A 288358-nucleotide genomic window follows, 5' to 3' on the forward strand; every position below is an offset into this window, starting at 1 on the left:
TCGGGTTTGCTCATCACTACTGACTAGTTGGTTTGTCAGTAAGTGTTTGTGAGAAGTGTTTATGTGGCGCCCCTGTGGCTTCAGGCACCACAGGGTACTGCACCTCATGCAGTGCAGTATTCATTTCAGATACGGAGGAGGTCATCACCGGTAAATCACCATAACTCATTCAACACATTACATGGGAGCTCCTTCACTGGGACTGGGTCACAGTAGGTGCCGGGGTTGGCCATGATGAGGTATGGAACCTCCTGACCACTATTCAGCAATCCAGGTGGCGGGGCACCCTCAGGGGAGTGAGGAGCCATCACACACAGAATTCAGTTAGCACCAGACTGGAGCTAGAGCCAGATCATCAGCCCGGAAGGTGTGTCGAGAAGGCATCAGGAACAGGCATCAGGAAAAGTACATAGCATAGAAAGGGGTCGTGGTCCTGAGCTGGAGGCTCGACCCGGGTTCTTAGGAAGAAGGGGGATTCCAGGGTTCGTGGGGAGTGCAGCAGGCACTCGTGACCCGTTCTACGGCCCAGGAGCTGGGGTGGAGGGGAGACCACTGGAAAGGACACACAGAAGGAAACACCGGCCTTGACCGTTGAACTATCTGGAATCGGCTGTAGCCCATGACAGCGGAGTCCGGCAGTCCAAAGGCGGGGACATCTCAGGGAGTAAAAAACTTAAACTGCAACTGCGGTGTCGTCTAATCCTTCCCGCGCCCTATGCTCCTTCATTAGAGTGGATTACTACCCCCTACATCCTCCCCGGGGCCTAAGCCTAAGCTCTGCCTGTGGAGAGCTATATCATCTGAGCTGCGTTATCATCCGCTCCGGAGAAGACCTAACGCAGCGGCGAATAATACCTGGCCACATACCACAGGTGGCGTCATGAATAACAACTCCCGTCATCTCCATCCCCATCTTTATTGACACCACCGGGGTCACGAAACTGAGCCAGGCCGCTGTGACATCCCAGACCGACACCAGGCCGGTGACAAGTAACCCCCAAGACCCCGTGGGCGCGTCATTTACATGTCTCAGTTATGCCTACTATAGATATTTTTATCACTTTTTTATCCTCACTTCCACAGATTACATTATAATTTACATTCTGGCCTGATCCTGTATACTTTCTGCAGTAGCAAGTGGCTAGAAGGATCTTGTATGTTGAGGGATAATTGACAGCTCTTCTGGATGTCCTGAGGTCTCCCTTTTTTCTGAGAGTCGCTGGTAAAAAAAACACTTGCTGTAAAAATCATTCAGGAAAAATATTATTTGTCCCCTTTGTAAAATTTAATTAAAAAAAATGAAATTCAGAATTTTATTGCAAAATAAGAATATACTGTACATTGAGAACATGATCATGACAATTGAGTAATACCTTTCAAGCAATGTTGCTTAACTAGAGTAAAAAATTAGGACAATCTACACAATGACAATGATGTAACACCGGGGTGGAACCAACATAAATGTTTCCAGCTCATTTATTATCTGGTAGTCTTTATCACAGCATGGATTGCAGAACAAAAATTCTTTCGAGTTGAACATTTCACCACTCAGTCACCAGTGGATGCAAAAAGCTAACATGTTCTTAAGATGGAGCATCAATCTTTTCTTTTGGGTTTTTCTATCTCACAGGTAAGTCCATTGCTTGTTAGCTACAAGTGCTTCTCAATAAATTAGAACATCATCGAAAAGTTTATTTCAGTAATTCAATGCAAAAAGGGAAATGCATATATTATATAGAGTCATTACACACAGAGTGATCTATTCCTATATATCATATCGAGTCATTACACACAGAGGGATCTATTTCAAGTGTTTATTTCTGTTAATGTTGATAATTAGTTTAATTTAGTATCATTAGTACTGAACATTTATTTTTACGTAATTGCTCACGTTTAATATTATTTATTATTAATTGTTCACACGGCCTCGTTTTACAGTATATCTGATATTCAAATAGTCTATATGTTGACCATTATTATATCAGCCCAACCAAGCTACCTTGTGAGGACTCAACTATCAAAAACTTTAAGATTTTTTTACCACCAAAACAGGGAACTACTTGTACCGTGTAACCCTGCGAGTATACTCATGTGATGAAAGATTAGATCCAGAGCTGAAAACTAGTGTAACTTCATTTAGTTCAATAAAGTATTATCAAGATTTATCATCAATTTCAAACTAAATTTCTATCATCCTCTTCTGTATTATTTTGTACTGTTCAGGGGTGCGTAGTCTTTATGGGAGTGTGGTCTTTATGGGCATGGTCTTTATTGAAGGGCATGGTAAATGTCCGAATGTCCATGAAAAATGGAATAGTAGGTTCACTAACCCTAGTTAGCTTTCACATGTTTGGCATTTACAGTTTATGGGGTGCATGTCTCCAAAAGCACACGCTGAGCACAATGTCTTAGGCACTAAGTTGGCAAATTTGCAATTTTCCTTCTGCAACACCAGCTGCTTGCTTCTTGTTTATTTATGGAAAACATCTTTGGGATCAAATTAGTCATTACAATGATAGATGAATTCCCAGGAGCGTGCACTTTCCAATTGGAGTCACTTGTTGGTTTCTGCTATTCTGGAACCTCAGGAGCTCTGTGCATGGCACCTGCAAATTGTTTCGGCCTAATTGGTGCTCCAAAAGTCAAACATTGCTTCTATCTCTTCTGAACCTTGACGTGTGCTTGAACAGTTGTTATTGACCACATATGTTGTTTGCTACATTCAGAAGGAATTCTGTTTCAAATGTTGTGTTGTGCATTTTCTCCTATGAAAACTTTGTTAAACTGAAAACTCTCGACTTAAAACAATAGTTTATTGGAAAACTTAATTTTATTTTTCTTCCCGACCTGATGGTAAAAAAAAAATCGGTTCACTTTTTGGCAGTTCTGCTGGCGTGGTACCTTAGGGCCGGGGCTCAGCTAATGTTCCATGATCCTAACATACCAAAGCTAAATTTCACTTCAAGAATGATGATCCTATTAAGTCCTGCCATGTACCCAAACAGTTTCAGATCATGTATGTGGTATTGGCACTCAGGAAAAATTTAAATACAAATTATGCAGGTTTTTTCTGTTAATTATTCCTTACTCAAAAATTTGGAGCTAAAGCAAAATTATATTGAAAATAACATAATTTTTTAGTCTCACAGCCAAACTTTAATTTTTTATTGCTAGCCTTTTGGAAATTAAAAAAAATAGGGCTAAAGCAACATTTTCATGTAAAAATAAATTATTTTCTCATTCCAATGTTACAAACCTTTATAAAGCACCTGTGGGCCAGAATGGTCAATACACAATACTATGTATTTCTTGAGGGTTGTAGATTCTAAAAAAGGATCACTTGTGGGTATTTTCTACTGTTTTTGCACCCCCACGGCCAGGGGCTGGCAAACAAATTTAACCTTGGGAGAAAATAGAATAAACCGACCCACAAGTTGTGGCAACCCATCTTTAGCCAACTTGTCTCTGGCCGCTATAAGGCTGTGTGTGCACAGTGCATTTCTGACTGGCATTGGCATTGGGTGACTATGTCTGTGAGCTACAGTCCATGGCTCAGCAGAGCAGAACCTCAGATATCTTATTTGTGAATTTTCAAATGTACACACTTGGCCAAAAGAGATTATAATGTGAGTATCAGGGCTGGCATATATTGTATGACTTGTGACAATAAACGACTGTAGATGGGCTATATACCAGCCAATCAGCAGGCAATTAATAGTCTGTATAGAAAGGTCAATGGCTTTCCCAGTATTAGAGAATGATCTGTAAGAAATAAGCAGCCAATCGTTGTGTGAGTGTATAAATAGGCTGCCATTCTCGACACCACTGATTCAATAGAACGATGTGTAATTGTTACCAACAATAATGATTTTCAAGCAAGTTTAAAAATCTTTCAACCCAATGAATGAGCTTTTGGCTCTTTAAGCAGGTGGTAGCCTAACTAGGGCTATTTTCACATCTGCCTCTGGCAATGCCATTATTTATTTATGTGATTAAAAACTTATGATAATATGACTGTAAAAGGATGAAGGAATGAAGACACACATGCAATAGTGCTTAAACCGAGTGTTTGTTAAGAGAGAATGACTACAGAAGGAACTGAAGAGCAAGAGATCAGATCCTGTGGAGAATTGAGAGACCAGATCCTGAGAAGAATAGAGAAACTGGATCCTGTGGAGAATTGAGACACCAGATCCTGTGGAGAATCAAGAGAACAGATCCTGTCAAGAATTGAGAGACTGGATCCTGTGGAGACTAGAGAGACAAGTTTCTGTGAAGAATTGAGGGAATGGATCCTCTGAACAATTGTGAGACCAGATACTGTGGAGAATTGAGAAACCAGATCCTGTGAAATCAAGAGACCAGATGCTGTGTAGAATCGAGAGATCCAATCCTTTGGAGACTCAAGAGATGAAACCCTGTGGAGAATTGAGAGGCCAGCAGAGCCAGGGCCAAGAAGGGCTGCGAGGCTGCAGAAGGAGTGCAGACTGATTCATCAATACAGGACTTGGGACCTAACAAAGTGACAGAGTGACAACTGTGGTGGGCACAAGATAGATGGTTATACACCTTACTTAAGGTATAAAGTCTAAGATATCATTGCTAAAAACAAAAGTGTGTCAGTACAATCGTTTTAATACTCAGTAAATTGTAACAGCAGAATAATAGTGAGCGGATAGCTAATACCTAGTTTAGTTAAGGCCACTTCACACATAACGAGATCGCTAACAACATTGTTGCTATGTCACAGTTTCTGTGATGAAACAACGACTTCACCAGCAATCTCGTTATGTTTGACACGTACCAACGATCTGCCCCCTGCTGTGAGATCGTTAGCCGTTGCTGAATGTCCTGGGCCATTTTTGGCATGTTGGAGTCCTGCTGGGCAGGATGGATCTGTGTGTTTGACACCTACCAACGATCTCGTTAATGACCTAGATGAGAACTTAAAGCGTGACACGTAGGCTTGTAGGTGCGTCACCTTTTCTGCGCCCCCTCTGCACCGATTGGTTGGCGTGAAGAACAGTACAGCATTTTTATTGGTTATCGCTTCATGCTTTGTTCCTTTTTGAGCCTTGGTTTGAGGAAAGAACGAAGGAGGGATGAATCCGGGTGCAGATGCAGCTTCAATCCGAAAAGCAAGCAAGCAACCGAGAACAAAGTACGAATGAGTCCGGGTGGAGTCGCAGGTTCTATCCTCAAAGCAAGGCTCTAAAAGGGACAAAGGATGAAGTGATACAAAGTTGCCTTCTAGGCTGGCTGCCTAACAGAATGCAGTATTGGCCACCAATCAGAGAGGAGGGGTGTGGAAAAGGTGACGCATATGCACGCCTACGGGGCTTACAGCGTCAAACACTACAATCCGCCCTTTGCTGTGAGATCGTTGGCCGTTGCTGAATGTCCTGGGCCATTTTTGGCATGTTGGAGTCCTGCTGGGCAGGATGAATCTGTGTGTTTGACACCTACCAACGATCTCGTTAACGACCTAGATGAGAACTTAAAGTGTGACACGTAGGTGTGTAGTTGCGTCACCTTTTCCGCGCCCCCTCTGCACCGATTGGTTGCCACTGAGAACAGTACTGCGTTTTTATTGGTTATCGCTTCATGCTTTGTTCCTTTTTGAACCTTGCTTTGAGGAAAGAACGAAGGAGGGATAAATCTGGGTGCAGATGTAGCTTCAAACCGAAAAGCAAGCAAGCAACCGGGAACAAAGTACGAATGAGTCCGGGTGGAGACGCAGGTTCTATCCTCAAAGCAAGGCTCTAAAAGGGACAAAGGATGAAGCGATACAAAGTTGCCTTCTAGGCCGGCCGCCTAAACAGAATGCAGTATTGGCCACCAATCGTAGCGGAGGGGTGTGGAAAAGGCGACGCATATGCATGCCTACGTGGCTTACAGCGTCAAACACTACGCCCCTATTCGAGGTCGGAATTGTTACATAGCTGCTGTGTGACAGGGTCCCAACGACCAAAGAGATCGTTATACAGGTCGCTGCATTGTTACTAAAGTCGATGGGAAAATGATTGTGTGACATCTCACCAACGATCTCACCAACAACTTAACGACGATCCGGAAACTGTGATGTAATAACAATCTCGTTAATGATCATCTCGTTATGTGTGACTGGACCTTTAAATTGGTGTAATTGCATTGCATAATTTACTGTAACTTTACTGTTTGTTTTACCATTTGATATCACACCTAACTGTATTAATCAAATAAATGTTGTTTAAGTTACCAATGGGATATCCTTATTTGTGCTGTTTCATCTATATACTTTATAACATGACTGATTGTGGTATATACTGCAATGCTATGGTTTCCCAGTACATAGGGAAATACACAGATTCCTAGGAGGCAGGGTTTCATATGAGAACCAACAAAGCAGCAATAAAGGACGGCCATAGCAACCCATCAGCAACTTTGGAGCTTTTCAATGGTGTGGGCTGATGGGAGTATGTGGCTACATGCATCGGCCATTGTTCTATTTAGATGGCATTGAAATAACTAAACAGCAGGGATTGAGGCAAGCTCTTATTTCTACTCGCAAATGGTGGCTATGTATGACAGCCAGTAATATTATTATTTTTATTATTACTATTATTATTATTTATAAATTACAAACATACGATGGGGGAAATAAGTATTTGATACACTGCTGGCTTTGCAAGTTATTCCGCCTACAAAGAATGGAGAGCTTTATAATTTGTTATCATAGGTACACTTGAACTGTAGCGGATAGAATCCCCCAAAAATCCAGAAAATTACATGGTATGATTTTTAAATTATTAATTAGCATTTTATTGCATGAAATAAATATTTAATCATCTACCAGCCAGCAAGAATTCTGGCTCTTACAGGTCTGTTATTTTTTGTTTAAGAAGCCCTCCTATTCTGCACTAATTACCAGTACTAATTGCTCCTGACTGAACTCATTACCATTATAAAAGACACATACACTCAATAAATCATACTCCAACCTCTTCACCATGGCCAAGACAAAAGAGAAGTTTAAGGACAACAAGGACAAAATTATAGACCTGCACACAGCTGGAGTGAACTACAGGACAATAGGCAAGCAGCTTGGTAAGAAGGCAATAACTGTTGGTGAAAGTATTAGAAAATGGAAGAAACACAAGATGACTTTCAATCTAACTCAGTATGGGGTTCCATGCAAGATTTCGCCTTGTAGGGTAAGGATGATTTTGAGAAGGGTCAATAATCAGCCCAGAACTACATGGGAGGACCTGACCCCTGTGCAAAAGCAGTAAATGGGCCTTTTGCAGTCCAGTAACCCACCAAAATCCACAATTCCACCTGCATCGGAGGTACCAACGGGCCCTCTTACCTCTTGGGAAGCCGCACAGGTTGCACCAATGATATATTTACCCCCGAATAACACACTATGCCAGCATAGATTCAAATCCTGCAGGGCAAGCAAGGTCCCTTTACTCCCACCAGCACATGTCCAGGGCCATTTGAAGTTCACCAATGACCATCTGGATGATGCACAGGAGACATGGGAGAAGGTCATGTGGTCAGATAACACCAAAATAGAACTTTTTGGTGTGAACTACTCTCGCCGTGTTTGAAAGAAGAAGAAAGATGAATACATCACCAAGAACACCTTCGCAACTGTGAAGCATGGGGGTGGAAACATCAAACTTTAGGGGTGCTCTCTGCAAAAGGGACTGGACAACTGCATCGGATTTATGGGAGAATGGATGGGATCATAGATCACAAGAATTTGGCCAACAACCTCCTTCCCTCAGTAAGAGCATTGAAGATGAGTAATAGTTGTGTCTTCCAGCATGACAATAACCTGAAACACACAGCAAGGGCATCTAACGAGTGGCTCCATAAGGAACATATCAAGGTTCTGGAGTGGCCTATCCAGTCTCCAGACCTGAACCCAATAGAAAATCTTTGGAGGGAGCTGAAACTCAATGTTGTTCAGCGACAGCCCCAAAACCTGAAAGATCAGGAGATCTGTATGGAGCAGTGGGCCAAAATTCCTGCTGCAGTGTGTGCAGTGTGGTCAAAAACTACAGTTAAAGGGAACCTGTCAGGTGCAATATGCACCCAGACCCACAAGACGTTTTGGGTGCATATTGCTAATTCCTGCCTAACCATCCTTGTATCTAGTAGCATACATAAAGACATCTTTAGAAAGACTATTTCTAAAAATCTTTCCTCAAATGCTAATGAGGAAAGTGACTAGTCGCAAGGGCGTGATTTCTGCTGGCTAGTCGGCCCCTTAGCATGTTAGTACGCCTCTGTGGGCATGCTAACATGCTAGTGAATGTGCAGCATCATAGGATGGTCACACTAATCTTTCTACTGCCATTGCATCCAAGTCCTGTATTTCGGCTCAGTGTGCATGATCCCGGCTTCATGGTGTGCATGCTCACCGGGTGTATGAGTCCTGGCTTCAAACCCATGTAGTGTGCATGACCGAATATCCAGGATCATCCAGGATCATGTGCACTGAGCCGAAATTCAGGATTTGGACAGTAGCAGAGAGGTGAGCATGATCATCCCCTGACACTGCACATTCATTAGCATGTTAGCACGCCCACAAGGGCGTTCTAATATGCTAAGGGGCCGACTAGCCAGGGGAAATCACACCTTTGCAACTAGTCCCTGGCCTCATTAGCATACAATAAAAGATCTTTAGAAATTCTTTTTCTAAAGATCTCTTTATCTATGCTACTAGATACAGGGACAGTTAGGCAGATATTAGCAATATGCACCCAGAACTGCTCGTGGTTCTGTGTGCATATTGCACCTGACAGGTTTACTTTAATGTCTGACCTATGCAATTGCAAACAAAGGTTTCTGTACCAAATATTAAATTATGTTTTCTTATTGTATTTATTTCATGTAATGAAATGCTAATTACATATTTCAAAATTAACGTGATTTTCTGGATTTTTTTTTACTCTGTCACAGTTGAAGTGTACCTATGATAAAAATTACAGATCTCCCCATTGTTTCTAGGTGGGAAAACTTTCAATATCATCAGTGTCTCAAATACTTATTTTCCCCACTGTACATACAACTCAATGTACAAGTCCTGATACAGACGTGCATATACACTCATATACAATTAATTTCACATATGTATACATTCCCACAAAAACATACATACACATTTACAAATCCACTCATACACATAATTTCACATACATATACAAATAGATTCACATACATAAACACATACACAAATATACATACAGTACATATACACACATACATATTATACACATACATACATACTGTATATTCAAATACATATACACACATTTCCAGATGCATATGCCCACTTTGGGAATGCTTTAACATCTCAAGATTTGCACAGCCATGACTTATATACCGTGATGCCGCTCGGCTAGCACAGCCGCACACTTAAAACAGCAGTGTCAGCCCATGGCTGCTACAGCGGCAGGTAAATAAGAGACCCTAAACTTGCTTGAGGACTAACCCTGAAAGCATATATTTTGGTGAAAAAAAGTATTTAGTCAGCCAACAATTGTGCAAGTTCTCCCTGATAATGATCCCAAGCACACCGCCAGGGCAATGAAGGAGTGGCTTAGTATGAAGCATATGAAGGTCCTGGAGTTGCCTAGCCATTCTCCAGAACTCAACCCAATAGAAAACTTTTGGAGGGAGTTTAAAGTCCGTGACAGGCCCAAAACATCACTGCTCTAGAGGAGAGCTGCATGGAAGAATGGGTCAACATACCACTAACAGTGTGTGCCAAGCTTATGAAGACTTACAGAAAACATTTGATCTCTGTCATTGCCAACAAAGCATATTTAACAAAATATTAAGATGAACTTTTGTTATTGACCAAATACTTATTTTCCACCATAATTTGCAAAACATTTTTTGCCAAATCAGACAAGTTGATTTTCTGGATTTGTTTTCTCATTTTGTCTCTCATAGTTAGGGTTTACCTATGATGTCAATTACAGGCCTCTCTCATCTTTTTAGGTGGAAGAACTTGTACAATTGGTGGCTGACTAAGCACTTTTTTTCCCCACTGTATCCCTTATCCTAGCCCCTCTCTGCCCAGGGTTCTACAACTGTGACATGACATTTGTAATTTGTGCCCACTACTTTGTGCTCCGAGAGTCAAATAGTGCTCCCTTCCATTTTCAGCCAGACCATGTTCCTAAACATTTGTTTCTGACCACATCACATATGCAATATTGCTGTACTCAGGAGAAATTGTACAAAAAAATTGTGGTGTCAATTAAAATTTCGAGCTAAAGTAACATTTTATTGGAGAAAATAATTGTTTAATGATTTCATTGTAGTTTGTGTTAGTTCTCGTAATGAATCTAATCAATTAAAATGGGGCATGCGATTCATAAATTTGGCGAAAAGTCAAACATAGGCTATTTCTGGTCTTAAGCAGTATTTGCCAAAAGTTGTAAAAATTGAGCCAAAACTATGACATATTCAAAAATACACCGTGAAGGGAACTGAAGTGAAATTGTGCCATATATTGTGACTCATAAAGACCACATACAGTCATTAAGTGTTTAGTGAGATTTTTACTTCAGTATATGAAAGACAAAATCACGAATGGGTAAAAAAAAATGCAGAAGTGTTGACGTGTTTCTATTATACTTTTGCTCTGACTGGTCCACTAATGATATTCCAATACAAATATTGAGGTATAAGAGGTTTTTGTATTGGTGAGGTTTACCTGACACTCAACGTGTGCACATGGCCTGAAAGGTCGCAGTTGAATTAGCCAAAAACATCTGGAATTGCTAAACTCCACCGACAGGAAGGAAACAAAAAAAAAAAAATCACAAAACTGTATAAATACAGACAAATGCAATGATGAATCAAGCCGTAAGATTTGAATCAATATCTCACTGAACACGAGAACAATTTCTACATTTTAGCAATACTGGGTTTCATAAAACATTTATTTTTACCCAAGACATGAAAGAAAGGTTAATAATAATATAACTTTCATTACAAAATATTTAATTTTACCCAAATTAGTTGATGCAAAAACAAATACACCCCACATCAAAAACTACTACATCTAGTATTTTGTATGACCTCCATTATTTTTAAGGACAGCACCAAGTCTAGACAAGGAATGAACAAATTGGTGACATAGTGCTACTTCTATCTTTCTCGATTCTTCAAAAACAGCTTCTTTTAGAGTCCAGATGCTGGTTGGAGAGTGATGTTCAGCTTGTCTCTTCAGATTTGCTCATACAATGGTGTGAAAAAGTGTTTGCCCCTTTCCTGATTTCTTATTCTTTTGCATGTTTGTCTCACATAAATATTTCAGATCACCAAATAATTTTAAATGTTAGCGATACAAGTAAACAGAAAATGTAGTTTATCAATTAATGTATTTATTAATAAGGGGAAAAGTAATCAAAACCTAAAGGGCCCTGTGTGACAAAGTGATTGCCCCGCCTTTAAAACATAAATTAACTGTGGTATATCACATCTTTGGAAAGCTGAGTTTAATTTCCATAGCCATGGCTAGGCCTGATTACTGCCATGCATGTTCTCAATCATGAATTAACTTAAATAGGACCTGCCTAACAAAGTAAAATAGATGAAAAGATCCTCAAAAGCTAGACATTATGCCACAATCCACAGAAATTCAGGAATAAATGAGAAACAAATTAATTGAGATCTATCAGTCTGGAAAAGGTTATAAAGCCAGTTCTAAAGTTTTGGGACTTCAGCTAACCATAGTGAGAGTCATTATTCACAAATGGTAAAAACAAGGAACAGTGATGAGCCTTCTGAGGAGTCGCTGGCTGACCAAAATTACCCCAAGAGGGCAGCAACGACTTATCAAAGAGTTCACAAAAGACCCCACAACAAAATCCAAAGACCTGTAGGCCTCACTTACTTCAGTTAAGGTAAGTGTTGATAACTCCACCATAAGGCTACATGCGCACGCTGCTTTTTTTCCTGCTTTTTTGCTGCTTTTTTTGGCTGCAGTTTTGTCAGCAGAACTTTCTGACATCTGACTTCCCAGCAAAGTCTATGAGAAGTCAGATTTGTCATGCGCACATTGCAGTTTATTTGTCAGCGTTTTTTTTGTCAAAAGTTTGTGACAAAAAAAATGCAGCATGTTCATTCTTCCTGCGTTTTTGTCAACATTTGTCACCCATTGAAATCAATGAGGGCATCAAAAACGCAGGAAAAATGCATGCTAATCAAAAGTGGTGCATTTTACCTGCCTTTTACCTGCGTTTTTGGTACCAAAAACGCAGGTGATTTGTCAGGAAGTGAGGTCAGGCAAGTGGTCCCGTCCCGTCCTCCATGTGTTCCCCGAAGTACCGCTGTCCCCAGGGGAGATGATGTGGAGGACGGGACTATCAACAGCGGCGGCAGCGAGAGGGAAAAATCAATCTTTTCAGCTGCCAATGTCCATCCCCCTCTCGCTGCCGCCGCTGATAGTCCCGTCCTCCACGTGTTCCCCGACGTACCACTGTCCCCAGCATGCACGCACAGGGGAGATGATGTGGAGGACGGGACTATCAGCGGCGGCGGCAGCGAGAGGGAAAAATCAATGTTTTCAGCTGCCAATGTCCATCCCCCTCTTGCTGCCGCCGCTGATAGTCCCGTCCTCCCCGTGTTCCTCCCCGAAGTACCGCTGTCCCCACACAGGGGAGATGATGGACCCCTCTCACCGCCACCGCTGATAGTCCCGTCCTCCACGCTCCTGTCAGCTCCACGCAGTAGCGCAATCAGCTGAGCTGTCACTGAGGTTACTCGCGGCCACCGCTGGATTCAGCGGTGGCCGCGGGTAACCTCGGTGACAGCTCAGCTGATCGCCCGGCTGTCTTCATTTGCTGCATGGAGGTGACCGGAGCGGCGGTGTCTGCTGCTTCTCCGGTCACCTCCATGCAGCACAGCTGGATGCGGCGCTGGACCATCCTGGATTACGCCGGACATGGAGGGCTTTGTCGGGGTTAATAAATTGGTAATGAGGGAATGTGTTTGTGTTTTTTTATTTCTAATAAAGGATTTTTCGGGTGTGTGTGTGTTTATTTACTGTAATTTACAGATTAATCATGGAGGGTGTCTCATAGACGCCTGACATGATTAATCTAGGATTTAGTGGCAGCTATGGGCTGCCAATAACTCCTTATTACCCCGATTTGCCAACGCACCAGGGCAAATCGGGAAGAGCCGGGTACAGTCCCAGAACAGCCGCATCTAATGGATGCGGCCATTCTGGGCGGCTGCTGACTGATATTGTTAGGCTGGGGGGCTCCCCATAACGTGGAGCTCCCCATCCTGAGAATACCAGCCTTCAGCCGTATGGCTTTATCTGGCTGGCATTAAAATTGGGGGGGACCGCACGCCAGTTTTTTTTAATTATTTATTTATTTCTAATTTTTTTTTTTCAATTCAACAAGCTTTATGGGCTTGTTTGAACTGAAAAATACATGAAACAATTGTTGACAAAACTGCAGCCAAAAACGCACCAAAAAAGCAGCAAAAACGCACCAAAAAAGCACCTACATTTTTTGTGACATTTCCAGGCTCTCTCTGACAAGGTGCAGTTTTGGCTGCAGTTTTGGCTGCAGTTTCTGAACACGAAAAAGAAGCAGCGTGCGCATGTAGCGAAAGAGACTGAGTAAAAATGGACATTCAGAGTTCCAAAATGAATACCACTGCTGGGCAAAAAGAAAAAAAGGCTCTTTTCAGTTTTGTCAGAAAACATCTTGATGATCCCCAATACATTTGGGAGACCTGTGGACTGACAAGACAAAAGTTGAACTTTTTGGAATGTGTATGTCCCATTACATCTTGCGTAGAAGCATTTCAAAAAAGGAACATCAAACTGGTATTATCAAGGTGGGAAGAGCCATGGTTATTGGTTCATCCCATCCTAAAAATACCAGCCTCCATTAGATGCATCAATTCCGGCGCCTTACCTGGCTCATCCTGATTGCCATGTTGTGATTGCAATTGGGATCATATATATAGGGTTGATCATATCTGCGATTTGTCAAAAATTACAGCTGCCATCAAGCCCTAGGTTAGTATTGTGGAAATGCCTATGAGACACTCCCTTTACTAACCTGTAAGACAACAGTAAGTCAACATAAACATAAGCACACAGACAATCCTTTATTTGAAATAAAAAAATACAGACACCCTCTTTCACTCAATTATTAATCCCAAAATGCCCCTGCATTTCTGACATAATTCACATGATGTCCCATAACAATCCTCGGCACTGCTACATCCAGAGGCTGCAGTGACAGAAAACGCTATAGCCTCTAGGATACACTGAAAATAAAGGGGGAGCCCTCATCTATGAGAAGTGGTGACATTACGCAGGTCAATGGAGTTCACAGCTGGGAACTCCCTTGGTACCAATTGTGACTGCCGGTGAACCCACTACCAGACTGCAGGACACGGTGGCAAAGCAGTACATCTATCTGGCAGACAGGTGACCGGGGGTCACAGCTGAAGGCTTCTACGCTGCCCTCAGTGAGCTCAGTTGAACCTGCTGCCAGATTGCCAGACTGTCAGATTGCAGGATACTGCAATACAGCAGCAATTTCAACTGAATTCACAGAGGCAGCACAGGAGTCCCTAGGCTTGACCTCCTGACTACCGGATTGTTGGACTGCCATATTGTGGGACACGGCAGTAGATCACTCGGGCAATCCTGCAGTCAGGTCACCAGAGGTCATCGACAGATATCAAGTGGGACCGCCAGTGAACCCGTAGCCGGATTGTGGGACACAGTGGCACAGCAGTCGGACATCAATGTAATTGGGATGAGCCGGGTACAGTGACAAAATTAGCGCATCTGGGCTGCTATTTTCAGGTTGGGATAGTCTAAAAACCCTGATGCTTCCCGACACCACCACCATGCATGAAGCCCCTCTTAAGAACATTGTCACCACCATGTTTTTACTGTAGGCGCTATGCTTTTTTTGTATTCCTCAATTTGTGACGCCATACAGTTAAAGCCATCAATTCCAAATAACATTTACAGTTGACTCATCAGTGCAGAGTATAGAATCTCTGTAGTCTTTATATATTTCTACACGGACCCTGGCATATTGTAGGTGGAATTTTTGTACATGGGCTTTAGGTAAGTCTTCTAGTGATGGACGACACTCATGCATGCCATTTTTCTGCATTGTACATTGTACTGTGCCATGGGAAACATAAATCTTGGTTTGGCTTTCCACAAGATAAATGGTGTGAACTTGCATGTCTGTTTTCTTCAATTCTTATCATCCAAAGATGCTCCGCTTTAGGCGTTAACTTCCTTTTTTGGCCTGGATGTCTGAAATGGTTACAGTTTCACTTTTGTAGAAAAAAAATTATCACTTTTGCTACAAAATTCTGACTTAAATGTAAAGCTTTGCTGATCTTCTTGAAGCCTTGTACTAAATTATTTTTTTTTCACAAGTCTTGGGACATGTCTCTTCCATATGATGTAATTGATGATTGCATGAAATGTGAGGAGGTTTTTTTTATTAAAGAGAAACTGACAACTGATACATACATCCCAAACCATGGGCAGCATGTATCCGACATTGGTTGTATGATGTCAGCCAGGTATGTTTAACTATGAAATGCTCCATTGTGTTAGAGACAAAATATACTCTAAAAGCCACTGGAGACTGAGTCGTGCTAGAGACAAGTCAGACACCTGTGTCCCCAGTCAGTGGCGTAACTAGAGTCTGATGGGACCCAGTGCAAAGTTCGGACCTGGGCCCCCCCTCTACGTACACCGACACTTGGGGTACAGGACAATAACACTCAGGGTACAGGATAATGATGCTGACACTTGGCTCTTTCCCTCAGCACCCAGCTTTCCTATGTTCTGATATCCATCTTGTGTAATTAAACAGAGGGATGCACAGCCTGAGATAAACAAGAGAGTGCTGCCCTATGTGTGAAAGCAGAATATGTGCAAGAAGGGGAAAGAGCACACATAATATGGGCGCACATCAAAAAATAGTGTACAACATCATTTTATATATAATTTATTTTATTGGGTCAAATAGAGAAAAACACACAATTAAAATCCTTTAAAAAAGACAAACAATTACAAAAGGACCTCAGAGTATAGTTCAATGGCTCCAGAATAATATACCAATTGATACAATGATAAAAAAATGAACATGAGTAATACCAATAAATATCTATGAATTGTATTAACCAATTCTCCAATCAAAATTGACAATCTATTGCATGCAGATAATGGTTTCAAACAATTTGTACGACAAAGCCCAAGCAAAAATGAGTAGCTTATAATAGCAAACTGAGAGGAAATGTAGACAGTAATACTAATGAGTGGTAAATTAGCATAGAAAAGTTTGCATATAGTCAGAGTCAAAAGTTACCATAAATAGTACAAGTAGTATATCTCAAGACTAATATGCACAATAATATAATGGTATACCTTGATATAAGTATACATGTAATACATGTCAATTTAATCACACAGTAATATATGACATGAAGCAATAGCAAGATTGCAGGGTCAAAAGACCATGAGTATCTGATAAAACAGAACCCTGAAATGACAATGTGCAAGTCCAAGATATAAACTAAGACAAAAAACAGTATTTATGCAGCCTGTATCCAGAAGATTTTATAATGGATAGAGAAAGGGGGGGGGGGGGGGGGCAAATCAGTACCAAGGTCAAGGTGGCACTAAGCCCATGCAGATAGCAATATACCATGAGCCCCGATGAAGGGGCAATCTCGCTTTAGCAAAATCAGGTCACAAACAATAGGAGCACTAAAATTAAGCTCCAAAAAAAGTGAGGATCAAAAAGGCATAATTACCGACCGGGCCCGGTGTGGTCAAAAGAGCTGCAAGCAAAAAAATAGGAGAATGAAGGAGCTGATGGAGGGGTATGAGGCCAGGAGAAAAGCCCAACGCGTTGCGCTGACTAGCAGCTTCGTTAGGGGAAGTGAAGGGTATGACCCAAAAACCATGTAAATATACATATCAACAATTAAATAATTACTTGCCGGTTGAAGCGTCAGTAATTGCAACCACCGCTGTAACGCTAGAGGCTGTGGCGTTTACCTTGTAAGGAAGTGTGGGAAGCCAGTATGAAAGATGACGCGCGCGCAGACAGCACAAATACGCAGGCGTTCCAGGGTCTGAATCATCACGTGATATGACACAAGCGGTCACATGTGCGGAAATGTCAAAAAACTTTAATGCAGGCTGCGAGGAGGACACGCGGACACAGATATAGTGGGGAAACTCATTGGATATATTATAATCACATGACATATTACGTGCACAGAGAAGGTTACGATGTTAATACAAATACAAAAAATAAATGCGCATGCGCGGTTCACTGAATAGTAACCAGTAGGCACATAGATATCAGGCCTGCAGATTGTACTGACGCTAGACAGCATATTAAAATAAATAGCTGTCAGCATCATATTATTCAAAAGAACAAGCTAAGTAGACAAAGTCTAGGGAAGTCAAGAATAGATTAAATCAGTGAGTAATAAAACTCATTAATGTATATCCAAGACGACCCACATACAAAGTGCAGCCCATAGATATGGGTTACCAACCGCCTACCTATAAAGATCTATAATGGACCATAATGCAGAGTTATAGGGCAATTTTACCCATGCAGAAAGAGCGGACATTTAGATATTTCATATTTCGAACAAGAAAACATAAAATTCAGAAACACGTAATTGAGTTCAAGAGCAGAAGGCCGAGCAGGCAAGAGGACGCAACATGGGTAGATCGCTGAAGGTTCATCAGGTATTGCACCTGAACGCAAATACCATGGGGATAGGGGAATCACGACAAAAGTAGAAATACAGGGACGAAGGTACTATCGTCCACATAATAGACAAAAGTGCTGATGGATGGATTAGAAAATAATAATCCAATTATAAAGAACCTCCAAAATGAATAATAATTGTGAATCTCCACGAGATCACAATATTATTGTATGCATACAATGTTGAAATGACGTGACACCCTATTGGATTGTCATTAAAAATGACATTTAGAACAACACACGGTGCAAACGGGTTATCAGATGTCATAATGATTTATCAAGAGAAGCCAATCTTCATGTCAGAAAGATGAAAACATTGAGTAAGACCTAAGGCAAAAGGAACAACATTCAAAAAGGTCATAGGTGTCATAACAGCCAATAAAGTATTGAAAAATAAAATGAATGGTATATATCCCAGAGCCATAAAGCCAGAACATTAGTATTCTAGAGTACAAAAAATCCGTATGTGAAAGTTGGTGGCGTCACAGAGTATGTAGTCCAGAAGCAAAGAGCAACAGCAACAAGAAGAGTACAACGAGTCCATACAGATGGCATCCCTTTGAGGTATATCCAAGATTTGTGAAAAGATAGAGGGGTTCCAAATAGATGATAATGCAGTTCTTCATCCCAGAGTTCGTTACTGGTAGACTATAAGAAAAAAGGAATAAAGACATTAAATAAGGATTCAGGGGAGGTGCGGCCATCCCTAGCCCAGGAACCCGGTATATAGTAGTTCCTCTTTAAGCCCATGGGGGGTGAGGGAATCGAGATGGAAGATCCATCTAGATTCTGCACATAACAGTGCTTTATGTAGAGAGCCTCCAGTTGTAGCCAAATTGATGGTCGAAATATATGTTTGGGTCCGCTTTCTGAGCTCCTGAGAGGTTTGACCCACGTACACCTTAGGACAATCGCATATGATAGCATAGATGACGTACGTTAGTAGTTTTGCAATTAATATATGAGTATAAATTATGTTTTTTCGCATCACATGGGTTCACAAAAAAATCTCTAGTAGGGTGCATGTGGGGGCAAATAGTACATGAGCCACAGGGAAAGGAGCCCTTCAAATTTATACCCCTGTTCAATTTAATGGTAAAGTGGCTATTGGTGAGTATGTCTCTAAGACGTGGTGCACGTCGCGCTGTAAGAAGTGGAGCGTCACTCACCAAAGATGAGACTTGGGGATCAGAGGTAAGAATGGTCCAATGTCTCGACAAAATCTGTCGTACTCGTGTCCACTGGTTGTTATAGTTGGTCGCCAACCGAAGTGGTTGGTCTTCCTTAACAGAACATTTGTTGATGAGGGTCTGTTGGGTTTCATTTCTGGCTCTTTGAAAGGCATTAGAGATGACACTACGGGGATATCCACGTTTCCTGAAATGAGTTGTTAAGTCGTTAGCTTGTACAAAAATCTTCAGGCATTTTACAGTTCCTCTGTACCCTTAAGAATTGATCGATAGGGACCCCCCTTCTGGTATGGAAAGGGTGGAAACTGTCAAACCTGAGCAAGCTATTGGTGGCTGTGGGTTTGCGGTACAGATTAGTCTGAAGAAGGCCATCCTTGATTCTCACAGAGAGGTCCAGAAAGGTAGCTGTGGAGGACGATATGACATACGTGAGAAAGATGTTGTAACAATTACTATTTAAAGATCTTAAAAATTCATGACAAAGTTCCTCAGGGCCCGTCCAGACGAATATCACGTCATCAATATACCTTCTCTAATGAGTAACAAATTGTTCATAGAGTTGGGAGGGATAGACAAGAGATGCCTCCAACCACCCTAAAAACAAATTAGCATAAGATGGTGCGAAACGCGCACCCATGGCAACTCCAGATGTTTGTCGGTAGTATTGGTGATCAAAAAGAAAATAATTATGATCAAGAGCAAAGGAGCAAAGGTCCAGCAGAAAAGAATTGTGCATTCTGTCAGAGTTGGATTGTGCATCCAAAAAATACGTAAGTGCTCGAATGTCATCAGGGAGCGCGATATTCGAATACAGAGACTCCACATCACAAGTTACCAAAAAAAGCTTATTTTTAGTGCTCCTATTGTTTTTGACCTGATTTTGCTCTAGCGAGATTGCCCCTTCAGCGGGGATCATGGTATATTGCTACCTGCATGGGCTTAGTGCCTCCTTGACCTTGGTACTGATTTGCCCCCCCTTTTCTCTATCCATTATAAAATCTTCTGGATACAGGCTGCATAAATACTGATTTTTGTCTTAGTTTATATCTTGGACTTGCACATTGTCATTTCAGGGTTCTGTTTTATCAGATACTCATGGTCTTTTGACCCTACAATCTTGCTTTTGCTTCATGTCATATATTACTGTGTGATTAAATTGACATGTATTATATGTATACTTATATCAAGGTATACCATTATATTATTGTGCATATTAGTCTTGAGATATACTACTTGTACTATTTATGGTAACTTTTTTCAGCTATTTGCAAACTTTTCTATGCTAATTTACCACTCATTAGTATTACTGTTTACATTTTCTCTCCTTTTGCTATTATAAGCTACTCATTTTTGCTTGAGCTTTGTCGTACAAATTGTTTGAAACCATTATCTGCATGTCAATTTTGATTGGAGAATTGGTTGATACAATTCATAGATATTTATTGGTATTACCTATGTTCATTTTCTTATCATTGTATCAATTGGTATATTATTCTGGAGCCATTGAACTATACTCTGAGGTCCTTTTGTAATTGTTTGTCTTTTTTAAAGGATTTTAATTGTGTGTTTTTCTCTATTTGACCCAATAAAATAAATTATATATAAAATGATGTTGTACATTATTTTTTGATGTGCGCCCATATTATGTGTGCTCTTTCCACTGATATCCTTCTTGTCCTCGGCACCCAGCTTCCCCATGCTCTGCTATACATCTTTCCCTCAGCACCCAGCTTTCCCATATCAGAGCATGGGAAAGCTGGGTGCTGAGAGAAGATGTATAGCAGAGCATGGGAAAGCTGGGTGCTGAGGGAAAGAGCCCTTTTTCCCTCAGTACAAAACGTTCCCATCCCCTGCTTGTATCTTTGTCCCCCCTTGTATATAGTTCTCCAAATACTATAATGGCGTCCACATAGCCTTCAATGTTTTATAAAGGGTCCCACATAACCCTTCATATTAGAATGCAGCTCCATAGTCCTCCATGTATTATAATGCATTTCCCATAGTTCTCCATATATTATAATTCACCCCATTGTACTCCATATATTATACTGTGCCCCATAGTCCTCCATATATTATAATTCATCCCATGGTCCTCCATGTATGATGCAGCCAGCACCCATGTATAATGCAGGCAGCCCCCCCATGCTCCATGTATAATGCTGGCAGCCTCCCATGCTCCATGTAAAATGCTGGCAGACCCCCATGCCCCCCCCAGGCCCCTGGCCACTGTGTATGCACTTTAAAAAAAACAAAAAACGAGTTCTTACCTCTCTCCTCGTTCCCCCGCTGCTCTGTCCTCACCTCTCTTCCGTTTCCCTGCAGCTGCGGTCAGCGTCTTCCCGCCCTGCGCTCTGTGCTCTCAGCACAGCGGTCACACAGGAGTGACGTCACCGCCCAGGCACAGGGGGAGAATGATGGAGCGTGGAGCTGCACGGGTCGCTGCACGCTTCTTCATTGTTGCTGTGCATGATGACAGGGGAGGGGGGTCATATAGCAGCCGCGTGCTCTGCACCAGAACAGCGCAGCTCCTCTCACAGAAAGGAGCTGCTTGCTAATCTGCAGAGCGGGCCCCTAAGCTGCCGGGTCCAGTTGCAGTCGCGACCTCTGCGACCGAGGTAGTTACGCCCCTGTCCCCAGTGACTTCTTCTCACCTGCTGCCCTGGATTATCAGGACTTTAAGTATGTCAGCAGAATATAGGAAGATATTTGTCAATCCAGGACAGCAGACAGTGAGAAACCACTAGGGACCCGCCTGTCTGACGAATCTCCAGCATGGCTTTCTCCTGGCAGCTTTTGTGGCGTATTTTTCTCTGAAACGCTTGCAGTATTTCAGAGTCATACATGCAGTGCCTTAGAAAAGTGTTACTTCCTGTGAACTTTTCTAATTTTTTTCACATTATACTGACAAACTTAAATGTATTGTATTGAGATTTTATGTGATCACATGTTTACTTTACCAACACAAAGTAGTAAATTTTTGTGACGTGTAAAGGAAATGATATATGGTTTCCAAAAAACGTAATAATATTATGTACATTTGTATTCAGCCCACCTGAGTTTGTAGGACCACCTGTTCTGCAATTACTGCTGCAAGTGTTTGGGGTATGTCAGTACCAGTTTTGCACATGTAGAGGCTGCAATTGTTGCCCATTCTTTGCAAGATAGCTCAGTGGGAGTGCTTTGATCTAAACAGTTCCGTTGTAGCTTTGAGATTTAATCTAAACCATTCCATTGTAGCTCTGGCAGTATGTTTAGGGTTGTTGTCCTGCTTGAAGATGAATCTACGCTCCGGTCTCAAATCTTTTGCAGCCTTTAAGGGTGGTTTGACACTGTGTTCCTCTCCCGGTTCAGTGGTCTAGTCGGGGCTTCTGTCCGAATGCCCCATAAAATGGGAACTGAATGTATGCGCAGATGGGACGAATGACTATAATGGTGCAGACAGAGTCACCGTGTGATCTATCGTGCACCATTTTTAGGAGTTATATGCTTACTGGAGGTTGACACTCAGACACAGTCTACTATGTCTGGATGTCTGCCTCCCATAGTCATATACCCCTGAAAATGGTGCATGATAGAGCACATGGTGACTCATTTTGCACCATTGCAGTCAGTGACCCTGTCGGCGCAGAGTTTCGAATCCCGTTTTGTGAGGGGTTCAGATGGAAGCCCCAATGAACCACTGAACAGAAAGAGGAATGCAGTGTGGAGGCACTTTAACAGATTTTCCTCTACACATAGCCTTGGGCATTTAGCCCAAAAAATTCTACTTTAGTCTCATCTGACCAGGGCACCTTCTTCCACATACTAGCTGTATCTCCTACATACAAAGACTAGGACAATCCATTCTCATTCCTTATGTTTGACCGCAACAAAATAAAAAAGATTATTCTAACCTCTGGTGTCAGCGTGGTTCCATTGGTGTCAGCGCTTGCATTCCCAAGGCTCACATGAGGTTGTGACGTCACGTGAACCCTGCGCCCAATCACCGCTGGCTTCACTCTCTGCACCTTCAGATGTGTGAGTACTCAACAGGATGTGAGAACTGCAACTGGCTGTTAACTTCCTGTTGGTTGCTCATATGCCCAAAGGCAGTGAGAGTGTAGCTGGCTATGATTGGATAACATCACAACCTCACGTGAGCTCCAAAAATGCTGGAACCATTACGGCATGGCAGGTGAGTATAAGCAGGAGGTCAGTACTACCTATTTAGTCTATTTTTAAAAAAAAGAGGCAGATACGAACTTGAAACTCGTAATAAAGTTACTATTAGTTACTACCACAGCATGGTGTTACGGGGGACTGTCGGATTAGGAAAAGGTAGTAAATCTCCCAATCTCCAGTCGGGGTCCACTGTGCAGTGATGGTAAACTGCTGCTGGCAACCCGAAGGTCAGGCCGATAATACAGAGCTAGGGGGCTCCAAAATAAAGCCTGAAAGAAGTTAAAAGTCACTTCAATCAGGATAACTGTGAACCCTGTTAACTCCACAGGGCCCACACAAACCGAGACGAGGACTCCTCCTGTTAGCAGCACAGAGGGTCCTGGTAATGACTGGTTGTGCACATAGGGGGCACACCTGAACAGTCGGCGCAGCAGACGCAGCACAGTTAACACTACTGGGGTGTTACGGCAGGACTGGAATGGTAGGAGGGGAAGCGGGACGACTAGCCCTACCGTGACTCACTGTGGATCTGGGCGCGATGGGTATCAGATGCCTAACCCTACCTACCGATTCCAGTACTATGGCTCTAGCTGCAATCTATCTGACAAGCTCTGCTGTGGCTACAGAGCTATGCATATATGAAGACTGTGCACCGTGGTGCGCTCTCCAGACCATTTTAACAACTATGGTCCACTTCAAACCCAGTGTGAACCACAATGGCGCCTCCAGGGGTCAATAGCAGAGTGCCACATTATCAGTGATGTCCCCACTGACCTATCCGGAACCGCCACATCACTGATGACACATGCACAGCACTGCCCCAAACACCCTTTTTAGTCATCATCTGATGACCAATGATGGGGTGCCTTGTCATAGGGACAGGCCTCCGCAAGCCAGTCTGTAGTGGCCACATTATCAGAACACCTGCCGCTGACCGGCCTATCAGGTCATGCTACCTCATGGACATGCCCAGTGAAGTCCTCACTGGACTCCACCTCAGATGATGCAATAAGTGCCTGAGCATGTTCAGTAGCCTGAACAACAGACTTATCCTCACAAATAAGACTCAGGCTGAGCATGCTCATTAGGCACAACACAGGACTTGGACACAGCATGAAGTCCAAGCACCTGGGCAAAGAGGCTTCTCGCACTAAGTGTGTGAGCATGCTCAGTAGCCTGAACTGAGGACTTAGCCTCAGGAATGGAAATAACAGGCTGAGCATGCTCACTAGGCGAAACACTGAACTTAGGCTCAGGCTGGGGCAAATCGGCACGCGATGCACCCTAGCCACCTCTCCACACTTAGACGCGGAAGAAGTAGCCAGCTGGACGACCCGAGGCACGGCCAAAAACGGCGGCGTATGGGAGTAGCAGGAACCACAGCAGCCAGCTTGCGGCGACGCCGATTTGTAACACATGGAATGACTACTTATCCAGCAGCAGCGCGGCCAACCAGAAACGTTCATCTCCTTTTATCCCTCAAATAATTAGACTTATCTGTGGTTCAATTAGAATTTTTGTGTCTAAATTGTAGGTTGCTCCCTACTTTACTAATACTTTAATTGTGGTGTACTCACTTTTTGTACATGAGTGAATATGTAAAGAAAATATTTTTTTGGTGTCCAAAATAACAAATCTTGTTTTTAATCAATGGCCCACAATTGTGGGACTATTATGTAGTATGATGTCCCATAGAAAATGTTGATTCTGGATTGAAACTAAAGATTTTTAGACAAATCTGTAGGAGTGTACTCATTTATGCTGAGCCATCTATGGTAAATCTTAATTATTATTAACTATTTTGTGCAGTATAAATCTATTTTAAGTAGATCAACGTTGATAAATAGGAACAATACCTCTCAAAGAATGAAAATAACAGTATGTAGTCAAATGGCAGAAAAAAATAAAAGGTAATGTTATAAGCACTCGACAGAAAAGCAACAAAGATAGCAAACACAGCCACTTGCTGGGATGACCAACCCCCAGGCATAGGCAGTGCACCGAAACGGTCATTGGGCCTGGTGCAATTCTAGCAGGAGAGGAATTTCAAGGGTAAGTTCCCATCTTTAGATTTTAGTGTTACGCTCACCGAGCAGCGGCGAACGTCCGGAGGTGGACTCACTGGACCGTGCCCCGGACTCCCCTGAGAAGGCGACCAGCAGCGAACCCCTATACAGGGACTGTGCGGTGCCTCCCCAGAAGGCCTAGAAGCACGGCAGCCAGGAACCGGTGGTAGGAGTCTCTGTATGGCCAGGCGTAGCTCGGGTACGACGTCCACAGCAGGCAGAACACGGGTGTGGCACCGGAGATGATCATAGCAGGTGGCACGGAGACGTTCACTGCGGGTAAGGCCGGTGACGTCCACTACGGGTATGGCCGGTGACGTCCAATCCGGGTATGGCCGGTGACATCCACTGCGGGTATGACCGGTGACGTCCACTGCGGGTATGGCCGGTGACGTCCACAGCCGGAAGGTACAGATGGCACTATGGTGAGATAGAGTATTAGTAACGGGCAGGAACATATGGATAACAGTAATACAAAGGGGCCTGAACAATAGCAGGGCTTTAGTAGAAGCGTTGCTTGGGCGCCTCCTGCCAGGGGAGGTGAACCTAAATAGTCTTTAGGTAACAGGTGGCCTCTGAGGTCACTTCCAGAAAATGAGGCACTGCTGCTTTAAGAAAGGGGGCGTGGCCTCGCGTGCAGCCTAGAGTTGCTCACTGCAGAATTGTGTGTGGATGGGAGACAGGAAGAGACTGCAGCAGCTCCAGGAAGAGGACGCCTGACCCGGGAGTGAGCAGAGCCATGGGACTGGTAAGAGGAAGCACGTCGCTGCCGGGGGCTGGGACCGGGAGTGCACGTGGGGGCCATGCTGGGGCTGGGCAGAAGTGAAAGAGAGCGCCCCCTCGGGATCTGGCGGGACCAGGCGCTACATTTAGTTTAACCTGGTAAGTACCTTTAGTAGGCTCCTTTCACATTGCGTTTTTCCCTACGTCCACAGGTCCCGTGGGAGCATCCGTCTGAATCGCCCCTCCCCCACTCTGAAAAGTTTGTTCCGAACGAATGCGCCCGACAGGGCAATTCACAGTAATGGAGCACACTGCGTTAGTGTGTGCTCTGTTTTGTGCCATTTTTTCACATTTACGTTTTCTGCAGATGGACACCCGAACGCAGTGGACTTTGACACGTCCCCAACAACCATCTAGGTCGTTCTGCAGGTCCGTATCGCTGCTGCGTCGTTGGCCAGGTTTGCCTGTTTGACAGCTCACTAGAGATCCATTTCCATCGATCCCGGCCAGGTTGGGATTGTTGGTGGGATCACTAGAAAGTCTCAGTGTGTAAAGGGGCCTTTAAATGTGTCACAAGAGTCCTAGGACATTGGACATTATGAAACAAGGGAGCCAGGATGGAGAACATTTTTAAACAAAAGGTCTACTCTTGATGTTTCAACTTATGTGTCTGGTTCATTGATGGTTGCGTTTCAGTCTTCCTCACGTTGGCCATGTCTCTGATCACTGAACACCTTGTACATTGCTCCTCAGGGAGGTTGCAGTTCTGGAATATGACAGCACTAGAGGATAATGGGTTCCTGGTTGCTTCACGATTGATTTTTCTCAAATATTTGTTATTTAATGTGCATCTTTTTTTCTCAAAACATTTTTTGTGTCCCTGTTAACTTCTTGCATCAAGGTCTTGTGATCACACCCCAATATCTTAAGCTGGTGTCACACACAGCGACAACGACAACGACGTCGCTGCTACGTCAACATTTCCTGTGACGTTGCAGCGACATCCCGTCGCTGTCGCTGTGTGTGACATCCAGCAACGACCTGGCCCCTGCTGTGAGGTCGCCGGTCGTTGCTGAATGTCCAGCTTCATTTTTTGGTCGTCACTCTCCCGCTGTGACACACACACATCGCTGTGTGTGACAGCGAGAGAGCGACGAAATGAAGCGAGCAGGGAGCAGGAGCCGGCGTCTGGCAGCTGTGGTAAGCTGTAACCAGGGTAAACATCGGGTAACCAAGGGAAGACCTTTCCCTGGTTACCCGATATTTACCTTCGTTACCAGCCTCCGCTCTCACGCTGCCAGTGCCGGCTCCTGCTCTGTGCACATGTGGCTGCAGTACACATCGGGTAATTAACCCGATGTATACTGTAGCAAGGAGAGCAAGGAGCCAGCGCTAAGCAGTGTGCGTGGCTCCCTGCTCTCTGCACTGTGACATGTCGCTGCAGTACACATCGGGTTAATTAACCCGATGTGTACTGTACCTAGGAGAGCAAGGAGCCAGCGCTAAGCGCGGCTCCCTGCTCTCTGCACATGTAGCGACGTTATGATCGCTGCTGCGTCGCTGTGTTTGACAGCTAAGCAGCGATCATAACAGCGACTTACAAGGTCGCTGTTACGTCACAGAAAATGGTGACGTAACAGCGACGTCGTTGTCGCTGTCGCTTAGTGTGAACCCAGCTTTAGCAATTTCAAGAGTGCTGCATCCGTCTGTAAGACTTTAAAAAATGTTGACTTTTAAATTGAACTGAGTAGGAAATTTCACAGATTTGGATACCCTGTGCTACATGTGCTATGATATTGTGAAGTGACACTGCTATAGAGGTAATATTTAGGTTAGAGATAATATGAATGCTGCAATGTTTGCTCTTAAGAGGCTACAGTGTATTATGTTGTTTCTGAGTGGATGAATTAGGAATATAATGCTCTTATAAACCTTTGCGATGCTGTAATTCTGGGGATTTAAAGAGGCAGTATTGAATAGGGGTACAATATACTTGCTGCATTTCATGATTTTATGAGTCAGCATTTAGTACAGGTGCTAAATAGTCATCACTATAGCATATTAACGATGAATGTGTATCTATATCTGCTGGATGTGTTAGATATTAATATACACATGTTATGGTAATGACCACACAGAATGATGTGATGGACTCTGATTTAATAAAAATGGATATTTGAGCATAAGGTGACCATTTTCACTCAAGGGTGTACTAACATTTGTTGCCAGTGCTTTAGACATGAATGACTGTATGTTGAGTTATTTAGAGGGCACACCATATTTATACTGTTAGGCCTCGGTTCTACTTGTGTATCGTACCCTGTGTGTGAGCTTCGGATGCAAAATTCTAATGATCCTCTTCTCCTGCTCTGCTGTAAGCATGAGCAGAGTGTCATGCAACTGTGATTCGATCTTGCAGTCAGATCACAGGTGAGAAGAAAAGGCTGATCTCTCCATCTTCTCCACTGCCTGTCTCTGCATATATCGCACTGCACTTGGATGACATCCGAGTGTAGTCCGATGTTTCTTTCGCACCCATAGACTTGTATGGGTGCAAGCGGTGCAAGGCTTGTTGCCAAATGCAGCATGCTGCAATTGTTTTCTCATGATATAAAAAAGAAAAGGCAGATGAACACTGACTCATTGACAAACACTGGTGTGAGTGCAATCCGATGTTTTGTCATATTGCACTCATCCGTGTTAATTGCAAGTGGAATAGAGGCATTAGGCTACATTCCCACTATACTGGAACACTGCAGTGTCATCCATCCTGTGGAGATTAGTGTGTTTTCAGTAAGAGAGTGCAGCGGTCTGTGCCCATAATCAGGATTCTGGGTGCTGAGGACTTTTCCTGTGTTCCGCCCGCTTAGAACTCTCCGCAAGCATAAATTGACACACTGCTGCTCCGAAGCCACACCGCATGTCAGTTTACACTGCTGAAAAAAAGAAGCAAAGGCGATATGAGATTTCTATAAAACCCATCCACTGTGCTTCTACTGTAAAACGCAGTGTTTTGTACTCAACGAAAACACGCTACATCTAAAAAGCTGCTATTCCTGATCATGTGGACTACTTCACATTGTATCAGTATCATATCGTCAGTGTCGTACCATGAAAAGATATAAGAAAATATTTACAAAAATATCAGGGGTGTACTTATTGTTCTAGTATACTGTAACATTTGTTAAATTCTACCTCCCTTTAGCAAAAATTCCACAATCCTAAAAAGTTATATTACTAGGTAAGTACAAGAAAGAAAAACAATTTCCACAAACAGTCAACAGTATTGTGTGGCGTCTACGATTGTTACATTTGAATAGTAAAGCTGTTGCAAAACATTAACCTTTTTTGTATTTTATTTCTTTTATTTTTTTATAATAATTTGCTTCTTGGAAAGACATGGAAAAAAAAGTTATGTGATGACAGCATGCCACGTTGTGAAGTAGCTACACTTAGGTCACGATCAGAAGCAAACATGGGGAATCAGCAGGCTATATGCTTACAGTTGCTAAATTGGAAATTAAAAACAGATATTCAAAAATGTGCCCTTTCTTTAAAAGGTTAAAAAAACACCCATGGGCCTGAACGTGGGACATTAAAAACCAGGCTGGCTCACATTCCAAAAGCAAGCACCTGCAACAAGTGGCTTTATTTAGTGGAGTGTAAAGGTCCAATATTAGATCATTATGTTAATAATAATAATAATAATAATAATCTTTATTTCTATAGCGCCAACATATTCCGTAGCGCTTTACAATTCAGGAGGATCATATACATACAAGTAACAGTTATAGAAATACAATATTTAGAGGGGAAAAAATACAACCCTGCTCGTGAGAGCTTACAATCTACAATGAGATGGGGGGAGAGGCAAGGTTCAAGTGCTTATTTACAATGACAATCCAGCCATCTCACGGAAATGGGGCTGGATAATGGTTTCCTGGACCAGTGGGCCCGAGCCTTGAGATGCCTTTGGGCGCCATGGAGTTTGATGTGGAGCTATGTTGTGAGAGGTTGTAGAGGGACTATGTGAATCGAATCTGATTAGGGAGTGTGATAGGCCGCCCTAAAAAGATGCGTCTTTAGGGTGCGTCTGAAGCTGAGTAAGTTGTGATTTGTCCTAACTTCTTGGGGTAGAGCGTTCCAGAGGGTTGGTGCAGCTCGGAAGAAGTCTTGGATCCGGGAGTGGGAGGTTCGAATTAGTGTGGATGTTAGTCGAAAGTCGCTTCCAGAGCGTAGAGAACGGGTGGACTGATAGACAGAGAGGAGGGTGGAGATGTAGGGGGGTGCTGCACTGTGGAGAGCTTTGTGGGCGAGAACAAGCAGTTTGAATTGGATCCTATGATATATGGGCAGCCAGTGCAATGACTGGCACAGAGCAGAGGCATCCGAGTAGCGGTTAGCCAGATAGGTGACCCTGGCTGCTGCATTAAGGATTGACTGTAAAGGAGAGAGTCTAGTTAGGGGGAGACCAATTAATAGAGAGTTACAGTAGTCCAAGCGAGAGTGGATCAGGGCCACGGTGAGGGTTTTTGTCGTTTCCATTGTGAGAAAGGGGCGGATTCTAGAGATGTTCTTGAGGTGCAAGCGGCAGGTGCGGGCAAGAGATTGTATGTGGGAGGTGAAGGAGAGATCAGTGTCAAGTATAACCCCCAGGCAGCGGGCTTGCGGCCTAGGACTTATCGTTGTGCCACACACAGAGAGGGAGATGTCAGGTTGAGGAAAGTTGGAAGATGGAGGGAAAAGAAGAAGTTCAGTTTTGGAAAGGTTAAGTTTCAGATAAAGAGCAGACATGACATTGCAAACTGCAGTCAGGCAGTCACTGGTGTTCTGTAGTACAGCGGGGGTGAGCTCAGGGGAGGAGGTGTATAGCTGTGTGTCATCAGCATAAAGATGGTACTGAAAGCCAAATCTGCTGATGGTCTGACCAATTGGGGCAGTGTAGAGGGAGAAAAGAAGAGGGCCAAGGACTGAACCTTGAGGGACCCCAACAGTGAGAGGAAGAGGAGAAGATGTGGAGCCAGCAAATGATACACTGAATGAGCGTCCAGAAAGATAGGAAGAGAACCAGGAGAGAACAGTGTCCACTGTTAACTAAAAGTTCAATAAAGTTACATTATGTGTATCTATCTTTCTATCTATCTATCTATCTCTCTTTATATATATATATATATATATATATATATATATATATATATACCGTATATATATTGCATATACAGTTGAAACCAGAAGTTTACATACAATATCTAAAAGACAAGTGTGCATGTTTTTCTCACTATCTGACATGAAATCAGACTAAACCTTTCCCATTTTAGGTCAAATAGGAACCAATATTATTTCTATTTGCCAAATGCCAGAATGAGAGAGAAAATGTTTTAAGGCATTTTTATTACTTTCTGCAAGGTCAAAAGTTTACGTACATTTCATTAGTATTTGGTACCATTGCCCTTTAACTGTATGACTTGGGTCAAACATTTTGGATATTCTTCCACAAGGTTCTCACAATAGTTGGCAGGAACTTGGGCCCATTCCTCCTGACAGAACTCAATTTGTAATTAGTTTTGCATCATGCTTCTGGTCATTGTCAATTTAGAAGACCCTTTTTCGCCCAAGCTTCTCAAGTTCCTGGCCGATGTCTGAAAATGGTGACATGAATTGGTATTTAGTCCTAAGGAATCAATAGTATAGAGGACTACGTTTCTCTGTAATCAATACTGTGAGGCTGGGGCCACACGGGGGCTACTGTGCTCCTCGCATGACACGCAGCTCACGCTGGCAGCACAGTAGGAGCCAAATGTCATGTAAGTGTCACTGCGACTGAGGTCCGATCATGCGATTGGACCATAGCTGCCGGGGGCGGGCCGGCACTTAGGAGGGGAGGTTCGGCGCTGCAGAGGAGAGGGAGGGATTTATCTCCCTCTCTTCTCCGTTGCCAACTATTGCCATTCTCGCTCTGCACTCGCAGTACACCGGTGTACTGCAAGTGCAGTGCAATTTTTCTCTTGCCCCATAGACTTGAATGGGTGCGAGAGAAACAAGGATCGCATTGCACCTGCAGCATGCTGCAACTGTTTTCTCGGTCCGATTAGGGCTGAGAAAATAATCGCTCATGGGTGCTGGCACATACGCTAATATTGGTCCGAGTGGAATGCGATGTTTTATCGAATTTTACTCGCTCTGATTTCCATGCCATGTGTCTTAGGACTAAAGGCCCCGTCACACACACAGATAAATCTTTGGCAGATCTGTGGTTGCAGTGAAATCATGGACATATTGTTCCATTTGTACACAGCCACAAACCTGGCACTGATTGTCCACAATTTCACTGCAACCACAGATCTGCTGCAGATTTATCTCTGTGTGTGACAGGACCTTAGTCTTTTGCTGTTTGTCTCTACCTGTTTTGCACATCTAGAGACTGAAAGTTTTGCTCATTTTTCTTTGCAAAACAGCAGTAGCTCAGTGAGATTGGATGGAGAGTGTCTGTGAACAGCAATTTACAAGTCTTGTCATAAATTCTCAATGAGATTTAGGTCTGGACTTTGCTCCATTTAAACATATGAATATGATTTAATCTAAACCATTCAATTGTAGCTCTGACAGTATGTTTAGGGTCATTGTCCAGCTGAAGGTAAACTTACACCTCGGTCTGAAGTCTTTTGCAGCATATAACAGATTTTCCTCCTGGGTTCAAATGCATTTAGCTCCATCCATCTTCCCATCAACTCTGACCAGCTTCCCTGCCCCTGCTGAAGAAAAGAATCTACACAGCATGATGCTGCCACCATCATGTTTGACGGTGAGGAGGGTGTTTTCAAGTTGATGTGCAGTGTTAGTTTTTCATCAAATTATCATTTTACTTTTTTTTACCTTAGTCTCATCTGATCAGAGTACCTAGAGGACACAGCTAGCATGTGGATGAAAGTGCTCTGGTCAGATGAGACCATACCCAGTTATTAAATTGCTGTTACTGTAATATACTGTATCTGAGATGAATCAATTCACAGTCACAGTGAGTGACTATGCAGATAAAACACCTTCATATATCACTAAAATGTTTGATTAGTACTCACAGACTGAGATTACTACTGCCATTTTCAATGTGTTTTTTGTCCTAATGTTTTATGAGCTGTGCACTCTGACCACCAATCCCTATGCAGTAAAAATTAAAACGCTGCTTGGCAGGTCCTCATTATTTTTATAGTTCTCTGATAGCCCCCACAATGCACTGCACTAGACTTAATGATGTGATAGCTATAGTTTACTATGGGTAGGCCCAGGGCCGGATTATAGGCGGGGCAGGCGGGGCTTCAGCCCCGGGGCCCCCACCAAAAGAGCTTCCAAGGGGGCCCCCACCACCAGGGCCATACTTGCCACCCGTCAGCAATTTTTTTTTTCTTTTCTTCACACCCGCTCCCCCTCCGTTAAGACAGTCTAAATCAGCTGTGTTTTCGGGGGGGGGAACCTACATTTATTTGTATCTGCGTCTCTAAGACGCAAAAACAAGCTGCAGGCACAGGACGCTGATTGACCTCGGAAGTACCATCGTTTGTACTTCCGGGGTCAGAGGTGTGCCTGCTCCCTGCTCTGCTGCGGCGTCCAATGCTGCGGACGTCACAGCAGGACGCCGCGGACGTCACAGCAGGACGCCGCCGCGGAGAAGACCCACGCGCGCGGCCGGCTGGCCGGCCGCGGAGGAGAGGACCCACGCGGGCGGCCGGCTGGCTGGCCGGCCGCGGAGGAGAGGACCCACGCGGGCGGCTGGCTGGCTGGCCGGCCGCGGAGGAGAGGACCCACGCGGGCGGCCGGCTGGCTGGCCGGCCGCGGAGGAGAGGACCCACGCGCGCGGCCGGCCGCGGAGAAGACCCACGCCGCGGCCAGGAGAGGAGACTAACCGGAGCAGGAGAATGGCCGCGGCACCGGAACAGCAGCAGGACGATGGCGGCCTATACCGGAGCAGCAGGAGGATGGCATCAGAGCAGGTAGGGACAGAGCTGAAGAAAGATGTGTGGTGTGATGCAGAGCTGTGTGGTGTGATGCAGAGCTGTGTGGTGTGATGCAGAGCTGTGTGGTGTGATGCAGAGCTGTGTGGTGTGATGCAGAGCTGTGTGGTGTGATGCAGAGCTGTGTGTATGAGTGTGTGTGTGTGAAAGAGAGCTGTGTGTGTGTGAAGCAGAGCTGTGTGTGAAGCAGAGCTGAAGAAATGTGTGGTGTGAAGCAGAGCTGTGTGTGTGTCTGTGTGTGAAGCAGAGCTGTGTGAGAGTGTGTGTGAAAGAGAGCTGTGTGTGTGTGTGAAGCAGAGCTGAAGAAATGTGTGGTGTGGGAGCAGAGCTGTGTGTGTGTCTGTGTGTGAAGCAGAGCTGTGTGTGTGTGTGTGTGAAAGAGAGCTGTGTGTGTGAAGCAGAGCTGTGTGTGAAGCAGAGCTGAAGAAATATGTGTGGTGTGAAGCAGAGCTGTGTGTGTGTGTCTGTGTGTGAAGCAGAGCTGTGTGTGAGTGTGTGTGAAAGAGAGCTGTGTGTGTGTGAAGCAGAGCTGAAGAAATGTGTGGTGTGAAGCAGAGCTGTGTGTGTGTCTGTGTGAAGCAGAGCTGTGTGTGTGTCTGTGTGTGAAGCAGAGCTGTGTGTGTGTGAGAGAAGCAGAGCTGAAGAAAGATGTGTGGTGTGAAGAAGAGCTGTGTGTGTGTGAGAGAAGCAGAGCTGAAGAAAGATGTGTGGTGTGAAGCAGAGCTGTGTGTGTGTGAGAGAAGCAGAGCTGAAGAAAGATGTGTGGTGTGAAGCAGAGCTGTGTGTGTGTGAGAGAAGCAGAGCTGAAGAAAGATGTGTGGTGTGAAGCAGAGCTGTGTGTGTGTGTGTGAAGCAGAGCTGAAGAAAGATGTGTGGTGTGAAGCAGAGCTGTGTGTGTGTGTGTGAAGCAGAGCTGAAGAAAGATGTGTGGTGTGAAGCAGAGCTGTGTGTGAAGCAGAGCTGAAGAAAGATGTGTGGTGTGAAGCAGAGCTATGTGTGAAGCAGAGCTGAAGAAAGATTTGTGGTGTGAAGCAGAGCTGTGTGTGTGTGTGAAGCAGAGCTGTGTGTGTGTGTGAAGCAGAGCTGAAGAAAGATGTGTGGTGTGAAGCAGAGCTGTGTGTGAAGCAGAGCTGAAGAAAGATTTGTGGTGTGAAGCAGAGCTGTGTGTGTGTGTGAAGCAGAGCTGTGTGTGTGTGTGAAGCAGAGCTGAAGAAAGATGTGTGGTGTGAAGCAGAGCTGTGTGTGTGAAGCAGAGCTGTGTGTGTGAAGCAGAGCTGTGTGTATGAAGCAGAGCTGTGTGTGTGAAGCAGAGCTGTGTGTTTGAAGCAGAGCTGTGTGTGTGTATATATGAATCAGAGCAGTCTATGCGGCACCCCAGAACTATATGGGTCCCCCAGAGCGCTAAGCCACCCATCCCAGTAATGTGTACGCCACCAGAGCGGTTTGCCACTCCAGTAACGTCTATGCCCCCCCCAGTAATGTCTATTCCCCCTGCCCCTCCTGTAATGTATTTATTGTAGGCCCCAGCCCCTCCTGTGATGTATATACATCAGTGCTGTGTCAGTGTGCATGGTGTGCAGTCATGTCTGTTATTGATGGCCATCATGCAACACAGCCATATGTCCTGGAGGAGCTGGAAACAAGCGGGAGAGGTGAGTGAGGCTGCTTGTGACTTCTCCATATTAACACCTGTAATGCGTCTGTGTCTGCATGTATGTCAGTGTATATGACTGTGCATATATTTGTCTGTTTAAATGTATTTTTGTGAATTTGTCTTCAAATATGTATATGTACGTATGCCTGTATGTGTATGTGTGTGTCTGTGTGTGGATGGGGCCCACTGAGACTCAACCGGGGACCACAAAAACCTGGAGCCGTCCCTGGCTGCCTTAACATTGGGATCAATTAAAAATATGTGAGTAAAGGCCGCTTTACACGCTGCAATATCGGTCCCGATATCGCTAGCGTGCGTACCCGCCCCCATCTGTTGCGCGACACGGGCAAATCGCTGCCCGTGCCGCACAACATCGCCCAGAGCCGTCACACATACTTACCTGTCCGGCGACGTCGCTGTGACCGGCGAACCGCCTCCTTTCTAAGGGGGCGGTCCATGCGGCGTCACAGCGACGCCACTGAAGCGTCACTTAACCGCCGCCCAATAGCAGCGGAGGGGTGGAGATCAGCGGGATGTAACATCCCGCCCACCTCCTTCCTTCTGCATAGCGGCCGGGAGGCAGGTAAGGGGAGCTTCCTCGTTCCTGCGGTGTCACACGGAGCGATGTGTGCTGCCACAGGAACGAGGAACAACTTCGTTACTACTGCAGCAACGATATTAGAGAATGGACCCCCATGTCGCCGATTAGCGATTTTGCACGTTATTGCAACGATGCAAAATCGCTTATCGGTGTCACACGAAACGGCATCGCTAATGCGGCCGAATGTGCGTCACGAATTCCGTGACCCCAACGGCTCCGCATTAGCGATGTCGCAGCGTGTAAAGCCCACTTTACTCTACTTTCTTTGTATAAGTGACGACTGTGAGTGATCCTGGACTGTATCTGTATTGTACTGTGTGTATAAGTGACGGCTGTGAGTGATCCTGGACTGTATCTGTATTGTAGTCCTGTAAATCTGAAAATGGCAGATCAGGGTAAAGGTCCAGTCACACTAAGCAACTTACCAGCGATCCCAACAACGATGGGGATCGCTGGTAAGTTGCTAGGAGGTTGCTGGTGAGATGTCACACTGCGACGCTCCAGCGATCCCACCAGCAACCTGACCTGGCAGGGATCGCTGGAGCGTCGCTACACAAGTTGCTGGTGAGCTCACCAGCAACCAGTGACAAGCCCCCAGCGCCGCGTGGAAGATGCTGCGCTTGGTAACTAAGGTAAATATCGGGTAACCAACCCGATATTTACCTTGGTTACCAGCGCACGCAGCTACACGTGCAGAGAGCAGGAAGCAGCGCACACTGAGCGCTGGCTCCCTGCTCTCCTAGTTACAGCACACATCGGGTTAATTACCCGATGTGTGCTGCAGCTAAATGTGCACAGAGCAGGGAGCAGCGCACAATGCTTAGCGCTGGCTCCTTGCTCTCCTAGTTACAGCACACATCGGGTTAATTAACCCGATGTGTGCTGCAGCTACATGTGCACAGAGCAGGGAGCAGCGCACAATGCTTAGCGCTGGCTCCTTGCTCTCCTAGTTACAGCACACATCGGGTTAATTAACCCGATGTGTGCTGCAGCTACATGTGCACAGAGCAGGAGCCGGCACTGATAGTGAGAGCGGCGGAGGCTGGTATCAAAGGTAAATATCGGGTAACCAAGGACAGGGCTTCTTGGTTACCCGATGTTTACATTTGTTACCAGCCTCCGCAGAAGCCGGCTCCTGCTGCCTGCACATTTAGTTGTTGCTGTCTCGCTGTCACACACAGCGATCTGTGCTTCACAGCGGAACAGCAACAACTAAAAAATGGCCCAGGACATTCAGCAACAACCAACGACCTCACAGCAGGGGCCAGGTTGTTGCTGGATGTCACACACAGCAACATCGCTAGCAACGTCACAAAAGTTGTTCGTTAGCAGCGATGTTGCTAGCGATGTTGCTTAGTGTGACGGGGCCTTAAGATACATGTTTATTGGATTTATATCTAAATGCTACAGTTCGTGCTCTACTGTTATGGCTAAAAATGTTAACGTTTATGGGGCCCCCACCAGATTTTCTGCCCAGGGGCCCCCACCAACCTTAATCCGGCCCTGGGTAGGCCAGCCTGGTTACACCTGAATTAATTACCTCCTCTCTAAAGGTGTCGTTACACGCTACGATTTATCTGACGATATGTCGTCAGGGTCACAGATTCCATGACGCACTTTCGTCATCGTTAGCAACGTCGTTGCGTGTGACACCTACGTGCGACTCCGAACGACCGCAAATAGGTTGAAAATCGTTGATCGTTGACACGTCGTTCAGTTTCAAAATATTGTTCATCGTTTGGAACATAGCAGACATATTGGTACGTTTGACACCCTGCAAATGACGAACAACATCCACACGACCGCCTTGGGCAAACAATATATCGCTGAATGATTTTGCGTGGCTTGTGAAATCGTTATGTGTGACCACTAATAAATGACCTATGTGCAATCTCGGCAAATTGTAACTACGAACTGGGCGTGTCACATCGCTAATGAGATTGTCAGATAAACCATAGCGTGTAAAGACGCCTTTAGTCTTTAGGGTTTGAATTGGTCTTCGGCCTTTCTTTTTCTTTACAAATACTCTCCAATTAAGAAGGACAAGAAATATTATAGAAGTGCTGTATAATAGACACCACAAATGAAATATTAGAAAAAAACCTGTTGAAAAAGAAGCGCAATAGGGTCTTACCCTGACAAACAGGGGATGACAGAAAGGATAATCCTACTCACCAAGGAGGGTTGTGAAAGGCACAACTCCTGTAACAGCATAAATCCAGATCAACGGCAGCAGTACCTCAGGTGGCTGATAACAGAGAGAGATTGTGGAACGGGGCTTTGTAAACCGCGCCAAAGATCACTGATGAAAACTTGGATTAATGTAAACTTTTTATTCTTGCACAGGTCTACGCGTTTCAGGAGGCTCTGCTCCTTTCCTCAGGACCAACAGGCATAAGTTTAATATTAATTGAAATTGAGGTTTTTTGTTTTTCGTATATTGAACTCAATTGGTCCTATTGTATATGGTTTTTTCAATATATAAATACCAACAAATAAGACCAAAGGGACATACAGGTATACAAAAGGAAAGGAACCTGAACGTAACGTATGTCTCTACCTCATTTAGCTTCATCGGGGTCTCGCAAATCAAATCGAAGATGTGTGGACACTTGTGAATTTGAGGAAATTCAACCTGAAGTTGGTCCTGTAAGGATCAATAATCTTACAATAGGGTTGAAATAGAACTCATAGTGTTTCTACAACAATATTTCTAAAATTCTGCATTTATCCAATGTCGCAGTAGCTAACTTTTATTTATGCCACTGTGAAGGTGTGTCAAGATTTTCTTTCTTATAACCAAGCCTGCTACATTCCACAAGTTCAGTTCGAGTATGGAATGTGTAATTTGAGGTTCATCAGAAGAGGCCAATTCTTGTAGGTTGTTGGTATTTACAGGATGAGCTCACCTGTCCCCCTCAGTGAGGAGTCTCACTAATTAAAAGACATTCATTATAGTCTGAGCTTGGAGAGTGATAAGGTTAGATACCCGGAGAAAGAACACATAGGACTTTATGTTCCAGTGTTAGTTTGTGAGACAGTGATCTGCTGAACCCATAATGGTGTCACTGGCCTTCTTTTTCCGCAGGCAATGGCACCAACCAGCAACACAAGACCAACAAGCCACCTGCACTTTAATAATAATATTTTTGGTCTTCAGGCAGGACAAGAATAGCACACAATAGTCGGGACCTGTACTCAATGAAAACACCAACTCATTTCTGACTCTGGAGGGGATCCCACCACAGCACCACATTCCACCTTGAATGACAATCTATTTCCTTGGGGGACAGCTCACTTCATTTAGCGCCTGAACCAAACTATTGGAATTGGTAAAAATAGGTAGACCTTAGTTAAGCTTCCACTTTTGTCACAGTAGAACATACCCTGCACTGTAGCATGGCCCGGCAGTAGTAGGAGTCAGAAGAAACTTCACATAGAGACCCTGGACACAGAGCTATCTACTTAAAGTCTGATAGACTGTGTGCCATTCATGCTGACATTTCTACTTTTGTGTTCACAGTAACTTCCCACGGGGAACATAGAGTAGACATGAACACTTGGCTGATCTGTGTAGTCATATGTATGGAGACCTTTAGATGCATCAGTCAAATATCTAATTCTCCTTAAATCCCCTATCTATTTTCCTAAAGTGACAACAGGCTGGGAGTGGGAACTTTGTAATATGCTAGCAAAAAGTCATGCTCAATTTCGAGCAGTTTTCTTTAGTATTTCTTTGCATTCCAAAAAGTTAAATACTCATTTTAACTAATTTATTACATAATAAATGAACAATGATTACAAATAAATTGGAAATATAATTCTTCATTGTGCTTGATAACATACTTTATATATCAACAGAGAATATTTCAAAGGTTTAGTCAGGTGAGAAAACAGTGAAAGTTGGCAATGTGAAAAATGAAGTAAAAAAAAGTGATGTTTGTGGAATGGATTTACAGGTCACAGTGTGTTTATTCTCCCCACAGGACCACAGTATATTTACCATCTATCAAGCTCTACCAAGAACGTTTAATTATTTTTTGTTCACAAAGTTCTATAGGAGCTTGTCTTATGAAGAATAAGAAAAACACCAATAGTTAGAGAACAATACCCATGTCACACCAATAAGTATATGAAACCACTAGTAATAATGTATAACAATCATAAAATTATAATCAGTGTGGGGGTATATTGGACCAATAGGGCCATTCGGATTTAATTATATATCACCAAAAAGAGGAACCGAATAAAAGTCATAAAAATAAAGTCTTTATTAATATTCGTTTAAAAACAAACATTTCATGCATATGCATGAAATGTTTAATTGTTTTTAAACGAATGTTAATAAAGACTATATTTTTATGACCTTTGTTTGGTTCCTCTTTTTGGTGATATATTATGAAGAATAAGCTATATTTATTTAATGGCACCATTTGGGTTATGTAACTCTCGGAAATAAAGAAAACTATTTTGTCATTGTTTTTCGGCCCTTCTTTTTACAGTTCAGAGTAGATGAACATACTTTGCACTCAGTGTAAAAATGTAATAGTTCAGGTCTTTAAGGCAAAACCAAATATGTGTAATTTGTTTCGTTAATTGCAAAAGTGACAAGAACTCTGGTATGTCCTGCCTCTAGCAAGGCCCTAGAGAAGTACAAAATGTACAACTCTTAGGGCCTTCATTAGTTTCTTAGCTGCTATAAAGTCATTAACACATCACAGTCACTCTAAGTAACCATGAGGTGACATAGGGTGGGGTTTCCATCTGTACTCTAAAGCTGGTGTCACACATAACGACGACAACGACATCGCTGCAACGTCACCATATTCTGTGACGTTGCAGCGACCTCAACAGCGACGTCGCTGTGTGTGACACATAACAACGATCAGACCCCTGCTGCGAAATCGTTGCTCGCTCCTGAATGCTCGAAGTCATTTTTTGATCGCTGCTATCCCGCTGCGCCATGCTGATAAGCTGATAATCCTTGTGTTTGACACCGCAGCAGCGACGCTACGCTACGTCTGAAACCACACAACGACCGTCGACGTCGCTATGATCGCTGCTCCGTCGCTGCTTTTTCTAACATGTTTGACATCTTACTAACGATCATCTATGGTCGCTGCTACGTCACAGAATATGGTGACGTTGCAGCGACGTCGTTGTCGTCGTCGTTATGTGTGACACTAGCTTAAGATGCAGCTAACACTATTAATCACGTCATCCAAGGGATGAAAGGCTCCAGGATCTGAGAGTTCTCCTACTGTAACTGTTGGCCAAAAAACTTGGCTATCTTTAACCGTTGATACCCTACTACTACCAGAATGAGACATCCACGCAGACATCCAACCATATTACTGACAAATAATGGTTTACATGGAATGTATCACTATTAGTATTTTAATAAATAATACTAGATAGCGAGACATAGTTTTTCCTTTGAATTTTTTTTCATTGTAGATTTCTGTATTTTATTTTCTGGATATGATTATAGATAGTAGTCATCTTGTTTTATCTACTGTGTTCAACATATGAATATATGCTTTATAGACCATACTGTACATTGCAATAATTAGGACCTGAAAATAGGTAAGGCTTCCTTCACACTTCTGTGTTTAAACATATACATTAAAAAATGAAGCATAAAGAAATAAATTACAAAGCTTCTCCTATACTTTGCAATGTGAAACATGGGTTGTACGCTGATTCCATCCATGTGCTAGGCGTGTTTTTTTTTACTAATGCGGGCTCTACACACTGCGATATCAGTACCGATATCGCTAGTGTGGGTACCCGCCCCCATCTGTTGTGCAAAACGGGCAAATCACTGCCCGTGCCGCACAACATCGCCCAGACCCGTCACATGTACTTACCTGCCTGGCTACGTCAGTGTGACCGGCGAACTGCCTTCTTTCCAAGGGGGTGGTTCGTTCAGCGTCACAGCTGCGTCACTGAACTGCCGCCCAATAGAAGCAGAGGGGCGGAGATGAGCGGGACGTAACATCCCGCCCACCTCCTTCCTTCCGCATAGCGGCCGGGAGACAGGTAAGGAGAGGTTCCTCGTTCCTGCGGCGTCACCTGGAGGGATGTGTGCTGCCGCAGGAATGAGGAACAACTTCATTACTGCTGCAGTAACGATATTTGAGAATGGACCCCCATGTCACCGATGAGCGATTTTGCACGTTTTTGCGACGATGCAAAATCGCTCATAGGTGTTACACGCAACGGCATTGCTAATGCGGCCGGATGTGCGTCACCAATTCCGTGACCCCAACGACTTCGCATTAGCGATGTCGTAGCGTGTAAATCCCCCTTTACCCATAGACTTGTATTGACCTTATCATCAGTGCTGTTGGAAAAAAATGGACATCCAAGGAGCACCATAGGTTATAATGGGTATGTAAAACATATAGGAACCATAGGTTACAAATAATAGGTAACAACTCGGATTAACTGATATCTTAAATTAAAGAGTCTTTAAATTTACCAGTATAGAAAATACCCAAGAACCAAATGTGATTAAAATGTACAAACATTTTATTTTTAATATATTCATATGGTATAACAATTAATGATCACAATGAAAGACCGAGACATGAGAAGTGATGGAGGGAAAGAAAACCCCACGTGACCCAGGAGAGGATACTAGATCTCAAAGTGATCCGCCCAAGTGCCTAGATAGGCAGTTGATTGCCCAAGTGCAAGTGCAAAGATTTGCCAGAAGAGATAGAAAAGTCTCAATACATGGCATGAAAGGGCAAGATGGCTTACCAAGCTGGCAGATCACCTGATACAACCCGGGTATACACGTGGGGACCGGCGTCCCAACACATGTTTCGCCTGATGTGCTTCGTCGGGGGACAGATAAAGACGTCACACAGCAGCCAACCAATAGAAGCGGAGGGGCGGAGACCAGATGTGTTAATGACACGCCCACCTTGAGGACGCAGGTAAGCTGTTGTTCGTCATTCCCGGGGTGTCACACGTAGTGATGTGTGCTGCCTCAGGAACGGCGAACAACCTACGTCCACAATGACCAACGAGATTTTGAAAATGAACGACGTTTCAACAATCAACGATTAGGTGAGTATTTTTGATCGTTAACACTCGCTCAGAGCTGTTACACGCAACGACGTCGCTAACGACGCCGGATGTACGTCACGAATTCCGTGACCCCGACGACATATCGTTTGCGATATCTTTGTGTGTAAATGGGTCTTAAGTGAAATTTGATATTTATCCCAACTGTCTATTTAATTTATTAATCTATTTATTTACTTTATACTAGATGGTGGCCTGATTCTAGCACATCGGGTATACTAGAATATGTATGTAGTTTATTTATGAAGATTTAAGAATAATGCAATGAATATACAGGTTACAGATAAACAGGGTAAAATATATACATTATCATTAAATGTTATTGTTCATAGAACTTAATACAAATGAACGAAATTATTACATGAATATCTAATTGTATTTAAATAAATCATTGGACAGAAGAAGTACATCGACACTATAATATATTAGTTAACAATACCAACCTAAAATATTTTTGTACACCACATTTCTTGTGAATACCTTTTGACTATCTATAAGCAACTGTCCTTGTAAAGAGGTATCAAAAACTAGAACCTTGACGTTGGATCTCATTTTAACTCTTGAAAATGCAACGTAGAGTTGTCCATGACCAAAAACCAAAAACTGCTGAGGCTGTTTTGTACCTCGCCTGACATCTCATGCATCGGAATTGACTCATTGGGCATTCCCCGGTTGTCAATTCCGATGCATGCTCAGCATGCACTCACTGTTCAAAATCTTATGTTCCTTTTGAACGCACAGTGACAGTACACTTCCTCTCTGGCTCTTATGAGAATTTGATGTGCTGTCAAGAGAACATACTGTCAGTGCTCATTGAAAAGGATACAATGTGTCACGCAGGGAGAGCACAGAACATTCCCTGAAACAGATGTCATTGATGAAGTTCCATTTCAAGGAAATGATGTTTGTTGTCTCTGGCTGAGCTCTGCTATAACAAGTCAATGATGTAAAACCACACAGGTAACTATACTGATGTAAATGGGAGAAGATAAAATCAGACATATGGGGCAATGTACAGAGAGTGGACAGAAGCATAACATAGATGTTACATTTTTTTTTATAAGATTAGCTTGATAACTCAGAGAGTTCATTTTAGAAGGAGAATTGAACCACCTATTTTGCTATATAAGACCCCCTTCTCAAGTGCGTAAAAAACACGTATGTAAATGACGTGCCCACGGGGTGACAAGGTTTGTATGAGAGGGATGTCACAGTGGCCTGGCTTGGTTCTGTGACCCCAGTGGTGTCAATAAATGGGGGATGATGAGGACAGGGATTGTAGTTATTCATGATGCCACCTGTGGTGTGTGGTTATAATGGGAGCCACCGCTGCTGCAAGAGGTTTCATCTGAGGGCCGGTGGTAGTGCAGCTAGGTTAATACAGCTCTCCACAGGCAAAGCTTGGGCCCACAGGGAGGTTGGGAGTAGTAGTCCACTCTATTAAAAGTGCACAGGGTCGGAGGCGGTGAAGAAAGGGAGTGACACAGGGGTTGCAATCAAAGTTCTTTACTCACTAATATGTCGCTGCCTTTTGACTGCCGGTCCCCGCTGTCATGGGCTCCAGCTGATGCCGGATAGTTTGGAGGTCAGAACCGGTGGGTTACTCTGTGAGTCCTTTCTCCCTGCTCTGTGTTATGTGAGTCCCTGCAGCTGGAAGCTACGCTGGGACCCGAGTCTTTGGATTAGCTCCATTCCTGTCCCGTATAGCAGGCAGCGCAAGTCCGTAGTTGGTGCCGTCTTATTTGTCACGACTCCTGGCTCTATATGCTGCTGTGCCCAGGGCACTTTGGGTGAGCCAGAAGACTTGAAATCCTCTACCTGGCTGATTCTGCTGGTGGGACTTTCCGTGTCCACTAGCCTAGGGCTCCGCACCCTGTTCTCTGTGCGTCCGGTCCTGTGGAAGCTATGGCACAGCTCTCTCCTCAGCGACCGTGTTCTCCTCCCATCTCACTTTGTTCCCTTTCTTGTCACTGTCTGGGTACAGACTAACTGAATGTCTGTGTGTGTGTCGCCTTGCTCCCCGTTGTGTAGCTCCGCCAACTGGGATACTAATCTAGTGGGTGGGAGGTCCCATACCTTGTGGTGACCATCCAAATGACTCTACCCTAGCCCAGTCCCAGTTAGAGGGCAACTAACTGTGTGTTTTTGGTGAATTGTGGTTTACCAGCACTGACCTCCTCCTTACCCGGGATGAACACTGCACCTCTGGGGATGTGCAGTACCCTGTGGTGACTGAAGCCTCAGGGGCACCACATAAAAAAACAGTACCAATGTCATCAGTGTTTTCAAACAGGGTGCTATAAACATATCATCCAAGTGTTATCTGTAAGGTTCTGGTGGTGGAACCGCTGTGTCGTGCACCGGACTCCTCCAGTGGAGCAACCCGGAGCTAACCCCTATACAGGGACTGTCCGGTCACCCCGTCAGAGGGCCTTGATGCACGGTGGCCGAAGCACTAGCTGTGGGGGCACAGTCCGTTCCGGAAGGAGGAAGGAAGATGTCCCTGAGGTCACAAGGGTCCAGATGGTAATCCCAACAACAAGGCTCTGGTTCCGGTGCCGGGTGGAGATGACAGGTGGAACCGTATCCAGCTGGACGAGAGGACGGAGGTCACCACGTGGCATTGGGGATCGGAGCCGGGTCCGGACTGAAGAAGATGGTGGAGTCCTCAGCCAACAACCCCCGACAGGAATTACGCAGCAGTCGTGGTTAGGACCGGATGGCGTGGCAGGACGGGCTCTGCGAGACAGACAAGGGTTAATACCGGACAAGGCAAAGGGGGACCTGAACTCCTAGCTTACTAAACACGTAGAACAGGCCCCGCCCACCTGAAATAAGAATCCTCTTATACCCTGTACCTGCAAGCCAATATCCTGTTTCTGGACGCTGGCCCTTTAAGAAAGGGTCAATGACCGCGCGCGCCCTAACGCGCATGCGCGAGGCCTGAGTGCCTGAGACCAGGGAAGGAAGCGGCGCCGAGGAAGCAGGAGTGCCTGGCAGAGTGTCCTGCGATGCAGAGGGGCGCCTGGAGCGGGAACGCCTGGAGGATACCAGCGGAAGAGAGGGAGCAGGAGAACCGGGAGAGGGAGTGGTGAGCGGAGCGCGCCGTCGGGAATCGGGGAGCGCAGCACGGGAACCGGGGAGTGCAGCACGGGGACCGAGGAGAGCAGCACGGGGACAGGGGGAACGTGACAGTACCCCCTCCCCCACGCCCCCCTCCCCGCAAGCGGGACAGGAAGTCACGAATCAGAGGAGTGCCAACATTCTCTCGGGGTTCCCAGGACCGGTCCTCGGGGCCATAACCCGCCCAGTCCACCAGGAAGAACTGCCGGCCTCGCACGGTCTTCATGGCCACGATATCCCTTACCGCATAAACGTCATCACCAGCAATAGGAGGAGGAGCCGTAGAGGCGTCATCGGAGAGGGAACCAAGAACCACCAGCTTGAGTAAGGAGACATGGAAGGAGTTGGGTATCCGCATCGTGGCCGGGAGCTGCAGTTTGTAGGAAACCTCATTGATCTTACCGAGAATCTTGAACGGCCCAATGTATCGAGGACCCAACTTGTATGAAGGCAGCTTCAATCAGATGTATTTGGAAGCCAGCCAGACCAGATCGCCTGGAGAGAAGTTCGGTGGATCCAGGCGCCTCTTGACGGCGTGTCTCTTCATCTGCAGGGAGGCGCATTTCAAGAGAGGCCTTAACAGTGTTCCATATGGCAGAGAAGTCTCGGGTCAGGATGTCAGCAGCAGGGACATCAGAAGCCGCGGATATTGGTAAAGGAACGGAAGGCTGAAGTCCGTAAACAACATGGAAAGGAGAGCTGGAGGTAGACTCGCTGACGTGATGGTTGTAGGAGAATTCAGCCCAGGGAAGAAGCGTGGACCAATCGTCATGATGGGCGTTGACGTAGTGGCGCAGGAATGAAGTCAGGATCTGATTGACTCGTTCCACTTGGCCATTTGACTGAGGATGGTAGGCTGAAGAAAAGTCCAGCGTCATTCCCAGATGCTTGCAGAGGGCCCTCCAGAAGCATGAGGTAAACTGGGTTCCCCTGTCAGACACAATGTGTGTGGGAAAGCCATGTAACCGGAAGACGTGCTGTATGAAGGCGTAAGCGAGCTCCGGAGCGGAGGGCAATCCAACCATGGGAATGAAATGAGCCATTTTAGAGAAATGGTCCAACACGACCCATATGACCGTATGCCCGGAGGACATGGGCAAGTCCGTTATGAAGTCCATGGCAATGTGTCGCCACGGTACGGAGGGAATTGGCAAAAGCAGAAGACGGCCATAGGGAAGGTGCTTGGGCGTTTTGTTCCGGGCACAGGATGGGCAGGCTGAGATGAAGGAGACAACATCCTCGCGAAGAGATGGCCACCAATAGTGACGGGCAATCGTACTCCACGTCTTCTTCTGGCCAGCATGGCAGGCTGTTTTCGAGGCATGACCCCAGTGTAAGACTCTCTGCCTGTCGGTCTCCGAGACATAGGTCTTCCCAGGAGGTATCTGAGCCTGAGTGACAGGAGCCACCGGAATGACCTTGCTGGGACAAATGATGGGCTGGAACGCCTCCTCCTGCTCTGGCACAAAGGACCTGGACAAGTTATCTGCTCGCACGTTCTTATCCGCGGGCCAGAAATGGAGTTGGAAATCGAACCGGGCAAAGAACAGGGACCATCGGGCTTGTCGTGGGTTCAGTCTTTGAACCGATCGCAGGCATTCCAAGTTCTTGTGATCCGTGTAGATGATCACGGGGTATACTGCACCCTCCAGGAGGTAATGCCATTCCTCCAACGCCAGTTTGACGGCCAGTAGTTCTCGATCACCGATGGTGTAGTTGCGCTCAGGTGCCGAGAAGCTCTTGGAGAAGAATCCGCAAGTGACCATTCTCCCGGTGGCGGTCTTCTGCATGAGTACTGCCCCGGCCCCTGAGGAGGAGGCATCCACCTCCAAGGTGAACTGTCGATTCAACTCTGGACGATGGAGAACTGGAGAGGAAGCAAAGGCCTGCTTCAGGGAACGGAATGCAGCGTCTGCCGCCAGTGACCAGTCCTTCGGGTTAGCCCCCTTCTTGGTCAAGACAGAGAGCAGCGCGGTCAGAGCAGAAAAGTGAGGAATAAACTGACGGTAGTAGTTGGCGAAACCGAGGAAGCGTTGGATAGCCTTCAGCCCGGAAGGAGGAGGCCAGTTGAGGATGGAAGAGACCTTCTCTGGGTCCATCTGCAGACCGATGTTGGAGATCACGTAACCCAGGAAGGGAAGAGATGACTGTTCGAACACGCATTTCTCGTACTTGGCGTACAGGCGGTTCTCTCTCAGTCTTTGTAGGACCAGCTGTACATTTTCTCTGTGGGTCAGTAGGTCCGGAGAGAAGACCAGGATGTCGTCCAGATACACGACCACACAGATGTAGAGGAGATCCCTGAATACGTCGTTCACTAGTTCTTGGAAGACTGTTACACAGACCAAAGGGCATCACGCAATACTCGTAGTGCCCATCACGAGTATTGAACGCGGTCTTCCATTCGTCCCCGGAGCGGATGCGAACCAGGTTGTAGGCACCGCGGAGATCCAATTTGGTGAACACACGGGCTCCTCTAAGCCAATCGAACAATTCAGGAATGAGCGGCAGAGGGTATTTATTTTTTACGGTGATCTGATTAAGTCCACGGTAGTCAATACAGGGACGCAGGTCACCTTCTTTCTTCTTAACGAAGAAAAAGCCTGCGCCAGCAGGAGACGAGAATCTCCGAATGAATCCCCTAGCCAGATTCTCGGTGATGTAGGTGGACATGGCCCGTGTTTCAGCAGGGGACAAGGGATATATTTGTCCAATAGGAGGCGTGGTCCCTGTCAGCAGGGCGATGGCACAGTCGTAGGGACGATGTGGCGGAAGCACCTCCGACTCCTTTTTATCAAACACGTCCGCGAAGGACCAATATGCGGAAGGTAGTCCAGGTAGAGACTCCGGGACCGGAGGTCGTCGGATGGGCTGTGTGGACTTCAGACAATTCTCGTGACAGAACGGGCCCCATCGGGTGATTTCTCCAGTACACCAGCTGACCGAAGGTTCGTGTGCCCGTAACCAGGGGAGACCCAGCAGGATCTGATGGGACATGTGTGGAAGAACATAGAAAGTGATTCTCTCGGTGTGCAGGGCACCGATGCGGAGCTCCACAGGCTTGGTGCTAAACGAGATGGTGTCAGAGAGGGGCCTTCCATCCACCGAAGCAATCACTAGGGGTTTGTCTAGTGGAGTAACAGGCACTCGGTATTTGTCCACCGTAGCCTGCTGGATGAAGTTGCCTGTGGCCCCAGAGTCGAGATACGCTTCTGCCGTGAACTGGGACTCCTCAGTTGTCACCTGAACAGTCCATGTAATAGGATCTGAGAGAGTCCCAGTACCTAGGGTGGCCTCTTCTACCAACCCTAGGCTTTGGAGTTTCCCGGCCTCTCTGGACAGGACCGTAGCAGGTGTGTGCCATCTCCGCAGTAGAGGCAGAGGCCCTTGGCGAGCCATTCTGCTCGGCGTTGCTCAGACTGCCTCAGACGGTCGATTTGCATAGGCTCGTGGACGGGAAGGCCAGATGACACCGCTTGGGGAGCGGCGGGTTTCAACGGAGGGGAGGAGTGCCATACTGGACGTCTCTCACGGGACAGTTCTTTGGGTCGCTCCTGAAAGCGGAGGTCCACTCGGGTTGCAAGAGCAATCAGGGCATTCAAGGTGGAGGGCACGTCGCGGCCGGCCAGCTCGTCCTTGATACGACCCGATAGTCTTTCCCAGAAAGCGGCCGTTAAAGCCTCATTATTCCATCCTAATTCTGAGGCCAAGGTGCGGAAGCGGATGGCATATTGGCCCACCATCAAGGTCCCCTGACGTAACCTGAGGAGTGATGAGGCGCATGCGGCGGCATGTCCGGGTTCGTCAAACGTGGACCGAAAAGCTTGCAGGAAGTCCTGGATGTTGGTGGTCACGGGATCCTCCTTTTCCCACAAGGGATTCATCCAGGCCAGTGCTTCACCCTCTAGATGGGACATTATAAATGCAACCTTGGCTTGGTTCGAGGCAAAAAGATGCGGAAGAAACTTGAAATGGAGGGAGCACTGATTCACAAATCCCCTACAAGCCTTAGGATCCTCAGCATACCGGGGCGGAGATGCCAGGCGGAGTTTAGAGGTCTCCAAGGAAGCCCCCACGGGAGCTGCAGACATGGACTGAGAAGCCAGGGACGTGGCTGTCGCTTGTAGTGTATTCAGGCGGGTGTCCACAGACGTCATAAAAGCCAGCATGCGGGATTGGGTTTCGCGTTGACGTCCCAGTTCCTGCTGTAATCCGGCCAGCTGGGACGCCAGTGCTTCGGCAGGATCCATGGCCTGTTCTAGCTGTAAGGTTCTGGTGGTGGAACCGCTGGGTCGTGCACCGGACTCCTCCAGCGGAGCAACCCGGAGCTAACCCCTATACAGGGACTGTCCGGTCACCCTGTCTGAGGGCCTTGATGCACGGTAGCCGAAGCACTAGCTGTGGGGGCACAGTCCGTTCCGGAAGGAGGAAGGAAGATGTCCCTGAGGTCACAAGGGTCCAGATGCTAATCCCAACAACAAGGCTCTGGTTCCAGTGCCGGGTGGAGATGACAGGTGGAACCGTATCCAGCTGGACGAGAGGACGGAGGTCATCACGTGGTGTTGGGGATCGGAGCCGGGTCCGGACTGAAGAAGATGGTGGAGTCCTCAGCCGACAACCCCCGACAGGAATTACGCAGCAGTCGTGGTTAGGACCGGATGGCGTGGCAGGACGGGCTCTGCGAGACAGACAAGGGTTAATAACGGACAAGGCAAAGGGGGACCTGGACTCTTAGCTTACTAAACATGTAGAACATGCCCCGCCCACCTGGAATAAGAATCCTCTTATACCCTGTACCTGCAAGCCGATATCCTGTTTCTGGACGCTGGCCCTTTTAGAAAGGGTCAATGACCGCGCACGCGCCCTTACGCGCATGCGCGAGGCCTGAGTGCCTGAGACCAGGGAAGGAAGCGGCGCCGAGGAAGCAGGTTTGCCGGGCAGAGTGTCCTGCGATGCAGAGGGGCGCCTGGAGCGGGAACGCCTGGAGGATACCGGCGGGAGAGAGGGAGCAGGAGAACCGGGAGCGGGAGTGGTGAGCGGAGCGCGCCGTCGGGAATCGGGGAGCGCAGCACGGGAACCGTGGAGCGCAGCACGGGAACCGGGGAGCGCAGCACGGGGACCTGGGAGCGTAGCATGGGGACCGGGGAGCGTGACATTATCCTTGTGTCAACTGCTATTGTTGCGGTCGGTGGCCGCTGCTGCTTCTCTCGGGGGCCTGCTCGGATCCGGGTTCGCTACTGCGCCTCGAGTGGTGACCGGACCCGGGCTCATACGGCTGCCCGTCCTCACAACCATCAGAAAAGGGGATATTTACAAGGGAGGTTGTCTGTGACGCCACCCGTGGGTTGCGGTGAAGGATGTTGGCACCGCCGCTGCCTGTTGATGAGGCGCCCGGGGCTGATGGAGCAGTGGGGCAGCAAGATGGGATCCCCTCCACAGGTAGGGGAGGTGTAGTCCCGGGCCCCGGGGGTCGAACCCGGGAGTAATGGCTGCTGGAGGTGGCGCGCCGGACCGGACCGGGGGACAGTGGTATACTCACAGTTCAATAATTTCACACAAGTCCAGTAGTAAACCAAGTTGCCAGTGTCTGGCTGCCTTTGGAGGGTGCATTCGGGTCCCGCACACAGGTTGATGAGCAGATAACCCTAGCCCTTGCACTTTGTTTTCTTCTCTTTTGGACAACTTCGCATGGAACGGAGAAGTCCACTCCCGATTCTATTTGTGTTGGGAGCTGTGGCCCGCGAAAGCTGACCCTTGGGATTTCAGTGGGTTCTTGGCGGACACCCTATCCCCCGCGTTGGGCTTCCGTTTCGCTCTATCTGGGCAGTAAACTGGGACAAAGTCTGGAACCTTGTCCCCGGCTGGTTGATTGGAGAGGGGCTTGCAACCTTCTTCGCCCTAGGGTCCAGGCACCCGCTGTCGGTAACGGCAGGCTACAACCCTGCCCCAGTCCACTTTAAGTCTCTCGCGACCGGATCTCTGTCGCCTGTGGCTCTGCTCACCGTCTGCCACCTAGCCAAGTAGTCCAGGGACCACTACCCCTGACTACTCTTCAGTAAGCTCTCCACACTTCAACTTTCACCACTGATCTTGAACTCACTGGTTCCCACCCCTGACTCCTCAGGACCCCTAGGTGGGTGTTCTCATCCGCCCGATCCCACCCACTGGTGTGTCCTGGTTATCATGAGAGGGTAACTAGGGTTTTATGGCTGTGTGTCATGCCTAAGTGTGGGTTGTGTTGGTAACAAGGAGGATGTAAACTATTTATGAATACCTGGTTTTGCCAGGGAGTCACACTATGGCTAAAGAAATAAATATATTGCAAAGCTTCATCTATATTTCAACATGTACAGTACACGGATGGCATATGAATGTGTTTATAAAGGACCCATAGACTTGTATTGGTCCTTGTCTTCTGTGCTTCTGGAAAAAAATAAACTTGTCTTCATGTGGTAATGTGAAAACACAGACATGTGAGGAGCACCATAGGTTATAATTAGTGATCATCTAGTGTGCTTGGCACTGCTCGATACTCAATTGAGCATTGGGGTACTCGGGTACCCGTGAAGCTTGGACGAGTATCGTGGGTGCTCTGATATTTCGTCTGTGAAACTATGATCACAATGCACAGGATTCAGCACTGCATGATGTGTGTAAGCGCCTCCCAGGGAGAGCCATTTGCAGTTTCTAAATGGCTTTAACGGGGAATAAAACAACGTTCTTGGATGCAGTATGACAAAAAAAATAATAATTCTGCCCTCTCATCGCAAATGCTCTATTTATGGCTGGCTGTATGTGGGCAGAGACCCAAACAGGCCAATCATTGATTTTCCAAAATGCTCGTTATGTGGCGCCCTGGACTAGCCAGGTCGTCACAGGTAACACACACACACACACCCACCCCCACTAGACAGTAACATTAGCCAAACACAAAACCCTTGTTGCCTCCCTCCAGGGTCTGATGTCCACACCAGGTAGGGCGGAGCCAAGCGGTTGGCCCCGCCCACTGAGGAGTTCACAGGCCTGGAGGCGGGAAAAGGAGTCAGTGAAGTTGAGGAGGTTGAAGTGAGAGGAGTAAAGTGGAGAGTGTCTGGGTTTGTGGCCCAGGCACTGACAACAAGGTTGGCAGACGGTGGTGGCCGTCTGCAAGAGTGGTGGATTGACGCGGAACCGTAGGACCAGGGTCGGGCGGTGGCCCGCCGGTACCGACCGGGGAGCAAGTGAAGCCAGCACACACAGGCAGGGCCATCGGACCCCGACTAGGCTTGGAGTCGCCGTGAACAGTCCGAGTGTGACAGGAACCCCCAGGGGTTTCCTAACAACCAAAGACCCGTTAGAAGGCAACCGTCTGCACCGTGAGGGTATACAGCTACCGCCAAAGGCTAGAGACCCGAGGGACAGCGCCTGTGGGCAAACGGGCTCCTCCGGCATCCATACACCAGGGAGCGGACTAGCGTTGGGGACCCATCGTAGTCAAGACAGTACACAAAGGTGCAGGGAAAGACTTCCGCCATCACCTGTCCGGGGAGAGACACTGCAGCCGGCTGCGGGACCCGTCCATCCAGCCGTTTGGTTTACCGAGGACTTTGTGCATCTCTTGCTGAGTGAGTACACCCGTGCCATCCAGCACCGCGCCGCGCTGTCCCTGCAACCCTGCACCTCACCTACCCTGCCTCCCTGTCACACCACCGGGCCCCGGGACCACCAACCCCTACCCACTGGGGGGGAAACAACATCCCAGCTGCTCCCTACCATCGCTCCCCGTCACCAGCAGCGGTGGTGCCCATCTTCACCACAACCCGTGGGTGGCGTCACGGACTAAATCCCCAAAACCACCCAACCCCCTTTTCACTCACGGGCGAGGAGCACCGCTCGAGTCCCCGGATGCGGCCCACCGCTCGAGCCACCGAGCAGCAGCCGCAGCAGCGCCGGACCCGAGCGTTAGCGAGCGCAGCGCCCTGCCGCCCGCAACAGTTACTTCCGTTGATCTTGCCGCAGCATCTTGCCAGCCACGAATCGAGGAACGTGCATTCAAGCATTTTAGTGCTCGCCCATCACTAGTTATAATGAATATGTGTGGTATCAATGAAAAAATAGATGCCACACGTTTCGGAAACATGGACATATGAAAGGGGCCTAAAGCTGAAAGCACTTAGAAGCTGCTAGATATAAAAAATAAAGAAAGACAAAAACTCAACAAAGAAATGATGTCAGGCTTAGTTTAAATAGTAATATGCCGCCCCCGTGCCAGCAGCCGGCGCTGCTCGGGTCCGAGCCTTCTGGGGTGGTGGTTTGAGGGTCTCCGGACCCGAGGGTCTCGCGGACAAAATGGGGGGACATAGATGTAAGGGCTAGGCTATAGTAAATTCGTGATGCCACCCATGGTGTGTGGTGAAGTGGGACACCACCGCTGCTGTTGTGGGGTACCCAGGGGAGATGTTGTGCAGCCAGTTGTTAACTTTTCCGTGGGTAGGGATGGTGGCCCCGGGACCCTGTGACTCTGTGCAGGGGACAGCGACCGCAGGGAGTGTTGGTGTACTCACAGTTAATAAACCACACAAGTCTCTGTTAAACCATGGTGATTGTGGCCATTGCCGCGGCCGGTTGCATTCGGGTCCCCCACCCGGCTAGTGGTTTCTATCCTTTTCTCTGCACTGTTTTGTGTAAGGTGGACTTCCTAGCGTGAAACTCAGGAGTCCGCTCCTGGCTGGATGTGGCCTAAGGAGCGGTGCCCGCAGACACTGGCCTGTGGGATCTATGGGCCCTGGCGGTGACCTCTTATCCCTGTCGGTGGGCTGTTGTCTTCTATGAGGGACTTTGGGTGGGACAGAACCTCTAGTCCTGGCCTCAATCGGTGAATTAACCAGTCCGCTTGTTTCCGGTTCTGGCTTCAGGGTCCGAGTACCCCCTTTTGTGCTACGGTTTCCGGGTCGGTTCCCCGTGTCGGTACCGGCGGGCTACAAACCTGTCCCAGTCCACCTCGGTTCTGCTGAGCCGCCTTCCTGTCTTCTGCTGATGGAGACCACCGTCTGCCTCCTAGCCAGTGGCACCAGGGCTCCTATCCTGGTATCGTTCAACTTGAACTTTCCTGCTGGAGCTACACTTAGCTCCAGCCCACACTTCTCTCCAAACTGAACTCCAAACTCAACTCTCTTGTTTTTCTGCCCTGGGCTGTCTAGACAAAAAACAAAAATGCTGACATATAGTGAGGAAAATAAGTATTGAATATACTGTCAATTTTGCACGTTTTCCCTCAAAGAATAGAGAGGTTTGTAAATTTTTATCTTTATGTGCTGTATGTGGAATCTGTCACCAGATTTTTGCTCCCCCATCTGACAGCAGCATAATGTACAGGCAGAGACCCTGATTTCAGTGATGTGTCACTTACTGAGCTGTTTGCTGTCATTTTGATAAAATCAATGTTTTCTCTGTGGCAGATCTAGTAGTTATACAGAGCTCCTGAATATGCTAGACTACCTGACAGCAGGCCAAGTAGTCCTCTAATGATAATCTACTGCTGATTAAACAGTGATTTTATCAAAACCACAATAAGCAGCTCAGGAAGGGAAACACCGCTGGAATCTTGATCTCTGCCCCTACATTATGCTGCTCTTAGATTAGGTAGCAAAAACCTTGTGACAGATTCCCAAGATGACCATCGGTTGGTTGTATAATGGGTAGCTGTGGTATCTATGAAAAAAACGGATGTCTCACAAACCGGAAACACGGACATGGGAAGGGGGCCTAACAAACAATTGCTAGAGTACCCCAACAATAAACCAATAAGACAAACAGTTTAACTTAATTTTATTAACAAACGTCTAAAATGGAGGCACTTCTACGTTTAACATTGCACAACAGCAGATCTTTCCTACAAATATATACAGTTTCTGGTCTTTCAACTTTTCAGATCCACCTTAATTCACATCATCACTATGCTGACCCCTCATACCCGCATTGCATGCACTGGCCTTTTCAGCACTCATTGTCTCACTCTTCAGGATCCTCTGCAACGTTTGTGTGTCTTCCCAGTTCATCTGTAAAGGCTGAGACATGTAGCACGTAATCACCAGTGCAAAGGATGCATGTCTATGTGTGTATGGCTGTACCATGTTATCAATATTATGTTTTATTTTGACATGATGTACCCCTTGATGGTTGTTACTTGCAAAAGAATAGGAAAAGTCATAGTTATTAAAATCTGATTTTTACTGAAGAACTTTAACAAAAGTAGACACAGTTGACAGCAGATACAGGTCTTTATGTACATAAATTCTGTTGCAACCAAAGACAATGCCTATGTGACGCCCTGGCCTATCAGGTCATCACAAGGGTGCCATGCAATCTGCCCTTCTGCATGGTACCCGCTCTTCCTTGGTTACGGGTCCTGTCCCTTTGGTGTTGCTAAGAACAGGTATACACAAATCCTGAGGAACACTCTGCACCACACCCACCAAACACCCATTGGGCAGCCTGAGGGGAATAGGGCCGCCCAGATAGACGCCACAGGAACGACAAACAACCTCGCTACTGACCAGACAACGATTTTTGGTAAATGAACGACGTGTCACAGACCAACGATTTTTGCCTCTTTTTCGATCGTTTAAAGTTGCTCATAGGTGTTACACCCTCCGATGTCGCTAATGATGCCGGATGTGCGTCACAAACACCGTGACCCCGACGATATATCGTTAGCGATATCGCAGCATGTAAAGCACCCTTTAGTGTCTACCAGGTCTTCATCAGAGCCTTTGATGGTGAGAAAACAGTTGACTGCTGGTAGACACCAGATACCACTCCAGGGAAGTCCCCAGACCACAGAAGCTGATGGGAGGGTCAGAGGCACAGATATGACGTACAGGAGGGCGGAGAGGAAGATGTAGTTAGACAATGTAGGGCAGGGCAGGCAACACAGGTTTAATACACATAGATCAGGTCAAGATAAGAGAGGTCAGACAGGTTGGGTAAAAAAACAACAACAAAAGCAACTGGTAATCAGCGTTCGTGAGAGAAATGGGAGATGGAGTCGCTAGCAGGTAATTGGCTGGGGATGCATATCTCTGTAGCATGGATACAAATTCCTGCAGAGTTTGTCTACGCCCCTCCTATGACTCACAACTGCCTTAAGAGAACTCAGAAGGATGGTCAGGTACTGGGTGGAGCAAGAAAATAACACACGGTGAGGAGGGCAGTGCTTAGAAGGCATGCGAGTGACTGGCGTAACAGTACCACCTCTTATGCTCCTGTCGCGGGCGGCGGGGTGCTGCGCTCGCTAACGCTCGGGTCCGGCGCTGCTGCTGCTGCTCGGTGGCTCGAGCGGTGGGCCGGATCCCGGGGACTCGAGCGGCGCTCCTCGCCCGTGAGTGAAAGGGGTGGTTTGTTGGAGTTTGGGATGTCGGTTTGTGACGCCACCCACGGTATGTGGTGAGGTTGGGACACCACCGCTGCTCGGTACGGGGATCCCGGGAGCAATGACAGGGAGCAGCTTGGATGGTTCTCTCCCCTCCGTGGGTAGGGGGAATTTTGGTAGTCCCAGAGCCCGGTGATGCTGACTGGAAGATGGATGGCGGGGTTTGGCGAGGTGCAGGGTCGCAGGGGGGCAGCGCGGTGGTACTCACTCAGCCAGTAACTTACATGGAGTCTCTGGTAAAACAGACGGCTGGATGGACGGTCCCACAGGCAGCTGCGGTGATCACTCACGGTAGGTTGGCGGTGACTGTCTCTCCCTGCACCTTTGTTGTGTTTTCGGCCCCGATGGCTTCCCACCGGTAGCCCACTCCCCAGCGGTGTGTTTGCCAGTGGAGCCCCTTTTGCCCGCAGGAGGCGCTGGCCCTGGGAACCCTAGCTGTGGCGGTAGCTGTATTTCTCTTCACGGTTGAGCGGTTGCCTTCAGTCGGGTCTTTACTGCTGGGAAACCCCGGAGGTTCCCGTCGCTGATGGATTTGACCAGTTTAACGGCGACTCCAAGCCTGGTCAGGGTCCGTAGGCCCTGCTGGATGGTGCTGGCTTCTCTTCGCTCCCCGGTCCGGTATCGCCGGGCCACCGCCCGTCCCCGGTCCTTACGGTTGTGCGTCAATCGGCCTCTCCTGCAGACGGTCACCACCGTCTGCCAACCTTGCTCTCAGGTGCCCGGGCCACATACCCGGACACGGTCAGTCTGCTCCAGCTCCTCAACTACTACCCCCTCCTTCACTTTCCCTCACGGAACTTCAACTCACTCCCTTTTCCCGCCTCCAGGGCTGTGAACTCCTCAGTGGGAGGGACCAACTGCCTGGCTCCACCCCACCTGGTGTGGACATCAGCCCCTGGAGGGAGGCAACAAGGATTTGTGTCTGACTTTGGTGTTCCTAACCAGGGTGTGTTGTTGCAGTACCTGTGACGTCCTGGCTTGTCCAGGGCGCCACACTCCCTCCTTTTTTGGCCAGTAAGATAAAGAAACCTCGTCAAGATGACAGGGGCACAGATATTCTCTTCACGTTCCCAGGATCTTTTCCCAAGTCCAAATCCTTTCCAGTCTCTATATAAAAGGTCCTCCCCTTAAATTGTTTAGTATCCAGAATGTTGTGAACCTCGAATACATCCGAGGGACCCACAAGAACAACGGTAGTGGAAGTAGCATGGGGCTTTGAGAAATGTTTCAAGACTACCGGCTTCAGGAATGAGACATGAAATGCATTTGAGTTCCATGGATTCGTAGGGAGTTGAAGACTGTAGGTAGGTAGGTGCCCCAAGGAAGCAGACATAAGCAAGAGCACTTGAGGATGCTGGGAGTATACCATGAAGAACGGAGGTCGTCCAGAAGACTCTCTGACATGGTTGTTGTAGGACAAGGGGAGTAGTTGTCATCCTGATGGGCACAAATGAAATGCTGAAGATAATTCTCAAGAATCTGATTAACCCGTTCTACTTGCTCATTAGTTTGTGGATGGTATGCAAAGGAAATTCAGCTGGACATTCAGCAGATTGCACAGAGCTCTACAAAACTGGAGTCCAAGATCAGAAACTACAGTGGAACCTCGCTTAACGAGAATTTCGCTTAACAAGCAAAGCTTTCTGTAAATTTTTAACTCGATTTACGAGAAAGCTTTGTTGCACGAGCAAAATCCTCAACGCACACACTTCCGGTTCCATACATCCACCGCGCTCTAATCCGCTCTTGCAGTCCACACAAACACACACATGTACGCACAAAACACACACAAACACACACGCACGCCCACACATACAGTATTATGCTCACCTTACTTTCCATTCCACCGCCGGTCTCATGGTTCTTGTAGTTCCCGAGTACATTGCGACATCCTCGCGGCGAACTACAAGACCCAGGAGGCCTGCGATGGAATGGAAGGTAAGGTGAGCATATAATATAATATAATATGTGTAACTTCCGTTTCATTGATGACCTCCTGGGTCCTATAGTTAGCCGCTCCGCTCCACTCCAGGCTGTACATTGGCATCCATAGCGACGAAGCAGGAACTTCCTGTCACCGCTACTCAAAGGCAGCGCGCTGGCCAATCAGAGGCAAGCGGCTCTGCCTTTGACGTCAGCGCTCTGGCCGCAGAAGTTCCTCCCTCGTCGTTATGGTAACCCGATACACAGCCCGGCCCCATACCAGATAACAGCAAGTCCCAGGAGACCGGCGATGGAACGGAAGGTAAGGTGAGCATATAATATGTGCGTGTGTGTGCATGCTTGTGTGTTTGTGTGTGTTTGTACGTGTTTGTGTGCATTTGTGCATGTGTGGAATGACAGAATAGGGGACCAGGATGGGACATTTAACAAGTTGTGGAACGAATTGTCTGCATTGCAATGATTTCCTATGGGAAATCTTGCTTTGCTGAACGAGTAACTTGGTTAACAAGCACACTCCCAGAACGGATTGTTCTCGTTAAGCAAGGTTCCACTGTATGTGGGAGAGGAGGACCGTGGAGACGAAACACATGCTGGAAGAACTGAATGCCTAGCTTAGGAGCGGAGGAAAGACCAGACAGGAATGAAGTGAGTTATCTTAGAGAACTGATCCTTCACAATCCAGATGGTGTCACAACTCTTAGGTGCACTTTTCACACTACGACATTGCAACCCGATGCTGCGATGCCGTGCGTGATAGGCCCCGCCCCAGTCGCAGCTGCAATATCATGGTGATAGCTGCCGTAGAGAACATTATCGCTACGGCAGCTTCACATGCACTCACCTGCCCTGCGACGTCGCTCTGGCCGGCGAACTGCTTCCTTATTAAGGGGACGGGTCGTGCGGCGTCATAGCGACGTCACACGGCAGGTGGCTAATAGAAGCGGAGGGGCGGAGATGAGCGGGACGTAAACATCCCGCCCATGTCCTTCTTTCCGCATATCCGGCGTGAGCCGCAGGACGCAGGTAGGAGATGTTCTTTACTCCTGCGGCTTCACACACAGCGATGTGTGCTGCCACGGGAACGAGGAACAACATCGTAACAACGGTATTTCCCAATTCATGGAAATGCCGGACCCTACACCGATGATACAATAACGACGCTTTTGCGCTCATTAATCGTATCAAAAAGGATTTACACACTACGATATTGACTGCGATGCCGGATGTGCGTCACTTTCGATTTGACCCCACCGACATCGCAGCTACGATGTCGTAGTGTGCAAAGTGCCCCTAGGGGCACTGACCGATGACTCTGGTCATTGAATAACATGTTAGCCCACTAACATGCTAAGAGGGCAGACTAGTCAGGGAAAATAACGCCCTTGTGACTAGTCCCTGCACTCATTAACATATCATAAAGCATCTATAGAAATACTTTTCCTAAACATCTTTTTATGTATGCTAGTGTCGCGGGCGGAGGAGGGGACGCCGCGCTCTCCCACTGCTCGGGTCCGGCTGCCGCTGCTGCTGCGGCCTCTGCTGCTTGGTGGCTCGAGCGATGTGCCGGATCCCGGGGACTCGAGCGGCGCTCCTCGTCCGTGAGTGAAAAGGGGGGATTGGTTTTGGGGATGTATTGTCCGTGACGCCACCCACGGTTGTGGTGATTGTGTGGACACCACCGCTGCTCTGTATGGGGATCCCGGGAGTGATGGTATGGAGCAGCTAGATGTTGGCCCTCCCCTCCGTGGGTAGGGGGGTTGGTGGTCCCGGGGCCCGATGATGGAGCGTTAGGATGGTTGACAGGCGGGTTATGGGGCCTGTTGGGGTGCAGGGGCACAGGGGCAGCGCTGTGCCGCACGGCGATGACACAGTTCACGGTAAACAAGCGGTTGGTTGGACGGCTCCCTCGGACGGCTGCGGTGTTGATGTTCCCTGCAAGTTAGCAGTGACTGTCTCTTTCCTGCACCTAAATACGGTTGTTGGTAGCGATGGATTCCCACCGCTAACCCGCTCCCCAGCTTGGGATATGAGCCGAAGGTGCCCCTCTTTTGCCCGCAGGCGCTGGCCCTGAGAAACTGGTGCCCTGGCGGTGGCGGTGTCTCTCCAATATGGTTGGACGGTTGCCTTCAATCGGGACTTTGGCTGTTGGGAGACCCAGGAGGTCCCCTTCACTGACGGATTTGGAAAATTCACGGCGACTCCTAGCCTTGCCGGGATCCGAAAGGCCCCTGCCAATGGTGCTGGCTTCTCTTCGTATACCGCTCCGGTACCGCCGGGTCACCACCCGTCCACGGTCCTTTTGGCAACCGCCGATCAGCCTCTCCTGCAAACGGTCACCACTGTCTGCCAACCTTGCTGTCTCAGTCTGGGGCACACACCCGGACCAACTTCAGGCTCTTACTGTCACTTTCTCTTCCATCTTAACGCCTCACTCTAGCTCCTCTACCACTTCACTTCAACTCTAAAACTCAAAAACTCATCTGCCTGGTTTTCCCGCCTCCAGGGCTGTGAACTCCTCGGTGGGCAGAGCCAACCGCCTGGCCCACCCCCTGGTGTGGACATCAGCCCCTGGAGGAAGGCAACAAGGGTTTTGTGTTCTGACCTTGGTGTTCCTGCAGGGAATGTGGGGTGTGTGGTGGTGTCATGACCTGTGACCCCTGGCTTGCCCAGGGCGTCACACTAGTATATGCTGGGACAGTAAGGCAGGGATTAGAAATTTGCATCCAGAACTGCTCATGGTTCTGGGTGCATATTGGACCTGACAGGTTCACTTTAACATGACAGGCAGGAAGGCTTTCAGCAGCTTTCATGGCAATCTACCAGCCCTATTGATGGCTTTTAAGGGGGCCTGGTTGGATGTCATCAGAAGAGGAGAGTTGTGATGTGGGTGAAAAAAAAGAGTGGAACCAACTGTAACCAAAGGATCTTGTGGTGGCAGATCTGCTTCTTCTGGCATCAACTTGAGACCAGGTGAGTATGTAATTCTATGTTTGCATATGAAGCGACATCACGTGCTCACATAGGAAAAACAAACTCATGAGCATGGTGAGCAAGGCTCAAGGTGGCCTACTCGTTTCCCTCATGTTTATCTTTTTGGTTACCAAGTTAAATACAAAAATAGTTTCATCATCAACATCCTCATCTACTGCTTTCTGTTCTCTTCCTTTGTTGAGTGGTTAGTCAGCCATATGCGTGCCCAGGTAACGGTCATCCATTTGTATGGAAACTGAACTGCTACATGTCCAAGTCCACCATAATCGCAGCTGTACAACATCGATTGTACTACTATGTGAAAACTGATGTAATTGGTTCAGCCTTGATAGAAAATATCTAACCACTATTATTGATTGAATAAAACCTATTAAACCTTCTCCACATTCCCTTCCATGGATGTCCCTCTGTCCCCAACAGCAAGAGTCGCACTGAATAGCTCATCATGAACTACAACTGGAAATCTCAGTTAGCAACAATGGCAGAAAGATCATGATTATCATGTGTTTGGAAAATTTAGCACATTTGCTGCATGGCTCTTATGCTCAAATTCCTTATGCACAAAAGGCAAAATATTTTTTATAGCAAAAACTCAAGTGTTTTTTTACTACAATTTTCTTTACCAACATCCTCATTTATAGGGAACATAATGCTTTTAAAGATCGACTGGTGAGTTCTCCCCATAGAACAATACCCAGCAATAAGCCCCTGTTTAAAGGAAATCTGTTGGCAGGTTTTTGCTATGTAATCTGAAGACAGCATGCTGTAGGAGTTAAAACACAGAATTCAACAATGCTTCTCTTATCAAGCTATGTGCTGTTGTTTATTTTTAATGCTTGTTTTAGCACCAATAATTTATCATTGCCCAGACTAAATTACCAATATGCCCTCTCTTTTGATAAACAGCTCATTGTATATAGATGTATATTGACACCCTGGTGTGGACAGGGTTAGCTTTCTCAGCTCTGCTCCATTGCTAAATCTAAAAACTCTGATTTTCTCAGGACCACTGCACCAGTAAACAAAATTATAAATCTTCGAATTCAAGGTCTCTTTGTCTACATTATGCTGCACTTAGATGAGGTAACAAAAACCTTCTGGTAGATTCCATTTAAGAATAAGCACCAAAGATGGAACTTCTTTTACAAACTAAAATTCATGTACTTCCATGACTTCAATTTTCTATACCATTATCCTAATTTTCTTGTAAAAATGAGGACTTTGTATCAACTCAGATGAATTTTCCCTCTCAGACACTGTGAAAGTTCGGCCTCTGCTGAGGGCTTGGTACAGAAGGTGAACATTTAAAAAAAAATTCAAATTCTTGGCTTCCTTGATTAGGACAATACTTATTTTTACTAAGATGAGGATTTTGAGAGCCTTGACTGATGTTCCCTTGTAGGCTTCTGCACAGAATTTGAACCCTGATTAGGAGTCGGAACATAAAAGACTGTTGTAGTTTTATTTTTTGCCACTAACTCACAAGGATGGAAATGATTGTTAAAGGGAACCTGTCACCAGATTTGGTGACTATAAGCTGAAGCCACCACCACTGGACTCTTATATACAGCATTCTAACATGAGGAGGGCAGATCAAAGTATTGAAGTGGGCCGGCACATGTGTATGACGTAGACGCGTCATGCCCTGTGGCTTCAGAATAAGGAAGACCAAGATGGCTGAAAGGGGAGCTGCCGGTCCTGGAGAACGGAGACACCCATGCGACTATTGTGCACCGGAGCAACCTTCTAGGTGAGTAGTATAAAGTGTCTTTTATGTTATACCCAGCGGCCTGGGCTCTTATATACAACATGTTAGAATGCTGTATATAAGAGCCCACTGGTGGTGGCCGCAGCTTATAGGGCAAAAAACTGGTGGCAGGTTCCCTTTAAGAACCAGACAAAAGGAAAAATGGGCAAGGCAGTTAAAGATCCAAAGAAATGGCAAATAGCGGATGGGGTGCACGAATATATCATGAGTAAGTGAAGTAGGCATATATAAATAAAAAAGGTGCAATAGTGAAAGTTTAATGATACCACTAATAATGAAACAGTACAAGAATATATACATAGTGGTGCCATCTGTAATAAATAAGTTTAAATTAAAATAGTAATGCTTGACATCTAACATACATAAAAGTGTGCCTGAAATCACACATAGCAGAGACCAGCATCCAAATAAAATTTATTTAAGTAGTATTACCGCAGGGTAAAGTACATGCTACTAACCAAACTAAAAGGGGACTTTTAGTGTCCAGCCAATCTGATGCACATTGTGCACGGTGTGTTTCATCAGGGGTAGCAACTTTGACAAGTCTATCACAATGTCTCCACAAACACTGGCTTTAACTGTTTCACAACCTATGATGTACCCATACGTCATTGTTGGGGTGGGCTTCCCAACCTATGATGAATGAGTATATATCATAACGATCATGCGGGGCAAATGAGCTGTGCATGTGCGATCACTGCCGGGAGCTTGGCTTACAGTACATGACAGCCAAGCCACGACTCTGACAGGGACAGCCCCTGAGCAGTCCCTGACAATTTAACCCCCTAAATGCTGTGGTTGATATCAATTGCAGCATTTAGGGGACTGGGAGAGGCATCACGCTTCCTCTCCCAATCCGATATGTAACACTGCGACATTATTGCGAGAGCCGGAAGAAGGAAAGAAGGGATGGCACCACCAAAAACAGTGGGATCTCCTAGGTACAAGAAGTGCAATTGTACAAAAAAGGAAGCGTACCTAATGAAATGGGATCACCACATGACCAATAAAAAACAATTTTATTGAAATTTGATATATTGGCAAAACCACACATGCATTAAATACAAACAACAAAAGTGACACAAAATGGACATCTAAAACCATTTAGAAACATAAATACACTTGAGTAAAAACCCACAAATCAATGGAATACTGTTTTGGTACACACCCAATAGCATCTATCCATAAGTGGTCCACCACATCCACTTGTCCTGCCCTGGATTTTAGAGGTCTACCTGTGTCCATACCTTGGAGGTTTGTTATGATTATGTCCCGATTGGGACTCTTTGGCTATTGATCTTTTCAGGTAGATTTTTCAGGCGTTTCTTAGATTCTAGTGCCACAGCGTGGTCAGTTGTTTGACTTCAGATCCTGGGATGCCTTCCTAGCTGGGATACTTTACTTTGGCCTTTATTAGACCAGCCAGTTTTTTTAGCCATTTTTTGCAAACCTCCTATTCATGGTTTGACCTCAGGGTTATATTATATATTATATATATAATATTCAAGTGTATTTATGTTTTTAAATGGTTTTAAGATGTCCATTTTGTGTCACTTTTGTTGTTTGTATTTAATGCATGTGTGGTTTTGCCAATATATCAAATTTCAATAAAATTGTTTTTTATTGGTCATGTGGTGATCCCGTTTCATTAGGTACGCTTCCTTTTTTGTACAATTATTGCGAGAGCCCAATCGTTATCATGGTGACCCTACGTCTTTATGACAAACTCCAAGTCACCCAGCTATGGAAAGCCTCTTAGATCATGCCAGGAGCATGAGCTCAGAGGCTTGTGTGAATGCAGCACTGAAATATATAATGTACTGGCTGTAGTACCCGGGCGTTGCCCGGGATAGTAACTGTCTCTCTGTTTCTCTCCCAGTCTCTGTCTGTCTGTCTCGCTGTCTATCTCTTTTCTTGTCTGTCTCTTTTCTTGTCTGTCTGTTTCTATCTCTCTGTCTGTATTTGCATCAGTCTATCTGTCTCAATCTCTGTATCTGTCTGTCTCTTTGCCCGTCTGTCTCTTTGCCCGTCTGTCTCTTTGCACGTCTGTATCTTTGCCCATCTGTCTCTTTGCCCATCTGTCTCTTTGTCCTGCTGTCTTTTTGCCCGGCTGTCTTTTTGCCCGGCTATCTCTTTGCCCGGCTGTCTCTTTCCCAGTCTGTCTCTTTGCTGGGCTGTCTCTTTGCTGGGCTGTCTCTTTCTAGGTCTGCCTCTTTCTAGGTCTGTCTTTTGCTAGGTCTGTCTCTTTGCTCGTCTGTCTCTTTGCCCGTCTGCCTCTTTGCAGGGTTGTCTTTCCAGGGCTGTCTCTTTCCAGGGATGTCTCTTTCCCCATTTGTCTCTTTCCCGCTATGTCTCTTTCACGCTCTGTTTCTTTCCTGCTCTGTCTCTTTCCCGCTCTGTCTCTTTCACGCTCTGTCTCTTTCACGCTCTGTCTCTTTCCAGATCTGTCTCTTTGCCCGTCTGTCTCTTTTCAGGCCTGTCTCTTTCCAGGCCTGTCTCTTTCCAGGTCTATCTCTTTTCCCGTCTGTCTCTTTGGGCATTTGTCTCTTTGCCCGGCTGTCTGTTTGCCCAGCTGCCTCTTTTCAGGGCTGTCTCTTTGCCTGTCTGTCTCTTTCCCGGTCTGTCTCTTTCCAGATCTGTCTCTTTCCAGATCTGTCTCTTTCCTGGACTGTCTCTTTCCTGGACTGTCTCTTTGCCCGTCTGTCTCTTTGCCAGTCTGTCTCTTACCAGGGCTGTCTCTTTACAGGTCTGTCTTTTTTCCCGTCTGTCTCTTTGCCCGTCTGTCACTTTGCCCGTCTGTCTCTTTCCAGGGCTGCCTCTTTTCAGGGCTGTCTCTCTCCAGGTCTGTCTCTTTCCCGCTCTGTCTCTTTCCCGCTCTGTCTCTTTCCAGGTCTGTCTCTCTGGGCGTCTGTCTCTTTGCCCGGCTGTCTCTTTCCCCATCTGTCTCTTTCCCTGTCTGTCTCTGTCTTTTTCTGTCTCTCTATCCGTCTCACCACCGACATCTTTTTACCTCACACATAAGCTTCGTATACTAACAGTTTATTTTGTTCCTATAGCAACCACTGACAGTTGCTATGTATAGCCTGCAGCTCCCAACTCCATTCAGTTTAATGGCTGCAGGATTTTTGTGGAGTAACTGGAAAGCACGGGGTTAAATTTTCCCGCCCAAACATAGTCTATGACATTCCCTGAGTCACATGGAGTGTCTGTGCAAAATTTCTTGATTGTACATGCGACAGTGCGGATTCCTTTAGCGGACATACACACACACATACAGTACACACACACACATACAGTATACACACACACATATATACACTGAGCTTTATATATTAGATTGCAATGCTGGTGCATTGCAAAACATTTTATCAGCGATCAGGGCAATAAAAGGTAATGTCCCACATAGGGACTAAGTAAAATAGTAAAAAGAAATGTTACAAAACTCGTACAAATTTTTTTTAAAAAACAGAACATAAAGAACAAAAAAACAAAAACAAATATTACACCAATAAGTGCATATATTATGTAAAAATAAAATTATACAAAAAAAATACATATTTTTATTGTTGCATCCAGAACAACCCGATCTATAAAGCTGTCACATTAGTTAACCCCTTCAGTGAACACCAGGAAACAAGGAACGAAAACTCTTTTCATCCTATAGCTGAAAAAAGTGGATTAAAACGTAATTGAAAAGTCATATATGAATAAAAATGGTATCACTGAAAACGTCATCCTGTCTCACAAAAAACAAGTTACCACTCAGCTCCGTGAGCTAAAAACTAAAAAATATCCATAGCTTTCAGAACATAGCAATCCAAAAACATTTTTTTTTCTACAAAATTGGTTTTATGGTGTAAAACCTACAAAACATTAAGCAAAAATTACAAATATGATATCACTGTAACTATACTGACCTGAAGAATAAAGCTGTCATATCAGCTTTACAAAACTGTGAATGGCTTCCACATTACTGGCAGCACAAAGGCTCTGAAAAGCACTATGACTCCCCTCAAAGATAGAAATCCAGCAAAATCAACACTTCCACATCCAAATGCCCCACTCCCCTCCCTTCTGAGCTACATGAGCTACACAAAGTGCCTAAACCACAGTTAACCCCACAATATGGCATTATTGTAGTAAGGATGGCATATTTAATGTACGAGGTGTGTGTCTCCAGAAGCGTGAGCTATGCATAATGTACGAGCACTAAAATGTACTGGGCACCAGAAGGCCTTTTTTGCAATTTTTAATTCTGCAACATTCACTGTGTTTGACTCAACAAGTGTTTTCCAGAGACTAAATTGTCACTTTACCTGTAGATGAAATCTTAGAGGTGTGTAATTTCCAAAATATGGTCACTTGAGGGGGTTTCTGGCACTTAGGGGCTATATCAATGGAGTCCACAAACTATTCCATGAAAATATATGCTTCTTACCTCCCCAGCCCTGCCGTGTGGCCAAGCAGTACTGCACAGTCAAATGTGAGGTGAGAAATTTTGCAACACATTATGGGACCCTTTTACCTTTTTGCTTTGTGAAAGTTGTAAATGTGGGGCCAAAACAATTAAAAAAGTTTTTTCTTCACCATCCAATAGTGTAACATTTTATGACACATCGGTAGCATCAGTATGCTAATTGCACCCATAGATGAATTCATTGAGGGATGCTGTTTGAAAGCATGGGGTCATTTATGGGCAGCTACGCTTACCTGGCATGTCAGGGGCTCTGTTAATATGACATGGCAACCCCAAACTATTCCAACTAAATCGTCACTCCCATATGGCGCTCCGTCCCTTCTGAGCTTTGCACTGTGCTTTAAAACTAGTTTTCCACCACATTTGAAGTTTTAGCGAACTCAGGAGAAATTTTGTAACAAATCTTTTTAGTCCATGTTCTCCTTTTACCCTTTTTAAAGATTAAGGCTATGTCCGCACGTTGCTTTTTACCTGCTTTTTTGCTGCTTTTTCAACTGCAGCGTTTAATGCCAAAATGGTTGTGTTCTGCTTTTCAAGCAAAGTCTATGGGAATTTGGGTTTCTTGTCCGCACTTTGCAGTTCAAACTGCAGCCTTTTTGTTGCAGAACTTTGGTCAAAAACTCAGCTTTGCAGGGCAAAACCCAAATGGCAAAAACAATTGTCATGTCAGTTGTTTTTGCCATTTGGGTTTTGCACTGCAAAGCTGAGTTTTTGACCAAAGTTCTGCAACAAAAAGGCTGCAGTTTGAACTGCAAAGTGCGGACAAGAAACCCAAATTCCCATAGACTTTGCTTGAAAAGCAGAACACAACCATTTTGGCATTAAACGCTGCAGTTGAAAAAGTAGCAAAAAAGCAGGTAAAAAGCAGGTAAAAAGCAACGTGCGGACATAGCCTTAAACTTTGGGGCCAAAACAACATTTTAGTGGAAAAAAATTATAATTTTTTTATATTCATAGCCCGATTTTATACAATTCTGTGAATCAACTGAGGATTAAAATCGCTCACTACACCCTTAGATGAATTCTACAAGAGGTGTAGTTTCCAATATAGGGTCACTTGTGGGTGGTCTCTGCTGTTTTGGCATTTCAGAGGATCATTAACTGTTACATGATATCTGCAATTTGGTCAGCCAAAATACCATTCCTTTTCTTCCGAGCCCTGCCATGTGCCCAAACAGTAGTTTTCCACCACATATTGGGTATCCCTGTACTCCCTGGAGAAGTTGCACAACAACTTTTATGGAGGAGAAAGTTTTAACCAGTGGATTTTCTCTGAAGATCAATGAATTAATACTTAGCTTGTATTTTGTATTAAAAATACATAGAATATAAGAAAACTGTGAAAGTCATATCAAAGGCACCGCACAATATATAGCTGTAGTTACAGACACTTATTCATGGTCTAAAATCAGACTGAAGAATACTCCATTATAAAAGTAAATTGACCATTGCTAGCACAAGTGCAGAAATTGACACACTGTCATGGTGAATGGGGAGAAAGCAGGGGACAGGGTCTCCTAATCTGGCCCTCAGGCTAGGGGACCCTAGCTATCCCTGATATCAGAGTTACCTCTGAAGCTGAGGATGTCTGAGTCCCCTTCCTTGTGCTGGTCCTGACAAGCCCTGATCTTATACCCTCCTCCTCCTCCCAACCCCTGGGGAATACAGGGGCAGCAGTGATAAAGTCAATAGAAAGAGCCAAACAGGGGAAACCAGAACTCTACCTCATGGCGCACACACACAGACAGAGGTATAAGACAATAAGAGCTTAGGAAGGAAACAAGCACAGTGAGTAAAACAATAACACAATGAGAGAACTCCACAATATTTCCAAGCACAAAGCAATACAATCACCAGCAGGATTGGGACACAACAGCAGACAGACCAACACAGCAATAATCTATAGTCGGTGTGAGAGGACAGATTTCACCATGCTAAATAGGATGGGAGCCAATAGCTTTCCACAACATATGACCGCAGAAGTAACAAGCAGACTAGCAGAGATTAAGTCTTGCTAGCCTGATCATGAATGAGCCCACAGCTGGTAAATGTCCAAACCTGACTGTGTAGCTCAAAAGCACCAGAGAAACAATAGGAATAAGTGTTAAAATCTGTAATGTGAACAGTATCTGATGTGCCAAGACAATGAGCTTTGTGGAAAACTCCTAGTGACACACACCTAACATTAAGAAGCACTGAGAAACCATACTTGCACCAAAGAAAATAAAAACTAGCTGTAGGTATTTAAAAACATGATTACAATCGTGGAAATATCTCATAATAATTATATCCACTATATCCACTATGGCTAAAGAATGAATAAACATAGCAGCTGAGCATAAAGCATTAGCACTGCAATATTAACAGTTGCCTACTATTCAGTCTTTTAGGTTTTCTAGTGTCTAAGGCGGGCTTTGCACGTTGTGACATCGCAAGCCGATGCTGCGATGTCGCACGCGATAGTCCCCGCCCCCGTCGCAGGTACGATATTTTATGATAGCTGGCGTAGCGAAAATTATCGCTATGTCAGCTTCACATGCACTCACCTGCCCTGCGACCGTCGCTCTGGCCGGCGACCCGCCTCCTTCCTAAGTGGGCAAGTCGTGCGGCGTCATAGCGACGTCACACGGCAGGCGGCCAATAGCGGCAGAGGGGCGGAGATGAGCAGGATGTAAACATCCCGCCCACCTCCTTCCTTCCGTAGAGCCGCCGGCGGCAGGTAAGGTGAAGTTCCTCGCTCCTGCGGCGTAACACACAGCAATGTGTGCTGCCGCAGGAACGAGGAACAGCATCGTACCATCGCTGCAGCAAAATTATGGAAAAGTCGGAGCTTGCAACGATGATACGATAACGACGCTTTTGCGCTCGTTTATCGTATCATCTAGAATTTACACACAACGATGTCGAAAGTGACGCCGGATGTGCGTCACTTTCGATTTGATCCCACCGACATCGCACGTACGATGTTGCAACGTGCAAAGCCGCCCTAAGTACTTTGCCAGAGTTCACAAAGGCAAAAGACTGGCTTTAATTTTATGGCCATAGAACAAGTAATAAAACCTTAACTCTGAGGAAATATTGCAGTATCAATGCTTTATGCTCAAAATTTTGGTGGAAAAATTAGAAATCACTGAGTTTGGGTGGAGAATGGAAGGGGCATGCTAAGTGCTGGCTCACAGGCTACGATAATGCACAATGGACTTGTAGTAATAGAACACAGTAAGGGGTACTTTGCACGCTACGACATCGCAAGCTGATGCTGCGATGCCGAGCGCGATAGTCCCCGCCCCCGTCGCAGCTGCGATATCCTTGTGATAGCTGCCGTAGTGAACAATATCGCTACGGCAGCTTCGCATGGTCTCTCGTCGCTCTAGCCGGCGACCCGCCTCCTTATTAAGGGGGCGGGTCGTGCAGCGCCACAGCGACGTCACACGGCAGGCGGCCAATAGGAGGGGAGGGGCGAAGATGAGCGGGATGTGAACATCCCGCCCACCTCCTTCCTTCCGCATATCCTACGGAAGCCGCGGTGACGCCGGTAGAAGATGTTCCTCGCTCCTGCGACTTCCCACACAGCGATGTGTGCTGCCGCAGTAGCGAGGAACAACATCGGACCGTCGCGTCAGCGTAATTATGGATTACGCCGACGCTGCACCGATGATACGATTACGATGCTTTTGCGCTCGTTAATCGTATCATCGAACCTTTACACACTACGATGTCGCATGCGATGCCGGAAGTACGTCATTTTCAATTTGACCCCACCGACATCGCACCTGCGATGTCATAGTGTGCAAAGCCCGCCTAAGTCTGGGGAGAGGAAGTGGTGGATGTAAACATCAGAGTTACAGCTGGAAGTCACCAAGTGATGCTATCTGCAGGATAAAGGTTTGTATTAATATAATAAGAATATGGATGTAAAAAATTGAAATGAGTTAAGGATATGGAGATTAACAATTGGGATATGGAGATATTAATGCTGGTTGTAACATGATCTAATTCTACAGAATAGCAGTATAAAAAGCATATTAATGATCAATTAGGGGTTAAAATTAAAATAAAATACACAGGTCTGCGACTAAAAAGCTGTTTGATTATGTTCATCTAATTTCCATGTATTTTGGTGTGCTGAAAATGAAAAAAATGTTGAAAAAAATCTTGGACGTCAGGATTTGCCACAAAATGCAAAATTCTCTTCAAATTTAGTAAATTTTTCATCTCTTTTTTTTTTTTTTTTTGGGTTTTGAAAGTCAAAATTACTATTAATTAATTCATATCAATGCATTGAAGATATATAATGCCAAAAAAATATAACTTTCAAAGCAAAGAACTTTCAGAGTGAGCTAATGAAACCAGCATCAACATTTTGCAAGCTGAATGAGCGGGCTCTGACATGCCCGGGCTTGTTTCAATTGTTTTATCTTTGTTCGCGCCTGTTCACACTTTTTAATCTCAGTTCGTGTTAGCTCTTCATATTCAACCGTGTTTCCCAAAATTAGCATTATGGCTCAGCGGAAGTGTATTAATTTGCCTGACAGTTTCTGTTACATTTGTGGTGAATATACAGTGTTGAAGCAACAGCTGAATATTACAGAATTTGTGAAAAAAGTATACTTCGCATATTTCGGACTAAAGCTTGGAGATCAAGATAAAGCTTGGGCGCCTCATAAAGTGTGCAAACGGTGTCTTCAGGACCTCCGAAACTGCTTCAAGGGTAAGAAAAAAGCTTTCCATTATGGGATTCCTATGGTATGGCAAGAGAAAAAGAACCATAGTGATGATTGTTACTTTTGTTCATGCGATGTGAAAGGGTATAATTCAAAATGGAAGCATTCCATTTCATACCCCAATATTCACTCAGCAATTCGTCCCATCACCCATGGCACAGATATACCAGTACCCAAGGCCCCTGCTACCTTGGAAGAGATAACTATGTCCGATGAAGGTGGAGTCATACCTGAACCAGATGAATCAAGTTCTGACTTTGAAGATGATACAAGACCAAAATTGTTTTACCAGGAGCAGATGAATGATTTGGTAAGAGACTTAAATCTTCCCAAAGATGCCGCTGAGTTACTCGGCTCAAGGCTCAAAAGCAAGAATTTATTGTTGCCAGGAGTGTCTTTTTCATGGTTCAGACATCGTGAAGACGAGTTCGTTCCTCACTTTGCCCAGGAAGATAAGTTGGCTTATTGCATCGATGTCGAAGGTTTGATGGGTCAATTCAAAAATCCAATATGATTCAGCGCAATGGCATCTTTTTATAGATTCTTCAAAAATAAGTCTCAAAGCAGTTTTTTATGCTTCCATTCCTGTAGGTCATTCCGTACACTTCAAGGAAACCTATGAGAACTTGGAATTGGTTCTTCGGAAACTTAAATATGAAGACCACGGTTGGCAAGTGCGGGGATTTGAAAGTCTTGTGCATGCTGCTCAGGCAACAAGCTGGGTATACCAAATACCCTTGTTTTCTGTGTCTATGAAATAGTCGAGACCGACAAAATCACTGGACCAAGAAAAATTGGCAGCCGAGGGTGCTCACAGTTGGTGAAAAAAATGTTCTCCGAGAAACTTTGGTTCCTCCCCATAAAGTTCTTCTACCACCTCTCCACATCTAATTGGGATTGATGAAGCAATTCATAAGATCACTTCCAAAAGCTGGAGAATGCTTCAAATACTTGGTCGCCAAGTTTCCAGGCCTCTCGGAGGCAAAATTGAAGGAAGGTGTGTTCATCGGACCAGACATTAGTCTTATAGCTGATCAAGAGTTTATCAATACCATGACGCATCCTCAAAAAGAAGGGTGGATTGCATTTAAAGAGGTCGTAGAGAAATTTTTAGGCAATAACAAAGACCCCGATTACAAACAAATCGTCGGACAAATGCTGAAAGCATTTCAAGCTTCAGGTTGCCTGATGAGTTTGAAAGTGCATTTCCTCCATTCCCACCTTGAAAACTTTCCTGAAAATTTGGGAGCTGTGAGTGAAGAACAAGGTGAACGATTCCACCAGGACATTAAAGAGATGGAAAGATGATACCATGGAGCATTACAATGATGGCAGACTACTGCTGGACGCTTCAGAGAGACATTACAGCTACTACTCACAAGCGTTAATGTACCAAGAGAAGCCTCACAGGGAAGAAGAATCGATTTTAGTGTGCGTTAGTGAGCTCATTGCAGTTAAAAAAATGATTTTCATGAAACATTTGTAATAAAAAAATTAATTTTATGAGTCTATTTTCATTTATTTTGAGGTATTGTCTTATTTAACATAGTTACTTAAATTGTCAGAAAACGTGATGTCCTATGACAAAATGGAGGTCATTTTCTGATTCAGCGCACTCAAAAACATAAAGATTACGTGGAATAACCAAAACAGTTCTCAAAAAAAATTTTTTTACAGACCTGTGATATTATTAAGCAATAATCTATATATATAATTGCCTTATTCTGTCTGTCTGTCTGTCTGTCTGTCTGTCTTGCTCCAAAATTGTGTCCTTACGGTGACACAAAGCTGATTGGCCGCTGGGCTCGCCATGGCCCCGCCCCCCCGCACGGATTGGCCGCTCGCCCAGGCTGCGCCCCCACACGGATTGGCCGGCCGCTCGCCCAGGCTCCACCCCCCCACAGATTGGCCTCTCACCCCGGCACCCTGCAGGCATTGGCAACTCGGCCACGCCCCACCCCCCTCACGCAATGCACGCTAGCTCTGGCCCTGCCCCCCCACGCATTCCCCGAACCGACACAGTCACGGAGCCACGACTACCAGGTGAGTACTGTACCCCTGGGAGCCCACATCAGCGTACGCCGCCAAACCAGCCGACACATACCCTCGCATTGCTGGGGCTGGCCGGCGTATGCTGGTGTGGGCTCACGTGCGAGCGGAGGACGAGATACGCTGGTAACCATGGTAGCATAGTTACCAGCGTATCAAGGTCCTGCAGCGGCGTAACATACACACACGCATACACATAACAGCACACACACACACACATCAGATCACACTCACTCTCACACACACCTCACACACACATCACATCGCATCCACACATCAAGGTCCTGCAGCGGCGGAACATACACACACGCACATACATAACAGCACACACACACACATACACACACACATCAGATCACACTCACTCTCACACACACATCACATCGCATCCACATACTCACAACATCCTGGGATATCGCTTGCTTCTCGGCGACGATACTGTGCTGTGAGCTTCCAGGACCTGCCGGAGGATCACATGGCCAGAAGCATGTGGTATCTCCGGATGTTGTGAGTATGAGCGCGTATGTGCAATATCGTCAATGTGTGTGTGCGTGAGTGTATGCGATCGGGTGTGTGTGAGTGTATGCGATCGGGTGTGTGTGAGTGTATGCGATCGGGGGTGTGTGTGGGTGTGTGTGTGTGACTGTATGCGATCGGATCTGTGAGTGTCGGCAGAGGAGCATGGCGTGCTGGAGGAGGCTGGGAGGAGAGAGGCTGATCCTGGGGAAGGCTGGGATGGGGAGGCTGAGAGAAGAGAGGCTGATGCTGGGGGAGGCTGAGGCTGGGGTAGGCTGGGAGGAGAGAGGCTGATGCTGGGGACCGAAAAGGCTGATGCTGGGAGGAGAGAGGCTGATGCTGGGGGAGGCTGAGGCTGGGGTAGGCTGGGAGGAGAGAGGCTGATGCTGGGAGGAGAGGGGCTGATGCTGGGGGAGGCTGAGGCTGGTGTAGGCTGGGAGGAGAGAGGCTGATGCTGGGAAGAGAGAGGCTGATGCTGGGAGGAGAGAGGCTGAGGCTGGGGGAGGCTGAGGCTGGGGGAGGCTGAGGCTGGCGTAGGCTGGGAGGAGAGAGGCTGATGCTGGGGGAGGCTGAGGCTGGGGTAGGCTGGGAGGAGAGAGGCTGATGCTGGGAGGAGAGGGGCTGATGCTGGGGGAGGCTGAGGCTGGTGTAGGCTGGGAGGAGAGAGGCTGATGCTGGGAAGAGAGAGGCTGATGCTGGGAGGAGAGAGGCTGAGGCTGGGGGAGGCTGAGGCTGGGGGAGGCTGAGGCTGGCGTAGGCTGGGAGGAGAGAGGCTGATGCTGGGGACAGAAAAGGCTGATGCTGGGAGGAGAGAGGCTGATGCTGGGAGGAGAGGCTGATGCTGGGAGGAGAGAGGCTGATGCTGGGGGAGGCTGAGGCTGGGGTAGGCTGGGAGGAGAGAGGTTGATGCTGGGATGAGAGAGGCTGATGCTGGGAGGAGAGAGGCTGATGCTAGGGACAGAAAAGGCTGATGCTGGGAGGAGAGAGGCTGATGCTGGGCACAGAAAAGGCTGATGCTGGGAGGAGAGAGGCTGATGCTGGGATGAGAGAGGCTGATGCTGGGGACAGAGAGGCTGATGCTGGGATGAGAGAGGCTGATGCTGCGGGTAGAGAGGCTGATGCTGGGAGGAGAGAGGCTGATGCTGCGGGCAGAGAGGCTGATGCTGCGGGTAGAGAGGCTGATGCTGGTGCAGCATGGGGGATGGAGCACGATGGGGGTGAGCAGCATGGGGGATGGAGCACGATGGGGAGTGCGCAGCATGGTGGATGGAGCACGTTTGGGAGTGCGCAGCATGGCGGATGGAGCACGTTTGGGAGTGCGCAGCATGGCGGATGGAGCACGTTTGGGAGTGCGCAGCATGGCGGATGGAGCATGTTTGGGAGTGCGCAGCATGGCGGATGGACCACGTTTGGGAGTGCGCAGCATGGCGGATGGAGCACGTTGAGGAGTGCGCAGCATGGCGGATGGAGCACGTTTAGGAGTGCGCAGCATGGCGGATGGAGCACGTTTGGGAGTGCGCAGTATGGGGGATGCAGCACGATGGGGAGTGCGGAGTATGGCGGATGGAGCACGTTTGGGAGTGCGCAGCATGGCGGATGGACCATGTTTGGGAGTGCGCAGCATGGCGGATGGAGCACGTTTGGGAGTGCGCAGCATGGCGGATGGAGCACGTTTGGGAGTGCGCAGCATGGGAGATGGAGCACGATGGGGGGTGCGCAGCATAGGGGATGGAGCACGATGGGGAGTGCGCTGCATGGGGGATGGAGCACGATGGGGAGTGCGGAGTATGGCGGATGGAGCACGTTTGGGAGTGCGCAGCATGGCGGATGGAGCACGTTTGGGAGTGCGCAGCATGGCGGATGGAGCACGTTTGGGAGTGCGCAGCATGGGAGATGGAGCACGATGGGGGGTGCGCAGCATAGGGGATGGAGCACGATGGGGAGTGCGCTGCATGGGGGATGGAGCACGATGGGGAGTGCGGAGAATGGCGGATGGAGCACGTTTGGGAGTGCGCAGCATGGCGGATGGAGCACGTTTGGGAGTGCGCAGCATGGCGGATGGAGCACGTTTGGGAGTGCGCAGCATGGGAGATGGAGCACGATGGGGGGTGCGCAGCATAGGGGATGGAGCATGATGGGGAGTGCGCTGCATGGGGGATGGAGCACGATGGGGAGTGCACTGCATGGGGGATGGAGCACGATGGGAAGTGCACACCTCCCCCCAACACACACACACGCGCGCGCACTGCACAACACACCACACACACACACTGGGAACCACAAACAACTGCCCTACACAGACACCCACACACACAGACAACGCTGCACACACACAACACCCAACACACAAACACCGCGGCACACACAAATATACGCACATACCGCACAACACACACATTGCACAAAACATACCTCCTCCCAAAACACACCACACACACACAAACCGCGCCACACACACACAATGCTACAGACACACAGCTCTCCACAAACAACGCAACACACGCAACACACATACAACACCGCTCTCACCCCCCGCCACACCCAGACAACACCCAGAACATGTACAGCGCCCTACACAAACACTTGGTAACTACACACAACAACATCTATATATATATATATATATAACAAAAATCATACATGAACTACACAATACGTAAATTCTAGAATACCCGATTCGTAGAATCGGGCCACCTTCTAGTTATCTAATAATAATCTAATGTTATAATTCATACAATTTTTAGACGCAAAACATTAATCTGAATAATATTTATATATTGTGTAATCATTTTTTATTTATATTCCAGTTTTATGTATTACATACAAGCTGAGGAGCCAGATGAACTTTCCGGATTTCAAAATCTCACCCAACATTATAACAAATATTTACGCCCAAATTTCAATCGTAAGTAACAGTTCTTCTTTATCTATTACATCCATTATCCAAACAAGGACACAGTAAGAAATAATAAATAGGGATGATCGAATACCTCAAATATTCGGCTTCGTGAATATTTTCCGAATAGATCGCCGATTTGCGAATATTCGATGCGCAATATAAGTCTATGTGAAGCCCAAATAGTTCTGAATAGTTGTTATTCGGGTTTCTCGTAGACTTACATTGCGCATCGAATATTTGCGAATAGTTGAATAGCGGCAACCTATTTGAAAAATATTCGCAAAGCCTAATATTTGAGGTATTCGATCATCCCTAATAATAAACATTTGTGGACACTTACATACCTACAGGGACTTAAACTTCTGTTTTAATCTCATGCTTGTTTTTTAACTCCACTTGCTTCCAGTTAGGCTGGAGTCACACCTGCTCCCGACAAGTGTGTCAGCTTCATGTCATTCTATGCAGCTGCATGCTTAGTATGGAGGGTGCCCAATCCAGGTGATGTGATCCTCTTGTGAAAATGCCGGCCGCTCATTAATCCATCACGTATTCCCTGCTTCCCCCACCCTCCGGCGCCTATGATTGGTTGCAGTCATACACGCCCCCACGCTGAGTGACAACTGTCTCACTGCAACCAATCACAGCCGCCGGTGGGCGTGTCTCAATGAGCAGTTAAAAAAAAAAATAATTGAAAAAAACGACGTGCGGTCCCCCAATTTGGATACCAGCCCGGGTAAAGCCACATGGCTGAAGGCTAGTATTCTCAGGATGGGGAGCTCCACGTTATGGGGAGCCCCCCAGCCTAACAATATCAGCCAGCTGCCGCCCAGAATTGACGCATCCATTAGATGCGACAGTCCCGGGACTTTACCCGGCTCATCCCAAATTGCCCTGGTACGGTGGCAAACGGGGTAATAAGGAGTTAATGGCAGCAGCCCATAGCTGCTACTAAGTCCTAGGTTAATCATGGCAGGCGTCTCCCCGAGATACCTTCCATGATTAACCTGTAAGTTAAAGTAAATAAACACACACATCCAAAAAATCCTTTATTTGTAATGAAAGACAAAAAAACACCTTCTTTCACCACTTTATTAACCCCTCAAAAACAACTCCAGGTCCAGGTAATCCACGCAAGGTCCAAAACGCTTTCAGCTCTGCTACATCGGAAGCTGACAGGAGCGGCAGTAGAATACCGCTGCTCTACTATGAAGAAAAAGACATGGATCGCACATCCCAAAAATACAATGATCTAAAAGCCGCTAGGCAAAAAATTAAATAGAACATGAGGTTCTTTTGTTACCATTCTGATCAGATTGTATTAAGCCCACTGCCACGTCACGGCAAACCTCTTGAGTGGGTCCCTAACCTGACCTTTTTGTGTGGCACCGTGCACCGACCACCGCCGCAGCGACAAAGCGCCAGCAGGGCGGGCGACCTGGTGCCTCACAGCACCCATGCTGCAAGGCAAAGCCCCCAAGGCTCCAGGCCGCGCCGCCCCACCGACACCACACCACCACAACAGCAGCCACCACACAGCACCAGCACACAGTTTTTTGCCTAGCGGCTTTTAGATCATTGTATTTTTGGGATGTGCGATCCATGTCTTTTTCTTTATAGTATGGTATTTATATCAGTCTATCCCCCTCTTTTTTTGCTTGGATCTGCACTCTCCCCCATTTGGCACAGGTGATTTTAATCAGCAGGAGACTGCAAGAGGGGTCAGCCTTCTTTTTGCTCCCAGTTCACATATGGGAGCCAGTGGGAGGTGAGTGCACAGCTCCTCTCACTGTGTGTTGGTGCTGTGTGGTGGCTGCTGTTGTGGTGGTGTGGTGTCGGTGGGGCGGCGCGGCCTGGAGCCTTGGGGGCTTTGCCTTGCAGCATGGGTGCTGTGAGGCACCAGGTCGCCCGCCCTGCTGGCGCTTTGTCGCTGCGGCGGTGGTCGGTGCACGGTGCCACACAAAAAGGTCAGGTTAGGGACCCACTCAAGAGGTTTGCCGTGACGTGGCAGTGGGCTTAATACAATCTGATCAGAATGGTAACAAAAGAACCTCGTGTTCTATTAAATTTTTTGCCTAGCGGCTTTTAGATCATTGTATTTTTGGGATGTGCGATCCATGTCTTTTTCTTTATAGTATGGTAGAATACCGCTGCTCCTGTGAGCTCCATGCAGCAACTGAAGTGAGTGGTACGATCAGCTGTGCTGTCACTGAGATTACTCACGGCCACTGCTCTCAGGTGGAGGACTGCAGCTGTGGCCGTGAGTAACCTGAGTGAAGCACAGCTGATCGCGTGGCTCACTGCAGTCACTCAGGGGATTTGCGATCACAGGTGAGTCCTTCAAGTGTGACCACAAATCAAGCCGCGGCACACGCACAGAACCGGGCAATCACAATGAAGTTGGGTGAAGTTCATCCGAGTTCATTCTGATCTGATCTCGCGCGGCACTGTCTCGCAGCCAGCCATGCTCTTTTTGACAGTGCGGTCCCACTCAGCTCTGCTGCAAGTCTATGGGGATGCTGCAGAACCAAGTGGGACCGCACTGTCAAAAATGTGCGTTCTGGATGCTTTTCCCACTCTGTCTATGGCAGAGAAAGCATCCAGAACGCATGAATTCTGCAGAAATATGCGCACGTTGCATTCTGCCGAATGCGTCTCAGAACGCAGCTTTTTCGGCTGCGTTCTGAGACGCACAGGCAATGACTTACACGCTGCAAAATTGAATGCAAAGTGCGCACATAGCCTTAGAGCAAGTTCAGACAGACTCTTTGGGCTCAATACAGTGTTGAGCAAAATGGTAACAATGTTTTGAATTTTTTGTTTGTTCTCCATATCTCACCTTTCACTAATGCTTCAAACTTGAGACTACCTTGATTTTATAGGCAATCATCTTGGCTATCTCATACATACGTTTGACTTACAACTATTTAGTATATGAAACAGCTCAGTCTATAACTACATGAGAAAGCTAAGGGCAAACAATTCCTCCCCCTCTTAATTAGGTATACAAACACAGCACACACAGCCTAGAGGCAGAGGCAGGTGTAAATAAAGTATTTTCAGTCCAAATGTGACCGACAAAACATCATATTGCACTCGGACCAATGTTAGCTTATAGGTCAGCTCACATGTCAAAATCACAATATGCCAGAGTTTGATCCAATAATTACATCACATTCAGCCATGGAAGTCAATGAGCGTGTGAAAATCATCAGATTGCACTTGGATGACACCTAAGTGCAGTTCCATTTCCCCTCAAAGACACAATGGAAAAGATGGAGATATTTTGTTCTCCATTTTCTCCTCACAGTGGGGAGACAATCGCTTTAATCTGAGACAATCACTTTAAACTGAAGCACAGATTAAACTCTGATCAAAGTTTGATAAGAGTTTAATTTGCATAATTCTGATTCTCCTCAGATGAGAGACTCTACAGCAGTCTATTCTTGCACTAAAGGAAAAAATGGTTTTAAAGGAAACCTGTCCCAAGTCGCCATTAACCTGCAAATATATGGTTAATCTGCAGGTTAATAGCTTTCCAAAGCAGTTCAGCACTGAACACCCCACTAAAGGGAGGAAATTAACTTTTTTTCCTCCTGCCAACTATCGGCTTTCAGTCCGTCATAGAGGCTTGGCCAGCGCAGCTTCAGTACATAGTGAGCAGTGGCAGTAACCACGCTCTGACACTGATTGATAGCCAGTTCAGGCCTAATGTGTAGCGCCCCTGAGACTGGTCGCTACAGGGTATATCATTATATCCTTCCTGGGCAGGAAGAGGTTAACCCGGTAAGTTTACACACACATCACATAGCTAATCTAAACACAGTCAGGAAATGACTCAGCCAGTTCCTAGCAGACCCAGGCACTGGGGGGATCTCCAGGTCACCATAACAATGATCTGGATCCTTCAAAGGTGTGGGGCAGGAGTAGGAGTAAGTTACAAAGCAGACAGGAAGTCGAGGTCAGTTCCAGTCAGACAGAGACAGAGCAGACACGCTGTGCAGCAGCTCCCTGAGGGGTTGCTGCCCCAGGCACCCCTCAGGGAGGCAGAACAGAACAATCTGGGATGTAACACCTCACCAACCTCTGCAGGAGTCTCCTGGAGAGGGGAGCCAGCCAGACCGGGGCTAGTAACACCTGGAGGGATGGACCCCGGTACCAGTAATCATGGGCTCAAAGAGTACGGGGAGTACTTACAGGACTGGGCACGGCTGGGTGCAGAACCCTAGATGAGACAGACGCTCCAAGCTCATCTGATAACTCTGCCCAGTGAGGGGATCTCCACGGTCCCTCACCAACCTAAGAGCCCAGAGCACAGCAGCAAAGGGAGAACCCCGGAAGCTGAGAGAGAGGTCCAACCCAGACAAGGTTTAAGCTGCCTGCATACGGGCTAAGACTGATAGACCAGGAGGGGACCCTAAAATGCTTCAGGCTACAGGGACCTACCAAGTACAGAGTAGTGCACATAGGAGAGAGCCCACTGATTACCAAACCGGAATGGATCTCTGACCTGCCCGGAATCGACCGGAATCTCTGATGGCAAGGACCAGCACCTGGGGTGCGATAACATTTTACCAGTGAATAAAAGCATCTGGAACCCGCACCCAATGACTCTGTGAGTAAATGCCGCCACCCTGCACTCTGGCGCGCCCGTGGACTGCCGCACCATTCTCACCAACCTCTCGGGGTAATCCCGCTCTATCCATGGGGAGCGACACCATCCTGGCTGTACCCAACACCTGCCCCGGAGAGAGACTCTACAGCGACGGCTGATTCCTGGCCGCAAACCATAGGTGGCACTGCGAAGCATCCCCATTCCCATCCAACACTGCCCTGGGAGAGGAAAAGTCACAAGAAGGGTCTGCGGGGGAGGAGGCCAAGACCCAGTCGCCATTGCAACCGGTGAGACACGCTTCTCAGGGACTCGTCGCCCTCCTTCCATCCCCATTTACACTTGACACCTGTTTGTTTGTCTTTTCATGTATCTGACGGGGCCACGGAGCTGGGTCAGGTCAATCACAGCAAGCCCAATATAGTGTCAGTGGTTACAAGACATACTACACAACATTGCACAAAGCAAAACACTATTAGGGCTCATTCACATGACTGTTCTATCTGTCTTGGTCAGTTCCTGTATTTTTGCGGACCCACGGACAGGACCATCTTTTCAATGTCTTTTGTGTAGGATCAGATAGCACACGGAAGCACTTCCGTGTGCATCCGATCCTACAAAAAACACATCGGATGCTGTCTGTCCGTTCTGTTGTTCTGGAACATTGTTCTTTCTGTTCCGTAATAACGGACCGTGACTCAATACAAGTCAATGGGTCCGCAAAATCCCCGGAAGCCACACGGAAGCACCTCTGTGTGACCTCCATCGGGTGCCCGTGTAGTCTGTGCCCGCTCCCGCTCCAGCCGCGTGGCTGCTTGCACTGCAGTGTCAGCATATGCCCGCACTACAATGTCAGCATATGCCCGCACTGCAGTGTGTCTGCATATGCCGGCACTGCAATGTCAGCATATGCCCGTACTGCAGTGTGTCAGCATATGCCTGCACTGCAGTGTGTCAGCAGCTGCCCGCACTGCAGTGTGTTCGCAGCTGCCCGCACTGCAGTGTGTCCCCAGCTGCCCGCACTGCAATGTCAGCATATGCCGGCACTGCAGTGCGAGCAGCCATGGGGATGATGAGCGTTGCCGTCAGGAGGTTAGTAAAGTTCATTACCTGCGGTGATGAACTCCTGCACTCCTGACGTCAGCGCTCATCACTGACAGCCGCATTCTCACATCACCTGTCGTGGCCGGCCCGAGCCTGTAACTAGTGGTGACGTCACAGGCCGCTCGCGAGAGGTGATCTGAGAACACAGCGGGCATAGAACTCAGTGACCAGTGCTGATGTCAGGAGTGCAGCGGTTTTCATCACCGCAGGTAATGTACTTCGCTAACTTCCTGAAGTCAGCGCTGGGCATGCCCTGCAGTGAACTGGGCTGACCTCATGATGTTAGCTCAGGTCAGTGCACTGCTCTCCCAGTCAATGGCGAACATTCTGTTCTTCATTGACTGGGACAGTGAGTATGGATCGTCATGGTACCCCCGTGGTACAAGGCTAAGCACCTTTTAGTGCCACATAAAAGGCACTAAAGGGTGCAAGATTACAAAATGCTGGGGAGTGGGACATTATATGTCTTTCTCATCTAATATCTATCTATCCCTATAGCTATCCCTCTATCCATTCATTCATTCATTCATTCATTCATTCATTCATTCTTTCATTCCTCTATTTATCCCTCTATTTATCCCTCTATCTATCTCTCTGTCTGTCTATCTATCCCTCTATGTATCTATCTATCTATCCCTCAATCTATCTATATCTAGCTATCCATCTATTTATTTATCTAGTTGCTTCTGTGTTTTGCTTCTGTGTTTTTGTACGGAAGGCACACGGATGTTTAAGGACCCAGGGACAGAGGACCTCAAATGTTCTATATGTCACAGTTGCTGTTCTGGCACGAGGTTGCAGGGGCCGTGTTCCCTGGGTGGTCTACCAGGCCCTGATGTTCCCTGCTATCCACCCCCACACAGTATCCACAACTGATGGACAGTCCACAGACACGGTCTTGGGGATAGCAGTTTCTTTAATACAGCGGGAATAAAGGAAAACAACACGGAATATACTGTATGTTTCAGTCTTTTGTGGGTAGGTCACGGCAAATACAGCTTGGAGTTGAATGCTGAAGTGCAATTAGGGTTCTGGAGCTTTTAAGAGCACAATTTGTTTCAGATGTAATTCTGGTATGCTTTTAGTAGGTTCAGAGTCTCTTGAGCTTAGAGGGTAGATATGATACAGTAATAAGATTGTACAGACCTGGAGTCCTGGGGTTGATTTCACTGCTAGTTAAGACACATGCAGTACTTGTAAGCAAATGTAGAAAGTTGCCCAGCGCACTACGGGGACCGAACGGCTGGTGCGTGGACAATGGCATGCAAGCCAACAATATTGCAGTGGGGTGGGAGACCCTCAAACTTCCCCAATCTGCATGCAGTAGGGTCTGGTATATACTCAGTATGCCTTACTGTCTGAAGAGATGTATTTCTGGCCAGTGAGGATTCAGGATAGGAAGACTTCAGTATATTGGCTGTAAAAATCAGTAAATGGTGAAATTCTAGGCCTCAGGCCTAGCAGGAGTCTTGTGGTGAAGAGAAACTCCACATAATCTCTTCCCTCAGAGGAGACTCAGCCAGAACCAGAATATTCCAGTTCTTTCCAGACAGAGGCTGGAGAATAGCTCCACCTATTGAGCCATGTGACCAAGAACTGGCCAATAGGAAAACACCCAATGCACACTTCAGATTCTTACAGTTTTCACCAGTAGATGGTGCTAGAACACAGCAAATGAAAAATGCTTTACTTATAACATATAACATAATATTACATATAAGTAAATGTACTTAAAGAAACAGACACAATCTGGACCGAGCCACTACATACTCCCCCTCTGAAGGTGAGCCGTCCTCGACGATTGTGCAAGTGGAGGACTGCTACGAAAGGAAGGAAATATATGTGTCACAATAAGGCAAGAATATGCAGCTAGACGGAAGAACAATAGGAAATTAACAAATGCAAAACATGAATGTGGTAGTGCCAATATGAGATAGAGTCTCTTTCCGCAATATACTATCGTCCATATGAAAGGCCCTGGAAAGGCACTTTAGTGGCAACAAACAGTCCATAAGTCCATAGCTGTATATAGAAAATTGTGCAAATAATAAACAAGGTGCTTGGTATTACCCAGGTGCAGAGGCTTAAACATTACTAAACTAACTATCCAGCTAAATAAATAAACAAGATTATATACTCATGGTAAAGGATATGACCTTTTAGTCTCTGTAGCGAGCTGGAAGTTTTCCTTTTGTGCTTCGCTCTGAACGCCTCAACACTTGATCTTCCTCTTGAGCAGGAATGATATTGTTTGCTGGCTCAGGTGAAGTTGGCAGAGGAGCAGCAACTGGAGCAGGAATCGATACAGGGACATATTGATAGCATGGAAGGATAAATTGAGTGTTGTAGAGGGACTCTTCCACAGTAGGTTGTCTGGCTGGTATTTCCATTGCAGGAATTAGTGTGTAGACCGGCAAGACTTGTGGAGAAGGTGATGACATCAACAGTAGATCCTCTTTGGTGCATAGCTTCATACGGTTCCTGTGCACTGTCTGTGGGGCCATTCCGGGTTTATTCACTTCATAGACATCTGACTCAGGATATGGGATAGCTGTAACTGTGCATGGCTCTGTTTCCCAGAGTGAGTCGAGTTTTCCTGTACGGTGGTACTTCTTTAGCCATACCTTGTCTCCAACTTGAAGTGGGGAAGCATTAGCTCTTTGATTGTAGCTCTCTTCTTGTTGACGGTGAGCTTCACCCATGCGGTAATCAACAATCTGTTGGACTTTGGGTATTCTTCGCTGATGCTCTGAGACCCAATCAGTTTTTTGCAGGGGATTGATCACGTCAGGGACTTGGATTCCAAGAGAACGATCTTTTGGGGCTGCACCCATCGTCCTGGTGAAGAAAAAGGATGGTAACATCAGATTTTTTGTCGACTACCGAAAGTTGAATAATGTTACACACAAAGATGCCTATCCTCTTCCACGGATTGAAGAATCCATCACCGCTCTTGGCTCAGCTGCATACTTCTCCACTCTTGATTTAACCAGCGGTTTCTGGCAAGTACCCATGGCTCCTGAGGATAGAGAGAAGACAGCTTTCACCACCCCAATGGGACTCTTTGAGTTTAACGGTATGCCGTTTGGGTTATGCAACGCCCCTGCTACATTTCAGCGACTCATGGAAAGATGTCTTGGTCACCTCAACTTCCAGAGCGTTCTGTTATATCTTGATGATGTTGTCGTATACTCTCGCACTTATGAAGACCACCTATGCCACCTTGCAGAAGTATTCCAGGTACTTATTGAACATGGCCTGAAACTAAAACCGTCAAAGTGTCATCTGCTCAAGCCAAAAGTCAACTACCTGGGTCATGTTGTAAGTGCCGAAGGTATCCAGCCTGACCCTGAAAAGATCTCAGCTGTGAACAACTGAAACACCCCAAGAACCGTCAAAGAAATCAGAAGTTTCCTAGGTTTTGCGGGCTACTACCACCGCTTCATACCTCATTTTGCGCAAATAGCAGAACCCCTTACAGAACTCCTACGAGGTTGCCCTAGAGAAAACTACGACAGAAGACTTCCAATTAATTGGTCTGAGCGACAAGAAACTGCCTTTCAGATGTTGAAAAGTCTATTGACTTCACCTCCAATTCTGGCGTACCCTGACTACCATCATCCTTTCCGTGTCTACACGGATGCCAGCCACCAAGTCCTCGGCGCGGTACTATCACAAGTCCAGGGTGACAAAGAGAGAGTCATTGCATATGCTAGCCGAAGCTTGAGAGGTGCAGAGAAAAACGATAGCAATTACAGTTCGTTCAAGTTAGAGCTGCTAGCTCTTGTGTGGGCAGTTACAGAGAAGTTCAAAGATTACCTCGCTGCTACACCCTTCACCGTTTACACGGACAATAATCCTCTTGCTCATCTCAATACTGCACGGCTAGGTGCTCTTGAACAGAGATGGGCTTCAAGATTAGCGAATTTCTGCTTTGATATTAAGTATCGCAGTGGCAAGATCAACATCAATGCTGATATGTTATCCCGTTTGCCCAAAGGAGAAGAGCCTCCTGAGGAAGATCTGTGGAAAGATGTTGAGATGCCTCCCTTCTATCAAAGGTTTGTTACACAAAATGCTGTTGCTGCTACACAAACTGATGATGTTTCTCCACAGAAACCTGACCTATTCCAAGATCCATCAAGATGGAAAACTCTTCAAAATGAGTCTCGTGTCCTAGGTGAGATCTATGATTACCTGACTACTGGGAGAATACCTTTCAGACGACGCAGAAGATGTCCTGATGTTGAGCTTAATCGTCTCTGGAGACAGCGCAAAAGACTCTTCATTCAAAAGGGATTGATCCTGCGCAATACCTTAGACCCGGTTTCAGGTGAAAGGCTACATCAGATTCTAATCCCACGGCGAGATGCCAGAATTGTTCTTGATGCCTACCACGACCAGTCTGCGCACTTTGGCGTGCACAAAACTGAAGCCACCATACGCCAACGCTTCTATTGGATTGGGATGCGGTCAGACATAGAAAATTTGTGTAGTGAATGTCCAGCTTGCAAACTCACCAAAGTCGGTAAGAAAGATGCCAGAGCTCCTCTTCATCCAATCCATTCTCAGAAACCAAACGAGCTAGTCGCTCTTGATCATGTGAAGCTAGCACAAACTACTACTAAGTGGGTTGCTGTTGTGCCAGCAAAAGACCTTACAGCTCGGACTACAGCTATCACCTTCTACCGTGAATATGTGAGACATTACGGTTGCCCTGAAGCAGTCCTCACAGATCGTGGATCTGCCTTTGAGTCACAATTATTTCAAGAACTCTGCCAATTCCATGAGTGCAAAAAGCTGAGAACAACCGCCTATCATCCCCAAGGGAATGGCCTCTGTGAGAAAGTCAACCAGACCTTCATCAATATGCTACGAACAGCATCTGTTACCAAACAAGCTGAATGGCCTCAATTGCTTGACGAGTTAGTGGAAATCTACAACAATACTGTCCACTGTTCTACAGGCTACTCGCCATATTATCTGATGTTTGGAAGACAAGGTCAGCTCCATGGGCTTTGACTTTCTCAGATGACTTCAGAATCTTTCATCTCTTTTAACAGCTTCTTTACTTGTTGATAGTTAGCAGGAGGTACTGGACGATGTCTTTCTTTGATAGGAGGATGATCACCTGTGTTGATCTTGTGCTGGATCAGAGTAGTCTTGCCGAAGTCAAGGGGGTGTTTGCTGAAAGCTTGGCTGTGTCGCTTAGCAAGTTTAGTTACACCATTGATGTATTCAATAGGAGTGTTAGCATCTCCAACATTAAGTTCATTCCACCAGAAGGTAGTGGGTGTATTAGAGCTTTTGGGAGTGGCTTTTAACGACTTTTGATGAGCAAGTGTCTCTTCATCTAAGATGTCTTCTGGATCAAGGTTATACAGTTGAGCAACTGAATTAAACTTGTATAGCTCGATGGGCCCATCACTTAGGTTGATTAGCCGTACTGGTACTCTACCGTTTGAGACAGTGACAATACTTCTGGCAGCTTTCACCAGGGGCTGTCCTTCAATCTGGATGGAGTCAAGAAGAGCTACATAGTCCTCGTTGTAAACTCCTGGTCGAACTCGACACCAGACTAGAGTCTCGCTGTTGGCTGACAGGGTAACTGGTCGTGCGTCAGTGATACGCACACGGCAGATCTCACCTTTACTGTTGGCAAATTTCTGTTGGGCGCAGAGCACTTTGATAGTCCGCTCAACAGCTTGCCTGTAAGGAGGAGAAGCAGAAGGGAGAGAAGCATGCAAGGCAGCGAGCAATTCAGTAAACACATGGCGAATGACATTCATGCCTAACACTACTGCTGTTGTATCTCCCTCAGCCTCAGTAACAATAAGGCTATGTCCGCACGTTGCTTTTTACCTGCTTCTTACCTGCTTTTTTGCTGCTTTTTCAACTGCAGCGTTTAATGCCAAAATGGTTGTGTTCTGCTTTTCAAGCTTTTCATCTTTGCAGTGCAAAACCCAAATGGCAAAAACAATTGACATGTCAGTTGTTTTTGCCATTTGGGTTTTGCACTGCAAAGCTGAGTTTTTGACCAAAGTTCTGCAACAAAAAGGCAGCAGTTTGAACTGCATAGTGCGGACAAGAAACCCAAATTCCCATAGACTTTGCTTGAAAAGCAGAACACAACCATTTTGGCATTAAACGCTGCAGTTGAAAAAGCAGCAAAAAAGCAGGTAAAAAGCAGGTAAAAAGCAACGTGCGGACATAGCCTTACACCTTGACCTGGTAACTTGCGATCACCAATTTGGATTGTGGGTTCCCAGTAGCCTAGCTGGGAAATAGGTTGACCATTACTTGCAATTAAGTCTAACTTTGCTTTACCCACTGGATTCAGGAGATCAAAGTCCCAATTCTTTTCAAAGGCTTGTCGCTCAATTGTGGTGACTTGTGAACCAGTGTCCACTAAAGCTTCTAGAGGTACACCATCGATCCATATGGTTATGTACGGGCACTTGGAGATGAACCGGGAAATCCATTGTGATTGTCCCTTTGGGCCCTTGGATTCACCTCCCGAGGCGCGGCTCGTTTAACTTATAACATTGATACTTGTAGTGTCCAAGACGCTCACAATAAGTACAGTACACACAATCACCAGTTGGAGGCCTTCCAGGAGGGGGCCTATCAGGACTTGGCCTACTAGAACGTGGCTCTGGGGACAATGTCCGGTTTACAGATGATTCACATGATGCAGGGCGTTGGCCTTTTAGCTCCTTTAATGCTTGGAATACAGATTCAAGGACTTGGACAAGTGCATCCGTGGTAGGAGGTGCATGAATGAGAGTAGGGGCTTGCACAGACTGTGTGGCCTGCATAGGGGAAACAGGTGAAAGAGGAGATACAGTAGAAATTCCAGCAGCAAGGTCGGAGGAACGAGGCGCAAGAGCATAGCTGGTACAAGGTGAGTCAGTACCCACTACTCGCAGGGCTAGAGTTATAAAGTCTAAGAAAGTCATGTTTGGATTTTGTGCTGCTAGCATGCGGAGTCGACTTTGTACTATCCTGGAGTCCAAACCTTCTATGAATCTGTCAGTGATTATGTTCTCTGCAGCAGCAGGATCTATAGTGTCTATTTGCTGTAAAGCCCTGTAGGCAGACTGAAGGGCTAGTGCGTAGTCCCTAAGAGTCTCACCTGGTCCCTGACGTCTGTTGTAAAATTTGAGACGAACCTCGGTGGGTGATTGGCGTTCAAATTCTTTTCTCAGGCGGGTGAGGATCGCTTCTACACTGGTTTTCTCGGTAGATGGCCAGGAACGGACTTCCTCAGCAGCTGGTCAATCAAGCTGTCCCAGGAGAAGTTGTACCTGCTGATGGGGAGAAAGTGAGAAAAGCTCAAAAAAGTATACATCATCTTTTCTTTGAACTCCGCAAGTGTATGAGGATCTCCTCTGTAGTTTTGGGAGACTAGAGGTTCCAATGAAGAATGGCATGCTGGTAGCCATGACAGGGGCTGGAACTGGGTTGGTGGCATTAGCCTGTTCCACTAGCTGCTGCTGATGATGATACAGAGTTAACAGACTCAGCCTGGTCATTATGAAGAGGTTCAGACATTTTGGTGATGATGCAAGTACTGTTTCTTTAAGAATAATGACGACACTGTAGCTTTAAGGGATGCACTATTATGCACCAACCTAGTCTCTGAGATGGAAGGCTCCCCGTCTTGAATATAGCACTGCAAAGGAAAACAACACGGAATATACTGTATGTTTCAGTCTTTTGTGGGTAGGCCACGGCAAATACAGCTTGGAGTTGAATGCTGAAGTGCAATTAGGGTTCTGGAGCTTTTAAGAGCACGATTTGTTTCAGATGTAATTCTGGTATGCTTTTAGTAGGTTCAGAGTCTCTTGAGCTTAGAGGGTAGATATGACACAGTAATAAGATTGTACAGACCTGGAGTCCTGGGGTTGATTTCACTGCTAGTTAAGACACATGCAGTACTTCTAAGCAAATGTAGAAAGTTGCCCAGCGCATTACGGGGACCGAACGGCTGGTGCGTGGACAATGGCATGCAAGCCAACAATATTGCAGTGGGGTGGGAGACCCTCAAACTTCCCCAATCTGCATGCAGTAGGGTCTGGTATATACTCAGTATGCCCTACTGTCTGAAGAGATGTATTTCTGGCCAGTGAGGATTCAGGATAGGAAGACCTCAGTATATTGGCTATAAAAATCAGTAAATGGTGAAATTCTAGGCCTCAGGCCTAGCAGGAGTCTTGTGGTGAAGAGAAACTCCACACAATCTCTTCCCTCAGAGAAGACTCAGCCAGAACCAGAACATTCCAGTTCTTTCCAGACAGAGGCTGGAGAATAGCTCCACCTATTGAGCCATGTGACCAAGAACTGGCCAATAGGAAAACACCCAATGCACACTTCAGATTCTTAAAGTTTTCACCAGTAGATGGTGCTAGAACACAGCAAATGAAAAATGCTTTACTTATAACATATAACATAATATTACATATAAGTAAATGTACTTAAAGAAACAGACACAATCTGGACCGGGCCACTACATATGCCACACGGATGACACATGGCCCGTATACGGAATGGAACGGATGTCACACGGATGCCACATGGATGCATCCGTGAAAAAAGCAGACCGTGTTTTGTGGACCGCAAAAACATAACGGTCATGTCAATGTAGCCTTAAAAGAAGCTGTCAACCAGTCCACATATTTACACACAGCAGTAGGACATCCTGTTTTTTTTGCTAAGGCCTTTTGTTTACAAGTCACCTACTGTCATCTATGACTGCCTGCAACACAGATTAGCAAATGTTTCCAAATGCATTGTACTTATTGTTACTGGTCGCAAGTCACATGTCAACCACTTGCCATTGAATGAAATGCAATTCACGTGCTCAATTCTGAAGCTTGGTCAATAATTGTTGAGGCACATATATTCTTTAAAGGGAATCTGTTTACCTTTTACGTTTTTTTAGTCATTAATATAGGCACACAGGTGGAATAAAGGTGATATTAGCCATACCTGTATGCCTCCTTGATGAGGGGTCATCTGGCAAAAATCCTCTTTTATATCTTTTTCTTCCAGGGTATGGGGCATATGCTGCTGGAAAATAAGCCTGCCTCCCTTCCTCATTATACAGGATTACTCCTTCCCTTCTATTCTCTGGTGTCTCTGTGAATTCAGGTGCGTGTGCAGAAATCTCACAGCTGTGCATTATGTCTGCTGTCCCTCTGTGCACTGTTCCACCCTTCTGTGGGCACAGGTTTAAATTTTGCTGTGCGCAGGCGCTCTGGAGTCACTGCTGCTTCATAGTGCTGGGGAGAGACGGTAGACAGAATGTGCAAGTTCAGGATTTCCAGCCATGCACCTGATGTCACAGGAATTCTGCAGAGAAGGGGAGGAAGAATCCTGTATAATAAAGACTGGAGGCAATCTTATCTTCCAGGCAGCACACGCCCCATAGCCTGGAAGATAGAAGATTAAAAAAGACGATTTTTCCAAAACGACCCCTCATTCAGGAGGTTAATTTCACCTCTATGCCATCTGTATGCCCATATTATTAACTAAAAACGCGAAAGGGTGACAGATTCTCTTTAAATATGTTATCAATATCAGATTCATTGGGTTGCACTTCACATCTAAAATTCCACAGAATACATGTTTTCACCTTAGATGGCACAGAATGTTAACAGTGAACCAAGCCAGAAAAGCACAGCTGTGTTCACTTGGTAGAGGCCATTGTCAAGAACACTAGCTCAGACACTATTGAAATTCATGATAAATTCATAAGCCTGGAAAATCTATTTAATGGAAACCTGACAGCTGATACATTTGTCTGAATGGGCAGTATGTTTTAGACACTACAACATGGCAATGATACAAGATACACATTTGTTGTATTTCTGATGAAGAACAGGGTGAAAGTGATTCAGTGACCAAGTATGTCTCCTGATTTGAACTAAGTTGAACGCCTAAAGGGAATTCTGAAGAGACAAGTTGAACACCATTTTCTATCCACGATCCAGGCTCCCAGCCTCAAAAAGAGTGAAAGATTCAAATAGAAGTGGACTCCCGCGCTGTCGTAAGAAGATGGTCAGCAGTAATGGTTAAACGTGATGTTATTACGCGCTTCTCAGATAAATCACACATGTACATGATACGACAGCGCAGGAGTCCACTTCTACTTGGATTTTTGATACTAACTCCTCGTGGTGCCTGCAGCAGCCGTAACCTATTTTCACAACTGTATCAGGTGAGCACATCTGATTTCATTCTACAAACGCTTGGATCATGGAGATCATATAAATTCTAGATGCAGTACTTTTTGATGGGGGGTGTATTCATTTTTGCATAAAATAATTTGAGTGAAACTAAAAATTTTGTAATTCAAGTTATATGATTATTAATCTTAATTCATGTTATTGGGTTAAAATAAGGTCCTATGAAACTCAATGTCAAAATTAGGGAAGTTGTTCTTCTGTTCAATGAGAAATTTGTTAAAATCTAACCTTTCAATGCGGGTGTACTCATTTATTCTGAGTATTGTTTACCTAGAATTTTTTTTTGCCTTTTTTATCATTTAATTTATTTCACAAAGTTTATTTTATGTTTCCTCATTAAATTTCATTTCTTTGTGAGTTCACATGTACTTTGCACCTTTTTTTTGTTCTTGGTACTTCACGTTTGTCATGGACTGTTTGGTTAGTAATTTAATTGTATTACTGTTCTAATTTTTTTCCTGATTATGTGATCCATTTCTCACTACATATACATTTATTACTTCCACATATGTGTCATCCTATATGTTGTCCAACACCTGAATCTTTACTCCACCTGAACCACACCCTATGTCTTTTGTGTTACTTGATTATTCATATGACTTGACGTGCATCCTTTTGGGCCTGTATAATGCCCTTAAGTTGGGGTAGTCTGATGTAACTCATTTACGCTGCAGTGACCTCATGTTACCTCGTGCTGATGCTGCGATGACTTTAATACCTTAATGTGTTTTGACGCTGTATGACCTGATATTACTTTGTGAGTTCAGATACTAACTCCATACATTTTAGTCTGTGAGACAGAGATAGAGTCACTTAAAATGACAACTATACTTTAAAAGTGATATTTACATTACAATGAGTCACTAACAGTTATGAACATTTTTTTGTTTCTTGCAGAAAAGCCTGTTGAAGTTGCAGTAACTCTGGAAATTGCAAGCATTTCCTCTATTTCAGAAGACAACATGGTAAGCAAACAAGTCTATGAGAAATGAGGATTTGTCACGATGGACTTGTTGGAGTTAACGAGATACAAGTGTACCTATGCCGTCCTCATGCTAGGAGACCATATGCTATACCTAACCTCAGAGATACTCCTAATGGTGGAGACACCCGAGTCCCATTTCTGGCCCTGCGCCTGACCAGAATTAGTCTTACTTCCCCCCTCCCCATGCACGAAGGGGCAGATACTGACAAAGTGTCCTCTTTTTTATGTCACAGAAAAAGTAAACTCCACCCCTTTTAGGAGTAGTGGAGTTTCTACCCCATGAGACATCCCTACAATGGGCTAGGTTGAGGCCTCCGGAGGCAATGTTGATGTTGGTACACTAACCCTCCTCCCAGAGAGTCTTGTTTTATGTGACCAATGCCAGAAGCATTGATCAATATGCATTACTAGACACATGGCACACTCAAGACAAGGAGTAGCTTCATACATTACCAACAACTCATTTCCCTTCTCAGACAACACACTGGGAAAACTGGCTTTTGAGAGCAGGGTCATTCCAATGAGTACAAAGAAGGAGGATCCAGCTTCCGGAATATTATAAAATCTTCAAGCTTTATTTCAAAGTTCAATATAAAATATTATCATAAATAATGGATAGGGTCAGGGAACCCAGGTACGGTAACGCGTTTTGAACGCTACCTGCGTTCTTTATCAAGCCTGTTTGAGTAAATGTTACCATTAGCTATTTAAACCCATTCCAACCAATAGGGAGGAATCTGTTTAATTAGAGAAACACATGTGCTGACCCTGGGTACATAACCCACAGAGAAACATAGATGAATTTACAAAAAATATATACAAAAATATATACAAAAGTACACACAATTAAAAACAATGTAATATAAAAATGCTCAAGTAATCATTATCTACTAGCATCAATAATGAAACATAACATCTCGTCTTAAGTTGAGACCATTAGATACTCTCGTTCCTAAATGAAAGATCCAAAAAGGCTCACGTGTCAAGACCTGATGCTGGATGTCACCCCTTCGAGGAGAAATTAATTGCAACACAATTAATGTCATTTATTGCATTAAATGTATTAGCTGCAATTTGCTCTATATAGGTTGCACAACAAGGAAACGTAAAGTACGAATCAATGAACACATTAGAGATAGTCACAACTCACAAAGTACCGCTATTACAAATAGTCATTTTTCTGTGGTATCTAAGCACTTTGTTCTTCGGCATAACTGCAATACTGATTCCTTGCGTATATTCAGTTTAGAAAGGGCTAAAATTTCTCCTCGCGGTGGTGACATCCAGCATCAGGTCTTGACACGTGAGGCTTTTTGGATCTTTCATTTAGGAACGAGAATGCCTAATGGTCTCAACTTAAGATGAGATGTTATGTTTCATTATTGATCCTAGTAGATAATGATTACTTGAGAATTTTTATCTTACATTATTTTTAATTGTGTGTACTTTTGTACTTCAAAAGTACAACGTATCCTGCAAAAAAACCTGCCCTTATATGGCTAAATTGATGGAAAAATAAAAAAGTTATGGCTTTTGGAAGAAGGAAGGGGCATAAAAATCCTTCAAGGGTGAAGGGTGCACGTTTTAAATTGTGATGATTTGCTGTGGTTTTCTAACATATGGGTCTCTCAAATACAAGAACTGAATTGTTCTCTAAAAAAATATTTTTGAATTTTTCTTATTTTTTTGTTACTGATTGTATTATTAATGTCCAATAGATCATCATCAATTTCAAAGTTGTAGACACCACTTTTAAAAAAAATGCACTTAAAATATCCTTAATATTTTACATTGTTTTCTTTGATTTGCCATATGTTTGATGCTACAGGATTATACAGCCACAATATTTCTGCGCCAGAGATGGACGGATGAACGTTTAGTATTTGAAGGCAATAAAAGCATTACTTTGGATTCCAGGCTTGTGCAATTGCTTTGGGTTCCAGACACATACATTGTAGATTCCAAGAAATCATTCCTGCATGATGTTACTGTGGACAACCGTCTTGTTCGTCTCTATTACAATGGAACTGTGCTTTATGCCATCAGGTAACCTTGTCATGATAGAATATTTTTTATGCATTGCACAACAGCAATACTATTACAACTGTGAGGCAATATTATCATGTCTTTTAGAGAAAAGAATGTGTTCATACCTGTGTGACAGAAATCTCAGGCTAGGGCCAGATCTTTTTTTTTCATAGTGTAATATTTAATATATAGTCTCCAAGTTTTTATCTTTATATATTGACCGTCTGTTCCAGTTGGAGTAAAAATTAAAATATAACTTTTAATTACTGTATTTTTGGTTTATAAAACGCCCCGCAAATTTAGAGAAAAGACAAGATAAAAAATGGGATTCGCCTTCTAATCCAGTGGTGTCTTACCAGGGGGATGCGGCAGCAGTGGTGGAGCGGGGGTCACAGGAGGCAGGGCTGGTGGTAGAGTAGGGCGATGTGGCAGGTGTCCCAGATTTTCGCTGCGGACGCTGTGAAACTGTCGGTGGTGTAATCTTCAAAGAAAGGGCGGCCGGAGTCAGTGCGTACGCAGATTCAACTCGGCCCAATGACAAGCCGAGATTTCATCTTCCTGATCTCCGCTTTTCCTGCTTGCTCCATCCTTCGTCTGTCCTGCCCAATCTTTCCTCTGTGCTTCCCGAGTTCTTCTGTCCTCCCCGGTGTCTCTCCTGTGCAGTTTTCCCGTATCCGACCTCAGCTCTCTTCTTGACTGTGACTAGTTTTGCTTCCTGTTTCAAGATGTGACATCCCGACATTGACCCATTTCTGTTGGACTACTCTGATGTTTAGTTTGGTGACCTTTGGTGGGCTTCTGTAGTATTACACTCAGGTTAGTTTTCCTGCCTGAGTGTCAGCGCCACCTATTGGTAGCCTGACACTTTCTCTCCTTTTGGTCAACAGCAGACTCCATTCAAATGGACAGATTCCATGTGCAACTACCTGAGAGATTTTCTGTCCCTGAGACCTCATTCAGACACTCTCTGGCCACAGCAACCACCTGCAGCTTCTTCAAAAACTCCCTGTCCCTAAGGGGTGCTTCACACACAGCGAGATCGCTGCTGAGATCGCTGTTGAGTCACGGTTTTTGTGACGCAGCAGTGACCTCATTAGCGATCTCGCTGTGTGTGACACTGAGCAGCGATCTGGCCCCTGCTGTGAGATCGCTGCTCATTACACACAGCCCTGGTTCGTTTTTTTATTGTTGCTCTCCCGCTGATAAGCGCACACATCGCTGTGTGTGACAGCGAGAGAGCAACAATCCTGAATGTGCAGGGAGCAGGAGCCGGTGTCTGACAGCCTGCGGTAAGCTGTAACCAAGGTAAACATCGAGTAACCAAGGTGGTTACCCGATATTTACCTTCGTTACCAGCCTCCGCCACTCTCACGCTGCCAGCGCCGGCTCCCAGCTCTCTGCACATGTGGCTGCAGTACACATCGGGTAATTAACCCGATGTGTACTGTAGCTAGGAGTGCAGGGAGCCAGCGCTAAGCAGTGTGCGCGGCTCCCTGCTCTCTGCACATGTAGCTGCAGTACACATCGGGTAATTAACCCGATGTGTACTGTAGCTAGGAGTGCAGGGAGCCAGCGCTAAGCAGTGTGCGTGGCTCCCTGCTCTCTGCACATGTAGCTGCAGTACACATCGGGTAATTAACCCGATGTGTACTGTAGCTAGGAGAGAAGGGAGCCAGCGCTCAGTGTGCGCGGCTCCATGCTCTCTGCACATGTTGCAGCACAGCGACGCGTGTCGTTATGATCGCTGCTTTGGCTGCTGTGTTTGACAGCTAAGCAGCGATCATAACAGCGACTTAGAAGGTCGCTGTTACGTCACAGAAAATGGTGACGTAACAGCGACGTCATTGTCGCTGTCGCTTAGTGTGAACCCAGCTTAAGCCTTCACTCTCACACTTTTTGTCCCGGCTGCCACATGCAGCTCCCTCAGAGAAAGAGTGATCCCTCTTCCTGAGCACATCCCAGAGTGAATATATGTCTGGCTCTATACAAAACATTTCAGGTGCATTTGCAATCAACACATGTAGGACACAGATTTAATCCTCACCTCCGTTATGCTATAAAACAGCAGAGAGGTTTTAACTCTTACCATACTGGCTTCACTACATAACAGCAGAGTTAGCATTTAACCCTTACCACACTGCTTTGCTACATGCGATACAGAATTTGATGGGCGAACTTGACCATGCCCTGCTCACCCATGTCTCATCCATATTGCTGTAGCTGGATGGGGCTGGCCTGTAATCAACAAAAGTTTCTTTATCAGCAAGAATGTTGTGACCTTTTAATGTGTTAATGCCAAATCTCTGGTGTAAGCTTCTCCCCCTTTAAGTTTGACTGTACCATATGTGCATTTGGGTTCAAGTTGCAATTATACGGTTTGAATTTATTTGCTTTATGATTGTCTCCTTGAACAGACATGTACATTTTACGGGACATGAGAAATTTTTCCACCTAACCTGTTTGTTACTGATAATATTGTGCTGTATATACATTAATATGTGTTGTTTCCTTTTAGAATTACAACAACAGTGGCTTGCAATATGGACCTTACGAAGTATCCCATGGACAAGCAGACATGCAAACTGCAGCTAGAGAGCTGTAAGTATGACATAATATCTAATAGGCGTGTTGGGTTTTGCTATCTATTCCCATCCCTGTCTGCTACCAAGGCCAGGCAGAACCCCTTTCTGTCTGTTTTTGTAGGATTCATCACTCCTGTCCCAGCCCTCCCTGGGAGTATTAGACCGAGGTTGATCAGAAGTCAGGGCTATGCTGGTGGTCCAGACCTTTTCACCATCTGAAGTACCTCTGGAATAAGGGAAAGCTTAGGGTTCCTAGCCTGAGGGCCAGTCTAGGCACCCCCATCCCAAGTTACCGTGTCAAACTTCTGATACCTGAGCCTGATGGTCCATGCCAGAAGTCCTGCACCTGCCTGTACTCATTCTGCATGTTCCATTCCAGACTGTGTTTTTGTTCTGCCCTGTTTGTCCTACCACCCCTATTTGTCTTTCCTGTCCTGTCCATCACCTGATCCCAGTCCTGCTGTTTCCCTGCCCCACTAAGCTGCCAAAGTCCCGATTACTGCCCTGGGAGTGGCACCTGACATTCTGCTTCACGATGGGGGCTTAGTCAAGCCCATCTCACTAAAAGGTAAGCCTCGGTTCCCTCTACTCCCACTTGCCGCTTTTCCCAGCAGTGAGCATTATACTAAGGTTACAGCCGGGAAACCTTAAGGGAACCTTTAAGGGAGCCTTTAAGTTTCTTGGAGTTACCAGTTGTTGGAAAACCTGGAGGCTTTACCAGTTCATAGCCTCCAGTTGTGAAAGTTATTGGATTGAACGTTGCCGCGAGATCCGATGGCAGTAACTCACAGCCACCAGGTCTCCTGGCAGCTGTGAGTCCCGAAAACATTAAATGTGCTTTTAAAAGAGCCTTTAAGAGAGCCTTTAATATTCCTTGAGCTTCCAGCTACTGGGCCATCTGGAGGGAGACATTTTTACAGCAAGTCTGCATATCTTGGCAAAGTTTTCTTGCAGGGATCTGCAGATTTCTTGCTGAAATTTGTACTGCAAATTCCTGCACCAAATCTGCATCTTCTGTCAAAAAATGCAATGCGATAATGATGATGTATTGATGTGGTTTTTTCCTAGAAGATGCAGATTTGGTGCAGGAATTTGGTGTATAAATTTCATCACCAAATCTGTATCTCTTGGCCAAAAGAACGCATTTTTCTGCCAGGAGATGAGCCACATTCTGACAGACCAGCAGCATCTTCAAAGGGATAGTGGTACCAGAGTGCGGATTGCAGCTGTGCTACGCACTCCGGTAGTGACTTTCACTTTCAGTGTATGTGCACATGTTCAGGACACGCTGCGTCCTGGACACAGCATGTCCTTTCCTGTACATATTACCTAATCTATGTTCATTAGGAGTTTTTTTCTTCTTTACTTCTCATTTAAAAAATTATTTCTGCATATTGATGAGCAAGGGAATTTTTTCCTTAATAAAAATGTTTCTTCATAAAAAATGTTTTCTCTCCTGTCTACTAATAAGACAGACCTTTGTAAGCCATAATTTACAGTATAAGTGAAATCATATTTTGTCCTTGTTGTCGATAGATCCCTACTACTGTGATAAAGGCCCATGTTTGGGCTGAAACGTTGGTAAAAACTGGACTTTTTTCATTTTTTTCACCACAATAAAGAAAAATCAACAGACTATTTGTTATCTCCAGTATCTGTTTCCTGTATGAGTGCCGAAGTTATTGATTTTGCTCATTCTACTATTTGCCTCACAGCACCAATTATTTTCACAATATTGCCAGGTTTAATCTCTTTTATTGTACTTTGAAAGTGACTGCCGGAGTGTAACATAGCCAGGGCCGCTATACGCGGGCGAGTGATGCAGTCCTGCACCAGCCCTGGCACGCTACAGACAGGTGGGAAAAAGCGGATAGTGGAGTGGGTGTTGAGATGTTACCTGGTAGCAGTGGGACGTCCAGGTCTTTAGTTGACTGTTCTGGATCTTGTTCACACTGTGCAATGTTATATTCAGAGTTACTACAGATGAGTCAATAACGGTTACAAACTTTAAATACTTTACTGAACACTTGTTTTAAACATTGTTGCATTTGGCTAATAGCAACCTTATCATTACTAGGCATATAAATATACAAACATGGAGGTCTTCAGGTGGTTGTAGGTCACAGTTCACCTTCATACATTCCTCCCCTCTTTAACCATGGCTGTCTTCGGCTATGTGGAAATCTGCAATACAATAAAATCATGCAATAAAACTGACACAAATCTCTATCAACTGTCTATCAACTCTTTTCTTCTGTTGGGTCTCGATATTTTCTTTCTTCAGACTGGAATGACCTAAATCTTTGGAACAAACAAAGTCTGTGTTCTATAAAACAGGCCCATGGGCCAAAAGTTACCCTTCCAGTCCAAGGTCACAGTCTTGCACCAGTGACTATGTAAGGGGAATACATGGAATAGCAGAAACTGCTGTGTGAATACTAACTTGAAAAATCCAATAGCTATATGTAAGAGTGAAAATGTGAAAAATGGAATCTGCATTACTGCCATGAACATATGAATAAAGAGAAATTTAGCTACTGAATTGATCAATGCAATAGAGCCCCAACACTACGCCAAAGTATTTCTCTACGTTGGGGTCCCTAGCTTGTGTGTGTCCTCTCATGCAGTTAAAAAACTTACCGTGTATGGGAAGCTGAGACCCAGGCTATTATGCGTATGATATGGATTGGGAATAGGTGTGGTTGGGGAGGGTTCACAAACGAAAAAACTACTAACAATAAGGAATAACGTTTGGAACACCATTCTAAGTCTGAACTGGGTGCAAAAACCTAAAAAAACATCACTATGGGGAGATAAGGTATGCACACCAGTGACTATGTAAGGGGAATACATGAAATAGCAGAAACTGCTGTGTGAATACTGACTTGAAAAATCCAATAGCTATATGTAAGAGTGAAAATGTGAAAAATGGAATCTGCATTACTGCCATGAACATATGAATCAAGAGAAATTTAGCTACTGAATTGATTTATTTGTTAGTAGTTTTTCATTTGTGAACCCTCCCCAACCACACCTATTGCCAATCCATTTCATACGCATAAATAGCCTGGGTCTCCGCTTCCCATACACGGTAAGTTTTTTAACTGCATGAGAGGACACACACAAGCTAGGGACCCCAATGTAGAGAAATACTTTGGCGTAGTGTTGGGGCTCTATTGCATTGATCAATTCAGTAGCTAAATTTCTCTTGATTCATATGTTCATGGCAGTAATGCAGATTCCATTTTTCACATTTTCACTCTTACATATAGCTATTGGATTTTTCAAGTCAGTATTCACACAGCAGTTTCTGCTATTCCATGTATTCCCCTTACATAGTCACTGGTGTGCATACCTTATCTCCCCATAGTGATGTTTTTTTAGGTTTTTGCACCCAGTTCAGACTTAGAATGGTTTCCAAACGTTATTCCTTATTGACAGTCTTGCACCAGACACCGTAACGAAAACCACCATGTGGTTTTGTCCATGTCTTGCCGTAATGGTGGTGGTACAGTCCTTAAAACTATTCATCCATGAACAATTAAACACTTCCCAACCCGGTCAGTACATTGGGTCATCCATCCAACCCTCTCTCCAGTCACAAATCATGGGACTGTGCACAGTATCTCAAGTGTTGGTTAGGGCAAAATCCATAGGGGCAGAGTGTAAATGGGCAAAGTCCATGGAGGCAAACTTCAAACAGCAGTTTAGAGCACAGTTCCTGAGAACTGCAAGAGGTAAGTCCTTGTCTGAGGGGCTATCCTCCTACAGCCCAGAGAGCTCAAAGTCTTCCAAATCCAGCAGAGTGGAGCACACCAAAAAAAAACCCCAAAAACAGGCCTTTCCGGCCACAAGGTCAAGATCTCCTGCCTTTTAAAATTTTGACCTCAGGGCCTCTTCCAGCCAACATTGCATCCTGCCCAACCAAAGATCCTGATCGCTGTCCAACTGTCCCTGGTTACCTAGCCCCATTTTTAACTTGGCTATTGACCAACAGTGGAACAGACAGGGGTCATCAGTATGGTTAGGCAGCTTTCTTTTTCCAGGCCTCCAGGACCTAGGGGATGGGGCCAGATCCATTTCCCCAGCTGGTTAGGGTATTCATTCCGGCCATAGTCCTCTCGGATATTCAAGGTTTTTGGAAAATGATTAAGACTCATATTTAAAGGTCATTCGTCTTCAAGTAGCCCTAGATTCCAAATTTTATCTACTCAATATTGCGCCATTTCAGATTAGTCATAAATCCCAACAGCTTTGTGGTGTCTTACCGGAGAGGGGGTGGAAGCGGTGGTGAAGTGGGATACGGGAGGCAGAGTCGGTGGTGGAGTAAGGCAATACTAGGGTAGGACAGTGGGTGTCCCAGATGCTCGCTGCGGGCTTCAAAGAAATGGCACCTGGAATCAGCAGGTGCGCAGATTGAGCCAATGACAAGCTGAGATCTCATTTGCATACACGCCACCTCCGGGTGCCATTTTCCTTACGTCCGCTGCTGGGAGATCAATGAGGCGGCATGTGCGCAGATGAGATACTGAGCCAAGAACTCCATCTGCACACGTGCTGAGTCCAGGCACCAGTATTAGACGCTCACACCGCCGACATTTTCAGAATGGCGGCCCCTGCCTCATCGCCCGCAGTGAGCACAGTCTGCAGCACAGCGCTCTACCCGCAGTAAGTCCACAGCACATGCACCGCCCTCAGTAAGCCCACAGCACAGCCCACTGCCCACAGTAAGCCTGCAGCATCTCCCTTGCCTCGTGTGACCCCGCTCCACCACCCCCCAGGTAAGCTACATTCGGATTATAAAATGCACCCTTATTTCCCTCCAAAATGTTTGGGAGAAAAAATGCGTCTTATAATCCGAAAAATAAGGTATGTAGTTTACACTGGCTTAAAAACATAATTTTAAGGCCCCATCACACGCTACGATATATCTAACGATATGCCGTCGGGGTCACGGAATTTGTGACGCACATCCGGCATTGTTAGAGATGTCGTAGCTTGTGACAGCTCCGAACGACTGTTAACAAGCAAAAATACTCACCTTATCGTTGCTTGTTGACACGTAGTTCATTTTCATAATGTCTTTCCTCTTTCTGCGCACCGGTTGTTCGTCGTTCCCGAGGCAGCACATATCGCTATGTGTGACACCCCGGGAATGACGAACAACATCTTACCTGCGTCCCGCTGGCAATGAGGAAGGAAGGAGGTGGGCGGGATGTTGCGGCCGCTCATCTCCGCCCCTCCGCTTCTATTGGGCGGCCACTGTGTGACGTCGCTGTGACACCGAACGTAACCTCCCTCTTCAGGAAGAGGATGTTCGCCGCGCACAGTGACGTCGTTATTGAGGTAAGTACGTGTGACGGGGGTTAATGACATTGTGCGCCACGGGCAATGAATTGCCCGTGACGCACAACCGACAGGTGTAGGTGCGATCGCTAATGCGATCGCATGATATATCGGAGCGTGTGACGGGGCCTTAAGTCCTTCCTCTCTTCTGTGTCCATGTACTGTCCTGTCATTATTCTTGTCTGCATATAATTTTAAGATGTAGACTTTTCGGTGTTGAGTTAATCCATTTTAGTTGATAGATTGCCAAGTTAAACTATATACTATACTATTGAAAGCTACTTCCTAGAGTTCTGTGTTGTCATTTGTAACATTGTGAAAACTTTTTGAAAATTCAATAAAAAATTGGTTAAAAAAAAAAAAGCATTTGTCCAAAAAAAAAACTTAAAAATGTGCATAGTGATGAAAGTGAGTAAATGGCCCAGTCTTGAACTGGTTAAATATTTTTTCTAAATCTGTTTATTTTTTCCCTAGGGGGATATAACGTTAAAGACCTTAGATATAAATGGTTGAGAGGAAATAACTCAGTTTATGGAATGAACACTTTGCAACTTGCACAATATACTCTTGAAAAATATTATACTGAAGTCTCCACTGGAAAGGATGAAACTGGTAAAACCTTTTACTTTGCAAATTGAATAATTGTACACAGAATATTATCCTATCACTTATTCTTAGTTGACTGCAGTGATTGGGGCCAATTCATTAAGACTGTCTTAATGAAGGGCTCACTTGAGTACAAAGCGCCAAAGTCATGAATTCATAAATTCACTTCACATGAATTTGGCATATCGTCTATGTGGTGTGTGCCTCACCAGAAATGCTACTCCAGTTAGAGACTGTAGTACTAGTTCTGGCATTGTTGAATTTGACAGCAAATTAGGCAGAGCTGCTTCAAACTGGCAAAATGCAAGTTGCAAAATGTTTACGCAGCTCAGCATTGCGCAATGATTTGTGACTTTTCAAAATATCTTATAGTAGTTTTGTGGCATGGAAAGCTTTAATAAATTGGCCCCATTATCTCGATTTCTACCTCAACGGGTAAAAGAAATACCATTAGGCTAGGGTCACACATCCAAAAATTTGGTTCAATTGTCATCCAACAAAACATCACATCTCACTTGGATGACTATTATTCTGATGGACCGTGCACATGTCCTAATTTTTTACTCTAACCAACTTTTTACCATTAAAAGAAAAATCACAGCTTGCACGATTTGCATCCGTAAATTGAATTGCACTTGGCCATACAAGTCCATGGGTCCGTGAAAAGTGTTTGACAGCACTCGGATTGGACCGCACTCAGATTTTGGGAGACAAACAGGATGGAGACTGGACCAAATTAATCCACAAGGGTGATGAAGGTCTGGCACCAATTCCAAACCCAAAACTACCTTCACTTAATAGTCTCCAAACAAGCACAGACAGAGCTGAGGTGATACCAGCATTCAGATACAGGAAGGTGCTCCACCTGGAAATCAGCACAACAGTCCAAATCCACAGAGGGAGAAAGAAATGCTGGCACTCATCCTTAGTAGAAATCTTTTTATTTCATCAAAAAATTAAAAACACATACAGGAGGAGGATGCGGGACCCGAGAAAGGACCTAGGCGCATGAAACGTTTGCCGTCGTTTTGGCATCCCCCTCCTTTATGTGTTTTTAATTTTTTGATGAAATAAAAAGAACATTTCTATTAAAGGTGAGTGTCACCATTTCTTTTCTCCCTCTGTGGATCTGGACCAAATTAGTGTTTATACCTACAGTATACCAGAGAAGGGAGATGCTACTGACAATGCAAACTATTGTGCTCATATCTCATGCTAGCAACATGCTACTGAATATAATACAATAATGGTTAAAACTAGTGTTGAGCCACCCCTAGTGTTCGAGTTCGGTTCGTCGAACAGCGGGTCAGTTCGGCGAATATTCGACGAACACCTTTGAACCCCATTGAAAACAATGACAGGCAAACACGAACACATACAAACACATAGAAAACACCTTCTAAGGTGTCCAAAAGGTGACAAACAACTTACAAGACACCACAAACACATGGAAAAGTGACAAGGACATATAGTCACGCGAAAACAAAAGAGCTGGACGAGTAAAAGGAGGAGGAGACATAGATGTAGGCATGTCATGCCCTTCTAAAATCATGTAAAACACAGCAAGGGGAGTCCAACCAGAGTCTCCCTTTTTTCTAAAAATTGGGCCACAGACACCACTTAAGTGGCATCAGTTGTCCCCCCCCAGTTGCAAACTTGACAGGTTGATTTGCATGAAGCACAATCCAAATCCACAAGCCTTTACTCTCCCCAGGATGACACAGGGGTAGAAAAGTCTTTGCTGATCAATGACTTGTTCATCTTGGAACATTTTTAAAAAAAACAAAAGGGGACTCCAACCAGAGTCTCCCTTTAGTCCAAAAGTTGGGCCACAGACACCACTTAAGTGGCATCAGTTGTCCCCCAGTTGCAAACTTGACATGTTGATTTGCATGAAGCACAATCTAAATCCACAAGCATTTACTCTCCCCAGGATGACACAGGGGTAGAAAAGTCCTTGCTGATCAATTACTTGTTCATCTTGGAACATTTTAAAAAAAAAAACCAAAAGGGAACTCCAACCAGAGTCTCCCTTTTTCCAAAAATTGGGCCACAGACACCACTTAAGTGGCATCAGTTGTCCCCCAGTTGCAAACTTGACATGTTGATTTGCATGAAGCACAATCCAAATCCACAAGCATTTACTCTCCCCAGGATGACACAGGGGTAGAAAAGTCCTCGCGGATACATGACTTGTTCATCTTTATGAACATTAGTCTGTCCACATTGTCACTGGACAGACGTGTGCGCTTATCTGTCAGCACACACCCAGCAGCACTGAAGACACTTTCCGAGAGAACGCTAGCTGCGGGACACGGCAAGATCTCCAAGGCGTAAGTGGTGAGCTCAGGCCATTTTTCCAGATTGGAAACCCAAAATGAGCAAGGCTCCATTTGCAGAGTCATGGCATCTATATTCACTTGGAGATACTCCTGTATCATCCTCTCCAGGCGTTGACTATGTGTCAGACTTCTTGTCTCTTGTGACCTTGCAACGTATGGTCTAAAAAATTCATGAAACGATTACATAAAATTGCTGTTACCACCAGATACGGTGTTGCTGGTACGGTTTGACTGATGATGACTCGACATTCCCATGGTTGGCAAGTTAAAACTGTGAGATTCACTCTGTGCACCACTGGTGTTTAGTGGAAAAGCCGAGCTAAGATTGGATAACAGCTTCTGCTGATACTGCTGCATACATGCGTCCCTTTCTATAGCTGGAATTATTTTGCCAAATTTTGACTTGTACCGGGGATCTAATAGTGTGAGAACCCAGTAGTCAGCATTACTTCTAATTCTGACAATCCGAGGGTCATGTTGCAGCAATAAGGCGCTCATGTGTCTTGGACATCCAGGAGGACCAAGTCCTTGCTGTGTTTGTGTCGGCGAGGTGATAACCATGCTTCCTTCCTCTGACCTCTCCCCCCAACCTCAAACAACCGAAATGTGATCAAGGTCTCCCTCATCTGCTGAGTCTTCCATGCCCATCGCCAGTTCGTCCTCCATTTCTTCCTGGGCTCCTGCACCTTCCTCAACAGTTTGGCTGCTACCATGCGCCCTTTTTAATCCCTCTCCCCCACCGTCCCATGCCTGCCGCCTTGGTGATGCTGAACGTCTGGACCTTGTAGATCTTGGTATCCCTTCCACATATGAATCCTCCTGTACTTCCTCCCCTTCCTCTTGTCCCACCACCTGACTCCAAATACTGTTTAGAGTGTGCTCCAGCATGTAAATGACTGGAATTGTCATGCTGATAATGGCATTGTCAGCGCTAAATATCTTTGTCGCCATGTCGAAACTCTGCAGAAGGGTGATAGGTCCTTGATCTGAGACCACTCCATCAGCGTGATCTGCCCCACCTCTGCATCTCGTTGGCCCAGGCTGTACATCATAACGTATTGAACCAGGGCATTTCAGGCGGTGAACCGGCAGGCCAAAAGACTTCTTGAGCGATGCAAGTCGGTCAGCTGCGCCGTGTGAACGGCGGAAGTGAGCACATAGTGACCGTGCCCTGTGCAGAAGCCCATCTAGGCCGGGATAGTGGGTTAAAAATTGCTGGACAACAAGGTTCAACACATGAGCCATACATGGCACGTGTGTCACCTTGCCCCGGCGAAGGGCCGCACCCAGGTTTGCAGCATTGTCGCACATGGCCTTCCCTGGCTGCAGGTTGAGTGGAGACAATCATTTACGAAACTCGGTTTCCAGAGCTGACCACAACTAGTCAGCTGTGTGACTCTTATTTCCCAGACATTTAAACGTAAAGACCGACCGATGCCGTTGAGCTCTGCTGTCAGCATAGTAAGGAGGTGTGTGGGATTCCTTGTGCGCAGTTACAACACAGGTGGTCTGACCAGACAGGCTTTGGGCAGAAGTGGAGGACCCAGACGAGGTTGAGGAGGTAGAAGCAGTGGAGGAACTTCTACATACAGTGGATTGACGCACAACTCGTGGGGACAGCAAGACTTATACAGCAGACCCTTCTCCATCTCTTACCATAGTTACCCAGTGCCCAGTCAGCGACATGTAACACCCCTGTCCATGCTTACTGGTCTAAGTATCGGTGGTGAAATGCACCCTGTCACACACAGAGTTTCTCAAGGAAGCAATGATGTTGTGTGCAACCTGCTGGTGTAGCGTAGGCACACCTTTCTTGGAGAAGTAGTGGCGACTGGGCATCTGGTACTGGGGCACTGCGACGGACATAAGGTCTGAAAAATCCTGTGTGTCCACCAGGTGGAAAGGCAGCATTTCTGTAGCCAACAGCTTGCAGAGGGTGAAAGTCAACCTCTTAGCTTTGTCATGGCTAGGAGGAAATGGTCTTTTACTTGTCCACAACTGAGGGACCGAGGGCTGGCTGCTGTGCTGAGACGGCGTTGAGTAGGGCGTCCCTGGAAAATTGCTGGTCTGTGAGGAAAGTGCAGGCGTAGACATAATGTTGCTTTCATCCAAAGTTGGTGCTCTCGATGTCTGAGAGAGCTCAACACCAGCAGCTGTTTCCACTTTCAAAACAACTGACGACCTGCCAATCACACTGCATGTTGCGGTTAAAGAGGTGGAAGGTCTGCTTCGCAAACCATGTGTGACTGCTGTCCCCACAGTCATAGAGGATGAAGAGCGCACTGATGCACTTGAAGGGGCAGATGGTGGTTGGCCCGCACCGCTAGGCCACAATGTAGCACAGTGAGCTTCCCACTGGGACTTATGCTTCATATCCATGTGACGGTTCATGGACGAAGTAGTCAAACTAGTGAGGTTTTGGCCTCTACTTAGAGATTAGCGACAAATCTTACAGATGACTAGAGTTGAGCGCGGTTCTAGGTTCGAGGTTCTCCAGTTCTAGGCTCGAGTGATTTTGGGGGCTGTTCGAGATCGAACTAGAACTCGAGCTTTTTGCAAAAGCTCGATAGTTCTAGATACGTTCGAGAACGGTTCTAGCAGCAAAAAGCAGGGCTTTTTACAGCTACAGTGTGCAGGAGCCATCGCTGGCAGCTTGCCAGAAGCTGGTAACCAAGATAAACATCGCGTATCCAACCAAAGCGCTTTGGTTAGTAACCCGATGTTTATCCTAGTTACGTGCAGGAAGCCCACACTTCCCCGCTCAGCTCGCTCCACCCCCTCCTGCCCGCGGCATGTATTGTACACACGTACACACACACACACACATACTCTCACACACACACACACACACACATGGTCCCGCTCGGCTTACCTGCGGTGATGAAGTCCCGCCATCCCGACCTCAGCGCTGTCACTGTCCTCCATGGCCGCCGCTTGTCACATCACCTCTCGCTTCCGACCGGAGACTGACTAGCGGTGACGTCACGGGCCTCTCGCGATACTTGGTGTGAAGGCGCCGGTCATTGAACTCAGTGACAGGGGCTGTCAGTGTGCTGGAGATCAGCGCAGGTAATGTCCCTTCGCTGACAGCAGCACTTGTCATGCCCTGCAGTGACCTGGGCTGACCCATTGATGTTAGCTCAGGTCACTGCACTGCTCTCCCAGCCAATGGGGAACATCCTGCTCTTCATTGACTGGGACAGTGTGGATCGTCATGGCAACCCCTTGGATTACACCAGACCTGGATTTGTTTTTCATTCTAATAAATTGGTTAAAGAGGGAATGTATTGGGGAGTGTTTTTTCAAATAAAAATGTGGTTGTCGTCTATTTTTTTTTTATTACTGACTGGGTTGGTGATGTCGGGTATCTGATAGACGCCTGACCTCACCAACCCCAGGGCTTGATGCCAGGTGACATTACACATCTGGTATTAACCCCATATATTACCCCGTTTGCCACCGCACCAGGGCGCGGGATGAGCTGGGGCGAAGCACCAGGATTGGCGCATCTAATGGATGCGCCACTTTTGGGGCGGCTGCGGCCTGCTATTTTTAGGCTTGGGAGAGTCCAATAACCATGGACCTCCCTAGTCTGAGAATATCAGGCCCCAGCTGTCTGCTTTACCTTGGCTGGTGATCCAATTTTGGGGGACCCCTACGTGTTTTTTTTTTAATTATTTATCTAATTTAAAATAACAGCGTGGGGTGCCCTCAGTTTTGGATTACCAGCCAAGGTGAGGTTGCCAGCTGTGATCTGCAGGCTGCAGCCGTCTGCTTTACCCTAGCTGGCTACAAAACTAGGGGGAACCCTACGTCATTTTTTTATTCATTTTTTTGGCTAAATACAAAGCTAAGCACCCCTTAGTGCCACATGAAAGGCACCAAAGGGTGCTCCACTTTTTCTCCATTTTTTTCTCCATTTTTTTCTCCACTTTTTCTCCATTTTTTTCTCCATTTTTTCTCCACTTTTTCTCCACTTTTTCTCCACTTTTTCTCCACTTTTTCTCCACTTATTCTCCACTTTTTCTCCACTTTTTCTCCATTTTTTCTCCACTTTTTCTCCATTTTTTTCTCCACTTTTTCTCCACTTTTTCTCCACTTTTTCTCCACTTTTTCTCCATTTTTTTCTCCACTTTTTCTCCACTTTTTCTCCATTTTTTCTCCACTTTTTCTCCACTTTCTCTCCATTTTTTTCTCCACTTTTTGCTCCACTTTTTCTCCATTTTTTTCTCCACTTTTTCTCCATTTTTTCTCTACTTTTTTTCCACTTTTTTTCCACTTTTTCTCCACTTTTTCTCCATTTTTTCTCCAGTTTTTCTCCATTTTTTCTCCACTTTTTTCTCCACTTTTTCTCCATTTTTTCTTCACTTTTTGCTCCACTTTTTCTCCATTTTTTTCTCCACTTTTTCTCCATTTTTTCTCTACTTTTTCTCCACTTTTTTTTCCACTTTTTCTCCATTTTTTCTCCACTTTTTCTCCATTTTTTCTCCACTTTTTTCTCCACTTTTTCTCCACTGTTTCTCCACTTTTTCTCCACTTTTTCTCCATTTTTTTTCTCCACTTTTTCTCCACTTTTTCTCCACTTTTTCTCCATTTTTTCTCCACTTTTTCTCCACTTTTTCTCCATTTTTTCTCCACTTTTTCTCCACTTTTTCTCCACTTTTTCTCCACTTTTTTCTCCACTTTTTCTCCACTTTTTCTCCATTTTTTTCTCCACTTTTTCTCCACTTTTTCTCCACTTTTTCTCAATTTTTTCTCCACTTTTTCTCCATTTTTTCTCCACTTTTTTCTCCACTTTTTCTCTTTTTCTCCACTTTTTCTCCACTTTTTCTCCACTTTTTTCTCCACTTTTTCTCCATTTTTTTCTCCACCTTTTCTCCACTTTTTCTCCATTTTTTTCTCCACTTTTTTCCACTTTTTCTCCATTTTTTCTCCACTTTTTCTCCACTTTTTCTCCATTTTTTCTCCATTTTTTCTCCACTTATTCTCCACTTTTTCTCCACTTTTTCTCCATTTTTTTCTGCATTTTTTCTCCACTTTTTCTCCACTTTTTCTCCGTTCTTTTTCTATGGTCGGTCTACCCATTAGCTCTGCCATGCATACTGTAGCTCTACACCTACTGCACATGTTACTTTATGATTGACATCTCTTTCGTACCAGAGCTGTCTAAGTCTACTCTGACCCCATATTTGTCATTACTATATTGTCTTTGTACTGTATTATGACATTTGTATCATGTGTTTCATTTCTTGCTGTGTTGCAATTTTTTTGCTGCATCCCAATTGTACCTCTACATTGTTCGAGTTTATGTTATTGTTCTCTCACTCTTATGTGATACTGATTATTGTCATTTTTCATGATTACATGCAGATAAGTCCAATCTGACGAAGGCTCAGGCCGAAACGTCATTTGTAACTTGTTTTGGACAAAAACATATATGCTTATGAAAACATTTTTTTTCTTAATACGGACCAATAAAGAGTGATTTTGCATTACTATCCGTTGTGACTTACTGACTTAGTCTGGGAGATTTAGAGTGCCGAGGTTACTCACTAATTTTATCTATTATTACCTCTGAGCACCTATATACCAGTGAGCAGAGCTTCCTCTACAGTAGTTCTCCTGATTAGGCATGCCCTTACCTCATGAGCAGGGCATTGCAGCTTTGGTAGCAACCATTACGACATGGACTCTGCTGCTGTGGACCCGGGGAGAGTGAGTGCAGATTCATTGCACCCACACTCCTCATATAAAGGGTCCGCACTCCTAGAAAATGGGGGATACGTTCCCTGATTGTCTCACCCCCATATTCTAGACGGTCCAGAGTCGTTGTGGGACCCCTTTATTTTTTTTCTTACAATAAATTGGTGAAAGAGGAAATGTTTTGGGGACTGTTTTTTCAAATAAATTTCTTTTGTCGATTTTTTTTTTTTGTTAGTACTGACAGTTTATGATGTTGAGTATCTAATAGACGCCATGACATCACAAACTGCTGGGCTTGATCTCAGGTTACTTTACAGCTAGTATCAACCCGATTTATTACCCCGTTTGCGACTGCACCAGGGCACGGGATGAGCTGGGGTGAAGCGCCAGGATTGGCGCATCTAGTGGATGCGCCACGTCTGGGGTGCCTGCGGCCTGCTATTTTTAGGCTGTGAAGGCCCAATAACTATGGACCTTCCCACCCTGAGAATACCAGACCACAGCTGTCCGCTTTACCTTGGCTGGTGATCCAATTTGGGGGGGACCCTACTTTTATTGTGTAATTATTAATATTTATAAAATAATTATAAAAAAAAGCCTGAGGGGACCTCCACATTGGATCCCCAACCACGGTAAAGCTGCCAGCTGTGGTTTTCAGGCTACAGCCGTCTGCTTTACCCTAGCTGGCTATCAAAAATGGGGGGACCCAACGTCATTTTTTTTTTAACTATTTTTTAAATAGAAAAAATTAATGGGCTTCCCTGTATTTTGATTGCCAACCAAGGTAACGGCAGGCAAATGGGGGTGGCAACCCATAGCTGTCTGCTTTATCTGCGCTGAGAATCAAAAATACCGCGGAGCGCTACGTCATTTTTTTAAAGATTTATTTTTACAGCACTGTGATGTCCAGCAATCAAAATACAGGGAAGCCCATTTTATTTTTAGTTATTTAAATAAATAATTAAAAAAAATATTTATGGGCTCCCGCTGCATTTTTTGTATTGCTAGCTAAGGGTAATCCAAGCAGCTACTGGCTGTTAACCCCCACTGCTTGGTGTTACCTTCACTGGCGATGGAAAATCCAGGGAAGCATTTTTTATTTTTTTTGCCAAAAAACTACAAAAAAAGGACGTGAGCTTCGCCATATTCTTGTATGCTAGCCAGGTATAGCAGGCAGGTGCTGGAAGAGTTGGATACAGCGCCAGAAGATGGCGCTTCTATGAAAATGCCATTTTCTGAGGCGGCTGCAGACTGCAATTCGCAGCAGTGGGGCCCAGAAAGCTCAGGCCAACCTGTGCTGCGGATTCCAATCCCCAGCTGCCTAGTTGTACCTGGCTGGACACAAAAATTGGGCGAAGCCTACGTCATTTGTTTTCTAATTATTTCATGAAATTCATGAAATAATAAAAAAAGGGCTTCCCTTTATTTTTGGTTCCCAGCCGGGTACAAATAGGCAACTGGGGGTTGGGGGCAGCCGTACCTGCCTGCTGTACCTGGCTAGCATACAAAAATATGGCGAAGCCCACATAATTTTTTCAGGGGGCAAAAAACTTCTGCATACAGTCCTGGATGGAGTATGCTGAGCCTTGTAGTTCTGCAGCTGCTGTCTGTCTGTCTGTCTGTATGGAGAAGAGCAGACAGCAGCTGCAGAACTACAAGGCTCAGCATACTCCATCCAGGACTGTATGCAGAATTTTTTTGCCCACCAAAAAAATGACGTGGGCTTCGCCATATTTTTGTATGCTAGCCAGGTACAGCAGGCAGCCACGGGCTGCCTCCAAACCCCAGTTGCCTATTTGTACCTGGCTGGGAACCAAAAATATAGGGAAGCCCGTTTTTTTTAAATTATTTCACTTATTTCATGAAATAATTAAAAAACAAATGACGTGGGCTTCGCCCCATTTTTGTGTCCAGCCGGGTACAACTAGGCAGCTGGGGATTGGAATCCGCAGCACAGGTTAGCCCGAGGTTTCTGGGCGCCTCTGCTGCGGATTTCAGTCCGCAGCCGTCCCAGAAAATGGCGCTCTCATAGAAGCGCCATCATCTGGCGCTGTATCCAACTCTTCCAACAGCCCTGGAGCCGGGTGGCTTGTTGGGTAATCATGAGTTAATACTGGCTTTGTTTTACTAGCCAGTATTAAGCCAGAGATTCTTAATGTCAGGCACGTTTGACCCGGCCATTAAGAATCTCCAATAAAGGGTTAAAAAAAACACCACACAGAGAAAAAATACTTTAATAGAAATAAATACACAGACACATTAGAGACTCCATCTTTATTACCCCCTGTCAGCCCTCCACGATCCTGCTCTTCTGTCTTCTTTCTTTCTAGTGTAGTAGTAGTGACGATTGTAGTGTGGAAGGATGAGGTTCACCAGCTCATCACTTGGGGCTGGGGAACCTCATCCTCACTACAATCCTCACTACAATCGGGAAGCAGCGTGCAGCCTTCACTCCGTGAGTCATCAGTGCTGGCTGTCAGCGGTAACAGCGGTAACTCTGACTGACGCGTTACCATAGCAACGGTGCTCTCGGAGCCGCGGTTAGCGGTGACGTCACCGCTAACTGCGTTGCTATGGCAACGGTGATCTCCGTTAATGACCGGCTGTGTCAGCCGGTCCCTAACGGAACGGGGAGTCGACCGTGTGCTAGAGCATGTCGCCGGTACATGGCGATACACATATGTGCACCGTGTACCGGAGAGATGCACTCGCCGGTCCTACATGATGCGTCATAGTCATGTGACCAGTCTGTAGCCAATGAGATAATAGCCACGTGACTGGTCACATGGCTATTTTGACGTCACGATAGGTCCTGCATCTCTGCTGGCAATGCCGTCACCGGGAGGATTCAGCGATCATCGGATGGAATAGCGGCAGGAGACAGAGTGCAGAAGGGATCGCGAGGACCGGTAAGTGTTATGGCAATGTTTATTAACTGTTTGTGTACATTTATAATGCATTTTTATGTGTTTGTGATTGCCTCCATTATAGCCTACTGGTTCGAGTTTGGTTCGTCGAACGTTCGACGAACCGAACTCGAACGGGACCCCCGTTCGGCGAACCGACCTCGAGCCGAACCGCGACCGGTTCGCTCATCTCTACAGATGACATGAGTTGGGAGATCCTTTGCAATGTCAAAAAGGACCAGGATAGGGAAGGCTTAGAGCCCATGCGACCTACAAAGCCACCCCGACTTGTACTCAGAGGCAGAGTTGTGGCTGAGGATGCAGTTATTATTATTATTTATCATTATAGCGCCATTTATTCCATGGCGCTTTACAAGTGAAAGAGGGTATACATACAACAATCATTAACAGTACAAGACAGACTGGTATAGGAGGAGAGAGGACCCTGCCCGCGAGGGCTCACAGTCTACAGGGAATGGGTGATGGTACAATAGGTGAGGACAGAGCTGGTTGTGCAGTGGTCTACTGGACTGAGGGCTATTGTAGGTTGTAGGCTTGTTGGAAGAGGTGGGTCTTGAGGTTCCTCTTGAAGCTTTCCACGGTAGTGGAGAGTCTGATGTGCTGAGGTAGAGCGTTCCAGAGTATGGGGGATGCACGGGAGAAATCTTGTACACGATTGTGGGAAGAGGAGATAAGAGAGGAGCAGAGAAGGAGATCTTGTGAGGATCTAAGGTTGCGTGCAGGTAGGTACCGGGAGACTAGGTCACAGATGTAGGGAGGAGACAGGTTGTGCATGGCTTTGTATGTCATGGTTAATGTTTTGAACTGGAGTCGTTGGGCGATGGGAAGCCAGTGAAGGGATTGGCAGAGTGGCAAGGCTGGGGAGTAGCGAGGGGAGAGGTGGATTAAGCGGGCTGCAGAGTTTAGGATAGATTGGAGGGGTGCAAGAGTGTTGGAAGGGAGGCCAGAGAGCAGGAGGTTGCAGTAGTCGAGGCGGGAGATGATGAGGGCATGCACTAATGTTTTTGCAGATTCTTGGTTAAGGAAAGCACGGATCCGGGAGATATTTTTGAGTTGTAATCGGCATGAGTTGAAGAGGGCTTGGATGTGTGGCTTGAAGGATAGAGCAGAGTCGAGGGTCACTCCAAGGCAACGAGCTTGTGAGACTGGGGTGAGTGAGCAACCATCAAGTTTGATGGAAAGGCTTGTTGGAGGAGATGAGTGAGGAGGAGGAAAGACAATAAACTCTGTTTTGTCCATGTTAAGTTTTAGGAATCGTGCAGAGAAGAAGGATGAAATAGCAGACAAACATTGTGGTATTTTGGTTAGTAGAGAGGTAATATCAGGTCCAGAAAGGTAGATCTGTGTGTCATCGGCATAGAGATGATACTGGAAGCCGTGGGACTCTATGAGCTGTCCCAGGCCGAAGGTGTAGATGGAGAACAGCAGGGGTCCAAGAACTGAGCCTTGAGGGACACCGACAGATAGGGGGCGAGATGAGGAAGTGGTGTGAGAATGGGAGACGCTGAAAGTTCGATCGGTTAGGTATGAGGAGATCCAAGATAGGGCCAAGTCTGTGATGCCCAGAGATGCAGTTGTTGATGTGCTTCCAGTACTTCGTCTGTGTCCAGGAAGGCACAAGCTAACCTCGTCGTCAGTCGCATCCTCCTCCACCGCCTCTGCTGACCTCATCGAGTGCCTGACTCTGGGTTGACAGTAAGTGGGATCTACAACCTCATCATCACCCTGTGTGTTTGCACTCCCCTCGTCCTCAGAGCCAACCTCTTCCTGCCCTGACCGAATAGTTTAAGTTGTCATTCCAATCAGGTATCTGAGTCTCATCGTCATCAGCATGTTCCTCATTGTCTCCACCAAGAGGAGTTACAGTTTGGGAATGAGGGTCTACATTATGCTCAGAAACTTCATCAGAATCTGAATCTGACTCACAAAGCTTCTGGGCATCACTGCAGATCATTTCCTGATCTGGACTCACTGTAGCTTTGGAGCAGACCTCTGATTCCCAGGCTATAGTGTGACTGAACAGATCTGCAGACTCAACCATCTCTGTTACTCCATACTCTGCAGGGCGGGTGGAGACTTGAGAGCTGGGAGAAAGCAAGTGTGATTTGGGTGACAACTCTGAGGGCTGGAGTCTTTGGGATGTTGAAGTTGAGGTGGAGGAGAGGCCACTTGATGGAGCACTTGAGGTCCATTCAAGCATGTGCTTTTTTTGTGCATCATCTACCTTTGGTAGAGTTGGTCGCTTCCGTAAAAAAGGGATCTCATCAGATTGTCCACGGAAAGTAGTAGACATCATACTTTTGCTGGAAGATGACCTTTCTTCAGCAGATGTTACTGTTGCTTTACCACCTACCCCATGAACACAAGCTTTTTTGCCCTTTACAACATGCCTGTTCCCCTTTCCACCAGCATCTGTCCTTTTGCCACTCTTTTTGTTTCTGACCAAATTAGACACTTAAAATGGCATAGCAAAAATGGAGAGGTGCTGTAGATTGCAGAGGTGGTCTAGCTTTATTGACAGCTAAAGAACCAACACTGACTATCCCAGACAATGAAACTATGCCCCTAAAACGGGCAGCACTTTTTGCAATTAAAGTTGCGTAGCAAAAATGGAGAGGTGGGGTACAATGCAGAGGTGGTGTATCTTGCTTGTCAGCTGAGGAACCCTCACGTACTATCCAAGACAATGAAACTATGCCCCTAAAACTGGCACCACTTTTTGCAATTAAAATTGCGTAGCAAAAAAAGAGAGGTGGGGTACATTGCAGAGGAGGTGTTGCTTGCTTGTCAGCAGAGGAACCCTCACATACTATCCCAGACAATGAAACTATGCCCGTAAAACTGGCAGCACTTTTTGCAATTAAAATTGCGTAGAAAAAATGGAGAGGTGGGGTACAATGCAGAGGTGGTGTAGCTTGCTTGTCAGCAGAGGAACCCTCACGTACTATCCCAGACAATGAAACTATGCCCCAAGGAATTGCCTGAGCTGAGTTAGACAGACACTGTGATAAAACCTTGCACATCGCTGGCACAGACCTGCCTAGCAAAAAATGGCTATGATATGCTGTAATGTAGCCCTGAAAAGGGCTGAAATTACAAGTAATCCCTAATCCCTAAAATGATGTGTAGATTGCACTGTATAAGTCTATAGCGCACACATCAGCAGCAGCAGCTGGAGCGGTGACTGTCACACACCCACAGCAATGAGATAATGTCAGCGAAGGGGAAAATGGCCAGGTCTTATAGGGCAAGGACATGTGACATGCACAGCCTATGACACATGCCCTTGCTTGTCTGGCAAAAATCCACTTTGCTGCGTGTGTGTCTGTGATTAGGGTAAGTAGCAGTATACCAGAATAAGTGGATCCACAGTAATTGACCTAATTAGCTGGATCAGACGTTAAACAATAAAGACTAACTTAAAATATAACTTTTAATATATATGCGGATAAAAGTGAGCAGAAGCTCACAGGTTAGAAACATAGGTGGCTCATATCCACCCAAAATACATAAAAATAGGGCTATTAACAAGGGCCCAAAGCAGTATGCCTCAGTCAGGTAACCCAGTGAAACAGATTCCACAAAGTGGTATAATAGTCCTATCTGAAGCAAAGACACACAGGAATTCTGCAATCAAAGCCCCATCCAGGGGAGGATATATATCTGTGTGTCTCAGAGAAAACCTCCTACACCATTATAAACCGTACATTTCATGAATCCCACGCCACGTGGGAACGGTCTTACCAGGTCCGGAGATTACACGGGCATTAAATAAAGGTTATTGGTTCATGCAGGGGGCTGTTTAAACAGCGTATCCAGATCCCTCAGAGACCTAAACCAAATCAGGCATGTAGTTGCAGTGCCCACTCCCAAATAATGGTGTAGGAGGTTTTCTCTGAGACACACAGATATATATCCTCCCCTGGATGGGGCTTTGATTGCAGAATTCCTGTGTGTCTTTGCTTCAGATAGGACTATTATACCACTTTGTGGAATCTGTTTCACTGGGTTACCTGACTGAGGCATACTGCTTTGGGCCCTTGTTAATAGCCCTATTTTTATGTATTTTGGGTGGATATGAGCCACCTATGTTTCTAACCTGTGAGCTTCTGCTCACTTTTATCCGCATATATATTAAAAGTTATATTTTAAGTTAGTCTTTATTGTTTAACGTCTGATCCAGCTAATTGTGTCTGTGATTAGCTGACAGCCTGGCCAGCCCCACTGTACGCGCGGTTAGGAAAAAAAAATGACGATCGCCATTCAGCTTTCAGCACTCAGCAGCACTGGTCTAAACCCCGTCCCCCCCGCACACTATACGCTGAATTTTGATAATATTATTAACAGTGACTGACAGTATAACAGTGAAAAGCCAGCTAGTAACTAGCTACGCTTTTGGTGATCGAACCGTTATCGAACTGTAACTCGAACAGCTGAACTTGAAGCAAATCGTTCGAGTTTGTCGAACGACTCAAACACCGCCCAAAATCACTCGAATTTGAAATTGGCGAAAAGGTTTGAATCGAACATCGCTTATCTCTAGTTACAACCTTACTTTGACAAAGACCTGCAAGAGGAATGGAACAAGTAGGATTCAGAAAAGGCAGAGGAATAAGAACTGTGATTACTAACAAATGAATAATGGAAAAAGCCAAAGAGTACAAGCCTTTGACTGTGTTAATCATCAAAAACTTTGGAATCCCATGAAGCATCACCAAACAAGGCTGCATCCTGTCAATATTTCTCCTCAATTTATATGCAGAAGCTATATTCAAGAAAGCTGGACATTGCGAAAAAATAATCAAAATTGCTGGATGAATCATTAATCCTCTTAAATATGCAAATGATACAACATTGTTAGCAAAAAGAATAGATAGAATGAAGGACTTATTGTAGCATGTCAAGCTGGAAAGCTCAAACATGGGACTGTTACTGAACACAAAAAAGACAAAGATATTGATTACTGTACAACCTAGACACATTTCAGATGGATGGCAACAAATTGTAAGAGAAGTTCAACCCATTCAGATTGATAACCACTCAAGATGTAGTGACGACACCGGAAGTCAGTAGGAGAATAGCTATGGACAAATCAACAATGAAGTCATTGGGCAGGTCTTCAAATTGAAGATTATTTCACTAGCAATGAAGACATAGCTCATATATAGTTTTGCCTTTTTTGTGGTAACATACTGATGCAAAACCTGAATGATAAGAAGTAAGACAGAAGAAGAATCAGCGCCTTCAAAATGTGATGATGAAGAAGGCTGTTACCAATACTATGGATGGCAAGAAGAACAAACCAATCTTTTTTTAGAACAAATAAAGCCAGACATGTCCCTCGAAGCAAAGAACACTAGGCTACAACTTGCCTACTTTGGACACATACGAAGAGATCAATCACTGGAGAAAGACATTAATGGTCAGAAGAATAGAAGAAACAAAGTGAAGAGGAAACCAGTAACTCGATGGCTTGATATAATCAAAATAACAACTTAGAAGACCGAGACAGAGCTATATAGACTTGCACAAGATTGATCTACCTACAGATCATTAATTCATTGTCGCCATAGCTTGATATCCAGCCAAAGGCTGTTTAAAAAAATAAACTACTTTGTTACTGAGATTCCAACATTAGCCTTTTCTTAAAGGCACAGCTATAACTTTCTACCTTGATTATAGAGGGCATGTTTTTTTCTCAGCATTCCATTGGCTCATCTCTGCTGCATTTAATGCTACTTGAGAGATGGAGAGATTTGTTCTTTTCACCAGTTCTAAATCCACTATATCTATTGTCAAAACTAAACCCGAAGAGCAAAACCTCAAGGTCACATAGAATGAGAAGCTGTTTGCAAACTATGCAGAAAGCCATTTTAGACCTCTTTATGCCAATCATAAACTCCAGATTATGGTCCTTTCAGATTTTCTTAGATTTTATTGTTTCTCAAGTCACATAAAGCTATGGATTTCAGAGTTAGATGACAGACTTTGGCACCGATCTAAGGAGTAGAAATACAAGTTTCACAAGTGGTTTTATGGCAAGTGTTAGAATAGCAACAAAGTGACAGCCTAAATGGTCTTTTTCCAGTTATGCATATGACTTCACAAACTTGACATGTGCTTGATCAGGCCACAGCTGCAGATTCTGGTCAATGGGAAGATGGAGGCCTACAGGTACCCAGCTAAGGGAACTTCAGTGCCCTTGGAGACTGATTACAGATGTTGTCCACTACTAGTTTAACCCCTTCTGATTCAACATGTTTACCCCAAGTAAAATAATAAAGACTATACTCACTCCCATACCGGCACCACATCATGGTGACATCATGCAAGCACCATGTCCAATTAGCGCCGACTTCCTTCTTCCCAACTTCGGACCATACAAGTTAATCAACAGGAAGTCAGCACATTCACAGCGCTCACTTCCTGTTGATTATTCGTTTGGTCCGAAGCCAGAAAGAAGGAAGTCACCACTGATTACACGCAATGTTTGCGTGACATCACAACCCCACATGAGTCCCCGCACTGCAAGCTGCAGCACCACTGGAACGGCGCCAGTATGGGAGGGGAGTATAGTCTTTATTATTTTACCTGGGGGAAAAATGTCAAACTATATATATTGTGTGGGGGCCATTATACTGTTTGGAGGGCTAGTGTGGACCATTATATGATGTGGAGAGCTGTGGGGACCATTATACTGTATGTAGGCCCATTATATTGCATGGAGGGCTATGTGGGGGGTTACACTTGGTGGATCTTACTGTGTTGGAGTCACCATACTTTGCGAGGGGAGTTGAGCGGGGGTACAGTAGGGTTGTCATACTGTGTGAGTTGAGGGTTCTATGGAGGAATTCACTGTGGGAGTATTATAAAAAGTTTGTAGGGGGCTTTTGTTAGCATCATACTTTATGGGTGCAATGAAAGGGGAATCTAGGAATTTCAAAAGGAGGAAAATTACTTTGTAAAGGCTGTAAATTGTTAGGTTTGCTCTTCTGTAACCTCGCTATATATCATTTATTCTTTTTTGTGGGAGGCCCAATTAGAACTTCTGCTGTGAGGCCCTATAATTTCTATGTAAGCCCCTGCTCATACTTGATAATGAATAGATCAAAATTCTTTAAAAACATTTCTGTTTCTCAATCATTTCATATCTTTAATATGTCTATCAATCCTGCAACTTCCATAATTCCATAACTTTTCATGCATAACTAGATAATATATACAGGATTTAGTTATATAGGAAAAGTTGTGGAATTATGGAAGTTACAGGATTATGTCAATAATATCAAATAATAAAGAAATGAAAAAAGCATTTATAACCCCTTTACAAGCAAGGACGTCCTAGGTCATGTCAGGTTAATCACCGTCGGTTGCTGCAGTGAGCCAGTGCATGATCCCTGCACATGTCTGCTGATTTGAAAAGCAGACATGTGTGGCTAGCAGGCACGGGTGGATCCGCAATCTACCCGTGCCGGTTAACCCTTAGATCGCACTGTCAAATGTGACAGCGCGATTTAAATGGCCAATGGGGACCTGATAGTTGCCATGGTATCGACTGGACATGTGATGTCTCCTATTGCTATCATGATGTATTTCCTGTGCAAACTGACAGAGCGCCGGCTCACACAGGAAAGCTGCATTTCTGCTGATCAGATTAGGTTAGTGAGAGGACATCAGAGTTCACAGTTTAGCAAGAGACATTAAGAGAAAGACCCAAACATCGGACAAATGTTACAGACAGTAATATTTTGTACAGTATCAGCACTGAAAAATATGAGAGAAGTACTATACAAATAATACAGAGATTTAATTGATGGGGGAGAGAGATTTGAGTGGTAATAACAGCCAGACTCGGTCTGATTGACCAGTGTTATGGTGTCGCTGGCATCTGCTCTGCTGCATTTGAATTATAATTACATATTTTTTTCAACAATATTTTTTTACAGAAAAAAAATCTGAACTTGTCAGGCAGAAGTCAGAAGTGGTCTGTTTGCTCATCTTAAGTCTTGCAGCGCTGGGCTTCTGGGTTCATATCCCACCAAGGACAACATCGGCAAGGAGTTTATAGTATATGTTCTCCCTGAGTTTCCTCTGGGTTCTCCAGTTTCTTCCCACACTCCAAAGATATACCGATAGGGAATTTATATAGTGAGCCCCAATGGGGACAGTGTTTCTGATGTATGTAAAGTGCTATGGAATTAATGGCGCTATATGTGGATAATAATAATAATAATAATTATTATTATTATTATTATTATTATTATTATTAATAATAATAATAATAATATATGCCACTATATTGTTTTTTTTTCAAATATTAATAAAAAATAATAATACAATTATTTATATAGTGTCAACATTTACCTCAGCACTTTACAATAGGATGGTGTGGCGCCCCTGAGGCTCTGGTCGTCACAGGTTACTGCACCTCAGTTAAGGTGTGGTATCCATCTCAGGTAAGGGGGGGTTAATCATTGGTGTTCCATATTTACACACTACGTACAGCTTAGGAGCCTTCTCACAGGATGGGATGGCTCAGGGTAGGCACGGGGGTGGCCATCACAATGTATGGGACTTTCCCGGTCACTGAAGCCAGCCACCGGGGGGTCAGGGTCCACTTGGGGGTAGAGGTAGGTGCAACTCACTCATACACTGAGATCCATTGGGACCATAGTTTTGATAAGACACCTCTGGAACTCTTGGACTTCACTAGGCCCAGGTCTCGGAGCGGGAGTTCAGCCTGGGTACCTAATTGCTGAGGGGGACATCCTAGAAAAAGGACACTCTCTCACTCTTTCTCTCTTCAAACACCGGTGGTGGCTCTTTACTTGCTTGGGATTGACTGGAGCCCATGACGGGAGAGACCAACACCTGGGTGCAGCTTTTAACCAGTTAGTAAAAGAACCGCAGTTGCAGACTCAGACTTTGATTAGTGACGCTGTCGACCTGTGCTCCGGCGCTTCCAAGGGACCGCCATCCCCCATCATCCCACCCAGGGTCCTCTCTGCCTGTTTGGAGCGACACCCTCCCGGTGGCCATAACACCTGCCCGGGTGAGGAATTCTGCAGCGACAGCTACTCCCTGGCCGCATACTACAGGTGGTGTAATGGCAAACTTTCCTAGTCACCCCGCTTCCCCTTCATTTACTGCATGCCTGGGGACAACGTAACCGGGCAAGGCCACCCGTGACATCGCCTGACCTGACCCGCATTGGCCCGGCAACGAGTAGGTTAACCACCTGCACCGTGGGTGCTGCAATGGGACATGTACAGACAACAAAAACATTACTGAAAAAATACATAATTCAACAGTTACAGGATGCATGGGGACCCTTCTTGCAAGCTTACAATCTATAAGGAAATAGGGATGACACAATAAGTAAAAAGTGCTTGTCATGTATGGTCTATCCATCGTTATAACCAATGGCAGTTTTCATATCATGCTGCATGAATTAATTTGAACTTCAAAAATGTTGCTCATCTCTTGATTTGTCATCTTCCTACAGTAAATGGCGTCAGTTGTGTGACGTATTTCTGCACATTTTCTGTTATTCTTACCAATGTTATGCTTTTTTCTCCACAGGGACTTACCCTAGACTTACGTTATACTTTGTGTTCAAAAGGAACATTATCTACTTCATTTTGGAAACCTATGTTCCATCTTCTTTGCTTGTTATTTTATCATGGATTTCTTTTTGGATTTCTAAAGCTTCTGTTCCTGCAAGAACATGCATTGGTAAGATCCTGCAGCCTAATGAATCTTCAATGTAAGGCTACGCAACTATAGAGCAGTATGATAAGGAATTTGTGTCACTGTTTTCAAGTTTAAGTGTTTGTCTAAAATGTATTTATGATCTGTCCCCCCATATAAAAACAGCTAAAAGTGGATTAGTTGCAGTCCGCTTTACTGTGCAGTTAAAATCTGTCATTTGCAAAAATACTATGGTTAGTATGGTCAAGAAACTGAAATACTATGGTCAAGAAACTAAAATACTACGGCTAAGAAACTAAAATAGTATAGTCAAGAAACTAAAATACTAAGATCAAGAAACTAAAATACTATGGTCAAGAAACTAAAATAGTATGGTCAACAAACTAAAATACTACGTCAAGAAACTAAAATAGTATGGTCAGGAAACTAAGCTAATGGACTCCTCTTCCCCCCTTTTTATTCTGATCGAGTTATGTACATTACAAAGTAATTGCTCCAATATTTCTCCTTATGTTACCAGAGCCCCCCTTCATAAAATACATTCACAGGTGTGCCCCTAATTATCTCAAATGTTGCCAATAGACCTATCAGAAGCTTCCAAAGACATGACATCATCATATTGGCTGTCCCATATTGTTTAAAGGCAAAGTAGTCTTAAGGCTGCTTTACACCAGACAATCTATCGTGCGAAAGATCGTCGGGGTCACGGTTTTTGTGACGCACATCCGGCATCGCTGGCGATGCCGGCCTGTGTGACACCTCCTAGCGACGCAGTAACACTCACAAATCATGAGTCGTGTACTGGTCGCTAGGTTCCATAATATCGTTTAATTTAGTTGTTCATCGTTTCCGTGGTAGCACATGCCGCACCGTGTGACAACCCAGGAACGATGAACAGCAGCTCACCTGCATCACGCGGCCGCCGCCGGCTATGTGAAAGAAGGAGGTGGGCGGGATGTTTATGTCCCGCTCATCTCCGCCCCTCCACTTCCATTGGCCAGCGGCCGTGTGACGTCGCTGTGACGCCGAACATCCCTCCCACTCCAGGAAGTGGACGTTCGCCGCCCACAGCGTGGTCGCACGAGAGGTAAGTACGTGTGACGGGGGTTACCGACTTTGTGCGACACAGGCAGCGATTTGCCCGTGACGCAAAAAGGACGGGGGCGGGTACGATCGATTGTGAAATTGCATAATCGGTCGTACCGTGTAAAGCAGCCTTAAAGTGTATGTAAAGTTTTGACTTTGCAGAAAGTAATAAAAATGCCTAAAAACATTTTTTCTCTGTAATTATTCTGGCATTTGGCAAATATAAATAATTTTATTAATCCTAATTGACCTAAAACAGGAAAGATTTATTCTTTATGTCAGTGACAGTAACCTGCAGATGTGTCTTTTTAGATTGTGTATGTAAATTTCTGGTTTCATCTGTAAATAGATAGATTATAGATGGATAGATAAATAATAGATACATAAATAGATAGATAATAGATGCTTGGCTTCATAGCTCATATAGCTATTTAGCAAAAGACAAATAATTAAATGAAAAAAATGATGTGGGGTTTCCCCTATTTTTGATAACCAGGGCAGTTAAAGCAGACAGCTATGGGCTGCAACCCTAAGCTGTCTGCTGTACCTTAGCTTGTAATAAAAAAAATATAGGGGATCCCATGCCATTTTTGTTAATTATTTATTTTTAAATAATTAAAAAACAAAACACTGTGGGATCGCCCTCCCCTTCCCCATTTTATGATAACCAGCCAAGGTAAAGCAGACAGCCAGGGGTTCCTTTATTAGGAGGGGAAGACTCATGGTTATTTGGCCCTTTGCAGCCTAAAAATAGCAGCTTACAGCCAACCAAGAAGTGTCATGTCCATTAGATGTAATCCAACAAATCCAAATTCCAGTATTTCCCCCAAACTGTAATATGTCCCCCAATATTTCCCCCACAATGTAAAATGTCCCTAAGTATTTTCCCCCACACTGTAATATGGCCCTTAATATTCCACCCACACTGTATCATGGCTCCCAGTATTTTCCCCACACTGTATCATGTATTTCCCCCACACTTTAATATGGCCCTTAATATTCCGTCCACACTGTAATATGGCCTACCAGTATTCTCTCCACAATGTAATATGACACACAGTATTCCCCCTACACTGTAATATGCCCCCAAGTATTCCCCCATGCTGTAATATGACCCCTAGTATATTCCCCATACTGTATCATAGTCCCCAGTATTTCCCCCACACTATATCATGGTCCCAAGTATTTCCCCCACACTGTATCAGTCCCAGTATTTACCCCACACTGTAGTATGGCCCCAAATATTCTCCCCACACTGTAATATGGCCCCAGAATTCCCCCAACTTTATTATATGCCCCCAAAATATTCCCCCATGCTTTAATATGGCCTCTAGTATTCCCCTACAGTGTAATATAGCACCTATAAATTCCTCCACACTATAATAGGTCACACTCCTCTTGGAAGAAAATAACGCAAAACATGCATCGGGGACTGGTCTTAGCTGCCCTCGGCTGTTAATGATATTGTGGCAGGTACTATATGTCTTTTGTTTGTGGGATCCCTTTTGATTTTGTATATTTATCTATTTATTTATTTAATATCTCATTTACTTCCATGGTCTTATACTGCCATATTGCAACTTTAGTCATTTTTCCTTATATTATATAAGTATGTTATTTCTTTGAGCACTACTGTTACGGTTGCTGCGAGCACTGGAGACTATGTCCAGATTTCTTGCTACTGCACATGTGCGAGCGCTGGAGACTAAGTCCAGATTTCTTGCTACTGCACATGTGCGAGCGCTGGAGACTAAGTCCAGATTTCTTGCTACTGCACATGTGCGAGCGCTGGAGACTAAGTCCAGATTTCTTGCTACTGCACATGTGCGAGCGCCGGAGACTAAGTCCAATCTTGGAGCCATTGCACATGTGCGGGTGACATCATCGCTGACACGAGGTCACATGTCTCTGACACCTTCTATGCCGATTGGTCGCTGGTCATGTGCTTGTGACGTCTTGCTCGGTGATAGGCCAGCATGACGTCACTCCTGTCGTTCTGGCAGCGGATTGGCTCTGGTGTCCTCCATCTTGGATGAGGCACAGAGTCTATATAAGACCCTGACACACGCCGCATGGTGCTCAGTCCTCTTGGTTCATGCATATGAGTAGACGCTCTGTGCGCGTTCCTCTAGGCATTCCTCTGTCTATGCTAGGTGAGCGCTACCGGCAGGGTAGCGTTCTTATACCTTACAGCTTCGGCTGCTGTCCGTATCCTTACCTCTTAGGGGAGCGGACATAGGCAGGTGCCTGAGGCACATGGTCTGGCTGGGCCTTGTGATTCTACTCGTAGGTGGACGTTGCCGCTAGGGTAACGTTCCTTATACTGCGTCTGGCAGTTGTTCGTATCCTCGCACACTAGGGGAGCGAACAGAGGTAGGAGCTTTGTGCGGCTTACGCTGCTGTTCGTCTCTTTTGCACCACTAGAAGAGCGGACCTAGGCAGGTGCCATATCTAGTGGTTCGTGTCCTCGCACACTAGTGGAGCGAACGCAGGTAGGAGCTTTGTGCGGCTTATGCTGCTGTTCGTCTCTTTTGCACCACTAGAAGAGCGGACCTAGGTAGGTGCCATTTCGCACACATTGCCTTTGTCTCTGTGATTATTAACAGAGATCATTCCACACACCCTCCAAGTAAGGGAGGAATTGCTTTACTTACTTATTATATCCTTCTGTGAGTTAACAGAGGTATTGCAATCTGCCATAGTCTGCAGCAAAGTCTTTGCACGGTGGACCCTGACTGTCTGATACTCCTTTCGGTTATTATCAGACAGCCCCCCGTAACATTAGGACTGAGCCAAGGGTCTGGCAGTTATGGCAGAATATCAGCAGTTACACCGTTACATACAAGTACTTGAGTCACGGCTCAAGAGTATAGAGGATAAACCTCAGACCATGGTGACATCTGCACATGATCCTCGACTTGCTCTGCCAAACAGATATTCTGGCGATGCCAGATCATGTCGTGGTTTCATTAGTCAGTGTCAGATACACCTAGAGGTCAACTCTTCTCGCTTCTCTACGGAGAGGTCCAGAGTAGGCTTTATCATCTCCTTACTTCAGGACAAAGCCTTAGAATGGGCGACTCCCCTATGGGAGCGCTCTGATGTGGTTACTCTGAGACATCAAGACTTTCTTGATGCTCTTAAGGCGGTATTCATGGGTCCGCAGGTTACCCATGATGCGGCCCTGAGACTGTTAGATCTATCTCAGGGTTCGTTATCCACTAGTTCTTATGCCATTGCTTTTAGAACTCTGGTGGCAGAACTAGATTGGCCAGAGAAGGTGTTGATTCCTATCTTCTGGAGAGGGTTGGCAGGCTATGTCAAGGATGCCCTTGCTACTCGTGAGGTCCCTGCTTCTCTGGAGGACTTGATCACAGTAGCAACGAGGATCGATGTACGCCATAAGGAACGTAGACTCGAGGTCTCTTCCTCACGCCCTAAGCATCGGGCTATTCCAGTTGTTGAGGGTCCACTACCATCTTCCTCAGCATCTGAAACATCTCCCACTCCTATGGAGTTAGGTCATACGTTCTCCAGACTACGCAAGTCTGGTCCTCCTATATGTTACGTATGTCGTCAGGCTGGGCACTATGCCAACAAGTGTCCTAGTCGTCAGGGAAACTCCCTGGCCTAGTAACCATTAGAGGGGGGTTACTAGAGACGTCTTCTGCACCCTCTAAGTGTTGTATCCCAGGTCAGCTCTCGTTATCTGAGAATACATGGCCTATTATGGCTTTTGTGGATTCCGGAGCTGACGGGATTTTTGTGTCCTCAGGATTTGTAAAGGGACACAATATTCCCTCTATCATGTTAGAGGCGCCTATTCCTGTCCGTGTTGTTAATGGAACTATGTTGTCTGACTCCATTACATTGAGGACAGTTCCCTTGCGCCTTTCCCTGTCTCAGGGTCACATAGAGGAGATTTCTTTTCTTGTTTTGCCTGAGGGTATAGACGACGTCCTTCTGGGTCTTCCATGGCTTCGGACTCATGCTCCTCACATTGACTGGGAGTCTGACAGCATTATTAGTTGGGGTTCGAAATGTCAGTCCCGATGTCTTCCCTTACCACCTAAGGTCGTTGCGGTTGCATCAACTGATCTCTCTCCCATACCTACACCCTATTTGGATTTCGCTGACGTGTTCTCCAAACAGGGTGCTGAGGTTCTTCCACCCCATAGGCCGTATGACTGTGCCATAGACCTTATCCCAGGTTCGGTTCCACCTAAAGGCAGGGTTTACCCCCTGTCGATACCTGAGTCGGAGGCCATGTCGACCTATATAAGAGAGAGTTTAGAGAAGGGGTTCATTCGTAAGTCTGTCTCTCCCGCGGGAGCTGGGTTTTTCTTTGTTCGGAAGAAAGAGGGTGATTTGCGTCCCTGCATAGATTACAGGGGTCTCAACGCAATCACAATAAAGAACAAATACCCATTACCTTTAATTTCGGAGCTCTTTGACAGACTGAGAGGAGCTCAAGTTTTTACGAAGTTGGATCTGCGGGGTGCGTATAACTTGGTACGAATTCGAAAGGGTGACGAATGGAAGACCGCTTTTAACACCCGAGACGGTCACTATGAATACCTCGTCATGCCTTTTGGGTTATGTAATGCACCCGCAGTATTTCAGGACTTCGTAAACGATGTGTTCAGGGATTTACTGTTATCCTCAGTAGTGGTGTATCTAGACGACATCCTGATTTTTTCTCCTGATCTGGAGACTCATCGTCAGGATGTCGTTCGTGTCCTTTCCCGTTTAAGGGAGCACTCATTGTTTGCTAAACTCGAGAAATGTGTATTCGAGCAGTCCTCATTGCCTTTTTTGGGTTACATTATCTCACAAGAGGGTCTGGCTATGGATCCTGCGAAGCTCTCTGCTGTCCTGCAATGGTCCGAACCTCATTCCTTGAAGGCGGTGCAACGCTTCTTAGGATTCATAAATTATTACAGGCAGTTCATACCCCATTTTTCTACTTTGGTGGCCCCTTTGGTGGCCTTGACTAAGAAAGGTGCTAATCCCAAAGCCTGGTCTACTGAGACATCTCAGGCTTTTGAGGCAGTAAAAAGACACTTTTCAACTGCTCCCGTTCTTCAAAGACCCGATGAGAATAAGCCCTTCCTCTTAGAGGTTGATGCCTCTTCAGTGGGTGCTGGTGCGGTCTTGTATCAAAAGAACGGTGCAGGTAGAAAAAGGCCGTGTTTCTTCTTTGCTAAAACCTTTTCACCGGCAGAGAGAAACTATACCATTGGGGATAGGGAACTGCTCGCCTTGAGATTAGCCTTGGAGGAGTGGCGTCACTTGCTGGAAGGAGCGAAACATCCTTTCCAGGTCTATACAGACCATAAGAATCTGACGTACTTACAAACCGCTCAGCGTCTGAATCCTCGCCAAGCCCGCTGGTCCTTGTTTTTCTCCCGCTTTCACTTCTCCATCAACTATCTGTCTGGGAGTAAGAATAACAAGGCAGACGCCCTGTCTCGCTCTATGCTTTCTACCCAGGAAGAGATTGACGAACCTCGTCTTATCCTTCCCTCCAGGGTTTTTCATACGCTCTCCCCTGTGACGTTAGACCAAATCCCACCGGGCAAGACCTTTGTTCCGCCTGATCGACAGAATGATATACTGTCATGGGCCCACACCTCAAAGGTGGGTGGGCATTTTGGTATTAGGCGGACACGAGAGTTACTGGAGAGGTGGTATTGGTGGCCACACTTAGCCAGCCACGTCAAGAGATATGTCGGTTCCTGCTACTCGTGTGCTCGCAACCGTCCATTACGGCAGAGACCGGCTGGGCTCCTGCATCCTTTACCAGTGCCAGATAGACCATGGGAGGTGGTAGGCATGGACTTTGTGGGTGATCTTCCATGTTCACAGGGACATAGATTTGTGTGGGTCATTACGGACCATTTCTCCCGGATGGTTCATCTCGTACCGTTATCGAGAATCCCATCTTCCAGGGTACTAGCCAAACTATTCCTCAAGCATGTCTTTAGGCTTCACGGGATGCCAGATCGTATCATTTGTGATAGAGGCCCGCAATTTACTTCCCGTTTCTGGCGAGATCTTTGTAGCCTTCTGCAAATTGAGTTGAATCTCTCTTCGGCATACCATCCGGAGACTAATGGTTTGGTTGAACGTACCAATCAATCTATGATTATATACCTTCGACACTTTGTTGCTGAGAACCACGATAACTGGTCCTCCCTCCTACCCTGGGCAGAATTTGCCCTTAACAATTCGCTGGCTGAGGCCACTGGGCAGACACCGTTCGTACTCAATAATGGGCAACACCCTAGGGTACCGGTACCGTTTCCCGCTGCTGCACCTCCTCCTCTTGTGGCCGACTGGGCAACTAATGCCAGAGAGGTTTGGGATCGGACTCAAGAGTCGATCCAAGCAGCTAAGGACCGTATGAAGACGGTGTCCGATCGGTTTCGTCGCCCGGCTCCTGTCTTTTCTCCAGGGGACTTTGTGTGGCTCTCAGCAAAACACGTGAGACTTAGAGTGAGCTCTGTCAAATTTGCTCCTCGCTTCCTGGGTCCTTATGAGGTTCTTCGACAGGTAAATCCTGTAGTCTATCAATTGAAGTTACCTGTCCATCTTAGGATTCATGACAAATTCCATGTCTCACTGCTAAAGCCGGCTATTTTACCTCACGCTCGTGAAGTGCACTCTCCTGCCTCTGATTCCTCTCGCTCTAGCTATGAGGTCCGAGCCATAGTTGGTTCTAAGATGGTTAGAGGGCGCAGGTTCTTCTTGATAGATTGGGAGGGCTATGGCCCGGAACATCGCTCTTGGGAGCCTGAGGAGGCTGTCCATGCTCCCGACTTAGTTGCCGATTACCTGCGTCGCCGGGAGGGGGGCCCTTGAGGGGGAGGTACTGTTACGGTTGCTGCGAGCACTGGAGACTATGTCCAGATTTCTTGCTACTGCACATGTGCGAGCGCTGGAGACTAAGTCCAGATTTCTTGCTACTGCACATGTGCGAGCGCTGGAGACTAAGTCCAGATTTCTTGCTACTGCACATGTGCGAGCGCTGGAGACTAAGTCCAGATTTCTTGCTACTGCACATGTGCGAGCGCCGGAGACTAAGTCCAATCTTGGAGCCATTGCACATGTGCGGGTGACATCATCGCTGACACGAGGTCACATGTCTCTGACACCTTCTATGCCGATTGGTCGCTGGTCATGTGCTTGTGACGTCTTGCTCGGTGATAGGCCAGCATGACGTCACTCCTGTCGTTCTGGCAGCGGATTGGCTCTGGTGTCCTCCATCTTGGATGAGGCACAGAGTCTATATAAGACCCTGACACACGCCGCATGGTGCTCAGTCCTCTTGGTTCATGCATATGAGTAGACGCTCTGTGCGCGTTCCTCTAGGCATTCCTCTGTCTATGCTAGGTGAGCGCTACCGGCAGGGTAGCGTTCTTATACCTTACAGCTTCGGCTGCTGTCCGTATCCTTACCTCTTAGGGGAGTGGACATAGGCAGGTGCCTGAGGCACATGGTCTGGCTGGGCCTTGTGATTCTACTCGTAGGTGGACGTTGCCGCTAGGGTAACGTTCCTTATACTGCGTCTGGCAGTTGTTCGTATCCTCGCACACTAGGGGAGCGAACAGAGGTAGGAGCTTTGTGCGGCTTACGCTGCTGTTCGTCTCTTTTGCACCACTAGAAGAGCGGACCTAGGCAGGTGCCATATCTAGTGGTTCGTGTCCTCGCACACTAGTGGAGCGAACGCAGGTAGGAGCTTTGTGCGGCTTATGCTGCTGTTCGTCTCTTTTGCACCACTAGAAGAGCGGACCTAGGTAGGTGCCATTTCGCACACATTGCCTTTGTCTCTGTGATTATTAACAGAGATCATTCCACACACCCTCCAAGTAAGGGAGGAATTGCTTTACTTACTTATTATATCCTTCTGTGAGTTAACAGAGGTATTGCAATCTGCCATAGTCTGCAGCAAAGTCTTTGCACGGTGGACCCTGACTGTCTGATACTCCTTTCGGTTATTATCAGACAGCCCCCCGTAACAACTACTTGTGCTGTATACTTATGAATTCAATTATTTTGCACATCAGTTTTTTTACTATTTATATGCAAAGCTATACACTGCTATCATCTAGTGAAGGAACATAGCAATTACCTTGTGAAATTTGGCTTTATTTTTAGCATGATTATTTTGGTGTTACTTTGTTTAAATATAGTCCAGAGTGAGCCAGTTTATTCTGTCAGTGTCTCCTTTGATTTTATTTATATAAAAAAGTAACCATTTAATTTACTATTTGTTCAATTAAAGTTTTTTCACTTCATTTTTTGGGGGGATTTGGTTATTATGCGAATAGATTCTATCCAGTTATTCATTACACACTATTTGATATGTTTTTTCTCTCTGATGAATATGATATATGAATTAATCACATAGCTATTCCTTAGCTTTAGGCATGATTATTTATTTATTTATTTTTTTACCTTATTTAACTCCTCTATCACCCAGCAATTTTCCATTTTTCATTTTCGTTTTTTCCTCCCTTTCTTCTAAAAGCCATAACTTTTTTATTTTTCTGTCAATATTGCCATGAGAGCTTGTTTTTTGCTGGACGAGTTGTACTTTTGAATGACACCATTCATTCTGCCACAGATTGTACTGGAGAACGGGAAAAACTTCCTCCAAATGCGATGAAATGTAAAAAAGTAAATAAATGAAAGTGCAGTTGCACCATTGTTTTTTAATTTTTTTTATTTACCATGTTAACTATTTGGTAAAGCTGACCTGGTGTTATGAGGGGCTGCTGATATGTTTTAAGCTTTACCCAGAAAGAAACGAGATAGTATGATGAAACTTTATATTTATTCCACATACTCTCCACCAATGTCAACACACTTATTACATCGATATTCCAAATTCTGCAAGTCTAGCAAAAAGAAGGATTTCGGTTGAGCCTCAAACCAGGCATCCGTAGCAGCCATATCATCAGAAATTATGTGAAATTTGGTACCCTTGAGGTGTTTCTTCAGGTTTGGAAACAGATGATAGTCAGAGGGAGATAGATCTGGTGAATAAGGTGGGTGGTCAATCAGTTGAAAGCCCGGTTCTGCCAGTTTTGCCGTGGTCGCTTGTACAGTGTGAGCGGAGGCATTGTCTTACAGGAACAAGATTCCTTTGGACAGCTTGCCACGACTTTTGGCCTTCAGAGCTGCCTTCAGTTGGTCCAAAAGTTTAATGTAATACCTTGCATTGATGGTGGAATCCTATTGAAGGTAGTCCACTAGCAGCACGCCCTCCTTATCCCTGAACACAGACGCCAACACTTTAGTGGCTGATTTTTGCACCCTGAACTTCTTTGGATGAGGAGTGCCACTGTGCCTCCACTGTTTTGACTGCTCCTCATTTTCAGGGTCATACAGATAAATCCAGGTCTCATCCATAGTAACCAGTCGAACCAGGAAGTTCTTGTCAGTCCAGAAACACTGACAACTTAACCGGGACGTTTTCACTCGCATGCTTCTCTGATCTGTTATCAAAGATTTGGGGTCCCACTTTGCAGATAGCTTCCTCATGTCCAAATGTTCATGCATAATGACACAAGCACGTTGACGGGAAATCCTCATGATGTCGTCTATTGCTTTAGCTGAATTTCGTGAATTCTCCAGTATGAGGTTGTGCACAGCATCGATGATTTCCAGAACAACAAATACTCTCGGTCGTCCAGGACGTTCCTCATCATTGTTGCTGATGTTACCCGTTTTAAATTTGGCAACCCAGTTCTTAACTGTGGAATATGAAGGGCATTGATTCCCCAATGTCTGCAACATATCACCATGAATATCCTTCGTGGACTTTCCTTGCAGAAACAAGAATTTTATCACTCCTCTGCTCTCAGTTGCTGTGAATATCACAATATTAGACTCCGCCAGTTTATTTTCCAGCGTGCGTAGAACACTGTTACCATAAGTAACAAACCCAAAATTTTGAAAACATATATTAGACACATAAGGCTTTTATGTGATGTAACATTTGTTACCATAGAAACAAAAATATCACAAAGACTTAGCAGAAGCTCCTCACATGATTTCCCAGGGCAGTACAAATTTGTAGATACCAAACATGTATAGTTTTACTTTTACCTAAGTAGTGAAAAAAAATTCAGAAATTTGTAAGAAAAAAAATAAATAAATAATTGCGCTTTTGTCGTCATTTTCCAGGACCAGTAGTGTTCTCATTTTTCGGGATCTGGTGCTCAATGATGGCTTATTTTCTGTGTCTTGAGCTGACGTTTTTAATTTTATGTTTTTTGGGTATATACAGTGTATTGATTGTCTGTTATTGCATTTTAATGCAATGTTACAGTGACCCAAAAAAACACAATTCTGGAGTTTTGATTTTTTTTTTTTCTCGCTACGCCTTTTACCGATCAGATTACTTGACTTTTTATATTTTGATAGACCGGGCATTTTTAAGCGCAGCGATATCAAATATGTGTATTATTATTAATTATTATTATTATTTTAGTCTATTATTTTCAAACAGGCAAAAGAGGGTGAGAGTGATTTGAACTTTTAGGTACTATTAAGTCACTTCTCCTGATCAGAGCGATGCTTCAAAGCGAGCCCGCATTAAAGGGAGGAATGTGACCTAGGACGTATATATATGTCCTAGGTCTTAAAGAGGTTAAAATAATTATTTATTGACAGGAGATAATTACTGTGTGTATATATTTATTACCAAGGGATATTTTTTCTGTTTCTGTACCTCTCTTCTATATTGTTTTTATGTAATTGTGTTTTTTTTATCATTGATTATTCATATAAAGATATAGCTTTTATTATATTCTTTTGTGACGTTTTTCTGTCATATAGGCTTTGTAATCTCTATGGTTAAAAACATCTTAGATGATTTCTGACCTTTTTTGGTTTGCTTAGATGTTCTTTTACATACATCTGTCGCTGAATTTTATGGTGAATAGGCAGGAAAGGTTTTCTTCCGATGATTCTTCCATGAAGGCCATATTGGTGCAGTTGTCTCTGAACAGTAGTACAATGTACCACAACTTCAGATTCTGCTAAATCATCCTGAAGGTCTTTTGCAGTCAAGTGCGGGTTCTGATTTGCCGCTCTAGCAATCCTACCAGCAGCTCTCACAGAAATTTTGCTTGGTCTTCCAGACCTTACTTTTCTTTGTTTTTTATATGTTTTCACCTCTCCAATCAACTTTTTGATCAAAGTGCTTTCTTTCTCCTTTAGTACAATGTCTGATATGACACATTTTACTTATTGAGCTAAAAACAGTAGTACATAATTTAATGCCTGCTGGCAGCGGATTAAAGTTTGTACTCTTCAACAGTGAAGCTATATTTATTCAGCAACAAAGATAGGGCCACTTACAACCAGAATTTCTTCTTACTCAGGATCTGAGCATCTAGTCGATTAGGCTGCAGACTGAGAACTAGAACTTACTGCTAGTTTTTTTTAACAGCTATAGATATGCCAAATATCTTTGGAAACAAAAAAAACCTCATGCACTATGAAAGGCTAGTAAATAATGGTTTTTGTAATACATAAAATAATAAGCATTATTCTAATACTGTACTCTTTTAAATAAGGGCCATAATTGACACCTGTTTCTTCACAGAATGAATAAGCTCCCTAATTGACCTCCACGGTGCTATTCATTACAACACCCCCCCTTTCATTAAATGAGTCAATTACACCCAATTAGCCGTGTGCATGACATGACTGTTGATTCTGTAGGTTGCCCATTACTCACCTACCCCTAGGCACGAAATTTCTCATGTTGTATCATCTTCTCTGCCAAAAACAATAATTGACAAGTGGAGATAATCTGCTAGATCTGGTCCTGTCAAATAGACCGGATACAATTCTCATGTTGTATCATCTTTTCTGCCAAAAACAATAATTGACAAGGGGAGATAATCTGCTTGATCTGGTCCTGTCAAATAGACCGGATACAATTTCAGATGTACAGGTCCGGGAGCACTTGGGCACCAGCGATCATAATATGGTAGACTTCAACATAATATTCAATAGAACATTTCAAAGGAGAAATGCTAAAACCTGGAATTTAGGAAAGCTGATTTCAACAAATTAAGGGAAGAGCTTAAATTTGTAGATTGGGACAAAGTCATGGTAACTGGGGAACTGAACATAAATGGAGTAAGTTTAAGGATATACTCTTAAAGTCATGTAAAAAAACTTATACCATCTGGTAATAAAATGTCCAGGAATAAAAAGAAACCACTATAGATAAATAAGACACTCCAAAGTATAATAAAACAAAAACAAAGGGCGTTTAAAATCTTAAAGGCTGAGAATACAGAAATAGCATTTCAGAAGTATAAAGAAATGTAAAAAAGAAATCAAACAAGCAAAACTAGCTACTGAACCACAAATCACCAATGACATTAATGCCAAAAGGAAAACAAAGGATAGTGTCGGCCCCTTAAAATATAATAACAAGTTAGTTATAGAGGACAAACATAAGACTGAGATATTAAATAGGCATTTTTCATCTGTGTTCACCAAGGAACTGACTGTACCAGGGATCATTCAACAAGTGAAAAATCAAAGTTCACAACCCGATATAATTAATCTAACACAAGATGAAGTATGCCTGCGTCTGAGTAAATTAAACATTGACAAATCCCCAGGGCCAGATGGCATTCATCCACGAATATTGAGGGAATTGAGCTCCATAATCGACAGACCACTGTATCTCATCTTTTTAGACTTGCTTGTAACAGGGTTGGTGCCTCAGGATTGGAGGATTGCTGGTGTGGTACCGATATTCAAGAAAGGTAAGAGGGTAGATCCAGGCAACTACCGTCCAGTAAGCCTGACATCAGTAGTATGCAAAGTTTTTGAGGGCATTTTAAGGGATGACATGCAAAAATATATTGCAGAAAATAATATAATAACTGACAGACAGCATGGATTCATGAAAGATAAGTCGTGTCTAACCAACATGTTGGGGTTCTATGAGGGGGTAAGTGCAAATCTGGATATTGGTAATGCAGCTGATGTGATTTATTTGGACTTTACAAAGGCATTTGATACTGTATCACATAATATCCTTATACTAAAGCTCCAGAAGCAAGGACTAGGGGATACTATATGCAACTGGGTAAGGAATTGGCTAAAAGATAGGAAACAAAGAGTAATCATAAATGGTACAGTCTCTAAGTGGGCTATAGTCAACAGTGGAGTGCCACAGGGATCTGTGCTAGGACCGATTATTTTTAATCTCTTTATTAATGACCTTGTGGATGGGATTGATAGTAAAGTGTCAGTCTTTGCTGATGACACCAAACTATGTAGGATATTAAAAACTGACCTTGATAGTACAATATTACAAAAAGATCTGGATAAGATGTAAGAATGGGCAGATACTTGGCAAATGAGATTTAATGTTGATAAATGTAAAGTAATGCACCTAGGACGGAGTAATCCTATAACTGCGTATACATTAAATGGAAGTAAACTCGGGACTACAGAACAGGAGAAGGACTTGGGTATTCGTATTACAAATAAGCTGAGCAGCAGCATTCAATGTCAAGCAGCAGCTGCTAAAGCAAACAAGATTTTAGGGTGTATAAAAAGAGAGATTAAATCACTTGTAAGGCCACATCTGGAATATGAGATCCAGTTTTGGGCTCCACATTTTAAAAAGGACATTCAGAAGTTAGAGTCAGTTCAAAGGCGGACAACTAGACTACTACAACGAATGCTGCAGTTTTACAACATATTACTGTCTACGGTATTTGTGTAATGTTTTATGGCTTCTATTCCTGTCTCTATTCCTGAGCTGTGAGTTCTCTCCTTATCCCAAATTATCTTCGATGGCTGCTGTATTTGTGACGCCCTGGACTAGCCAGGTAGTCACATACAGGCCCTTGCACAAACACCAGTCCCCTAAAAAGGTAACAGCAGCCAACCTAAAAACCCCGAGTCACCCCTCTCAGGCTTTGACGTTCACACCCGGGGGCGGAGCCAGGCAGTTGGCCACGCCCATCGAGGAGTTCGGATAGCCTGAGGCGGGAAAAGCAAGCAGATGAAGTTTGGGAGGAGAGGAGAGCAGTCTAGGAGGTGAAAGGAGAGGAGAAAACGTCTGTCGGGGATCTGGGTCATAGCCCGGATACCCTGTGGCCAGGAGGCAGATGGTGGTTGCCGCCTGCAGGAGCCGAGAAGACGGCTGGTGGAACCGTAAGGGACCGGGACAGGGTAGTGGCCCGCCGGTACCGAACCGGGAAACCACCTGGAAACCGGAGCACCAGGAGGGGTACTCAGACCCAGAATGAGGCCCAGAACCCTCTGGACTGAGTCAAATTCACTGATTGGGGTCTGGACCTTAGGTTCTTTCCCACCCAAGTCCCGACTGAAGACAACAGCCCAATGAGGGGGATAGAAAGCCATCGCTCAGGCAGAGAGATCCCACGGGCCAGCGTCTGCGGGCAAACGGGCTCTCCCGACACACACAAAGCCAGGGAGCAGACTCCCGTTGCTGAAACGCAGGCAGTCAAAATCTACAAAACTAGGTGCAGGAGAAAGGCAGGGACCACCAAGCCGTGTGGGGGACCAGACGCAGCCGGCTGCGGGCACCGACCACCATCTTTTTGGATTACCAGAGACTCCGGTGTATCTGTCCTAGTGAGCACAACAGTGCCCTAGGACCGCGCACCGCCCCGCATCACGCCAACACGCCCGCACCCCCACATCCTAACCCCAACAACTGGACCTCGGGACCATCAACCCTCTACCCACGGAGGGGTCAACACCTGTCTGCGCAACACCGTCCCCGGGAACCTAGTCAATGGCAGTGGTGGTGTCCACACTCCCCACGACCCGTGGGTGGCGTCACGAACTTAAACCCCTAAACCACGACTCCGGCCGTGAACCTTCCCCACCAAAAAGCCCCTCACGTAGCGCCAGCCTCCCTTCAGAGCGACGTGACCCCCATGTCCGAAGGCGCTCGAGCCACCCACCGACGAGCCCGGATCCGAGCGGCTCAGCTACGGCTGAGCCCCGGGGCGGTACATATTCTCAGCCTCAGCTTCTGTTCTGGCTATGATAGTCTCTATGGTTGCTTGCAGTATATCATGGGATGCAATAACTGCAAGGCACTATGGGAAAGCCACGATGGCCATGTCTGAGGCCATGCCAGCCTATTTGGCTGATGCAATCTTTTACTTTGTGTAAAATGGGCATAGCCATTTTTTGGCAATACGAGCAAATCAAATAGCAATTTTTTTTAGTTGACTAGGTGTTCTGTCCCCACTTAAAGGCAATTGAAGGCGCGTAGTTATGGAATGGCGTGAGAATCTTACCTTCGTTTTTCCTATAGGTGAGGCAGACATGACCAGAGCGCTCCAGAGTTAAACATGCACATGCTGAGATGAAACAATGGTGATTTATTTTCTACAAAGGTTAAGGACATGCAGGAGTACAGCGGTCCAAGTACCTGGCATTGTGGTTCTCTTGTGATGTTGTCTCTGGAGCCACTAAGGTTAGAAGACTTTGCTTCTAGCAGCTCAAATAAGGGATGTGATTCTCACAATCTCTGGATGTGAACTGAATATGCCAGGAAGTGATGTAAGAGGAGCAGCAGACACTCCCATGGGCTGGACAAAAGAAACAGAGGAGCCGAAAGGTCTGACCAGTAGATGGCAGCAGAGACGAGCATGAAAAAACATTAAATAACAGTTTTAAGTAAAACAAATAGGAACAGCACACTCCCCGTCTGAAATTCACTTTGGGGATTTCACTATTCAGTCCATAATATAACCTGAAAGGAAAGGCTCGTTAAATGCAAAACAAACTCAATTGAGTCCAAAACAAGAAGGATGGCTCAAAGTTCAGGTCCGGTAGCGTTCATCCCGTAGGGACGCTCTCTATGGGCAATAGCAGATTAAGTTCGTGGATTGGCCTTGCAAAGGTGTTCATCTCACCTTTCCTGATGACCTTTAGCTCCACCTTCCGAACATTGCCGTCCTGGCTAGGCAGTATCCTAGTAATCAGTCCCATAGGCCAGTCAGTCCTTTCTGTGGTCTGGTCTTTCATGAGGACTAGGTCTCCTTCTTTGAGGTTCGGCTTGGGATGTCGCCACTTCTTTGTTCCTTGAAGAATGGAGAGGTATTCCTTCCTCCATCGGTTCCAGAAGTAGTCAGCCAAGTATTGAACCTGTTTCCAGTGTTTTTGACAAAGATTTTTATATATGTATATACGTATATGAGAAACGGGTTTATGCCGCGCTCAAGAATCACTGTATTCAAGGAATTTACTTTAAATCTCTTTTTTATTACAGTTCCAACGCGTTTCAGAGACATATACCGTCTCCTTCTTCAGGGAAAAGTGTTTTTGATAAGTGTTCGCGTGGGTGAACTCTCCGCTGGGCATTACCGCATTGTCAGTTTTTTGGGTAATAAGAATAGTAGGAGTCAATATGGTTGGTGTTTCTGGATCCATGGTCACCGGCACAAGGGGTCTTGAATTGATAATGACTAAGACTTCAGCTAAAAGAGTGACTAGAATCTCATGTGTGAGTCTTGAGGAATTGATGTCCATTAGCATGGAGTTCAAGATGTTGCGTCAAAAACCCGATCATCCTCTCCCAGGAGCCTCCCATGTGAGAACTGTGAGGGGGATTGAAGATCAAGGTGCAACCTTTCTCTGCCAGCTGATCTTGGATAGGCTTGGTGTCGATGTTCAGTTCTCTACAAGCACCGACGAAATTGCTTCCACGGTAAGACCTCAGCTGTTTCACTGGTCCTCTGATGGCAAGGAACCTTCTCAAGGTGTTGATTAGGCTGGAGGTATCCATGGACTCTAACACCTTAATGTGAACGGCTCGAACACTCATGCAGGTGAATAACACAGCCCACCCCTTACTGTTTGCTTGGCCGCCGCGAGTTCTGCATGTAAACAGCATCCATGGTCCGAAAACGTCTAGGCCCTCGTGTGAAAGATGGCTCTGTAGAAAGTCTGTCTGTTGGCAAGTGAGCCATTTGTTGGTGCAGTTGTTTTCCTCTTGCTTTACGACAGTGCACACAATCATGCAGTATTTGTGCTACACGTCTCTTCATTCCAATAATCCAGAGGCCTGCAGACCGTAAAGTGCCCTCGGTAATTTGCCTGACTTGGTGTTCAGTCTTTTCATGGTGGTGTCGGATCAGCAAGCCTGTAACATGGTGTTTGTTGGGAATGATGAGAGGATTTTGTTCTGCAACTCCAAGATGAGCCTGGTTCAAACGACCACCAACTCTCAGTAAGCCGAAACTGTCGATAACTGGGTTTAAATTGGCGAGAGGGCTTCTTAATGGAATCTGCTGTTTGTTGTATAAACACTTCCATTCCATGGCAAATTCACTCTGTTGGAGGTGGCGTATTATGAGGGACTCGCTATGGGAGATATCCTTAGCAGAAAGGGGTTTGTGGCACACATGCCAGCGATGACAGTCTTTGTTTTTAAGGTCCGTACGATAGCATCTGGCGATATGCACTAACCTAGCAACAGTCCTGACGAGCCTCATCCAGCTGGAGAAATGTTCAAAACGTTGGCAATCAAGGTTGGAAGTTTTTTCTGCACTGGTGGCCAGGGTATTGACTTCAGCTTGGGCATCTGGATCATTGTCTGGATCTAGGATGCTGAAGGCTTCCTGGATACCTTCTTCTGACTATCTCAGCAGGAACTCTGGACCTGTAAGCCAAGTAGAGTTAGCAAAAGAACTTATAGACATAGGTCTAGTGGTGTGATCTGCTGGATTCAGTTCGGTTGGTACAGGTTCTGCTAGGTTGTTGCAGACTTTCTTGTCCATAAAGGCGACGCTGTGTTCTCTCATTTTAGGCTTGCTGTTCATGGAATGCTGAAGAGAGTTACACCTAGTCTGAGCTTGATCTCGGTTGTTTGGGAGTCTTACTCTGGTAGATCGGAAGGGTAATGGAGAGACCCGGTGGTTGGTTTTGTCTTTAGAAAACTCACAGTCCAGTATTTTGATGAATTCTCTGTCCTCTACTGACAAGGCTACTTTATCGTCGTCCTTGGTTGTGTGAAAGACTGATCTTCCGAAGTTGTCGATATGCAGAGAAGAAGCAATGTCAGGTAGCTGTATTGTGTCTGGAGACTTCTCTTTCACTCCATAGTGATGAGGACATGGCGTTAGGCAGGTTGTGCACCCATCTCCATGCACGTAAGTCTTGAAGGAATCAATTTCTGATCGATCAGCGCACACATTTCCCATGACTATCCATCTCAAGTCCAGTCTCTGGGCGTATGGTGCATAGTCAGGCCCATTACACTGTTGTCGCACCTTATGTACCCTTAGATTGTCTCTGCTGAGCAGGAGTAGAATCTCTGCGTTATTGTCCAAAGGTGGGATAACACTAGCGAGGTGTCTTAGGTGTGGTTGATGAAATGCAGCTTCTGGGGTAGGAATTTCATTCCTGTGGCTGGGTATTTGGTCACATTCAACGAGCGTTGGTAGAGGTATTTCAGTCTTCCCATTGATAGGAGAAGCAATGAATCTCTGGGCTCTTCTGCCGCTAGTCTCTATGCGACCCGAGCAGGTGTTCAAGGTGTAGGGTTCTGATGATCCATTAATTCCGAAGGCTTCAAAGAATTTGGTTCCTGCCAGGGACCGGTTGCTTTGGTCGTCTATGATGGCATACACCTTCATTGCCTTTTCTGGATGTCCCTCGGGATAAACCTTGATGAGGCATATTCGGGCACAACATTTCTGCATTTGGCCCTCTCCACATACCTCTGAGCATGAGCAGGAGATGGCTGTGGTGGTGTCAGTCTGATTCTTGGACTCCCCGCCATGACTTGGAGTGGGAGCGGTGGTGACTGCAGCCGGTGTGTCTCTAGCTAGCTGGGTTGGGTGCATGGCTGAAACGTGTTTTCCACTATGACACTCCTCACACTTGACGATGGATTTACAGTTCTTTGCCATGTGCTCAAATGATGCACAGCATTTGAAACAGATCCCAAGGACTTTCTTGTGCTCCTGTAGGGTTTTGGATCTAAACCCTCTGCACTTGTTCAGTGAGTGTGGTTTTTTATGGATGGGACATTCTTGATTGAAAGACTTATCTCGTGATGAGATGGTGTACTGTTTATCTGTAGGTGCTGCAGGTGATGGTAGCTCAGTCTTCCTAACACTCACAGTGTTCTTAATGTCTGTGCGTTTGTGTATGGCACCTTCATGACTTGATGATGATGTTGTTGCAGCTGCCGAAGTGTTGAACTCTAGGAAGTCGAGGCTGCGGTCGTTCCTCATCTGGGCCTGCTCGTCGATGAACTTGCAGAAGTGAATAAATGGGGGAAAGGTGACGCCATGCACTCTTTTGTACATTGAGACTGACGTTGCCCATTTCTCCTGCAGACTGTATGGCAGCTTCACCACGATTGGGTTCACTCCATGGGCTGTATCCAGGTAGCACAGGCCAGACAGACGAGGGTCTCTTTTGGTGAGCTCCAGCTCCATGAGCAGATCACTTAGGTCTTGAAGCTTGTGGACTTCTTTAAGGTTGATCTTTGGGATATCCTGCAGTCTCTTGAATAGGGCTTTCTCTATTGCTTCTGCGCTGCCAAAGGTGCGTTCCAGTCTTTGCCATGCAGCAGCGAGACCTGCTTCTGATTGTCCAACATAGACGGTTCTGAGACTCTTGTTACGGTTTGTAAAGCCTGGGCCCAACCACTTGATCATGAGGTCAAGCTCTTGTTCTGCAGTTAAGTTGAGATTGGCGATGGCTGCCTTGAAAGTTGCTTTCCAGGCCCTGTAGCTTTCTGCACGATCATCAAATTTTGTGAACCTAGTGTTGATTAGCTCTCTGCTCACCATGAACCTGGCAAACTCAGACATATCTGATTTCTCACCACTTGTTGCCAAGACGACTTGTGATGCCCCTGGGGCGTATGGGCTGCCTGGCGTGAATGGATGAGATGTTCCCGGGTAGAATGACGTTGCTGCAGGGTTGAGCTGTGGTTTAGCCTCTGTAGATTCTGATGACCGCTGCTTGAGCTGTGGAAGTGGGTCAGGAAGCACTTGGTTGCTATCTTGCTGTGGTGACTGTGTTTGAGAGGGCACCTCTTGGTGACTGTTATTAATTTGCTCGGGTGCTTTAGGTGGTACTGGCACTGGTAGAGGTAAGTTGGAGGTTTCGGTGTTGTCGGCTTGGACGGTACTGCAAACCGGGGTTGCTACAGGTAACTAATTCAATACATAGTCTCTTGTGCGATCAACTGGATTGCTCAAGTAGTCTCACTTTAGCTAGAGCAACTTCCTCTTCCATCTGTGACCGAAGAATCTTTATCCGAGCCTCCGCTTCTGCCCTTTTGGCTTCTGCTTTAGCGGCTTCTGCTTTTGCAAGGGCTTCTACTTCTTCCCTTTTGGCTTCTGCTTCTGCCCTTTTGGCTTCCTCCTCTACTGCTCTTTCTGTGAAGGAACGTCTCACCTTGGATTCTTCCGCTCTTATGTGGGCCTCTAGTATCCTGTCGCTCAGGGCTGAGCTTCTTGAGGATGATGACCCGGATGACCGAGAGGAACGTCTAGATGAGGTTGATCGGTGTGATCTAGTTTCTTGCTGGTGAGAGATACGGTGTTCGGCCTTGTCTATGGCATCTTGCACCTTGGCATCTCTTTCCTTGTCCACCTCTTCTGCCTTGCTCAGGTCTGAAAGAGCTTCATCAATTTTAGAGTCTTTTAGAAAGGTAATGTACCTTGTCGACAGTCTCTTGTATCTTTCATGAGCTGTGTTCAGCCGTTCCATAGCGGCTTGTAAGCATGCGGCATCGCCTGATGAGGATTCAAGTCTTGACATGTAATAGGTGACTCGTTCCCACAGTTCTTCCAGGTGTTCTCATAGCTCATCTTTCATAGTGTGATAGTTTTCAGTGGCCTTTATCGTGGGTTTGGAAGAGCGCTTCGGTCAGACAACTTGGTCTGCTAGAAGCGTGGGATCTGCCTCCTGGGCTTCATTATGGACAGTATCAGGTTGTATTTCCTCTGTTTCAGCAGTGGGGAACTGTCCGAGGTCTTTTTTGGCCATTTTGATTTAAGGCGTACTGTCTCTTTAAGAAACTTGACTTTTGAATAGGGGTCCGAAAATTGTCGTGCAGCTCCGCAAGGACTCCCTGATGAAATTCCCAAAGTGTCTTTAGGAAAACTTGGGGTTTGCAGTCCAGCAATGTGCAGTAATGAGGTATAATATACTGCAAGTCTATAGAAGGGGTATGGCAAGAGGGAAACAGCAGGTGCATAAACTGTCCCTTTACAATGCAAGCAGAGGTGATACAGGACGTGGCAGATGGGAGAGCTTCCCCTTAGGCTTGTTCAGGCATGCACTGTTGCAGGCAGACTAGTGCACAAGGCTTGTTGCTAGGCAGATTACAAGGGAAGTTACAGGGTTCTTAGGGATCTGTAGCCGGGGTATTGAGCTATTAAGCAGTCATCTGACTGATTTGGGCTCTCAAGGAAGTTTTTGACTTTGGCTGTTAAGCAGTCTTCTGACTGTTCTGTCCCCACTTAAAGGCGATTGAAGGCGGGTAGTTATGGAATGGCGTGAGAAGCTTACCTTCGTTTTTCCTATAGGTGAGGCAGACATGACCAGAGCGCTCCAGAGTTAAACATGCACATGCTGAGATGAAACAATGGTGATTTATTTTCTCCGAAGGTTAAGGACATGCAGAAGTACAGCAGTCCAAGTACCTGGCATTGTGGTTCTCTTGTGATGTTTGTCTCTGGAGCCACTAAGGTCAGAAGACTTTGCTTCTAGCAGCTCAAATCAGGGATGTGATTCTCACAATCTCTGGCTGTGAACTGAATATGCCAGGAAGTGATGTAAGAGGAGCAGCAGACAGTCCCATGGGCTGGACAAAAGAAACAGAGGAGCCGAAAGGTATGACCAGTAGATGGCAGCAGAAACAAGCATGAAAAAACATTAAATAACAGTTTTAACTAAAACAAATAGGAACAGCACACTAGGTACTACGAATTTCATAAAATTCAATGCTGATTTGCTCATCTCAAATAAACTGCAAAAAGTGGAGGAGTTGTGCAAAATAATATATTTATATTTTTGGGGATTCTGTAACAGAAGACAGTTAGGGAGAGGGGATGTAGTCATGGTGAGGTCAACAAAGGGCTTTTAACAGCAAATTAAACACTACTTAAGTTAATTCTTGATTAGCTAAATAAAAAAAACCAGTCACAGTGCTGCAATTGTTAAGTCATCCAGCACGGACTTAAAATAAAAAAAAAAAAGGACAGCAAATGTAAAGTGCCAGGAAGTGGCGGTCTTGGGCAAGGGTTGCAGTCTTCAACCCACCCCGACACAGTACAGACACGGGGGGCAGAGTGGTGTTTGGAGTGGGTGTTGAGGTGATATCTGCCTGAAGCTGCTCATCTGGGTCTTCATCTGGCATCCTTGGAGACCATTCATTACAATCAGCATTGCACGCCGCACTTTCACTAGCAAGTCCACCACCACTTAAAACCATAATCACTTTACTATAACATCTTTCAACACACAGCTTCCACTTCTTTAAGACAGTTTTTACACCATGCTCTTAACGCACGCTTCCTGCATCCTAGGGCCCACTTCCTCCGGCACCAGAGCCCTGTCGCGTCACCCGTCCATCTCACTGGCCATGCCCACAGGCATGCCTTTCTCACACCCTGGGCCACACTCACCAGCAGACGTTTCTTCAGCTGTCATGCCTGATTCTTAGGAAGACCTTTTCTTCTGGGCAGGACCTTGATCTTCCACCAGACTGGAATCCTTCCATTCCACGCCGTACCTTTTCTGCAGCACCTTCCTCCTCCATGGCTGACACACCTTCAGGCCAGGTACCTTTTCGCATGCTCGCGCACCATCTCCTTCCACGAAGGACAGGGTCATTCCTCTCAGGCCACATGTCGCCGCCATCTTGAGTCATGTTGTCATCCGCGATTTTGTGCACCATCTTCCCATCAACGCAAACTTCAGTCACATCACTCAGCTACCGCCTCGCTTCAGGCGCTATATCTTCCGCGCCCAGGGTCACACATTTCTCCCCATTTTGATGCCAGATGTTGGCATCCTGCCAACTATGCCAAATGTAAAGTGTCAGGGAGGGGCAGTAATGGTGAGGGTTGCAGTCCTCAACCCACCCTGGCACAGTATAGACACAGGGGGCAGAATGGTGTATTGAGTGGGTATGGAGGTTGTATATGCCTGAAGCTGCTCATCTGGGTTTTTATCCAGCTTCTCTGGATCCCATTCACTACAATCGACATCGCACACTGCCCTTTCAGTAACGAGTTCACCACCAGTTAAAACCGTAACAACTTTACTGCAACATCTTTCAACATGCAGATTCCACTTCTTTAAGGCAGTTTTTGCACCATGTTCTTTTACAGGCATTTCTTTGTTTACAGAACTCGTCTCTTTAGCTACGGCCTCCAAGGAGCGATTTATCCTTTCCTTCCTGCACCAATCATTAAGCATGATGGCTGGTCCAATGGCTCGACTCTTTAGCCTGCTGGCCTAAGAATAGGGACGCTTTCCCACTTTCCACTAACTTACTGGAATTACGCTCTGTAGCGGAGGGGGGCTCATACTTCACTTCAGTCTCCTTGACTTTTTTCTCTTCTATCTTCTCTCTCTCCATGCCAGACAGCTCCACACCATCCGACTACATTCTGCTACATCTGACCCTGCAGGTCCTTTCTTGGCTTGTCCCTACTCTCTTTCTGCCTTCTACAAGGAAGCTTTGTTCCCTATATCTCCTCTGTGCTGGGGACTATGCCCCTCCTTTTAACCCATGCCATCCTGTCACTCCCCTTACGCTGAGGGACCAGGGTGCTTGTGACACCTGGTGGTTGATAAATTGCACAGGGGAAACACATAAACATACAGTACATTACTGTCACATTTCATTAATGTACACCAATTTATCATAACATCTTCACTTGTACTGGAACACTCTTCAGGGGTGGCAGGGCACTCGACAAACTGTTACACAAGAAAACTGGTGGTGCTAGGTGCAGTGGGCAACACTTCCACACTTTGTCTATGATTTCCTAACATATACCTCCAGTAGATGGCTGTAATTTGACCAACTCTATAGGCAAACAGTGGATAAATCACTAATAGGCTTCATATTTATGTAAAAAGAGTATACAAAGCGGTCTTCTTTTTGTACGATATACTCTTGTATAGAATATTGTATTCTACTACTTTATTTATACACAAATGTTTACTGGTCTGCCAGAGGATAAATAGGCACTCTATAATAGTGTTCATAATAGTATGTTCATTCTGACCTATTTGCCAAATGTAGGACATATTGTTGTTGCACAGCTTCTAGCTTCCAGTTGCAGAAGAAACTTCACTGAGCAGATTATATGGGATAAACAAGCTTTTACTTCTCAGAACATGAGGTAAAAGTGCGTCGTCATTCAGCAGTACAACAAAGAAGAAATAAACAAGAAGTACAAGGACCTTTACAATACAGTGAGTGAGAAAAGCAACACAACATCGCCATCTACAGTCAGATCAGCTTAAATTCCTCCTTCACACAAACAAGTCCATAACTGTTGCATATACCAACGCTCTTTCTCAACAGACTTATTCAGTTAATCCTAATGTCTTCATTAGTCTCTAATGTCCTTCAACATTCAATGCCTTTGTGAAAATATCTGCTGTCATATCTTCAGTTGGACAATATTCTAATTTCAAGATTCCTTGTTCCTGGTGATCGATCAAGAAATGATACTTCACATCAATGTGCTTGTTTCTGGGGTTAACTCTTTCCATATGAGCAAGAACAAGACATCCTTGATTGTCCTCATTTATTTTTGTTGGTTCCAATTGTGGTTGTCCTACGTCTGTTAGCAATTGTCTTAAACATAGAACTTCTTGACTCACATGTGCTGCTGCAACATATTCTGCTGCTGTTGATGACAGCGTTACTATAGATTGCTTTTTACTAGTCCAACTAATTGGTTCGTCTGAGAGAAGGAAAAGATAGCCACTGGTAGATATTCTGTCAGTTGGATCTCCAGCCCAGTCTGCATCAACGTATCTTTTTATTTGGCTTCGACACTTTTCTACTTAGAATTCCTACTGCTGCGATGTCTGGTCTTGTAACAGTCGCTAAATCCAGTAATTTCCCCATTGCCGGTCTGTACTCTTCATTATTTCGTAATATATTTTGCTCACTATTCATCTCTTTAAGATAGTTGGTTTCCATTGGAGATTATACTGTTTTTGCATCCTTCAATTCAAATGTTTGGATTATGTCTTGAATTATGTGGTTTTAAGGAGGAAACTTCCATCTTCTTCTCTTTCTGGCTGTGTTCCAGGGAACTGTCTCACATTTCTCAGGTCTTTGAACTCAAAGTGTTGATTCAGAATTTTTAGTATGTCCACTTTATCCCTTTCTTTTTCAAAACATCATCAACATATATGAGAACATAGATCCATCTGTCCATCAATCTTTTTGTGTATAGGCAAGGATCAGCTTTGCTTCTTTAAATTTTTTTCATCTGTGAGCACTTCTGTGATTTTATCATTCCACGCTTTAGCAACTTGTTTTAAACCGTATATACTTTTCTGTAGTTTACAAACCATGTTTGGGTTACTTTCATCTTTGAATCCTGGAGATTGTTCCTTGTAGATATCTTCTGTTAAATTTCCATTAAAAAATGTCCATTCAAATGCTTCAACTCCATTTGTTTCATTGCTGCAACTGCAAATAATGTTCTTATTGTAGTATGTTTGACAACTGGAGCAAATGTTTCATCATAGTCTTCTCCATATTTCTGAGAATAACCTTTAGCTACGAGTCTTGCTGGTATTGTTCAGCTGTGCCATCTGTTTGGTATTTTACTTTAAAAACCATTCATGGATTTTATTTCTGTTTCTGTTGCCTTTATCCATTTATTAGCTTCTTTTTCAGGAAGTCGAGATATGTCATCCCAAGAGGTAGGCTCATAAATTTTGCTTGTACTTGCCTTGTATGAAAGACGTATTAGTGGATTTTCCTTGTTTTCTCTTATTGAATGGCTTGGTTCCATGTCTGTCTGTAGTTGTATCTCTTGACTTTCAGTATTCTGTTCTTTATCAATTTCAACTTCTTTTTCATCAGATGTTGATTCAGCTATATTATTGCTGTTTTTCTCATTTTTTGTTTCCAGTGATATAATTGTGTCTTCATTTAGATCCTCAATGAATGTTACACTGTTGCTCACTGTAATTCTGTCTGTCTTGGGATCTAGGATTCTATATCCTTTGCAATTTTCACTATATCCAACAAATATTCCTTCTATGGATCTGTTTTGAAGTTTGGAGTGTTTCTCTGCTAGAATAAATACAAAAACTGCAACCAAAAACTCTTAAATGATTCACACTTGGTTTCTTACCCTGCCACAGTTCACATGAGGGTTTTTTCAATTTTCTAGAAAAAAGTCAGTTTTGTAGCTAAGTAGCTGTCATTTCTGCTGTCATTGCTGCTTCACCCCAGTATTTCTCTGGTAGTTTGGAATCTGTTAGCATACCTTTTATCATTTCAGTCAGAGTTCTGTTTTTCCTTTCTGCTACTTCATTTTGTTCAGGTGTGTATGGAACAGTCTTTTTATGCTCTATACCATTTTGTCTTAAGTAGTTTGTGTCCTGTGAATTCACCTCAATTATTACTTCTAATCACAATTGCCTTCCTCTGAATCTTATTATTCGATATTATCACATAGGCTACTAATTTATTGAAAACTTTGCTTTTGTTCTTGATCAAGTATGTGACTGTGTATCTTGAGTAGTCATCTATAAAAGTCACTATATATCTATTGCCTCCTGATGTAGTCACTTTCATGGGTCCACATACGTCAGTATGCACCAAATCAAGTGGTCTTGTGCTTTTCGTCTCACTTTCTTTAGGTATAGATATTCTTGTAGCTTTAGACTTTATACAACAATCACATCTTACGGTAATTGAGCAATCAGATATCAATAGATCCTCTGTCAATTCTTTCTTTTGTAGCTCCATTATACTTTCAGGATGTCTGTGTCCTAGACGTCTATGCCACATGTGAATACAATTCTTGTGATCATGTGTACACAACTTCATCTATTCCTTTAATGTGTCTAGATGATATAATAAAGTAATTTAGCTGTTAAACGTTTTACAGATTACAATCCTCCTTCTAATCCTGGAACATATAACACATCCTTTACAAGTATTTTCGAATCATGCCCAAACTTATTAGAACAGTTTAGCATTCTTTGTCCAATACCCTCCGCAGTTATTTTGCTCCCATCTGCAGGATAAATGGCTTCCTTCTTATTTAAATCAAGGTCAGTAAAGAAACTTTTATTACTTGTCATGTGACTTGTTGCTCCTGAATTAATAAACCAACCTGATGATGATTTCTTATCAGTTACCTTAAATGTGCCACTCCAATTATGTGTACATTAATTGTGTTTTTCACCTTTTGTTTATTGTCTTTATGGTGTAATTTCTGTTGTTCTACTTTCCATATAGTACAGTCTTTCTTTAAATGTCCCTTTTTCTTAAATCTGAAACATTCTCTTGTCTCTTTATTATAGGGCCTCTTTGATTCTGTAGCTTTAAGAGCATTTCCCCCATCTTTTTCAGTAGAATCATTTGTTTGCTCTCTCCTTCTTTGATATTTATCTATGATGATCTATCTGTTTCAGATCTTGTTTCTAGTGCATTTATTAAAGCAGTGTATGAATCCGGTAAGCTGCACAATAATATTGCTGCTACATGGCTTTCCTTAATATCTTCACCAATTGATCTCAGCTGTGATATCACCTCCATCATAGAGAATATACGCACCTGAATGTCATTGTTTGCACTCAGTCTCATACTGTAAAGTTTTCTTAGCAGAAATAACTTGCTGGGTCTTTCATGAAGCTTTCTTAATGCTTCCCACATTCCATGTGCTGTATCCTCATTTTTTATGTAGATTAATTGGGCATCTTCCACTAATAGACTGATAGTAGATCTTGCTTGTCTAATTTTCTTATCCCATGTCTGATTATTATATTTGGGTCTATCTGTAGTGATTACTTATCATACATCATCTTAAGACAATAACATCTCCACTTTGAACTTCCATAGCTGATAGCTCTCATTGTTCAGCTTAGCTACTGTGAGTTTTAGGTCTGTGCTGCTGCTCATCTTTAACTTGTCTTACTTGTTTGGAGAGAATAGTTCTGAAGAATTCTTCTGCATTCACTGGGTCTTGCTGGCCGTTCGTGTGTCTTGGGTGTCTGGGCCCATAACCTGTTGCACAGCTTCTAGCTTCCAGTCGCAGAAGAAACTTCACTGAGCAGATTATAAGGGATAAACAAGCTTTTACTTCTCAGAATATGAGGTAAAAATGCATCATCATTCAGCAGTGAAACAAAGATAAATTAACAGGAAGTACAAGGACCTTTAGGCGGGCTTTGCACACTACGACATCGCAGCTGCGATGTCGGTGGGGTCAAATCGAAAGTGACGCACATCCGGCGTCGCAGTCGATATCGTAGTGTGCAAATCCTTTTTGATATGATTAACAAGCGCAAAAGCGTCGTTATCGTATCATCGGTGTAGGGTCCAACATTTCCGTAATGCCGGTGCAGCGACAGGCACGATGTTGTTCCTCGTTCCTGCGGCAGCACACATCGCTGTGTGTGAAGCCGTAGGAGCGAAGAACATCTCCTACCTGCGTCTCGGCTGCAATGTGGAAGGAAGGAGGTGGGCGGGATGTTTACATCCTGCTCATCTCCGCCCCTCCGCTGCTATTGGCCGCCTGCCGTGTGACGTCGCTGTGACGCCGCACGACCCGCCCCCTTAAGAAGGAGAGCGACATTGTAGGGCAGGTGAGTGCATGTGAAGCTGCCGTAGCGATAATGTTCGCTACGCCAGCAATCACAAGATATCGCACCTGTGATGGGGCGGGGACTATCGTGCTCGACATCGCAGCATCGGCTTGCAATGTTGCAGCATGCAAAGTACCCCTTACAGTAGAGTGAGTAAGAAAAGCAACACAACATCGCATCTATTGTCAGATCAGCTTAAGTCCTCCATCACACAAACAAGTCCACAACTGTTGCATATACCAACAAATCTTAACATACCCTTGTATTGATAGTGATATCAAAACCACAAAACAAAGCATTATGATTGGGAAATGTCTTAAAAATAATCAAATGCAGCTGTCATGGCTTTGTTAGTCAACGTTGTTATGCTAATTTAGGCCTCTTTCATGCGTCCATGCCAAACACTAACGTTTTGCATGGTCAGTGGTGAAGGTGTGAATCTCTGTGCATGTGTATGTTTAATGTGTGCTGTCCCTGTGCTATCCGTGTGACATACAGACAGCACACGGACAGCATGAACTTGTATACTACCTGTCGCCGATGCTGCTGTCTACGGTTCTCCTGTTACATCAGGGTCTGCCGTGAGCGCAGTGAATAAGCAATGAGCAGCTAGAAGCAACAGCAGAGACAGCAGCGCAGTAGACAGGTAAGTATAAAAATGCTTTATTTTTATATGACCTGTGTTTTTTTCCATACATGTCACACGGATCACATCAGTGCAGTCTGTGTGACACCCGTGCTGCTGGCAGAAAACGGATGTTGCTATGTAGAGCACATGGACACGTGTATGCTCCACACGGACACACATCCGTGTGAATGCACAGATGTGTGACCAAGCTCGTTAATTTTAATGGGTCTAGATGTGTCTGTCTCCGGTACATGAGAAAACGGACATCACAAGTACAGGAGACATGGATGTGTGAAGGAGGACTTCACAGTTTTAGTTGAGAAAACAGTGACAGCCAATTGATGTTCTTTTTTTAACATTTTCTTGTTGTTTCATTCTAGGAGTTACCACTGTCTTAGCAATGACAACCATGTTAGTGGGGTCCCGGTCAACTCTTCCAGCTGCCAAATGTTTTGTAAAAGCAATTGATGTGTACCTTGGTATTTGCTTCACCTTCATTTTTGGTGCATTATTGGAATATGCAGTCATTCATTATTGCGCTGAAAAACATGCTGCCATGAAAGAAAAAGAAAAAAAGGTAAGATAAGAGAGTCATGTGTGTGTTTGTTATTCAATGCACAGAGAAAGAAATTGCTTTTGTTTGACTAGCAGTTGTTATGTATTGTCGATATTGTGACAGATGCTTTATGCTCCTGTTGTCGTTCTAAAAAAAGAAAAAAAAGGGAGTATCACATATTTGGAATTAATTTGTAGAAAACAGTTCTCAGAACATTCCTTTGGCTGGATTGTAGATAAAATCACAATGTTCCTGCCTTGATTTCTGAAAATTACAGCAAAATCATTGTGGTTTTACCACGATCTTGTTAAAAAAAAATGCATCATGGCCACAATGTGTGAACGCAGCTGATTGCAGCAGTCACAGCTACAAATTAATGTGTTCCCCTTTCCCAGGGGTCAAGACAAAAGAGGAGTGAACCAGTTAGATAAAGGTTCGCCAATTTCAAATTTGGTGGAAGTCTTAGCTTGTTCATTCAGGCTCGGTAACCCCGAGCCTTTTCCCCAAAAGTTGGCAATGTTTGGTTTTGCTCAATCACTGATCATGTTTTAAAAAAAAATTACTTTTCTAATAACATGTTATGCTTTTGGATAGGATTGTGGTGCTGTATAATGAAAAAGGGGATGTGTTTAATGAGCGGAGAGGGTGGGGACTCGGGAGATGCCAGATGCGCACTGAGATATTTTTTCTTAACTTTATTTGCGGATGTTCCAGCAGCCAATCACAGTGCAGCACATGTCCACGTCCGTCTAGCAGCATATAAAAGGCGGTTATGCACCATTTTGTGAATGTTAAACGTTAGGGAAGGTGCTGCCACCGAGGCTGCTAGACAGTGAGCTTAGCTAGGTGTTTAATCATACGTAGTTGAGATAGATAGGAGAGTGACAGTGTAGAATAGGAATGTGCAGTGTAGGGAAAGGTGTGTGCCACAAATCGGCATTTAATGATAGAAATAAGGATAGGTACTTGTCAGTGCCTGCTTAAGAGATGCCAGTGAAGGATCTAAGTAGCTATTGTTACGTATTAGTGGCTGCTCCTAATTAGCCAGGGAAACACATTTCTAGGTATTGCTACGTATTATTGCATGCTCCAAATTATGCAGTGAAACACATTTTTTGGGCATTGCTACATATTACGGCATGCTCCCAATTAGCCAGTGAAACACATTTCTAGGTATTGCTATGTATTACTGCCTGCTTAAAATTACGCAGTCAATCATATTTCTAGGTATTGTTAGTTAGTACTGCCTTCTGTCAATTTGCTAGTGAACTAGGTAAAAAGATCTTGGCAGTTTTCAATGACTTCTCAAAATTATACAGTTAATCACATTTCTAGGTATTGTTAGTTAGTAGTGCCAGATGTAAATTTGCTAGTGAACTAGGTAAAAAGGTCTGGGCAATTTTTAGTGTCTGCTCAAAATTATGTAGTGAACTGCATTTGGAGTTATTGGTACTTTTTAATGCCCTCACAATATTGCCAGCTCAGGCAGGAAATAAATAATTTATCTTCTGCGTCAAGTATGGCCGTAAGGTTGTGAAACATGTTTGAAAGGGGAAGGGTACATCAACCATGAGTGGTAAATCACAATGTGGTTGTGGTGGAATAGTGAATAGGCGGAGTGTTTGAGGTTTAAGTGTGAGAAGTTCTGTTTGTCAAAGCTCCAATTAGCAAACACTGGCTCATCTTAGCCCAAAAGAAATGAGAACAACTTCCGCTACAGAACAGTCTATTCCACTACATTTCTTTGGCAGCCACCCATTGCTTCAACTTTGACATAAGACTGATATAAAGCATGTGCTAGAGTGGATGGCAAGTGCTGCATTAAGAGGCCTCTTCTCCTCTTCCTGCACCTTAATATCACATACAATTCATTCCTCAGAGGTGCCACCCCAATTACACTTGTTTCTGCCCATGTCACAAATCTCTAATCGGCAAACTGACTGTGATGTACCACACATGGGCGAGTCTGCAGAGCTGTTCACATATTGTATCTCATGGGAATCAAAGGTCTGCTCCAAAGATTCACAGACTCAAAAGGAGGAAAACATCTGCACTGATGCCTAAAATAATTGTCAGTTGGATACTGGCCTAGATGAAGTAGGGGCCGAGCTGGATCCTGACCCTCATCAACTGACATTAACCCCGGGGGGTGGAGGTGATGATGATGAGACTCAGATACCTGAGGCAAACATGTACTGTCCTGCGATGTCAGATCAGGAAGAGGAGGAGTGGACCAACATAGAGAATGACGATGAAGTTCTAGATCTAACTTGGTGTCACCCCAAAGGCATGCAGCTGAGTAGCTCAGCAGATGAAGAGGAGGAGAAGGAAGACGAGGATGTTACGTTGGCGATTCCCACACAAACACGTAGTGTTGCAACCCTGAGAAGCACTGCATCTTCAGCCACAATTCTGGCTGTGGCTAGCAGTGGTCGCGGGTCTGCAGTGCACAGGAAAGGTTGCCTAGCCTGGGCCTTTCTTGAGATTGCAAAGGATGACCAAACTTTTATTATCTGCCAATGCTGTAAACAACATTCAAATAATTTGACTACTACATGCACGAACCGACACATGCACAGCAAAAACATGTAATACTGTGGGAATCATACAGTGCTAAAATGTGGACTACCGGGCCTAACCAAACACTGGACACCAAATCATCCACGTCTGCTGCTTTTTCCTCCACCTGCATCCCCATCAAAACTATTGTCACACAGTTCTCCGACCGCAGAAACTCCACTTGTTTGCCCGCGACAGTCGGGATGAGTGAGGGCCCATCAGGTGTTACGAAAGTGACCATGAGTGGTGTTATTAACCCATGTGAGACAACGACAACCACATGTTTTTCAATCCAGCATTACATCTTCCCCAACAACTCCCTCACAGTCCTCACAGTCCACCGGTCGGTTGTGTACACCTTACTACACCTTCTCTCAGCACTGCAGTCAGCCCTCGGTCCTACAGTTTTGGTCACGTAAAAGATAATATCTTCCCACACATGCCAAAGCGAAGAGCTTGAACTTCAACATATCTAAACAGTTGGCCACAGAAATTCTGCCTTTCCACCTGGTGAATACAGACGGTTTCCGAAACCCGATGGGCATCACAGTCTCTTAGTACTAGTTGCCCAGTCGCCATTACTTCTCTAATAAAGCTCTGCCTGCTTTACACCATCATTTGGCAGACAACATTACCTCTTCCTTGAAGAACTCTGTATCTCCCAGGGTGCATTTCACCAGTGACACCTGGATGAGCAAGCATGGCCAGGGGCATTACATCTCGCTGACTGGGCACTGGGTTACTCTGGTGGCTGTGGTGGCAGGCAGGGAAGGGGCTACTTCTCAAGTCCTCTTGTCATCCAGGGCTCAGACAGAATGATCATTTTAGCAATATTTGAGAGAGAGAGATATATATATACATTCATATGAAAAAGTTTGGGCACCCCTAGTAATGTTAACCTTTTTTCTTTATAACAATTTGGGTTTTTGCAACAGCTATTTCAGTTTCATATATCTAATAACTGATGGACTCAGTAATATTTCTGGATTGAAATGAGGTTTATTGTACTAACAGAAAATGTTCAATCCGCATTTAAGCCAAATTTGACCGGTGCAAAAGTATGGGCACCTCAACATAAAAGTGACATTAATATTTTGTAGATCCTCCTTTTGCAAAAATAACAGCCTCTAGTCACTTCTTGTAGCTTTTAATGAGTTCCTGGATCCTGGATGAAGGTATATTTGACCATTCCTGTTTACAAAACAATTCCAGTTCAGTTACGTTTGATGGTCGCCGAGCATGAACAGCACGCTTCAAATCATCCCACAGATTTTCAATGATATTCAGGTCTGGGGACTGGGATGGCCATTCCAGAACATTGTAATTGTTCCTCTGCATGAATGCCTGAGTAGATTTGGAGCGGTATTTTGGATCATTGTCTTGCTGAAATATCCATCCCCTGCGTAACTTCAACTTCGTCACTGATTCTTGCACATTATTGTCAAGAATCTGCTGATACTGAGTTGAATCCATGCGACCCTCAACTTTAACAAGATGCCCGGTGCCGGCATTGGCCACACAGCCCCAAAGCATGATGGAACCTCCACCAAATCTTACTGTCGGTAGCAAGTGCTTTTCTTGGAATGCCGTGTTTTTTTGCCTCCATGCATAATGCCTTTTTGCATGACCAAACAACTCAATCTTTGTTTCATCAGTCCACAAGACCTTCTTCAAAAATGTAACTGGCTTGTCCAAATGTGCTTTTGCATACCTCAGGTGACTGTTTGTGGCGTGCTTGCAGAAACGGCTTCTTTCACATCACTCTCCCATACAGCTTCTCCTTGTGCAATGTGCGCTGTATTCTTAACTGATGCACATTGACCCCATCTGCAGCAAGATGAAGCTGCAGGTCTTTGGAGGTGGTCTGTGGATTGTCCTTGACTGTTCTCACCATTCTTCTTATCTGCCTTTCTGATATTTTTCTTGGCCTGCCACTTCTGGGCTTAACAAGAACTGTACCTGTGTTATTCCATTTCCTTACTATGCTCCTCACAGTGGAAACTGACAGTTTAAATCTCTGAGACAACTTTTTGTATCCTTCCCCAGAACAACTATGTTGAATAATCTTTGTTTTCAGATCATTTGAGAGTTGTTTTGAGAAGCCCATGATGCCACTCTTCATAGGAGATTCAAATAGGAGAACAACTTGCAAGTGGCCACCTTAAATACCTTTTCTCTTGATTGGATACACCTGCCTATGAAGTTAAAAGCTCAAAGAGGTTACAAAACCAATTTAGTGCTCTAGTAAGTCAGTAAAAAGTAGTTAGGAGTGTTCAAATCAAGAAATTGATAAGGGCGCCCATACTTTTGCACCGGTAAAATTTTGTTTAAATGCGGATTGCACATTTTCTGTTAGTACAATAAACCTCATTTCAATCCAGAAATATTACTCAGTCCATCAGTTATTAGATATATGAAACTGAAATAGCTGTTGCAAAAACACAATTTGTTATAAAGAAAAAAGGTTAACATTAATAGGGGTGCCCAAACTTTTTCATATGACTGTATCATGCCATAATACATTGCGCCATAAAACATTATGCACACCATGGATTACTTGAGAGTTACTCCCTTCCAATAAATAAACAAACTACATAACATTATTTTGGTGTTCTAATGCTGGTGGGTGTGAATCCACTACATCACTGACAGGGCGTCTCCTGGAGGGGCATGATTAAGTGTCTACCGGGTATTCTCTAGAGTGTCTGATGGTGAGAATAGGCTGGGCTGCTGGTAGACATCAGGTACCACTCCAGTGCAGTCCATGGGACTGCAGCAGCTAACCAGAGGGACAGGTGTGTGGCTATGAAGTACAGAAGGGAAAAGACAAAGACATAATCACAATCTGAGATCATCGCAGGCATCTCAGGCTCAATACACATAACCGAGATCAGAATCAGAGATGGCGAGTAGGGCAGCACCTAGAAGACGTGCAAATGTTCGATGTAAGGCTATGTGCGCACTGGGAAATGGAATTTTCTTGAGAAAATTCCGCATGCTGTCAAAGATTACCGCACCCGCGGTAAAAAAAACGCGGGAAACCGCACCCGAAAACCGCATGCGGTTTGCTGCGGTTTTACCGCGGTATTGTTCGCGGTATTGCCGCGGTTTTGCCGCGTGCGGGTTGGGATGTGCTTTATTGCATTCAATGCAATAAAGCACATTGAAGAAAAAAAAAAAAAAAAGTCATTTAATTCTGAGATAGTAGATAGACAGAAGAATAGATAGAGGGATAGATAGATAGACAGACAGATAGAGGGATAGATAGAGGGATAGATAGAGGGATAGATAGAGGACAGATCGCTGCATTTCCCACGGTCGGTAGTGAGTTCACATTACCGGCCGTGGGAAATGACCGGTAATTACCTCTGCTGTCTGCTGCATTCATTCAGCGCTGTGTCTGTGACAGTCGAGCCTGGATGTAAGCAGCACAGGACCTGTGGATTACGCCGGAGCGGTGGATTACGCCGGAGCTTTGGTGCGGGAGGGGTTAATAAAATGGTGAACGAGGCTTGTTTGTTTTATTTAAAATAAAGGATTTTTCTGTGTGTGTGTTTTATTCACTTTACTTACGGGTTGATCATGTCAGCTGTCTCATAGACGCTGCCATGATCAAGCCTGGAGTTAATGGCGGTGGTCCCCCACCATCATTAACCCCTTGTATTACCTTGCTGCCACTGCTACACGGCAGCAAGAAGAGCCGAGGACACGCTGGTGCTGCCGCATAATGCATGCGACAGTGCCGGGGCAGCTGCGGCTGATATTCTCGGCTGCGGGAGGGGGAGTGAGGCAGGGGACATTATCCCTGCCCCTCTCCCTCCCCAGCCTGAGAATACCGGGCCGCCGCTGTGTGCTTACCTCGGCTGGAAGGTAAATATGCAGCGGAGCCCACGTTCTTTGTTTTCTATATTTCCGTTTTCTTTCTATGTGTGTTCTATGTGTCTGTGTCTATGTGTTCTATGTGTCTGTGATGTGTGTGTGTGTGTGATCTGTGTGTGTTTACTCTCTGCACGGCTTCCTCTTCATGTAATGACATCACTTCCCTGCAAACCGCAGACAAGCGATGTACATTACCGGAGGTAAACCGCGAAATACCGCAGGGAATAACGCAGGAAAACGCAGTGAACCGCACAGAATTTGCTGCCTGCGTTATTCCCTGCGGGATTTCATGATTAACATTGGAGTCAATGGAGTGAAATCCCGCAGCGATGTGCGGAAAAGAATTGACATGCACTTGTTTTTGCTTCGGGATTCCCGCAGCAAAACATGCAGCTGTCAAATTCCGCCTAGTGCGCACAGGATTTTTTTTCTCCATAGGACTTGCTGGTGATTCACTGCAGAGATGTTATGAACATTTTCTGCAGCGAAACATGCAGCAAATCCGCGGAAAATCCGCGGCAAAATCCGGTAAGTGCGCACATAGCCTTACAGTACCCCTCTAGTATCCCTTCTTTTTTGACTAGTACAGCGGAAAAAAACAAGATGACAGGGACAAAGATATTCTCCAGGATCTCTCCTCAAGTCCAAATCCCTTCCAGTCAATCAGATAGAAGGTCCTCCACCAAACCTTTTTAGTATGCATTATATCCTGCACCTTGAAGACATCCAAGGAATCCTCAGAAATAGCGATAGCAGAGGTAGCATTGGGCTTTAAGAAGTGATTCAAGACCCCTGGCTTCAAGAGTGAGACATGAAAGGCATTTGGGATCAGTAAACTCACAGGGATTAGAAGACAGTAGTTCACTAGATAAACTTGCCTAAGGGTACCGTCACACTTTAGCGACGCAGCAGCGATCCCACCAGCGACCTGACCTGGTCAGGATCGCTGCTGCGTTGCTACATGGTCGCTGGTGAGCTGTCAAACAGGCAGATCTCACCAGCGACCAGTGACCAGCCCCCGGCCAGCAGCGACGTGCAAGCGACGCTGCGCTTGCACGGAGCCAGCGTCTGGAAGCTGCGGACACTGGTAACTAAGGTAAACATCGGGTATGGTTACCTGTTACGAGGGGGACCCGGGGAAGCGTGCCAAGATGGTATATGGACAGCTTCCGCCGGTCAAGGTCCACTGTGCGGTGTAAGGGACCGCTGCTATGGTGGGAGAAGAGTGAGCGGGTTGCTGCTAGCGATCATCTGGAATGTCACAGACGATCTGCGTACACCTGTCCGCCCTAACCCGTAAGGGTTGTATGGCACGGGGCTCACAACTCGGTGTACCTGTTGCACGGGGACGCACAGAGGTGCCTACGCACGTGTGCCAGCTGGAGTCACAGGAATATGGCATGAGGGTAGCACAGAGGTGCCCACGCACGTGTGCTTCAGAAACCAGGTGAGTCCGACAGAGATTCAAGGAGCTCACCTGGGACAGGAACACAGCCTGTTAAACGGAATACTGCCGGAGCAGCAAGGCAGGGGCGAGACCTGCAAAATATAATGTCTGTACAGTGGCGTGGCAGCACGCTGCCAGACATCCAAACATAGAAGGACGGTCGCGCGCCGCCATGATGGCAGGAGGGGTTTTTAAGGAGATGTAGCTCCAGCCAAGGGCGGGCGCGAGACGGATGTGACCCAATCATGATCTGTGACGTCCTGGCCCGGCCAGTCAGGATTCAGCACATCACCAGCCTCGTTATCTGGCCGTGTGATACCAGTGAGCGAATCAGAAGACGTCACGTGGGGCACATGCTCAACCTCCTGCCTCTGGGTCATAAAGGCGGGATCTTCGGTTTCACAATGTGCAGAGCTAAGGGAAGTCTTGCTGCTTCCCTGAGCATCTATCCTTTGCACACTGTGCAACCACTCCGACCCTCTGCGATGCTGAGCAGGAGGACACGTGGCAGGCAAGGGATGGGAGACCACTCCATTCCTTACAAGGAGTAAACCACTAGGTGTCACCCTTCTGCTGCATCTAGGAGGAGGAAACTCCTGCAGTCTCCCAGGCCTTTGGCGCTGCTGAGTAGGAGGGCTCGCAGCAGACAAGGAATGGGGGACCACCTCATTCCTTGCAAGAGGAGAGCCACGAGATGTAACATTACCCCCCGGTCTAGGGCCCCCCCGCCGCCTGTGCTCAAAGGCTGCTACCAAACCCGGAGCGTGGACATGATCCTCCAATTCCCAGGTCCTATGCTTCGGTCCACGACCGACCCACTCCACGAGGAAGTACCTCTTGCCCTGAACGATTTTTGTTTTAACCAACCTCGCTACTTCAGGATTGTCGGACGAGGAGTCGGCCGTCGGCCACCAATCATGCCTGGCCTCTAGAACTCTGGTCCTTTTGGACCTGAAGAGGCCCATGACCTTGGAGGTATGGTCCCAGGAAAGTACATCGTTCCGTAACCTAGGGGGAACGAGGGTCTGGCCAGATGGCACCAGGTCTAGGGGAGTGGGTGACCCGGTGGTCCCGAGGTGTTCTTTACATGACCCTGCCCAGGACGAGATCTCCCCTGTTGTCCAGTTGAGTATCGGAGCATGCCGTTTCAACCAGGGGAGTCCTAGTAGGATCTCATCCGTCCCTTCTGGAAGCACCAGAAAGGACACCTGCTCATGGTGGCCTGGTGGTACATCCATCCTGAGAGGGACGGTGATCTGGGTAATGGGTTTGACAAGTAGGGACCCGTTGACTACCTGGACACTGATTGGTTTAGGCAACAGGACCAGGGGAACAGAGTACCTAGTTGCCAGGGAGGCTGAAATGAAATTGCCGTCAGCGCCAGTGTCTAAGCAAGCCAGGGCAGGGAAGACAGTGGTGCCGAACTGCAACTGGGCGCTGAGGGTTAATTTAGAAGGAGAGGCAGCGTCTAGGGTTCCTCCTCTGATGGAAACCAGACTTTGTCTCTTTTCCGATGGTTTTGAACATCGAGTAGCTACATGTCCCCTCTGCCCACAGGCAAAGCAAACGACCAGCGGCCGAGAGCCTGTGGTAGAGGAGACCACCTTGGAGACTTCCATGGGCTCCACAGAGTCATCAACAGAACTGGCTGGGAGACTGGTCTGGTGGGGAAGGAGAGTCAGAGGCTCTGTAGGCCAGGTAGACGTGGGTGCCGAAGAGACCTCGAGCCTCCGCTCCGCATGGCGGATGTCTATGCGAGAAGCAAGCCGTATCAAGGCCTCTAAGGTGGTCGGCACATCACGCGTGGCCAGCGCGTCTTTGACGAACCCTGCCAGACCCTCCCAGAACACAGGGACAAGGATTTTATCTGGCCAGTCCAGCTCTGCGGCGAGTGTCCTGAACTGCACTGCAAAGTCCCCGACTGAAGTGGACTTTTGCCGAAGGCGTAGGAGTCGCAGCGCGGAGTCGTGGGTGACTTGAGGCCCGAGGAACACCTTTCTCATGGCCTCAAGATAAACTGGAAGGTGATTCACCACCCGATCTCCGCGCTCCCACAACGGCGTGGACCATTTTAGCGCTCTCCCTGTGAGCAGGGACTGGACGAATGCTACTTTCGCCTTCTCAGTAGCATAAAGAGTGGCGGACATCTCCAAGTAGGTGGTAACCTGGTTTATGAAACCACGGCACTCGGAGCTGTCCCCGTTGAAGCGCTCTGGGAGCGCAAGGCGAGGCGACTTTCCGCTCAATTCCACAGCCTGAGTAGCCGCTTGGGTGGCAATTGTCGCTAGAGCAGCCTTATCGGGGGAAGACCGCTCCACAGCTGCCAATCGTGACTCCAACTGCTGCACATAACGCAGCAACTGCTGCTGCTCTTCTGCCATAGCCAGACCTTTGGCGTGACCGTAATGTTACGAGGGGGACCCGGGGAAGCGTGCCAAGATGGTATATGGACAGCTTCCGCCGGTCAAGGTCCACTGTGCGGTGTAAGGGACCGCTGCTATGGTGGGAGAAGAGTGAGCGGGTTGCTGCTAGCGATCGTCTGGAATGTCACAGACGATCTGCGTACACCTGTCCGCCCTAACCCGTGAGGGTTGTATGGCACGGGGCTCACAACTCGGTGTACCTGTTGCACGGGGACGCACAGAGGTGCCTACGCACGTGTGCCAGCTGGAGTCACAGGAATATGGCACGAGGGTAGCACAGAGGTGCCCACGCACGTGTGCTTCAGAAACCAGGTGAGTCCGACAGAGATTCAAGGAGCTCACGTGGGACAGGAACACAGCCTGTTAAACGGAATACTGCCGGAGCAGCAAGGCAGGGGCGAGACCTGCAAAATACAATGTCTGTACAGTGGCGTGGCAGCACGCTGCCAGACATCCAAACATAGAAGGACGGTCGCGCGCCGCCATGATGGCAGGAGGGGTTTTTAAGGAGATGTAGCTCCAGCCAAGGGCGGGCGCGAGACGGATGTGACCCAATCATGGTCTGTGACGTCCTGGCCCGGCCAGTCAGGATTCAGCACATCACCAGCCTCGTTATCTGGCCGTGTGATACCAGTGAGCGAATCAGAAGACGTCACGTGGGGCACATGCTCAACCTCCTGCCTCTGGGTCATAAAGGCGGGATCTTCGGTTTCACAATGTGCAGAGCTAAGGGAAGTCTTGCTGCTTCCCTGAGCATCTATCCTTTGCACACTGTGCAACCACTCCGACCCTCTGCGATGCTGAGCAGGAGGACACGTGGCAGGCAAGGGATGGGAGACCACTCCATTCCTTACAAGGAGTAAACCACTAGGTGTCACCCTTCTGCTGCATCTAGGAGGAGGAAACTCCTGCAGTCTCCCAGGCCTTTGGCGCTGCTGAGTAGGAGGGCTCGCAGCAGACAAGGAATGGGGGACCACCTCATTCCTTGCAAGAGGAGAGCCACGAGATGTAACAGTTACCCGATGTTTACCTTGGTTACCAGCGCACACCGCTTAGCTTAGCGTGTGCAGGGAGCAGGAGCCGGCACTGGCAGCGTGAGAGCTGCGGAGGCTGGTAACGAAGGTAAATATCGGGTAACCACCTTGGTTACCCCTTGTTTACAGCTTACCGCAGGCTGTCAGACGCCGGCTCCCTGCACATTCAGGATTGTTGCTCTCTCGCTGTCACACACAGCGATGTGTGCTTATCAGCGGGAGAGCAACAATAAAAAAACGAACCAGGGCTGTGTGTAACGAGCAGCGATCTCACAGCAGGGGCCAGATCGCTGCTCAGTGTCACACACAGCGAGATCGCTAATGAGGTCACTGCTGCGTCATAAACACCGTGACTCAGCAGTGATCTCAGTAGCAATCTCGCTGTGTGTGAAGTACCCCTAAAGATTTTGTACAGACCAAGGTACCAGCAAGCAAAGGTGTACAAAGGCATCTTCAGGTTTATATTCCAGAGTGACAGTCAGACTTTATCTTCAAGAAGATACTGAGGTGGCAAACCTCTCTTCTTTTCTTTATCCAAGACACGGCCTTAAGAAGTGAAGGCTGAGTCTATTGCCAAATTTGTAGAAATTCGCCACACAAGGCATCAGCTTCAGGTACCCCGGTGGAAGCAGACATAGGAGAGAATGCTGGGAGTATACCACAAAGAATGGAGATGTTCCAGGAGAATCCCCAACGTGGTTATTGTAGGACAACTTTGCCCAGGGGAGTAGTTGTACCCAGTCATCCTGATGGGCACAAATGAAATGACGAACATAGTTTTCAAGAATCTGATTAACCCATTCTACTTGCCCCGTGGTCTGCAGATGGTATGCAGAGAAAAAATTCTGCTGAACATTCAGCATCTTGCACAGAACTCTCCAAATCTTGAAAGGTAACTGGACTCCATAATCAGAGGATACAGTATGTGGAGGGAAGATCTCCGAGACTAAACACATGCTGGAAGAACTGCACAATGAGCTTAGGAGCAGAGGAAAGACCAACCAGAGTAATAAAGTGAGCCATCTTTGAGAACCAATCCACCAAAACCTAGGTGATGTTGCAATCCTCAGCAAGAGGCAGGTCCATATAAAGTCCATAGCAATATGTTGCCATTGAGTGGAAGGAACTGACAGGGGCTGGAGGAGACCAGCAGGTTTGTCCCTGGAAGAATTATTCCTGGAAGATTGTGAACAGGTGTTTACAAAGTCCAGGACATCCTTGACCATCGAGGGTCACCAAAAGCAATGAGCAATTGGCTCAGTGGACTGGTGTATGTCCATATGACCAACCAACTTGGACATATTGACAGAAATCTACTAACAGAAGGGACAAAAGTTTTTTCAGCAGGAATGTCTTTTAAAAGAACTGGAGCCACTTCGACAACATTTCCTGGGTTAAATATATCCTGCGGTTCATTCTCTGAATCAGCCACATGAAAGAATCAAGACTGAGCATCCACTGTTATGTTCTTCTCAACAAAACAGAAGTGCAACTCTAAGAAGAGCACCCCCCTGGCTTGGTGGAGATTTAACCATTGAGTGGCCTGCAGAAATGTTAAGTTTTTATGTTCCATGCAAATTATAACTGGAGAGCTCCGACCTTCCAATAGATGTCTCCATTTTTCAAGCGACATCTTAATTGCCAGTAGTTCGCAATCTACAATAGTATAGCTTCGCTCAGCCAAAGAGAACAGTTTAAAGAAGAAACCACAGGAGACAAGCCTCCTCAAAGAAGTCCTTTGCAGAAGGATTGCTCCAGCATCGATAGAGGAGGCATCAACCTCCAGAAGGAACTGTGTGTTAGGATCAGAGTGGTGCAATACCTGACTTCTCACGAAGGCCTCTTTCAAGTGTTGAAAAAATAACGACTGACTCAAACCAAAATTTGGTATTAGCTATCTTTATGGCTAAAATGGAAATGGGTGCCATGAGGGAAAAGAAGTGTGGAATAAATTGCCTCTAGAAGTTGGTGAAACCCATGAAGCGCTGAATGGCATGCAGAACTTGAGGACGAGACCAGGAAAGTTCAGCAGAAACCTTCTCTGGATCTATCTCAAGACCTGGTTTTAGACTATGTAGCCAAGGAAGGGCAAAGTATTTTTTTCAAAGACACATTTGGACAACTTGGTGAACACATTATTCTCATGGAGCATTGCAGAACGTGACAGACTTCTGCTCTCTGTGGGTAGAAAGATCAGATGAGAATATCAGGTTGTCGTCCAAATATATCACCAAGGAAACATAGAGAAGGTCCCTTAAAATGTTGTTAATTAATTCCTGAAAAACAGCAGGTACGTTGTACAGGACAAAGGGCATGGCAAAATACTTGTAGTGACTGTCACAAGTATTGAAGGCCGTCTTCTATTTGTCACCCTTGCAGATTCGGATCACGTTATAAGCCCCTCTCAGATCCAATTTAGTGAAGATCTTTTCCCCTAGGATTCTGTCCAATAACTCAGGGAACAACAGCTGAAGATACTTCTTCTTGATGGTCATTTTGTTGAGACCCTTATAATCAATGTAGAGATCCATCCTTCTAAGGCTATATGCGCACGTGTGCGCTCTGCACTGCACCTAAAAGGTGCGCTTCAGAGCGCAGCTGAAAAGCTCCATTCTGAAGCGCATGGTGCCGGCAGAGAACGTGCGCTCTGCATGCTGCCTCTCCCTATAGACAGCATGCAAACCACACGAAAGAAGGGACATGTCACTTCTTAGAACGCAGCGATTCGGGCAGCAGCCGAATCACTGCGTTCTAATAGGCCACGTGCGCACGGCTCCTGCACAATCTCCATAGATTGTGCAGGGGACGCAGGATGCATGCAGTTACGCAGCGGGGCAGAACGCAGTGTAACTGCATGCAATACGCACACGTGCGCACATCCCCTTAGTCACGAAGAAAAAGCTGACTTTAGCCAGGGAAGAGGATATACAGATGAATACTTGGCCAAGTTTTCTTGAAAGTATTTGGATAGATCGGCGGGGCAATCATAAGGTCTGTGTGGTGGCAAGACCTCAGCCTTATTTTCACAGAAGACATCTGCAAAGGCACGATAATATAGACAGGCAGAGATACAAGGTTCTTAGGCACAGAGGACTGAGTTTCTGGTGAGACCTTGATGAGGCAGTTGGCAGCACAGTGCATACCCCAGTGCAGCACTTGACCAGAAGACCAGTCAATAACCACTGCATGATTATAGGGAAACAGACCTGCTTTTTTATATATATATATATATATATATATATATATATATATATATATATATATATAAATGTGGCGTCCCTGACCTGGTCAGGCACCACTGAGTACTGCACCCATGCTGGGACAGTGCTTCCAGGTAGTTTCAAATGCCGGGATAGGGTGTGCATGTGCGCGCACAGACACATAGCAACCAGGTCTCCCACACCTTAGAGGGGACCCTTGGGCAGACCCAAGAGGGGGCTTTCCTCCACATCTCATCTAGAGGTGTAGGAGAGGGGCTGGAAGCTAGGTTGCAGCGGCTGTCAGGAAAGTAGGGGGAGCTAGCCAGTCTGGTGGTGGAGAGCGCGGAAGAAGTGGCCTGAGGAGAGACGCGCGCGGACACGCTAGTTAGACCCTGCACATGAAGTAACCGTTAGCGGGGGAGAACGGTTACCGGCCAGTCAGTCAGAAAGACGCTGAGGGAGTTAGGTGGTCGAGTACGGGGACTGCTGGTGACTAGGCACGAACGGGGAACAAGTCCCTAGAGTAGATGTCCATTTATTGATCTGCTAAACCTGCCGGTGAGGGTAACTACAAGTCCCTCACCAACCATCTAGAGTCCGGGCCTCAGCAGCAACGAGGGGGCCCAAAAGGGGGATCGAGCCTGTAGCCATCTCCCTTGGTCCACGCTGCCGGCAAACGGTCCAAAAAGTGGAGAAAAGGCAGTAGTGCAAAAAGAGAATGAAGATTTCAGCTCACCGTTACAAGCCAAACACCGCTCCCCATTCAGATCCAGCGCACGTAAAGCTCTGCTGCTGAGTGTCCTGGAAACATATTGGAAAGAAGAAAATCCAGCGCAATCCTTGGGGTATATTAAAAAGTCCAAATTTATTTGCAAAAATAGTTAAAATACAGTGGTGTGGCTATAAATTGCAGGGGGGTATGCCTCATAGAACTACGCGTTTCGACACATAGTCAGTATTTTTCAAGGGGTTATCCGAACAAAGAAGTGCTAGGAAGGCGAGTTAACGGTTACCCTTAGACCAGCCTAAAGGATACCTGGTTTCACCTGGTTAATCTCAGCATCGCCCGGGTTACCTCACAGAACATCTGAAAGTGAGTAAAGAACAGTTGAAAGACATCTTGGACTGAGACTGAGTTATTCTGGGACCTGTTGTTCCACGCACCCGAGCCCCTGGGGCCAGCCTCACTCACGGGAGGCCACACCATCAGACTGCAGTCTCCATCAGCCCCAGACGCTTGTTAAATCTGCAGTGGCGGTCACCCATATCCCTGACCACAAAACGTGAGTGGCACCACGACTCCTATATATATAAAACCGACATACCTGTAGCCAGATATACCAAAAAGTGGAGAGCCTGTGGCGTCCCTGAAGGTGAAGTGGTGTCCCTGGGCCGACCGCTGCAGGTGGGCTCCACATCCACAGTATAAAGTAATAAATAACACCACAATGGTACAGTAGAATGCCATATACAGACAGAAGACAATTAATAAACACAAGACTCGGCATTTAGGGACATTGAGACACTGAAAAGTACACTGACATGATGTCTTTAAGAATTAAAAAGAGTAATTTTATTGAAATAAACAATATATAGAAATATGTATAAAGAAATGGTGACCGTCTACCTCATATTCAAAACCTTCCTCCCCTTTATATCACTGTTGACTGTATTAGCTATTTTGTACAATTCAATATTTCTTTGCACTTATGCACAAGTAATTGATTACTGAGTCTTTATATATTCATTATGACTTGGGGCACTTTTTGGTATACATTTCTTTACGATGAATTATTAGTTACACATGCACACATTGGATATCAGTGCTGCAGTGCCACCCTGTGGTGAGTTGTAGGTATCTTAGTTGGTGATTTACAATTTATCATCTTATTGTATTCCATGGTGCACTATATACTTCTTTGATATTTAGCATATACGATTTGTTTATAATATCATCATCCATCCTTGATACAACCAGATAAACCCCTCCAGAAGGTCACTATTAGAGCTTCACTGTTTCATGAAACCTTTGTCGCCAAGGTACAGAAGCGTAAGGCATACTGGGCCATGGCGTCCGATTTCGGTTTCAGGGACAAAACGGATGAAGCAGCCGAGGAGGTGCAGCCAGGAACCTTATATACCGCTCAGAAAATCTCCAGGGTCTTCCCAACATCGTGGGTCTCTGGACTACTACATCAAATTTACAGTAATACAATCTGTACATTGACTACTCTACATTGTATCAAGCTGTAATATCTTCAGTGTTGTTGCATGAAACGTTATAATAAAATATTTACAAAATATGAGGGGTGTACTCACTTTTGTGATATATGTGTGTGTTAATTTCACTGCCATTTTGGTTCTGTTAGTGCCATTCATATCTCCCCAAACTGAAAATGAACTTAAATTGCCACCTGCAAGTTCAGTGTGAAATATTCTTATGAAATAATTGAGCATATAAATCAAGCAGCTGTCCCATTATAACTACTTCTTTCAGAACACATGAAGCGCTATTGAGAGTGTTTGATTTTCATGTTTACACTGTCTGAGCTCGGCCTATGGTCAAAGTAATTAAGAGTTTAAGGGGTACTTTGCACGTTGCGACATCGCTACTTCGATATCGTCGGGGTCAAATCGAAAGTGACGTACATCCGGCGCCGGTAACGGCGTCACAACATGTAAAGCCTAGGATAGAAGATGACCGAGCGTGAAACAGTCAAAAATCGGTGATCTGTGTCACGTCGGTCATTTTCATAATGTTGGTGCGTCCGCAGGTACGATGTTGTTTGTCGTTCCTGTAGCTCCACACATCGCTGTGTATGAAGCCGCAGGAGCAACAAACATCTCCTTACCTGCGCCCGCCGTCCACCGGCAATGCGGAAGGGAGAAGGTGGGCGGGATGTTTACACCCCGCTCATCTCTGCCCATCCGCTTCTATTGGACGGCCGATTAGTGACATTGCGGTGACGTCGCGGTGACGCCGAAAGCACCGCCTCCTTGAAGGAGGGATTGTTCGGCAGTCACACCAATGTCGCCGACCAGGTAAGTGCGTGTGAAGCTGCTGTAACGATAATGTTCGCTACGGCAGCTATCACATGATATCGCATGTGCGACGGGGGCGGGTATTATCGCGCTCGGCATCGCTATCATTGGCTAGCGATGTCACAGCGTGCAACGTACACCTTAGGCTCATTTTGTTGAGAAGAGTGTACAATATTCAGCACATGCTGTGGTTAGGGGGAAGAGGAAAGCTCTTGGGCTCTGACAGATCAAATTAATGTTATTAAATTAATCAAGAACTTTTCAAGCTGAATTTAAAAGTTAACCCCTTCACCACCTTGTGATCTTCCGTTTTTGTGCTTTGTTTTTTCCTCCATTCTTCCAATTTTTCAGTTTTTTTGACAAACAAGTTGTATTTTTTAAATTAAATTTTATTATATAGTGCATTGGAACGCGGGGAAAAAATTCAAGTGTGGTGAAATTACAGAAGAAATGCATTTCCGCAATTTTTTTTTTTATTTTTTTTATTTGCTATATTCACTTTATGGTAAAACTGACTTGGTAGTATGATTCTCCAGATCAGTACGAGATACCAAACATGTCAAGTTTTTTTCTTTATTTACGTGGTGAAAAAAAATGTAGACGTTTGTAAAAAAAAAAAAAATTTGCTTTTTGCGCCATTTTCCGATAATAGTAGCATTTTTTTCGGGACTTGAAGATAAGTGATGGCTTATTTTTTGCACCCTCAGCCAACATTTTTAATGATACTATTTTTGGGTTGATATAAAATTTTGATCTCCTCTTATTGTATTTTATTGCAATGTTCCAGAGGCCTAAGAAAAGTAATTCATGTGGTTTTAATTTTTTTTCCGTTATGCTGTTTTTTACCAATAGGATTATTTTATTTTATATTTTGACAGATAGGGCATTTCTGTAAGCAGTGATACCAAATATGTTTTGTTTTTCTTTCTTTTTTAATTATTGTTTCATTTTCAGTGGGGCAAAAGGGCAAAAGGGGGTGATATGAACTTTTCTGTTTATATATATATATATATATATATATATATATATATATATATATATATGTATATATATACTGTATATATATTTGACTCGAGATATGGGGTACTCGGTCCTGGGCCGTATATGTATGGGGAACAGTTCACTGGGTGGCTGTTGCCCGGTTCCGTGACCCTGGGGATCACTTGAAAGGGGTTATGTACATGGGAATGATAATAAAGTTTTTGTTGTGACGCCACTTGCAGGTTGCAGCTATATGGATGGAGCCACCGCTGCACAGTCTCTCTGGGACTGGCGTTAATGGCAGCCTGGATTTCGGGCCCTCCGCAATTAGTGCCAGGCCCCAGTGGGGTAGGTGATGGAGTTAGACGCGGAAAGAATGTAGGCCACACAAGGGGTTGCAGTGTAACTGGTTTCTTTACTCACAGCGTTGTTATAGCTGGCAACCCAAAGAAGGCTGGTCCTGACCACTGGTCCCCTTAGTTCCAGTGCCAGTGTGGTGACCTGGTGGCTTCTTTCCCCTGCACCTGTCTCTGGTTGGTAGGTCCCCATGGCTTGGAGCGTCTGGGGGTCCCCTCCAGGTAGTCTTTCAGTCTCTGGTCCGTATGGTGGGCAATTTGAACCCTGTAGGGTCGGTGTTGCATTCTAGTCCCTGGTTCTCCTGTCACTGCTGGTGCCCCCGGACTTTTCGGTCAGTGAGGTCCTGGATGGTCCCCTCACTGTGCAGATTTTATCAAGTCTGCCTGGAGCGTTTGTCTGACCTAGGTTTCTGTACCCCATCAGTGCTATGGTTCCGGGAGTACTTCACCGTACTACATCGGCAACCATACGCCTGGGCCCACAGGTCACCGCTACACTCTCCCGTCAGTGCGGTTACGTCCGTCTCCTCTCACTTCCACTTACTGACTGTCTGACCCCCTCCTCCCTGCTGTCGTCTAATGGACTGGATCAGTTCCACTCTTAGATGACCATCCATTGGGTCCAACCCTAGCCTGTCACCAGTCCTTGGTGAAGGGAAAAACAGGGATTATAATGTGTTTTGGTGTTACCGACACTGATCTTCTGGGTCCCTGGGGGTAGGCCCTGCTTCTTTTGACAGGATGCATTCACTATCCCCCTTGGGGAATTTGAATCTATACACAGCAGTGCATCAGCCTTGCTCTTCCACAGAAATCCCGATCTCCTATGAATGCCAGCTCACAACCAGCATTCACAGGAAGAGCGTCATGACAGAAAAAGGTCATCAGCTGACCACTGGCTGTCATGACATCCCACCAGCGCGTCTTAAATCCTGCTGTGAGAGATTGACAGCAGGATTTAACTAGTTAACAGCTGCTGGCGGATCTCCGATCCACCCCTCACTGTTAGCCCACATCAAAGCAAGGAACACGACCTATGACGTACCAGTAGATCCAAGGTCATGAAAGGTTAAAGGATGTGTCACCAGGTCAAAAATGGTCAGTGTTTGCTCTTATTTTATACTTGCTGCTCCCTTTAGTCTTTAAATTTCCAGAGATATGGGCGATTTATACCTGATTAAATTTCATATCACGTATCGCTACTGTATACTGCACATTTTTCAATAACTCTACCTTTCACTCTTCTAGATTCCACCTGAAGAATGGGAAAATAACACGGTTCTCCTACTCAACAACGATTTGAAAGAAAGAAACACAAGCGAGGATAAAATAGAAAACAATGGATTAAAGTCAGAAAATAATACATCTACAGACCGTTCCAACTTTTGCATGAAAATAAGAGAACGATTAGACACCTTCTTAGATTTTTTCACAGTGAAAAATCCTCAAAACATTGATTATTACTCCAGAGTGACTTTTCCTGTAATATTTTTAATTGTGAATGTATTCTATTGGTCTTACTACCTCTATATGTAGGGAAGTATCCATGGCAGGAAACATTTTATGGAAATAGTGTATACATGCGAGAGTAATACAGTCCTTGCAAAATAGCATACAAATTTCTTTTATGTTACATTGGCTATTAAATGTTGAATTGATTCTAATTTTTATTGTATAATAAAGCTTGATTATCACATGAAAGGACAGCAATAAAATTCAGTTTAAAGTACAATTCACGAAAAAGACCAACTAAAGAAATACCGTTTCCCAAAAAATAAGACTTACCCCAAAAATAAGCAATAATAGGATTTGGGGCTTTTTTTGAGTATGATTAAAGTAAAATATAAGTCCTACTCCAAAAATAAGCCCTAGTTGTGGTTCCATAAGGAAGTGTCCAAGTAGGTAGAAAAGTTAAAGAATACTGCAGGTCCCTTCATCAAAGAAAGCAGACCTCCGCAAAAGAAAGCAGATACCCTTAAAAGAAAGCAGACCCCCACAAAAAAAAAATCTTAATCACCAGACCCCAAACAAGTACAGTTGGCAAGTGCTGATGGTGCATGTGTTCTCACACAGAGGTCCCTCGCTGCTCCAGATGTATTTCACTGCAGCTGTCACATACAGATTCGGTATCAGTATCACGCGTGAGTGAGTGATACTGCTTCTAGTCACCAGGGGATGCCAAACGCTGTAGGATGCAGGGGGACCTGACAGTGACACAGATTTGTGTGTGAGAGGCCATTCACTTGCCAACTCTAAAGGCCCCTTTACACACTGAGACTTTCTAGCGATCCCACCAGCGATCCCGACCTGGCCGGGATCGCTGAAAAGTCTCTGGTGAGCTGTCAAACAAGCAAACCTGGCCAACGACGCAGCAGCGATACGGACCTGCAGAACGACCTAGCTGGTCGTTGGAGATGTGTCAAAGCAGCTATTTGAAAGGGAAGTCGCTAACGAAGTTGTTGGAACAGTGTCAAACACAACGATGCTTGCTGCGCAGTGGGAAACAAAGGACCAAAAAATGTTCCTGAGAGATGTGTAGCGATCAGCGACCTCACAGCGGGGGCCAGGTCACTGATGGGTTTCACACACTGCAATGTCGCCGGGGAGGTCGCTATTACGTCACAAAACCAGTGACGTTATAGCGATATCGCTAGCGATGTTGCAGTGTGTAAAGGGGCCTTAATTGTTTTGGGTTTGCTAAGTGCGATTCTTTTTTTTTTAGGGGATGACTGCTTTCTTTTGTGAGTAAACTTAGCAGTGCATAGATAATAATATATTTGAGCAGCTAATTAAAACCTTTTGAAAATATGGCATGTACCCACCAATATAAGAATTCCGTCACACATAGCGATGCACCAACGATCCCACCAGCGATCCGACCTGGCAGGTATCGTTGGTGCATCGCTACATGGTCGCTGGTGAGCTGTCAATCAGGCAGATCTCACCAGCGACCAGCCACCAACGACTCGTGTAACGATGCTGCGCATGGTAACCAGGGTAAATATCGGGTAACTAAGCAAAGCGCTGTGCTTGGTTACCCGATATTTAACCTGGTTACCAGCGTACACCGCTTACAGGCTGATAGCACTGGCTCTCTGTATATGTAGCTAGGATACACATCGGCTTACTAAGCAAAGCGCTTTGCTTAGTTACCCAATATATACCCTGGCTACGTGTGCAGGGAGCCAGCACTGCACCAGTGGTGTATGCTGGTAACCAGGGTAAATATCGGGTAATCAAGCAAAGCACTTTGCTTAGTTACCCAATATTTACCCTGGTTACCAGCGTACGCTGCTTACAGATAGTCGGTGCTCGTTGGTCTCCCACCGTCAAACACGCCGATGTGTGCTGCACAGAGGGAGACCAACGAGCAAAAAAAGGTCCTGATTGTTTTATATCGATCAGCAACCTCGCAGCAGGGGCCCGCTCGCTGCTGCTTGTCACACACAGTGACATCGCTGGCGAGGTTGCTGATACGTCACAAAAGCTGTGATGTTTCAGCGATCTCGCTATGTGTGACGGGGCCTTAAGACTAGTTCTGCACCATGAAAATAGCAGATCAAATAAGAAAATGTGCATCTGCACAAGTAATAGAATTTCAAGAAAATGTTGATGTTCCAGAATGTGATGACATGATTATATTTGAATAAATATTGATTTATTTTTTTTGTCCAAAAATAAATGTGGATTGTTGTTTATGGAAAATTCTAAGACATCCCCTGAAAATAAGCCTTAGCGCATCTTTTGGAACAAAATAAAAATGTAAGACACTGTGTTATCTTTGGGAAAACACAAAGAGAAGACATGGAAAAGAAAAAATAATTTTACATTTAGAGTATCTGTAATTTCTCCTTACATGACTGTTTGGGTATTCTTCATGAAATAACAATTCTGAAACAATTTTTTTAGAATTCATATTCCCTTACTACTTTATTTTTTTCTAAAAATAAATAGATTAACTGACAACTGGGTATTTCCACTTTGGTGGTATCCTCACACAGTCCTACTGCGCAGTTGATGTTTACAAAATGAAAGGTAACTCCCAATTGCTATTTAATAAATATATTTGGGTGGTAAATTATATAAAATATTATATTATGAATAACAGTATGCAGAAAAGATGTCACAAGTATATAGATGCTTTTGGGAGGAAAGAGAGGAATTCAAGTATTTATGACTAAGGACTTTGTTGTTATTAATTCTTAAGTCCGAAACGCGTAAAGAGCCCCTATGCGTTGAAATTGTATGTCTTTATCTCCAGTTTCGATATGTTTTTAATTCATCAATAAAGGAAAGAATCATTTTAAACTGAAGGAATTTGTGCTGGATCCTCCTTTCCTTTTTGTTGCCATTTATGAAAATAGACATGTCAAGTGGGTTGACATGTCCTCTTTAACATATATTTTCTTCACGGGTCACTACAGAAAGTATGAAGCTAGCTCAGGAGTTGAGCCTGCTGCATACATAGCAGATTCTGGCTGTGTTATATAGCCGACATGGTCCTGCAACAACCAGAGCTGGCTCTGATTGTGCATTTTAAATATTCAAATGTAGCTGGCAGTAACTGATTTAAATCACCACTAACCAATTAAATGATGTGATTTGTGGGGAGCCAATGGGTTATCATGGAAGCCAGGTGTCTGCTGAAGGCATTTAAGGGTATTTCACACAACGATTTTTGAGGCGGGTCTGGAGCAGATATGTTCCAAAATCAGTCTGAAAAACATACAAAATGCTCAAAAGAATGAACGTATTTATGTCTTTCTTTGAACACCTGAAGAGGTTAACACTAGAAGTCCCAGAGAGGGGTCATTTAACATTTCTACCTTTGGAACCCAGAGACGGGTCAAATGACCTGAAGAATTTTAGCTAACATCCTATAATCACCGTCTTTTGTTCTGTAATTAAGGCCATTACTGTCGCACCACAGGAGGTTGTTGGTTTCCATTGAGTTTAGCCATTTAGTTTCTAGTTAGTTCTATTCAGTTTATTGTATTTGACCCTCTTTCGGGACTTCAGGCGGAGCTCGAAATTTCTGGGACTTCTAGTGTTAAAAGATGCTCAAAGCCTGAACATATAAAATTTTCTCTTTTTACAAAGACGCCATTGGTTAAAAGAAGTAAGCAGACCATTCTTGAGTAGGGATGAGCAACACTGATCTATAAAGAAGTTTGGGGTTAGTACCAGACACTTAGTGTACAGTGTTTAAATCCAAACATGAACTTCTCTCTGAAGTCGAGTTCAGAGTTTGAATGTTGTTCGGATGCTGAATAAAGTTTGTTGAAAGGCTGCAGCGCAGCCAATCAACAAGCTTTTCAGCTGTGGGCACTTCTACAGCCAATGCAACAACGCCAAGTACTGTGTTTCCTTGAAAATAAGCCCTGTAATAATCTGCTGGGCACTCTCTTTCTGTATACAGACCGTGTAATACTCTGCCTTTTTTTGGGGTGCAAAGACTGAGCATAGCATGAAATAGGGGACATGACCATGATGTTGCTGCTGCTGGTGTTAGTGGAGCTGATGCAGGTAGAGGATGTGGTTGAACATTGCCTGCTATGCGTTCAGTGGAACCCCTTCCTCCAGTGTGGCAGGACGGTCTGCATAATTTGTTAGTCCCAAGTATTGCTGCACTAATGGTGATGCCAGAACAAGCAGATGCAGTTTTGGATGGATGATAATGCCTTCAGTTTCTTTACTTAGTCTTCCACCCAGTCCCCAGCTGAAAGTGCATAGTTTGCACCTGCGGCCCATGGGCATCTGTCTTATACCTCACCATCTATCAAATCAATTGGTCCGGTGGCTGACCACCACCATGCAATGTATGTCTGATGTCGGTTTGCAAATATTCCTCCTGTTGGTGGCTGTTCACATTCAGCCACCTCACCCCTTTTTCACAGGCATTGCTAATTAAGCACCATACTTGGGTCTGGTCCACCTTTATTTATGGTTGCTGGTCTGGCACTGTGAAGGTCAGTTCTGACATAGTCCTGGTGTGTGTGTCGTCTGCTGCACATGCTGGGACTTGGGCTGCATTTTATCCGAAGTTGCTTTGCTTTTTTGCGACATGGAAGCGGTTATATAAAGGTCAGAGGTATGTATTGCTTGAATATGGTTCTGCTTTTAATTTATCTAGGAGGCTGCATGGCACAATGAAATATAAAATATAGAGTAGGACCCCCATTTTGAGATTTGCCATGATGTGGCAGGGGTGGCTCAAAAAATGGATCAATTGTTTCCTAAAAATCTCATTTTGTATTATAGTACAGTTGGAATAGATCTGTGAATTTACACTTTTACTTGATGCATGCCACTCTCAGATGTGCCGGCTCCCCTCTCTTTTTCCTTCTTATTAAGTCTAGCAAATCAGCCAAGCAGTCAAAGCCTAAAGTCATACAGCAGTCACTTCTACTTTTTTTCTACTCCAGCAGCGTCCACTCTTTGTGAATTGTGCTGCAGTTATTCCAGTTGCTTGTGCACTTTTTCTACCACACTTTTTCCTTCCACTCAACTTTCCATTAATATGCTTGGATACAGCATTCTGTGAACAGCCAGCTTCTTTAGCAATGACCCTCTGTGTCTTACCCTCCTTGTGGAGTGTGTCAATGACTGCCTTCTGGACATCTGTCAAGTCAGTAGTCTTCCCCATAATTGTGTGGCCCAATAAACCAGACTAAGGGACCATTTTAAACATTTAGGAAGTCTTTGCAGGTGTTTTGTGGTAATTATTCAAATTTTCTGAGATGACTTTTGTGTTTTCATTGGCTGTAAGCCATAATCATCAGCATTAACAGAAATAAACACTTGAAATAGATCACTCTGTAATGACTTTATATAATATATGTGTTTCCCTTTTTGAATTGAATTACTGAAATAAATTAACTTTTTGAGGATATTCTAATTTATTTAGATGCATGTTTATACTCCTAAGCTGTAATCCTCCACACAGGAAGGGTCAGAAGTCTGTGGATTTTTTTTCTTAAAGTACAGAGGAACAGGCACCAACAAAATGACCCTTTTGACCGCAAAAGAAATAAACCCCTACCTTCCGGTGAACCGCAAGATGCCCAGACTGAGCAGATGCCATCCCTAACTGCATGGGTTCATCCGGAACCACGGGAGGGCTTTCACCCCCAGGGATCTATATAAAAAGGGGTCAACACAGATCAATCCATCAGGCATTTATCAATCCGGATGGCTAAAGCCATAGCAGGCTCTAAAGACTCAGGTACTTCGTACAAAGCGAAGACATATTTTAGCTTTTCCAACAGACCCTGACAAAAATTACTTCTATTGGCGGGGTCATACCACCTGGTGTCAATGGTCCTTCTGTTGAATTCTGAAAAAATATCCTCTGCTGACCGACCCCCCCCCCATCTGAAGACTATGTAGCTTGGAGACTCGGTCCAAGTTATCATAAATGAGGTCCAGCGCCACAAAAAACTTGTTTATTGACCAAAAGGACTGAGAATCGGTCGGCAGGGAGAAGGCCCAAGACTGAGGATTCCCTTGCAGGGGTGAGAAAGCAATCCCTACCCACTGTTTCTCACTCCCTGAGGAGCAATGACAAAGCTTCAAATAAAGTTTACAAGGTTATCTGAAAACCAGAAATGTATCCCTCTCCCCAGAAAACCTATGTTCTGGTTGAGTCTGGCTGTGACCCAAGACCAGCATACCTGCAATTTTCTGCAGCTGCTGCACAACTTGTGACTGCAATTCCATCACTTCCAGAGATAAACTCTGCATCTCTTGTGTAAGAGCCCCATCTGAAATCATATTAAAAACCTGAAAAAATGGGGTTTGCTATAATGTCACGATCTGATTGCAGGTGTCATGCAGGGTGTGAGAGGACTCCCGGAGAGTGGCACAACAGAGGGAAAATCAAGAAAGCAATATAACAGAAGGCCTTGGCACTAGAGAGCAGCGGGGTCACCTTCTAACACTCACCTGAAGCTGATGCTCGCACTCCTTAATGTCCCTATATGGGTCCTTCCCATTGTGGGCGGTCACGTGCCTAGGCTGTCGCTGGCCCTGAATTCACCCTGCCTAGTGTCAAGGTCAGCAAGTGTACTCGCTACTGCAATAAGACAGCACAAGGGAGGGAAGACTGCTTCCTTTCACCCTCTGGGATGAAACTCCAACAAATTTTCATGTTGAAAAGAAAATGGCCTCCAAACGGTAGCAAAGAAGGGGCTAAATAAATATGTGTAACATTCTATCAGTGAGTATTAAGGAGTGCAGCAGCTAAAAGTCCGGCTGGTCTCTGTAGAAGAAAGGCCCTAGATTCTATTCTGATATGAGTGAGCAAAAGCATTTATTCATTCTCCCTTAGGCCGGTTTCAGACGTCTGTGTTTAAGGTACATGTGATATCCGTTTTTAACACGGATGCCACACGTACCTATCTTATTCTATTCTGTTACTCACACGTACCGTGTGAACCCTAGTGGCCCTGCACGCACACATAGAGACATGTTCATTTTTCCTCCAGCACCACAGGTGTCACACGGATCGCACACTGATGTGATCCGTTTAACATCAGTGTGACACATACCGGAGAAAACACAGGTCTTTGATTAACTAAAAAGATTTTCTATATTCACCTGTATCCAGCAATGTTTTCTTTTTATATTTAAGACCCATGTTTTCTCCGGTACGTCTCACACTGATGTCACACGTGTGACACATGTACGACCATAACCATGCGTGTGGCTTGTACCTGATTATACACGGATGTCTGAAACCGGCCTTACTCTGTCAGGCATTCCAAGCCTTTGCCTGGCTTCAAAGGGCTGATAACCTGAAGCAGCAGTTTGCACCCGGCGGCACAACACATAGAGAGGAAACAGATGGCTTGTGTGTCATCTACCAGAACACCCTATGAAGCCCTAGTGCTGACTGGCTGCCCCAGAGACACGCACTTTGAATGCTGCTGTCCAACACAGACACAGCATTTAAAGGGTTAACAGCAGCGAGCGCCCCTCAGCTCTGCACGGATTTTACAACATTTGGATCCACATTTGTAAAATCTTTTCATGGATAACTACTGTTTGATTTAGGCTGCTTTCACACTACGTTTTTTTAACATCCGTCATGAACTTTTTTTAACGCAAAAGCGGATCCAGTGCAAATGCGTTTTCATTTCAATGCATTTGCAATGGACTCGTGTTAACATGAGTTCACCTGCGTTTGCGTGCGTTATAGTGAGGATCCAGCGACTTGCAGTTTTTTAACATTTTTCAAAGACGCTGTATGTGCGCACGTTGCTTTTTACCTGCTTTTTACCTGCTTTTTTGCTGCTTTTTCTTCTGCGCTGTTTAATGCCAAAATGGATGTGTTCTTCTATTCAAGCAAAGTCTATGGGAATTTGGGTTTCTTGTTCACACTATGTTGTTCAAAATGCTGCCTTTTTGAGGCAGAACTTTGGTCAAAAACTCAGCTTTTCAAAGAAGCAACATGTCAATTGTTTTTGCCATTTGGGTTTTGCACTGCAAAGCTGAGTTTTTGACCAAAGTTCTGCCACAAAAAGGCAGCATTTTGAACAACATAGTGTGAACAAGAAACCCAAATTCCCATAGACTTTGCTTGAATAGAAGAACACATCCATTTTGGCATTAAACAGCGCAGAAGAAAAAGCAGCAAAAAAGCAGGTAAAAAGCAGGTAAAAAGCAACGTGCGCACATACCCTTATTGTAGCGTTTTTGAGCTGCGTCCAAATACTGCGAATTGCTGGATCCTGACTAAACAGCATGCAAACGCATGTGAACGCTGGCATGCTGATAGACAGGATCCTGCTTGCTCTACTGAGCATGCCCAGAAACCAGTCTCGGGTGATCAGTCCCTCTCTCTCCTCCCTCTCTCACCCTCTCTCTCCTCCCTCTCTCTCTCTGTCTTTCCCCCTTCCTCCCCTCCCTCTCTCTCCCACCTGAGAGCTGCGGACACTCGTAACCAAGGTAAATATCGGGTAACCACTTCTCTTAGTTACCCGATGTTTACGTTGGTTACGTGTACAGACGCTCGTAACCAAGATAAATATCGGGTATCCAAGCAAGTTACCCGATGTTTACCTTGGTTACGAACCTCTCCAGCTGTGAGATGCTGGCTCCCAGTCTGGCACGTTTAGTTCCCCTCACTCCCGATCACATGACTCCAATGCCCGCCCCTAAACATCCAGTGACCGGATCCTGCAAAATAACACATGCGTTAGCATGCGTTTTTTGCTGTAAAAGCAGGATCCGCTTTTACAGCAAAAAAACGTTCATGATGCATGTTAAAAAAACGTAGTGTGAAAGCAGCCTTAGATGGCCGAATAAAACTAGGTGAAAGCATATTTCTTATTGAATTAGCACCGTCTTGAGACAATTCTACAGTTACTTTTAATACTTTTATCTATCTCTTAGTCTTCTTCCAGTATGGAGAGATTCTTATAATAAAAATCTGTTTTATTTGTGTAAATTGTTTGCTATATTGCAAAATTAAAGTCAGATGATGAAGGCTTTTTGCAGGACAAGTTGTACTTTTTAATCACAGTATCCATTTTATCACCTGGTGCACTATAAAATGAGGGAAAAAAGAAAAAAACACAAATACATAATTTGCGATCCCATGCTGTAATGTCTGTATACTTTATTCCTGCATCCCCGGCCCAAGAGATGTGATATGATCAGACAGTGGTCCGTGCACAGTTGGACAAAGGCATTACACAGCACATAGCAGGGACACAGATATAAGATTATCTCAGCACAGGAATATTATTTTTTTTTGTAAAAAAAAAAATACATCCAACTGTATAAATTATTATTATTCTAAAATCTGTTGATTAAAATCAACTTTAAAGTGAACATTGTTCTTGGGAAAACCACTTTAACCCCCCACCCCCACCCCCGAGCCAGTTTTCACCCTAATGACCTAGCTATTTTTTGCAATTCTGACCAGTGTCACTATGACAGGTTATAACTCTGAAACGCTTCTACGGATCCCGGTGATTCTCAGAATATTTTATTGTGACATATTGTACTTCATGATAGTTGTAAATTTAGGCCGATATTTTTTGTGTTTATTTGTGACAATATCAAAAATTTGGCGAAAATTTTGAAAATATTACAATTTTCAAACTTTGAATATTTATGCTCTTAAACCAGAGAATTTTGTCACTCAAAATAATTAATAAATTACATTTCCCACATGCCTATTTTACAGAATCATTTTAGAAACCTATTTTTTTTTTGTTAGAATGTTAGAAGGTGTCAAAGTTTATCAGCAATTTCTCATTTTTCCAACAAAATTTACAAAACCATCACATTTGAAGTGACTTTGAGATACCTAGGTGACAGAAAATACAGAAAAGTGACACCATTCTAAAAACTGCACCCCTCACATTGCTCACAACCACATCCAAGAAGTTTATTAACCCTTTAGGTGTTGCACAGGCAATAAAGCAACCTGGGAGGAAAGAATGAAGATTTTTTTTTTTTCAACAGAAATGTTACTTTAGCCATAAAATTTAGCATTTTCACAAGGGTAACAAGTTCGGATTCACGCAGTTTGAAAGGTACTTGGGTGCCGGGCCCAGGATTCTGGGTGTTTGATCTGGATCTGGCAATTGAGAAATTAAGAAAAAAAAATGAAGGGAAAATAAGAATGAAGCGAGTGCTTCATACTTAGCGAGGCTTCGTCATGGCAGCACACTGCTTTCAGGTCGCACATTCACTTCCTGTGCCTCTCATTGCATATGCACCGCTCTACCCGCCCATCAGCCGTCCTGGCATCTGTGATTGGTTGCATTCAGACGTGCCCCCAGTCTGTGTGACAGCATCTGACTGCAACCACTCTCAGGCGCTGTCTGCGAGTCAGTATCGTGATAAAAAAAAAAAAAAATTTGGCTTAGGGTCTCCCATATTATGATACCCATCACAAATAAGGCTACAGCCTCCAGTCGGGCGCTGTGTATCAAAATTATCAAAATAAGAGGAACCACATGCGGCTTTTTTTTTTTTTATTTAAATAATTAAATTAAAAAAACTGACCTGTGATCCCCCCAATTTTGATACCCAGCCAAGACAAAGCAAGACAGCTGGGGTTTCTATTCTCAGACTGGGGAGGTCCATGCTTATTGGACCGCCCCACAGCCTAAGAATAGTAACCTGCAGCCGTCCAAGATTGTCACATCTATTAGATGCGACAAGTTCGGCACTTTACCCGCCCTTCCCGTTGTCCTGGTGCGGTGGCAATCGGTAATAGCTGGGGGTTAATAGCAGCCCACAGCTGCTAGATTAGTGATGGGAGCCGTCTATGAAACACCCTATCAGTAATCTATAAGTAAAAGGAAATAAGTAGAAAAAAAATTATTTTATTTGCAATAAAATACAATAAACACCCTCTTTCACCACTTTATTAACCCCCAAAACACCCCTGAGGGTCCGATGTAGTCCACACGAGGCCCACAGCGATTCAGCTCTGCTACAGCTCAGTCACAGAGTGCGATCATGGAACATAACTGCCCGCTGTGACTGCAGACAGAGACCGAGCCGCAATGAGCGGTGACACTGGAGATTGCCACCTGTGACCACAAATAACCTGATTGATGTTATCACAGTCATTGTCTGTGTGCACTCACAGCGGGCAGTCATGCTCTTAGGCTGCTCGCTGTGATTGAGATGTAGCCAAGCTAAAATGACGTGGGACTTCGTGTGGATTATGTCGGACCTGCAGGGGTGTTTAGGGGGGTTAATAAAGTGGTGAAAGATGGTGGTTTTAGTATTTTATTCTAAATAAAGGATATGTCTCTGTTTCTGATCCCCATGGACTTATCTGGTGACCGGATTCCAGACCGGAATCGGATTTTTTAAAAAAAAGATACCAAGGACCTGTTGTTACTAGAGATGAGTGGACTCGCAGAAAACCGGTACCAAGTTAAAATGCACCATACAATTTGTTGTGCAATTTCTCCTGAGTATGAAGATACCACATATGTGGTGGATATCTACTGTTTGGGTGTACAGCATGTTTTGGAGGGGAAAGCGTGCCATTTGAATTTTAGAGCACAAAATTATCTTGAATAGAAAGCGGGTGCCATGTTGCAGTTGGAGACACCCTGATGTGCCTAAACAGTGGAGCTCCCCCACAAGTGACCCCATTTTGGTAACTAGACCCCTCAAGTAATTTATCTAGAGGTTTGGTGAGCACTTAGAACCCCCAGATGCTTCACTGAATTTTATAACATTGAGCCGTGAAAATGAAAAGAAGGGAATTTTGTTTACTTACCGTAAATTCCTTTTCTTCTAGCTCCTATTGGGAGACCCAGACAATTGGGTGTATAGCTTCTGCCTCCGGAGGCCACACAAAGTATTACACTTTAAAAAGTGTAATCCCTCCCCTCTGCCTATACACCCTCCCGTGCATCACGGGCTCCTCAGTTTTGGTGCAAAAGCAGGAAGGAGGAAACTTATAAATTGGTCTAAGGTAAATTCAATCCGAAGGATGTTCGGAGAACTGAAAACCATGAACCAAAAGAACAATTCAACATGCAACAACATGTGTACACAAAAGAACAACAGCCCGAAGGGAACAGGAGCAGGTGCTGGGTCTCCCAATAGGAGCTAGAAGAAAAGGAATTTACGGTAAGTAAACAAAATTCCCTTCTTCTTTGTCGCTCCATTGGGAGACCCAGACAATTGGGACGTCCAAAAGCAGTCCCTGGGTGGGTAAAAGAATACCTCGATAAAAAAAGAGCCGAAAACGACCCCCTCTTACAGGTGGGCAACCGCCGCCTGAAGGACTCGCCTACCTAGACTGGCGTCTGCCGAAGCATAGGTATGCACCTGATAGTGTTTCGTGAAAGTGTGCAGACTAGACCAGGTAGCTGCCTGACACACCTGCTGAGCCGTAGCCCGGTGCCGCAGTGCCCAGGACGCACCCACGGCTCTGGTAGAATGGGCTTTCAACCCTGAAGGAAGTGGAAGCCCAGAAGAACGGTAGGATTCAAGAATTGGTTCCTTGATCCATCGAGCCAAAGTTGACTTGGAAGCCTGCGAACCCTTACGCTGGCCAGCGACAAGGACAAAGAGGGCATCTGAATGGCGCAGGGGCGCCGTGCGAGACACGTAGAGTCGGAGTGCTCTCACTAAATCTAATGAGTGCAAATCCTTTTCACATTGGTGAACTGGATGAGGGTAAAATGAAGGTAAGGAGATATCCTGATTGAGATGAAAAGGGGATACCACCTTAGGGAGAAATTCCGGGACCGGACGTAGAACCACCTTATCCTGGTGAAAAACCAGGAAGGGGGCTTTGCATGACAGCGCTGCCAGTTCCGACACTCTACGGAGCGACGTAACTGCCACTAGAAATACCACCTTTTGCGAAAGACGTGATAAAGAGACCTCCCGCAGCGGCTCGAAAGGTGGTTTCTGAAGAGCCGTTAGCACCCTATTGAGGTCCCAGGGTTCCAGCGGACGCTTGTAAGGTGGGACTATGTGGCAAACTCCCTACAGGAACGTACGGACCTGCGGAAGCCTGGCTAGACGCTTTTGAAAAAATACGGAAAGCGCCGATACTTGTCCCTTGAGAGAGCCGAGAGACAAACCCTTGTCCATTCCGGATTGAAGGAATGAAAGAAAAGTGGGTAAGGCAAAGGGCCAGGGAGTAAAACCCTTGTCAGAGCACCAGGATAAGAAGATCCTCCAAGACCTGTGATAGATCTTGGCGGACGTTGGTTTCCTGGCCTGTCTCATAGTGGCAATGACATCTTGAGATAACCCTGAGGACACTAGGAGCCAGGACTCAATGGCCACACAGTCAGGTTGAGGGCCGCAGAATTCAGATGGAAAAACGGCCCTTGAGACAGCAAGTCTGGGCGGTCTGGGAGCGCCCACGGTTGACCCACCGTGAGATGCCACAGATCCGGGTACCACGACCGCCTTGGCCAATCTGGAGCGACGAGAATGGCGCGATGACAGTCGGACCTGATTTTGCGCAGCACTCTGGGGAGCATCGCCAGAGGGGGAAACACATAGGGAAGTCGAAACTGCGACCAATCCTGAACTAATGCCTCCGCCGCCAGAGCTCTGTGATCTTGAGACCGGGCCATGAATGCTGGGACTTTGTTGTTGTGCCGTGACGCCATGAGATCGACGTCCGGCGTTCCCCAGCGGCGACAGATCTCTCGAAACACGTCTGGGTGAAGAGACCATTCCCCCGCGTCCATGCCCTGTCGGCTGAGAAAATCTGCTTCCCAGTTTTCTACGCCCGGGATGTGAACTGCGGAGATGGTGGAGGCTGTGGCTTCCACCCACTGCAGAATTTGCCGGACTTCCTGGAAGGCTTGACGACCGCGAGTGCCGCCTTGGTGGTTCATGTAAGCGACGGCCGTGGCGTTGTCCGACTGGATTCGGATCTGCCTGCCCTCCAGCCACCGATGAAAGGCCAATAGGGCTAGATACACTGCCCTTATCTCCAGAATATTGATCTGAAGGGATGACTCTATCGGAGTCCAGGTTCCCTGAGCCCTGTGGTGGAGAAAAACCGCCCCCCACCCTGACAGGCTCGCGTCCGTCGTGACCACAGCCCAGGTGGGGGGTAGGAAGGATTTCCCCTGCGACAGAGAGTTGGGAAGGAGCCACCACTGAAGTGACGTCTTGGTTGCAGGGGACAGAGAAACGTTCCTGTCGAGTGAAGTCGACCTCCTGTCCCATTTTCGGAGAATGTCCCACTGGAGTGGCCGCAGATGGAATTGCGCGAAGGGCACTGCCTCCATCGCTGCCACCATCTTCCCCAGGAAGTGCATGAGGCGCCTCAAGGGGTGTGACTGACCCCGAAGAAGAGATTGCACCCCTGCCTGCAGAGAAAGCTGTTTGTCCCGCGGTAGCATGACTACCGCTGACTGAGTATGAAACTCCATCCCAAGGTACGTCAGTGATTGGGTCGGTGTCAACTTGGATTTTGGGAAGTTGATTATCCACCCGAACTGCTGGAGAGTCGCCAGAGCGACGGAAAGGCTGTTTTGACACGCCAACTGAGAGGGTGCCCTGACCAGAAGATCGTCTAAGTAGGGAATCACCGAGTGGCCCTGAGAGTGTAGGACCGCCACAACAGATGCCATGACCTTGGTGAACACCCGTGGGGCTGTCGCCAGGCCGAAAGGCAATGCCACGAACTGAAGGTGTTCGTCCCTGATGGCGAAGCGCAAAAAGCGTTGATGTTCGGGTGCGATCGGCACATGGAGATAAGCATCCTTGATGTCGATCGATGCTAGGAAGTCTCCTTGTGACATTGAAGCGATGACAGAGCAGAGAGATTCCATCCGAAACCGTCTGGTGCTCACATGTCTGTAGAGTAGTTTGAGGTCCAGAACGGGACGGAACGAGACGTCCTTCTTTGGCACCACAAACAAGTTGGAGTAAAAGCCGCGACCATGTTCCTGGGGGGGAACAGGGATCACAACTTCTTCTGTTTTCAGAGCGTTCACCGCCTGAAAAAGTGCATCGGCTCGCTCGGGGGGCGGGGATGTTCTGAAGAAACGAGTCGGAGGACGAGAGCTGAACTCTATCATGTAACCGTGAGACAGAATGTCTCTCACCCATCGGTCTTGAACATGTGGCCACCAGGCGTCGCAAAAGCGGGAGAGCCTGCCACCGACCGAGGATGCGGTTCGGGGATGCCGAGAGTCATGAGGAGGCCGCCTTGGAAGCAGTGCCTCCTGCGGCCTTTTGGGGGCGTGACTTAGCCCGCCACGCATAGGAGTTCCTCTGGCCTTTCTCCGGCCTGCTGGACGAAGAGGATTGGGGCTTGGCGGAGGGACGAAAGGACCGAAACCTCGATTGTATCTGTCGTTGCTGAGGTCTCTTTGGCTTGGACTGGGGCAAGGAGGAGTCCTTTCCCTTAGATTCCTTAATAATCTCATCCAATCGTTCGCCAAACAATCGATCGCCAGCAAACGTCAAACCGGTTAAGAACCTCTTGGAAGCCGAGTCTGCCTTCCATTCGCGCAGCCACATGGCCCTGCGGACTGCCACAGAGTTAGCGGATGCCACCGCTGTACGGCTAGCAGAGTCTAAAACTGCGTTCATCGCGTAGGAAGAAAAAACTGACGCCTGGGAAGTCAAAGACGTAACCTGCGGAGCAGAATTACGTGTAACGGCATTAATCTCAGCCAGACAAGCTGAGATAGCTTTAGTTACAGCAGGGTATGTTTTCACAATTTTTTTTCCTTGGTTTCTCTTTGTCTCATGGCCAGTGTGAACATGGTCTCAGAAGTTCCATGTATACCATCTCATACTCCGGCTCACTTTTTTGTTTTTATGTAGTTTTTTTGTATTCAGTACAAACAGGGAGTGGCCCCCTTCTCAGCGAGCTGGACATTTCATTCTGTGAATCCCCCAGACTGTGTGTGTCCTGTTGGGACCCGGTCGCTCTCAGCCCTTAGCCACACTGAGGCCTATTTTAGACCCATGGTAAGGTTTTAATATTAGAGAGTGTAGGTACTATCCCAACTGGGTACACCTTGACGTTTGGTGGGATAGCTTTATGCTTTTTTTGATCAAAAACAGTGTTTACTAAGTACCCTATGTTTATATGCACTATGATGCTTTTATTTAGTTACAGCAGGGTATGTTTTCACAATTTTTTTTCCTTGGTTTCTCTTTGTCTCATGGCCAGTGTGAACATGGTCTCACAAGTTCCATGTATACCATCTCATACTCCGGCTCACTTTTTTGTTTTTATGTAGTTTTTTTGTATTCAGTACAAACAGGGAGTGGCCCCCTTCTCAGCGAGCTGGACATTTCATTCTGTGAATCCCCCAGACTGTGTGTGTCCTGTTGGGACCCGGTCGCTCTCAGCCCTTAGCCACACTGAGGCCTATTTTAGACCCATGGTAAGGTTTTAATATTAGAGAGTGTAGGTACTATCCCAACTGGGTACACCTTGACGTTTGGTGGGATAGCTTTATGCTTTTTTTGATCAAAAACAGTGTTTACTAAGTACCCTATGTTTATATGCACTATGCTTTTATTTAGTTACAGCAGGGTATGTTTTCACAATTTTTTTTCCTTGGTTTCTCTTTGTCTCATGGCCAGTGTGAACATGGTCTCACAAGTTCCATGTATACCATCTCATACTCCGGCTCACTTTTTTGTTTTTATGTAGTTTTTTTGTATTCAGTACAAACAGGGAGTGGCCCCCTTCTCAGCGAGCTGGACATTTCATTCTGTGAATCCCCCAGACTGTGTGTGTCCTGTTGGGACCCGGTCGCTCTCAGCCCTTAGCCACACTGAGGCCTATTTTAGACCCATGGTAAGGTTTTAATATTAGAGAGTGTAGGTACTATCCCAACTGGGTACACCTTGACGTTTGGTGGGATAGCTTTATGCTTTTTTTGATCAAAAACAGTGTTTACTAAGTACCCTATGTTTATATGCACTATGCTTTTATTTAGTTACAGCAGGGTATGTTTTCACAATTTTTTTTCCTTGGTTTCTCTTTGTCTCATGGCCAGTGTGAACATGGTCTCACAAGTTCCATGTATACCATCTCATACTCCGGCTCACTTTTTTGTTTTTATGTAGTTTTTTTGTATTCAGTACAAACAGGGAGTGGCCCCCTTCTCAGCGAGCTGGACATTTCATTCTGTGAATCCCCCAGACTGTGTGTGTCCTGTTGGGACCCGGTCGCTCTCAGCCCTTAGCCACACTGAGGCCTATTTTAGACCCATGGTAAGGTTTTAATATTAGAGAGTGTAGGTACTATCCCAACTGGGTACACCTTGACGTTTGGTGGGATAGCTTTATGCTTTTTTTGATCAAAAACAGTGTTTACTAAGTACCCTATGTTTATATGCACTATGCTTTTATTTAGTTACAGCAGGGTATGTTTTCACAATTTTTTTTCCTTGGTTTCTCTTTGTCTCATGGCCAGTGTGAACATGGTCTCACAAGTTCCATGTATACCATCTCATACTCCGGCTCACTTTTTTGTTTTTGTTTTTTTGTTTTTAAGCTGAGATAGCTTGTAGTGCCCACACGGCTGCAAAGGCCGGGGCAAAAGACGCGCCCGTGGCTTCATAGATGGATTTCATCAGGAGCTCTATCTGCCTGTCAGTGGCATCCTTTAGCGATGATCCATCTGCAACCGATACTACAGATCTAGCCGCCAATCTAGAGACTGGGGGATCCACCTTGGGACATTGAGCCCAACCCTTGACAACGTCAGAAGGGAAGGGGTAAGGTGTGTCAGTAAGGTGCTTAGTAAAGCGCTTGTCCGGAACCGCTCTGGGCTTCTGGACAGCATCTCTGAAGTTAGAGTGATCGAAAAACGCACTCCGTGTACGTTTAGGGAACCGAAACTGGTGTTTCTCCTGCTGAGAAGTCGACTCCTCTACAGGTGGCGGTGGAGGAGAGATATCTAACACCTGGTTGATGGACGAGATAAGATCATTTACTATGGCGTCCCCGTCAGGTGTATCAAGATTGAGGGCAACGTCAGTGTCAGAGCCCTGAGCTGCGACGTCCGCCTCGTCCTCCAGAGAGTCCTCACGCTGGGAACCCGAGCAGCGTGAAGAAGTCGGGGAAGATTCCCAGCGTGCCCGCTTAGCCGGTCTGGGACTGTGGTCCGGGCCGGAGTCCTCCCCATGAGACCTAGGGCCCCCCCTGGGAACGTGCTGCGGCGCGGGCAGAGAGGGGCCTGGGGGTGAAGATCCAACAGGGCCCGGGGCCGGTGTAGGGACCGGTCTGGACTGCAAAGCTTCCAGCAGCTTGGCAGACCATTTGTCCATGGACTGAGCCATGGATTGTGAGAGTGACTCAGAGAGTTTTTCAGCAAAAAACTGCAAACTCTGTCCCTGCCGCCTGGACAGGGGGAGCAACGGATTCTACCTGAGCCGAGGGGCCCACTAGTGACCGAGGCTCCGGTTGTGGAAGCAAAACAGGGGTTGAGCATTGCTCACAGTGAAGGTAGGTGGAACCCGCAGGTAACTTAGCCGCACAAGAGGTACAGGTCGCAAAATAACCCTGTGTCTTGGCCCCCTTGCTCCTTGTGGACGACATGCTGTTGTCTCCTAGGAGAGTGATCACTGAGGGTATATGGGAAGGGTATACAGCCCGACCGAACAGAAATATATAAATATATATAGTATCTATTCCGGCACCCTAAGGGGACCAGCACCGGGTGACCGGTGTGGCTTACCGACCGCTAAAAAGCGGAGTGTGTGTCCTCCAGATTCCCTGCCTTAGGTCTCCCAGCGTTGCAGAGCTCTTTCCAGGAAATCTTCCACAGGCAGAGTGCCAAAGAAATGGCTGCCGGAGCTCTCAGGGGAGGAGAGAAACCGTGGGCGGCGTTAGAAAAGTGCGGGAATCTGGAGTCCCCACAGTGATCAGTGAGGGGGGGAGGAACATACAGGATGCCCTGGCCCTCACAGCCGACGTCAGGTCGGCAGTCCCGCCCTTATCCCTGATAGACAGGCCCGGGGGCGGGAGTTTTGCTACTAGGCCGCAATTGAAGCCGGGGACTAAATTTAACACCGCGGCCGACAAACAGGCGCGGTCGGCGCGGAAGTCCGCCGGCCGTCACAAATAAGCAGCTGCTGCAGCGTCCGGGATGTAGGCGCTCCATGCACATCCCCCATGGGGGTACAAAGTACCTTAGTGATGCAGGGCCCGGTCCCTGAGGATCAACACACTCCTGTCCGACAGATTCCCCCAGGGGCTGCGGAGGGAGCACGGTCCCAGTGACTGGATGACCGCTCAGGATCCCACTTCTCCCAGAGCCGCTAAGGGATGGTGAAGGAGACGGCATGAGGCTCCTGCCTTTGTACCCACAATGGGTACCTCAACCTTAACAGCACCGCCGACATAGTGGGGTGAGAAGGGAACATGCCGGGGGCCCCGTGGGAGCCCACTTTTCTTCCAACCGATATAAATAAAATGAGAAGCTGAGTGGATGTGTGCCTCCTTCCACACAAAGCATAAAAACTGAGGAGCCCGTGATGCACGGGAGGGTGTATAGGCAGAGGGGAGGGGTTACACTTTTTAAAGTGTAATACTTTGTGTGGCCTCCGGAGGCAGAAGCTATACACCCAATTGTCTGGGTCTCCCAATGGAGCGACAAAGAAAATACATTTTAAACTTCAAACATGTTGATTTAACCCCAAATTTTTCAAATTCACTAGGGTAACAGGAAATCATGAACTATACAATTTACCCCATATGTGGTTGAAGACTACTTTTGAGGTACAGTACAAAGTGAAAAAGGGAAAGAGCACCATATTTGAGTTCAAATTTAGTTGGACTGGTTTGAGAGTACAATGTCACATTGGCAGAGCCCCTAGGTGCCAAAAGAGCATAAACTACCTACAAGTCACCCAATTTTACAAACTGCACCCATCAATGAATTAATCCAGCAGTGCGGTGAGCATATTGAGCCAGTTTTTTTTCCCCCAGAGCTTTTGTGCTGCCAGTAATTGTGGACGCCCTATATATTTCCGTTAACTGATGACTGACCTGAGTACTGCCAGTTGTGTTTTTTGCGAGTTGAGTGCTATTAAGTGGTGATTTTGGTACAGAACATTGGATCAGTTCACATTTATCTTGTGCTCTATGCTGAGCGCTTACAATCGGGGTTTCCATCTACATCGTCGCATGTGATTCAGGTGAAACCCACGAGTGATTTATTTACTAATAAGGCAGCAGTATTACTCCAGACTCTGTTCAGCAGTTCCCGTCTTTGCAAAGATGAACAAAACTGTTGATGGCCGCACTTTTGTGCACGCTTTAAAAAGAGGTGTAAAAAGATGGACACCACCGGACCACAGACCAGATGTTAGGTCAAAGGGACTCGCTCGGCCTCATTACAGTGAATTTTTGCATTGGGAATTTTGTCTGAATCCCAGTCTTCAGAGCTCTAGGGTACATGCCCACAATCTGTACACACTGTTTACTGGAAGCAGAGACGCAAGTGTTCTCCACAGGAGACTACAGCTGCATGTGCACTCAGTCAGGGTTTGGGGCGCTGTGGGAGTTTAATCTTGTTTTCCCCAAGGAGATCACTTGCATCTACGCAAACATAAATTGACATACATGCTGCTGCTAGGGAAGCTGCACCGCATGTCAGTTTACGCAGCAGAGAAAAGCACAGTACGCATGGAATTTCTATAAATCCCAACCACTGTGCTTGTACTGTACAATGCAGCGAAAACACACTGTAAAACAACGCTCCTATTCCAGATTGTGGGCATGTACCCTTACACGTAATCACAGTGTAAAGGGTGGTTTACACGCTGCGACATCGCTAACGATCTCGTTAGCGATGTGACACGCCAGATCGCAGATAAAATTTGCCGAGATCGCACATAGGCCATTTTTTGTAGCGCCGGTCACATGTGCGATCTCGGCCAATCGTATGTGCGATCTGGCGCGTTACATCGCTAACGAGATCGTTAGCGATGTTGCAGCGTGTAAAGCACCCTTAAATGCTCAGCATAGAGTGAGGATAAATATGAGCCGCACTGTACTGCGATATTTTAGAGGCAGAATGAACAATTCAATAGTTGTTGAAGAATTGGCTTTATCTATTTTTTATGCCATTCACCTTGCGGTATGGGTACATAGCCACATAATATTTATCAAATTTTATTCCACTTTTTGTGAGGCAGCTTAAAGAAAAAACAGCAACTCTGGAAGTAGTTTTTTTTTTACACCGTTCACTGTGCCGTAAAAGTGATAAGATAGTTTCATTCTTCAGCTCAGTATGATTTCATTGATACCACATTTATACAATTTGTTTTTATGTTCTGCCGTTTTACACCATAAAAAACATTTTATTGTAAAAAAAAAAAAAATCAGTTTTTGCATTGCGGTTTTCTGAGAGCTATAGCTTTTTTTCTTTTTTATCCCTGATGGAGTTATTTTCCGGCTTATTTTCTGCAGAACAAGAAGACCTGTTCAACGGTACTATTTTTATTTACATGACTTTTTATTGCAATTTTATTCCACTTTGACAGCTGGATTATGAAAAGGTTTTGCCATGTTTTTGTTTTGTTTAAGTTGTTCACAGAAGGGGTAAACTAGTTTAACAGTTTTATAGATCGAGTTGTTTCAGACGCAGTGATACCAAATGCGTATTTTTTTTTATTTTACACAAATAAACTATTGCAATTTTTTTGTCGTTTATTTTCTGATTTTTTAAAAATATATATATTTAGGTTTTTAAATTTTTTTTTTCACTTAGTGCATTTTTGAGACATTACTCCAAAGTACTCTAATCGCAGCTGCAATGTCCTGCCGAGCCAGATCACTGCAGAACATCACAGCAGTCACACAGAAATACTGACCATGCTGCAGGCCAGACCACTAAGGCTCTCCATAGGTGAGGCGGAGGTCACCAGGACAACCTTAGGTAACCACGTTTAATGATCGGGCCCTCACGATTGCATGCCAGGGGTCCCGATTGGAAGGGAGAGGGAGTGCGATCCCTCTCGCAATCCGCTATGTGCAGTGCTCGATATTGATCGCGGCATTTCGGGGGTTAAACAGCCAGGGATGGCACAGGTAACATCACTGGCTGTGAGGGCAGGGGCTCAGCTGTCAAGTAAGCGGCGTCCCCGGCAGCAATTGCAACTTTCTTTCAACAGCAATTTTAAGATCTCTCCCCAGGTGTTCAATGGGATTTAGATCCGGACTAATTGCTGCCATTTTAGAACTCTCCAGCGCTGTTTCAATCCATTTCTGGGGTTCTTGAACTGTTTGGTGGTCATTGTCCTGCAGGAAGACCCATGACCTAAGAGTACAAGAGCTTTGTGGTAACTACATTGTGACCCAAAATCCTTTGGTAATCTTCAGATTTCATGATGCCTTGCACAGTCAAGGCACCCAGTGCCAGAGACAGCAAAACAACACCGAACCATCTATGAACCTTCACCATATTTGACTGTATGTGTTCTATTCTTTGTAGGCCTCATTCAGTTTTTGGTTAATAGTAGAATGATGTGCATTAACAAAAAGCTCTATCTTTGTCTCATCTTTTGATAAGATGCTTTCCCAGAAGGATTTTGGTTTACTTCTGTACATTTTGGCATGCTGCAGAAAAGCTTTTAAAGGTCTGTATCAGCAGTAGGGACTCTCCTGGGTCTCCTGCGATAGCTTTTGATTTTATTACAATGGCGACGGATAGTTTGTGATGACACTGATGTACACTGAGTATGCAGGACAGCTTGAATTTAATTGAAATTTGATTGGGACTACTTATCCACCACCTGTATGATCCTGCGTTGCAACCTTTCATCAATATTCCTCTGCTGTCCACGTCCAAGGAGATTAGTTACAGTGCATTGGGTTGTAAATTTCTTGATTATGATATGCACCGTGGACAAAGGAACATCAGTGTCTGGATATGGACTTGTCGTTTTCAACAATTTTGGTTCTAAAGTCCTCAGACAGTTCTCTTTCTGTTCTCCATGCTTAGTGTGGCACACACAATGCAAAGATTGAGTCAACCTCTCCCCTTTTTATCTGGTTTCAAGTGTGATTTTCATATTGTCCACACATTTGCCACAGGTGAGTTTGAACAAGCATCACAAGCTTGAAACAAGTTTCCCCACAAATTTGGAAAAGTGCCAAAAATTTTGACCAGCCTTTTTTTTTTTTTTTTTTTTTTTTTTAGGGTTGTGTGTGAAATAATGTCCAGTTTGACTTTTTTCCTGTTTTTTTGTGTTATCCCAATACACACAAAAGGAAATAAACATATGTATGACAAAACGTGTGAAATTGCAATAATTTTCTTGGAGAAATACTTCATTTTCTGGAACAATTTAAAAGGATGCCATCACTTTGGTCTTACTGTACATATTCCATCATTTGTAGGATGTTTCTTTGCTGATCAGCAGCATACTGTGTTGTTCTTATGAGAATATTATGTCTCTACCTGTATTTTTATCCCTCTACTACTGTGTTTTGTGATAGAGCGGACATCAACAAAAGGAAAACAGGATCCAGCATGAATTCCTTTTTCAGATAAAAAAAAAATTCATTTTCTTTATTGGTGCACTTAAAAACATGTGAAGACCGAAGATGGAAATATATCCATTCATAGGGATTTTTTTTTGATAGAGCCCCTAAATTTATACCTACTCCATCACTTACAGGATTTCCCCTGTTGATCTGCATGCTACACGCTTGCTCTTGTGTTCGATGTTAATGAACAACACATCTGAGCACAAGCAATACTCGGCCAAGCACCAAGCATATACACACACACGAACATCCCGATGCTCATTTGACTACCAAGCATTCGTTCATCATTATTATATAACAGAAAAATTGACCAATAGCAATTACAATGTACTGAACATTAGGGACGTAATATAAGGAAAAGTTAAAAAAAAATAAAATTTAACAAAAGTTTTGTTTATTGAAGGCAGTGTAAAGGCAACATGAGATAGCAGTAGTGGAATAAATAATTCCCCATGCGAACATTTTAAGTTATTGAATACAGGCTTGATAAACGTAAACCCATTGGTTAGCCCTGAAATTATCTAAATATATTCAGTACACTTGAATGATACTAATTGAAATAAATAAAAAAAAACCCAAAAACAAAACATTTGTTATGCCATAGTTTACCGTTTCATGTTCTCAATGCAAAACAAATGAATCACATTACAAAAACTGGATAACATATATTACAAACTTAACATATTACGTACCAAGACTCACATTAGCAAACAAAGCAGCAGTTAAGGTGGTACAGATTTCTTTTCCTCTAGTATTAACATAAAGCATAAAAAAAAAATATACTAGAAAATAGGTTAAATTAAAAGACAGTATTGCATGCAAATGGAATGAGGGTTCCTGCTATCATTGAAGAAATTACAAACAAAAAGCATTTTTTGCAGAGCAATTATTACCGTATTTTTCGCTTTATAAGACGCACTTTTCTTCCCCCAAATTTTGGGGGAAAGTAGGGGGTGCGTCTTATAATCCGAATATACGGGGGGGGGGGTGTATATATATATATATATATATATATATATATATATATATATATATATATATATATATATATATATATATATATATATACACACACACACAGAGTCCAGTGGAGGTGCAGGCAGCTCTGGAGCGTGCTGGGGACTGCTTGGAGCGGCAGCCTTTGATCTCCTGCTCTCCCGCTCATATAATATGCACAGCCGCTGTCCATCAGAAGCGTGGTGCTGAAACTGCATCGCGCTGATGGGCTGAGGGAGCTGTACATATTATCTGCCTGTGCTTACCTTTGATTGCACAGGATCTCCCCTCCCCCTGTGTTAGATATGGCCTCCTGTGCTGCTGCTGTAGTAAAATAATAAACTGTTTACTCACCTCCTCCAGCGTCTGCCCGGTCTCCCTCCTGCTGGCTGTGATTAGACATAGAGATATCTCTCTCTGCTGTCCCGATCACATGATCGGCACTAGAACCAGGAAGTAGTAAGTGCAGGAGACAGGAGGAGTTCAACTCCGAGGAGGGAGACAGAGACAGGACTGTGCTGCAGAAGGTAAGGAAAGAGTTTATTTTACTAAAAGCAGCAACATGGGGGCGATATGCCACAGAGGCTGATGTGGCCCTGTCTGCCTGCCACAGAGGCTGATGTGGCCCTGTCTGCCTGCCACAGAGGCTGATGTGGCCCTGTCTGCCTGCCACAGAGGCTGATGTGGCCCTGCCTGCCTGCCACAGAGGCTGATGTGGCCCTGCCTGCCTGCCACAGAGGCTGATGTGGCCCTGCCTGCCTGCCACAGAGGCTGATGTGGCCCTGCCTGCCTGCCACAGAGGCTGATGTGGCCCTGCCTGCCTGCCACAGAGGCTGATGTGGCCCTGCCTGCCTGCCACAGAGGCTGATGTGGCCCTGTCTGCCTGCCACAGAGGCTGATGTGGCCCTGTCTGCCTGCCACAGAGGCTGATGTGGCCCTGTCTGCCTGCCACAGAGGCTGATGTGGCCCTGTCTGCCTGCCACAGAGGCTGATGTGGCCCTGTCTGCCTGCCACAGAGGCTGATGTGGCCCTGTCTGCCTGCCACAGAGGCTGATGTGGCCCTGTCTGCCTGCCACAGAGGGTGATGTGGCCCTGTCTGCCTGCCACAGAGGGTGATGTGGCCCTGTCTGCCTGCCACAGAGGGTGATGTGGCCCTGTCTGCCTGCCACAGAGGGTGATGTGGCCCTGTCTGCCTGCCACAGAGGGTGATGTGGCCCTGTCTGCCTGCCACAGAGGGTGATGTGGCCCTGTCTGCCTGCCACAGAGGGTGATGTGGCCCTGTCTGCCTGCCACAGTGGCCCTGTCTGCCTGCCACAGTGGCCCTGTCTGCCTGCCACAGTGGCCCTGTCTGCCTGCCACAGTGGCCCTGTCTGCCTGCCACAGTGGCCCTGTCTGCCTGCCATAGAGGATGTGTGCCAGCCATAGGGGAAATGTGGCATCACTGGGGGACGTGTTCAATATAAGGTGGCCATATCCAGATTAAAGGGGGCTAATTTTAGGATGAGGGGGCTATGAGGGACATATACCCTATATTATTTGTTAGACGGACACTGGCATTATAAGACGGACCCCATTTATTAAAAAATTCTCTATTCCTTCACCAAATTTGGGGGTGCGTCTTATAATCAGGTGCGTCTTATAAAGCAAAAAATACGGTAGTTACTTGTAAAGGGATATACAATGCACTTCTAATCTAAACTTGTGTGCCTAAAGTCCACACAAAAGCATTTTCAATGTAGTGGTGATGAAAATTGCGATCAAAAAGAAAAAAAGCCCAAATCCATGAAAGTTTGAACACCAAATGTGTTGTAAAAGATTTGAAGTCACAAAATTTTAATGCATTAAGAGTTGCAACTTTTGGCGTTTTAATCTCTCTATTCCTTGACTGAATTAACATTTCTGGTGTAGCACATGTAGCAGCACACCAATCGTCAGACGCTCCAGATTCATGAAGAGGACTGCACCCCTTCATGAATCAAGAGTGTGGCTCTACCACGCGAGAAAAATCACTGGGCTTCATAAATTGGTGGCAAAGACTGACACTTCTAACAAACACCAGATTAGGTCTTCCAGTAGATTAAAAATGTAAAAATTGAAATCATGTTGATGGAATAATAATAAAAAGAAAAAAAAAATCTGAGAGTTGCAATACTAGACACATTCATGGACAAAGATATCATTATTCGAAGGAAAGAAAGCAGGGGGGTAATTGTATACTTTGTTTTCCCCTAATCAGCAACACTAAAGCCTCTGGTATGGATGTTTTGGAACTTTTTTTTTTTTTTTTAATTAATTTAATTTAAAAGGACAATGGGTGTCAGACACTACCGAATTGGTCATTAGTTGCTTACACCTGGACAACCCTTTTAAACGACTTGTGCTTTTCTTTTTGGATTTTTGGTTTTGACTTGAAAAGATGCATTAGGAACTGCACTAATCTGCAAAACGACTAACAAGATTAAGTGATCCAAAAGCTATAGACTGCAACTCAAATGAAGCTAAATGTAAAATTAAGCGTTTTGTAAGACATTAGCCATTTAAAAAAAAATGTTTATAGTTTGGAAATTGTATTCCTTATTGTTCTATATTTTGTGTTTCCCCTGTTTGGCTTGAGTATGCCTCCTTGTGAAATCAGAACTATACTATACCAGAGAAATATGTTCTAGAACAGATCACTCATTCCACCTTATTAAGAGGCAGCATTCAGATGACAACTGGGGCTTTATGTTAGCTTTTGGAATATACTACAAAAATAAAAAAAAACTAACCAGGACCTCTAAACAGAATAAGACATGTGTGAACAAGTGCAAGCCAAGCAATATAACCAGATAAATACAGCTGAGAAATGCTAGAACATGCACACATTGAATGTATGAAATTGGAATTGCATTAATGCTATAGAAATTATATTAAGAATTAGCTACTTAGTGCACAAATTGGCCAAATCATGAGGACCGAGCAGCCAATGATAAGGTATACCCCTTTATTGGGACAATTTGTGAGCTAAATACCTCATTTTTTAACAAGGTTTCCATAGCTGTAATGAAATATAAATTTCTTATACTCAAGGTTTGCGTATTCTAGGATCTCAGAGTACAGCTTTTGGAATACGTCCGACTGCAGCTCAAGGGAATCGATCAACATGAGGTTCTCAGAAGATCCAAGTTCAATTGACTTGAAACACTTGAGAATCTAGATCTTACGACTGTAATACATAGGCTAAAATGCACCCATCTTAATAAAGAAGCGTTGCATCTGAAATAGGATTTATTGGCTAGAACTACATAGTTTCCCCATAAAAATCTTTATTGGTGTCTCACCAACATGGAGTATTTTATCTGCTAACTTTTAATCACATACAAAAGACAGTTGACATATAAGAGTTGAAGCTCATTAAAAAATGTCTGTGGTGCTTGTTTCTAATCCCTTTAGAAAGGCTGATCTAGTACAGCTCCCCTCACAAGTTCTGCGTCCACAATATGGCTGCTGGAGGGGTAACTATCATTTTCCTCCCATGGAAAACCACCTTTACTATCTTTAGTTTTTCAGTTGAAGGGGAATGATGGATGGGTATTGCTATACTTCCATCATCAGCCATTCTGTAGCCCCAAAGGTCTGGAACACTGCCTTAGATGAAGCTGTACAAGAGATGAAGGTTTCAAACCATAAACCATTGGTTTTAGTTTAGTCAGCCTCTATTGAAACTAAAAAAAAAAAATAAGAAAACGCAACCTCTGAAGAGAAAAAACTATGACAAAAATATTTCAAATACATATTTAGTGACTATATACATCAGTGTTATCTATTATAACGTCACGTAACGTCCACTCTGATGGGAGGAGCAGCCACAGATATTACTAATCACGATAACGAGGGGGCATACATATATTCGGATTTAGCTTGTATGTTTTCAGGTATTGCCCAAGTGTGCCTTTTATAAGAATAATCTAATTGGGAATTTAGGATATGAAAAAAGTAGCCTCATGTAAACAATTACTGGCCAAATAGTGTTACTTTTTACGCAGTTAGCTCAGATGTGTTTTATAAGGTGTATTTGTGCTTTCACTTTTACAGTGAAGAATGTACAGAAAGAGAAAGGAAATTGCTGAACGATATGCTGTAGACCAAAAGTCTTATTGTGACTACTCATAGCACATTCATAGTACTCTGAGGCTGGGCAAAGCGTCATCGCCTGATATTCAATCAGATCATAGTTATATTGGAGAGGTGAAAACCAATAGGCGCATCCAAACAATATCAAGAAGGTTACAACTATTAATGTGACCTGGCAAAAACCCCATCACATCAGGCGACCATCAATATAACAGTAATACACCTTACAAAATGCAAGGGAAATGCACATTAGGTTTTATGTTTTGCACCCTTCACATCAGATACATTGTGTAATGTTTAATAAAAAGGTACCGCGGCACTTTCACACATGACATTGTAACTTGGAATATGATGTACACCCTTTTCAGCAGGCAGAAGACAATGAATCTAGGCACGTATACATATACCTGCCATGTGACACTGCATTTTATGCATTAAACCATCTTGAATAATAAAAAAATAGTATTGTCCAAAGTAAACAATCACAACACATTTTATTTCAGGGTCAATGGACAAGGCCACTGTTTTAAGACAGTTTTGATACACAAGTCATGGAATATTTTAAAGTTGCAAGTCTGAAATAAGAACAATACAGGAATGCCTGAGCAGTGCCAGATATAGTGTTTACAAGTGCCACGCCAAGATTTCCCACCCATCACTGCCCCATCACACAGGCACGAAGTTCAGGCACTAAATTGTTACAAAGTTTCAATGCGGCAATATCGAGACCGCACCACTCAGTACTTCAGTAAAACTGCTCATGGATTTCCATCATGTAGTATGGCATGTACGGATCTTCTCATCAGTAAGTCAGGTGTCACCCTTGCAAGTGCCTCGCGTGAGTCTCGCGTTGCATCACCCGTCACGGACTTACTCTCCCCCCACAGGAGCGGGTTGGTTGCATGCATCACTATGCAGCTGAGATGCTCGTCCGGAGAGTGTGAGTCCGTGACGGCTGATGCACCGTGAGACTCACACGAGGCACTCGCAAGGGTGACACCGGCCTAAGGTTACGAATCCGGATGAGAAGATTTTTCTCGAAGGCTCTGTGCACACCACGTCTTTTAAACTTCGTTTGCATCTGACAAATTTTTCAAACAAAAGACACGTCAGGAAACTACAGAGGGTTTGTTTTTTTTCTTGAAGCGTCTTTTGTGACATTTTTTTCAATTGTTTCCTGCACGTTTTCTTGATGGGATAAGCCATCAGTGTTTTTTGGAGTATTTTATACTCTCATTTGTTTTTTTACTCCATTTGAATAAAAAGAAAGCGCTAGTTATTTTTATTTTTCAAGTAAAAACAATGGCAACAAACTCCAAGAAAAATCCAGGCGTCTTCTGGGTGTCTTGAGTTTTCCCCATTGTATTGTAAAATACAGAACATCTTCCTACCAAAAGATATACCAGAAGCATGGACATGTCCCTTTTAATCACTTGGTGATTAAAAGCCTGAATATGTGCACAGAAAGTTGTTTTTACACAGAATTGCTGCACAGAATTCTCTTGAAATTTTTTTTTTCCTTAAAAACAGTTGTGTTAGGCGGAAACCGCCTGAAAAAGACGTTTTGTGCACACAGCTTTATACTGTTCTGCAAATCTGTCAAAACGATCCCCAGCCTGAAATCTGTTTATATGATCATGTTGCTCTTAAGAGTATAATGTTTTTACAGATGGAAACCTGTCCGGTCCCCTTATGCCGTCCAACCCAGCAGCGTTCATATCTGTAGGACTAAATCTTCTGCCTAACCAGCCCTAGGTAATGCTATTCACTAAAATCAATGTTTAAAAAAAAAAAAAAAAAAAAAAGAAGGGAATTTTGTTTACTTACCGTAAATTCCTTTTTTTCTAGCTCCTATTGGGAGACCCAGACAATTGGGGTGTATAGCTTCTGCCTCCGGAGGCCACACAAAGTATTACACTTTAAAAAGTGTAACCCCTCCCCTCTGCCTATACACCCTCCCGTGCATCACGGGCTCCTCAGTTTTGGTGCAAAACCAGGAAGGAGGAAACTTATAAATTGGTCTAAGGTAAATTCAATCCGAAGGATGTTCGGAGAACTGAACCATGAACCAAAAGAACAATTCAACATGAACAACATGTGTACACAAAAGAACAAACAGCCCGAAGGGCACAGGGGCGGGTGCTGGGTCTCCCAATAGGAGCTAGAAGAAAAGGAATTTACGGTAAGTAAACAAAATTCCCTTCTTCTTTGTCGCTCCATTGGGAGACCCAGACAATTGGGACGTCCAAAAGCAGTCCCTGGGTGGGTAAAAGAATACCTCGATAAAAAGAGCCGAAAACGACCCCCTCTTACAGGTGGGCAACCGCCGCCTGAAGGACTCGCCTACCTAGACTGGCGTCTGCCGAAGCATAGGTATGCACCTGATAGTGTTTCGTGAAAGTGTGCAGACTAGACCAGGTAGCTGCCTGACACACCTGCTGAGCCGTAGCCCGGTGCCGCAATGCCCAGGACGCACCCACGGCTCTGGTAGAATGGGCTTTCAGCCCCAAAGGAAGCGGAAGCCCAGAAGAATGGTAGGCTTCAAGAATTGGTTCCTTGATCCACCGAGCCAAGGTTGACTTGGAAGCCTGCGAACCCTTACGCTGGCCAGCGACAAGGACAAAGAGCGCATCTGAACGGCGCAGGGGCGCCGTGCGAGACACGTAGAGCCGGAGTGCTCTCACCAGATCTAACGAGTGCAAATCCTTTTCACATTGGTGAACTGGATGAGGGCAAAATGAAGGTAAGGAGATATCCTGATTGAGATGAAAAGGGGATACCACCTTAGGGAGAAATTCCGGGACCGGACGCAGAACCACCTTATCCTGGTGAAAAACCAGGAAGGGGGCTTTGCATGACAGCGCTGCCAGCTCCGACACTCTACGGAGCGATGTAACTGCCACTAGAAATGCCACCTTCTGCGAAAGACGTGATAAAGAGACATCCCGCAGCGGCTCGAAAGGTGGTTTCTGAAGAGCCGTTAGCACCCTGTTAAGATCCCAGGGTTCCAGCGGACGCTTGTAAGGTGGGACTATGTGGCAAACTCCTTGCAGGAACGTACGGACCTGCGGAAGCCTGGCTAGACGCTTTTGAAAAAATACGGATAGCGCCGATACTTGTCCCTTGAGAGAGCCGAGAGACAAACCCTTGTCCATTCCGGATTGAAGGAATGAAAGAAAGGTGGGTAAGGCAAAGGGCCAGGGGGTAAAACCCTTATCAGAGCACCAGGATAAGAAGATCCTCCAAGACCTGTGATAGATCTTGGCGGACGTTGGTTTCCTGGCCTGTCTCATAGTGGCAATGACATCTTGAGATAACCCTGAGGACGCTAGGAGCCAGGACTCAATGGCCACACAGTCAGGTTGAGGGCCGCAGAATTCAGATGGAAAAACGGCCCTTGAGACAGCAAGTCTGGGCGGTCTGGGAGCGCCCACGGTTGACCCACCTTGAGGTGCCACAGATCCGGGTACCACGACAGCCTCGGCCAATCTGGAGCGACGAGAATGGCGCGACGACAGTCGGACCTGATTTTGCGCAGCACTCTGGGCAGCATCGCCAGAGGGGGAAATACATAAGGCAGTCGAAACTGCGACCAATCCTGAACTAATGCGTCCGCCGCCAGAGCTCTGTGATCTTGAGACCGTGCCATGAATGCCGGGACTTTGTTGTTGTGCCGTGACGCCATGAGATCGACGTCCGACGTTCCCCAGCGGCGACAGATCTCTCGAAACACGTCTGGGTGAAGAGACCATTCCCCCGCGTCCATGCCCTGGCGATTGAGAAAGTCTGCTTCCCAGTTTTCTACGCCCGGGATGTGAACTGCGGAGATGGTGGAGGCTGTGGCCTCCGCCCACAGCAGAATCCGCCGGACTTCCTGGAAGGCTTGACGGCTGCGCGTGCCGCCCTGGTGGTTGATGTACGCGACCGCCGTGGCGTTGTCCGACTGTATGCGGATCTGCCTGCCCTCCATCCACCGATGGAACGCCTTTAGGGCTAGATACACTGCCCTTATCTCCAGAACATTGATCTGAAGGGAGGACTCTGTCGGAGTCCAGGTTCCCTGAGCCCTGTGGTGGAGAAAAACCTCTCCCCACCCTGACAGACTCGCGTCCGTCGTGACCACAGCCCAGGATGGGGGCAGGAAGGATTTTCCCTGCGACAGAGAAGTGGGAAGAAGCCACCACTGAAGAGAGGTTTTGGCTGCAAGGGAAAGAGAGACGTTCCTGTCTAGGGACATCGACCTCCTGTCCCATTTGCGGAGAATGTCCCATTGGAGTGGGCGCAGATGAAACTGCGCGAAGGGGACTGCCTCCATTGCTGCCACCATCTTCCCCAGGAAGTGCATGAGGCGCCTCAAGGGGTGTGACTGGCCCCGAAGAAGAGATTGCACCCCTGTCTGCAGCGAAAGCTGTTTGTCCAGCGGTAGCTTGACTATCGCTGAGAGAGTATGAAACTCCATCCCGAGGTAAGTCAGTGATTGGGTCGGTGTCAACTTGGACTTTGGGAAATTGATGATCCACCCGAACCGCTGGAGAGTCTCCAGAGCGACGGTCAGGCTGTGTTGACACGCCACCCGGGAGGGTGCCCCGACTAGGAGATCGTCTAAGTAAGGGATCACCGAGTGGCCCTGAGAGTGTAGGACCGCCACAACGGATGCCATGACCTTGGTGAAGACCCGTGGGGCTGTCGCCAGGCCGAAAGGCAGTGCCACGAACTGAATGTGTTCGTCCCCGATGGCGAAACGCAAAAAGCGTTGATGTTCGGGTGCGATCGGCACATGGAGATAAGCATCCTTGATGTCGATTGATGCTAGGAAGTCTCCTTGTGACATCGAAGCGATGACCGAGCGGAGAGATTCCATCCGAAACCGTCTGGTTCTCACGTGTCTGTTGAGCAGTTTGAGGTCCAGAACGGGACGGAATGATCCGTCCTTTTTTGGCACCACGAACAAGTTGGAGTAAAAACCGCGACCACGTTCCTGAAGGGGAACGGGGATCACAACTTCTTCTGTTTTCAGAGCGTTCACCGCCTGAAAAAGTGCATCGGCTCGCTCGGGGGGTGGAGATGTTCTGAAGAAACGAGTCGGAGGACGAGAGCTGAACTCTATCCTGTAACCGTGAGACAGAATGTCTCTCACCCATCGGTCTTGGACATGTGGCCCCCAGGCGTCGCAAAAGCGGGAGAGCCTGCCACCGACCGAGGATGCGGTTTGGGGAGGCCGAAAGTCATGAGGAGGCCGCCTTGGGGGCAGTGCCTCCGGCGTTTTTTTGGGGATGTGACTTAGACCGCCACGCATAAGAGTTCCTCTCGCCCTTCTCTGGCCTGTTGGACGAGGAGGATTGGGACTTGGCTGAGGGCCGAAAGGACCGAAACCTCGATTGTATTTTCCGTTGCTGAGGTCTCTTCGGTTTGGACTGGGGTAAGGACAAGTCCTTTCCCTTGGATTCCCTAATAATTTCATCCAATCGCTCGCCAAACAATCGGTCGCCAGAAAACGGCAAACCGGTTAAGAACTTCTTGGAAGCAGAGTCTGCCTTCCATTCGCGTAGCCACATGGCCCTGCGGACTGCCACCGAATTAGCGGATGCTACCGCTGTACGGCTAGCAGAGTCCAGGATGGCGTTCATGGCGTAGGACAAAAAAGCCGACGCCTGAGAAGTCAAAGACGCAACTTGCGGAGCAGAGGTACGTGTGACCGCATTAATCTCAGACAGACAAGCTGAGATAGCTTGGAGTGCCCACACGGCTGCAAAGGCCGGGGCAAAAGACGCGCCTGTGGCTTCATAGATGGATTTCACCAGGAGCTCTATCTGCCTGTCAGTGGCATCCTTGAGCGATGAGCCATCTGCAACTGATACTACAGATCTAGCCGCCAGTCTAGAGACTGGAGGATCCACCTTGGGACATTGAGCCCAACCCTTAACTACGTCAGAGGGGAAGGGGTAACGTGTGTCATTAAGGCACTTAGTAAAGCGCTTGTCCGGAAATGCTCTGTGCTTCTGGACAGCATCTCTGAAGTTAGAGTGATCGAAAAACGCACTCCTTGTACGTTTGGGAAACCTAAACTGGTGTTTCTCCTGCTGCGAAGCCGACTCCTCTATAGGTGGAGTTGGGGGAGAAAGATCTAGCACCTGGTTGATGGACGCTATAAGGTCATTTACTATGGCGTCCCCTTCAGGTGTATCAAGATTGAGAGCAACGTCAGGGTCAGAGCCCTGAGCTGCGACATCCGCCTCATCCTCCAGAGAGTCCTCAAGCTGAGACCCCGAGCAGCGTGAGGAAGTCGGGGAAGATTCCCAGCGAGCCCGCTTAGCCGGTCTGGGACTGTGGTCCGTGCCGGAGTCCTCCACGTGAGACCTAGGGGCCACCCCGGGAGAACGCTGCGGCGCAGACCGAGAGGGGCCTGGAGGCGATGATCCAACAGTGCCCGGGACCTGTGTAAGGACCGATCTGGACTGCAAGGCTTCTAGTAGCTTAGCAGACCATTTGTCCATAGACTGAGCCATGGATTGTGAAAGCAACTCAGAGTTTCTCAGCAAAAACTGCAAACTCTGTCCCTGCCACCTGGACAGGGGGAGCAGGCGGTTCTGCCTGAGCCGAGGGTCCCACTAGTGCCCGAGGCTCCGGCTGAGCGAGTGCAACAGGGGCCGAGCATTGCTCACAGTGAGGGTAGGTGGAACCTGCAGGTAACATAGCCGCACAAGAGGTACAGGTTGCAAAATAACCCTTTGCCTTAGCGCCCTTGCTCCTTGCGGACGACATGCTGTTGTCTCCTAGGAGAGTGATCACTGAGGGTATATAGTCAAAAGCAAAACAACTCGGCCGAACAGAGAAAATATATACAAATATATATATATACTTCGGCACCCTAGGGGGACCAGCACCGGGTGACAGACGTGGCTTACCGACCGCCCAAAGCGGTGTGTGTCCACCAGATTCCCTGCCTTGGGCCTCCCAGAGCTGCAGAGCTCGTTCCTGAAATCCTCCACCGGCAGAATGTGCTGTAAAAATGGCTGCCGGAGCTCTCAGGGGAGGAGGGAGTCGTGGGCGGCGACTAGTAAAGTGCGGGAATCTGGTGCCCCACAGTGATCAGTGAGGGGGGGAGGAAACCTAAAGTATGCTCCAGCCCTCACTGCCGACGTCAGGTCGACCGTTCCGCCCTTACCCCTGACTGGCAGGCCCGGGGGCGGGAGTTATGGTACTAGGCCGCATGAAGCCGGGGACTAAATTTAATACCGCGGCCGACAAACAGGCGCGGTCGGCGCGGAAGTCCCGGTCGTCACAAAACCAGCAGCAGCTGCAGCGTCTGTGAAACAAGCGCTACATGCACCGTCCCCATGGGGACACAGAGTACCTTTAGATGCAGGGCCCTGTCCCTGATGATACAAAGTCTCCTGTCTGGCAGATTCCCACAGGGGCTGCGGAGGGAGCCCGGTCCCAGTGAATGGATGACCGGTTAGGATCCCACTTCTCCCAGAGCCTCTAAGGGATGGTGAAGGAAAACGGCATGTGGCTCCAGCCTCTGTACCCGCAATGGGTACCTCAACCTTAACAGCACCGCCGACTTAGTGGGGTGAGAAGGGAGCATGCCGGGGGCCCTGTGGGGGCCCTCTTTTCTTCCAACCGATAAAATCAGCAGCTGCTGCTGACTAAAATGGGAGCATGAGTGGATGTGTGCCTCCTTCCACACAAAGCATAAAAACTGAGGAGCCCGTGATGCACGGGAGGGTGTATAGGCAGAGGGGAGGGGTTACACTTTTTAAAGTGTAATACTTTGTGTGGCCTCCGGAGGCAGAAGCTATACACCCCAATTGTCTGGGTCTCCCAATGGAGCGATAAAGAAAAAAAGATTTAGAACCTCCGCCGTTCCTATGCTAATTGGGCCTCTGGCTAGTTGATGGGGCATTAGTTTCCCCAGACTAGTCGTCCCTCTTTCACATTATCATGCCTGTCGGCGTGATAACATGGGTCTCCATGAGCCAGCGTCACTGCCAGCTCCTGGAAATCTCACACATGTGCACAGCTTTGCTCACTCAAATTGATCCTCTATAGCCGAGTGTACGCGTCCCGGCTTAAGAGAGGCACACTGCATATGATCAGGAGAACAGCTTCTGCACTTCTGATCATACACCGTGCGCCTCTCTGAAGCCGGGACGTGAGCACCGGGCTAGAGCTTCATTGTGATGGAACAAAGCCGTGCGCCATGACGCCAAATTGTGGAAATCATGTTATCACGCCCACAGGGGCCTCTCAACATGGAAGGAGGGCCAACTAGTTTGGGGAAACCAACACCCCATAGACTAGTCAAGACCCTTATTATCATAGGGACCACGGAGGTTATAAACAAACAAAATAAATATTGGTTTTAGTGAATAATATTAGACTGCTGGTTAGGCAGGGAATTTAGTCAGATATGAATGCTGCTGGGTTGCAAAGCATATGGGACCTGACTATTGTTGAGCGTGTAGTTGACTATTCGTACTAGCTATGCTGTTAGTGAGTGCTGTCCGCTACTCGTATATTCGTTACGAGTAGCGGGCCCAATGTAAGTTAATAATGGGAAATACTCGCTAAGTAGCGAGTAACCTGAAAGCCGTACTATTGGCTACTCCCACGAAAAGTACAGCTTTCGGGTTACTCGCTACTTAGCGAGTATTTCCTATCGACTTACATTGCGCCCGCTACTCGTAACGAATATGCGAGTAGCAGACAGTACTCGCTAATAGCATAGCGAGTACGAATAGTTAACTACTTGCTCAACACTAGACCTGACAGGTTCCCTTTAAGTGTTCTGGGCATGAGCACAACACTTCCCAAGCCTCTGTTCCCCTGCCCAGCCCCACATTCTTCTGCTTGACAATGTGTAACCAGCAAGCCGTAAGTCATGCAGAGGGAAGACTGAGCAGGGAATAATGCCTGGGAAGGAAGAGGCTTGGTGAAGTGCTCTCATTATACCCAGAGCACTTTAGTCTCATTTGTGTTCAAATTTTGCAGATGACATTATATGGTCATGTTGATCTCTTATGGAAAAGAGTTTGAGGTTTGGATCGTTTTGACCAATTCCCGATAAATATATTTTAATTTCGGCCCAGCTTGTGACCTCTTATAAGATGCCCAATTACTGACAAACGCATACACATCCCCAATTATTGGCACAAAAATCTCTATACTTTGTACAGAATGTAAAGGGATGACCGGTCAGAGATATCAACATACATAGAGAGGGACATTTCTTATTTATACGTGTTCCATTTTACATGCACAAAAATATCTTTGGATTCACAGTAAATCTGTTAGCAGCAATGGTTTGTGCCAGTTCTGTTCATCTATTCATAATGTATTATTAGTGAAAAGGTTCATAATGAATGGCACATCTCCAGTCAAGTACCAGAATTTACATGACCCACGGCATTAGGCGATGCACACAATTCTCAGATATGGAAATTGGTTCTTTTCTCAGATATTGTTGGAATACCGGCACTAGAAGAAGGCAACGTTCAGTGCAGTAGAAGAGAAAGGCCGATGCTGAAAGTCTTTCGTTCCTAGATTTTTTTTTGTCTCACATTTGTCTTTGCAACTTTCTAATGCCTGGAATAGTTCAGTATGATCCTGGGAATGTTTTATACAATGACCCGCAGATATCAAATATTTATCACCAGTCATGAATTGTCATCTGCACATTATATTTCTCCCTCCAATCATTTAGTCATTTGAAAAGTAGTAAACTGCATCTGAAGGAAGGTATTAGTGACATGTGCAGGCCCTAATCCTCAGCAATGCATAAGGCAACAGGTTACACAAAAGAACATTTTAAAGGTTCAAAAGTCCAGTGTACAATCAAAACACTGAAATATGATATGTTATGTAATTACAATCTAATAGGAATCAACAGGGTTAACAGTTTTTCCCCAAGACAAATACTGGACAGCATATAAACCGGATAGGTAATTCTGGTCTCAAACAGAAGATTTAAAGGGAATCTGTCAGCAGGTTTTTGCTACCTCATCTGAGAGCAGCATGATGTAGGCATAGAGGCCCTGAGATCAGCGATGTAGCACATATTTCTGTGTGCAGCTGTTCTGACAGTGAAAGATTTTAGATTTTGTATGTAGCAGAGCTGAGAGACCTGTCCCCACCCTCACCAGGCTTTCCATAGACAAAAGCTGCTAATCACAGAAGGGGGTGGAGTCGGATTAGAGCTCACATGCTGCTGAGACCCACTAATGATAAAGATAACAGGCTTAAGCTAACATAGAAGGGAAAGAAACAAACAAAAAAACTGAGATAACAGACAAAAGACGGAAATCTCTGTTTTAAAGAGTGCTTTACATGCTGGACATCGCTAGCGATCTCGTTAGCGATGTGACACGCCAGATCGTAGATGCGACCTGCCGAGATCGCACATAAGTCGTGGGTTTTTTTTGCGTCGGTCACATGTGCGATCAGATCGCATCTGCGATCTGGCGTGTCACATCGCTAACGAGATCGCTAGCGATGTCGCAGCGTGTAAAGCACCCTTAACTCTTGCAGAATGCGGTCTTCAGATTATGTTGCAGAAACCTGCTGACAAGAGTCCCTTTAAGGAGCACACTAATTACAGGTAATTGCACCAGTATCCACAGCAATGGCTTGGAATACATCAAGGACAGAACTAGTTTTAAAGCAGTGTTAGCTACTGGGAAAACTGGCTATTGGTCAACATTGTGAAGCAAAGTTGAGCAAAAAGATCTGCAGGATCCTAGTCCAGTGGCCATATCAATAGTTTGTAGAAGCCAGAAAACAGTGAACCTCCTGCTATCAGCAACATCCTCCTGACTCTTCTGATTATTAGGCCCCTGGGATATCTGCGTGTGTCATACCACTCCATAATGACATCATTGTGGCGTACTAATCAAAAGAAGAGCCAGCGAGAGCCCAGGAAGTTCGCAGTGCCCTGGTTTGATGGCCACTGGACCAACACCCTGCAAATTTTATTGCTCCACTCTATTAAGGCATAACAAAAAAGTAAGTACATTATATTTACAAGAAACCCCCCCCCCAAAAATATTTAGAATTATAATTAGACTATATTCAAACGCTGCCCCTTAAATATGAGAAGCCACAAAAACAATTCCATTCAGGAGGAATGACTGTATGAATATGTGCACAATGCTACGGTAAGTACAGTAAATGCCTCTGGTGCAAGGTAAATGTCATTTGTAATACAGGCTGAATGATGAATGCAGACCAATCAAGTTGAAAAGACCAATTTGCTGCCCGTAAAGCTAGTCAATGCCGTACAGTATGTGCTCAAATATTCCCGTTTATATACATAATACTGGCTCTATATTCAGATGTGGAGGTCCCCAACATGAACATGGCTTCCAAATTGGTCTCAATGTTCAGCACTTAATTGTACATTTCCTAATTAAGGAAAAAAGATCGACATTTTGTATAATTTTAGTACATTTATACCCACTCATCAAACAAGATAAATCATTCCAAAGAATTAGTCTTAGGACCTAAAAAAAAGCAAGACGTCTCAGGAGAAATTCAGCAATCCTAGAAGAGCACCAACTGCACCAAAATAGCCCTGGAAGGAAAAGAGAAAAAACACAAGTAAAAGGACTGTAAAATGGAAAGATGTACAAGCAAAACCATAGCAATTCTTTCTAAAAGGAGTATGACTGATTTACTTACAAGAACTTGTATATTTCTATCTACAGTGCCTTGAAACTTAACCCTAGACCGCATACCTGGGGCCTTGCAGGCCTGCTAGGTTACTAGTTTTCTATGGTTGATTTCTATGGTTGCGCGTTCTAGAGTTAGGCAGGCTTTGCACACTACGACATCGCAGGTGCGATGTCGGTGGGGTCAAATTGAAAGTGACGCATATCCGGCATCGCATGCGACATCGTAGTGTGTAAAGCCTAGATGATACGATTAACGAGCGCAAAATCGTCGTAATCGTATCATCGGTGCAGCGTCAGCGTAATCCATGATTACGCTGACGCGACGGTCCGATGTTGTTCCTCGCTCCTGCAGCAGCACACATTGCTGTGTGTGAAGTCGCAGGAGCGAGGAACATCTCTCCTACCTGCGTCACTGCGGCTTCCGTCGGCTATGCGGAAGGAAGGAGGTGGGCGGGATGTTTACATCCTGCTCATCTCTGCCCATCCGCTCCTATTGGCCGCCTGCCGTGTGACGTTGCAGTGACGCCGCACGACCCGCCCCCTTAATAAGGAGGCGGGTTGCCGGCCAGAGCGACGTTCGCAGGGCAGGTGAGTGCATGTGAAGCTGGCATAGCGATAATTTTCGCTACGCCAGCTTTCACAAGATATCGCTGCTGCGACGGGGCGGAGACTATCGCGTGCGACATCGCAGCATCGGCTTGCGATGTCGCAACGTGCAAAGCCCGCCTTAAAAGGGAACCTGCCACCAGTTTTTTGGCTTATAAGCTGCGGCCACCCCCAGTGGGCTCTTATATACACATTCTAACATGCTGTATATAAGAGCCCAGAACGCTGTGTAGAACATAAACAACACTTTATAATACTCACATAAACCGGTTGCTGTGGTGGATGTGGCTCAAATGGGCGACTTTGTCCTCCGGTGGCAGTGCCTCCTCTTTCGGCCATCTTTGTCCTCCATCTTTTGAAGCCTGTGTGCATGATGTGTCTACGTCATACACACTTGCCGATCCCACGCATGCGCACTACAATACTTGGATCTGCCCTGCTCAGGGCAGATCAAGGTGCGCCTGCTCAGGACCTGAGCACCAGCGAGTGTGGATGACATCGAACGCATCATGCACAGCGGCTTCAGAAGATGGAGGACAAAGATGGCTGAAAGAGGAGGCGCCGCCACCGGAGGACAAAGACGCCCATTTGACCCACATCCACCGCAGCGACCGGTTTAGGTGAGTATTATAAAGTGTTTTTTACATTCTGCACAGCGGCCTGGGCTCTTCTATAGAGTATGTTAGAATGCTGTGTATACGAGCCCACTGGTGGTGGCCGCAGTTTATAGGCCAATCTGGCGACAAGTTCCCTTTAAATGTATTTTATTCAGATTTTAAGTGATATATCAACACAAAGTAGCAAGTATTTGTGAAGCATAAAGGAAAAGATTCATGGTTTCTAAATATTTTAAAAATATAAATCTGAAAATTGTGACGTGCATATGTATTCAGCCCCTGTAGTCGGATCATCTTAAGTAAAAAGTAAGTCACCTAATCAGTAAATTGAGCCCACCTGTGTGTAATTTATTCTCAGTATAACTACAGATGTTCTATGGAAGCCTCAGAGGTTTGCTTGAGGTCAAATAGTATCATGAAAAACAACGCACCTACCAGACAGGTCAGGGATAAAGTTGTCAAAAAGAGTAAAGCGGGGTTATGTTATAAAAAAAAAAAAAAAAAAAAAATAGCCGATGCTGTGAACATTTCATGGGGCACAACTGCAAACCTACCACGAAATGGCCATCTACCTCAACTGACATCCCAAGCAGGAAAAGCACTAATTAAAGAAACAGCCAAGAGGGACATAGTCACTCTGGAGGAGCTACAATGGGATCCACAGTTCAGGTGGGAGATTCTGTCCACAGGACTAATATTAGTCTTCACAAGTCTGGTCTTTATGGAAGAGTGGCAAGAAAAAAAATTTTTGAAAGCAAGCTATAAGAAGTTTGGAAAAAGCCATGTAGGGAACACAGCTATGTGGAAGAAGGTGCTCTGCTCAGATAATTATTCTCTTCAGCAGAGGCAGAGAAGCTGGTCAGAATTGATAGGGAAAAGGATGGAGCAAAAATCAGGTCAATCTGTTAGAGGCTGCAGAAAACGTGCGATTGGGGCATAGGTTCATTTTCCAGCAGGATAAGCACCCTAAACATCCTGCCAGTGCTCTATAATGGATGGTTTACATCAAAGCACATTCATGTGTGAATAGCCCAGTCACAGTCCAGACCTAAATCCCATTGTGAAAATTGCTGTTCAGTCACTCTCTATCCAATCTCACTGGGCTACAGCTGTTTTGCAAAAAAAAATGGGCATAAATGTCAGCCTCTAGATGTGCACAGCTGGTACAGACATACCCCAGAAGACTTGACCCTGTTGAAAGTTTACTGGTTATCCTTCATTGGACCACTTTGGAAGGTACCAATGACTGCTTATTGTGGACACCTCACAAGACCTGTTCAGATATCTAGCTGGCCTAATTTTCCCTTGCTAAAGTCACTAAGATCTTGACTCTTGTCCATTTTTCTTTATCCAACATTGAAAATGGATTCTAACCTTTTTCTATAGACACATTCTGGAACATTTAAAGTGAACCTGTCAGGTCCAATATGCCAGGAGCAGATCTGGGTGTATATTGCTAATCCCTGCGTATTTTTCGGACTATAAGACGCACCGGACTATAAGACGCACCCTGGTTTTAGAGGAGGAAAATGGGAAAATAAAACTTTAAGCAAAAAATGTGGTCATGACACACTGTTATGGGGCGAGGATCTGCTGCTGACACTGTTATGGGGGTAATGTCCCCAAATTCTCTACTAAGGTACCCCATCCTGGTAATGATCCTCCTGCCTTGTATATGATCCTGCTATAAACCCCCATCCATCCTGTTCACATACCTTCCCATCCAGCCTGTTCACATACCCCCCCATCCAGCCTGTTCACATACCCCCCCCCATCCAGCCTGTTCACATACCCCCCCCCCATCCAGCCTGTTCACATACCCCCCCATCCAGCCTGTTCACATACCCCCCCATCCAGCCTGTTCACATACCCCCCCCCCATCCAGCCTGTTCACATACCCCCCCCCATCCAGCCTGTTCACATACCCCCCCCATCCAGCCTGTTCACATACCCCCCCATCCAGCCTGTTCACATACCCCCCCCATCCAGCCTGTTCACATACCCCCCCATCCAGCCTGTTCACATACCCCCCCATCCAGCCTGTTCACATACCCCCCCATCCAGCCTGTTCACATACCCCCCATCCAGCCTGTTCACATACCCCCCCATCCAGCCTGTTCACATACCCCCCATCCAGCCTGTTCACATACCCCCCCATCCAGCCTGTTCACATACCCCCCCATCCAGCCTGTTCACATACCCCCCCATCCAGCCTGTTCACATACCCCCCCCATCCAGCCTGTTCACATACCCCCCCATCCAGCCTGTTCACATACCCCCCCATCCAGCCTGTTCACATACCCCCCCATCCAGCCTGTTCACATACCCCCCCCATCCAGCCTGTTCACATACCCCCCCCATCCAGCCTGTTCACATACCCCCCCCATCCAGCCTGTTCACATACCCCCCCCATCCAGCCTGTTCACATACCCCCCCATCCAGCCTGTTCACATACCCCCCCATCCAGCCTGTTCACATACCCCCCCCATCCAGCCTGTTCACATACCCCCCCATCCAGCCTGTTCACATACCCCCCATCCTGCCTGCTCATATACTCCCATCCTGCTATATGCCCCCATCGTGCTCATATACCATCCTGGTATATGGCCTGTATCCTATAGCACAGAGAAAAAAATAAACGTTTATACTCACCTTTTCCTCACTCCCTGCAGCACCGATCACATCTTCCTCTCTGGCACGCTGATCTGTGTGTGTGGAGCCGTTCCCCTGCTGCATCTGTCTTCCTGTCTGTGCCGATCAGCTGACCGGCTCAGCACAGATCAGGTGACCGGCACAGACAGGAAGACATCACGTGCAGCAGGGGGACGGCTCCACACACGGGGACGGGTGAGTGCACTGATTCACTGCACCCCGCGCTGGTAATGACGCGCGGGGGGCAGTGAATACAGCCGCACATGATCACTCCAGGCTGTAATTGCCAGGGGTGATCATGCGGCCGGCTCTTTGCTATGCGCGCGTCCCCGCACGTCCTCCCGCCCACCTGTCAGTGCCGGCTTCAGCGCTGAGAGATGGGCGGGAGTATGGGCGTGCATATGTAATGAGCGGGCCCACGTGGTCACGAACAGGCGCTGCTGCTGCCTGCTCGTGCCCCCGATGACCTGCAGCACCCTCATTCCCAGCCGCAGCCCTATAGTCAGACCATAAGACGCACCCCCAACTTTCCCCCAACATTTGGGGGAAAAAAAGTGCGTCTTATGGTCCGAAAAATACGGTAATCTCCCCTGTATACACTAGCATAGATAACGAGATCTTTAGAAAAAGTATTTCTAAAGATATTTTATCATATGCTAATGTGCGAGGGGACTAGTCGCAAGGGCGTTAGTTCTTTTGGCTAGTCGGCTCCATTAGCATGTGGGTGTGCTAACATGCTAATGAATATGCAGCGTCAAAAGCATAGTCACTCACCTTTCTGCTGCCACCGCTGGTTTTCGGCTCAGTGCGCATGGAACAGAAGTCCCCAGACTTTCTGTCATGCACACTACACCAGTTTGAAGTCGAGATGCATACACCTGGCTTCATAGTGCGCATGAGCGGAAGTGTCAGGGACTGGAGGTGTCGAGGAATTTTGATCAAGCACACAGCAGAAAACCAGCAGTGGCAGTAGAGTGGTGAGAGTCACCATGCTTCTGACGCTGCGCATTCATTAACATGTTAGCATGTCCACATGAACGTGCTTACATGCTAAAAGGGGCCGACTAGCCAAGGGAACTAACACCCTTGCAACTAGTCCCTGCGTTCATTAACATATCATAAAGGATGTTTAGAAATACTTTTTCTAAAGATATTTATGTATGCGACTAGATACAGGGACAGTTAGGCAGGGATTAGCAATATACACCCAGAACTGTGGCTCTGGGAGGATACTGCACCTGATGGGTTCCCTTTAAAGGCGTTAAGGCCGCTTTACACACAACGACATCGCTAACGAGATGTCGTTGGGGGTCACGGAATTCGTGACGCACATCCGGCCTCGTTAGCGACATTGTTGCGTGTGAAACGTACGAACGACCGCTAACGATCAAAATTACTCACCTAATCGTTGATTGTTGACACGTCGTTCTAATCTCAAATATCGTTGATGGTGCTGGATGCAGGTTGTTCGTCATTCCTGAGGCAGCACACATCGCTACGTGTGACATCCCAGGAACAACACCTTACCTGCGTCCTCCGGCAACGAGGTGGGCGTCACTTTCTTTTGGCTGCTCTCTGCCCCTCCGCTTCTATTGGACGGCTGGCATGTGACGTCGCTGTGATGCCACACAAACCGCCCCCATAGAAAGGAGGCGGTTCGCCGGCCACAGCGACGTCGCTAGGCAGGTAAGTCCGTGTGACGAGGACTAACGATATTGTGCGCCATGGGCAGCGATTTGCCCGTGACGCACAAACGACGGGGGTGGGTGCGATCGGCAGTGACATCGCTAGTGATGTCGCTGCGTGTAAAGTGCCCTTAAGAGCCAGACTACACGAATATTTCTTACTTTCTTAAATTGCATTACAAAACACGTTACAGGAACATTGGTATATTTGAAGGTTTTTGGTGTATTAATGTATGATGGTACAATTACAGAAACACCAGGTTTACCTTAATTATATATACACCAATATCAAAGATTAACAATCGAGTGTTTTCTAAAGTGCTCGCAGATTGTTTGGGACATACCTCGTGTTCCAGAAAGAGCGCTTTCAGTTGACCATTCGACCAGTAGTCCAATGCATATGCCAGCAATTTCATGGAGAGGGTATTGACCCGGAGAAAATTACCAACGAAAACAACTCTGTTTATTTTCTACAAGATAAAAAAAAACAACAAAATTATATAAAAAAATAAATAAATATATAAAAACATAAAAATAGGATATAAAATAACAGCACTGGTTCTCTTTAACCAATTCAATGCAATGGCTGGGAAAAAAAATTAAATATATAGATGCAGGAGATGAAAGGGTTTGTGTCTTGCTTATTTCAGGATAGATTAACAATTTGGATCAGTGCCATTGTCGCTCCGTTGGACAGAGCTGTGCACCTTCTGATGCTGAAAGCAGGGATCCGGCCAGCCTCAGAGAAGCCCTTTAATAGGACAACCCCTTTAATTTTGCAGTATTATCCGGAAGCTTATCTTACACAGATACATTTTCCACATAAACACACCATTGCATTCATAGAACAAGTTTGAAGCTTGAATACGACATCTGTTAGATTATGAAACACCGTTTTCTGTTGGATACATCCAATGGTCCTGTATCTAAATATTGCTGTTCCGTACGTTGTATGGTGCCCCCTGGTGTTCTTTTTTTGCCCCATCAGAGTTTCCATCTAATCTGTCTAGGGCTGGTAAAAAAAAAAAAAAAAAAAAAAGAGATGCTTTTTTGCATTGAATTCTATTGCTTGTTCTATACAATAGCAGAAATAATAATAATAATTCACTTATATAGCACCATAAATTCCGCAGCGCTTTACATAATCAGAAACACTGTCCCCATTGGGGCTCACAATCTAAATTCCCTATTTGTATGTCTTTAGAGTGTGTGAGGAAACAGGAAAACCCGGAGGAAACCCACGCAAAACACAGGGAGAACATACAAACTCCTTGCAGATATTGTCCTTGCAAGACTGCAGTGCTAACCACTGAGCCACACGAAAATCAATAAACTCTTTTGCCCATGTACAAAGAGATCCAGGCAGTGGAGTTTAATTACTTTGTATGTATGGCTAACACGCTGAAAGAAAAAAAAAACACCAGCGGGTGCCTAAATAAGTATGCAACAACATCTACACACAGGACCATTTTTTCTAAAGCAACACTGCAGCATTTTTATTTTTTTTTCAAAGCTGGAGTGGTGCTTTTAATCTAAGGTCCCTGCCTCGGTCTTATACTCACCCTCCAGTGGTGCCCTCTTGTGGCAGCAACTTATGATTGTCCGGAAGGCAGAAGTTACAACATAAGTGTACAATGAAAATCTATGAGAGTCAGAACGAGGCTCTCATAGACTTGTATTGAAGTGTGACCTCAGGTGCACTCCATACCACACTGCCAGGGACAAACGTTGATAAAAAGTTAAAATATAAGAGGGTGAGTATAAGACTAGGGGCAGGGAAAAATATAAGCACCACTCCAGCGATTAAAATAAAAAAAAAAAAAATGCTGGAGTGGTGCTATAATAATAATAATAATAATAATAATAATAATAATAATAATAATAATAGAAGTCCATTACTTGCAGATCTGTGCGCTGGGCATCACAAGAGTATTTTGGTTCACTTTACAACAATCTTATTTATGCTTCTCTTCAGTGTTTCTGACTTTGTAGTGTGGAATAAAAAGACTCTTTAAGCACTTTCACTTTTTGACCTGATGTATTCTCCTACAGCCTTCATAGCCCTGTACAATGCTGCTTGATACATATGCCACAAGGCAGCACTATAAAGAAGCCGAAGGATATAGCAATACGTTGCCGCGATGCAGATGACATGAAATTAGAAGAAAAAAAACAAAAACACTACTTTAGGTATCCAATTGTGGTCTTCTATTCAAGTCACAGTGGACTATGCCGCGGACATTGATCATAGCCTGAAAGGGTTATCTAGGATTTTTTTTAGTACTATGTAATTAGAAACTACCTGATTCCTGCTTTTTAGTTTTTAATGGAGGTAACTAACTGCCTTTTGTACCAAGTGTCGGCAATTCAGCTGCCACGTGTCTACAGAGCAGCTCTTGGTTTTCCGGGCACCTCTGTTGACCGCCGTCTTCCCACAGCTTGGAAAAAGAAGCTACTGCCCTGTCAATGTGACATCAGAGGGAGCCCCTGAATGCCCGGCAAGAGAGGTGAGTGCCAGCAGAGATTAGCGCCGGGCAGAACAGCACATAAGAAACAAACCCAGAAAAAGTCCTGTATATCCTCACCAAGCTAAAGGAGAACAGAAGGCACTGGAGAAAATAATACCTTAGCCGACAGGAACCTGCTGTTTATTTTCTCCACTCTTATAGCTCAACCACATTTGGCCTCAGCTATGATCCATGACTGCAGTGTAGTAGGTACAGAGGGCTGAATACAAGCTTTTGTCTAATCCCATCCATAGATCGGCTTTTGATTAGAAGCTCAGGACCATCACAAAGTCACCAGGCAGCGGATTTTATTATAGCAAGGACAGAAGTTATCACGTATAAGGAACCTCATCACCAGGTGACAGGATCACAATGGCTGCCCAGCAGTGGCGACTCTACAACTACCACCATGGGTGTCTGTCTACGTAAAATGCCAAGCTTACCTCGTTCACAGCGCACATCCGGGCTATGGAGCCAATGTTATTGGTTATGGTCACTAATGTAGCACGAGCCAGATCTTCTTTACTGACCGATTCTCGTTTATCTTTGTAAATCATGTTTCCAAAGCTGGGAAAAAAGAAAAAAAGACAACAATTTTGTCAGGTCATTGGCGAAAACTTAATAAATTAGGTTGGAGAACATAGTGTTATAAAATACCACGTTTATCCATAGTAAATTCTAATAAACATTAAAGGAAACCTGTGACCAGATTTGGTCACTGTAAGCTGAGGCCACCACAAGTGGGCTCTTATATACAGCATTCTACCAGAAAGTAGAAAGTAAAAATCACTTTATAATACTTTATAATACTCACCTAAACAGTCGGTGCAGTGTAGTTGGGTCAGATGCGGGTCTACGTTGTCGAGTGCGGCGCCTCCTCTTTTGGCCATCTTTGTCGTCCTTCTTCTGAAGCCCACGGTGCATGACGCGTCCTACATCATGCACACAGGCCAGCATTGAGGTCTTGCGCAGGCGCACTTTGATCTGCCCTAAGCAGGGCAGCTCATAGTATTGCAGTGCGCATGAGCTGGACCTTAATGCCGACGCATGTGCATGACTTAGGACGCATCATGCACCCGGCCTTCAGAAACAGGACAAAGATGGCCGAAAGAGAAGGTGCCGACACCGGAGAACAGAGACACACATCTGACCCACCTACACCGCACCAACCATTTAGGTAAGTATTATAAAGTTATTTTTATATTCTAGACAGCGGTCTGGGCTCTTATATACAGCATGTTAGAACGCTGTATATAAAAGAGACCACTGGTGGTGGCCGCAGCTTATAGGCCCCAAATCTGATGACAGGTTACCTTTAATAAAACTACACACTATGGGCGACAATTACCGGAATCTTAAGCCTGCTTTATACGTTGCAATCTCGCATACGATATCGTATGCAATTTGCAACGCCCCCATCGTATGTGTGGCATGTTCAATTTGTTGAACGTGCCGCACAAACGATTAAACCTTGTCACACGTACTTACCTTCCATACGACCTCGATGTGGGCGGCGAACGTCCACTTCCTGGAGTGGGAGGGACGTTCGGCGTCACATCAACGTCACGCGGCAGCCGGCCAATAGAAGTGGAGGGGCGGAGCTGAGCGGGACGTAAACATCCCGTCCACCTCCTTCCTTCCAGATTGTGGGCCAGGAGCCGCAGGACGTAGGCAAGATCTGTTCATCGTTCCCGGGGTGTCACACACTGCAATGTGTGCTACCCCGGGTACGATGAACAATCTGACGTGCAATTCTAGAGAAAGGTACGATGTGTATGCGATTAACATTTTAACGTTCAATCGCAATCGCACGTATCTGTTACACACTACAATGTACCTTACGATGCCGGATGTGCGTCACTTACGACGTGACCCCGACGACACATTGTAAGATACATTGCAGTGTGTAAAGCGGGCTTTAGAAGCAGGGAAAAATGCAAATAATTCATAAAGAAACATTGGACCCTTAATAAATGAGTTGCATATTAGCTGATGTTGCAGAAAAACAAATCTACGGCTGCAAAGTGCAACACTCTGCCCGATGTTTGCTCTATAAGTTAGATCAGATTGTGACCTAAATTATAATAAGGTCTATTTAGTGACTCTGTGACCTACTACAAAACTCTGCCCACTTTTTTTTTGTTACAAAAGGGGTGGAAACACTGTGAAAGCAACAAAAAGTCACAAGTATAAGTGCAAGAAACGAATACTTTAAGTCGGTCAGAAAACTGGTGCAAGCCACTAAATGATGTCACCCTATGTGCAAAGTAAAACCGCTCATCTCACAAAAAGAGCAAAAAAGCCCTCATACAGCTAATGCGAGTAAAAAAGAGAATTTTGTTACTTACCGTAAACTCTTTTTCTTATAGTTCCGACATGGGAGACCCAGACCATGGGTGTATAGCTTCTGCCTCCGGAGGACACACAAAGTACTACACTCAAACGTGTAGCTCCTCCCTCCTAGCATATACACCCCCTGGTAGCCAGTCCTAGCCAGTTTAGTGCAAAAGCTGAAGGAGGACATCCACCCACAAGTAGAGACAGAGCAAAACCCGGAACAACCGGAACCTCTGTCTACAACAACAGCCGGTGATAACACACGGAACAAGAAACCTGCCAACAGGCAACAGGGAGGGTGCTGGGTCTCCCATGTCGGAACTATAAGAAAAAGAATTTACGGTAAGTAACAAAATTCTCTTTTTCTTCATCGTTCCTTATGGGAGACCCAGACCATGGGACGTTCCAAAGCAGTCCATGGGTGGGAATAAACAGAAAACTGAGAAGTAGGCGAAACCTAACTTCACAAATGGGCGACAGCCGCCTGAAGGATGCGTCTGCCCAAGCTCGCATCTGCCGAAGCATGAGCATGCACTTGGTAGTGCTTCGAAAAGGTATGTAGACTAGTCCAAGTGGCAGTCTGACAGACCTGCTGAGCCGTAGCCTGGGCCTGAAAGCCTAAGAGACACCGACAGCTCTGGTCAAGTGTGCCTTGATCCCCGGCGGGAGAGGCACTTGAGTACACTGGTAGGTATCGGAAATGGCCGACCTAAACCAACGAGCCAGGGTCGGCTTAGATGCCGAGAGGCCCTTACGCTGACCAGTGGTCAGCACAAAAGAGAGGTGCACCGCCTAAGAACAGCGGTGCGAGACACATAGATCCGGAGCGCCCGCACCAGATCCAGAGTATGCAACGCCTTTTCAAAGCGATGAACAGGAGCCGGACAAAAGGAAGGCAGGGAAAATGCCCCGGTTAAGGTGGAAGCAGCAACCACCTTAGGGAGAAAGTCCGGAGTCGGACGGAGAACCACCTTGTCTTGATGAAAAAACAAAAAAGGGGGGACTCCGAAGAGAGTGCAGCCAAAACAGAGACTCTCTTGAGGGAAGTTATGGCCACTAGAAAGACCACTTTCTGTGAAAGACGAAACAAAGAAACCTCCCTAAGAGGCTCAAAGGGGGGTTTCCGGAAGCCGTGAGGACCGGATTAAGGTCCCAGGGCTCCAAAGGCCGCCGATAAGGCGGAATGATGTGAGATGCGCCCTGCATGAAGGAGCGCACCTGAGCCAGCCAGGCGATACACCGCTGGCACAACACTGACAGAGCCGAGACCTGTCCCTTAAGGGAATTGAGGGATAGTCCTAGCTGCAGACCGGACTGTAGAAGGGACAGGAGGGTCGGCAAGGCCAAAAGGCCAAAGGATACTTCCGAGCTCGAGTCATAGTGGAGATGACTTCAGGAGGGATACCAGAAATCGTCAAGATCCAGGACTCAAAAGCCACGCCGTCAATCTGAGAGCCGCAGGCTCTGGCGGAAAGACGGACCTCGTGAGAGAAGATCTGGACAGTCCGGGAGATGCCATGGCACCTCTACGGACAGACGGAGCAGGTCAGGGTACCAAGCTTGCCTGGGTCAGTCTGGAGTAATGAGAATGACCCGACGGCCCTCCTTTCTGATCTTGCGCAGGACTCTGGGCAAGAACTAGAGGGTGAAACACGTAAGACAGACGAAGCTGGGACCAAACTTGAACCAGTTCGTCTGACGCAAAAACCTGAGGATCGTGGAGCCACGGTTTGACGGCTGAGACAATCTGCCTCCCAGTTTTCCACGTCTGGGATGTGGGCTGCGGATATGGTGGACTAGGAGTCCTCCGTCCACTGAAGAATGCGATGAACCTCCAACATTGCCAGGCGGCTGAGTGTCCCGCCCTGGAGGTTGATTTAGGCAAACGCTGTAGCGTTGTCTGACTGGACTCGAATGTGCCTGGCCGCCAACAGGTGGTGAAAGGCTTAGAGAGCTAGAAACACAGCTCTGATTTCCAGCACATTGATCCAGAGGGCTGATTCGGACCGAGTCTAAGTGCCCTGCGCTCCATGGTGGAGATATACTGCTCTCCAGCCAGATAGACTAGCATCTTGGTGAGGATCACCCGGGACGGGGCCAGGAAGGAGCGTCCCTGAGACAGAGGGGCCGAAGCCACCACTGAAACGAGCCCCTGGTCTGTGGCGAAGCCACCACCCCGTGGAAGGAGGAAGTCCGCTTGTTCCAACAGCGGAAAATATCCAGCCGCAGAGGACGCAGATGGAACTGGGCAAGGGAATCGCTTCCATTGACACCACCATCTGATCCAGCACCTGTATTAGGTGCCTGATGGAACGACGTCGACCGCCAGCGGAGGGACTGCTGTTTGACTAAGGGCAGCTTCACAAGTGCCGACAGAGTCTCGAATTGCGTCCCTGGGTATGTGAACTTCTGGGTCGAAGTCAGAGTGGACTTGGACAGAATGACAAACCACCCGAATTGGTTAGAGTGGCGAGAGTGAGCGAGGCACTCCGCTAACAGTCTGCACTGGATGAAGCCCAGACTAGAAGGCTGTCCAGGACAAAAAGATCACTGCCAACCCCTAGAGGTGCAGGACCGCAATCACAGCTGCCCCGACCTTGAGAATACTCGAGGGGCCGTGGCTAACCCCAAGGGAAGAGCCACGAATTGGACCACTCTGATTGCAAAACGTAGCCAACGCTGGTGTGAAACTGCGATTGGCACATGCAGATAGGCATCTCTGATGTCGATGGATGCTAGGGAATCTCCTTGGGTCATTGATTGATCGCAGAGACTCCATGCGAAAATGCCGCACCTGAACATGCTTGAGAAGCTTGAGATCCAGGTCGGAAGGCACCGCCCTCTTCGGGTACTAGGAATAGATTTAAGCAGAAATCTCAGAACCGTTCCCAGTCGGGAACCGGTACAATTACTCCGGTGGCCTGCAAGAATGCCACAGCCTGTGAGAAGGCGGCGGCCTTGGAGCAGGGGGGAGTTGACAGAAAAAATCTGTTTGGCGGGCTGGATAGAATTCTATCCTGTAGCCGTGGGAGATGATATCTTGCACCCACTGATCGGAGACGTGTTAAAACCATACGTCGCCAAAGTGGGAGAGCCTGCCACCGACCAAGGACGTTGCTGGCGTGGCCAGATAGCCAGGAGGAGGCTGACTTAGTGGCAGCATCTCCTGCGGTCCTCTGAGGACGCGGCTTCGTGCGCCATTTGGGTTTACGATCCTTGGCTGAGCTAGTGGACGAGGCCGAGGGCTTAGAGAACGATCAGATGGAGGAACGAAAAGAACGAAACCTCGACTGATTCCTGCCCTGCACAGGTTTCCTGGTTTAGGTTTGTGGCATGGAAGGACTCTTCCCGCCAAGAGCTTCCTTAATAATTTCATCCAGTTGTTCCCGAATAGTCTGGTCCCAGCAAAAGGGAGCCCAGCAAGGAACTTCTTTAGAAGCATCCGCCTTCCACTTCCGAAGCCACAGGAGCCTGCGGATAGCGAGGAAAATAGCCGAGGCCACCGCAGTGCGGTGAGAGTCTCCAGCATGGCAGACATGGCATAGGATGAAAAGACTGAAGTCTGGAAGTTAAGGCAACCATTTCGGGCATAGAGTCCCTGTGAGGGAATGCATCTCCTCTAGAGAAGCAGAGATGGCTTTGAAAGCCCGCACTGCTGCAAAAGCTGGGGAGAACGAGGCCCCTGCCGCCTCCATACAGATTTGGCCAGAAGGACAACCTGGCGGACAGCAAAACCGTAAGTGAGGAGCCATCAGCCACTGATACAACGGTCCGGGCTGAGTCTAAACACCGGAGGGACCACCTTTGGTGAATGAGCCCACTCCCTGACCACCTCTGGTGGAAGGGGAAAACTGTCATCAGAACCACGCTTTGGGAAGCGTTTGCCAGAGCAGACCCTGGGCTTGGTCACAGTGGCCTGAAAACTGGAGTGGTTAAGGAACACACTCCTTGTTCTCTTAGGCAAGGTAAACTGGTGCCTTTTTGCCAGAGAGGGTTGCTCCTCTGATACTGGCGGATTGAGGTCCAGTACAGAATTAATGTACAGTGGGATCCTTAGAGAGGTGCCGTCAGCCACTGATACAACTATCCGGGCTGAAAGACTAGACACCGGAGGGACCACCCTTGGTGAATGAGCCCACTCCTTGACCACCTCTGGTGGAAGGGAGAAACAGTCATCAGAACCACGCTTTGGGAGCGTCTGTCAGGACAGGCTCTGGGCTTGGTCACAGTGGGCTGAAAACTGGAGTGGTTAAGGAACACACTCTTTGTTCTCTTTAAGGTATACTGATGCCGTTCTGCCAGAGGGGGATACTCCCTTGATACAGGCGGATTGAGGTCCAGTACAAATATAATGGACGCAATCAAATCATTAGCATCTGCATCACCTTTGGACAGATCAATGGTACATGAAGTAGCGTCCGAGCCCCTAGTAAAGACATCCTCCTCGTCCAGTGAGTCAGCTCGTGAATCAGAGCTGCGGGACGGGGAAGGACAGGGGACCCTGCGTCTCCATTTTAGGAGGACGGGGTCTGAGACCAGATGAAGAGTCCTCTGAGAGCTTTGCTGAGCGAGCCGTAGCAGCAGAAGCGCCCTGAGAAGGGGGCTAATGCATGCTCAGCACCACTGGAGCCGGAGCAGCTGGAGGGACCACTGATGAGCCTCCAGGCTGAGGGACCACTGTGTTTATGTGCTCGGTACAGGCAGTACGAGTCTACATGCAGTGCATATTAAGAACAGCCTTGCAGCCTTGCTCTGATGTGAGACATGCTGCAGAAGTGGGGGCTCTGTCCAGAATGACCCCCAGCAGAGTATATAAACAGAGAATATAAGCAGCTGCACAACCGGAGGTTGTGGCTTGCCAGACCGTTTAACATACATTTCTGTGCCCTCCAGTCCCCCAGCCCAGGCCCCCATTTGTCACAATGTGGTATCTCTGTGCCTATGCAGACATTGAGAACGCTGAGAAAATGGCGACCGGAGCGAGGAGAGGGGGCGGGGCCTACTCTGAGAGCGGGCAAATGAGGTATACAGGGGAGGGAATCTTTCCTCAGTGAGGAGTGTCCGTTCCCTGTGCTGAACAGCCGCTGGGCGGAGCCGCACTGTCCCACTGCATGACTAACATGCAGGGGCAGTGAAACCAAAACTAGGCCTCAGGCGAAGCCGGGGCCTAGATTTAAACATGCGGCCAGCGTGCAGGCACCATCGGCGCGGTTCTCCAGTGAAAACTGGAGAACCGGCCGGAAATGTTAACACAGTCAAATAACACACTCTCCCCAATAAATAAGTACAAGGGACCCCTGGAAAGACCACTTTCTGTGGTAAAAACGTCTCAGTACTTAGCTTGTGAGACGCAGGTGCCAGGTCCCTGGGAGGTGAGCGCTCCATCCGGCAGAATCCTGAAAGGGCTGCGGATGGAGACCGGTCTCCTGCAAAGCAGTGAGAACCGTGATGGCTCCCACTTCAACCCAGAGCCTCTCAGAGGATGTGAAGGAGCGCGGCATGTGAAGGCTCCAGCCTTGTAAATTCAACCTTAACAGCACCGCCGACACAGTGGGGTGAGAAGGGACATGCCGGGAGTCCAGACTGGACCCGCTTTTCTTCCAAATCTTTGAAATCCAAAAAATCAAAAATCAAAAATCAGAGATTGCATGTGTGTGTGTGACCTCCTGAACACAAAGCATTGAAACTGGCTAGGACTGGCTACCAGGGGGTGTATATGCTAGGAGGGAGGAGCTACACGTTTGAGTGTAGTACTTTGTGTGTCCTCCGGAGGCAGAAGCTATACACCCATGGTCTGGGTCTCCCATAAGGAACGATGAATAAAAATTAGTTAAAAGGTGTAATGCTAAACTGACATTTTTAATTATACAGTTTTTGGATAAATGCCATGTCTTGATCGCCTATTATTGCAGTTTTGGTGGCAACCCAAAAAAATATAATTTTGAGGGTTTGATTTTTTTTTTTTTCTTCTTCAACTTTACTGATCAGATTAATTGATTTTATAATTTTGATAGACCGGGCATTTCTGAACGTGGCGATAACAAATATGTGTATTTTTTTGTAATGGTTTTATATTTCAATGGGGAAAAAGAGGGGTGATTTCAATTTTTTTTTCTTCAAAAGACTTTTCACTGATTTTACCGGTCTCCTTAGGCTACGTGCCCATGGGACTATGTACCTGCGGATATATTTGCAGGTTTCCCGCAGCAGCTCCCCGGAAATATCTGTGGAAAACCTGTGGACATTCGTGCGACTTACCTGCGTAAGAAGCGGGACATCCGCAGGTAATTCCACAGGAATAATGGACATGCAGTTATGTGCGGCTGTGGGACATCCACAGCATGTTCTGCAGCCGCACATACCGCAGCATGGACACAGCACTCCCCATGTCCCATAGGATAACATGGGGAGTGTCTGTACTTGCTAAAACCTGGAGATTTATCTAGGAAATCCAGATAAATCCACAAGTTTTCCGCGGCAAAATCCGCAGGTACAGAGTCTTGTGCGTACATAGCCTAAAGGCCGCTTTACACGCAACGACATCGCTAACGAGATGTCATTGGGGGTCATGGAATTCGTGACGCACATCCGGCCTCGTTAGTGATGCCGTTGCGTATGAAATGCACGAACGACCGTTAACGATCAAAATTACTTACCTAATCGTTGATCGTTGACGCGTCGTTCCTTTCCCGATTATCGTTGCTGTTGCAGGTACGATGTTGTTCGTCATTCCTGCGGCAACACACATCGCTACATGTGACACCGCAGGAACGAGGAACATCACCTTACCTGCGGCCGCCCGAAATGAGGAAGGAGGTAGGTGGGATGTTCATCCTGCTCATCTCCGCCCCTCCGCTTCTATTGGGCGGCCGCTTAGTGACGCCGCTGTGACACCGCACGAACCGTCCCCTTAGAAAGGAGGCGGTTCTCCGGATGTTGCGCGCCACAGGCAGCGATTTGCCCGTGATGCACAACCAACGGGGGCGGGTACGCTCGCTAGCGATATCGCTGCGTGTAAAGTGCCCTTTAGGTGACTTAGAGCTGACACAACCCAATCTGTTGTACAGAGCGCTGCTTCAGCATCCCTCTGATCAGCAGAAATGCTGATCTCCTGTGAGTGCCGGCACTCAGAAATTGACACTGGAATTTAAAGGGAACCTGTCAGGTCCAATATGCACCCAGAACCACGAGCAGTTCTGGGTGCATATTTCTGATCCCTGCCTAACTGTCCCTGTATACACTAGCATAGGTAAAGGCATCTTTAGAAAAAATATTTCTAAAGATCTTTTATCGTATGCTAATGAGCTTGGGGACTAGTCCCAAGGGCGCTGCTTCCCTTGCTAGTTGGCTCTATTAGCATGTTAGTACGTCCCTGTAGGCCTGCTAACATGCTAATGAATACGCAGTGTGGGTCTGCGTGCATATTGGACCTGAAAGGTTCCCTTGAACAGACCAGCCGACACGTGCAAGGAATTATACAGGCTTGGCCAAATTAAAAAGGGACAGACTATATGGCAAAAGGTCGTAAAGTGGTTAATGAGAAAAAAGAAAAAAACAACATCACTGTCATGGCAGGGCTTATTTAACAATTAGAAAAAAAAATGATAATGTGAGATCATGTAGTTTTAAAATTTTAGCATTAAAAATAATTTTTGTGCTTGGTCATTAAAAATATTGAAACATGAATTGCAACCAACGTAGTTTAGTATTCCTAACATTAAAAACACAACACCCTTACCTTGATGCTACTGCCCATCCAGGAAGCCCAAATCTTTCATAATCTCCTCCATAGATGTCTCGCACCAGCTTGTCAGCATTCGTACTTTCTCCAGACGCTGCCATCTCCAGAGCTTCTTCAAAGCTTTCACATCCGGTCAGTAAGCTGCAGAGACCAAGGAAAGTTCCTCCACCGAGGCTAAAGAAGAAAAGTTAGCACATCACTGACCGGGAGTGAAGCTTCACATTACAATACCAGAAAACACCATTGTGAAAACTACAGGATAGTCCGGCTTCTCAGAGGAGAGGTCTTGGCGCGCCACCACTTGACACATATTTAATATGATTTTGACTATTACATAGACTTCCCTATAACATACTGTAGCTATGCCCATATAAACATGCCAGACAATCCACAAGTCTTCCCCATTTATCAGCACTGTGGCCTACTTTGCAAACTGGAAATAGCCACCTCAATGTAGATCGTAATGTCTGTGCCCGTCCCAGAGAGCAGCACAGGACAGAGTGCAAGAACCAGGAATCTAAAATTCTGACTACATACAGTTTGAGCCTTCTGTTAGAGGAACACATTGGGATTTTACAATATATGCCTACAACTGAAGGCTGCAATGCATGCCGCCATGTAAGAATTCAGTGGTGAAGGTTTCAAACTCCAGACTTGAGGGCCAAATCTAGAAATATCAAAAAACTGACCCGCACATCCAACAAATGTGAACAGGTGCTAACTGAAAGAACATAGTAACTATAAATGCAAACAGTTGCACACTGAAAAAGCCAAAAATGTACTAGGGAAAATCTGGCCCGCCACATCATTTTGTGGCCCATGAGCTGGGTTGCCTGCAAATCCCTGCTGTCCATAGTATCAGACAAAGAAAAAAAAAAAGCATCGTCCATGATTTGGTTTCACACTTTCCGACAGTTTGTACTGCGCATGCGCCAAACAGGCTGCGGTGCTCAGTACAAATGGTAGATGCTAGTATGTATGGGCTTCCGGTAGGTGTGATGTCATTTCCGGTTGACGAAGTGGCTGGCAGTCAGGGAGAAATGTGATGCACGCTCCCCATCTTTAGCTCTCATTCACCGCATCAGGGTAAAAGGGTGGAGAGATTTGGAGGGTGGAAGGGGTGTCTATACTGAGATCGGACTACCTGTGGTGGGGTTTAAAAAGGCTTACAATGCTTGGGGGACCAGGATGCCTCCCTGTGGTGGGATTTTGGGGGTATATAGTGATGGCAGAACTTCTGTGGTGGGATTTTGGTTGGAGGGGAGGGGGGTGTGGGTGTGATATTGTAGGGTTGTCTGTTGTAAAATATCAGGGCCAATCATTTAAGTACACCTTCCCACCTGCTTGTTTTCCATCTATCTCCTCCCTTCTCTAGCGCTATGAAGCCAAAAATTGAGGGAAAACAATATTGTGGAAAGGTGTATATACCGTAAATGTTTGGCTCCACCATGATGCACAAGCGCCTGTACTTGGTTTGAAGAGTCATTCTGTGCTGACAGAGACCCTTTAATTCTGAGGAAAGCTGCTGCATGATATTATTGGACTGATCAGAACAATCAGAGGAGACAGTTGCTCACCCTTTCACCGCCATCATCTGTACTTCAAATGAGCATGTTCTGAAAACCATGCAGCTTAAAGCAAGCAAATAGACTGTAGAGATTTGGAAGCCACTTGAATGCAATTTTTTTTCCCCCACATGGGTTTATGATACCACGCGTGCCACTCATCCAATCAGCCACCGCTTCCTTCTTTCTGCCTTCGGAACAAAACGCTACAGCGCTCACTTCCTGTTGATTGTTCATCTGGTCTGAAGGGAAGGAGAAGGAAGCTGGCTCTGATTGGATGTGGGGCTCGCGTGACATCACAACCCCATGTGAGCCCCTGCACCACGAGCTGTGTTACCGCTCGAACAGCACCAGTATGGGAGGTTACTCTAGTCTTTATAATTTTACCTGGGATAACATGTTGAATCAGAAGGGGATGTCCTAGTAGTGGACAACCCAATTATTTTCTATTTTTTTCTTTTTTTGTAGTATATATTGGGGGTTGTGGCTCCCACCAGGGATCAACTTATCTTTCTTGCACAAGATTTTAGTTGTGAGCTATGTCTGGTTTAAATTTTCATTCCTCATTCTCCCCATTCGGTTGAGGCTGTTTTGGCACATGGAGAGGTAGGACAAGAGCGTTTAGGGACCATCCATATTAAAAGTACACCTCGACTTGGTTGGATGGCTTTTGCACGTGAACAAAATTAGCTAACTATAGTAAGTATTTTACATTTTTAAGGTTTATAGCAATATTGGAGCTCATGCATTCATTAATCACATTGTGCTGCCATACCGTGTATGATGTGTCTGAACAATGGAGCCAACTGGGTCTCTCAGGACTCAGAAGCCCCTGCTCCCTCCCTAGATGCAGGAATCACAGCACCATTGCGTCTAGGAGGATGAGCGTTTAGTACTTCCAAATATTGTATACACAGTGCTTCTTCAGCACTGTGTATACAGAAGGCAGAAGCTGTAAAAGAAGGATTTTTGTGTACTCACCGTAAAATCTCTTTCTCTGAGTCTTCATTGGGGGACACAGGACCATGGGTTATGCTGCTGTCACTAGGAGGCTGACACTAAGTAAACAGAAAAAGTTAGCTCCTCCCCAGCAGTATAACCCCTGAGCCGGAGGCGGGCTCAATCAGTTTAGTGCACAAGCAGTAGGAGGAGAACCAAACAATCCTGAATAAAACAAGGTAAGAAACTATGACGATCATTCGTGTGACCAGTGACCTGGGAAAACAGGCACTGGGGCAACAGGCATGTCCTATATAACAAAAAACACAAGCAGGGTGGGTGCTGTGTCCCCCAATGAAGACTCAGAGAAAGAGATTTTACGGTGAGTACACAAAAATCCTTCTTTCTCTATCGTTTCATTGGGGGACACAGGACCATGGGACGTCCAAAAGCAGTCCCTGGGTGGGAAGAAAAACCATCACCGGAGTGGGCTTGACCCAGACCTACAAGCGCCTAATGTTGCAACAGGTGTGCCAATGCCACCCGCAAACCCTACGCCAAGACTGGCCTCTGCCAAGCTCGGGTGTGAACCTGGTAGAAAATAGTCAAGGTATGCCAGCTAGAGCGGGTGGCGGACCAGGGGACCTGGTCGATCTACGACTGGAGTCCAATCTTTCAAGGGTGCCCCCTTGCCCGGTAGACCGCGGCGGAAGTCCGTCCTTCATGCGATAGTCTACACCTATGGAGGAAAAGCTCCATGTGAAATTCTGGCCCTTGGCGCCGGCACACGCTTCTTGGGCAAGGGTGAAAGAATGTATTGACGACCGGCGTAACCGAAAGATGGTGTCCTGCAGACACGAAAAACTGAGGGCTCGCACTAGCCCTGGAACGAACTATGCCCCTTTGTGGCTGGGAGAGGAGCCTAGAGCCGAAAGACCGAAACCCAAAGTCCTCTGCTGGAAGGAACAGCGAGGTGTCTTGGACAGAAACGAAAGGTTCTGGCTGGAGCCCCCCCTTGTCCTGTTGGCGGAGCCGGAAAATGGGGAAAAAACGACGAGAGGGCTGACCGCCCTGATGCCGTCTGTAACAACCCGATGGCCATGAGGAGCCCACCTATCAAAACAGGTGGTAGCAGGGAAAAAAGGGGAACCTTGAGCGAACCCATCACTGGATTCAGGTCCCACATTTCTAGTGAACGATGAAATAAAATCTTCAAGGAAACTTGATTCCCGGCCCTCTTCAATATCTGCCATCATCTTGCCCACCGTCCTGACGAGCCAGCATCCGGGATCCCCTGATGAGGCTATGTAACTTGGGACTTCTGAGCCCTGGTAGAATAGAGGGGCCCCGACACGGAAGAATTTTGCGGTCTGGAAGGGGCCACGGGGCATTTGCGAGGAGATGAGTAAAATATGTGAAACTATGCTCGCCTGGGTCACTCCCGATCTATCGCTTGCCTTGGTCCATCTTGAGAACCCTTGAGATCATAGGAAGCCGCGGGCAGATGCACGAGAGCCTGAACAGGCTACACGACCGGACTAGGGCGTCGACATCTAGTCCGGAGCAGGTGCATACTCTAAGCACCCTTGACTGAGACTTGGATCGGAAGGCCAAAAATGGTCCACGACCAGAGGTCTTCCTTCGCCAGCGATCTGGCTGGTGATTTCCGCGTTGGAGCCCTTTACCTACGGGAGGTCCATCCTACCGCGGACATCGGCCGTCCAAACGTCCCCGCTAGGGATGTGCTGCCGAGATTAGCGAGTGAAGGGACCCGTCCCAGAGCAAGATCTTCTTGGCCTCTTCCCTTGCCATGACACTCACTGCATCTTCCTGGTGGATGATGTAATCACCGCTGTGGCATGGTCCGACTGGAACCTGGCTGGGTCACCGCGACCTAGAGAAGAAATTGTAACTGGGCTAACCAGCTGCCTCTGAAGTCCGGAATGTTGAAGGAGAGACGACGCTCTAGGAGTGTCCCTCGGGACCCTGCCGAGGAATGGTGGGATAGCATACCCTAGCACGGGAGGCTGGTGACGGTTGATAATAAGCTCCAGGGGAGGAAAGGAAGCTTTCCAGGGATGGTTGCGAAGACTGGTCCGCTAGGAGGGGATTGACGGGTCACCCGCGAAGACGGAACCTTCCTGTCTCCGTTCCTCAGCGTGCTCCATTGGAGAGTCCGGGATGAAATCTGGTATGTGCACCGTCGCTACCACCGCCACAGGCTGTGAAGGAGCCAAAAAACCGAAGGGAAGAAACGGGCACGGGAGGCAAAAAGCACGTGGGGCTCTGTGTCAGGAGACCGCAGCCATGCCAGGCGGAGATGGCTGTTGTAGGGATAAAGGCTTTCAGACGGGTTTGCGTGAGGGAACGAAACCTGGTGCATCAGGGCCGATGCCGGGAAGGGGATATACCCTTCTCTTACGTAGCCTAGGGGGGAGAGTAGCCTACCCTGACGTAGCCTAGGGATAAACTAGACTCGACCTATCTCCGAAAGGGCGTTCCCGAAAGTCGGAAAAAAAGTCAGGGACTTCCTAGATGTCGAATCTGCGTTCCTGATCCCGAGTCAGAGGTCTCGATGGTGGGAACACTGATGCTAGAGGTTCAGGCCGGGTAGTGGGCAGACATCAGCTTTGTGAAAAGAGGGTACTCACTCAAGAGGAGACCCAGCCCTGGGTCGGCATAGGTGAGACGTGGACCGCTGCGTATGGTGTCCGGGAAATCCCTGCGGAGCGGCACGATAGTGACGAGAAGCCCGGAGGAACCCAGGCGGGTCGCATAAAAGGTAGCGTGCCGCTTCCTTTCTGAGCCCCCTTCGAGAAGGGGCAAGACAAATAAACGGACTTACCACTGGGAAAAATCACGTCCGGGGATTATCCATGATCACGTAGTCACCGTGCCAACTGGCTGTCCACTGAAAACAACCGTAGTGGCCCCCACCTTGCTTCCTGCAAAGAGGCATGCCCCCTTTCTCCAGAGCCCTTTGGGGGGATGAAATGACAATAACACGACTTACCACTGGTAAACGCCGTGTCTGGTTGCCGTCTGCGATCATTAGCGACTCCAGTATAGTGTGCCCCTTCTCTTCCGAAATCGCCTTGGAGAAGGGAAAAAAGACAATGACAAGACTTACTGCTGGTCAACTCCGTGTCCGGTAGCTGTCTGTGAGCCCGTGGTAACTCAGCGAGCTCTGGATGCCGTCTGATCACATCAGGGACTGCTTCAAATGTCTTAAGGGAGACCTGCATGCACGGAGAGAAGAGGGCTGTCCGCAGCCTTACGGCTTGACTCACCATTTTTAGCAGGCTATTCGTCATGCGCCAAGACATCTAGGTCCTGCTCGGAATCCAGCAGAGGTGGAAGCCTGGGCCATCACCCGAGATGTCGGAAGACTGCCAGAGGAAGGTCAGTCTGGACCTGGGGGATACGTGGAAACTGGGGAGCCACAAGGACGAGACCTGGTCCACTTCCAGCATAGAAGAAAAAAGACCCTGGTACGGGACTCCCCTCCCCGAGGGGATTGCGCCAGTCCTATGGATGGTATGACCGAACATCGGCCGTAGACGCGGCGCATGCGCACGAACCCGAGGGACGTAGCGAGGGGAGTTGTGGCCTGAGACAGGGCGTTACAAGCCGGCAGGGGTCAAAGCAATCTGACATCTTCTTGAAACTAACTCACAAAAGGGGGGACCGAGTCTTGGGCTTACCAGCCCAAAATCACTAAAAAGTCGAGCTGGAAAAACGCCATGTACTAAAAAACGTGAAAGAAAAAACAAGTGCCCGCATAAGCAATGTAGGAGTCAATGTATGCAAGATCATGCACGTATCTATAATAAAAATCGATCCAATATAAAAAATATACACTACCAAAAAAGTGTGTTCTGTTTTTCCCATAATCTTTTTTTTTTTTTTTTTTAAATAAAATGAACACTGAGGGAGCGGGAAAAAAAAAAAAAAAAAAAAAAAAAAAAAAATATCCCACACCCCCCTGATGATGCCTGGGGCAGCGCAGGAGGCGGGCCTGGGACGCCGAGGACCAGGCCGAAGCCGGGGGCTAAATTTTTACGCTGCCTCGCGGCCGAGGCAGCGCCGGCGTCCCCGGCCGCGAGGCGGCGGCGTCGCGGCCTAGGACGCCGAGAACCCGGCCGAAGCCGGGGGCTAAATTATGACGCCGCCTCGCGGCCGAGGCAGCGCCGGCGGCCCCGGCCGCGAGGCGGCGGCGTCGCGGCCTAGGACGCCGAGGACCAGGCCGAAGCCGGGGACTAAATTTTGACGCTGCCTCGCGGCCGAGGCAGCGCCGGAGACCCCGGCCGCGAGGCGGCGGCGGCGCGGCCTAGGACGCCGAGGACCAGGCCGAAGCCGGGGGCTAAATTTTGACGCTGCCTCGCGGCCGAGGCAGCGCCGGCGGCCCCGGCCGCGAGGCGGCGGCGTCGCGGCCTAGGACGCCGAGGACCCGGCCGAAGCCGGGGGCTAAATTATGACGCTGCCGCGCGCGGTGCCGACGGATCCGGCCGCGAGGCGGCGGCGTCGCGGCCTAGGACGCCGAGGACCAGGCCGAAGCCGGGGACTAAATTTTGACGCTGCCTCGCGGCCGAGGCAGCGCCGGCGGCCCCGGCCGCGAGGCGGCGGCGTCGCGGCCTAGGACGCCGAGGACCCGGCCGAAGCCGGGGGCTAAATTATGACGCTGCCGCGCGCGGTGCCGGCGGATCCGGCCGCGAGGCGGCGGCGTCGCGGCCTAGGACGCCGAGGACCCGGCCGAAGCCGGGGGCTAAATTATGACGCTGCCGCGCGCGGTGCCGGCGGATCCGGCCGCGAGGCGGCGGCGTCGCGGCCTAGAACGCCGGGGGCCCGGCCGACGCCGGGGGCTAAAGTCTGACGCTGCCGCGCGGGCAGAGGCAGCGCCGGCGGATCCGGCAGCAAAGCGGCGGCGGCGCAGCCTGGGACGCCCAGTACCAAGCAGAAGCCGGGGAGCGGGGGTGCCCGGCGACTAGGCCCAGACCGGGGCCTAACATTTGTACAGCCGCCCGAGGGGGAGAAGGTAGGAGATGGTGTCCTACCTGATCCTCGGCGCGCTCCAGAGTGCAGGCTGAGACTCTGCACATACTCCTGTGTGCTCCGCTCGCAGAAGGGATGGCTGCGGGCACCAGGGAAACGGCTGAAGAAGGCAGGGAGGTGGACCTGGTGGGGGATAGAAACCCCTAAAAACGTAGCAGCGCTGCGGGCCCCATCCAGATCGAGACGCGCTGTGGTCCAGTCCCTATTTGCCTAGCCCCTTGCGCCCTTTGGGGTGATACCGCAGAGCGGATAGGGGTGCCCAGGAAGATTCGGCCCCGCACGAACACACCAGGGATTGGTACCGCGGGAATGGACGGGGACGAGGGCCCGAAGACTCAAACCTCTGCGACCCTAGGGAGTGGTACCCACCGGGCTGCGAGAGCTGAGGAAGATAAGTACGATACCTGCAGAAACAGAAAAGTACCACAGATGAGAGCGACGAGCGTCGCCGAGAAAAAATGAAAAAAATACGCAAAAAATCAAGTGGCTGAAGGGGGCCCAGTCGGCCCACATCAGCCTCCTACGACACTAAGCAAAAAACTGATTGAGCCCGCCTCCGGCTCAGGGGTTATACTGCTGGGGAGGAGCTAACTTTTTCTGTTTACTTAGTGTCAGCCTCCTAGTGACAGCAGCATAACCCATGGTCCTGTGTCCCCCAATGAAACGATAGAGAAAAACGGTTCTACATCTTCTCTACAGTGAGCTCAGCTATGTCTCTAAAACAGGACCCTGACTTCCTGCTACTGTGTACCATACGCAGTTGCTCTACTCTGCAGTGACGTTTTAAAACCTCAAGGCAGAGTAAAACATAGACTGCTGGATGTTTAAAGTCTATGGGCGGTCTGGAAGTAGTTAGGATTACAAGTATAAGACGGAATCTCCTGCAGCTAGAAGCAGAACATATGTGTCACATGTTCAGTGATTTATGAGAGCGCCTTTTGTGTTGTATGGTTGGATACATTTGGGTTTTAATGTTTTAAGAATATAGTTGGAGAAAAACAAGTGTACATTGGACAGGGGAGGAAAGAGGAACTGATGTGAATAAAACCTACTCAGTGTGAAATGATAGTAAATTTTAAAGAAAACATCAGCTAAACATTTTAAAACAATGTTACAGCATGTACGAGTTGTTGGCGTGTCTGCCATTTTTACGTGCCACGACCCTTTGACAAATATGGACCTTAGACAAAGATGGCTCCAGTCCTTATACACTCCTGCCTCCTCTATGTGAGGTCTACATTTACAGGCAAGTATGTGCTTTAATCACCTGAATCAAAATGCATTACCTTGTACCACAGACTCTTTTATAACTGTCCTTGGAATGGACTGCAAGAATACTGACTCCAGAACCAATGTTCACAACCAGTAAAGGATAGGGGTCATCCAGATTGAAAGGGATTTTCTGGCACTGCTCAGGGTGCGAGGCATTTTCAAAATAGTAGCACTCGGCCTGACCATTAAACCCGACAGAGTCTATATACAGCAAGCCTCTGACCAGGGAATCCAGCTCATCCACCTTGTGCAGCTCTAGGTTTCCAATCTGTGTAGGAAAATCAAATACATAAAAGTTAAGTCGGCAGTTGCAGTCATTTGTACGCCAACTGCATGTCCTGTAAGTGGGTATACAGAAATGTACCCGTGAACGCACAGCACAAAACGCTCACCTTTTCCACAAGAATAGTTTTTTGTCTAATCCTAACGTAAGGAAATTGTAATACATACATACATATATAACACATACATGTATACATACACACGGGGGGGGGGGGAAGGGATCCCTGTTAATTTAAAGGGAACCTGTCACCACTTTTTCGGCCTATGAGCTGTGGCCACCACCACCGGGCTCTTATATACAGCATTCTAACATGCTGTATATAAGAGCCCAGGCCAGGGGTATAACATAAAAAACACTTTATAATACTTACCGAACGGTCGCGAGGTGGGCCTATTGGCTGTCTCCATTGTCCTATGCCGGCGCATCCTCTTTCGACCATCTTCGTCCTATTTCTGAAGCCACGGTGCATGATAGGTCCGACGTCATCCACACTCGTAGGCATTGCGGTCCTGAGCAGTATTGCTCAAAGTATTGTAGTGAGCCTGCGCAGGACCGGCGAGTGTGTATGATGTAGACGCGTCATGCACCCAAACTTCAGAAAGAGGATGAAGATGGCCGAAAGGGGAGGCGCGGAAAACGGAGACGGCCATTAGGCCCACCTAGCGACCGTTCGGTAAGTATTATAAAGTGTTTTTTATGTTATACCCCCGGCCTGGGCTCTTATATACAGCATTCTAACATGCAGTATATAAGAGCCCACTGGTGGTGGCAGCAGCTTATAGGACAAAAAACTGGTGACAGGTTCCCTTTCAAATTGTAGCTTAGGTCAATTCATTTTGTAGGTCATATTTTAGGGCAAAATGATCAGAAACAGTAAAAAATATAATTTTCCATTTTTTTCATGGTATGTTTTAACTATGGAAGTACTATGGAACCCCCCCTTCCTGACATGTGATGTACATGTATGTCAGATGAGATTGTATGGAGTGGGCTCAGGACCCCCTCTTTTCTCCAAGCCACAAATGGATCACAGGCAACTGATGAGATGGCAAAACAGCCAGGGTGTATTATAAAGGGTGGCCCACAAGCAGGTATAAAAAACACACACAACAAAACAAAAGGCACAAAAATGTAAAAAAAAAAAAAATGGCCGGGACAGAAAGCAATAATGATATTTCAGGCAAAACCAATAGGTGTACATTGTGTCTCGTATTAGAGGGGTGTTTACATTTTTTCTCACTTTAGGTACATAGGTTTAGCTGCGTCTTTATGCATGGCTCCAATCACTTTTTGCACAGAGAATTAATCTGATACTTTAAGGCCCCATGCGCACGCTGCAGTTTTTGATGCATTGTTGCTGCAGTTTGTGGTGACCTTTTTGTCACCACAAACTGCATGCTTTTCCTCCCCCAGCAAAGTCTATGAAATTTCAGATTTACTGTGCACACATCATTTTTTGGGGGGCAACAACAAAAACTGCAACATGCCAATTCTTTTTGCGTTTTTCACCCATTAGTGAGAACATAAAAAAAAAAAAAAAAAAAAATGCATGGTCAAACAACGCATCAAAAACACATGCTTTTTTGGTTTTTTTTGCCACAAAATACATTGTTCTTGGCCACAGGGTGCATTTTTCTGGTTACGACAAAGTCTGCAGAGTGCGGACACACTGCCATCATAGGATTCCCAAGTAGCACCTCTGCATGCAGGATCTCAGCTTGTAATATGATAGCCGTCTTCAAGGATGTGATAAGGAACTAATTCTGCCAAAGTCCACTGGACTCCGCTCATAAATAGATAAGCTTCTGGCACAGAGAATAGACCATTGCTTTATTGAGATGTGTTCTGGGCAGAAATAAGTTATTTGTTAGGATGAAGTCTTAACAATAAACAACCCAATAGGCGAGGCTGCAGTCAGTACCTACCGTCCTAAACTCTTCTTCAAATTTATATGCACCACCACCAGTGGCGCACAGAACCGTATCGAGGGTCGAAAAATTCTTATCTCTTGCCATGTGAATAAATGTTGGCAGGTCTTGTGTGGGAAAACGAATGAAGTGCAAAATCCCGTTCCTACCAAAGAGAGTCAAGTTTTTCAGCTCCAAGTGGACATCTCGAATGCCCGTAGACCCATAGGCAACATTGGAGGTCAGATATTTACGGATGCTCTTCAAGCTCTCAACCTCTTCTTGTTCCTCCTCTGCTGTAATGTCAATTGGCTCAAAATAAGCCAGTTTCACTAAGGTTCCACCGATGTCCATCCCAAACCAAGGGAATGCTAATAGAAAAAAAGAAAATATTCACATTTATTATTTCAAACTTTGTGAACTTTTCAAGGAAATATTATGAAACTACCCAAACAGACACCAATATCTAGATTTGGAACAATGACCAATGGACACCCATTGTACACCCTCACATTTTTCGTCAATATTTCATTATATGCCATCAGCGTGTATATCTATGCAGCTGTTACACTAAGGGCTGCTTTACACACTGCGATATCGGTACCGATATCGCTAGTGTGTGTACCCGCCCCCATTGGTTGTGCAACACGGGCAAATCGCTGCCCATGGCGCACAACATCGCTAGGAACAGTCACACTACTTACCTGCATAGCGACGTCGCTGTGACCGGCGTACTGCCTCCTTTCTAAGGGGGGCGGTTCGTTCGGCGTCACAGCGACGTCACTAAGCGGGCACCCAATCAAAGCGGAGATGAGCGGAACGAACATCCCGCCCACCTCCTTCCTTCCTCATTGCTGGCGGGACGCAGGTAAGGAGAGCTTCCTTGTCCCTGCGGTGTCACACGGTGTGCTGCCGCAGGAACGACGAACAACATTGTTACTGCAGCAGCGATAATTGAGATTAGGGGGGGGATGTCACCGATTAGCGATTTTGAACGTTTTTGCAACGATTCAAAATTGCTAATAGGTGTCACACGCAACGACATCGCTAACGCGGCCGGATGTGCGTCACAAAAGCCGTGACCCCAACAAGATCGCTTTAGCGATGTCGTAGCGTGTAAAGCCACCTTTAGCCGAGGAGTGTTGCCGAGAATTGCAATGTGATCCTCGGCAACACTCGAGAATTATGTAATCTCTTTACAAATACATCCCAGAATGACTATAATCATTCCTCATCGTTCACCATTTAGGAGAAACTATAAGCTAATAAATTTTACTAATACAAGTGTCTTTAGGCTGCAAACGCTCTCTCTACCCATTTTGCTTGTTTCAAAAGGCACAGTTCGCGCACCCTTGTTAAGCCTTCGTAGTTGCCTGCTCAATTTCTGAAAGCAGTTACAGAGGTTAAAGCGCACCAATGACCAGGATTTTCCTATATAACCTAAAGCCAGTGCTATACTGGCACTATCGAGCTGATTTTATACATGACTTTAGTTGTCAGCTACAGCTAGGATGTATAGGTTTTGAAACACAAGCAAGTAAAGTTTATTACATGAGCAGCTTTTTGAGTGGCAGCAGCTTCCGATCATCTGATAGCTGGGGTAGGTATTCATAGTGATTCCCGCCCCCTGCCTGTCCATCCTCCCCCCGTTATTTATGCTAATTTTATTATAGAATCGTTTTACTAAGTGACTAGAAGGATTTGTGCTGATGTCACACCCATGAGACCAGAAGGAGCAGGGCCTCAGCCAACATAGCTGATACCAGGAAGCAACATTATTTTTCTGTTGGCTGAAGCCCCTCCCTTTCTGGTCAAATGTGAGCAAGGATGGTTGACCTTAGGGAGATCAACATCCACCACTGCGGAGACACCATCATGTGTTTCTCAACGCAGTGATTCTAGAGCAATACCCCCTGGGAAATATTCAAAGCAAGAAGGCCTGCGGAGACACCATCACATGTTTCTCAACGCTGGCAGGAAACTAGCCAGGTCTTTCACCGGGAAGGAACAACCACGGGAAGGGCAGTCTCCAGTCAAGGAGACCACCTATGCCAAACATGGTATCCATCCACAGACAGCCGTTTCGGGGTATTTGCCCCTCATCAGTGTGGAGTAGGAATCTGGCTAGTGGGACATTGCCTAGTAAAAGACTATGTGAGCAAGGATGGTTGACCTTAGGGAGATCAACATCCACCACTGCGGAGACACCATCATGTGTTTCTCAACGCAGTGATTCTAGAGCAATACCCCCTGGGAAATATTCAAAGCAAGAAGGCCTGCGGAGACACCATCACATGTTTCTCAACGCTGGCAGGAAACTAGCCAGGTCTTTCACCGGGAAGGAACAACCACGGGAAGGGCAGTCTCCAGTCAAGGAGACCACCTATGCCAAACATAATATCCATCCACAGACAGCCGTTTCGGGGTATTTGCCCCTCATCAGTGTGGAGTAGGAATCTGGCTAGTGGGGGCAATGCCTAGTAAAAGACTACTTAAGCAAGCATTGTTGACCTTAGGCTGTCTGTGGATGGATACCATGTTTGGTATAGGTGGTCTCCTTGACTGGAGACTGCCCTTCCCGTGGTTGTTCCTTCCCGGTGAAAGACCTGGCTAGTTTCCTGCCAGCGTTGAGAAACATGTGATGGTGTCTCCGCAGGCCTTCTTGCTTTGAATATTTCTGGTCAAATGGGTATGACACCAGCAGAGGTCCTTCTAGCCACTTATTTATGCTAATTCTATTATAGAATTGTTTTACTAACAGATAGGGGGGAGGACGGACAGGCAAGGAGTTGGAATCACTATGAATACCCACCCCAGCTATCAGCTGCTACCACTCAAAAAGCTGCTCATTTTACAAACATTACTTGCTTGTGTTTCAAAACCTATACAGCCTAGCTGACCACTGAAGGTATGTATAGAATCAGCATGATAAAGCCAGTGCTATACTGGCACTAGGTTATATAGGAAAATCCTGGTGATTGGTGCGCTTTAAAGGCTCAATGCCACCATAACTGGATCACCGCTGCCGACCACCTTTCCATGATCACCAGGCAGCCTTGAAATGCACCCCGGGGGTACACAATGAAGGTATTTAGTGTTTGTTTTGTGGACCCTGGCCAGCTTCTTCCCGCCTCACAAAAGTTGATTGATAGGTCAGTTGCTATGTTTAAACAGGGGAGTAACCTGTCAATCAACTGGAGCGGGGCAGGGAAAGACTGGACCCAAATTTCACTTAATTGGTTAGTTCCAATGGTTCGAGGACAACTTTTCAAAACATGTTTTCTCTCAAACACTGCAATATTTCAGTCAATCGCACAGCCAGGCTTTGGTAACTCTGATGCGGACAGCCTGAATCCAATGACAAGTTCCCTTTAAGATGAATGCGGATTTAGTAAGTGGTGTAAATAGTCTGAGCAATGTCCAAAGATGATAAACTAAAACCCATGTGCTGAGAGTGTGTTCAGCGAATGTAGTGTCAGCGAATGTAGTGTACTGTTGGAGCGCTGTGTCCTTAGAGATGTTCTGGTCATGCCAGAAATGACAATCCAATGGATCCAGAGGATGAGTGGCAAAGCCTCGCCAGTACTCAAGTGTCATGAAACACGTCCCATGAGTGATCCTAAATTCCTGACAAAGATGGCCACAGTCATAACATAAATTACTGCATAAGGCGAGTGCTGAAGTGTGTGAGGAGGGAGCGGTCATGAATAATCTGCACTGGTATGACTGGGAAGTCACAGCCCATTATATGTGTAATGTTATCAGTCACCAATACAATAAACCAATATAAGTAGGCAAATGGCTTCTGTGGAATTGTCTTCAGATAACAGTGATGACACCACACTGTATCCAGCACCACACCATGCACTGTGTGAAGAACAAACACAAGTATTGCAAAGGGTTAATTTAACAGTGGAAATTCATTACTGCATATTCTAGGTCAGTTTCTACATGTAATATTGTTTGCAGTGTATGTAGGAGATTAAAGGGGCTGTCCACTACTTGGACACCCCCTTCTCATGCCCCATATCCACCCCCATAAAGATAACAAGGCCTATACTCACCTCCAGTGCGGCCGTGGTTCCAGCGATGTTGGATCTCGCGTTCCTGAGGCCCACATGACTTTGTCATGAGACGCGAGCCCTACACCCAATCAGTGCCGACTTCCTTCTCCCCGCCTTTGGATGGTTAAGTAATTAACATGAAAGGGAGCTTCCGCAGCGTAATTATAATCACCTTCCTGTTATTTACTTCAATGTCCGAAGGCGAAGAGAAGGAAGCCAACACCGATTGGGCTCAGGACTCTCATATAAAATGTCCCTTGGACCCCAGGAAAGCGAATTTCGACATCTGTGGAACCGCACAAGTGGCGAGTATTGGCTTTGTTATTTTTATGGGAGCACACATGGGGTATGAGAAAAGGTCATCAACTAGTGGACAATCCCTTTAACTGTCTTCTACTTTGCTGCTGAACTCCTGTTTGTAACTTTGGTCAGAAAAGCCACAGCATTATCACTACATGTGAAGACACAATAATGAGGTTTTTCATGTATTAAGAGTGGATACTTTAAGGCTATGTGCGCACGTTGCGTTTTTTCCCGCGGAAACATTGCGTTTTGAACTGCAGCGTAACTGCATGCGTTCAGCTTCCCCAGCAAAGTCTATGAGAAAGACGAAAAATCAATGCACACGCTGCATTTCTAAACGCAGCGTTTTGGATGGCCAAAATCGCTGCGGGAAAAAAAAAAAAAAAAAAAAAGCAGGTCACTTTTGTGTGTTGTAGCTGCGTTCTCCACCCATTGAAATCAATGATGTGGGTCCGAACGCATCCAAAATGCACTTGGACTGCATTTTTGTTGCGTTCCGCATGCTTTAAACGCAGGTCTTTTCAGTCAATCTCTGTCTGTGGATGTCAGTGAATCTCCCTCTGTCTGTTGGTCGGTCTCTTTCTCTGTCAGTTAGTCGCTCTGTCTGTCTGTCTCTTTCTCTGTCCGTCGGTCAGTCTCCCCCCCTCTCTCTCATACTCACCGTTCCCCGATCAACGGCGCGGCGCTGCAGGGCGTTCACACTGCTCCGGCGGCTTTTCCTCTTTTGAAAATGCCGGCCGCTCATTATTCAACCTCGTATTCCCTGCTTTCCCCGCGCACCGGCGCCTATGATTGGTTGCAGTCAGACACGCCCCCACGCTGAGTGACAGCTGTCTCACTGCAACCAATCACAGCCGCCAGTGGGCAGGTCTATATTGTGCAGTAAAATAAATAAATGAATTAAAAAAAGTGCGGTGCCCCCCCAATTTTGATACCAGCCAAGAAAAAGCCACACGGCTGAAGGCTGGTATTCTCAGGATGGGGAGCGCCACATTATGGGGAGCCCCCCAGCCTAACTATCAGCCAGAAGCCACCCGGAATTGCCGCATCCATTACATGCGACACTCCCGGGATTTTACCCGGCTCATCCCGAATTGCCCTGGTGCGGTCGCAATCGGGGTAATAAGGAGTTAATGGCAGCAGCCCATAGCTGCCACTAAGTCCTAGGTTAATCATGACAGGCGTCTCCCCGAGATATCTTCCATAATGAACCTGTAAGTGAAAGTAAATAAAACACATACACCCGAAAAACTCCTTTATTTGGAATAAAAGACAAAAAAACACCCTCTTTCACCACTTTATTAAAATCCCCAAATACCCCTCCAGGTCCGGCGTAATCCAGAGGTCCCGTGACGCATCCAGCTCTGCTACATGAAGCTGACAGGAGCGGCAGTAGAACACCGCCGCCCCTGTGAGCTCCATGCAGCAACTGAAGTGAATCGCGCTGTCAGCGGGGACGTCACTGAGGTAATGCCGGTGTGTGCAGTGATGATGAGGGCTGTAGTGGGATGTGTGCGGGGATGTTGGCGGTAATGTCGGGTTGTGTGCGGTAATGTCGGCGGGAATGTCGGGATGTGTGCGGGGATGTGTGCGGCAACGTCGGGATGTGTGCGGTGAAGATGATAATCGGGACGCCATACACAGACAGAGCCGCGGTATGACAATGAAGTCGGGTGCAGTTCACCCGAGTTCTTTCTCATCGTGTGTGTGTGTGTGTGTGTGTGTGTGTGTGTGTGTGTGTGTGTGTGTGTGTGGTCAGCCGGCATGTAGCAGAGCTGAATTGCCGGGGGAACGCACTGTCAAAAATGCATCCAAAACGCATGGTGAAAGCATCCAAAATGCATGCGTTGTGGATGCATTTTATTTTATAAACGCAGTGTCGTCTGCCAGAGGGTGCGTTCTTTTCCGCACTGCAGAGAACGCAACGTGCACACATAGCCTAAAAGGTTTATGCTGTCCTCAGACAGACCCTGATTATAGAGCTACATCCCTCATCAACATGTAATCGGTTTCAATAAACCACAGGTTGTTATGTGCTTAGATAGGGAAGCATGGACTGGGCGACCATTGTCTCTGGGAAAGCCCAATCTATAGATAAGAATGTCCCCCACTCAACAACTTCTCTAATTTCTCTACTGCTTCCCTGCTCAGTAACCACAAGTCTTCAATAGTGATGTTGCTACTTCGTGTACTCCCAACTGCTGAGATCACGACATGTCATCCCTAGCAGCTGGTCGCAGGCAGTAGTGACATCACTATGGATGACCTGTCATGTGATCTCAGTCATGTCACTACTGCCTGCCACCAGCTGCTGAGGTCACATGAGATACGACACGATACACTTTACTGATCCGAAGGGAAATCGTAGTACCACAGCAGCAGAACATAGACTAATTACTTAATTACAACATAAGAGTAAATTGACAGAAAAATGGCACACAATACTATTAATGACAGGTCATACGCAATTGGTACAGCAATAAAACAACATTCACTGAGCATGTCATACTTTGGTAATTATTGTACATTCCCACAGCAGTCGGCACATACAATTTCCTGAATATTTCCTTCTTACACCTTAGTGGGATTAGACTGTTTCTGAAGATGCTCCTGTGTCACATGAACAGCTCATATACTGGGCATGCATTATTGTACATTACCCCCATACACTTCTTCTGAATTCTTTTCTCCTCTACCTCCTCAAAAGTGTCAAAATGGCGGCCCACCGCCTAGCATGCCTTCTTGAGAAGTGTATTGAACTTATTAGCATCAGACACACTACCTCCCCAGCATAGGATAGTAAAATAGATGGCACTTGACACTATGGAGTGGTAGAACATTTCTAACATTTTTTTGCATCCATTAATTGACCTTAGTTTGCATAGGCAGTATAGTATCCCTGTCTTATAGGCCCTCTCTGTATGGCACCTACAATCTAGTTTGCAGTCCAGGTGGCCGCCAAATCTTTGTAATGCTGCTTTCACACTACGTTTTTATAACATGCGTCATGAACGTTTTTTTTGCTGCAAAAGCGGATCCTGCTTTTACAGCAAAAAAACGCATGCAACCGCATGTATTATTTTGCAGGATCCTGTCACTTTAAGCTTATGGGCGGGCATTGGAGTCATGTGATCGGGAGTGAGGGGAACTGAACGTGATAGACTGGGAGCCGGCTTCTGACAGCTGTGGAGTCTTGTAACCAAGGTAAACATCGGGTAACTTGCTTGGATACCTGATATTTACATTGGTTACGAGCATCCTCCGCTCTCAGGCGAGGGAGAGTGGAGAGAGAGGGAGGGGGAGGGGGGGGGGAGAGGGAGGGGGAGAGGGAGGGAGGAGAGAGAGGGAGGGACTGATCACCCAAGGCTGGTTTCTGGGCATGCTCAGAAGAGCAAGCAGGATCCTGTCTATCAGCATGCCAGCGTTCACATGCGTTTGCATGCCGTTTAGTCAGGATCCAGCAATTTGCAGTATTTGGACACAGCTCAAAAACACTACAAGTAGCGTTTTTGAAAAAAGTTAAAAACCTGCAAGTCGCTGGATCCTCACTATAACGCACGCAAACGCAGGTGAACGCATGTTGACGCGAGTCCATTGCAAATGCATTGAAATGAAAACGCATTTGCGTTAAAAAAACGTTCATGACGGATGTTAAAAAAAACGTAGTTTGAAAGCAGCCTAAATCTCAACCTGCTCCACTTGTCATTAAGATTTTCTGAAGGCGGCAAAAATCAGTTTATACTGAAAATTGGCTGTATACAACGTGAAAAGAAAAGGGCAACAGTACCATTCCCTCAGGGTCACCGACACTGCTCAATATTCTGCCATTTGTACAAACTGCGTCCTGTAAGCCCGTTTCACACATCCGGCATTTCGCTGGATTGCCTGATCCGTCACACTCCAGTACAGTGTTAATACTGCACAGTGGCATCGCGGCAACCTCCGGTCACATGCGGTCATGTGACTGGAGCTTGCCGCAATGCCATTGTGCAGTATTAACACTGTACTGGAGTGTGACGGATCCGGCGAAATGCCGGATGTGTGAAACGGCCCTTAGTCAGTTATCCATTTCTCATCCTCTCATCCACCTTCAGCTCAATCATCTTTATGCACAGTAAAAGTCACTGTAAGGTATTGAACACACTAGAGAAAACAAAGAACATTGTACACACAGTGGTGCCATCACTGTCAAAAAGTGACTGCACTGCATGTAATAGAGACATAACAGCATCATCCATCCCCAATCTATGCTGGTAAGCAAACTGTAGGGGTCCCCAAAAGCCCTGACCCTCGGAATCAAGTAAGAAAACACATCTTTCCAAGGACGTAATAGCATGCAATGTTAAGGCTACAGGATGATAGTCTTTTCAGGATGCAGGAAAAGTAGTGTTTGGTACCAGAACCAGGCAGGACGTCTTCCATAACACTGGTACTCTGTGTTTGTAGACTCCTGTTAAGTAGATACTGAAAGACAGTACCCAGCTGGTTTGCACACAGTCTAACATGTGAATTGCGTCCTTCTGGCTCCACTACTTTGCCCATTTTTAGTTGCCTAAATTGTCCCCGCACATGATTTTGGGAGACTATGAAATCAGTCTGTTCATCCCACAATATCAATGTTGCAGAGATGGTTCCCCAGCTCCATCCCCTCTCCTTGTTGGCACTGCATATGTACTGCTGAAAAACTCATTCACTTCATTAGCCCGGTCCAGTCCCCCCCACCCCATACTACTACCTCGCATTAAGCCCACTTAGTAATATCATTCCTGACCACACCTGTCTGGAGTTAGTGTGACAGTTTATTTTCTAGCCCAATTCTGAAAGCCACAGGGCATCTTTTATCCTGTTCTTCATGTCTCTTATTTTCTCTTTAAATGCCAGTTTCTTCATGTTTGGCAAATGCTATAATTCTTTAGCTATCTGCAACTTGTTATTTGCAAAACACTTCATTTCTTTTGCAGGCACCAGCAGATCAGTGCACAGTTATTGCAAGCAGTAATTCTACCAAGCAATTCATTAATATTCTCACCCATTGTCCAGGTCCTGAAGATCAAAACATGCTGGTAAAGGCTTCCTCTGCTGCTGGAGACCAACTCCTGATTTGTGTTCATTGTAGCAAGTTGTTTACTAAGGACTGATTGATAAGCTGGTGACAATAGTATCAGGTTGTGGTCAGATTCCCCAAGAGGGGCAGGGCAGAGGATGAATCAGCATTCTCAGCATTAGCATACAGGAGATCCAATGTCGTTGTCCCGTTTAGTACATTTCTTAAATTTATAGAACTTTGGTAAAGAAGCTGAGATCATCGCTCGAGTAAAATCCCCAGAAATTACAAGTCAAGAGTTTGGGTGTTTGGTCTGAAGCTGAAACATAACCCCCGACAATGCTCCTCCAGCGGCTTCATGGTTCTCTGATGGTGGTATATACATCATTACTGCAATAACAGCTAACATGTCAATATTCAAAAAGAGTGACACTCCTTTCCTGTCACATGCCCCCGATCACACCTTCTGTTTATGTAAAGTATCACCCACCACCCTTCTTCTTGCCACTCCCCATCATGTCTCTATCTGCCTGGACTACATGAAACTCTTCTACCGAGACACTTTAATCAGTGCCCTCCCCATGTAACCAAATTTCGGTAAAACACAAAACTGCATTCTTTGACTTCCCTCTGGGTCCGAATTAGTGCCAGCAGCTCATCCGACTTATTTCCCAGGGACAGAACATTTCCCATGATAATAGACAGGACTGCAGGTTTAAAATGTCATCTCCTGGACTTGATTTTTTACCCCTATAAGGTCTCCGGTCTTCACTTGGAACATGTGGTCATCCACTGCAGGAGAGGACATTAGCCTGACCAGTTCCAAAACTCAACCCCTCGAAAACACAACAGACATAGAATTTGGGGCAGCCACCAAATCATTGTCCACAATCATAGTGATGTCTGTCAGTGCTGCGTACCACGAGCTGCTGAGATCACGTGACAGGTCATCCATAGTAATATACTATGGATGACCTGTTGTGTGATCTCAGTAGCTGGTGGTAGGCAGTAATGACATCAGTATGGATGACATGTCATGTGATCTCAGCAGCTCGTGATACACAGTAGTGATGTCAGTCAGTACTGCCTACAACCAGCTGCTGAGATCACGGTCATGTTAGCCATAGTGATGTCACTACTGCATATCACCAGCTGATGCGATCACATGAAGTGTAACCAATAGTGATGTCATCATTGCCTACCACCAGCTGCTGAGATCATGAAATCACATGACATGTCATCCATAGTGATGTCATCACTGCCTACAACCAGCTGCTGAGATCATGAAATCACATGACATGTCATCCATAGTGATGTCATCACTGCCTACAACCAGCTGCTGAGATCACATGACATTTGTAGAGTCATTGTGAACAATCAGCTGCTGCAATGACATGACAACATCCATAGTGACGTCGCTACAGCACACAACCAATTGCTGGGATCACATGATGTCAGCTTTCCATGGAGGGCAGATTAGGGCAGGACTCAATTGTTAGGCTCTGTGCACACTCGAAAATGGAATTTTCTTAAGAAAATTCCGCACCCTCTGAAAGATTCCCGCACCAAAAAACCGCAGCAAACCGCACCTAAAATCCGCACGCGGTTTTACGGCGATTTGCTGTGGTATGTCCCTGCGTTATTTTGATAGCACAGGGAGATTCTCACCTGTCCCCGCTCCTGCTGTCCGTGGTGCTGAAGTCTCCCGCGATGCTGTGTCCCGTGCAGCTATCTCCGGTGCTCTGCTACTTACGGGTCAGCTGTGCAGTGCATAACTGCATATCCATGAGCCGGCCTGGAAGCAGGAGACCAGCGTCCGGAGGCAGCTTCGCTGGAGAAGGGGAGTATAAGATCAGCGGTGACTTCAGTCAGCTGATGTGCAGTGACAGCTGAGTCCTCCACCTGTCACCGCAAAGCACGAGTGAAGTCACCGCTGATCCCGCACAGCTCACTTCATTTGCGGCCTGACCCTCACAGTGTGTAGTCATAGTCTATGGCGCGCGCTGTGAGTATCAGGTGTAGCACAGCTGGAAGCGTCATGGGACCTTGTGTAGATAGCATCAGACCTGGAGGGCTGTTATTGGTGGAGTTAATAAAGTGGTGTAAGAGGGGGCTTTTTTTGTCTTTTATTTCAAATAAAGGATTTTTGGGGTGTTTGTGTTTATTTACTTTCATTTATAGTTTAGTGATGAGGGGGTGTCTCAGACCCCTGCCATCACTAAACTAGGATTTAGTAGCAGCTATTGGCTGTTATTAACTCCTTATTACTCCAAATGCCACCGCACCAGGGCAACGGGATGAGCTGGGAAACGTCCCGGGACTGTCGCATCTAATGGATGCGGCAATTCCAGGCAGCTGCTGGCTGATATTTTTAGGCTGGGGGGGCTCACAATAATGTGAGTCTCCCCAGCCTGAGAATACCAGCCCCCAGCTGCTGTCACTCAGCATGGGGGCGGGTCTGACTGCAACCAATCACAGCCACCGGTGAGCAGGGGAGGCATGAATATGTTATGAGCCTAATGAGCGGCCGTCTCTGGAAGATGAAAGAGCTGCCGCGGGAGCAGTGTGACAGTCGACTGGTGATCGGTGAGTATGAAGCGCTTGCTTCTACCCCTTGCACCAGATTGTGTTCCCCATAAACTTTATATAGGGAGCAGCATCTGGCCAGACACCAGGGATCAATCCTCTGCCGACCCCGAGTCAGAGCGTGATTGATCTGCCAGCCTTCCAAACCGCAGGGACCTGTAGAAAAGAAGCAACATACACAGTAATTACGCAGAGGAAATTCCGCAGCAAAACCCATTGGTGAAAAAAAACGAGGTATGCACACAGCAATTATTTTTACCATAAATTTTGTTGGGGAAGGACTGCAGCAAGGTATAAACATTTTCTGCAGTAAAACCACAGTAAAAAAAAACGCAGTGTGCGCACAGGGCCTTAGAGAGCAGTTGAAAGTGTATTATTTTCCCGATCTATCTCATACCCCGGCGGGGCAGACAGCCTCCCGTGCACGCCCGCCAGCTTCTGCTGTACACTTACATGGCTTCTTTGCATCCTTGATCTTCATGTCTGTCCCCGGAGTCCCCTCCTCCCTGCGGATACAAGGGGCACAGTTACAGTCAGGTCTGAGATGGAGACTCATTCATACATCTGCCTGTCACACACTGCACTGACACAAGCCCCGCCCTCGTGAAGAATATTCACAACATCCTGTCAGGGAATGACCCGCCCGGATGTCACGTCACCGCGAGTCGCAAGGCTCGTCGGGAATTGTAGTTTTTGGAAGTGGTGTTACTAAACCGGAGCGAAAGCGGCGAGCTACAATTCTGTATGGACAGAACACATTCACTCTTACCTGTTACACCTGTATGTGTGTATTGTGACGGAAAGGGAGCTACGTATGGGATATACGGAGTCAGCTAATGGCGTCTTGTGCTTGCGAGGTGGAGGGAGCGGCAGTCCGGGCGGCACAGGGAACTTATTGCAGTCATATCCGCGCTGTACGCAGCTGATGGAGGGGGAGAGAACCTCACGCCAGGCGCGCATTAGCCAATGGGCTGAGGCCAAGGGGCGGCGACCAATGAGAAGGGATTCTCCTATGAGCCAATGGGCTGAGGCGAAGGGGTGGCGACCAATGAGAAACGGCTCTGCTGTGGAATGACGACGACTGACAGCAGCGCAGGCTTCTATTGTGTGAGGAGGAGGTCGGGCAATGGCGGAGCTGCCTGTAGTGTCCGCTGCTGAGGGGAAGCCTGAGCCTCACTCCCGGCAGCTTCTGTGACTGAGGGCCGGTGACATTGTACTGTGTAGCCCTCACTCGTTCCTTATAGCTTTCCCCACCGTGGTTATTAAAATGGCGTCTGCTGCTGAACATGGGCTGTAACTGGCTGCTCTGACAACAATGGTCATGACCCAGTGCAAATAACATGGATGACAGTACAACCTCTAAGGCTACATTCACACGACTGTTCCGTTTTGTGGTCCGCAAAAAACGGTTCTATTTTTCCACGGATGCATCCGTGTGACAACCGCATCCGTTCCGTGTGACTTCTGGGGTTTTTTTGCGGACCGCAAAAGAAAACGGAAGGAGAGTTACATACAATCCAGAGTATCTGGCCAAATGCTGGTCCCCATATAAAGTCTATGTGGAACAGAATCCGGCGCAAAGGAGTAGGAGCAAGCGCTACATAGTCACCCATCACCGGGGCGCCTCACACTGCTCCCACAGTAGCTCTTTGATCTTCCGAAGCCGGCTGCTCATTAGGCTCATTTCATATTCACTGCTTCCCTGCTCAAAGGAGTATGTGATTGATTGCAGTCAGACCCGCCCCCACGCTGAGTGACAGCTGTTTGACTGCAACCAATCACAGCCACCAGGGGGTGGGTCTATATCGTACAGTACAATAACATTACAAAAAAAAAAAGGAGTGCGGTCCCCCCCAAATTTTGATACCCAGTCAAGATAAAGCCTCACGGCTGCTAGCTAGTATTCTCAGGCTGGGTAGACCCACGTTATTGGGAACCCCCCAGTCTAAAAATATCAGCCAGCAGCCGCCCGGAATTGCCACATCCATTAGATGCGACAGTCCCAGAACTTTACCCAGCTCATCCCGAATGCCCTGGTGCGGTGACAAACGGGGTAATATATGGAGTTGATACCAGCTATGTAATGTCACCTGGCATCAAGCCCTGGGATTATGGGCTTGGCGTCTATCAAATACCCGACATCACTAACCCAGTCAGTAATAGAAAAAAATAGACGACAAACAAGTTTTTATTTGTTGGCAATGACAGAAGTCAAACGTTTTCTGTAAGTCTTCATAAGGTTAACGCATACTGTTGATGGTATATTGGCCCATTCCTCCATGTAGATCTCCTCTTAGAGCAGTGATGTTTTGGGCCTGTTGCTTGGCAACACGGACTTTCAACTCCCTCCAAAGGTTTTCTATGGGGTTGGGATCTGGAGACTGGCTAGGCCACTCCAGGACCTTCATATGCTTCTTACAAAGCCACTCCTTTCTTGCCCCGTGGTGTGCTTGGGATCATTATCATTCTGAAAGACCCAGTCACGTGTCATCTTCAATGCCCTTGCTGATGGAAGGAGGTTTGCTCACAAAATCTCACGATACATTGCCCCATTCATTCTTTCATGTATACAGATCAGTCGTCCTTAAACCTTTGCAGAGAAACAGCCCCAAAGCATGATCTTGCCACCCCATGCTTCACAGTAGGTATGGTGTTCTTTGGATGCAACTCAGCATTATGTCTTCTGCAAACACGACGAGTTGTGTTTCTACCAAACAGTTCTACTTTGGTTTCATCAGACCATATGACATTCTCTGCTGTGACTTCAGTAATGTAACAGAGCTGCAATCGTCGCGGGACCTCGTGCGGATTACGGCGGACATGCAGCGGTGTTTAAAGGTTAATAAAGTGGAGACAGATGGTGCTTTTTGTCTTTTATTTCAAATAAAGGATTTTTTCGGGGTGTATGTGTTTATATACTTTCACTTACAGATTAATAATGAGGGTTCTATAGACGCCTCCCACTACTAATCTAGGGCTTTGTGGCAGCTGTGAGCTGACATTGACCCTTTATTACCTCTATTGCCACCACCAGAGCAATCGTGAAGAGCCAGGTAAAGTGCTGGGATTGTCACATCTAATGGATGCGGCAATCTTGGGTGGATGCAGGCTGCTCTTTTTAGGCTGGGGGGCCCACTCACCATGGGTCTCACCAGCCTCAGAATACCAACCCCCAGCTGTCAGCTTCATCTTGGCTGGGTATCAAAATTGGAGGGGGGGGGGGGGAGGGGCAGCATGCCGTTTTTTAAAAATTATTTATTTAAATAATTAAAAAAAAATGCCACATGCGGTTCCTCTTATTTTGATACACAGGCAAGATAAGCGCATGGCCGAGGGCTGCAGCCTGTAGTTATATGCTTTATTATGGCTGGGTATCATAATATGGGGGAACCCCACACCAATTTTTTTTTATTTGTTTATACTGTACAATATAGACCCACAGACCGGGCCAGTGATTGGAAGCGTCAGACACTCTCACTCAGCGTGTGGGTGCATCTGACTGCAACCAATGACAGACACTGGTGGGCGGGTAAAGCAGTGCATATGGAATGAAGGTAATGAGTGGCTCCGGAAGTGAATGTGAGGCCGTGGGAGCAGTTACAGCCGCACCAGAGACTCAGTAAGTATAACACGCTTGTTTTATTATTTTTTTCTTTATTTTTACTTTATTTGTTTTTATTACCTGAGTGCTGGATCCAGATCAATAACCGGAATTCCCAGAGAATTCCAGGCCCGATACTCGGGTACCTTTGAACCCACGTGGGTCCAGACTTTTACAGTCTGTGTCTGCCCATCACTAGTGATATTAAATATGTTTCACTTTTGCAAGAAGCAACGTAAAAAAGTTGACCCCACATTTTTTACTGACTTCATTTTAAGTGTGGCGATATTTAACATTTAGTCGAAACGTTCTGTTTACACAAATGGTAAGGCTCGGAACAAAAGAAGAGCTGTCTGAATTTTGGAGCACTAATTTGGCTGAAATAGATTGCTGGCACCATGTTGCATTTGCAGCACCCCCAAGGTACCTAAACAGCAGAAATCCCCTTAATTGACCTATTAATTGATATTTTGTAAACAAGACCCATCAAGGAATTTATGTAGGCGTGTGTTGAGAATTTTGACCCATAGGTTCTTCACAGAACTTTTTAAAATGGGGATGTTAAAATTATTTTTCTTTGTCGCTCCATTGGGAGACCCAGACAATTGGGTGTATAGCTTCTGCCTCCGGAGGCCACACAAAGTATTACACTTAAAAGTGTAAACCCCTCCCCTCTGCCTATACACCCCCCCGTGCATCACGGGCTCCTCAGTTTTTATGCTTTGTGTTGAAGGAGGCACACATGCACGCAAGCTCCACAATTTAGTCAGCAGCAGCTGCTGACTTTATCGGATGGAAGAAAAGAGGGCCCATAACAGGGCCCCCGGCATGCTCCCTTCTCACCCCACTCTGGTCGGCGGTGCTGTTAAGGTTGAGGTACCCATTGCGGGTACAAAGGCTGGAGCCACATGCTGTTTTCCTTCCCCATCCCTTAGGGGCTCTGGGTGAAGTGGGATCCTAACCGGTCACCAGGCACTGGGACCGTGCTCCCTCCGCAGCCCCTGGGGGAATCTGCTGGACAGGAGACCGGGTATCGTCAGGGACAGGGCCCTGCTCCTCTGAGGTACTCTGTGTCCCCTTGGGGCCGGCGCATAGAGCGCCTGTGTAACAGACGCTGCAGCACCTGCCGGGTGTTTTGCGTCGCCGGGACTACCGCGCCGACCGCGCTTGTTTGCCGGCCGCGCTAATAAATTTAGTCCCCGGCTTTTGCGGCCTAGTACCGCAAACTCCCGCCCCCGAGCCTGCCAGTCAGGGGTGAGGGCGGGACGCTAGACTGCATGTCAGCAGTGAGGGCTGGAGCATACTGAGGTATCCTCCTCCCCTCTCACTGAGCACTGCGGGGCACCAGATTCCCGCACTTTCTGAGGCATGCCCACGGCTCCCTCCTCCTCTCAGAACGCTGGCAGCCATTCCTATCAGCACTTCTGACGCTGGAGAACTTCAGAGGGGAGACAACACCGAGCTCCACAGCTCTGGGAGGCCCAGGCAGGGAATCTGGTGGTCACACAACCGCTGAGGGCGGTCGGTAAGCCACACCTGTTACTAGGTGCTGGCCCCCCTGGGTGCCGAAGTGTATATTTATATGCTTATATTGTATACATTTACTCTGTACGGCCGCACTATTGCTTTTGGCTATATACCCTCACTGATTGCTCTAGAGGAGACAACAGCATGTCGTCCGCAAAAAGCAAGGGTGCCAAGGCACAGGCTTATTTTGCAACCTGTACCTCATGTGCGGCTATGCTACCTGCAGGTTCCACCTACCCTCATTGTGTGCAATGCTCGGCCCCGGTGACACTCACTCAGCCGGAGCCTCAGCCACTGGTGGGACCCTCGGCCCAGGTGGAACCACCTGCTGCCACTGTCCAGGTGACAGGGACAGAGTTTGCAGTATTCGCTGACAAACTTTCTGAGTCTATGGATAGATGGTCTGCTAAGATACTAGAAGCTTTGCAGTCCAGACCGGTAACACAGGCCCCGGGCACTGTTGTATCATTGCCCCCAGGCCCCCCTCGGTTGGAGCAGCAAAGTGCTCCTGGGGCGACTCATAGGTCCCACGGTGAGGACTCCGACACGGACCGCAGTCCCAGACCGGCTTAGAGGGCTCGCTGGGAGCTTCCCTCGACTTCATCTCACTGTTCAGGGTCTCAGCATGAGGACTCTCTAGAGGATGAAGCGGATGTGGCAGATCACGGCTCTGATCCTGACACTGCTCTCAACCTTGATACACCTGAGGGGGACGCCATAGTAAACGACCTTATAGCGTCCATCAATCAGGTGTTAGAACTTTCTCCTCCAGCTCCTCCGATTGAGGAGTCAGTTTCTCAGCAGGAGAAATTCCGCTTTAGGTTTCCCAAACGTACACGGAGTGCGTTTCTTGATCACTCCGACTTCAGAGATACAGTCCAGAAACACCGAGCTTTTCCGGATAAGCGCTTTACTAAGCGCCTTAATGACACACGTTACCCCTTCCCCCCTGACGTAGTCAAGGGTTGGGCTCAGTGTCCCAAGGTGGATCCTCCAGTCTCTAGACTGGCGGCTAGATCCATAGTTGCAGTGGCAGATGGTGCATCACTCAAGGATGCCACTGACAGACAGATAGAGCTCCTGATGAAATCCATCTATGAAGCTATAGGCGCGTCCTTTGCTCCGGCATTCGCAGCCATCTGGGCACTCCAAGCTATCTCAGCTTGTCAGTCTGAGATTAATGCAGTCACACGTGCCTCTACTCCGCAGGTTGTGTCCTTAACCTCTCAGGCGTCGGCGTTTGCGTCCTACGCCATGAATGCTGTCCTGGACTCTGCGAGCCGTACGGCGGTAGCATCCGCCAATTCAGTGGCAGTCCGCAGGGCCATGTGGCTACGTGAATGGAAGGCAGACTCTGCTTCCAAAAAGTTCTTAACCGGTTTGCCATTTTCTGGCGACCGCCTGTTTGGCGAGCGATTGGATGAAATCATTAAACAATCCAAGGGAAAGGACTCGTCCTTACCCCAGTCCAAACCAAACAGACCTCAACAACGGAAGTTACAATCGAGGTTATGGTCCTTTCGGCCCTCAGCCAGGTCTCAATTCTCCTCGTCCAACAGGCCACAGAAGGGTCAGAGGAACTCTGATTCATGGCGGTCTAAGTCACGTCCTAAAAAGACCGCCGGAGGAACCGCTCCCAAAGCGGCCTCCTCATGACTTTCGGCCTCCCCAAACCGCATCCTCGGTCGGTGGCAGGCTCTCCCGCTTTTGCGACGCCTGGTTGACACATGTCCAAGACCGATGGGTGAGAGACATTCTGTCTCACGGTTACAGGATAGAGTTCAGCTCTCGTCCTCTGACTCGTTTCTTCAGAACATCTCCGCCCCCCGAGCGAGCCGATGCTCTTCTTCAGGCGGTGAGCACTCTGAAGGCAGAAGGAGTGGTGATCCCTGTTCCCCTGCAGCAATGGGGTCACGGTTTTTACTCCAACTTGTTTGTGGTGCCAAAAAAGGACGGATCTTTCCGTCCCGTTCTGGACCTCAAACTGCTCAACAGACACGTGAAAACCAGGCGGTTCCGGATGGAATCTCTCCGCTCCGTCATCGCCTCGATGTCCCAAGGAGACTTCCTAGCATCAATCGACATCAGGGATGCTTATCTCCACGTGCCGATTGCACCAGAGCATCAGCGCTTCCTGCGTTTCGCCATTGGGGACGAACATCTTCAGTTCGTGGCACTGCCTTTCGGCCTGGCGACAGCCCCACGGGTCTTCACCAAGGTCATGGCAACAGTGGTAGCAGTCCTACACTCTCAGGGACACTCGGTGATCCCTTACTTAGACGATCTTCTTGTCAAGGCCCCCTCTCGGGTGGCATGCCAACACAGCCTGAACATTGCTCTGGAGACTCTCCAGAGATTCGGGTGGATCATCAATTTCCCAAAGTCAAAATTGACACCGACCCAATCGCTGACATATCTCGGGATGGAGTTTCATACTCTCTCAGCGATAGTGAAACTTCCGCTGGACAAACAGCGTTCACTACGGACAGGGGTGCAATCTCTCCTTCGAGCCCAGTCGCACCCCTTCAGGCACCTCATGCACTTCCTAGGGAAGATGGTGGCAGCAATGGAGGCAGTTCCATTTGCGCAGTTTCATCTGCGTCCACTTCAATGGGACATTCTCCGCAAATGGGACAGGAAGTCGACGTCCCTCGACAGGAACGTCTCCCTTTCTCGGGCGACCAAGGCCTCCCTTCAGTGGTGGCTTCTTCCCACTTCCTTGTCGAAGGGGAAATCATTCCTGCCCCCATCCTGGGCTGTGGTCACGACGGACGCGAGTCTGTTAGGGTGGGGAGCGGTCTTCCTCCACCACAGGGCTCAGGGTACCTGGACTCAGCCAGAGTCCTCCCTTCAGATCAATGTTCTGGAGATAAGGGCAGTGTATCTAGCCCTAAAGGCGTTCCAGCCGTGGCTGGAAGGCAGGCAGATCCGAATTCAGTCGGACAACGCCACGGCGGTGGCATACATCAACCACCAAGGCGGCACACGCAGTCGGCAAGCCTTCCAGGAAGTTCGGCGGATTCTGCTGTGGGTGGAAGCCACAGCCTCCACCATCTCCGCAGTTCACATCCCGGGCGTAGAAAACTGGGAAGCAGACTTTCTCAGTCGTCAGGGCATGGACGCAGGGGAATGGTCTCTTCACCCGGACATGTTTCAAGAGATCTGTTGCCGCTGGGGGAAGCCGGACGTCGACCTAATGGCATCCCGGCACAACAACAAGGTCCCGGCATTCATGGCACGGTCTCAAGATCACAGAGCTCTGGCGGCAGACGCATTAGTTCAGGATTGGTCGCAGTTTCGACTGCCTTATGTATTTCCTCCTCTGGCACTGCTGCCCAGAGTGTTACGCAAGATCAGGTCCGACTGCCGCCGCACCATCCTCATCGCCCCAGACTGGCCGAGGAGGTCGTGGTACCCGGATCTGTGGCATCTCACGGTGGGTCAACCGTGGGCACTATCAGACCGACCAGACTTGCTGTCTCAAGGGCCATTTTTCCATCTGAATTCTGCGGCCCTCAACCTGACTGTGTGGCCATTGAGTCCTGGATCCTAGCGTCTTCAGGGTTATCTCAAGAGGTCATTGCCACTATGAGACAGGCCAGGAAACCAACGTCCGCCAAGATCTACCACAGGACGTGGAGGATCTTTTTATCCTGGTGCTCTGATCAGGGTTTTACTCCCTGGCCATTTGCCTTACCCACTTTTCTGTCCTTCCTTCAATCCGGAATGGAAAAGGGTTTGTCTCTCGGCTCTCTTAAGGGACAAGTCTCGGCGCTCTCTGTGTTTTTTCAAAAGCGTCTAGCCAGGCTTCCGCAGGTACGCACGTTCCTGCAGGGGGTTTGCCACATAGTCCCTCCTTACAAGCGTCCGCTAGAACCCTGGGATCTGAACAGGGTGCTAACGGCTCTTCAGAAACCACCTTTCGAGCCAATGAGAGATATTTCTCTATCACGCCTTTTGCAGAAGGTGGTCTTCCTAGTGGCAGTCACATCACTTCGGAGAGTGTCTGAGCTAGCTGTACTGTCATGCAAAGCCCCCTTCCTGGTGTTTCACCAGGACAAGGTGGTTCTGCGTCCGGTTCCGGAATTTCTCCCTAAGGTGGTATCCCCTTTTCATCTCAATCAGGATATCTCCTTACCTTCTTTTTGCCCTCATCCGGTTCACCAATGTGAAAAGGATTTGCACTTGTTAGATCTTGTGAGAGCACTCAGACTCTACATTTCTCGTACGGCGCCCCTGCGCCGCTCGGATGCGCTCTTTGTCCTTGTCGCTGGCCAGCGTAAAGGGTCGCAGGCTTCCAAGTCAACCTTGGCTCGATGGATCAAGGAACCAATTCTTGAAGCCTACCGTTCTTCTGGGCTTCCGGATCCTTCAGGGCTGAAAGCCCATTCTACCAGAGCCGTGGGTGCGTCCTGGGCATTGCGGCACCAGGCTACGGCTCAGCAGGTGTGTCAGGCGGCTACCTGGTCGAGTCTGCACACTTTCACGAAACACTATCAGGTGCATACCTACGCTTCGGCAGATGCCAGCCTAGGTAGGCGAGTCCTTCAGGCGGCGGTTGCCCACCTGTAGGAAGGGGCCGTTTTACGGCTCTTTTACCGAGGTATTCTTTTACCCACCCAGGGACTGCTTTTGGACGTCCCAATTGTCTGGGTCTCCCAATGGAGCGACAAAGAAGAAGGGAATTTTGTTTACTTACCGTAAATTCCTTTTCTTCTAGCTCCTATTGGGAGACCCAGCACTCGCCCCTGTTCCCTTCGGGCTGTTGTTCTTTTGTGTACACATGTTGTTCATGTTGAATTGTTCTTGGTTCATGGTTTTCAGTTCTCCGAACATCCTTCGGATTGAGTTTACCTTAGACCAATTTATAAGTTTCCTCCTTCCTGCTTTTGCACCAAAACTGAGGAGCCCGTGATGCACGGGGGGGTGTATAGGCAGAGGGGAGGGGTTTACACTTTTAAGTGTAATACTTTGTGTGGCCTCCGGAGGCAGAAGCTATACACCCAATTGTCTGGGTCTCCCAATAGGAGCTAGAAGAAAAGGAATTTACGGTAAGTAAACAAAATTCCCTTCTTTTTTCTGCTAAAATGTTATTTTAGACACAAATGTGTACTTTTAAAAATAGATAGGTAGTGATGAGCGACCACTAAAATGTTTGAGTGCTCAATACTTGAATCGAGCAGATTGAATGCTCGGACGGGCTCGATTCAAGTAGCGAGTATAATGGAAGCCAATTGCAAACTCAAGCATTTTTTCGGAAGACCCTTCCTTGAGAGCTAGGGGGTAGGAAAATCGATGAAATGGATGGAAACAGCACTCAAATAGAAAGGGACCAGCATGCGTAAGATGCCTGAATTCATCTCAGACTCCCAGGTTGCTGCTGGGAACAATGTCAGAGTATTACTCAACTCTTAAGGTACCATCACACTAAACAACTTACCAGCGATCCCAACAACGATACAACCTGATAGGGATCGCTGGTAAGTTGCTAGGAGGTTGCTGGTGAGAGGTCACACAGTCAGACGCTCCAGCGATCCCACCAGCAACCTGACCTGGCAGGGATCGCTGGAGCATCGCTACACAGGTTGCTGGTGAGCTGTCACCAGCAACCAGTGACCAGCCCCCAGCCAGCAGCGACGCACTGAAGCGATGCTGCGCTTGGTAACTAAGGTAAATATCAGGTAACCAACCCGATATTTACCTTGGTTACCAGCGCACGCAGCTACACGTGCAGAGAGCAGGGAGCAGCGCACACCGCTTAGCGCTGGCTCCTTGCTCTCCTAGTTACAGCACACATCGGGTTAATTACCCGATGTGTGCTGCAGCTATATGTGCACAGAGCAGGAGCCGGCACTGACAGCTGAGAGCGACGGAGGCTGGTAACGAAGGTAAATATCAGGTAACCAAGGACAGGGCTTCTTGGTTACCCGATGTTTACCGTGGTTACCAGTGTCCGCAGAAGCCGGCTCCTGCTGCCTGCACATTTAGTTGTTGCTGTCTCGCTGTCACACACAGCGATCTGTGCTTCACAGCGGGAGAGCAACAACTAAAAAATGGCCCAGGACATTCAGCAACAATAAACGACCTCACAGCAGGGGCCAGGTTGTTGCTGGATGTCACACACAGCAACATCACTAGCAACATCGCTGCTACGTCACAAAAGTTGTTCGTTAGCAGCGATGTTGCTAGCGATGTTGCTTAGTGTGACGGGGCCTTTACAGACTGACAATAAAACATACAAAACCCAGATAAAATGGATTCCTCCTCCTCCTCTTCAGCCTGTCCACAGTGAGTAGAAGGGATGAAACTGGTGTAATGAGGCACCACCTCCTCCTCCTATCGTCCAATCTACACTGAGAAGATGAGATGAGGCTGGGTTGGGCAATATCACCCTATGTACTTTCTTTCTCCTCCACCTAGTCCATAAGCAAAGCTTCCTCTTTATGAGTAGCGATTACTTGAGTAGACACAGAAGTGGGATGGTTACATCACAGCAACTATTGGGACCGGTGCTGTACAGGGATCCACCTTGTGTCACACATGAATACCGGTCGACGGCGTTAATAAGGTCACACACATCAGCGGAGTTTTAAGTATGACAAGACTCCCTTTTTAATAGTAGATACTGCATGTTTATACAGTGCTGGCCAAAAGTATTGGCACCCCTGCAATTCTGTCAGAGAATACTCAGTTTCTTCTTGAAAAGGATTGCAATCACAAATTCTTTGGTATTATTATCTTCATTTATTTTGCTTGCAATGAAAAAAACACAAAAGAGAATGAAACAAAAATCAAATCATTGATCATTTCACACAAAACTCCAAAAATGGGCCAGACAAAAGTATTGGCACCCTTAGCGTAATAGTTGGTTGCGCAACCTTTAGCCAAAATAACTGCGAACAACCACTTCCGGTAACCATCAATGAGTTTTTTAGAATGCTCTGCTGGAATTTTAGACCATTCTTCTTTGGCAAACTGCTCCATGTCCCTGAGATTTGAAGGGTGCCTTCTCCAAACTGCCATTTTGAGATCTCTCTACAGGTGTTCTATGGGATTCAGGTCTGGACTCATTGCTGGCCACTTTAGTAGTCTCCAGTGCTTTCTATCAAACCATTTTCTAGTGCTTTTTGAAGTGTGTTTTGGGTCATTGTCCTGCTGGAAGACCCATGACCTCTGAGGAAGACTCAGCTTTCTCACACTGGGCCCTACATTATGCTGCAAAATTTGTTGGTAGTCTTCAGACTTCATAATGAGTGATGAGCGAGTATGCTTGTTACTACTCGGTACTCACACGAGTATCACTGTACTCGGGCTACTCGGCGGGTACCGAGTAATTTCGCGATACTCGTGCTGTACTCGTGGTCTTCATCCCTGCATGTTGGCGCTCTTTTGAGAGCCAGCCCTCATGCAGGGATTGGCTGGCAGACCACTGCAATGCCACAGCCCTGTTAGTTGTGGAATTTCAGTGATTGGCCGGCCCGCACAGCGTGACCGAGCCTTTATACCGGCGGGCGCGCTGTGCTCTGCACACAGCCATCTCATATTCCCTGCTTTCCCCGCCCACAGGCGCCTATGATTGGTTGCAGTGAGACACGCCCCCACGCTGAGTGACAGGTGTCTCACTGTACCCAATCACAGCAGCCGGTGGGCGTGTATATACTGTGCAGTAAAATAAATAAATAAATAATTTAAAAAAACGGCGTGCGGTCCCCCCAATTTTAATACCAGCCAGATAAAGCCATACGGCTGAAGGCTGGTATTCTCAGGATGGAGAGCTCCACGTTATGGGGAGCCCCCCAGCCTAATAATATCAGTCAGCAGCCGCCCAGAATTGCCGCATACATTAGATGCGACAGTTCTGGGACTGTACCCGGCTCTTCCCGATTTACCCTAGTGCGTTGGAAAATCGGGGTAATAAGGAGTTAATGGCAGCCCATAGCTGCCACTAAATCCTAGATTAATCATGTCAGGCGTCTCCCCGAGATTCCTTCCATGATTAATCTGTAAATTACAGTTAAAAAACACACACACCCGAAAAATCCTTTATTAGAAATAAAAAACAATAACAAAGTCCCTCATCACCAATTTATTAACCCCGACAAACCCTCCATGTCCGGCGTAATCCACGGACCTCCAGCGTCGCGTCCAGCTCTGCTGCATGGAGGTGACAGGAGCTGCAGAATACACCGCCGCTCCGGTCAGCTTCACACAGCAACTGAGGTGAGTAGCGCGATCAGCTGCTGTCAGTCAGGTAACTCACGGCCACCGTTGGATTCAGCGGTGGCCGCGATTAACCTCAGTGACAGCTCAGCTGATCGCGATACTCACCTCAGTTGCTGTGTGGAGCTGACCGGAGCGGCGGTGAGTAGTGCGATCAGCTGAGCTGTCACTGAGGTTACCCGCGGCCACCGCTGCATCCACCGCTGGATCCAGGTAACCTCAGTGACAGCTCAGCTGATCGCGCGGCTGTCTTCAGTTGCTGTGTGAAGCTGACAGGAGCGGCGGTGTATTCTGCAGCTCCTGTCACCTTCATGCAGCACAGCTGGATGCGACGCTGGAGGACTGTGGAGTACGCCGGACATGGAGGGTTTGTCGGGGTTAATAAATTGGTGATGAGGGACTTTGTTAGTGTTTTTTATTTCTAATAAAGGATTTTTCGGGTGTGTGTGTTTTTTAACTGTAATTTACATATTAATCATGGAAGGAATCTCGGGGAGACGCCTGACATGATTAATCTAGGATTTAGTGGCAGCTATGGGCTGCCATTAACTCCTTATTACCCCGATTTTCCAACGCACTAGGGTAAATCGGGAAGAGCCGGGTACAGTCCCAGAACTGTCGCATCTAATGTATGCGGCAATTCTGGGCGGCTGCTGACTGATATTGTTAGGCTGGGGAGCTCCCCATAACGTGAAGCTCCCCATCCTGAGAATACCAGCCTTCAGCCGTATGGCTTTATCTGGCTGGTATTAAAATTGGGGGGACCGCACGCCGTTTTTTTTAGTTATTTAATTATTTATTTCACTGCACAGTATACACACACCCACCGGCTGCTGTGTTTGGGTGCAGTGAGACACCTGTCACTCAGCGTGGGGGCGTGTCTCACTGCAACCAATCATAGGCGCCGAAAAGCAGGGAATACGAGATTGTTTAATGAGTGGCAGGCTTTTTCAAAAGAGGAAAAGCCGCCGGAGTTTAGTAAACAGCTGTGCAGCGCCGCGGCAGTGATCAGGGAACGGTAAGTAAGAGAGAGGGGGGAGAATGACCGACAGACTGTGAGAGGGGGACAGACAAGACAGAGAGAGACAGACAGAGCGAGACCGACCGACGGGAGATAGAATGAAAAAAAAAATGACCGACATCGCTAGTAAAAAGCACAAAACGTGCGTTTTGGACATCGGAGTGCCACACAATGTTTTACGTAAAATCTTTCATGTATTAATCTCAAAAAGTAACATACACCAGCTCTATCTCACTATTGGGTATGTGCCCTTAACATTTCCGCCATGAAAATTCATTTTGGTGTCATTTTGGAAGGTTTTCTGGTGAGTCCGTAAAAATGGCGTAAAACTCGGACAAAATTGTTCACAGCTGTGACTTTTGAGTGATAAATGCTTCAAGGGGTCTTCCCCATGCTGTTGCCATGTCATTTGAGCACTCTTCTGAGACTTTTGTGACATTTTTAGGGTTTCTACATGCTGCCGGAGGTCATTTCAGAAAAATACTCGGGTCTCCCATAGGATAACATTGGGCTCGGTGCTCGGGCCGAGTACACGAGTATCTTGGGATGCTCGGCCCGAGCCTGGAGCACCCGAGCTTTTTAGTACTCGCTCATCACTATTCATAATGCCATGCACACGGTCAAGCAGTCCAGTGACAGAGGCAGCAAAGCAACCCCAAAACATCAGGGAACCTCCGCCATGTTTGACTGTAGGGACCGTGTTCTTTTCTTAGAATGCCTCTTTTTTTCCTGTAAACTCTATGATGTTGATGGCTTTTCCCAAAAAGCTCTACTTTTGTCTCATCTGACCAGAGAATATTCTTCCTAAACGTTTTAGGCTTTCTCAGGTAAGTTTTTAAGTTTTGCCAAACTCCAGCCTGGCTTTTTTATGTCTCAGGGTAAGAAGTGGGGTCTTCCTGGGTATCCTGCCATACAGTCCCTTTTCATTCAGACGCCGACGGATAGTACGGGTTGACACTGTTGTACCCTCGGCCTGCAGGGCAGCTTGAACTTGTTTGGATTTTAGTCGAGGTTCTTTATCCACCATCTGCACAATCTTGCGTTGAAATCTCTCGTCAATTTTTCTTTTCCTTCCACATCTAGGGAGGTTAGCCACAGTGCCATGGGCTTTAAACTTCTTGATGACACTGCGCACCGTAGACACAGGAACTTTCAGGTCTTTGGAGATAGACTTGTAGCCTTGTAGCCTTGAGATTGCGAATGCTTCCTCACAATTTGGATTCTCAAGTCCTCAGACAGTTCTTTGGTCTTTTTTCTTTTCTCCATGCTCAATGTGGTACACATAAGGACACAGGACAGAGGTTGAATCAACTTTAATCCATGTCAACTGGCTGCAAGTGTGATTTATTTATTGCCAACACCTGTTAGGTGCCACAGGTAAGTTACAGGTGCTGTTAATTACACAAATTAGAGAAGCATCATATGATTTTTCAAACAGTGCCAATACTTTTGTCCACCCCCTTTTTTATGTTTGGTGTGGAATTATATCCAATTTGGCTTTATGACAAATTTATTTACCGTATTTTTCGGACCATAAGACGCACTTTTTTCCCCCCAAATGTGGGGGGAAAGTGGGGGCTGCGTCTTATGGTCTGAATGTGGCTGCGGGGAATGAGGGTGCTGCGGTACAGCGGGTCATCGGGGACACGAGCAGGCTGTAGCAGCCTGCCGTGACCACGTGGACCCGCTCATTTAATATGCATGCCCATCCCCCGCCCATCATCCCTCAGCGCTGAAGCAGGCACTGACAGGTGGGCGGGATGATGGGCGGGGGATAAACAGCCGGCCCGCATGATCACCCCTGGCAACTACGGCCTGGAGTGATCATGTGCGGCTGTATTCACTGGCCCCCGCGCATCATCATCAGCGCGGGGAGCAGTGAATCAGTGTACAGTACTCATCGTTCCCTGCAGCATCGCTCGTTCTCCCGTCTGTGTCAGCGGCAGCGCCGCTGAGTGGAGCTATCCCCGTTACCTTGCTGTATCGCGATCATCTCCTGTGCCGTCGGATGGGTGGAGACTAGCGGCGTGCACAGCGATGACGTCATCGCTGTGCGCACGTGTCCACACGCAGCCGCCACCGGCACAGACACAGGAGATGATCGCGATGCAGCAGGGTAACGAGGACGGCTCCTCTCAGCGGCTCTGCCGCTGACACAGACGGGAGGACAAGTGATGCTGCAGGAGAACGGGGACGGCACCACTCAGCGGCGCTGCCGCTGACACAGACCGGAGGACGAGCGATGCTGCAGGGAGTGAGGTGAGCTGAGATGAGTATGAACTTTTATTTTTTTTTTATGTGCCACAGGATGCGGCCATACACCAGGATGGGGGTATAATATGAGCAGGATGGGGTCATCTGAGCAGGATGGGGTCATCTGAGCAGGATGGGGTCATATCAGCAGGATGGGGTCATCTGAGCAGGATGGGGTCATCTGAGCAGGATGGGGTCATATCAGCAGGATGGGGTCATCTGAGCAGGATGGGGTCATCTGAGCAGGATGGGGTCATACGAGCAGGATGGGGTCATCTGAGGAGGATGGGGTCATATCAGCAGGATAGGGTCATATCAGCAGGATGGGCGCATATGCCATGATGGGTTATATAGCAGGATGCGGCCATATGCCAGTATATAGCAGGATGCGGCCATATGGCAGGATGACGGTATATAGCAGGATGAGGTACATATACTGTATATACAAGGCAGGAGGATCATTACCAGGATGCGGAACCTTAGTAGAGAATTTGGGGACATTACCCCCATAACAGTGTAGGCAGCAGATCCTCGCCCCATAACAGTGTGTCATGACCACATTTTTTGCTTAAAATTTTATTTTCCTATTTTCCTCCTCTAAAACCAGGGTGCGTCTTATAGTCCGGTGTGTCTTATAGTCCGAAAAATACGGTATTTTTTTTTTCATTGAAGACAAATTAAATGAAGATAATAATACCAAAGAATTTGTGATTGCAATCATTTTCAAGAAGAAACTGAGTATTATCTGACAGAATTGCAGGGGTGCCAATACTATTTTAGAGATAATATACAAAATATATATGTCACAAAAAGAGAAGAGTTTGGCAGCACTGTGCGGTGTCAAAAGGTCTGTTTTATTTTTCCTATTTACAGACAGGTGATACAAACATGAGAGAGCGAAAGGGAGCGGAGCACAAGGACGACGGTACCGTTTCGCACCTCTAGGGGTGCTTTCATGGGTCCATGATAATTTAATTTACAGAATATAAGCATGTTATTAGTACTGATTGGTTTTATGTCAGTCTTTTACAAAATTGGATATTAGTTTAAACTAACATGTTTATTGGTTACATTTCACACTTTTGAATAACATATTGTGGGCATACTGCCATGGATGTGTGTGTGTATCTCTTATCTGAGAAATGAGAAATGGACATTGCGTTCCTTCTTAAAAAGAAGCTTAGAGTGTAACTCCAGAGATAGTTTGAAGGTCAACATGTGTAGAAAATGTATCTTCTTAGAAATATGACCGTAGATCCATTTTATTTAGTATAAACCCATTGCGCTTAAAAACACCATGCAGAAGACAATGGATGCCAGTGTTACATTCCAAAATGGATGCCACGTCACATTTTCTCTCCTGTTGTTTGAATTTCTAAACATACATTTATACATCAACTATTGTTGTGCAACCGAAGTCACCCTAATTTACATTTGCTTAGGCCAGTGAACCCCAATTGTCAGCTGGTACTTACCCAAGATGTGTGGTTAGGCCACTCAAACCAGGGGCTGCAAAAATCTGTCCTCAGACTGAGTTTGTTTCTCACTGTAGGTAACACATGAACTCAGGGTTTATTTTCAATCAGAAGCATTTATTCTCTAATTGCTAAGCTCATGTGGGTAACTATCCAGAGGTGCACCCCACCACAGGCCCAGGCCAGCGCATAGGACTTTCAGAACCAGTGGCTTTGTCTTCGTTAGCGTTTGGAGTATAACAACCTTCTTGCTGTATGTGGAGAAATCCTCTAGCACAAGAGTAATAACCCAAACCGCTGGAGTTCAACTATGTGACCTCCTTCCGGAACTAAGCTCCCCCACCCATCCTTTAAATACTGGGGGATATTCTTCCAGAAAGGAGTGGTAGTCGAGATAAACTATCAGACATTTCTTTCCAAAGTTACCATTGAGCTTTTGTTTTTGGGGCAAACAACAGAAGCAAATGTAACATCAATTTAAATCCTAACATACCTGTCAAGCTCAGAGACACCAAACATAATTATTTTGAAAAGATAATAGGCACAAATTATTGCTAGTAATATATTTGCATCAAGGTATACAACACTTTCATCCATCCTTCCATTTCTTTGAACCAGTTGATGAGGTAAAACCATCTGAGCCAATCTTACCATTGGAAACTGCAGTCTTCTTAGGAATGGAGTTTTCTGAACTCTTCTGTGAGCAATCTGTCATGGTGGACATCAGGCATAATTCCTGTTGTACTGGTGTTATCCACATAGTGGCTGCAAGCAGGTCCCACTTTCTGACAAATCCCTTCTTGGCATGCAGTAAGGTAATCTAGAACAAAAGTGTGTTGGTTAATTATAGTGTAATCAACAGGAGCTGAGAAGCAGTTATACGCAAAGCAGGAAATATATTTTTAGTAAATCATCAAAAATGTGGCTAATTTCTCAAAACTATGAGCATTTTGTACTTGTAGACCATACAAGTACTTCTAAACACCTGTAAAATCTATGGGATTCTTTGCCTTTCCTGTATAAAATGTATGTTTAGAGATCTGCAGGAGTGGCTAATCCTCCTCCTCGTAGACCCAGGTTGCAGTCTGCTATCTGGCAAAGGTGCTCATGGCTGGTCTGCCAACAGGTACCCATCTGTAAGTATGAATACACCTTTAGGCAGAATACTGCCTGGGTGCATAAGTAATTGGCTTATTATGTAACAAAATCTGAAACATTTTTGTAACATTTTTGTTAGTAGAGAAGGCCCATGGGGGGTACTTGCTGTTTTCTGAGATAAAATCAGTAAAGTTAATACAATTAGCAGGGGGAAACAGTACTCCATCCTCCAAGTGGAGCTTACGTGTCTTATTCAGTTGGAAAAAATCCTTAGGCTATGTGCACACGCTGCGTTTTTTTGACGCTGCGTTTTTGTGCGTTTTTGGCTGCTAAAAACGCACAAAAACGCACCTGCGTCGAAAAAACGCGGCAAAAAACGCACGCGTTTTGCCGCGATTTGGTGCGTTTTTTTGCTGCGTTTTGCTGCGTTTTTGCTCACTGCGTCCTTATGCGTTTTTTATCAGTGAACAAAAAAAAAAAGGTCTGATGTCATTTCCTTCTTCAATGTGTTCTTCATTCTCCACTAGTGTATGCAGAAGAGCAGACAGCTGCAGAACTACAAGGCTCAGCATCCTCGATCCAATAGTGTATGCAGGACAGCAGACAGCAGCTGTCGAACTACAAGGCTCAGCATCCTCCATCCAATAGTGTATGCAGGAGAGCAGACAGCAGCTGTCGAACTACAAGGCTCAGCATCCTCCTTCCAGGACTGTATGCAGGATTTCTCTGCCCCCCCAAAAAAAAAAATGACGTGGGCTTCGCCATATTTTTGTATGCTAGCCGGGTACAGCAGGCAGGTACGGGCTGCCCCCAACCCCCAGCTGCCTATTTGTACCCGGCTGGGAACCAAAAATATAGGGAAGCCCTTTTTTTTAAATTATTTCATGAATTTCATGAAATAATTTAAAAAAAAAAATGACGTGAGCTTCGCCCCATTTTTGAGTCCAGCCGGGTACAACTAGGCAGCTGGGGATTGGAATCCACAGTGCAGGGTGCCCATGCTTTCTGGGCACCCCCGCTGTGAATTGCAGTCCCGCAGCCACCCCAGAAAATGGCGCTTTCATAGAAGCGCCATCTTCTGGCGCTGTATCCAACTCTTCCGGCTGCCCTGATGCCGGGTGGCTAGCCAGGTAATAATGGAGTTAGGGCTAGCTGTATATTATCAGCTAGCCCTAAGCCCGAAATTCATGGTGTCACGCCAATATTAGACATGGCCACCATGAATTTCTAGTAAAGATAAAAAAAAAACACAACACAGAAAAATATTTTTATTAGAAATAAAACACAACACAATTAGTGACTCCATCTTTATTGAAATAAACCCCCCTCCGCAGTAATCCTGGGTCAGGGTCCCGCGCCGTCCAATCAGGATCCAATATCATCTGATCGGTTTGCTGGAAGGCAAAGCGATCAGATGATGTGTCAGGTTAAAGGATGTGAATCCCATCACACATCAGCTGATTGTATAAAAGCCGATTATACAATCAGCTGATGCATCAGTAGAAAAAAAAAAAAAATAATACTCACTTATGTGCTGAATTACCGGCAGCTCCCGGAGCGATGGGGCGGGAGTCTGATCCTGTCCGATCGCTGCAGCAGCTGCCGGTAATCAGGGATGAAGTCTCCTGACGCATCCGCTGATACCGGCCGGGCGCCCGCGTCAGCCCGAGACTCGATCAGCTGATGCGTCAGGTGACTGCATCAGGTGATCCATCGCCAGGTCCTGCAAGCAAGGTCCTGCCCCGGGGAGACTGCACACAGCCGGAGCGGGAGCGGCGATACCGTGACAGGAGCTGGGAGCGGGCATGGCACCGCGAGGCTGCAGACAGGTGAGTATAACTTTTTTTTTTTTTTATTCTACTGTTAACTTTTGTTTTCGCAGCCGCTTCCACCTCCTGCCTGTACATGGCGCCGCACGGCAGCATACATGCCCAGGACGGGAGGTGGAAGCGACGGTGACGGTACCGGGAGGATTCATGCTTCTGTCTATACTGACAGAAGGAATCCTCTTCCTGTACACGTCACTTTACTACCCACCTCCTGCGCTTATAGCTGCGTTTTTGGTCTTAGAAACGCACCAAAACGCAGCTATTTGCGTTTCTCATTGCGTCTTTCAACATCCCATTGAACTCAATGGATGAAAAGCGCAGTGAAAAACGCGGGAATAATTGACATGCTGCGTTTTTGTGGTCACCACAAAAACGCAGCTGAAAAAAAACGCTGTGTGGGGACAGCAAAAATGAAAACTCATAGACTTTGCTGGGGAAGCAAAGTCATGCAGTTTTGAGGCCAAAAACGCACCCGAAAAACGCGCAAAAACGCCGAGAAAAACGCACCGTGTGCACATAGCCTTATGTTGCCAGTCAGTGTAGTAGAGATGCAGCTTCCAAGGGCTGCCTCTCTGACACAATCATGGACACTGGAGGCTAATTGCTACCTTAGAGGTTAGTGAGAGGTTTCCAAGACCTGCTTTAGCTCTAGCGACAGTAATTATTTTGCCACTGCTATCCCTCCAAGTCATGTTGAGGGAATATTGTGGAAAATTTATTACTCACAATGGGGCTTGGGACAAAGTCCCCACCTTGAGGTAGACCACTGTCTTGTTCCACCCTTCATCAGATTGCATAGTATAATTTACCAGGTCAAAAGTTTGGGTGAACAATTCGTTAGAGGTCAAAGGCAAAGCAATATATGACCTTGTTTTAGATGACAGCGGTGCATGAGTACAAACCCAACAATTAGTCAATTCACTCTTTTGGCAATCGACTCATGTATTTTCTTAAATTTATTGTCTAGGGAGAGTCTTAGTTTTTTTTTATCATCCCCATGGTTCGGTGGTTGATTTTCCCAGGCCCAATGAAAACTTAACTTACCGACGTTTCCCTCAATGAAACCCTTATAAATTAGAGACATAACATGACCAGATGAAAAATCTTATAAAAACAATTTATCAAAAAAAGGTGAGAACCGAAAGAGATAATTTGTCCATGTTTTAAGATGAAAGAAACTATTGCAACTGTAAACACTCAAACCATAGGTCTTGTGACCGGGGACTAAGGGTACCGTCACACTTTAGCGACGCAGCAGCGATCCCACCAGCGATCTGACCTGGTCAGGATCGCTGCTGCGTTGCTACATGGTCAATGGTGAGCTATCAAACAGGCAGATCTCACCAGCGACCAGTGACCAGCCCCCAGCCAGCAGCAACGTGCAAGCAACGCTGTGCTTGCATGGAGCCGGCGGCTGGAAGCTGCGGACACTGGTAACTTAGGTAAACATCGGGGATGGTTACACAGCTGAGGGCTGGTATTTTCAGACTGGGGAGACCCACATTATTGGGAGCCCCAGCCTAAAAATATAAGCCAGTAGCCACCCGGAATTGCCGCATCCATTAGATGCGACAGTCCCAGGACTTTACCCAGCTTATACCGAATGTCCTGGTGCCGTGGCAATTGGGGTAATAAGAAGTTAATGGCAGCCCATAGCTGCCACTGAGTCCTAGCTTAGTGATGGCAGGCGTTAATGAGACATCCCCCATCATTAAACTTGAAATGTAAATAAACACGAACACCGAAAAATCCTTTATTTGAAATAAAAGACAAAAAAACACCCTCTTTCACCACTTTATTAACCCTAACACAACCCTCCAGGTCCGACGTAATCCACACCAGGTCCCACGATGCTTCCAGCACTGCTACATCTGACATTCACAGCGAGCGGCCATAGAGCATGACCGCTCGCTGTGAGCTCCACGCAGCAACTGAAGTCAGTCGCATTATCAGTGGTGATGTCACTCAGGTTACCCGCGGCCACAGCTGGAGTCCTCCACCTGTAACAGCAAATCACCCGAGTGACTAAAGTAAGCTGTGCGATCAGTGGTGCCCTCACTCAGGTGATTTGCAGTCACAGTTGATTCCTTCACCTGTGACCACAAATCAGGCCGCGACACAGAGACAGAGCCGCGCAATGATAATGAACTCGGGTGAACCTCTGACTTCACAGCTACTGGTCTCGCACTACTGAAGAAAAAACAAAAAGCCAACACCAAATGTGCACTACAGCACTAAACATTCCAAACTGTACTTATTATAAAAATTTTGAGATTTTGGCAAAAAATTGCAATTTCTTGAGCTGCCTCGCCACGTCACGGCAAATCTCATTTGAGGCAGTCCTACACTAAAATATTTTTATAAAATGTGCCATACAGCCTCACATATGAATAGTAGAACTGCTCTTAGCAGCACTCACCTGGTCTATTTCAATCCCGTACCCATGACTGAGTCATGGCTGTGGGCGGGACAGGTCCAAGCAAATGCTGCATGAAGTAAATAGCCTGTGGACAAAGCCTGATGACCTAATGTGAACAGTCACCAACCGCCAAAATCTAGACAGATGGAATACATGGTCTCGCACTACTGCCTGCGTCCCGGCACTTCAGAGGTTCACCAGAGTTCATTCTCATCATGTGACTCTGTCTCTGTCTGCTGTCAGTGGCCAGTCATGCTCTATGGTGCTACTGTGACAGAATAGGGATGTAACAGAGCTGAATCGTTGTGGGACCACACTGTCAAAAATGCATGCAAAACGCCTTCAAAACGCATGCGTTTTGGATGTATTTTTTTTGTCAAACGCAGTGTTTACAGTTGTCAAAGTCTGCCAGAGGGTGAATTTTTTTTGTCAAATCAAGAACGCAGAGTGCGGACATAAACTAACTGACGTAACAGGAAATATTCTATTTGTGAGTAAATGTCAGATAGTGAGTGTCTCTTTGATTAGGAATGATAAGTGTTCCAATCCTAGAACATTTCCTGAAGAATGCCAAGGAAAAGGTTTTAATGGGATGGGTAGGTCCTTGTACTCTCCACCAACCTACTGCTTAATATCTGAGTGAAAATGACAATTTATCAGATGAACCAGAATAGATGCCTGAAAGTAGGCTTTAACATTAGGAAAAATAACTCCTCCCATAAGTTGAGGATGCTTAAACTTTTATATGCCAATTCTTGGCCTAGACGTCCTCCAAACAATCCTAACCAGGGCAGAGCGTAATTTGCAGAAAAAGCTATGGAATGGAGTTAAGGGAATTGTTTGAAAAATATACAAAACTGAGGCATGATGTCCATATTGATAATGGTAATCCTTTTGAAGCAAGACAATTTAAATTTATTATAAGATGTAAGATCTTAATATGTTTGGTTTATATAATTGGTAATTGGGTTCAAAAAGTTTAGAGGAAGCAGAAGGAATGAACACTTTCAAATATTTCAATGCTTCCGAATGCCACTTAAAGAGCAATGTATCTATTAATAGAGATAGGCCAATGCTATTGCATGCGGTGAAATGTGGTGAAATGAACATCTGTCTATGCTTAGCACACATGTGTAACACTGTTTGCACTTTCCAATATATCTGTTGTATGTCATCCCTCTGCATTTGTGTATTGTATGTGTTGCGTCATTTGACATCTTTCACCCTTGTGCACTGTCTCTTTCTTGTTGTGTGCTGTATATTGGTATCTGGTGTTGTGTTTCTTGAGCTATGTTCACTGTGTGGTGTCTCCCCTGTGTGCTATGTGTGTGTTTACACACTTTCCTCCAATGAGGTAATTTTACCGGTCAGGGACCATGCTGTTCCATAGTGATAAGGACGCACGCCGACAATATAATGGCTTATTATATTGTCGGCGTGCGTCCTTATCACTATGGAACAGCATGGTCCCTGACCGGTAAAATTACCTCATTGGAGGACCGTTTCTTGTGGATGACATTATTAGAATTTTGTCAATTGTGATCTTATTATGGACAGCCCCTGATGAACCTCCAATTGATTCCTTTTGGGGGAGAAACACGTCGGGAAATGAGTGTGGCTAAGTACTGGCCATTTGGCCTTTTTTTTATCATCGATTGTGATGAATATTAATATTGTTGCATGCATATAAGGAGGATTGCTGTGCTGTTCTGACTCTATTAAGCGACTTTGGAGTCGCAACGATCTATATTTTAGATCTGTTATTCATGGATATCAGTATGGTCTACAAAAAACTATCTTGATAATAACTACATTCTCCTTTGGATATGACATAAGAAAATCCTGATGGGAAATTACAACTTGTCTGGATGGATGTGGTGTTGTCACTTTTGATTTTGTAAGGCCCTCATGTAGATTAGCAACACCTATAGATATCAGCATAGGGTCAGAAGGGCCAGTCCTCGTTGAGCTGGGGCGCCATTGCGTTATACATAGAATGCCAACCTCCGCGGTCAGGAAGGGAGACATCAGGGAATTTTGCCCGGGGTCCCTTCTCTGGACGTGTATACTAAAAGCAACTTGGTTTTACTTACACTTTTTTAATTTTTGGTTTAAATAAAGTTTAACTTTTATGGGGGGGGTTCTTAGTGTTTCTTCAATTATGTATGTAGACATGATGCACCTTTAACTGTGGAATTGAAATGTTTAAAGCTTCTGATTTTGTGTAATTCACCTTAAAATTGCACAGGAAGCCAAACTTGTCAAACTCCTTCACCAAGGCTGGCAATGAGATAAAGGGCTTGAGAGACATAAAGGAGGAGATAATTTGCATAAAGGGTTGCTTTGTAAGTTTTAGAACTCACCTTTATCCCATGAATGTTAGGCTATGTGCACACAGTGTGTCTTTTTGACGCTGCGTTTTTGTGCGTTTTTGGCCGCTAAAAACGCACAAAAACGCACCTGCGTCGAAAAAACGTGGCAAAAAACGCACGCGTTTTGCCGCGATTTGGTGCGTTTTTTTGCTGCGTTTTGCTGCGTTTTTGCTCACTGCGTCTTTATGCGTTTTTTATCAGTGAACAAAAAAAAAAGGTCTGATGTCATTTCCTTCTTCAATGTGTTCTTCATTCTCCACTAGTGTATGCAGAAGAGCAGACAGCTGCAGAACTACAAGGCTCAGCATCCTCCATCCAATAGTGTATGCAGGAGAGCAGACAGCAGCTGCAGAACTACAAGGCTCAGCATGCTCCATCCAGGACTGTATGCTTGAGGGAGAGTCAGGGGGAGCAGACCTACAAGGCTCAGCATCCTCCATCCAATAGTGTATGCAGGAGAGCAGACAGCAGCTGTTGAACTACAAGGCTCAGCATCCTCCTTCCAGGACTGTATGCAGGATTTCTTTGCCCCCCAAACAAAAAAAATGACGTGGGCTTCGCCATATTTTTGTATGCTAGCCGGGTACAGCAGGCAGGTACGGCTGCCCCCAACCCCCAGCTGCCTATTTGTACCCGGCTGGGAACCAAAAATATAGAGAAGCCCTTTTTTTTTAAATTATTTCATGAATTTCATGAAATAATTAAAAAAAAAATGACGTGGGCTTCGCCTAATTTTTGAGTCCAGCCGGGTACAACTAGGCAGCTGGGGATTGGAATCCACAGTGCAGGGTGCCCATGCTTTCTGGGCACCCCCACTGTGAATTGCAGTCCCGCAGCCACCCCAGAAAATGGCGCTTTCATAGAAGCGCCATCTTCTGGCGCTGTATCCAACTCTTCCAGCTGCCCTGATGCCGGGTGGCTAGCTGGGTAATAATAATGGAGTTAGGGCTAGCTGTATATTATCAGCTGGCCCTAAGCCCGAAATTCATGGTGTCACGCCAATATTAGACATGGCCACCATGAATTTCTAGTAAAGATAAAAAAAAAACACAACACACAGAAAAATATTTTTATTAGAAATAAAACACAACACAATTAGTGACTCCATCTTTATTGAAATAAACCCCCCTCCGCAGTAATCCTGGGTCAGGGTCCCGCGCCGTCCAATCCGGATCCAATATCATCTGATCGGTTTGCTGGAAGGCAAAGCGATCAGATGATGTGTCAGGATCAAGTGCCTGAATCACATCACACATCAGCTGATTGTATAAAAGCCAATTATACAATCAGATGATGCATCGGTGCAAAAAAAAAAAAAAAATACTCACTTATGTGCTGATTACCGGCAGCTCCTGGAGCGATGGGGCAGGAGTCTGATCCCGTCCGATCGCTGCAGCAGCTGCCGGTAATCGGGGATGAAGTCTTCTGACTCATCCGCTGATACCGGCCGGGCGCCCGCGTCACCGCGATACTTACGATCACCTGATGCGTCAGGTGACTGCATCAGGTGATCCATCGCCAGGTCCTGCATCCACCGGAGTTGTCCCAGCCGTCTGCACACAGCCGGAGCGGCGATACCGTGAGAGGATGTGGGAGCGGGCATGGCACTGGGAGTCTGCAGACAGGTGAGTATAACTTTTTTTTTTTTTTACTGTTAACTTTTGATTTTGCAGCCGCTTCCACCTCCTGCCTGTACATGGCGCCGCACGGCAGCATACATGCACAGGACGGGAGGTGGAAGCGGCGGTGACGGTACCGGGAGGATTCACGCTTCTGTATATACTGACAGAAGGAATCCTCTTCCTGTACACGTCACTTTACTACCCACCTCCTGCGTTTATAGCTGCGTTTTTGGTCTTAGAAACGCACCAAAACGCAGCTATTTGCGTTTCTCATTGCGTCTTTCAACATCCCATTGAACTCAATGGATGAAAAGCGCAGTGAAAAACGCGGGAATAATTGACATGCTGCGTTTTTGTGGCACCACAAAAACGCAGCTGAAAAAAAACAGATGTGTGGGCACAGCAAAAATGAAAACTCATAGACTTTGCTGGGGAAGCAAAGTCCTGCAGTTTTGAGGCCAAAAACGCACCCGAAAAACGCGCAAAAACGCCGCGAAAAACGCACTGTGTGCACATAGCCATAGAGG

At 46.3% G+C, this 288358-nt stretch overlaps 2 protein-coding genes across 2 annotated transcripts; one reads left to right on the forward strand and one right to left on the reverse strand.

Moving 5' to 3' along the window:
* The first annotated feature begins 6989 nt into the window (after window positions 1-6989).
* GABRP (gamma-aminobutyric acid type A receptor subunit pi) lies at window positions 6990-178996 on the forward strand. Its single transcript, XM_075343387.1, has 10 exons — window positions 6990-7193; window positions 15443-15591; window positions 79116-79213; window positions 96068-96135; window positions 97984-98201; window positions 100699-100781; window positions 106586-106723; window positions 127272-127424; window positions 158364-158560; window positions 178709-178996. The coding sequence occupies exons 1-10, from the start codon at window positions 6990-6992 to the stop codon at window positions 178994-178996; spliced, it is 1596 nt and encodes a 531-aa protein (XP_075199502.1).
* Window positions 178997-216300: 37304 nt separating this feature from the next.
* PANK3 (pantothenate kinase 3) lies at window positions 216301-261317 on the reverse strand. Its single transcript, XM_075342289.1, has 8 exons — window positions 261164-261317; window positions 260848-260900; window positions 248416-248768; window positions 246222-246475; window positions 237377-237553; window positions 227745-227868; window positions 225139-225264; window positions 216301-219134 (listed from the first exon to the last, which is right to left on the reverse strand). Exons 2-8 carry the CDS (start codon window positions 260873-260875, stop codon window positions 219084-219086), a joined length of 1113 nt encoding a protein of 370 aa, XP_075198404.1. The 5' UTR covers window positions 260876-260900; window positions 261164-261317; the 3' UTR covers window positions 216301-219083.
* Between the last annotated feature and the right edge of the window lie 27041 nt (window positions 261318-288358).

The sequence above is a fragment of the Anomaloglossus baeobatrachus genome, chromosome 4 (genome assembly GCF_048569485.1).
Source record: "Anomaloglossus baeobatrachus isolate aAnoBae1 chromosome 4, aAnoBae1.hap1, whole genome shotgun sequence".
NCBI lineage: Eukaryota > Metazoa > Chordata > Amphibia > Anura > Aromobatidae > Anomaloglossus > Anomaloglossus baeobatrachus.

Coding starts and splice junctions, on each gene's coding strand:
- GABRP (XM_075343387.1), top strand. CDS start 6,990: ATGGCCAAGACAAAAGAGAAGTTTAAGGACAACAAGGACAAAATTATA. Junction 7,194..15,442: donor GCAAGATTTCGCCTTGTAGG/GTAAGGATGATT, acceptor TTTTTTCACAAG/TCTTGGGACATGTCTCTTCC. Junction 79,214..96,067: donor TTTACGCCCAAATTTCAATC/GTAAGTAACAGT, acceptor TGTTTCTTGCAG/AAAAGCCTGTTGAAGTTGCA.
- PANK3 (XM_075342289.1), bottom strand. CDS start 260,875: ATGAAGATCAAGGATGCAAAGAAGCCAT. Junction 248,769..260,847: donor CAAGGATGCAAAGAAGCCAT/GTAAGTGTACAG, acceptor TTTTTCTATTAG/CATTCCCTTGGTTTGGGATG. Junction 227,869..237,376: donor GGATGGGCAGTAGCATCAAG/GTAAGGGTGTTG, acceptor CTTTTTTCCCAG/CTTTGGAAACATGATTTACA.